Genomic DNA, 288358 nt, shown 5'->3' on the forward strand with positions numbered 1-288358 from the left:
GCAGTTGGCCCAGCTGACTAACATCCAAGTGTTGTTTCCACTAGAGTACTCCCATCCTGAAATGAGAATATCTGCCCTCCTCTGTCACCATGCTTTCGCTCATACTACCAGCAAGACTGGCATCCAAATTCTTCCCCAATGTCATGTCGAGTAGCTGCTGCTTCTTTGAAAGCCCTAGCATCCAATAGCCAAGGCCTGGAGGCCCAACTTCCATGCTCCACACTTAACAATGCATTTTTCTGACAAGGACAGCTTCTCTCTCTCTCTCTTTCTCTCCCCACAAAAAACCAGTGTGCTGACTTTTAAAATAACATATTCAGCACGTGGTGCTCACTTCTGTGTTTTCACGTGCGCTCTACAAGAGTGGCCATTCACTGCTGTGTCTCAGGAAACCAATGCAGAGCCTGACATATGATAGGTCTTTAATAAATATACGCTGAGTCAACATGTCTTGTTTTTCATGGTGATTGCAAGTTTCTTGAAGTCAAGGTTTGCATCTGATACATTTGACACTTCCTCAAAAGTCTTACATGCGTATTTACCCACAGGTGCTGAATAAGTACTAAGTGAGTGACAAAGCCAAGTCAGTCTGGCCATTTCAGACAAAGGGCCACTTCTTTCAGAGAAATGAGTGGAAAGTGAACTGGAAAATTATTCAGTAACTGTTGGTAAAAGCAAGCAAAAGAAAAAATTGCAGAGGAGGTACAGGAAGAAGACCAGCTGTTGGACCTATCCAGTAGGATGGAGAGATGCAGCTGAGAGGCTGTACCTATCCTGGCCTCTGAATCAGCACAAGAATCTGAAAATCTGAACCAAGGCCTAGTATATCTCTTAGTGTTGGAAACCTCTCCTCCTGAATAGAACTAGGAGCTCAAAGCCAGCAGAGTGCTTTATAAAGACACTTAAAAAGAGAGTGCCTAGGGAAGCCTGGGTGGCTCAGTCGGTTAAGCATTCAACTCTTGATTTCAGTACACGTCTTGATCTCAGGGTTGTGAATTTAAGCCCCACACTGGGCTCTACACTGAGCATGGAGCCTACGAGAGAGAGAGAGAGAGAGAGAGAGAGAGAGAGAGAGAGAGAGAGCCTGGCCTGAGGCTCTCTTGGTCTGAACTCTGTCAGTACATGGCGCCTCATGGTGGCTGTGAGCAGCTCCTAACCCTTCCCTGAGCCCTGCCTTGGCCTTAGCCATGCCACTCTGCTCCATGGTCTCCAGCACTTTGCCCTGGCTCTCAGAGAACCTCCCCTATATCACAGGGAGGCAAACACTAGCTCTCAGAAGAGCTTTCTGAAAAGGGTTTGTTAGATCTTTATTTTTTTAAAGATTTTATTTATTTATTCATGAATGACACAGAGAGAGAAACAGAGACAGAGGCAGAGGGAGAAGCAGGCTCCATGCAGGGAGCCCAATGTGGGACTCGATCCCCAGACCGTGATCATGCCCTGAGCTGAACACAGATGCTCAACCACTGAGCCACCCAAGTGTCCCTGTTAGATCTTTAAAAGTCTTCTACCAGGTTCCCATGTGCCTGGTGTCTGGGCTATCCAGCCCTGCACTTCTCACTGAATCCAGAAGGTAGCCCCCTACTGAAAACCTTCGAAGACTCTCCAGCGCTCCTAGGATATAATTCTAATTCATGCTATCCCTGGTTCCTACATCATCTTGCCACACTGACTTCTGGTTATCTACATTTCAACAATTCTAGACTCATAAAGTTCCTTGAACACATCATGTTGTCTCTTATCTCTTCTGCACGTGTAGTTCCTTTTGCCTGGAACACTCTTCCTCTACTTTTCACATGTCTTCTCAGGTCTCAGCCTCCCTTGACCATCTTCCCTGGCTAGGTGAGGTCACCCTGCTGAATGATTCTATACAACCCCTTCATCCCAAATGGAGCCCTAAGGGTGTTAATGTTAGTGAGCACCATAAGGTGTCTAAGGGCAGAGATCATATCTATCTATATCACTTTGGTATCCCAGGTGCCTAGCACAGTGCCTGACATAAAGTAAGTGCTCACTCAGTTGTCAATGAAGAAATAAATGGAAGAGTGCCCTCTCCTGCCCCAGATCCTACAGTGTCTTCAGGGCAAAGTTTTTCCTTGAATTCTTTTGTTGGATAAGAATCCCTGGGGTTTTCTGATTTAGAGCCTTTTCCTTGAGGGCTGCACTATGTTTTAAGAAAATGCCTATTCCCAGCTGCACAGTTTAGGTACATAAAATTTGCGTATTGCAATAAATACTTGGCCTCATGAATTTCTCGCCTGTTAAATAACAGAACTTAAAATGCTAGGTAAGCATGTAAAAGAAGATAGCATCGTAAATACCAGAAAATTACAGGTTGGTGATTTTTTTCCCTTTGATCTTGTAACTTTTTCCCAGATGAAAGAGTGATTGCCTCAGAGAGACTTGAGTAGAGTTTTTCCTTGCCTTGCTTGTTGCTGATCAGTTTGGGGCAAGAAGGCAAGCATCCACTATTGTACACACCAACTAGAGTGGCGGCCTCCCTTCTCTATGAATGGCTGCAAACAAAAGAGTGGGTATTAGCAACTACATTCACACCATGTGAAAGAAGGCAGTTAAAGGACTGACCCTGACCCAAGCAGGGCCAACTGGTACCTCTTCTGGAATTTGAATCTTGAACAGTTTTACATATCTAGAGGCTGGAGCATCAGAATAAAGTTAACATAATGGTAGCTCCTAAATGGATGGTTCACAGATCCTGCTGTTGACATCACCTGAAGCTCTTGCCCTGACTCTCATCCTTCCCACAATCTGAATTCATTCTTTCCTTGATCCTGCAAGCCAACCCAGGTCCTTTCAATACATCACCTTTTTGTACACATTAATAAATCCATAAGGTCATCTACCTATTCCAGGTTATAGTTAGCATTTTATTGGCCAAACATTCTCTCTCTTTCCAAAGGGATCTGAGCCCTAGCTTGACCTAGAGACAGGTAGAGCTTAGCTGGATTGGTCAGTGGCTATCTGCCGCACAAGATTTCCTGGCACCTGGGCAAGATAGAAAAGCATTAGGGACTTCAGCTTTCCAGAGCTCAATGGGAAGGCTTGTTCCACTGGAAAAAGCATTGGCTTTGCCTTTCTGACAACTAGTCGGTTCTAAAAATAGAACAAACAATGAATATAATTGCTGTTTTGAGTTTGCTAATCAGCATAAGAGAAAAAAATCACCAGTGGTTAAGATTCACCAGTGCCCAATTGTGTCAATCACATGATCCAAAGTGTTGCCCTAGACTTTAGGAAATAAAACATTTGAATGTTCTGAGGAACATTCTACTGAGCCATGACAGTAGAACTATGCCTTGCAAGGAAATATGACTCAAGAGGCCTTAAAGTGTCATACTCTAACTATAAAATCACAAATAACTACAAAGAGAAAGAAAAAGAAAACAGTGAGGTTTCAGAGGGAACTCCCTGATAAGCTTAGATATTAAATATGAAAGAACATGGTCCCCACCCTCAAGGACATTACAGTCTGGTGAAGAGAAAAAACCTTTAACTTAATAATTCAAACCCAAAGGGGAAAGTACTGAGAGCCCTGGGAGAGGGACAAGCCATGGTTACTGGGAGTGGGAAATGACAGCAGCCATTTCCAACCGAGGGAACAGTATCTTGTCCTGGTCACTATTTGTTTCATACAGATTAGATTGGGTTCTTTACCACATTTGTCTTTTATTCTCTCATGTTTTGGGGCACATAATAAGTTCTCAGTAAATACTCTATTGCCTGAGTAGCTGATTCATCATCACACTGGAGATTGCTAGTATTAGTAGAGCTTTAAGTAATCACCATTTATTTAGTGCCTGCTAATGAAAGGCACCTGTAGACATTACCTCATTTCATCCTTACACTATGTCTAGGGTTAGTTGTATTCTTTCCATTTTATAGAGAGAACAGAACCATCCTTTGGAAGTCATTCAAAGCCAGCTACAGAAGTCTTTCCATTCCACTCTGCTTTTTGGCAAATACTGCAGAATAGTAAGTCCAATTCCTCATTTTACCTACAGCCAGGAAAAGAGAGTTCTCCAGACTGGCTGATTCAAGTGAGTCTTCAATCCACAGAGGCAGAGAGGGAGGCCCCAACACTGGAATTTCCACTGCCTCCTCTGAGGAAAAGAGGCATTATTGATATACTAGTTTGGGGCACCTGGGTGGCTCAGTGAGTTAAGCATCTGATTCTTGATTTCAGCTCAGGTCATGATCTCAGGGTTGTGGAATTCAGCCCTGTGTTGGCTTCATGCTCAGTGCACTGTCTGCTTGACCATCTCCCTCTGCTTCTCCTCCCACTCATGCTCCCTCTCTCTTTCTCAAATAAATAAAAAAAAATTTTTTAAGAAAAGAGAGATACTAGTTTGAAAGGTCAGTCTATAGTCGGTGAAACTGAGGCAAGCCTGACTCCAGCCAGACTTCTGGTTTATTGGGCTCTCAACCAGCCCACCTAAACAGACCATTACTGTGCCCTCATGTGTTGTCTCTACCATTTTTGTCATTAGTTCTCATCCATCCTCTGGGACTGTTTTTTCGCATTAGACTTTTAAGTCCTTGAGATTGGCAACTCTAACAGAATAAGTGCTCGATACGTGTTTGTTGAATACGAATCTAGCTGTTTTGAAAAGATGCAAGACACTTTTTTTTAACCAGTACTTTGAAAATATTCTTCTGAATCCTATAAGAAATGTATTAGGACCTCCCTATTTGCTCTAACCCCAGCTTGGAAGAAACTAGAATCTATTCCTTGCTTTGAGTTTTACATTAGTCTTCTAACCTAGCGTATTATCCTAAAGCTTTCCTGTCAACTTGGTATGAAATTCTTTCCATAAAGACAGAAAGCAGAAAAACCCCAAATAAAAAGATTAGAAAATCATCATATTGCTCTAGCAACTGATGAGTGGTTACACAAATGTGGTATAGCCAGACAACAGAATATTAGTTGGTCACGAAAAGGAATGGAGTACTGATTCATGCTACAACATGGGCGAACCTTAAAAACCTTATGCTGAGTAAAAGAAGTCTGACACAAAAGGCCACATATTTTATTATTCCTTTTATATGAACTGTCTAGAATTGGCAAATATAGAGAGATAGAAAGCAGATTAGGGGTTGCCTTGGGTGAGGGGTACAGGGTGGGTCACAACTAAAGAGTACTGAGTTTCTTTCAGGGATGATGAAAATGTTCTAAAATTTATTGTATTGATAAGTGCACAACTCTATGAATATATTAAAAACCATGGAATTGTATACTTAGAGTAAATTGTAATGTGTGTGCATTATATCTCAATAAAGCTGCTACTAAAAATCTAAACCTAAAAAAAAGTCATAGTCTTATTTTGTTTCCTTTGTTAGCTTTGTCCCTCAGGATGAGCCTTGACAGAAGAAGCTTGACAAAAAAGCGGGGGGGGGCTGCCCAATTCTTCAACCCCAACTTGGGGAACGAACTATTGCCTTTTTTTGCTCTGATTAGTACCACAAAGAATTGTCTGTCTTCACCTGGATAGATGGGTAGCAAGGCAGACTGCATCATTTAGGAGGTACTAGGACCCTTAATGAAAGACCAGATTACCACTAACCACTCAGAAGGGATTGAAAAGGGCCCCTGGTTAAACCCAAGACTGAACAGACGAGAGAGATGAAAAATTGGGAGATCAAATCTGCGATCCACAAGCCTTGAAAACACCCAAAGTTAATCTCACTGCTGTGGCATTCCTTGTTGCTTCTTTCTTTATTAAAGGAGACTTTCTTTCATGTGGTGTTGACTTAAAATACGACTAACAAAATAATTGCCACTTCTGTATTTAAATTTTTTTGTCCTAGACTACAAAAGACAGCTGAGTTTCCCCTCACATCATAAATCTTGAGCTTGTTATTGATGAATTCCTCCAGCTGTGTGTGTGTGTGTGTGTGTGTGTGTGTGTGTGTGTGAAAGAGAGAGTGCGGGCACACATGCGCATGTGTTTTAGACCACTCACATTTCAGTAACTCTGCCAACTTGCTGGAAGCACTCCGTTAGGTGGTCGTAGAGATCAGGTGCCAAAGGCTTCCCTGATACTTGTTGGACAGCAGCATTCAAGGCAAGGAGGGGTGAGGTGGTGGGATTCAAGCAACTTGAATAATAAAGCTTTGAGGCTGGGAGGGCGGCTCACAGAAGTGATGCATAATTCATCAGGCAAATTAATCAAGTCCTCTTTCCTATGCCCATTGCAATTACTGGGAACACGCAGAGTCATCAGCTTCTTGCCCTCCCTCCTCCCCTTTCCTAGCCCTAGCAGCTCCCCGGGAGGTGTGGACTTGAGTCCTGGCTGCTGAGGCCATGCATCTGGGCAGAGCAGGACATGGAAACGTGGGTCACTCTGCCTCTGCTGGGCCAGGTTTTCTCTGATGTCGTGAACCTGGGGGAAGCACACACAGGGGTTTGGTGTGCAGTAGAGCAGAGAGTGGGGACAATTAGTTTTCTTCATGCTTGGCTGAGCCTTAGTGTAGGGACGGACCGGCTTAGAGGGTGAGGCAGATCGCAGATAATAGAAGCTTCATTTCCAACTGACCCTCCAAGCGCTCTGCCAGGCCCAGGAGGAAGGAACAATGCAGACCACCTCCAGAAATGCCCGTGCTGAATGCGAAAGGCTCCAACGAAACAGGGAGGGAAAAACAAAAGCAATAGACAGGGCCTCGCCTTGAAATGGTTTCTATAGTCCCCACCACAAGAGAGAAGAAAAAGAAAAAGGATCCATTGAGGACAGAAAATAAAGTCTGGTAATGAAACATATTTCTCACACAAGCAAAAAGCAGACACACACACACATACACACATTCATACACATGGGCCATTGTGTGGCCAAGTTCTTTCTGGCCCAGAGATGTGTCTCTGAGAAGAAGGGGAAAAATTGCCTCAACTAGAGCCCTCATATGGCCTGCTAGCTGTGGTATAGGTGACCAAAAAGGACCCATGACATTTGTGACTTGAGATTAATGCCAGGCACCCATGGAAGAAAACAAAAACGTTTTCTGCACAGAGGAGAAAATGAAGCAAGCCTATCATGGGTGCTTTTAGTCTTCTCTTTATGTTCTCTGTTATCTGTTATAAACTGCCCCAGATCTTCTTAGCTGAAAATATTTTATTATGTATGTTTCATAGATTTGAGGTCTGCATTTAAGGTAAGGCACAGTAGGATGATTCATTGTCCATGTACTGTCAGTTGAGGTCACTTGATGATAGTCAGCTAGCACCTATGCTGGTCCAGAAAGCCCAAGATAGTTTTACTTACTGATCTCATGCCTAAGAAGGGACGGCTGGAAGGTTGAGCTTGGATGAGACTGTTGACCAGCATGCCCACTTTAGCCTCTCCAGTATGGCAGCTCAGAGCTGCTCCCAAAGACAATGTTCCTAGAGATAGGAAGTGGAAGTTGCCACTTTGTTTCTCAAGGCTTGGGTCTAGAAGCTGGCATAGCATCACTTCCACTGTTTTCTGTTGGTCAAAGCAGTTACAGAGCCTCCAGAGGAGGGGACATAGACCTCACCACTAAGTGGGAGGATACAGTCATCTGTAATCCACCATGTTTCCTCATGGTAGGAAAGCAGAAAGAGAAAAAAGGTTACAAATGGTTCCCAGCATGATAAGTGGCATTTAGGAACATTAAAAGAAGCAAAGGGAATAACCCTTACATTTATTGCCCAACAACACAGGTCACAAATTTCTGGAAGGGTAGACCTTGGGATAGTTCAGACAAGATATAGGATGTGTATAGCAAAGGAAAGACCCCCAAATAAACTTCCCAAATCTTCAATTTGACTGTTTTTCCTCTTTTTCTGAGCTTGCTTTGGACTTATGACTAGCTTCCCCTAATTTTGCACCTAAATGATCATTATTTTTCAATGGCTACAGATTCTAAAGCATTCATATCTTCAGTGAAAAAAATGAATGAACGAATCTGACTACACTTCTTGATTGCAGAAATTCACCTCAAACTTTTTCTTTGTATTCACCAAGAGCTGTGTGGTGCACGAAAAGTACACATGTTAGCTTTATTGTTTTTGTGCTTCTTTTTCTTCACTTAATTCTGACTCCTCCATCTGAAGTTATTAGAAAGAAATTTCACCACAGGGTAGTTTGTGCTCTGTAGCCTTGTTTTGCCCATCCATTCTTTGTGGATGATTTCCTTCCACTTCACAGAATGGTGCTATGGTCTGAATGTTTTTGTCCACTCACAGTTCACAGATTGAAATTCTAACACACACACACATGCACACACACCACCACCACCACCACCAACAGAGTGATATTAGGAAGTGGGGCTTTGGGGAAGTGATTATTATAGAGCCCTTGTGAATGGGATAAGTGCCCTTATACAAGAGACCCCAGAAAGCCCCCTTGCCCCTTCCACTATGTGAGGACACAGCAAGACGTTGCCTGTCTCTGAATGAGAAAGCAGACTCTCACCAGACGCCAGAAGTGCCAACACTTTGATCTTGGACTTCCCAGCCTCCTGAATTGGGAGAAATTAATTTCTATTGTTTATCAGTCACCCAGTCTGCGGCATTTTGTTATAGGAGCCCAAACTGACTAATACAAATGGTTTTCTCTTCTTTCTGTAAGTTTTACACTTCAAGAAAAGAGTTCAATATCCCGTTTATAAACTTGGTTTCATGGGAACCGTGGGGGTTTCTAGGCCCCATTCAGTTGTAGGAGGCTGGGCAGGGACTCTGACGACACAGTCACAAGGAGAATGACTAGCAGTAGAACTGGGAAATTCACCTCTTTTGTTAGTGCTTTGCATCTATCAAATGCCAATTCAGACTTCCATCAACAAGCATATTTAAAAGGATATGTGTTAGGGAAATTTGTTATCCATGCAATTTCAATGAGAGCCAATTCTATTAACTCCTCCAAAGCCCATGCATTATGGCTGGGCTTTCAGGAACGAGCCTTGAATAAACTTTTCAGTGATTTCACAACACTTCCATTATGGCTGTTGCATTATGAAGCAGATGAACATTTTCTTGAACAATTAGACGGGGTTGTGTAGAATAAAGAGTGAGGTTTGCCTGAGATCACGGAAACCTATCTGCTTAGGTGACTCATTTTCTTCCAACAAGGCAGCCTATAATAAGCTTTTCTTCTGGAGCCTTGTCTTGCTTCCCATTTCAATTAGTGACAATGACTGGAGAATGGGAAGAATGTCTTCTTCATGTCCTTGTGCTGCAAACAAGGCTGGCCAATGAAGAACAATGAGGGAGGGAAGGGGAAGCAGGGCGGGGGCAGTGGCGCAGCTGCAAGAGAAACCAGTTTGCTCTCCTAGAGAGAAGCCAGCATGCAGGGGTGAGGCCTGGGGGAATCAGGTGGCAGAGCTAAGTTGGGGAAGAAAGACTTTAGCTTGGCTGTAATTCAGCAGGGAACAGGTTGGGCAGAGAGGCAGGCACAGCAGGACACAATATCACGTCATGACTGAGGCAGGTCTGATCCTCAGGTGTTAGAGCCCCAGAAATGTTGGGCATCTTGAACTGTCTGTCACTTTCTACAAATCATTCATATATGTATATATCTTGACACAGTTTTGTCTTGTTGCTGTTTTGTATACAGTTTCACCATTTTCTGTCCACAGGCATGTCAATTGATCGATCATTCTTTTGGAGGCAATATAAAGAAGAGAGAAGTCCAGTATCACAAACTCAATCACTCACTTATTCATTTTCTCACTGAGTGAGCGCTTGCTCAGCATTTACTGCATACACCGATTTCCAGGCATCTCAACCACTTGGCCATGCACTAGGGAGGCAAGATTTTTTTTCCTTTTTGTGTCTGCTTTCTCCTCCGTCACATTTCTCTTGTCCCCTATTTCTGCATACAGTTCACCTTGGCAAACATTAAAGTTTGCCTCTCCATTCCAGACCGTTTTAGGCACCTGCAATGCCACAGTGACCAGAACACAACCCTGTGTCGGTTTCCTAGGGCCACTGTAACAAAGTGTCACAAACTAGGTGCCTTAAAAATGGAAATTTATTGTCTCACAAGTCTGGAGGCTGAGAAGCCTGAAATCCAGGTGCCAGCGGTGCCATACTTTCTTCAAAGGTTTTAGGCAAGGAAGCCAAAGATCCTTCCTTGCCTCGTCCTAGTTTCTGTGGTTTACCAGCAATCCTTAATGTTCTTGACTTCTAGATGCATCCCCCAAATGTCTGCCTCTGTCATCACAGGGCATTCTCCCTGTGTCTCTTCAAATCATCATTTCCTCTGTGTGTGTCTATGTGTCTTTTCTCTTCTTCTTTCTAAGGATTCCTCTGTGTGTGTCTATGTGTCTTTTCTCTTCTTCTTTCTGGTATTGGCGTAAAGGCCTGCCCTACTCTAGTACAGCTTCATTGTAACTATTTACATCTGCAATGATCCTAATTCCAAATAAGGTCATGTTCTGAGGTCCCAGGAAGACATGGAATTGGGGGTGAGGGGACACTATTCTACCCCATACGCTACTCTTCTGGAGCTCAGAGTGTGGCGGAGAAGAAACACGATAAAAAGTAATTGCAGCCTCTGCACAAAGCCCAAAGGGGGACACAAATAAGTGAGATATCAGCTCGGAAATTGGTCTGGAAGTCGATATGAAGGTAAAGAAAACAGAGGCAGAGATGGCCAGAAGCTGGTTCCCAACCAGCTGCCCGTCACCCCTGCAGATCTTCAGAGAGCAACACAAAAGACACAATTATCGGGTTGGTTGATTTGTTTTTGTGAAAGCCAAACCCATAAGCTGGATCAAACTCCTGATGACCCATCATGCTGCCTTTGTGCCTCCACCCAAACCAGCCAGTGTGCTCCTTCCCCCCAGTGCGCTCCTGGAACTTGGCCCTCCACAGTGGACCCCTCGCAACAAGAGGAAACAAAGCAGACAACAGGCAAGAGAGAGAGTTTCTCATCAAGTCTCATTCACTGCAGAGCTTCACAAAAAGGCAAACCAAATCCAACACAACACACAAAAACTTGGAGTGCTAGCCTCTTCCTAATCCCCAGCCTTCAGCATCATGTGCCCTTGGCCCCAGCTTCTCCCAGTGCTCCTCTTTCTCCTCTGAGGTGCAAAGTAGGTGGCAACAGCCACAGGGTTTCCCTAAACATCAACAAGAGAGATCAAGTAAAGGAGCTGTTTGAGTTGAGTTCTTCTATAAAATGAGAAGAGGATGGAGAGTCAGGCTGGGAGAACCTAATGTGCAAAGTCAGAGTTGTAGCGTCACTGCTACCAGGACCACCATCATGCCCAAAAGCACATGCATTCCTTTTTTTTTTAATTTTTTTTATTTATTTATGATAGTCATCAGAGAGAGAGAGAGGCAGAGACATAGGCAGAGGGAGAAGCAGGCCCCATGCACCGGGAGCCCGACGTGGGATTCGATTCCGGGTCTCCAGGATCGCGCTCTGGGCCAAAGGCAGGCACTAAACCACTGCGCCACCCAGGGATCCCAGCATATACATTCCTATAGCATAATTTTGGTTAGGAAAGGCTTCTCAGGTGGAAAAGTGCTTTTGGATCTGACTCAAGCCACTCCACTGTCTCCAGTACCCCGTGCCACACAGATAGAAGCCTGGGCTACTTTAAAAGTCCTTTCAGCAAGGATGGCTTATAACTGACTTGGGAACTATTCTGATATAGCCAAAATTACAAAATGTTTTTATAAAGCTAGATCCTATATTAGAACCTGAACCTAAATGTTTATCAGTCTTAGAATTATCCAGAGTGATATAAGCATGACAAAATATTGTTTAGTATTGGTGATCAGGATTCACCCAATTAGGTTGTATGCACAGTGTTCAATAAAGTGCCAAATGTGGCAGGTTAGATGCTCAGGCAGTGGCTGCACTCATTGTAGGACCTAAGATGTGTCTGTTCCCACTCTCTTCCATTCTGGGGATATGGCCTAAATCGTGTAAGATATAAATATATCACATCAAGGATATATTTGTTGCTGGTTGAGAAAAAAGAGAGAAGCTACAAGGTCTAACCTGGAAGTACATCTCTGATATACTGCTATCTAAGGGAGAGTCTGACTTGATCTCACCTTAGGCCATATTACAAAAGGTCTTCCTTCCTATACCTCGCACTGTAGGAAAGGTGGAACAAGTCAACACCACTTAGAAAAAATATATAATTTTTATTCTGCCCTTGTGCATGGGGTAAAGAAGACTGGAACATCTCAGTTAACACCACTCTATGTCACATACCAGCATCTTAGCCACATAAGAGATGTCCATCCTTCTAGTCACACTCATCCAGGACATAATGAATAACTGAGCTATTTTATGGATTTCTCAGACTCTTCTGTGATAAAGTGGTATCTGCTCCTCAATTCTAGAAACCCAGCTCTCTTCACTTCCCATAGCTATCCTCACCCTGTGTCAGTGATACTGATTTTTCCTGATACAGATGTTCTGTCCAGATCCAAATATTACTGCCTCAAATTCACAGAGGGGGTTTGCTGTCTCTCCAAGATGAGGTATTATGTACCCCACCTCAATGCAGACCCCATTGTCCCTTACTCTGCCTAAGGGGTAGCCATCACCTCCTCGTAATCACCATCCATTCCTACCCCCTTGCTAGGGGAATGTGGGAGCCCCTTGGGTTCTTTAGGAGATCTGCCCATTGTCCTGTGTACTCTGTGTGAATTTTCTGGAATTAGAACTGAGTGGGATTCCCCCACCAAGTGGGGGATAAGCTGAGTGCTAACATAGTACTGAGACAGACTGACCCTAATCTCCAAGATCATTCCATAACTTGACAGGGTCTCCAAATGTGTTGAGCTCTCTCATCTAAAGGGAGGCCCATTATCTGGCCAGCATGTCCTGGAACCACATATGAGGTCTCAGGGAGTTTTGGTCTCACTACTTCTTATGCCAAGATGCCTCAGGAGCCCATCTGTAATAGGCCTTTGGAGAATACTCTTCAATTTAGCAATCTGAGTTGAGATTACACTATCTACTTGTCTGCAGCAAAACAGAAAACAGGGGCCAACAGGCAGCCTGGCTCCGATCTCAATTAGGAGTGAGGAGAGAGGGATATAATTCCTACTTGCAGACCCACACATTGCCTCCATTGGATTATAGATTTCCTTGGGATGATAGAAAATAACTACAGACTGTTTGATTTCACTAATTAAAACTCTTTCCATAATAACCAAGTTCCCAAGTCTCTCCTTTGGATGAATCTGCTAGGAGATGAATTTTTCTCTGGCTATCTATGCAGTAATAGATACTTCTTCATCTCCTGATAGGATGCACTTAGGATTCATGACAAAAGTGGTTTGTCACCATAAAACCTGAGGTTTTGACTTTCAGGTTGTAAACACAGTAAGCTGATGCATACTAGTTGTTGTCCTTCATCAGTCTGAGTTTTCAATCCCTCCCTGATCTTCCTCCTCCCTCTGTTCCTGTCTCTTGTGCTTGTCTTTGAAAGTAGGTTTCTACTGCACACACATTGACTAGGGTTATCCTAATACCTCTGAATGTTCCTTGGTCCACAGGGACAGACCCACATTTATTTATAATTTGTTCTGCTTCCCCTATGCTTGAAATCACCATGCACCACAGGGTGATATTTCCAGGACAATAATACCTAAACCTCCACCCACACCTATCCTGTGATGATGCAGACTTGGATGTAACATGCATGACAGTTAACTCCTTTTCTCAGGCAGAAGCAACCGAAGTTCTTATGTTGGGTGGGAGTTGAGGGGAACAGGTAGAAAGGAAGCACTAGTCATTTCAGACTCATCCTCTTCCACAGATGTCCAGTTCTGCACAGTGCACTATCTACCATTTTTGTGCAATACTGACTCACTGGAAAATACTGTTTTTTATTAAACACTCAGTATTGTGACCCCTGTGTTTTATAGGATTGAAAAATTGGGCCCCTGCTTACCGAGTTATGGCGGAGTTTTTCCATAACAATTTTATAGCCTATGGCTCTGCAATGCAGATATCCTGCTCTAGAAATTCATCACCACTGGGCACATTTTGCAGAACTCATGATTTTCCCTCCACAGATCCCAGCCTTTTGAAATCTTCCCACTAAACCTCCTTCTCACAAGCCTCAACCCCACCCTGGAATTGGGACCACAGATGTAGAGTTACTTGTTTTATGACTATTATGGAAGAATTTCTGGAAGTGGTGAAGGGTGTTGTCCAACCCCCTTCTCAGGCCAATCCCCAGGCTCCTAAGTTTCCAGAATGTCACTCCCTCTCTGCAGCTAAGGCTCTGCTGATAAAGAATGTGGAATTCATTGTCCACTAGACCTTCCATCTAATGCTGCCCTGCAGCATGCAATTTATTGCTGATAAGTGAGGAGCTGTTATCAGTCCACACTCAAAATGCCCACTCCATACTTACTTCTTAAATGTATTCTTGATAGCCCACTTCAGTTCTAGGAAGTGCAGATGTGAATGGGGATATGAATGAGGAGGTAGCGGGCCTCACTGTCAGAAAGAATGAAAGAGGTTTCTACTGTCTGTGGTTCTGGCACAGCCTTCCACCCTCATCCACCCACCAACCTTCCAAACCAGCTCTTTTGTGATAAGAAAGGCTACTGGGGTCAGCCAAGGGTAGGAGGGATTGAATGGCCATTCCATTCATGTTGGCAAGCTGATCGCCACTCACCCAACAGCTCAGGGCCTGGGCCCAGCTTTTCTCTTTCAGTGCCCAGGGCTGCCTTCACCATCTGCCCTCTGGTGGGAGATCCTCCCTCTGAGCTGAAAACCTCCAGTTAAATCAGTGAGAAGCTTGACAAATCACTCATTCTACATATCGAACCCCCAAACTCTCCCTAGTTCTCCAGGACAAGTAAGGCTGAGGTCTTAGTCTGGAGATATTTGCACAGCAGAACAATCAAAGAAGAACCAAGTCACCAGCACCATAAGTGGTTCTCATGCCCCCTAAAGTCCTTCCAACACAACATGTCATATGGAGACACTAGTGCTTCACAGGGATTCCTAATCTCAACCACTGACTCCACACTCACACCACTCACCCTTCCCTCTACACTCTGCCCTAGACACATTCTGTCTTTCCTAACCTGGAAGCCTTGCACTTGCTGGTCCCGCTGCCAGGAATAATTTTTTCTCTAGTCACCTATTGCTGGTCTCTTGTCCTTCCAGTCTCAGCTTCTCAGAGAATCCCTTTGTGATCTCTCTACCTATAATACCTTCTCATCCCCACTTGCTTCCAATTTCTTCACTCTGGTCGTTTTCACCTATACACCTGCAGGTAGTTAATGTACCTAGGTATTTGATAAGCTGGCCTCGGTCTGAGGCCCCTGCCCTATTCCTCATCTGTGCTATTCACTATGATCTTCAGACCCTCAAACACTGCCGGTAACATATGTAGTGGTACTTGGTAAATGGTTATCAGATGAATGCTGAAAGAAGAAATGAAGCTTTGGGGATTGTCGCTTTAACCCTGATGTCCTGAAAACCTACCAGACTGTGTCCAGGGTAAGTGTCTCATTAGGAATTCTGCTCAGTATCACACATGGTCTTGGAATCTGAGGACACTGGTCTTTCTTTAGCTCCAGAAAGATGTTCTAGCCTGATTTATTTGTGTGATCCACCACCACCACCACCCTGGATTCTTTCTTCTCTGCTCTCTCCTAGAATTCCTACTGGACAGATGTTGGAACTTGTAAATCTACCCTTCATGTTTCTTAATTTTCCTTCATATTTCCTGGCTCTTCATCCTCATGCACTGCTCCAGTTATCAAATTGCAAATTTTCCCTTCAGCTATGGCCATTCTGCTATTCAGTGCCCCCCCCTTTTTTTAAGATGTATTTATTTATCTTGGAGAGAGAGAGACTGAGAGTGTGTGATAGTGGGGGATGGGGCAGAGAGAGATGGAAACATCTCACTGCAGAGCATGGGAGCCTGATGTAAGACTTGATCGCACTACCCTGCGGTCAGGACCTGAGCCAAAACCAAGAGTCAGACACTCAACCCACTGAGCCACCCAAGCATTTCTATTCAGCATATTTATGGAGAATTTCATTTCAATAGTCATGTTTTTCATTTCAGGAATTTCTGATTCTTTTACATAAAAATTGTTCTTCTTCACAGCACTTGTTATCAATGCATTTATTTAGTTATTTATTATCTCTTTTTCCTCCCGCTAGATTTTTAATTCTAAAAGAGTAGGAATTATTTTGTTCATTGCTGTATTCTTAGTACGTAGTACCTGGCCCATAAGAGTACTCAAAAAGTATTTGTTGAATAAACTGAAGGAATTAATGTGATATCTTTTAGTATCTATCTAATGGCAATAATTACATACTTTAAAACATACCTTATTGTTTCTACCACTACATGTTCCTTGGATATTCTATTATCCACTGATTTTTTTTTATTTATGATAGTCACAGAGAGAGAGAGAGAGGCAGAGACACAGGCAGAGGGAGAAGCAGGCTCCATGCACCGGGAGCCCAACGTGGGATTCGATCCCGGGTCTCCAGGATCGCGCCCTGGGCCAAAGGCAGGCGCCAAACCGCTGCGTCACCCAGGGATCCCTATCCACTGATTTTTAGTTTTGTGTGTGCATGTGTGCGTGCCTGTGTGGTATTGCTTTTGTCAAAATTTGCTAATTCTTGAAATCACTAATTTGATGATTCTTGTCTTTCTATTTGCAGAATGTCTCAGCCTGTCTGTGGGTCTTGCATTCTGCTTATAGAGGTTGGGAATGCTGCGGATGTTCTATATGAAATAGCAACAAACTGCTTTTCTTCCTGAGTGTGTCTGGCCACGTCAGGTACCTCCATGGCCCTCAGGCTCGAACTCCTCCCTGGGCACTGGATCCTTCTATCCACTGCATGACACAGGAAAGGTGGGAGGTTGAAGGAGGTGCCAAGCATCCTAACAGCAACCAGGCAGTTGTCTCAGGTCTCCTGTCCGTACTTGTATCTGCTTCCTCTGAGCTTCTTCAAGCCTCCCACCACCTCCGATCATTTCCAGAGTGTGTTTTATGTTGTGATTTACCCATCAAGTTCCATCTGCTTTCAGACTTTCAACAACTCTTTACAATTTCTGGTCAATTAACATCCTTTCTTGAAGACTGTAATGGGTCTTCAAAATATTTTTTCCTGTCATTTCTAGGGCTTTAGGGTGAGAAAAGTAGGCCAATACATGTGTTTAGTATGCCAGTCTCTTCTCTCCATGTTAAGGATGCAGCAAATGAAGCTCTGAGAGGCTAAGTAACCTTTCAGGTTACACATCTAGGAAGTGTGGTGGTGGTGGTTTGTATCATGCAAATGAATATCTGTTGGGATAATGATAGTAACAGGGAAGGAGCACAAGTCCTTGTTTTATGTTTTCACTCCAGAGGTCTTCCTCTCTGGATTTTCAGTCCAAATAAAATTAGATCTGGCTCTCACAGTTATCACAAGGAGGTTCAAGCCTATTTCTTTTATGGAATACTTACTTAACCTATTTCCTTAAAAATAGTGTCTCTTAAGAGCATCATTTTTTGATCTAAGGATCAGCTTTGCACACAATGGGTGCTACATTATGAAGCAGCCATAGTCCACACTGTTTAATTCAAAGATAACTGACTTTGGAATTAAATATACCCATGTCTTACCAGATATCTGATTGGGGGTTTTGTAAAATGAGGATTTTAACTGCAGTTTTCAGTTACAAGCTGTATGTGTTGGGTTGTCATTAATTAGTAGTTACTATAAGCATTAACAGGATGGTCTCTCAATAAACCAATACATATACCTTTAGTTAGAGCAAGATTTCTGACCACCTTGGATTTTATTTTGGAACTTTGATCCAAGAGACCTTTTTGCTTTCTGCATTTTCCTGCAAAACTCCTCCTTCAATTAACATTGCCATTTGATTCATCTTGTTTCTACTATTCTCAAAACTTTTATCTCTTGCCCCTTGGAAGCTGAGAACTCTAACCATGCAAGCCAGAGGACAGTTGGTTTCCAAAATCAGCTAGCAAACATTAGTTAATTGTTGCTGATTCTAAGAAAGTAGGAAAAAAAATCACTTTACCCCAACAAAACCCACCCTGATAATCAAGGCTTGTCTACATTCCACACAGCAATGCATTAGGAGGAACTGAATACATGGAAGCTGCTGAAGAAAGGGAAGCTATGGAAAATGTTTTCATGAGAAGTAATGGCAAAACTTATGGGGGATATTGAGAATGTGAGTCCTTGAACTGAGATTGATTGGGAAAAAAATTATGAAAAGATTGTCTGCCTGAATAATAGAGTAACTAGCGACCTTGAACACAGAAAGAGTGTAGAATGGGAGTGAAACAATGACATCTTTTTAGAACAGAGAATAATACTCATAAGAGGCAATTTTTAAATGAAAGACAGGATGTTCTATTATAGAAATATTGGGGGCCTGAACCACCTTGTAATTCATAGAGAGGGGAACACCAGTGGCCTTGCCTAGAAGCCCACGGCTAAGAGAAGGGAGAACAGCTTGAAATAAGATTATTAATTTCCTTGGAATGAGGCCAGTATGACATCCTCTTGCAAAGCTTGGCCAGATTCTTACAAGATCAGTTTGAACAATGAAATCTAATGAATATGCAAAAACAAAAACCAAAGCACATCTGGTTATACCAAAAAGATGTTGAGTTGTTTGCTCTTTAAAACAAAAACACCTTGTTATCCTGACTACCATAGACTTTGTAATATTTTCCCTGATTAATAAAGACATTTTCAGGCAAAAGCAATTAAGCACATATTATTGTAAGGCTTAGAAGGTAAAAAAGTAAGCATTCAGTGATATCAGGAAAAAAGGATGATTATAAATACAGTTTGGGAACTATAGTAGACTTTCTTGTTTCTATCTACCAGCATCCTTCCCCCTCCTGCAGGGTACTCTGTCCTTCTTCCGGGTAAAATACCTCTCCCTTGAGGGGACTGTTTCTGCCCCTTTTCATAGGAGCTGGTGAGATTTCAGACAGACTGCATGCAGATGTTTCCTACCTCCTCTCTTTTCTGGGTTGAGGTGATGGGACTTCGTCTTTCTCCACTGGTCACAGCTTTAAGGGAGTGACTTAGAACTGCTAGTGGAAAATTTAATTTTTGTTGCCATTGCTGTTGAAAAATCTTATTGGCAGTTTTGCCTAATGAGCTAAAAGGGAAAAGAGGCAATGAATCCACACTTGAGTATTCATGTATGAATGATATGAAATTCAGAGGGGGTGATGAAGACCCATAATAAATAGGATTTAAAAAATAAACCAGCTTGGCAAAGCAGAAGAAAAAAATACTACTGACAAAGTAAAATTAAAGGCATTGTTCATTGAAAAGAAGGGACTCTGGTTGTGCATCAAAAGAGAGACTATAATTCTCATCTTCCAATATGTGAAGAATTTGTTGTGGATAAGGCACTAGCCTTATTCCAGACGACTTTTAGGAGTAAACTTGATACTGTATATATTTGCTGTCAGTGATCTTATCTATAGCCACAGCTTTAGCAACCACTGCGGTGGCTGTTCTGGCAATCTAGAGCTGTGTAACAAACTACCTCAAATGCAGTAGCTTAAGACAATAACTTTTTAATAATTTTGGGAGTGATGAATTCAGGCAGGACTCTGCAGGTTGTTCTCTGCTGTCCATGGTGTCAACCGCTGCCTGTCTCTTAAGGCCTAGACTATAAAGTGGCACACTTGTATATATTTACAGCGTATAAGATGATGTTTTGATATGTGCATACACTATCACTACAAGCAAGCTAATTAACGTATCTATAACCTCACATAGTTATCTTTTTTGTTTGTGTGTGTATGTGTGTGTGTGTGATGAGAATAAGATCTATTACTTTGGCAGATTTCAAATATACAATACAGTATTACTAATGATAGTCACCATGTCATACATTAGATCTCCAGAATTTATTCATCTTTCATAACTGAAACTTTATACCCTTTGATCAAAATCTCCCCATTTCTTCCTCCCCACAGTCCTTGGCAACTACCACTCTATTCTCTACTCCTGTGAGTTTGGCTTTTTTAGATTTTACATATATGTGAGATCTTACAGTATTTGCCTTTCTGTGTCTGGCTTATTTCACTTACCATAATGTCATCCAGTTTCATCTATGTTGTCACAAATGACAGGCTTTCTTTTTTTAAGACTGATTAATAATCCATTGTATATATACAATTTATCCATTCATCTGTTGATGGACATTTAAGTTGATTCCATGCCTTGACTATTGCGAACAATGCTACAATGAATATTGGAGTACAGATATCTCTTCAAGATACTGATTTCATTTCCTTTGGCTACATACCCACAAGTAAGATTGCTGGATCATATGGTAGTTCTATTTTTAATTTTTCTGAGGAACCTCCATACTATTTTTCAGAGTGGCTATACTGTCCATTATGTTTTTAATTTGTCACAGTATTTACCTTTTTATAAGTTAAATTTTGTTCCTTTTCCAACTGCTTGGACATTCTTTATGAGTTTTTATTTCATACTCAAATTTTCAGGCTTGTCTTTGATCTCTTTAGATAAAATACATTCGGCTATTCTATCCTCTGTCTCTAAAAATTCCAGTATCTGAAGTCTTTGAGAGCCTATTTCTGGTGTCTCGTATTTCTACTTGTTGTCATTCGAGTTGCCTTGTTTCCTTGTGTATTTAGTTATTTTCTCTGCAAGTTGCTTTGAAGGTGAATAAAGTAATAATTGTGCATTATTTTAATCATTATTTAGATTAAATATTTTGTTAGAATTTTGTCTACCCATTTCGCTTATGATTTATACCTATATATTGTGTTCATATGTAAAATGAACCTACAGTTTTATTTTATGCTGTCACTCATGAGCATGGTATGTAGTTAACCTTCCTAATTTCCTGTCTTCACTTCTATTTTAGCCTTATTTTCTTTTTTAATTAAATATTTTATTTCTTTATTCATGAGAGACACACAGAGGGAGAGGCAGAGAACATAGGCAGAGAGAGAAGCAGGCTCCATGCAGGGAGCTCGATGTGGGACTCAATCCTGGGACTTGATCCTGGGACTCCAAGATCATGCCCTGGGTCAAAGGCAGATGCTCAATTGCTGAGCCACCCAGGCATCCACATTTTAGCCTTATTTTCCTCACTTTTTCTGTGGGATTTTTTTTTTTCTCACCAAAAGGATTTATGTTTGCATTTCTTTTCAGGCATCTAGGGTCATTACCCACTCAGGGTCACTTTAAAATCAATCCTCAGCTTGAGATATTTTGGTCTGCCTAGATGGTTTGAATTTAGGCAAAAAAATTTTATTACAAATTATCATGCATATATTTCTCCTTCACTTCTTGCTAGTTCACTGGTGCCTTTAAAATGTATTCTGATATTTCATCTATCATTATAAATTGTTTCATTGAGAGAGTGGGTCAAGAAATCTAGTCTGCCATGTTCCCAAGAAAATAAAAAGTCTACTCTCATACATTGAAGGGAGGATGACAAATTAGTACAAGCACATCAAGAAGGGAAATCTGGTAAAAATCTCTCAAAATTAGAAGTGCACCTACTGTTTGATTACCAATTCCACATTGGAAAATGTTTTTACAGATATATTCATCCAAGTGCACAAATATTCATCTCAAAATATACTTAAGCACTGTGTAAGCTAACAAAACTATGAAAAAAATCACCACTAATAAAAGATTGTTGAAGCAAATCATTGCACTTCCAGATGTTGGAGTATTAGGGGGCCATTTAAAAATGAGGTCATTCTACACATTCTGACATGTTTCGCTTACTGAGATACATCATTGGGTGAGAGCAGAAAGCTGCAAAACAGTGTAATTAGGAAATTACAGATTGTGTAAGACTGAGTAACTGGCCTATGGAGTGGAAAGCAGACTTGCTTTTCAATGTTTATCCTCTTAGACCTCTGGAATTTTAAACCATCTTCATGTATTATATCTCTAAAAATACTTTTATAAAAAGAAAATATAAAGTTTCTTTCTATTTCTATAATACTATTTTTTTCTCAAATCAGGAATGGGCATTGATTTCCTAAAATTGCTTTTCAAACATCTTTGTGATTTTATATTTCCCCTTTAATTCATTAATCAATACTGAATTAATTAATATCATGGATTATATTATAAAATTGTTAAATATTGAACTATTCTTGTATTTCCTGAATAAAGCTATTTGGTAATACTGAATTGTTATTTTAACACACTGCCAAAATTTTAATCTAGTCCTTCTTTATGTATAATTTCTATACGTATATTCAAAAATGAAATTAATCTATAGTTTATTGTTGCCAGTACATTCTTATATTTTAGAATTTGGGTTATCTCCAAGAGAATAGATTGAGAACACTTTTAATTTTTTCCTGCAATACAAAATTTAAGCAATATAGAAATTGTCTGGATTTTGAAGTTTTAATCAAATCCAGCTAATAATAAATCTAGCATGAGTATATATAGAGGTACATCTTTTATTCCTTCTACCATTTGTGTTCTTTCAGAGTATTTTATGTTTTCTTGGGTAAATTTTATCATTTACATTTTTTTACAATTTTACATTTTTCTTATAAAGGGTTTGCATTATCTAATATGATATTCTGTGTTTTATGTGTCATTTATTTATAAAATGAACAAATGTTAAGCACATATACAATATGTGTGTCTGTATGTATACATCAATGTAAGTGACATCTAGATCATGATAAAGAATATTTCTAGGGTGCCTGGGTGGCTTAGTCAGCTAAGTGTCTGCCTTCGGCTCAGGTCAAGATCCTGAGGGAAGGTCTTGGGATCAAGACCCACACCCGGCTCCCTGCTCAGTGGAGAGCCTGATTCTCCCTCTCCCTCTGCTGCTCCCACTGCTTGTGTGCACTCGCTCGTGCGCTCTCTCTCTCTCTCAAATAAATAAATAAAATCTTTTTTTAAAAAGAATGTTTCTGGGGTCCCTGGGTAGCTCAGCAGTTTAGCCTGCCTTCGGCCCAGGGTGTGATCCCAGGGGATCGAGTACCACATCAGGCTCCCTGCATGGAGCCTGCTTCTCCCTCTGCCTGTGTCTCTGCCTCTCTCTCTCTCTCTCTCTCTCTCTCTCTCTTTCTCTCTCATAAATAAATAAAAATATTTTTTTTAAAAAAAGAATGTTTCTATCATTCCAATAAGTCAATAGCCTTGCCAATCAATAACCACCCATCTCCTGGAGTATAATCAAATTTTTGTAATTCTATCATCTTAAATACTTTGTGAAGATTTTGCTATCATTATGAATGGTAGGAAAAGGCAAACATTCAGACAGGCTTCCATTTGGGATTCCAGGCCCTGAAGTAGACTACAAGTCCACAGCCCATGCCTCAGTCAAGGCCACTGGTTATGGAGATTCACCTGTAAAAAAGCCCAAACTTCCCCTGGCTGCCATCTACCCCAAGGGAAGCCAGAGGCTTTATAGTGGCCAACTGCCTCATGTTTAGGTTTTAACACAAATCCCGAGGTCCTTCCCTCTGTCCCCTTCTTGAAGTTTCTTCTGGCTTTTTCTGGAGGCATCTAAAATATGCCTGGATCTTATTAAAAGCCTTATCACCAGTAGAAAATATCAATCCTGATACAGAGTAAAATGGTTTCCAGGAATTTCATTGTTCTGTCCAGTTTGTTTTGTTTGGTTTTGCCATTATTACTGTAATGTTTAAAGTAACTTATAACCTTACTCTTTCTTTTTTTGGACCTATTGTCAAAGTTAAAATGACTATAAGAAAAATCCTCCCTTTGACTTAGCGAGATTAATGCCAAGCCAACCCAGAGATTAAAGGTTTCATGCTGCCAATCTAAGTATGTGTATGTGTGTATGTGTTGGGGGTGTGAGGAGAAAGAGTAGTGCTGACAATTTTCTTAACTACCCTTTCCAAATAACATCCTTGTCCCTTTTGTTCTGAACTTTCAGGTTTTCTGGAACTCAACTGGGTAAATCCATCAACTTCCTTCCTTCTTGTTGGTGTGGATTAATGGAGTTTGTAAGCATTAAGATTGATTTTTCTATTAGTTTTGTTCAATTTGTTTCCTATTTTTCAGAACTTCTTCAAAGTCTTTAATCTATGTATGTTACCCTACACAATTTCCCAAAGCTTTCACAGATGTTTTTGTTTGGTTGGTTTTGGGGGTTTTGTTGTGCTTTTAATTTTGCATTTTAATATACTTTTAAGATTTTGATAGGGAAGAGAGGTAACTATGTTGATTCAATTCACTGACTTGAACCTGGAAGTTTGACATGAATGTATTTCAAAAACTAATCTAATAGGGTGCCAAAAACCAAATGCTCCATTAGGAGCAATTAGTTTGATATATTCAGACCTTTCCAGAAAATGTGTGGCTCTTGGTCCTTTTGAACTGAAGGAAAAGGATCAAATTGAAACTCATCTGATCAAAGCAATAAACCAATTCTTAAAAGAAATATACTCAAAGAAATTTATCAGTATTTCTCATACTTCTGGAATCTTTAAGAACTCTCCAAAAGAAGAAGGTCTGATTCAAACCCTCATTTTCATCTCCTAAAACTCACCCAAACAAGCAGTTTCCTATCTTGTATCAAGTTTCACGTTGTCCTTGATTTTCACACCACAAAAGATTAAAGATAATACCACTAATTATGATATTTAAAAAGAGCCCTTCCTGAGAATGATCTGCTGCTGGTATTGTCCTGTATAAAGACTTTGAGAAATAGCTTTGATAATTTACACTCATTAATGGGAGAATGCAGGAGATTAAAGGTAGCAAGGGTGAATAGCCTCTCATTTTTGCAAAACTTGTGCAACCTTTTATTCACCTACTAAAGCCATTATTATGTAATAATAAAAAAAAGGAGGTGTGCTGCATATATGAACTCAGAGAGGGAATAAAGACACAAGGAGCTATTTTCTCTCAAGAGAACTGTAGTGTCATAGATTAAAGGTGGAAAGGCAGCCATCATTTAAAGCAGCTCACATCTCCAAAGGATATTTATTCACAAATTGATTAGAGTTGGAAATGAAAATTATTCAGTTGGTGGGAACATTACAGCAGCCTTTAAAGTGTGATGGGGAAGATGAAAAGGAGGCTCACTTACCCTTTCCTTAGCATGCAGACAGAGATCAAAAAGACCAATGTCCCATTGATAGCCGTAATGAGCCTGCACTTCTATTTGGCTCTTCCGTTACTTCCAGTGACTTGGGAGGCATGTTCTTTCTGAAAAAAATGACTATCCTGCTGCTAGAGGCAGCATCATATTTCATGAATCTTTTTTGGGGTTATTTGATTGAGTTTTCCAAAAGTGTAATGGAAATTAGTGATACCCGCTCAGCAAATCATCCCCCAAAGACTTGCTTCTTCTCCATTGCTACTCATCCCAAAATCTTTACCATCACCTTCTGCTTCCCACCTTCTGTCTCTCCTCAAATCCACCAGCAGAGACTATTGGCTCTATCATGAACTTGACCACTTCTCCCCTTCCACTTCTTTCACTGAAGTCCAACTGATCCATTTCCATTGTGTTAGACCCTGTACCTCAGTCAGGAACTGAGAACTCAAGAACCATGAAGCTGTCCAGGATAGAAGGAGGAGATCAACTCATGTGATGATAAATTGAATCGATGAGACTTTTACTTTTTGAATGTAATTAAAAGGAGTGATAAATACAGAAAGCAATAAATTCTAGAAAGAAATGTCAAGACTTCTTTAAAAATTGAAGGGAGGGGCACCTTGGTGGCTCAGCGGTTGGGCCTCTGCCTATGGCTCGGATTATGATCCTGGGTCCTGGGATCGAGTCCCACATCAGGCTCCCTGCAGGGAGCCTGCTTCTCCTCTGCCTGTGTCTCTGCCTGTCTCTGCATCTCTCATGAATAAATAAATAAAATCTTTAAAAAAATTGAAGGGATTATTTCCCCAAACTCAAATTTATTTCTTATATTTCATCAAGAAAATGAAAGATTCAATGACCATTTATTCAGATTCAACTTCACAGGTAAGTTGCCACAGAGTAAACTCTGTGCACATGATGATGGTTCATTAAAATCATAATTTAAACCTTAAAATCACTCTTTGTGAGAAATACAGAATTCATTAATTTATTCTCATGAAACTTCCCACAATCATGTCTGCATCTTCTGTGGGCTCCAAGATTTCTAACACATATACCAGTATTTTATGTGCCATTAAGAAAGAAACATGCCCAAGATGCGTTGTAGAGCTGAGACATGGAAAATGCTATATGCCCTCAGTGAAGGTCTGAAAACAAGAAATCTGCTCACCTTTCTTAATCTTGGTTCTGGATGAAGGAAGGAATCTGAACCGTAAACTGGTACTCAAGCAAATTTTCAGTCTAAATTATCACTATCAGTATGCTCCCCAAAATTTCAGGCAGCAAATTTAAAGTGATCTAGGTTGGCAGTGTCCCCAGGTGATGGGCAGATCATCTCTGGAAGAGCTCTACTTCCTTTTAGCTAAAATGCTATCCCAGTTTCAGAGATGTTAAATTGTCTAAAGACATGTGTTTTAGACTAAATGAAATCCTTTGCCTCTTATTGACTTCTGGCCCAGCATCCTTTCTGGATTCACTTCCACTTTATCTTGTGTAACTGCACAAATTTAGTTGTACAGCACCTCAAAAGTTGATAAGTAGGAGGCATAAAGGTACATAAACAAATACATAAAACTTTATAATATAAATATAATATGATATAATAAAGAGGAAATTAAGCAAAAATTTCATCAGCTTTTAACCTTCTCAAGTTCTCTGTCATCCTTTAACACATGTATGGAAATGGAAATGAAGCTGACAGTAAGAGAGACTCATCAGAAAACTAGTTGTGTCTATAAAAAGGGCATAAAATGTAATTTGATTGGAAATACCACCGAACTCCCAGAGCAAAAATGGCAAAAATACCAAAGTTGTTTTCGCAGAACCATTCAGTCAGTGCTGGCTTCATATGGGCAAAATGAAAGACGGTCAGTGTCATATTCCTCTTATCCTTTATCATCTTAAAAATAAATGAAATCAAAGTAAATTTGAGTTTTCCCTGAGGATGGAGTATTATTTCCACCCAAAATGTATATGTTCTATCCACTATAAAAATTATAGTGTATAAAGTACAATCACTTCCTTGAAATCTGAGCTTAAATTTCATCTCCTACAGGAAGTCATCAATTACCTTTCACACAACACCTTGATTATACCTTCATTTCTTCTCTCATCAGAACCTACTACCTTCATTTTTGTCAAATTATTTCACGGTTGGTAGTAGGCACTCCATATATGTGTCTTGAGTGGCTTCCTATGAGAATCTTCTCTTCTCCCAATCAGATTCTTTTAAGAAGAGAATCCATTTCTAGAACTTTCTCTTCTTGTTCCCATTTAATATAGACTCCAAATTCAAGAAGCCCTCAAAAAAACGTCCATCGTGTCACACAGATGATAAGTTTAAATTTGGGTTTCACATTTAATTGACAAATACTATTGAGTTAACACATGAAAGAAGTTTCTTGAATTGGATAATGCTTATTTATGATGGATAGAGTGTTCCAAAACTTCCTGAGCAGGATGATGTACCATTATTATATAATCATAAAATAAAGAAGTTTTGGAAAGAAATAGGAAAGAGCCCAAAAGAAATGTAAGCACAGAATTTGGAATGCTTCAAATTCTTCATCAGAAAAGAATATGAAAAGAAGTCAATCTAGCTCAAAGAAATGCAAAGAAATGCAATCTTGATTTAAACTTCTCACCTACAAGAGAGGCACAGAGTAAAAGGAGTTTGGGAATGTACTTTGTTGTCAAGTCCATGGAGAACCAGGGCCTCTCATTCTTTACTAGAGATTGTCCCAACAGACTAATACCTGATGAGTGGGGCGGGGGGTGGGGGGGGGAGTAAAATCTTTCATAGTTCCTGTGTTTTGTATCCTATCTAAAAATTCCTTGCCTGGCCAAAGCTAAATGTTTTTCCTGTATTTTCTTTTTTTAATTTTTTTTTTAATTTACTTATGATAGTCACAGAGAGAGAGAGAGAGGCAGAGACACAGGCAGAGGGAGAAGCAGGCTCCATGCACCGGGAGCCCGACGTGGGATTCAATCCCGGGTCTCCAGGATCGCGCCCTGGGCCAAAGGCAGGCGCCAAACCACCGCGCCACCCAGGGATCCCTTTCCTGTATTTTCTTACAGAAGTGATATAGTTTTTAATTTTACCTTTGGTTCCATAATCTATTTTCATTAATTTTTTATATGGTGTAAGGTTGAGGTTTATATTTTTGCATACGGATATCTAATTGTTCTAGCACTACTTGTTGGAAAACCTATTTTTTTAATAGTTTTATTTATTTATTTATTTATTTATAAATTAATTTTTATTGGTGTTCAATTTACCAACATACAGAATAACACCCAGTGCTCATCCCGTCAAGTGTACCCCTCAGTGCCCATCACCCATTCACCCCCACCCCCCACCCTCCTCCCCCTCCACCACCCCTAGTTCATTTCCCAGAGTTAGAAGTCTTTATGTTCTGTCTCCCTTTCTGATATTTCTCACACATTTCTTCTCCCTTCCCTTATATTCCCTTTCGCTATTATTCATATTCCCCAAATGAATGAGAACATACACTGTTTGTCCTTCTCCGGTTACTGTGGCCAAGTTCAAAAAGGGTGTTGCCTGAGTTCTCCTCTGGGATTTTGATGGAATCTTGTCTCACATTTAGATCTTTCATCTATTTTGAGTTTATCTTTGTGTATGGTGCAAGAGAGTGGTCCAGTTTCATTCTTCTGCATGTGGATGTCCAATTTTCCCAGCACCATTTATTGAAGAGAGTGTCTTTCTTCCAGTGGATCGTCTTTCCTCCTTTATCGTATATTAGTTGAGCATAAAGTTCAGGGTCCACTTCTGGGTTCTCTGTTCTGTTCCATTGATCTATGTGTCTGTTTTTGTGCCAGTACCACACTGTCTTGATGAACACAGCTTTGTAGTACAACCTGAAATCTGGCATTGTGATGCCCCCAGATATGGTTTTCTTTTTTTAAAATTCCCCTGGCTGTTTGGGGTCTTTTCTGATTCCACACAAATCTTAAGATAATTTGTTCTAAGTCTCTGAAGAAAGTCCATGGTATTTTGATAGGGATTGCATTATACGTGTAAATTGCCCTGGGTAACATTGACATTTTCACAATATTAATTCTGCCAATCCATGAGCATGGAATATTTTTCCATCTCTTTGTGTCTTCCTCAATTTCTTTCAGAAGTGTTCTGTAGTTTTTAGGGTATATTTTGAGAACCATTTGAATGGTAAATGGTTCTCCAACCTTTTATTTTCAGGTTGTAGGTGTCCTTCTGTCTAAAATGAGTCTCTTGTAGACAGCAAATAGATGGGTCCTGTTTTTTTATCCAGTCTGAAACTCTGCGCCTTTTGATGGGGTCATTAAGCCCATTCACGTTCAGAGTTACTTGAACTTCTTCTTAAAGGGGAGTTTTAAGAGTCCCCCTTAAAATTTCTTGCAGAGCTGGTTTGGAGGTCACATATTCTTTCAGTTCCTGCCTGTCTTGGAAGCTCTTTATCTCTCCTTCCATTTTGAATGAGAGCCTTGCTGGATAAAGTATTCTTGGTTGCATGTTCTTCTCATTTAGGACCCTGAATATATCCTGCCAGCCCTTTCTGGCCTGCCACGTCTCTGTGGAGAGGTCTGCTGTTACCCTAATATTCCTCCCCATGAAAGTCAGGGACTTCTTGTCTCTTGCTGCTTTAAGGATCTTCTCTTTATCTTTGGAATTTGCAAGCTTCACTATTAGATGTCGAGGTGTTGAACGGTTTTTATTGATTTTAGGGGGGGATCTCTCTATTTCCTGGATCTGAATGCCTGTTTCCCTTCCCAGATTGGGAAAGTTTTCAGCTAGGATTTGTTCAAATACATATTCTGGCCCTCTGTCCCTTTCGGCGCCCTCGGGAACCCCAATTAAACGTAGGTTTTTCTTCCTCAGACTGTCATTTATTTGCCTTAATCTGTCTTCATGGTCCCTTAATTGATTGTCCCTTTTTTCCTCAGTTTCCCTCTTTGCCATTAACTTGTCTTCTATGTCACTCACTCGTTCTTCCACCTCGTTAACCCTCGTCGTTAGGACTTCTAGTTTGGATTGCATCTCATTCAATTGATTTTTAATTTCTGCCTGATTGGATCTAAATTCTGCAGTCATGAAGTCTCGTGAGTCCTTAATGCTTTTTTCTAGAGCCACCAGTAGCTGTAGAATAGTGCTTCTGAATTGGCTTTCTGACATTGAAGTGTAATCCAGATTTTGTAACTCTGTGGGAAAGAGGGCTGTTTCTGATTCTTTCTTTTTAGTTGAGGTTTTCCTTCTAGTCATTTTGCTCAGTGCAGAGTGGCCAGAAACAAGTTGTATTGGAACCCGGGGAGTATCACTGGTCCGTCCAGCTGGTCTTCTGGGGGAGGGGCCTGCTGTGCTGATTCTCAGGTGTTAGCACTTGGGGGAGCTGCTCTGCCCCTGCCTGCTGCCGGGCTCAGCGGGGGTTGTTTACCCCGTGGGGCCCCAGGAGGAACAGCCGCAGTTGCTACAGCAGCTCTGGAAGCCTGGATTCAGCCTCCGCAGGAACTACGGCCTCGGGGCTCTCGGTTCTCAGTCTGCAGGGCCTGGAGGCTCCGGGGCGGGGCCGCTGATCTGCTCAGCTCGGGGCAGGAGCGTCCTTGCTGTCCTGGGCCCTCCCGGCCTCTGCCTGTCCCGGGGGAGGCCGGATCCTGGGCTGTGTCCCGGCGCCCTGTGCTCCGGGGCCTGCGCTGTGGGATTCGCGCTCCCGCCCTGCAGCTCCCTCCCTGGAGCCGCTCCCGAGCCCCTCCGAGCTGCTCCGGTTGGTCCCTCCGTGCGCGCTGCAGCCCTTAGGGAGCTCGGAGCACTCTCCTGCGCTCGCAGGTGTCTGTTAGTGTCCCAGGGAGCCTGAGGGCATCCCCGCCCTCCTGGGTCCTGCTCCAACTCCCTGCGAGCCCCTTTCCGCCCGCCCGGGAAGGTTGGTGCAGCTCCTGCTCCTCCGCCTCGGGACGGGGCTCTCCTGTCCTGGGGACACTCGCCCCGGCCTCAGCCCGGCTCCTCGCGGGCCCCTCCCCCTCGGAGGCCTTTTGTTCCTTTATTTCTTTTTCCCCGTCTTCCTACCTTGATAGAAGCGCTGAACTCTTCTCACTGTAGCGTTCCAGCCGGTCTCTCTTTACATCTCAGGCCGAATTCGTAGATTTTCAGGATGGTTTGAAGGTTATCTAGGTAATTTGGTGGGGACAGGTGATTTGGGGACCCTGCTCTTCCGCCATCTTGCCCCTCCCCCCGGAAAACCTATTTTTTTTTCTATTTAGTTATCTCCATCACTTTGTTAAAATCAGTTGCCAATATATTGTGAGTGATTCATTTATTTTTGTTGCTGTATGGTATTCTTATGTATGCAAATACTTTACAATTTATTTATTCTTTGGGGTTATTTATGGATTGGGGCTACTTTAAGAAATGCTATGAATATTTGTGTACCTGTATCCTGTCACAAATTCCAGCTGAATCATATATGAAACATCTGTATATTCATCCGACTAACTATATAGAAAATGTCCCATGCTTCATGATTTTTCCGATACCTCTTCAGTCAAATTTCAGCAGTGTTTTCTGTGTCTCTAATAGTATTTTTTAACGAAGGAAAATAATATGTTCTGGTTTGTCAGCATATTATATTATATATAATATATATGTTATATATATATATATTATATATATTAAATATATATATATATATATATATATATACAAACTTTTTTTTTTACCAGGGCAGGGAGAATTAAATGTCTTCCCAATGTTTGGCTCTTTGTATTCACTTGTAAATTAGAAAGTTAAGGCACTTCTAATCATTTTTTTTTAAGATTTTATTTATTTACTTTTACAGAAAGATAGAGAGAGAGAGCATGAGCAGGGGAAGGGCAGAGGGAGAGAGAGAATCCCAAGCAGACTTCTCATTGAGCATGGAGCCTGATGTGGGGCTCAATCCCAGGACCTTGAGATCATGACCTGAGCAGAAATCAAGAGTCAGCCACTCAACTGAGCCACTCAGGCATCCTCTTCTAACCACTTTTAAGTTTTATTTAAAACACTTGAGTAAATTGAATACTGCAAACTTTAAACATTGTTGAAAACCACTTTAGACATTTTGGAAAAAAAGTTATGGAGGCTTGCCCTCATGCTCTAAATATCTGGACTTTAAGTCTTGCTAATTTTCAGTTCTGGTTAATATCTCAAGGTCAATGTATAACACGCATAAAGGCTTTTTGTTAATGGTAGTGGATGTGATTCATATTTCTAATAGTCTTTAGAATTTGGCACTTGTATTCCTTTCATACTTGATTAGATTTCCATTCTTTTTACTTCATATGGTGACTGATGAAGCACTCAGTCGAGGAAGCAGCAGAAGGGTCAGCTCAGCCATCTTCTTGTTCACTTACGCCTTCATTGTTAGCAAAATCATCAACCAACATTTCTTAATTAAAATCATATAATATGATCTTTACATTATGTAACCCGGCACTCTTACACTGCACTATGTTGCAGCAGCCTGAAAGTAAAGTCGTGAGTGAGAGCTTTCTCTCAATGCTCACCTTCTTCCCTCAGACCAGGGGGATTGGTTACAATGAATCGGGATATTTATTCCTAAGGCAGATAGTAGCGCCTGGCTTCATTAGGGATAAAACTAAAAGCCAGAAAGCCTCAGGTTTCAATGTCTCCATTTCTCATTTCATATTCTTCTCTCATCTTTCTCTTTCTTTCTATTGACTTGTTTTTACTGTTTGAGTATGCGCATGGCCTAATATGATCACCTCAAGGCTAGTGAATTTTATGTCCTCAGTTCAAGGGGTCAGTTGAAGCTCTCCAGAACCATCATCCAAATTTGGAGGATCCAAATTTCAAATAGCTGAACTTGGGACAGAGGCCTATCTTGGTACAGTCAACTCTGGCCAAGCCTATGCTTATAGATGGGTGAGGTAGATTCTCAGAGAAGGGGATTTGGGAATGGGAAGACATTCTAGAAAGTAGCATTCACAAATAGCCCTAGCTCATGTCTCCTGATATAGCCATTTCACTGTAGGAGTTGTCTGTTCCTTCCTTTGGCTGTATGATTCCTTTTCCCATGGATGGGGCTAGAATGGAAATACCAACATTTGTTTCTGTGGTTTTTATTTCTCTCCACTTCTGTGGCTGACCACCAAATTGATGTATCATTTTGTTTACCAAATTGGTTAATGTACTAAGTCAAATTGTAGTTAGTACTGCTGGCCTCAGTGCCTTTCCCCCTTTTGGTTACTTTGCCTACCTTTGTTCTTATTCACCATTCACTGAGTTTGCAATTTAACTCTCAGAGCATAATATTATTTTTTTAAAGATCTTATTTATTTATTCATGAGAGACACAGAGAGAGAAAGAGAGAGCATAATATTATTAACTCCACTTTCAAATTCCTGGAGAATCAACCAAAGAACCAAATCTTAAACACATTCTTTTCCCAAATTAGTTTGTTGTACACATAAATCCTCAAGAGGGGTCAGAGATACTGAAGCAAAGAAGTGTTGCAAAATGGCTAAGAAATATGAAAGCAAAAAAAGAAAGAAAGAAAGAAAGAAATATGAAAGCAGTTAACCCCCTAAAATTCATGCCATCTCCTGAAGGTGAGAAACTAACCACAAAAAGAATGAGAATGGAAAGTTTACCTTAAATAATTATGATGACCCATATGCTACCTATGCTCAACATTCAGGTGTGTGTAAAAACAGAAATGGAGATCACATAGGTGTTGGAAGTAGAATAGAATGGACAGAAAACATTAGCTCAGAGAGAGTAGGAGACACTATGCAGGGTTTCCCTTTATGGTTTGGGAACCCCTCCACTTGGGATAACCTGACAACAAAGCTAGAGTTCGACCATGGCAGAGGCACTTGACAATCCAGAAAGAGCGAAAAACCCACCAAAACTCTGGCTTTGGTTTCCTATGTTGTACCAGAGCCAAGAGCCTCATGACCTTGTTCAAATGAAAGAAAAAGTGATTTTTTTCCTCCTTATTGGAGAATTAAATGGTAAATAAGTGTTTAATTCTACATCAGTCTAAAACAGGGAGAAAAAGAAAAACTATTTTGTCTATAGACAAACAGGAAAGACGAGGAGAGACTTCAAGATTTTGGAGCATTAAAAGTGATGCAAAGCCCATTTAATGGACACCCCCAGTGCTTTTTTTTTTCCAAGCACCGCAATTGATTGCCACGAGATTATGATGCCATTAAAATTCACTCTGCCCATAAACTAATGCTGCGGAAAATGCTGGCGTTTATAGCAGTTCCTACAAGGGACATATTTCAGTGTGAAAGTAAGTCCTAATGTAAGAACTTTATCTCAGTAAAGCAACATCTAGGAAGGGGGGGGAAGGAGGAGGAGGAAGAGAGGCCGTCTGGGAGTGCTAGGAGTTTTATTTCTCTCAATAATGGGTGTATGGATGCTAAATTTCAAAGACTTTTTAAAATAAATCTATTGGCCTTTGACAAAATCAATCCAAACCCCATAAACCAAGAAGTCATCCACTTGATATTAATGAGCTCACATTTGCATTTATTTGTCTCTTACACTAGACAAACCATTAATTTCGTGTTTATGCTTCCTTTGAAGTCTGAATGCTCATAGATAGATGGCCTCATCGAATCTCCTGCTGCTACATTAATATTTCGCTATAAATGATAAATTTTATCATTTTCTACAACACCCCTTTTTACTTTAAGAAAGCTGTGAAAATACAAGCAATAAGTCTTAAGGTCTGAAAGCACAGGTTTTTTTTTTTTTTAATACTCTTCAGCAGGGATCATTAAAATAGTGATATCTTTAACATCAGGATACCTTTGATGGCCTCTAGGACTTGGAAGCCAAGATGATGTATATCTCATCAACTAATCAACCCATCTTAGATATAAGATGGTTCAGTTGGCTAAAGCAGACATGCAGGTCCATTTTGGACCAACAACAAGTACCTAAAGTTTTTTCAGAATTTATCTGACAACATTTTAGTTTCAAATATGGGCCTAATTCATTGGTTTTAAAAGGATGAGTATTTTTCAAGGTTTAAGGTAGAAATATTTACTGGCAGCAAGGCACAGGAATTACAAAGTACCAGATGAGAGGGTCAAGGGGTTCAGATTGACTAGACCGATGCTAAATGATACACAATGCCTTATGTCACAGAGATGGTCATGGTCAATTCAGTTATTCTGTTTGATGATGATGATAATGATGAAGAACATGATGATGATGATGATGATGATGATGATGATGATGATGATGATGAATACTTACTGTGAGCCCTTCCTATATGTCAGACACTGAGCTGTGAGCTCTGGAGCCATCCTCTCAACAATCCTAAGAGGTAGTTGTTACTTATTCCCAGTTTATAGGTGAAGAAACAAAAGCTTGAAGGGCTTTGAAGTAGGTCTTCAAAGGTATAACCGCTACTTAGAATGGTAGGTTCGTTTGCCTCTTTGCTACTATGCTGTTATAATCAGATCCACCAGGATCTCCTGGAAGGGGTCCTATAAATGACAGAAACCTCTATTTAGGCAGGTACTGACCCTTTCAATTCTGCTTTCATACCAGACGTAAGAAGGAGATCATAGCCAGGAATTTTCAGGTGATTAACTTTAGTGATACCACCTATAGTCACCTATAGTCACGGCCTGAATCAGGGAGGACATGGAAGAATGAAAACATCTCAACCTTCAGGCCAGGGAATTTTCTTGGAAATCTCTTTTCACATTATTCCCATCTCCTGTCCTTCACGAAGGCTGTTTGCCATTTCTGACAGGGCCCAGAAATCCAGTCTCACCCACTTCTCTCACCCCTGCCACCTAAACAAATTCGCCCTTTGCTTATACAAAAGTCTTTGCCACACTTCATGTTTTGTTTTGATGTTTCATTAAAATTAATATGTGGCTTTTTATGTATCTTATAAATATGCATTCACATCCAGTTTTTTAGATTAATATTCTGCATTCCCTTTAAGGGAGAATGGGCAGGGATTCTGTCTTTGACCAGAATCCCCATGTTCAAACTGATTCGATAAAAGAAACTATTTACATTATGGGAAAAAAAATCATCATAATAAAAATGTTTATAAATCATTATAATGCCAGATATGTGATTTGACTTTTTTTTTCACTTCTGAGTCAAATCTGTGATTAAGGATTGCAGTGAAATGTTTAACATGCAAACATAAACTGTGTTATTAAAATAATGTATTGACCAGGAATGAGAAAGGCAGCTCATTAGTAAAGTGACTGAAAAATCCTCCTCTGTTTGGAAAAGGTGGTCATGGGAATAAGTAGTTCAGACTAGTCCACACAGGATGTAGAATAAGGACAGGAAAAGGTACAGCCAGTCTTCCTGGCCACGGGCAAGGTTATACAAGAGCAACTATGCCGAGTCTCTAGTAGCTAGCCAGTGATTTGGGTTAAGGAAAACCATCAATCATAATAAGAAAATACCAAGAAGACTCATGTAGGGGTTTCTGGGGTCTATGCGATCTGCATTAGCAGCAGTTAAAGTGTATTGAGGTTCACTAGGTGCCAAGTAGTCTTTTTAGTGCTCTACATTTGATCCTACAACTACTCCTTAAATAGGCACTATCATTATCCCCATTTGACGGAGGAAAAGTAACGCCTGTGGTAACTAACTTGCCTAAGGTCACAAAGCTACTGAGATGGAGCTGCGATTCCAACCCATACAGTCTGACTGCAGAAGTCCCCAAACGAGTCAACTTTCAGGGAAAAAAAAACTCCTTTCAAAACATAGCAGGGCACCTTGTAAGGCTGCCTGACTGAATACAAACTAAAACAAAAACAAAAAACAAAATATACTATAAGTGAACACAAAATTTAAAGTCAACAATTAAAATTTGAGATAATAAATTTAAATAAGCCTGAAGGCATTGGAAATTTCACAAGTACTGATGCTTACGCAGATCTGAATTTGTCTCCATAGCAGGGAAGTCAGGGTGAGGACTTGGGGGGTTAGGTTCTCAACTTGCAGAGAAGTCGCTCCTCTGGCTAGGCCCTACCCTGAGTTGTTAACAATTCATTAGTGTTGACCCAAAAGCAGAAGCCCTTATTGGTCGTCACTCTTCATGGGTTCCAAAGGTGAGACAGTCACTTCACCTGCATTTTCTCCTTCCTCACTGACAATATGAATCAAGAAATGCAGTAACTGAGAGCAATTTGAGGTAATTTGTTACCTCCTTCCACTTTCTTCTTTTACTATTTCAAGTTCTCCACTGGATTTCCTGATTCTGGAACCAAGCCTGATATTCACCTCAGTCCATTCACTTTGGAGAGAGGAGTAAAGAAAAGAATGGGAAAACAAAATTTATTTTTTTTTCTAAAGAAAGAAATGGTAACACACAAGTCTCAGTGGATAGACAGGAGACAAAGATCTTTTTGTTTTGTAACAATCACCCGGAGAAGTGGGTGCCCATCATGTTGGGCAAGGTTGCAGTGCAGGGTTCATTGTGTGGGACGTGAATGAGTATCGGCACCTCCGCCGCCAGAGCCTGTTCTGTGCTCAGAGTGGTGCCCATTGTACCCATATTGCTAGAAGGACTCAGGCTCACCCAAGGAAAACACTCGCTCCCACCTTCCCCCAACCTCTGCTGTGCCATCCAAATCTACCGTTATGGATATAATGCGGACCTCTGGCATTCGAGGTCCTCTTGCCCTGTACTTCTGAAACAAAAGCTATTATACTGCACCATGAAAGCATGGACACAGAGAAATAAAGCCGCCTGGAAAACTAGCCTAGGAGGGGGAGTGTGAGCTGCATTTAAGGTTTAAAACCCAAGGAAAACAAAACACTTCCAATTAAAAATGGGCTTTCATGCCTTTGTGTACACACATATATGTATCCGTCTGAACATTTCATCCCAATGTTCATGACAAAAGCGAGTGACCTGTCCTTGCTTTCAGAACTAAGAGAGGTATAGCTGGAGAAGAGGGGTAGAAAAGGAGGAATTCTAAGCTTGCTAGATAAAGCGTGTTCTAATTAATGGGCTCCAATACAGAGCAGGGAAGAAGGAAAGGTGTGCTTTTACTAAGAAATGTCAGGCAGGGAACATAATAATGACTTTCATGCCTCTGTACAAATGAAGGATGCAACCAGAGCATTTATTGACAGGCCCCCTCCTTTTAGGAGAGAAGAAGCAAGAAGCAAGTGGAGGTCTGCTTTCGTTGAGGGAAATTCAGTGCGCCAAGATGCTGAAGGCACTACCAAGTGGCTGATGTGTTTGGATTTGTCATCTAACTTTCGAAGACCAAGGTACTTTGAAATTTTACGTGGCAGGGAAAGAAATGTTCAGCATATTCCTTAGGTGTAATGCAACCTTGTGAAATTACATAAGGCTTGCCCTGGCTTTAGGCATCACACATCCTACACACACATCCCAGGAGCTTTAATGTGGCCTTTTCTTAAAGCTGTCTGGGCAAAACCTCTCATGACTCCCCCCAGTCATGTATCCTGGTCCCAAACGCCCCTCCGTTGCTTTGCTCATGTTGTCCTTCTGCTTCATATTCCTTCTCTCCTCTCTTCACCTAGCTAGCTCTTATTCAACTCTTCGTAACTCAGGAGGTTTTTGATAGAATACAGTTTATTGAATAGTTTTGTGTTCATCATTTCACTACTTAATGTATAGTGTGTGGGATCCATATGTATTTTTATTTGATAAATGTGACATGTTATAATCTGTAAATTTAAGATGTACAGCATGTTACTTTCATACATTTATATAGTGTAACATGATTGCCATTTAAGAAATATTACATCATTATAGTACCATATTACTGACATTTTTCGCTATATTACACATTAGATCTAATTTCTGTAAGTTGATATTGTAACCTGCCACTTTACTGAAATCGCTGATTAATCCAACAGTTTTTTTAACTGACTCTTGGGAATCTCCTGTATATAAGATCATATTATCAGCATATAACATTTTACTTCTTCCTTCCTAACTTGGATGCCCAATTTGTTTTGCTCAATTGCTCTAGCTAGGACTTCCAGTACCATACTGAATAAGAGTGGTGAGAGAGAAAGTGCACCTGGGTGGCTCAGTCGGTTGAGCAGCCAATTCTTGGTTTCCGCTCAGGTCATGATCTCAGGGTGGGTCCTGGGAAGGAGCCCCACGGCTCCATGCTCAGCAGAGTCTGCTTCAGGATTCTTTCTCTCCCTCTGCCCCTCCCCTGCTCATGTGTGCACTCCTCTCTCCTTCTCTACCAAATAAATAAGTAAATCTTTTAAAAAAAAATAGAGTGGGTAACTTTGTCTTCTACCTGATGTCTTTTTTTTAAAGAATTTATTTATTTATTCTTAAGATAGAGAGAGAGAGAGAGAGAGAGAGAGAGAGAGAGAGGCAGAGACACAGGCAGAGGAAGAAGCAGGCTCCATGCAGGGAGCCCGAGGTGGGACTCGATCCCAGGACTCCAGGATCACACCTTGAGCCAAAGGCAGGTGCCAAACCACTGAGCCACCCGGGCTGCCCCTGGGGGTAACCCTTTAAATGTTCTCCATTGATTATGATGTTAGCAGTGGGCTTATTGTATATGGCCTTTACTATATTGAGGAATGTTCTTACTATACCCAATATGTTAAGGATTTTTTTTTATCATGAACGAATGTTGAATTTTGTCAAATGCTTATTCTGCATCTATTGAAATGATCATGTGATTTTTATCTTTCATTTTATTGAGTTACATTTATTGATTTCTGTGTGTTGAACCATCCTTACATTCCAGGTATAAGTCCTACTTGGTCACAACGGTGTAATCCTTTTAATGTGTTCTTGAATTCAATTTGCTAATATTTTATTGAGAATTTTTATATTTGTATTCATCAGTGATATTGGTCTATAGTTTTTTGTTTGTGACATCCTTATGGGTTTTAGTTATCAAGGTAATGCTGGCGTTGTGGAGTCAGTTTGGAAATGTTCCCCTTCCTCAATGTTTTGGAGAAGTTTGAGAAGGATTGGTATTAATTCTTCTTTAGGTTTTGGTAGAATCACCAATGAAATCATCTGGCCCTGGTGTTTTCCATTTTGGGAGTTTTTTTGATTATTGACTCAATCTCTTGACTCATTCCTGGTCTTTTCAGATTTTCTATTTATTCTCAATTCAGTCTTGGTGAGTTGTGCATTTCTAGGAATGTATCCATTTCTTCTCAGTTATGTAATTTTTCATTCAACTTGTTCATAGTAGTCTCTGTATTTCTATAGTATCAATTATAACGTCTCCTCTTTCATTTCTAATTTTAAGTTTTCTCTATTTCTTAGTCAAGCTAAAGGTTTGTCAATTTTGTTTATCTTTCCAATGAATGCGATTTTAGTTTTGTTGATCCTTTCTATTGTTTTTCCAGTCTCTGTTTCATTTATTTCGCTCTGATCATTTCCTTCCTTCTGCTAACTTTGGGTATAATTTGTTCCTATTTTTCTAGTTTCTCAACATGTAAAGTTAGATGGTTTACTTGAGATCTTTTAAATTCCTTAATATATGAGTTGATTGCTATAAACTCTCCTATCAGAATTGCTTTTGCTGCATCCTACAAAATTTGATGTTGTATTTTCATTTGTGTAAAGATAATTTTTTATTTCTCTTTTGACTTTTCTTTGACCCATGGTTGTTTAGTTTCAACATATTTAAAGATTTACCCACTTTCTTCTTTATTGTTGATTTCTAATTTCATGCCATTGTGGTCAGAAAAAAATAGTATAATTTCAGTCTTAAATTTGCTGAGATTTGTTTTGTGGCCAGTCACATGGTCTATCCTGGAGAATATTTTATGTGCCTTTGAAAAAATGTGCTGCTGTTGCATGGAATGCTCTATATATTGCCTGATAAGTACATTTGTTTTAAAGTGTCATTTGATTTTAATGTTTCCTTGTTTATTTTCTATCCATTCTGATAGTGGAGTATGGAAGTCCTTTACTTTTAATGTATTGCTTTGTATTCCTTCTTTAATATATGTTGGTATTTGCTTACTGTATTTTGGTACTTGGATGTTGGAAGTGTATACATTCATGATTGTTATATCTCTCTAATACATTGAACCCCATTATTATTATTATTATTATTATGACTTTCTTTGTCTCATGTTATCATTTTTGGCTTGATGTCTATTTTGTACAACTCTACCCCACTTCCTTTTGGTTAACATTTGCTTGGAGTATCATCTTCCCCCTGTTCACTTTGAGCCTGTGTTTCTTTGAGGCTGAAAGAAGTCTCCTAAAGGCAGCAAATAGTTGGGTTTTGTTTTTTAATCCATCCAGCCACTCTGTGCATTTTGATCGGTGAGTTCAATTCATTTACATTTAGGGTGATTACTGATATATGAGGACTTACTACTGCCATTTTATCTTATGTTTCTAGTTGTTTTGTATCTCTGTTGTTTCTTTTTTCCTTGTGTTTCTGTCCACCTTTTTAAGTTGGTGGCTTTCTATAATGATTTGTTCAATTTCCCCTTTTTATGTTTTGTGTATTTGCTCTCTATATTTTTTAATTTTTTGTTTAAATTCAACTTAGTTAACATATAATGTATTATTAGCTTCAGGAGTAGAATTTAGTGATTCATCAGTTGCATTTAACACCCAGTGCTCATTACATCAATTGCCCTCCTTAATGCCCATCACCCAGTTACCCTATCCCCTCACGACCACCCCACCAGCAACCCTCAGTAAAGAGTCTCTTATAGTTTCCCTCCCTCTGTTTTTATTGTATTTTTCCTTCCCTTTCCCTATGTACATCTGCTTTGCTTCTTAAATTCCACATATGAGTGAAATCATATGGTATTTGTCTTTCTCTGACTTATTTCGCTTAGCATAATACCCTCTAGTTCCATCCACATCATTGCAAATGGCAATATTTCATTCTTTTTGAAGGCTGAATAGTATTCTTCTTTATCCATTCATCTGTTGATAGACATCTGGTATATTTCCATAGTTTGACTATTGTGGACGTTGCTGCTATTTTTGCTTTGTGGTTACCATGAGGTTGGTATAAAAGATCTCATAGACAAAATGGTCCTTTTTCTGTTGATAGAAATTTATTTTCACCTGCTTATAAAGCAGTCATTTCCCCCCTCCTCATTTATACTTTTGTTATCACAAATTATTTCTTTCCATGCTGTGAGTAGTAGCAATAGTTATTTTAATGTAGTAGCAATAGTTATTTTTAATGCCTTCTCCCTTTCATTTTGATGCTATAATTGTTTAACACCCTATTCTAAAATAGAGTTACAATTTTCTGATTCCGTGTGACAATTTAACACCTTACTCAAAGTGTTGTGTGCTTTTGTCTCATTGTTTCAGGTAGAAGATCTCTTTTCAATATTTCTTACAAGGCAGTTCTAAGGGTGATAAACTCCTTCATCTTTTGTTTGTCTGAGAAAGCCTCTATTGTTCTTCCTATCTGAAGGATAGCTTTGCTGGATAGAGTATTCTTGGCTGGCAATTTTCATCTTTCAATACTTTGAATATGTTGTTCCACTCTCTCTTGGCCTGTAGAGTTTCTTCTGAGAAACCTGCTGATAGTCTAATAGGGGTTTCTCTGTAGATTACTTTCTTTTTCCCCCTGGCTGCCTGTAAGATTTTTTTCTTTATCATTGACTTTTGACAGCTTCATTATAATGTGTCTTGGAAAAGCCCTTTTTGCATTGAGATAATAAGGCAATCCATTAGCTTTGTGGAATTGTGTATCTAGTTCTTTCCCAGGTTTGGGAAGTTCTCAGCTATTAATTCTTTAAATAACTTCTCTGCCCTCTTTTCCTGCTCTTCTTCTGGTATATCCGCTAATCTTATGTTGGCTCTCCTAATGAAGTCTGATAGCTCTTGTAGGGTTTGTTCAGTTTTTTAACATTTTAGTTATCTCTTCTTTTCTACTCAAATCATTTCTAGGTTCTTCTATCTGTTCTGCTCTATTACCAGTGTGTTCTAGTGCATTCTTCATCTATTTATTGAGTTCTTCAGCTCCAGAATTTCTTTTTGATTCTTCTTTAGAATTTCAACCTCTTTGGTAAAGCAGTACTTCTACTAACTAATTTGACTCTTGAGTGCAGCCCAGGTAGCTCAGCGGTTTAGCGCCGCCTTCAGCCTGGGCCGTGATCCTGGAGATCTCGGATCAAGTCCCACCTTGGGCTCCCTGCATGGAGCCTGCTTCTCCCTCTGCCTGTGTCTCTGCCTCTCTCTCTCTCTCTCATAAATAAAATATTTAAAAAAATTTTATTCTTGAGTTCATCGAATTGCCTTTCTGAACTTTCTCATAGTTTACTGAATTTCTTCCTGATAGCTGTTTTAAAATCTCTGTCAGATCCCAATCTTCCATGACTCTGGACTTGGTTGCTGGAGAACCGTCATATTCTTTTTGTGATACCACATTACCATAATTTTTCATGGTGTTTGAAGAGATGTGTCTTTGCTACTTCCTTTGAAATAGTGAACACCTTTCTTATTTAGGTAAAAACTTTGTTTAATTTGATTTTAGCAGTTTAACAGGTAGGCAACTAGGGGGAGTCTTTCTTTGATCTTCCAGCAGGTGGCGCTATAGCACAAGTTTTTGGGTTTTGTCTTGCCTGACCTGCCTACTGAGCTATAGTTGGTAGTGTGCATTTTCCACCCTCCACTCCCTCTGCCAAAAGGGTCACCAGTGCCACGTGGCTGCATGTGCCTCTGCAGTTGCTGATGCCGTCATAGCTGCTGGGGCACCAAGGTTTCAGGCATTGCTTGGGGGAGGGGAGTGTCACAGGCACAGCTGCTGGGGTCTCCTGGGCAGGGTCACATGTGTCACTGCCAGTGTTGCTAGAATCACGGGTAATGCTGTCCATCTCCCTCATTTCTGTCATTGAGAGTCAATCAACCCACCTTCAAACGTAGGGATGTACGTATCTCTCAGGCATCCTAGTATGCAGTACAGAGGATCCTTTGTTGGGCTATGGATGTCCTATTGATTGTAACTTAAAGGGAATAACTCATGCCACCACAATGTTGACATCATTCCTCCTTCATAATTCAGTTTTAACCAATACTATCCCCTCCTACCTTGAGGCTGGATAGGTGCCTGCTGCCACAGGCCTCTATCCTAGTCCTATCTAGCCACCTATCAGGCTGTATTAAAAGTCTTCCCTACCTCTTTGGGAGCTCCCGGCCTCATTTTACCACCAGAGTCCTAACAACATTACAACAGCTGACAAAAAGCCCACATTTGGTGAACACTTGACAAGTGAACAACTAATGACTGGAATTTCTTATTCTAGTTCTAATTCTCTTGATGCTTTCCAAATCAATCCAGAAAACTTCCAAGTTGAGGTGGTGCATTTAGAAGGTTTTAAAATAAAATCGTTAAGGCATGCCCACTTTGGGGGAAAAATAATTGAGATGAAACATACCTGTCACAAGAAATGCCTAAGCAGAGACAGCTTAATGAAACAAGAAAGTTTCATATTAAAAACAACTTTGACAACTGTAGAAGTTTGTCTTCAAAATTAAGGATATCATAAAATGCTTATAGAGTCTAAAGACAATTCTTTCTAAATATTTCAGAAATAATTTATCACCTTCCTTCCAAACTGTACCTCATCTTAGGTTCCCTAACACTATGATCATCCACCAGTCTCAGGTCAGAAAACCTGGAAGGCTGTACTTGTTTTCCCAAATTTCACATCCAACCTATAATCCAAGTCTTGTGAATTTCATCTTCAACCCTTTCATGCATTGATGCTCTCTGCTTCATCTCCATTGTAGTACCTGACTCTACACCCCCTGCCTCTTTTTCCCTCAAATATTGCCCCCAACTCTTACTGCCAATTCTTTCTCCATTCTGTACCTTAGGAGAACATCCACAAATGCAAATCAGAGGCTTGTTTTGGTTATGATTTCTTAAAATGTTTTCTTACCATTTATAGATATAGCTTTTTTTTTTAGATATAGCTTTAATCAGACTTACTAAATAAGAAATTTTCAAGGGTCATAAGGAAACAGTTTTTAATAGGCATACAGATAGTTTACAATTTGGGATACACTAGGAACAGACTGACATCACATAGAAGGACTGTTAAGATGGGATAGCCAAGCTGCTGAGATAAAAGATGATGCATTTTTAGTGCTAACTCCAAAGTTATAAAAACTTCTCCAACATGGCTCAGAATTCTATTGTTGGAGATGAGATGGGTCTGCATATGGACTGCATCCAACAGTTCACCCACCAATTCAGGATTGTACAGAATATGACCTCAACATGCCTTTACAGCTTCATCTCCTATGCAGTCAATCCCCAAACAACTAGATTCTTTCCTGTTTCCTGTACCAGCTCCTTCATTCACACTTTGCTCATGTTCTCCAGTCATTTGAAAATCTTTCTCTTTCTAGTAACTTCACACCTGAAGTCCCAGGGGCTGGCCAATTCAAAAAGAGATCACTCTTCTGATTTCCTTCTCACCAAGGTATAGAATGAATTTGTTAGAATGGTGTTTGTGATTATCATTATGCCTTTTATTTTATTTTTTTTCATTATGCCTTTTAAATAAAGAACAAGGGTCTGTTAGTTTATGTTGGTCAAGAATTGTGAACAAGAAGCAAAAGTAACAACTTTATATTGGGCATCAAGACCTTGCATAGGAATGATTTAGTTCCAGTGTTTTACCAAACTTCCTAAGGAAGATAAAATAATAAAGCCAATGAGATTTAGACTCCTGCTTCTACTAGGTGGGCCTTGGGTATATAACAACCAATGAGAAAAGAGTGCCAACTCCTAGAATAACTACTTGGGGAAGGAAAATATTGTAAGACAAGTGAGCATTGGTCCCAAAGTGGCATCCTTATATCCTGCATCTTGCATCCTGCTTCATTAGAAGGCATGCTGATGTTTCTGAAGGTGGAGAGTCTAGCGATGCCAAGACCCAATCTGAGAGGCCATCATCAGCATGTCTGTCAGCAGCCACATCCATCCTAGACAAGATCCACAGAGATTAGGGAGAGTGTAGATCAATGTCTTCACTTCTTTCTGTGTTTGCCGTACCAACAAAAAGAGTTTATTTGGCTTGGTTTTGTTCAAAGGTTCTGATATTAGGAGTGCTTGATTACACTGGGACATGTGGATGGGTTAGGGATAATGGAGTAGGAGATTCCCTCCAGCTCCAACTCCCCTCAATAAGCCTAGAAAACAACTTCATGGACCCTTCCTCCTCCTCCTCCTCGTTCCAGGAGTTTAGCCCTTAGGTCACAGGATGTCAGAGCTGTGAACACCCTAAATCCACTCCCATTGAAACTGATCTTTCAGTTTGGCTGAAAAGGGTTAAAGAGTTGGCTCTACTCTTTAGAAAATGACATGGAAAGAAAACAAGCTAACTTTTAGCCAGAGGTGCAAGGAGCAAGAAAGTTCCTCTGGCCTCATCTTAGGACAAGATATATTTGAAGGCATATTTGAAAAACATTGTCTTCCAATAAGGTTATAGAATGATATCTGCACATCCTACCTGATTGCCCCGAGGTATGGAGACTCAGCCAGTCCATAGTCACCTGCTATGTGCTGCACTAGGCTGGGGCCCTAGAGCAGACAGTTGAAGAGTTAAAGTCTAAGGGGCAATAGGAATGGAGGACCATGGGGGAGACAGAATTCAAGGTGGCAGAGGAAAGGGCAGTGTGATGCAAACAATGGCCGAGGAAAGCACCTGGATGGAGCCAGACAGGGAGGACTTTCCCAAGGAGGAGATGCTCCAGCTGAGCCTGGAAGGAAAGCCCAGGTCTTCTGCAGAATACCTTAAGCCCAAATACAGATAGAAAATGGCCATACGTATCTTTAGAAGCAACTTCGAGTCTTCCAGAGTAAATTCCTACTGATTCTATGAACTAGCACTGGAACACATGGATGGCTCTATCCCTTGATAAATAGCTTATGCCACAGTTAGCTCCACTCACTATTGAGATGTCCTTCTCAAAATTATTTTTATTGTATCAATTTTCTGCTCAAGAATTAACCAGACTCACTCTGTCCTTCGGGACTAAAGTAATCCAAGTTTCAATGCCATCTCTATGTGTACATGTCCAAATTTTCCTTTTACTTACTCCCAACCTCATCTTTTTGTTTCAGCCAAATCTATTGCCTGACTTGTCTCTGCTCCAAAAATGCTTCTTTCTGGGGGAGAGAAAAAAAAAAACCTTCTTTCCTCCTCTTCATCTCTAGTTAGACTGTCCCTACCATTTGGACAGGAAGGAAAGAAAGGAAGGATGGAGGATGAAGGGAAAGAGATAGAGGACAAAGGTGGTAGAGAGGGAGAGAAGATGGAAGAAAGAGAAAAGGGAATAATGAGTTCCCATTGACTGAGCTATCTAATCCCTCCCAGCAGGTGCTTTGTGGTATTTCTCCTCACAGAAAGGAAGCAGATCCGTTGGTTGACATACTTTCAGTAAGTACTGAGTGTTCTTCCCCAAAGTATTTTATCTTATCTCAGTTCTGTTCTGTGATTTCTACAGTTGGCTCTACCCTTTAGAAAATGACACAGAAAGAAAACAAGTTAACTTTTAGCCAGAGGAGCAAGGAGCAAGAAAGTTCCTATTAGACTCCTGTTCTTTACCCAGCACTGGGTCCCTTCTGTATCTGTGTTTCATCTTGTTTGTTCCCAATTCTCAAACCAATCACATTTGCTAATCTGAGCTATAAACTGAAGCAGAGATGCAATATACCGGGTTTCAGCAGAGTTACCTCCAAAGCATTAATTTCTCAAGTGAGTTCAAGAAACAGAGCCTATAAATCCATGATCATTCTCTCTCCATCTTGGATTTGGCACTCCCACCAAAACCCTGCCCCTAAAGCCTCCTCACGTGAATATATGTGATGGAAAAGCACCAAATGAAGGTGCAAATAATTCAATCTAAAGCCAAAGCCAATTCTCAGTGACTTGTCTTGACAGAATTAACTGAATTTGCCAAATGCTCTGATGTTCTATAACTATAATTACACTTCATAATTTGTTTTAATACAGTCACTTGGAGACAGAAGTGCTAAATTAATTGTACCATTTTTGTGACCTCTAGACTTTCTCCATTAAAACCAAGTTAATTTCTCAACATGGGAAGATTCATTTTTTTGGTGCAGGATAATATCAGTAATAAACCCAGAGCATAAGTGAGCAGTGTGCACAAACGGCTGCTATCAAACAGCTATGTGATCACACCCTAGTTCCGCTTAAATGCAATTTATGTCAAATACATTAACAGAGGATGTGATGAGTATTTGATTTGTTTTGGCTTTGTGGGGAAATAGCATAATTTCTCAAGGTTTTGGATATGTGTTTGTGATGAGGGAAAACTAATAAGTGGAAGTGCTCACCAGGAGAGTCATTTATGGGGTCTTGATGCATTTCTGGAAGATAGGTTTCTCTGTGGAGACACCTGAGGGCTCTCTTCTCTGAGGCACTGCAGATCAAGAGGCCATTGAGTACATGATGTTTTTGAAGACATGTCTTCATCCTTTAGGCTTTCTCTGAATATGTGGACAGCAGTTGGACAATCTATGCCACCTCCTGGGGTGATGCTTTGACCCCAGTGTGTCTGTGAGTCAAGCAGGACTGTGGCCTGGCAGTCTGGCTATGAAGAGCACTTTTGCTGATGATGTGAGCAAGGAGCTTGCTTCAGAACATCAGTCCATTGCAAACTGAGAAGTGATCCATGGACTGGCCAGGAGCTAATCAAGCTCCATCTACTTCTCCACATAAGATTCAGGATGGCAAAGGTTCTCATTTGTAGGTAATGCCAGTGACCAAGGGGATGGACTTAGAACTAATCAAGACAAGCATTCAATGCTCCATAATTTCTGAAGGATTGACTGACTTTACTTTAGATGATATGTTATTTTTCAGAAGCTAACATTAATTTGATTTGGTTCTAATGTAAGTGAGGAATGGGGGATGTGAAACTTTGAGCAAATCTAAATAATTCATAGCCTCTTTTAAGTCAGCTAGAACTAGTTTTTCAGATGCTGTCTACTGTTTAGATTTTTTTCCATTGCTGATCTTGAGTATGAACTCTAGTTAATCCTAGGACCTTACACTGTGATAAAATTTATGTTATTTCTACTTATAAATTCTACTTAACTCTAAACAGTAAAGGTTAGTTTGTGTCAACAAAATTATTGATGAAATAATAAATCATTAATAATATAGCTTTAAAAGTGATTTAAGCATACATTATCAAGGAATCAATCATTCAAGTGTTACTATATTAGACATTTGTAAAACACTTGGGACAGGTTAGCAATCAGCATACTGGTTTTTTTCTTATTTCCCCTGAAAAACGGAGAAATTAAGCTAAATATCTGATACATGGCAAAGGTCTGATATTATCATGATCCAGAGTTTTCTGGGAATGGCATAGTAACATCACAACCACAGCCTGGAGAGTGGAAAACACACAAATGTTTACAGGAAGCAAGAATGCATACTGAGGCATCCTCAGAATACACCTCAAGCCATGAAATCCTAGGTTTGAAAAATGGCTCCTTTTAATGACCTGTGCTCTGAGAAATATCAGTCCTCTTTTAAATGCAGGGTTTGAGATGCCTGGGTGGCTCAGTGGTTGAGCATCTGTCTTTGGCTCAGGGCGTAATCCCGGAGTCCCGGGATCAAGTCCCACATCAGGCTCCCTCCATGGAGCCTGCTTCTCCCTCTGCCTGTGTCTCTGCCTCTCTCTCTCTCTCATGAATAAATAAAATCTTTAAAAAAGGAATAAATAAAATAAAATGCAGGTTTCATGTATGATGAGTAAATCTGCCTGTACATAATTAAAAGCCAGAAGGTAATATGGAGACACTCAATGTACTACTAAACTTCCTTGGTTGCCATAGCTCTTCTGGGGAGTTCTCAAACTTAGGATGAAGTTAGTTCTTATGTCACCTGGAAAGAAATTGTTTGTAAGGCAAATTAACAACACGAGATAAGATTTCAGATGAAAATTTCATACTGAGTAACATTTATTTAATTTTTTAGTTACTATTTAAAAATACTCTTCAAACACATCAGAAGCAGTCATTTATATAAAAGAAACAATTAGCTAATTATGTTTGCATGTCACTTATCTGAAGGTTAAACTCCCCAAAACTTCAAGCACAAATGTAGCCAAGAATCTAGAAGTGAACATGACCACACCCCTCCCATCCTCCAGACCAAGCCTCACCTTCTCCCAGAAGCTGTACACTCTGCTCCCAGAGAGCCATTGGCTCATCCTAACATGTGCTGAGAACTTATTCACTTAGAGATCAGATGCTTATTTTCCTGGATTCCCTGTAGGGGACTGAGAGCTCTCTGAAAAAGAAGGACCATGTCTTTTATCTCTTTGCCTAAACCTGCACTCTTGACATGGAGAAGGAGTCAATAATTGCAGGAAGAGAAGAGAGGAGGAGGAAGTGGTAGGAGAGGAGGAGAAGGAAAGAAGAGTTCACACAAAGAAAAAGCAGAACCAATTTCAGGTTATCTGAAAATAGAGTATCACATTATAGAAAAGTATGTGCCAATATAGGCAGAGAGAGAAGAGAACAGGGACAGCAAACAAACAAAAAACCTATATGAAACAGGTGGATTCTTCTCTGTGCTTAGTGATTTAGCACAGCAGCCCAAACCACTTGGGGTAAACAACCCGTATGAGGCACAAAACTGAGTAGTTACTGGATATAAGATACAAAGTCGGAGGGGGTGGTTAGTCATAAATGAATATGAGAACCTAGCTCCTTAGATCTGGAGTACAAGGACTGGGCCCAGACTCCTAACTGGGACCAAATTAATGGTGCTAGTTGACAAGCTTAAAGAAGAGCAGAAGCAATAAGCCAAGAAGGTCACTATACTTAATTTTACTTTCTGTAAATCTTCAATTATTTTGATATTTGCTAAAATAATTTTTCTTGCAATGGTGGTAAGACCTGGAATTGTAATAAAACTGGTACATATAAAGATGAGAGGCAAAATATTACTAGTTGGGTTGTCCAGATGTCACAGACATCTGAGATGGAGTTGAGGTACAAAATGTTTTTGAATCCACATAAAAGGATTCAAAGGGAGGAAGTAGGATTTGGCAGAAATCAACCTGAAATGCAGCTCTAAAAAAACCTTAGCCAATTCAATGAAGAGATCTAGAATAAATAATGCTGGTCATTATTGCCCATGTCAGGTCAAAGTGCCTAAGTTTTATATCCTGGCTTTGCTCAGTCATCAGGGTCAGGGTGTCCCATAAAGGTTTGACCCAAGACAACATGGCTCTCTAGCAAGAGAAATTTACTTCTTCCTTTATGATTTGGGTGACTTATTTCTTTTTCTTGCCTGATTGCTCTGGCTAAGACTTCCAGTACTACAATGAGTAGGGGTGGTGAGGGTGGGCACCTTTGTCTTATTCTTGATCTTAAAGTAAAAACTGTTAGCGTTCTACCATTGAGTGTGATGTTAGCTGTTAGTTTATCAAATACGGTCTTTACTATGTTGAGGTACATTCCTTCTATACCTAATTTTTTGAGAGTTTCCATTATGAAAGGATGTTGAATTTTGTCAAATGCATTTTCTGTATCTATGAGATGATCACATGATTCTATCTCCCATTCTGGTAATGTGGTGTATCATTGATTTGCAAATGTAAACTCTCCTTGCATCTCAGGGATAAATCCCACTTGATCATGGGAGGATTGTCCTGTTGCATCAATGATTTACTACTGCCCTCTGGTGGTTACAAGATGATTAGTTTTCCTCCAAAAAAAGAGCAGTCCTTAGGTCTCTCAACCACATAACCAGTGAGCTTTATTGTCACATACTGCTAGAATGCCAGAGGAAAAGTGCAGACAGTGGGTAAAATGTGAGACAAATACCTGGATAATTTAAAACAGAACAAATAAATCTCATAACTGCCATCAAAACTTGGTAATACCTCAAATACATTAGTGACATAAAATAAGCCCAATTAGTAGATAGACCCTATGTTCTTTGCAATATTCCAGAATCCTCTTTAGTATATCTTAGCATAAATCAAGATTTGGATCAGAACTAAAATAGTTTTCAACATATCCTTACTCTATAGCAGTACCTGTTATCCATTTCCACTATCCCCACTCCCTAGCACATATTCTAATATTTAGGAGGCACTCAGTCAAGTTTTTTGAAATGGGTAAATGAGTCCACATAATTACATATATTAAATGCCTCATCCCATAAGCAGAATATTAACCACCAATATTCAACAAGCACTTAGCTGTGTGCTGGGCACATTTGTAAGCACTTAACATGCATTCCTTATTCAGTTTTCATGACAATTGTATGACATAGATACGATGATTATCATTACTTTATGCAAATAAGGGAACCTGTGCAGGCTTCAAGTAGGATTGCACTTACTCCTGAAGTTAGGCATGACCTTATGACTTGCTTGGCCCAATGAAATGTGAGTGGAAGTGACACGTCACTTCCAGGCATAAGCTCTAAGAATCAATGTATAATTTACAGCAGTCTTCCCCCTTCCAAGGTGATCAAGGAAACACATGTCAAGATGAACCTCTGTCAACCTTGTCCCTGAGTAACCAATGTAACAAATGCAATCAAGGTGCTAAGTTCTTTACATAGGTTATCTCACTTAAAATTGTCAAAATATTGCAAGGTAGATATTATTATCCCTGTTTTATAGTTGGGTATGTAGCCTTGGGGACACCGCACAACCTGACCTAGTCGCCCAGCTGCTGAGTTGTAGAACCTGCAAAGTACATTCAATCATCATTTATCATTTATTATTTTATCATTTATAATTTATTATTCAAACCCATTTATGCATGGGTTGGAGAGGAATGCACAAAACTAATACTACATGTTATTAATCAAGGAGGCTGCCATTTTACTTGAAAAGGTAAATAAAAGTAAATAGCCATAAAAAAGGGAATCTGGTGGTCTGTGATGGCCTGAATATTCAAAGAAGACTTTATGGGAGGGCTGGAGGAGCAATCAGCACTGGTGGAGAAAATAAATTTATGTTAGTGGATCATGGAAAGGGTTTATCAAGCATAGCTAACAGCATAAGAAACACGGATAATGGGAGGAACAAAGAGCCTTCTGGTAGGGAAAAAGACCAGGCTGGCTACAGCATAAGGTTCAAGTTGAAATGGAGCAGCAGATAAAATCAGGCAGGACAAAGTCCAAAAAGTATGGAACATGAGTGTCTGGGGGAGGATTTTATTCAATTATTCGTTCATCTGACAAAGAATTTCTGACTACCTGCAATGCTCCCAGCACATAATAGGACTTCCATTAAGAAGGGGTCCTGGGAGGTGGTAACTCAGTGCCCCCAGTCCAGGAGAAGAAACTCACTAGCATCTGAAAGCAGAAAGAACAAAGTGGCAACACAAAATTCAATTTTCAAGTAAATATGTTGGCTCTTCTGTTATCTATAGAGGTCCTTACACACATCTGACCACCATCCCCACTTTCAAAAAAGGTGATTAGAGACCTCACACTGAGTAGCTCACACCCTAAATGAATCCATTGCTGGAAAAAGCTGTTCGGATCAACTTCATGCCATGAAACTAAGATAGTAATGTCTACTTGCAGGCCAGGTGAGGAGGAACTCTGCCAAGGTGTGTGTCCCTGTGCAAAAGATGGGATCAGAGGCTTGCTCCCCTGCCCACTAACAAGCTTGGATATAGTACCCCCAGGGCTCAGCTTTGGTCCTGACTTGGAATTGGCCTTCATAGAGTATCCTTGGAAATGAGAATAATAACCATGTCTTCATTTAAAATCACTGTGCTCAGCACTTTGCATTATGCCATTTAATTCTCACTGCACTTGGCATGGTCATCTTCCAGATGTAAAAACTGAGCTTCTGAAAGGTTAAGTAACTTGTCCAAAATCAAACAGCTAGTGAGTGGGAAAGTGATTCTAAACTAATGTATTTAATACTATCTGAAATTGAGCCTGTGCTGAAAATTCCCCATAGTTATGTGTCCAGAAAAGAAACGGTCTTTCCCAAGACAAATGCCAGGAAGCTCTGAAAGTCTTGGAAGAACACCCTTACCTTACAGAGATGCAGACAGAGCATTTTTCAGTAGAAAAGTTTGGAAAATGAGTAAGTAGAAGGTAAGGAAGTGTTTCTCTTTGGTTTCATGACTGAGAGCTCTGGAATGGAGCTCAGAAACAACATCACAGAAGTAGGTAGTAGGAATTAACAATGAGGACTTATATGCCAGGCATTCTCCTAAGATAGTGAAATTAATGCCAGTATATTAGGAATCACAATACATGTAAACAAATTATATCATTACATTTATCAATTAACTGATGGCGATTATAATTTTTAAAGACCAACATAAAGTAAAACCACAAAAAGATGGAAAATAAAGGAATCAAAAAAGATATAGCATGAAAATATTACCCAAAAAAAGGGAAGCAATATTAATTGCATCAAAAAAGATTTTAAGATTAACAAAAGTAAGGAGGAACAACATAATAATAAAAGAAACATTCAAACAAAAAAATATATATGATAATAAAGGCCTCAAATATGCACCTAACAATATGGGCTCTGAGGCAGAATATATTTTCCAAAACTGGTTACAGAAATCCCTCCCACTCTACAAGCTCTTTTGCATTGTGACCCTTATCAAAAGGTAGAGGCTGATTTCCATGCCCTTAAATCTGAGTTGGCTTTAGTCATTGGGTTGAAACAAATAAGACTCAACAGAAGTGACTCTATGAGATTGTTAAGGGTCAAAGTCAGAAGAAGCCTTGCAGCTTTCACCTTGATCTCCTAGAATGTTGGTTCTCCAAACACTCGCCTTGGGGAGCTCCCTCTCGGAACCCAGCTGAAGGCCATGCTATGAGAAAGCCAAGCTCATGGAGGGGCCATGTGTAAGTGCCCCAGACAGAAACTGCACACAGCTTTTGAGTCACCACCACTCAGGCCCTAGACATTCAAGTGAAGAAGTCTCCAGGTGATTCCAACACTCAGCCAATGAAGTCACCTGCATCCACTTGCATCCTCCCTACTGAGGCTCCACAGGTTATAGAGCAAAGACAAGCCATCCCTAATGTTCCCTGCTCAGATCCCTGATGTAGAACCCATGAGCATAATAAAAAAGGTTATTATGTTATGCCACTAAGCATGTTCTGTTTTAGTGATCGATAACCAGAATAAGCTCAAAGATTAAATCAAGTAAAAATAAACTACATAGGCTCAATATGTATAAAGTAAAAAGTTACAGAAGTACAAAGAAAATTAAAGAATTTCTAATCACAGTAGGAAATGTTAAAATAACTATTAAAAAAACAATAGAGGGCAGCCCAGGTGGCTCAGCAATTTAGCGCTGCCTTCAGCCCAGGGTGTGATTCTGGAGACTGAGGATCGAGTCCCACGTCCAGCTCCCTGCATGGAGCCTGCTTCTCCCTCTGCCTGTGTCTCTGCCTCTCTCTCTCTCTCTCTCTCTCTCTCTCTCTGTGACTATCATAAATAAATAATAAAAAAATTAAATAAAAAAATAATAAATCTTTAAAAAAAATAAAAAACAATAGATCAGGGACTCCTGGGTGGCTCAGCAGTTGGGTGTCTACCTTTGCCTCAGGGCATGATCCCATAGACCGCGGATCGGGTCCCACATTGGGCTCCTGGCATAGAGCCTGCTCCCTCTTCCTGTGTCTCTGTCTCTGTGTGTGTATCTCTCATGAATAAATAAATAAAATCTTTCAAAAAAATAGATCAAATAAATTTTAAAACTGTAAAAATAAAGAACAACCCAATTAGCAAGTTGATCTAACAGAGAAAAGGAAAATTCTGAATCCACAAAAGAAATAATACATTCTTTTTACAAATCCAAATGCAATCTTTATTTTTTAAATTACTTTTTAAAAATTGACCCTAGGGGCAGCCCGGGTGGCTCAGCGGTTTATCGCCTGCCTTCAGCTCAGGGCGTGATCCTGGAGACCCGGGATCGAGTCCCACATCAGGTTCCCTGCCTGGCGCCTGCTTCTCCCTCTGCCTACGTCTCTGTCTCTCAAGAATAAATAAATAAAATCTTTTTAAAAAAATAAAAATTGACCCTAACCTTGTATTAGGTCACAAGAGAAATCTCACATAATCTCAAAGAATAAAACCGATATAATACAAAATTTCTTGATATAATACCATTAAATTAGGAATGAATAATAACAAGTTGATAAAATATAAAATAAATAATATATCTGTAAAATGCATATGTATGTTTATATATATGGAAATATGTCCATAAGTAATTCATTGCTTAAAGAGGAAAGGACAATGGAAACTATGAAATGTTTAGAAACTAATCATAATGAAAGTGCTACCTAGAGAACTTGTAGGAAAAAACTGAAGTACTACTTGACAGCAAATTTAAAACTTGAGATGCATTCTTTTTAATTATGGAAAAATTCAAACACAAGTAGAGAGGAGTATAATGAACCTCTATGTGCCCATTATCCAGATTCAACCATTATTAGCATTTGGCCATCTTGATTATTTTGGAGAAAAATATATCATCTCATTCCATCCATAAATCCTTCAGTCTGTATCTCTAAAAGATAAGCGTCTCTCTCTCTCTCTTTTTTTTTAAGATTTATTTTTTCATGAGAGACACAGAAAGAGAGAGAGGCAGAGACACAGGCAGAGGGAGAAGCAGGCTCCACAAAGGGAGCCCGACGTGGGACTTGATCCCCGGACTCCAGGATCACACCCTCGGCCAAAGGCAGGCGCTAAACCGCTGAGCCACCCCGGCTGCCCGCGTCGCTCTTTTTTAAGCAAACCACAATTCCATTATCACATTGAAAACTAATAACAACCCCTTAATAATCTTTTATATAGTTAATTAGGTTGAAACACAATTCTAAGCAAGGTCCTTATATTTTGTCCATATGTTACATTAAATTTAGGTGTCTCTTAGGTATCTTGTTCTATAAATTCAATTCTCTCTCTCTCTCTCTCTCTTTGCTAGTTATTTCACAATGAATCCTGGTATTTTTCATGCAGAATTTCCCACAGTCTAGATTTTAATTCTCTCTCCATGAGATCATTTACCACATTCCTTGTTTCCCTGTGCTTCCTATAAGCTATTAGTTACATGTTGAGATCTAATTCAATCAAGGTTTGGATTTGGGGCAAAAATACATCATCGATGGAGGTGTGTACTCCCAGAACTTCAATTCAGGAGACTTTAGAAGGCACTGAGCATCATTGCCCACCTCTTTTGATCATTAAGTTCTGCAAAGTGGTGGTTGATATCCTTTGTGATTCTATAATCCTTTATTTATTAACTAAAATTATTCTAAAAAGAGCTTTCCCTCATCAACTATTTCATTACCCTGAGGAATATTTTGTATAGGAAGGGCAGGATAAATACTGATACCTTCCCTTTTTAAAGGGTTTTCAGAATAATGAGTTGATATCCTAACATCAAAGGTTACCATGAAGGATATTTTTAGCATCATCATGAGTTCATGGATTTTAATATACATGATGTATTTCAATCCACTGCAGATATTATTCTTTTTGATGGTCATATTGTCCCATCTTTGGCCAGTAGGAATGAACCCCTTTAATTAGGCTTCAGGGTCCTATTGTTATGACCCTGGTAGTCTTTGATAGCTTCTTTGTTATCTATTGTGACAGATGTTCCAGGCTAATTTTGTACATTTTCTGCCCCAGATCTGGATTCAGCCATTCTTCAAGAAGCCCTGATTCCTTTCAGAGGGAATGATATTTAGAGAAATGCATTTTTTAATGGACAGATTGGAAATAAATTAGTTATGTGGTTATTTCAAGAAGCTAGAAGTAAAAATTGCTTTAGAAAGAAATGGGAGAAAATAGTAAAGTTAAGGGCAGAAATTAGGAACTAAAAGAAGGCTACCTGCAAAATCTAATCAAATTAGTGTAATAATAATAATAATAAAATAAACACACTTTTAACCAGAACCTTAACCAGACTGAGCAAGAATGAAAAGGCAGAAATAAGCAATATTGTGGAGGAAAGAAAAAGACAAAGCTGCATCGACAATCAGCTAAAAATTATAATTTAGTATTATAAATAATTCAACACAATGTATTGGTAAACAGATATATTAGAAAAGTTCCTAGGAAAAATCTAAAAAAAAAAAAATGAAGAATAGGGAGCCTGAATAAACCAAAACCCATGAAAGAAATTGAATTGGAAGTTGAAAGACCCCTACTTAATCCCAAGGACCCAGAGCCAGGGGCATTTGGCCCAAACGTTAAGGAATGTGTGAAACAAGACTTTAAGTTGTCTGTAGTCCCTAGGACTAGAAGAGGGTCTGGCATATATAGTGCTATATAAACTATGTGCTGTGTAAACAACCTTCCTCAAACATAAACTGTCTCAAAGAATGGAAAAAACATAGAATGATGTAAGTTAACTTATGGAGCAGGGTAAGAATACTCTCAGTATGAAGGAAGGAAGGAGATTATAGATCAATCTCACTTATAAAACCAGATGGAAAATTCTTATGCAAAATAGCACTAAATTGAATACAACAGTATATTACGATAAGATAGGGTAAACCCCAGGAATGCAAGGAAGTCTGTTAATATAATATACATACCACAATACGGATTAAATGAAAAACTACGTGATAATCTCAATACATGCAAAAAAGATTTGGTGGTGGGATCCCTGGGTGGCGCAGCGGTTTAGCGCCGGCCTTTGGCCCAGGGCGCGATCCTGGAGACCCGGGATCGAATCCCACGTCGGGCTCCCGGTGCATGGAGCCTGCTTCTCCCTCTGCCTGTGTCTCTGCCTCTCTCTCTCTCTCTCTGTGTGTGTGTGACTATCATAAATAAATAAAAATTAAAAAATATATTTAAAAAAAATAAAATATAAAAAAAAAGATTTGGTGGTATTCAGGTTAAAAATAACTTCTGATAAAATAGAAACAGAAAATAATTCCTTTAACCTGAGACAGACCATTTATCAAAACCTAAAACATAGTGAAACATTAGAGGTTGTCCCTTTAAAATCAAGATCAAGGCACGAACAGTTACCTCATCTATCCACGTTGTATTGAATATAAGCAATTCAGTTCTAACACAAACGTAAGAATTAAGAAGAAACAAAACTGTCTTTATTTGCAAATAAAAGAATTCAGCAAGCTTGCTAGAGACAAGATTTATATATAAAAATCAATTGAAATCCCATACAATAGTAATAATCAAATAGAAAAAATAATAGGAAAAGATTCCATTCATGATACCAAAATATTAAACTCTGTAAGGAATCTTGAAATAAGTAGATGTGCTTTATGGAAAAAAACAATTATAAAATATTATTGAAGTAGGTGAAAGGAGACCTGAATAAACAGAGATACTCCACGTTCATAGATAGGACGACTTAATCTCATAAAGATGTCAAGTCTTCCCCCAAAGTAACCTATAAATTTAATGTAATTCCAATCAATATCCCAACAGGGGCTTTATTTATGGAATGTGACAAGCTCATCCTTAAATTCACTTGGAAGAGTAAAGGGCCAAGAAAATCAATGTCTCTTTTGAAGAAGAGGAACAAGGTGGGTAGGAAGGGAGAAGGTGGGACTATGGGATAACAGAGGGGCAAAGGAGGCAGGCCCTTGACCTGCCAGGTATCAGATTTTCCATAATGCCATTGTAATTAAGAAAGAGTGGTACTGTGCCAAGATGGACAAGTAAATCCAACTCTGCCACTTATTAGCTATGTGACCAGGAGCAAAATTCCTTTTTTTAATTTTCAATTAGTCAACACAAAGAACATAGTTTAAGATGTAGTGTTCAATGATTTATCAGTTGCATATAACACCCAGTACTCCTCATATCACATGCCCTCCTTAATGCCCATCACCAAATCACCCCAAACCCCACCTTCAACCCTCAGCTTGTTTCGAATCTCTAAAAAAAAAAAAAAAAAGAATCTCTCATGGATTTTCATCCTCTCTGATAACTTCGCATTCAATTTTCCCTCCCTTACCCTATGATCCTCTGCACCTTTTCTTATATTCCACATATGAGTGAAACCATATGATAAGTGTCTTTCAGGTGCAAAATTCTTACCATCTTTGAATAAATTATTTAATCCCATCTGGAAATTTAGTTTTAGAACATCTGCATCATAGGTTGGTTATATAAACTATATAAAGGAACTGATGTGAAATGGTCAGTTCAGTAGGACATACTAAAGGGTAATTAGAAAAACATCCAAAACCCAAAAATAGTAATTCAGCTTAACAAAACATTAATTAGGAAAATTATACTTCCACATGTTTTAGCTTCATCTAGTCTTCATGGTCCCTCTTTGCTCTACTGTTAAGCCCTGGGTGTCCTATATTTAAAAAAAAAAAAAAAGTAAAACATTCCTGAGCCAGCTACTTACTTGCTACAAGGTCTTAACCACCATTTTGTTTCTGATGCTGGTCTGCACCAAGCACAACTCTTCATTCTCCTCTGAATCAAGAAATTCTCAGAGGTTTCTTTGCCCTGGGCACAAAAACAGAGGGCTCAGTAAAATCCTTGCTCCTTTCCCAGGACCCTGGAGATAAAACTGTCACAGAGGGGGAATCACACAACCCATCTTCCCCGCAGCTATGGGTCAATAAAATACTCAGGGTAATATGGATATTGCTATTTAACTTTAAATAGAAATAACTTTTGTAACATTACAAGATATTGCATAAAACTCTTAACAGTGATAAGAGGTTATTTGATTTGATTTTTTGGGGGGGGCCTACATGTGTTTCCCAAATCTCCTATTTGTTACAGTTAATATTTTATTTCAAAAGCATAAAAACCTAAGATACTTTGGATGTATCAACAATATCAGATTATATACATATACATATTTATAGACATATACATATTTGTACATATTTATATATGTATATATATATATTTTTTTTATGATAGTCACAGAGAGAGAGAGAGAGAGAGAGAGAGAGAGAGGCAGAGACACAGGCAGAGGGAGAAGCAGGCTCCATGCACCGGGAGCCCGACGTGGGACTCGATTCCGCGTCTCCAGGATCGCGCCCTGGGCCAAAGGCAAGCGCCAAACCGCAGCGCCACCCAGGGATCCCTATGTATATATTTTTTAAGGGAAAAATATATTGCAGTAGTACATGTCTTCCTTGCTGGAAGAGGCCATCAGTTTTGTCTGAGTTTCGTGGGCAGGGTCTGGTCCACAGCCCAGGCTCCAGATTTCATTACTGCCATTGCCTTTCAGTTCTTGAGACATAATTTTCCTCACCAGAATTAGAATTACGTCAGAGAACGCAAGACTTTATTACTAAGGAACAAGAATTATAAATGATTTTTTTAAATTGTGTGAGTAGAAAACTTATTACATGGGGCATGCATGCCTTCAAGAACACAGAATAAAACTGAGGTTATTAATTCAGAATATCAGTTAAAATTGGAGGCCAGTATCGGCCAGTTTTTGGACAACAACTAACATTTTCCACTGCCTCTCTGAGGCCAAGATTGCTTTTTCTAGCTCTGGGTCTCACCAACGGTGGTAAGCAGGGCTCTACAAAACAATCCAGGTTGGAACCTCTAGACCCCAGAGGTCCTGAACGCTTTTTTCCACCACCACACACATGAGGGTCATACTCCAAGAATATGCTCTGTTTCTATAATCAGAAGCAGCAGCAAGATGAAACAGGCTACGATTTATGTGTAACCTCTAGCAATTCCTTCCTCCGCCCTCAAAAAAAGCACATTATAGGCAAACAAGGTAGATTTTGAAGGGAAAACCCTGAAACCACTCTAATTTTTAAATGAATTAAATTGTTAAAAACTTCACACTTTTCTTATAGTAATCATTACGGTCATAAGAGCAAAGCTGAGGGCTGATCTAAATATATAGCCTCTGGAGTCGGCTCTTCTAGTAGCATTACCTTCCCCTGGCAAGAACACTTCTCTTCCCAGCAGTCCCAAATATCCAGGAGCTTACTCTCTCCCCTATACCCATGGTCATGCTGGTCACTGCCAGCAGGCACCACACATTATTGTGTTGCTTGGTAACCCTCAACACGATGTCTAAATTTCACGAAACCATTTCTGAAGGCTGGAAATCAAAATCCTGTCTGGGTTGAGTTTAGGGCTTCCTGGTAAAAGAGGAAACAGGAATCTTTTGGTTTGGTGGCACTTTTAAAAAGAAGTTTAATTGAAGTCTGAAATGTTGCATAAATGGAAGATACAAGTTTTAATTGAAAAATAATTATAACCACTTAATCATTTTTAAATGAGGGCTGTAATTGCAGTCAGCGCACAATAGCCACATACAGACATTGAGATTTCCGCAATAAAGCAGGGATGGTACAGCTTGATTTGCTAATAGCACTTCCACTTCTCCTCCCTTTTGTCTCAAAGATTAATTCAGGCAAGGGCTATTAGTGCTGTTAATTGGTTCTGCAATTTAGACCTTGTGCCTGTGAATGAATGACTGATATGGCCGCTCAACCAATAAATGCAAGCACTTCGTCAATGCTCCCCATTGTCCGGCAGGGCATCGTCCTGGGCTGCCCAGCCTCCCTCCCAGCAGCCCTTGGGGACAAAAGGCCCAACGCCTCTTCTAGGTCACAGCTTTCAGCAGGACCAGAGATGGGTCAGCAAGATGCCTTTGAAATGAAGCTGACTCACTGAAGCTAATGGATATTCAACTAGCGCTCTGCCTCACTTTCTAGAAGGAAGATGGTTTGCTGTTTTGAACCCTCCTCTCACACTGAGGCTGTGAAAGGGTAGGAGGCCCAGTTGTTATAAAGCTTGGCAAGAGAAAGCACCAACTGTACCATTAGCTTGAAGATAAATATACCTCAGAGCTCAGGGAGAAAGCCTTCTTTAATTGCTGCAGCGCCTTCTTGGCATGGGCATCACATCCCCAGCGAGGCTTTGGAGAGTTATCAGGCCTGATGAGGGACCACACTAATTGCACTTCCCCCTGAGGATTCTGGAGATAATTGCTAGTTGAAACACCATGGAAGAGGCATCCTGATTGAAGACTCACTCACCAGTCAGTGGTCATTAGTAAAGACACATTGGGTCTCACTATTCAGAGACATTTCTGTGCTCTACAAGAGAGCCCCTTCTTGGGGCATCTGGGTGGCTCAGTGGTTGAGAGTCTACCTTTGGCTCAGGTTCTGATCCCGGGGTCCTGAGATCGAGTCCCACATCCGGCTCCCCGTGGGAAGCCTGCTTCTCCCTCTGCCTATGTCTCTGCCTGTCTCTCATAAATAAATAAATAAATAAATAAATAAATAAATAAATAAATAAATAAATAAATAAATAAATAAATAAAATCTTAAAAAAAGAGAGAGAGAGAAAATGTTCCTTCTCTACAGTTGCAGGCCCTCCCTCTCTGTCACAGATACTCAGATGAGTGCTTTTTCAGAAAGAAGACTTTGGCAGTCACTGGCCTACCTGCCATTCTAGCACCATTGCACCTCCTGTAGGGATGTGCCTGGACATAACAAGAGCTATTGAGACACAGAGAGCTGGTCCCCAGAAACCTGGTCACTGCCAACAGGCCAGAAATAGCTGTTCTATTCATCATCCCAAGTGAAGACTTTCAAAGAGCCCCTTAGTGAAGAGAACATTGAAATTGATCATTGAACCCATCTATATTTAAATTTAACAGTCCAATAAAAAATTGAGTTCAGTCTCACAGACAAACCCCCTTTTAGTCTTTCTAAACATTTTCAAGATTGTTTCAAGTAGATCCGAACTGCCTGACTTCCAGAATTAATGAGTGGGTCCTGTCGAGAGGTGAACTAGGTAAGCAGTACCTACCCCTAGGTTAAAGGCTGTGTTAATAAACTTATTTCTGTCTGAATGAGATACTCTCATGTTATACTCAAACTCTTCTTAAAAAAAAAAAACACCATAAAAACTTGAGTGATACAGAAGATAAGAATCTGAAGAGTACTCTAATCTGAGTACTCTAATTGGAGGCGTTAATCTTATATATAATTGGAGGGTAAAGACCTCTGCTCACCAAACTGACACTAATTTCATGAAAAGAAGATATTAAAACATAACCTTGTAATGGAATTATTAATCTGATAAAAATCTTACTCACCACCATGAATAAGCAAATCAAAGGAGAAGAAAAAAATATTCAGAAACACGGGAAAAGTTACTTATTGGGAGATAATCAAAGCACTACAGATTAAAATGGTACATCACATCCATCTATTCTTTCTTGAAAGTAATAAAAATATTGATAATCCTCAGTTTTCAAGGATATGGAAAATTGTCATGCAAACATAATGTTTTTTAGCAAATGTATACGCCGATTTAACTTTTTGAGAGAACAATATATCAAAATTTTAGATGTACATTTTTTATGTTTATACTACATATTTCACTTCAGAGAGTTTATCCTAAGGAAATAATGCAAAGTGGTAAAAGATTGATGTTCTAAGATATCATTGTTCTTTATAATAAAAAGCATTGGAAACTGAACATATATTGACATGGAATTGATGAAATAAATTATAATATAGTCACATGCTGGAATCCTATGCAGTCTTTTAAAACATTGAGGAAAATTTTTATGTCATGGCATAAAAAACTATTCCATAATATATTAAATTTAAAATAGGTTACAGAATACTGGATGTGAACAGTACTTTAAATAGGCATCCATGATATCAATCAAAACTCCAAATTTGATTTAATATCATTCATGTATAATACCTATTAAGATATTAGCCATTTGTCTTTTAGCTTCGCTCTTGTTTTGCTATAAAGTAAGTTTGTTTCAGGTCAGAAGCCTATGATTGCAAAGGCAGATGGGGTTGTCTTCTTTGTTCCCCCCACCCCCCACAGAACTTCTCTGCCTGCCCCTCCAGCACCTATCCGCTCCCAGGAAGAACTGTCAGCTAAGTCTGGCTCAGGGTAAGATGGGAGGAGTGGTAAGGGGATAGAGAAAGCCTTATTTGAACTGGTCCAATGGTAAACTCATTGCTCAAAGACATTGAATCAGAAACAATAGAGCAATGCAACACCAAAGAGAATCTAATCTGAAGTCCAAGGGAAGTGTGGGGCTATTGGTATAGCTGGCCCAGCTCTGATAGAGGAACAGACCAAGCAGAGGAGAGCCCAAGTCGGCAAGGAAAGAATGAACAACTGTCAGGAGGTGAGAATGAATGACCTGTGCTAGAAACAGTAGGTAGCTCAGGGAATTAGGAAAGAGGGAACATAGAGAGTGAGGAAGAAAAAGACCATAACCACCCAGCCCTTACTCTGCCTTATATGTATGACCACCTCCTGGGTAGGCTGTCTTATTTGTCCTATAACAAATGGTATCATTGAGGCTCAGAGAAGTTGAGCCAACAGCAAAGCAAGAAGTTATGCCCAGGACTCCTGATTCCAAATCCTCTCTTCCTTCCATATGTCAATGGTTCCCAAACAACCCACAAAACCAGTATCAGGCTGGCTGCTCAGTATCACCTGGAGAATTTCTTTAAAATTCACAATCCATAACCCTGGCCGCATCCCAGACTTACAGAATCAGAATCTCTTGGAGAGAGGATCAAGAAATAGGATATATTCATAAGCTCCTTAGGAGACCCAGTGGTGCTGCCGAGTTGGGGAACTAATATATTAGGTGTTCCGCATTACCTCCAATATATATCTGTAAGGCGGGGAGCAGGGGGAATGATCCATGATCCATGAGCACCTGCTTCTTTACCTAATTATGAGCATTTCCTGGGTACTGCTTTAAGTATATGATCACACATTGTCTTTCCTTGATGTGGTGATGAGATTGGTACGATCTCACACCAGTGAGGAGGCCAGTAGAGGTTATGTGACATGTTGAAAGAGCCCTTAACCCATAAGTTGCAGAGCTGGGGCTCAGACCTCAATCTCTGGACCCCTGCTTCTGTCTTGGTACCTTTCCACTCTGCTGTGGTGGGGAAGGAGGGAGGAGAGACACTGCAGATGAAAGCGATAATTACAGAGCAACATAACAGAGGGATCTGCTGTAGAGAGCCAGACTGAGAGAGACCTTGGCCGGGAAAGCAAGTGGGAAGGAAACAAGAACAAGTCCAGGTGCTGTGCCTGTGGATTCGCCCAGCATCTCCCCAGCCCCTGCCTAGTGAGGACCAGGTGGCTTTGAGAAGTCTTTATTCCAAGAAGCTGGCTCCCTCTTGTGGCAGCTGTCGCTCATCACTGAATGATCTGGGACCAGACAACCTGGTAGCACCGGTGGTGACCTGACTACACATTCGAATCACCAGGAAGCTATTAAAATATACCTATGGCCCAGGCCAATGAAGTGAGAATATTGGGGGAGATCTAGACCTACCCTTTCCAACATAGTAGCCACTACCCATGTGCAGCTATTGAGCACCTGAAATGCAGCTAGTTCGAATTGAGATTTGAGTGTAAAATACACACTGGATTTCACACACTTAGAACAAAAAAGACAATGTGAAATATCTCATTAATAATTTTACATTAATTGTAAACTAAAATGGTATTTTGGGTATACTGGGCTAAATAAAGTGTGTTACTTAATTCACCTGCTTTTTACTTTAAAATGTAGCTACAAGAAAGTGTAAAATTACGTATGTGGCTCCCATTTGTGGCTCAGAGCATATGTAAGATCGCCAAATTTAACAAATAAAAATACTGGATGCCCAGTTAAGTTTGAATTTCATATAAACACAAATAAAGTTTTTTTAGTATATATTTAGTAAATTTTTAGTTTAAATATGTTCCATGCAATATTTGGGACAAATATTTGGGACAAATATTGCATGGAACATGCAATAAATCAAATTCATTGTTCATCTGAACTTCAGATTTAACTGGGTGTCTTATATATATGGGGCCCCCTAGTATGTCTATTGGACAGCACCAGTCTAGACTCCTGCTACTCAGAATGTGGTCTGAGGACCAGCAGCATTGGTCTTACCTGTCAGAAATGCAGCATCCTGGGTGTCACCCATAGCTACTGAACCAGAATCTCCAATTTAACAAGATCACAAGTGATTCATGAGAACATCAGTGTTTTAAAAGCACTGAGCTTAAGAGCCACCAGTGAAGTGGAGGGGTACAGGAAAAGGAAGGTGGGTCTGCCCAGCCCTCAGCCAAGGCAGGACAGTCCTGGATTTCAAACTCTGAACCGACCCATCTCTCTCCTCTATCCCCACAATATCTAACATATAAAAGTTCTGTTGAATTGGGGCACCTGGGTGGCTTAGTCGGTTAAGCATCTGCCTTTGGCTCAGGTCATGATCTCAGGGTCCTAGAACTGAGCCCTGCATCAGGCTCCCTGCTCTGCTTCTCCCTCTCCCTCTGTGCTCTCTCTCTCTCTCTCTCTCTCTCTCTCTCACGCTCTCTCAAACAAATAAATAAATAAAATATTTTTTGAAAAAAAGGTCTGTTGAGTAAACATGGTAAGTGTGAATACATATTCAAAATGAACACATATTCACATGAATGAATGAATGAATGAGTGGCTGAGTGGGTAAATAGTGTTTTTTTGAGATAGTGAATAAATTCCAGAGCAACTAGGATGGTTGAATGGCAAAATACATAGTAAACTGTGGACTCTGGACTTTCGAGGCAAATGGGGATAGATTGGCTTAGAAAGAAAATCTACCCAAAGGGCTATCCCTTCCCTGACCCAAGATGACTCCATGAAAGGAGGTGCAATCTTCCTGGCTCAAGACCCACCATCTGCAGCCTAAGAAGGGTGGGAAGCACTTCCTTTTCTCTCCAAGCTAGCCACTTGGAACTTTTGTGGGACCTAAACACATAACCCCTTGCTCACCCAGGGGGACCTCTCTGATCTAACCGACCAAACTGGTGTCCCCTAAGAGCACAGCCAAAAATCACAGGAAATGTTTTAGATTTCCTTTAATTTTGTAAAGTGTGTCAGATTTTAATTAATTATTTCTTTTTCCAAAATGAAAATTTCTTTCTTGATTTTTCCCTTACCATTATAAACATATTACAATATCCTAAATATCCAATAATAAATCCCTTTGTGTTTATATCATCTGCATTATATCCTATTCTCTGCAACTAAGAGCCCAGACTAATACAATCTTATAAGTAAATCTCAAATCCATTTGCTTCTCTCCCCTGGTATTGCCACTCCTTGGGTCCAGGCCATCATGAGTTCTTGAATGGCCCACTCCAAAGCCTGCTGGATTTCCTGCTCTTAGTCATCATGCACCAGTCAATTACATTCTCCATAATGAACCAAAGTAACCCTCTAAGATGGAGATATGATCATGTTCCTCTTCTGCTTAAACCTTTCACTGGCTTGCCTTTATTTACCATTGGGTTGGAGTCTAAAATTCCTAATGAGCCTTCGAGACCCTCTATGGCCTACAAGCCTCCATGTCCTGGCTTCTGCCCAAGTCCCCAGCCCCCTCTCATCGTCCACCCTTCCTCACTCTGTCCTGCAGTCATTCCAAACCCCCCTTAGTACCCAACCATGCTTACTCTTTATTCCCAGGCTTTGCACAAACTGCTCTCTACGTGGAATATTCTTTACATGATTCTTCCCACCTTTTTGTGGCTCACTTCCAATCATCCTGCAGGTGTTTATTAGTTGTCACTTTTTTCTGGGAATTTCCATAACTACAGAGGTAAAAAAAAAAATTCTCTAGAGTATCACTCTGTAGTTCATTTACTTTGTGTTTTTGGTAACTTCTTAACTGTCTGTTTCCTGCCTCTAGACTATGAGCTCTCTGAGGACCAAGATTATTTCTGTGTCATTCACCATTGAATGAATCCCCAGCACTTCACAGAATTATTGGGATGCTTAATAATTTTTTAAATAATGAAATGTTTTAATTAACATACTTGAACATATATTGTACCTAATCTCTTAATGCTTCAGTTCTTGCTTCTGTAAAGTTAGGATATTTAAGTTCCTATCTCATAGAGTTGTTACAAAGATAAATTGGGCAGTATTTCTAAAGTTATTATAATAATGTCTGGTACACTGTACATGCTCAATAAATGTCAGTGGTTTTCTCCATATAAGGATACTCTCTGTGAGTTAGTATTATGGAAATTGAGAAAGCAGCTCTGTTTGACATTGGATGTAGAGGGTACAGAACAGAAACAGCTACAGGGACACAGGATCCCAGAGGCAAAAGCAATGAGATCATAAGACCCTTAGAAAATCGCAGAACTCTTGAGCCGGGCTTTGGAGACCCATGAGCTACAGAATGAGTAATAAAACTAGTCTTATTTAGATCTCAAGAGGCTGCGTGTCCTGGGTAATCATGTATATCCATACCCAGGGGACATGTATATCCATACCCAGGTGAACAAGCCTTTGGGCAAAAAGTTTCATTTCAAACTGAGAAAAAAAAAACTTTTTCTTTTTCTTTTTTTTAACTCTATTCACTTCTCCTTACCAAAAAAAAAAAAAAAAAAAAATCTGCAATTCTGACTCAAGCAAACACCAAACAATGTACCTTAGCCATCAGGATACTTGGATTCTCAATCTACAAACATCTCTATTATGGTTGGTGGTGACACCACACTTTCCCCAAGAATAGTAAGTAGGTAAGTAATCTACATGGATGTAACTAAGTGTTCATTCCAGGCACAGCCTGTCTTGAAGAAGTAGTATAGCCCTTATCTCTAATGAAATAGAAAACCGCTTATAGCCTAGATGCCAATTTTTTCAACTTCTCAAGTTTCCAAAATTCAGAAGTTCTGGTTTCTCAAAAGTCATACTACACATAAAAGTAGATCTTGCAAATAGCCTAAATATTCAACAGTGGAGGAAAGATTAAACAGACATGATATGTCTACATATAGTCAAATGTTAAAATTTATGCTTGTGGTGAATTTTTGATGAAATAAGTATTTTTGATAAATATAAAATTAAATGAAAAAGCATGATAAAAACTGTGTTTGTAGTATGATCGCAACTATGTAAAAAAGGATATGTATTTAAAGAAAGAAGATGAGAAAGAAATAAAGCCAAAATATTAGTCATGCTACTTCTTAGAGGTAGAATCACAGTTTATCATTTTATTCTCTATGCTTTTGTTCCTCAGATTTAAAAAAAACTTAAAAAAAATAAAAAAATAATAAAAAACTTTTATTTTTTTTAAAAGATTTTTATTGGACTTTTTAAAAAGAAGTTATAGGTTCACAGCAAAACTGAGGGGAAAATACAGAGATTTCCCTGTGTATCTCCTGCCCCCACAGGTGCACAGCCTCTTCCCCACCCCTCGAGCTATCAACATTCCCACCAGAGTGGTGCATTTGTTACAGATGATGAACCTACATTGACACATGGTGTTGTATACTCTATGGGTTTAGAAAATATATAATATGTATCCACCATTATAGTACTGCACAGAGTAGTTTCACTGCCCTAAAAATCCTATGCTCTACCTATTTAACCATCTTTAGGACTTTTTTTAAGGATTTTATTTATTTATTCATAACAGAGAGAGAGAGAGAGAGAGAGAGGCAGAGACACAGGCAGAGGGAGAAGCAGGCTCCATGCAGGGAGCCTGATGTGGGACTCGATCCCGGGTCTCCAGGATCACGCCCTGGGCTGAAGGCGGCGCTAAACCACTGAGCCACCCGGGCTGCCCCATCTTTAGGACCTTTAAACTTTTTTTATCCTTTAACATTTTTTACCATTTTATATTACTGTTATGATAAGAAAAAAAAAAAACACGAACAGACATTGAAAGAAATCCTTTTGTGAAGGTAAATACAAATTGAAGCTCTGTTTCCCCGTGACTCAGAAGCTCTCTGGGTGTCTGTTCAGCTACCCTGAACAAAAGCACCCAAAGGTGAACCTGCAGTTTGTGTGTTGAGTATCAGGAGGAGGCAGGGAGGCTTGAGGACGTAGAATTAGGCAAACAGAAACCAGCCAGTCCACACCTTGTTTACTCTCTTGCCTCATTCTCTCCTGAGACCAGGAGACATAAAGTACTACTGCTTTCTGATTCTGAGTGGCGGGTCAGATAAGGAACGTGCTGGTGGGTAAATGCAAACTTCAGTGATCCTTACCCCAACCACTTCCCAAATAGGGGATTGTTGCGTACATTAACTAAAGATGATTTAATTTTAGTATTTTTTATTTCCATTAACCAAAAGTCTGGAAGAAAACAATCCTCCCCGGTTTATGCACACAAACTCTTTAGGAAAACTATCACTACAAAGGACCTTTCAGGAATGTTGTGAAGCACTGAACTCCCTTGAATCAGCCCAGGAGGACTGGCAGCGTATTTTTTTCAGCATACCTCCACTCTCCAAAGTGCGATTTTTGTTTTGTTTTGTTTTTTTATTTGTTTTTATTGAAGTTCCATTTGCCAACATATAACACCCTGTGCTCATCCCATCAAGTGCCCTCCTCAGCACCCATCACCCAGTTACCCATCTCCCCGCCCACCTCCCCTTCCATAACTCTTTGTTCCCCAGAGTTAGGAGACTCTCATGGTTTATGTCCCTCTCTAATTTTTCCCCACTCAGTTCCCCTCTTTTCTCTTATAATCACTTTCACTATTTCTTATATTCCTCATATGAGTGATATGATGATTTGTCCTTCTCCGATTGACTTACTTCACTCAACATAATACCCTCCAGTTCCATCCATGTTGAAGCAAATGGTGGGTATTTGTCATTTCTAATGGCTGAGGAATAGTCCATTGTATACATAGACCACATCTTCTTTATCTTTTCATCTGTCAGAGGACACCGAGGTTCCTTCCACAGTTGGGCTATTGTGGACATTGCTGCTATAAACAGTGGGGTGCAGGTGTCCCAGCGTTTCACTGCATCTGAATCTTTGGGGTAAATCCCCAGCAGTGCAGTTGCTGGGTCATAGGGCAGATCTATTGTTAGCTTTTTGAGGAAACTCCACACAGTTTTCCAGAGTGGCTGCCCCAGTTCACATTCTCACCAACAGTGCTAGAGGGTTCCCCTTTCTCCACATCCTCTCCAACATTTGTTGTTTCCTGCCTTGTTAATTTTCGCCATTCTCACTGGTGTGAGGTGGTATCTCATTGTGGTTTTGACCAAAGTGATATTTTGATTTCAAATCCTTAAATAAGATGATTTCTTGGGGTGCCTGGGTGACTCAGTCAGTTAAGTGTCTGCTTTCAGCTCAGGTCCTGCTCTCAGGCATCCTGGGATCCAGCCCCATGTCTGGCTCCCTGCTCAGAGGGAAGCCTGCTTTTCCCCCTCCCTCTACCCCTCCCCCCAGTTGTGCATGTTCTATCTCTCTCAAATAAATAAGTAAAATCTTTTTTTAAAAAGATGATTTCTCACAACACCACATTCTCTCCGATGTCTTTTCACTTCCTTCAAGATATCTTTTGACACATAAAAATTTTAATTCTGATAAAATCTAACTTCCTCATTTTCTTTTTGTTGCTTGTGCTTTTGGTATCTTATCTAGGAAACTGTTACCTGACTTCAAGATCATAAAGATGTATTTCCGTGTTTTATTCTAAGAATTTCATACTTTCAGCTCTTACATTTAGATCTTGGGTTGACTCTGAGTTAGTTTCTGTAAGTGGTGGAAGTTAGAATTCCAATCTCATGCTCTTGGGTATGGATATACAGTTGTCCAGCACCACTATTCTTTCTCCTGTTGAATTGTTCTGATACCTCTGTCAAAAATCCGTTGACCATAATGTGCTCATTTATTTCTGGACTCAGTTCCATTCTATTGATCTATATGTCTATTCTTCTGCCTGTATCACATTGTATGAGGATTCTAATAAGTCTTGAAATTGGAAAATGAGCTGTCCCTTTTGTTCTTTTTCAGGATTGTTTTGGCTAGTCTGGGTCTTTTGAATTTCCATATGAATTTTAGGATAAACTTATCATTTCTACAAAGCAGTTTGCTGGAACTTTTATGGATATTGCACTGATTCTGAAGGTCAATTTGAGGAATATTGCCATCTTAACAATATTAAGTCTTCCAATCTATAAGCAGGAGATGTTTTTCCACTTATTTCAGTCCCTTTAATTTATTTCAATAATGTTTTATCGTTTTTAGGAAATAATTTTTCTAATTCTTTCATTAAATTTATTCCTAAGTGTTTTGTTCTTTTGGATGCTATTTTTTTAAGATTTTATTTATTTATTCATGAGAGATACACTCAGAGAGAGAGGCAGAAACACAAGCAGAGGCAGAAGCAGGCTCCATGCAGGGAGCCCGACATGGGACTTGATCCCAGGTCTCCAGGATCAGCCCTGGGCTGAAGGCGGCGCTAAACCACTGAGCCACCTGGGCTTCCCTGGATGCTATTTTAGATGAAATTATTTTCTTAACATCATTTTCAGATTTTTCATTGCAAGAATATAGAGATGCAATTAATTTTTGTATATTGATCTTGTATTCTGCAACCTGCCCAACTCATTATTAACTCTATTCGTTTTTTTTCATGGATTTAGTATTATTAGTATTTTCTATAAATCACTGTGCCATCTGCAAATAGCAATAGTTTTACTTCTTCCTTTTCAATCTGGATGACTTTTATTTCATGTTCTTGACAAACTGTTCTGCCTAGACCTCCAGTAAAATGTTGAAGGAATGATGAAAGTAGGTAGAAATCCTTGTCTAGTTCCTGATCTTAAGGTGAAACTATTCAGTCATTCACCATTAGATAGAATGTTATTTGTAGAGTTTTCGTGAATGCCCCATATCAGATCTAGGACTTTCAGAGTCATATTTTTACTTCCCAAAAAAAATTCCTTTAGAATTTTCTTTTTTATACATCTACTGATGGAGAACTCACTCATCTTTTTTAATGTTTTTTTTAACTTCTTTCTTGAAAGACACATTTGCCAAATATGTAAAATTGTAGGCCCAGAGCTATTTCCTTGCTACACCTTGAAAATATCATCCCACTTTCTTCTGCTTTCCATTGTTGCTGACAATCCAACTGCTGCTCCTTTGAAAGTCATCTCTTTTTCACTGGCTGCTATTAAAAATTCTCCTTATCTTTGATTTTCAGCAATGTCATGATGTGTCTAGGAGTATATTTCTTTTGATTTATATTGCTTGGGAAATTGGGGCTTCTTAAATATGTACATTGGTGTTTTTCATCAGTTCTGAAAATTTTTCAGTGATTATCTCTTCAAATACAGCATCTGCTGCCTTCTTTCCCACTCCTCCTTTGTGGATTGTGTTAAATATATGTTTGTATCTTATCACAGTGTTTTCTATGACTTTATCTCCTTTCTTCCTTCCTTCTTTCTTTCCTCCCTTTCTCCCTTCCTCCCCTCCTCCCTTCTTTCTTTTCTTCCTCTCACCTCCTCTCATTTAATCCCATACCATATTCTGGATAATTTCTTCTGAAGGATCTATCAGTTCATTAATTCCTTCTTTGAGTTTGTCTAAGCTGCTATTGTGTTAGGTTTTACTTTTGCTGGCTTTTCTTCAAGGAGTCTTTTTTTTTTTCAATTTTATTTATTTATTCTTGAGAGACACAGAGAGAGGCAGAGACATAGGCAGAAGGAGAAGCAGGCTCCCTGCAGGAAGCCGGATGTGGGACTCGATTCTGGACCCTAGGATCACTCCCTGAGCTGAAGGCACTCAACCACTCAACCACTGAGCCACCCAAGCATCCCTCATAGAGTCTTATTTATGTGTATGCCTGGTTATCTTTGCCTATGTTATATATTATGGGTTTTTTTAATTATTTGAAGGAATAATTTGAGGTCCACAATAAAGAGACAGTGTTCAAAGGAGAATTTTAATTTCCTTTATGTCAAGTGCTCAGTGTTGTTGCTTTGTATGAAACTACCTTAAAACAAATTATCCATAATACTAGGGATTTTTTAAAAGTTCTAATTCTAAACTTCTGAATCAACCTTATCTTGAGCATTTACACTTTTGGGTACCAGTTTAATGTGAGATACTGTCTTATCTGTCCACATTTAGTTCTCATGGAACTTTGTTTTTTTGTTTGGGTTTTTTTTTTTTTTGGAACTTTGATTTTTATCCTCCACACATATCCTACCAAGCTGTCAAAACAAAGGTCCTAATTTTGAAGTGTCAGCAAATGTCCTCAATTAAAAGTGATTTCCATGCTCACTATATCTCAGGGTTCTATTTTTCCTTCACTTTTGGCCTGGTAATTCTTTATTATCTTGTTATTTTATTATGTTTTCAAGAAGATTTTTCTTAATTTTTTCCAGCTTTTTAAATAATTCCTACTAGAAGATTTGATCAAATTACCTAGCCCACCATTCCTAAAAATAGGAAACCTCTCCACCTGGCTGACATTTCTATCATTTCTACTGCCCATCCTAAAGATAATAGACTGGTGTTCCCTATACTTTTCAAAGTATCCGTTCCTGAAGATTCAGAGATCCAGCTTCTTCTCCTGTATAGTGATTGTCAGTGCTACCACTTTTTCTTTCCAGAACTGGATTAGGGCCAGACTAACCAGGCAACAGACCGTGTGACAGTCCATATAGGATATTAAACCATCACTGAATACATTGGAAATATGTCAATTAACTGAGGTTTCCTTATACAATGCCTTAGCCCGTTGATGGAAAGTTAAATAGACCCACTCCCTCCAAAGTAGAATATGCCCTGTGGTAAAAATTTTAAAACATCTCTTCAGCAGCTATACTTTTCTCCGAACTTCTCCAACTCAGAGTCAGCCTGCTAATGGTTGCTGAAAAACTCTGTTACAGAGAATTGAAATTACAAAAATGAATCATGCATGGCATAGGCCATTTCCTGAGATTTATTTTTAAATTTTTAAACTTTTTAATAAGGCTACCAAGGAAATGTCTACTTCAGAAAATAATAGAATTATAGGGGAGAATGAGAACTACAAAAAAGTGAGAACATTTTGTGGAATATTTTTAGGACACCTTTAATCAATGGAAGTGAATTTTTCATAAAAATAAGTTGTTCTTGCCAATTCTAAATAAATGTTGACCAAATATGTAAAGATTTTACATTGGACAGAGATCTCTAAATTATTAGTTCACCTAAATGTTTCTTGATTTTGTCTTCCCATAGCTTAGGTGATCCCCAAAAGATACTCACAAATTCGCTTTTAATGTAGTTTTTCAAAATTTTGCTGCTAATCACTCTAAGCAAAGGAACTAGAGTTCCTTTATAAAAATAAAAGAATAGGGATCCCTGGGTGGTGCAGCGGTTTGGCGCCTGCCTTTGGCCCAGGGTGTGATCCTGGAGATCCAGGATCGAATCCCACGTCCGGCTCCTGGTGCATGGAGCCTGCTTCTCCCTCTGCCTGTGTCTCTGCCTCTCTCTCTCTCTCTCTCTCTCTCTCTCTCTGTGTGTGTGTGTGTGTGTGTGTGTGACTATCATAAATAAATAAAAATTAAAATAAATAAATAAATAAAAATAAAGGAATAGAAGTAAAAACTCTGAAATTTTCCAACCCTCTTATACCATTAGTCCTACATTACCACTCCTTACTACTTTCTGAAATAATAACCAAGTGCCATTAGATATCAGTTCTTTACTTTTATTCTTGACCATTAAACTCCATGCAATTACTGATTATTTCCTTTATCTTAGGAACACTATACCCAGGAATCAAGACACAGAAAGATGCATCTATGAAAGATGGCTTCTGGGTAGGATAACACGTATTTCCTTGCCTCTATGTGATCAGCACAGCTGCATTTGTCAGGTCTCTATCAGTTAAAGTTAGAAAAAAAAAAAAAAACAATCCAAACTGGCACAAGCAAAGGGTGAAGTGGGACAGTGGAGCTAGAAAGAGATTTGTTGGCTCACATAACTGAAAAAATTTAAGAGTAAAGCTCTTTTTAGGCATGGTCTAGTAGAGGGACTCCGACACCATCAAGAATTAGTATCTTTTTATCTCTCCTTTCTGTTTTTCTCTAAAATTGGCTTTATTCCAGATTCCAATAGGAGGCTCCAGAATCTATAAGCATTCATCAGACTCGATGCCAGAAGTCCTAGCAAACAATCAATTCCCTCTTCTTTCCCAACAGTCCTGTCAAAATGTCCAGACATGAGTCTCAGTGACCTGGTTTGCCTCATGTGCCCATCTGTGATCCAACCACTATGACCAAGGAGGTGAAAGATGCTGGTTGGCCAGCACTCAGTCACATGTCTGCCTCTAGAGAGGAAACCAGTCCACTGGAACCTAGTAGATTGAGAAGGATACAAGAGAAGGCAAAAGTGCTATAACTTAGGTGATAACTCAAAAGAGCAGGCAAAGTGCTATAACTTAGGTGATAACTATCCCAGTCTGCCTGAAACTGAGGGGTTTCCCAGGTCTTATGACTTTCAGTGATATAACAGGGATGATCCTGAGCAAACCAGGATGACTGGTCACCTAGTGCTGGTATCAAATGATTCAAAAAGCTAACACTGAGGCCCTATGCCCTGTGACCTAATAGCTGAAGCAGTACAAGATTCTCCCTGGAAATGTATGGTTTTTCCCTCTTTCAGGTCTTATGTAAGTCCTTCCTGCCCTGTCCTCTGTGGTTGGGCACTCACTGTCAGTCATCAGTGTACTACAGTGTGGGATAGATAGGTGAATTGCAGACTCAGTCTCATGCTGCTCACTTAGCTAGATCCAAATGAGCCTGAACCACTCCAACCAGTTTCCAGTGCCCTTTCTGTTGGTAAGCTCTGCCTTGAGGGTCACTCACTAGTTTCTTGATTACTGTACTTCCTTCCCCCAGGCCCATGTCTAAATTCCTCTCTCTTCTCCTGATTCATTTCACTTCTCTTCATTTGTTTAAGATTTTATTTATTTATTTATTTATTTATTTATTTATTTATTTGAGACACAGAGAGAGAGGCAGAGAGAGAATCAGGCTCCATGCAGGGAGCCCGATGTGGGACTCCATCCTGGGACTCCGAGATCATGCCCTGGGCCGAAGGCAGGAGCTCAATGGCTGAGCCACCCAGGCATTCCCTCTTCACTTTTTCCCTCTTTTCTCTTTGACCCTAAAGAACGAAGGTCACTGTCCCTTTGAGCCCATGTCTATTCCTCAGGCTTATAGTAATGGTCCTCTCACCTCACTCATATTTGCCAGTCTCTCTCAACTTACTTACAACTGCCTTGGCCAATAATTTTCAAACAGGGAATGTACGCAGCTCAGGGATGGACCAAACAATCCACTAGGGTACAGAAAGATAATTTCAGAACTTCTATTTACAATCACTTTTGTATTATCTTCCTTTCATTTCCATGTTAGGCTATGTTCTACAATGCAATACATAAATAAGTAGCACATATAGATCATTTATGATTACGCATGTCTGGGGACCAGGATGGTACCTTATTAATTTCCATATTCCCAGTGCTCAGTGTACTGCCTGCCTCAATAACAGCTGTTTTAGACAAATGCATTCATTAATGAGTCCAATCAATCAATCAGTGATGTTTCTTAGTCTCTGTCCCTAAAACATTCTAAATGAGTCCCTTATAAAGTCATAGTCTCTCTCCATAGGGACTTTTCATTGCTCACCCTGTCTTGCATATCTTCCATGTTTTTCACCAAACACACCAACCCTCTTCCACCCACCTCAGCCTCTTCCTCTCAACCAGATCATCCTGAGGCTTCAAGATCTCCTATCTTTGTCCATCTAATCTCCTCCCAAAATGAGCACCACCCCCCACCCTCAGGATCACCAAAATTTCCAGTCACCTTCAGCTCAAAAGCCATGTCTCTACCCCTGTATCTTGGCATTGTTACCCTTCAACAATCTTAGTGGTGAGCATCTGACTGGCTATAAGACTCCAGCTCTGGTAATGATTTTCCCATCTGAAAATAAATGAGGGAAAAGATGAGGATAATATGGAACATAAATACAAATATATATGTCCTAGCTATCCATGACTATGCTTTATTCTCAGATTGTGGTTTTTCTTTATTTTTCTATTAAAATATTCTTTTTCTTGTAAATGAGAGTGATTGTTATAATTAATTATCACCTTGCTGGGCAAAATCAAAATTTGGTGTCATCTTGGGTTCTGGAATCTTTTATACAAAAATTTTCTTATTCATACAATTCAAAAGTCTGGAGATTACCACACCATCAGTAAATAGAAAAGGTTTTATTTGATTTGTTTTTAAGATAGAAAAGAAGTTGATTCATGGGATGAAATCCAAATAGTTCAGAAGAGGTTACAAACTAAGCAATGACATTCAATCATCAGGTCTTATTTTATTATTTTTTATTTTTGTTTTGTTTATTTATTTTTATTGGACTTCAATTTGCCAACATATAGCATAACACCCAGTGCTCATCCCACCAAGTGCCGCCCTCAGTGCCCATCACCCAGTCACCCCAACCTCCCGCCCACCTCCCTTTCCACTACCCCTTGTTCATTTCCCAGAGTTAGGTGTCTCTCATGTTTTGTCACCCTCACTGATATTTTCATTAATTTTCTCCCCTTTCCCCTTTATTTCCTTTCACTAATTCTTATATTCTCCAAATGAATGAGACCATATAATGTTTGTCCTTCTCTGATTGACTTATTTCACTCAGCATAATACCCTCCAGTTCCATCCATGTCGAAGCAAATGGTGGGTATTTGTCATTTCTAATGGCTGAGTAATATTCCATTGTATACATACACCACATCTTCTTTATCCTTTCATCCTTCAATGGACACTGAAGCTCCTTCCACAGTTTGGCTATTGTGGACATTGCTGCTATAAACATGGGGTGCAGGTGTCTCCGTCTTTCACTGCATCTGTATCTTTAGGGTAAATCCCCAGCAGTACAGTTGCTGGGTCGTAGGGCAGGTCTATTTATAACTCTTTGGGGAAGCTCCACACAGTTTTCCAGACTGGCTGCACCAGTTCACATTCCCAGCAACAGTGCAAGAGGGTTCCCCTTTCTCCACATCCTCTCCAACATTTGTTGTTTCCTGTCTTATTAATTTTCACCATTCTCACTGGTGGGAGGTGGTATCTCATTGTGTTTTGATTTGTATTTCCCTGATGGCCAGAGATGCAGAGCATTTTCTCATGTGCTTGTTGGCCATGTCTATGTCTTCCTCTGTGAAATTTCTGTTCATGTCTTTTGCCCATTTCATGATTGGATTGTTTGTTTCTTGGCTGTTGAATTTAATAAGTTCTTTATAGATCTTGGATACTAGCCCTTTATCTGATACGTCATTTGCAAATAACTTCTCCCATTCTGTAGGTTGTCTTTTACTTTTGTTGACTGTTTCTTTTGCTGTGCAGAAGCTTTCTATCTTGATCAAGTCCCAATAATTCATTTTTGCTTTTGTTTCCCTTGCCTTTATGGATGTATCTTGTAAGAAGTTGCTGTGGTCAAGTTCAAAAAGGGTGATGCCTGTGTTCTCCTCTAGGATTCTGATGGATTCTTGTCTCACATTTAGATATTTCATCCATTTTGAGTTTATCTTTGTGTATGGCATAAGAGAATGGTCTAGTTTCATTCTTCTGCATGTGGATGTCCAATTTTCCCCACACCATTTATTAAAGAGACTACTTTTTCCAGTGGATAGTATTACCTGCTTTGTTGAATATTAGTTGACCATAGAGTTGAGGGTCCACTTCTGGATTCTCTATTCTGTTCCATTGATCTATGTGTCTGTTTTTGTGCCAGTACCACACTGTCTTGATGACCACAGCTTTGTAGTACAACTTGAAATCTGGCATTGTGATGCCCCCAGCTATGGTTTTCTTTTTTAATATTCCCTGGGCTATTCGGGTTTCATCAGGTCTTAGCACATCTCTTTCCTAATAGCAGAGTTTAGAGATGGGGGATTGGGGAACATGAGGCACCTGGAACACTGAGCAGCAGTGAGGAAGGGATGCTCTCAGAGAAAAATAAATTGGTGAGGGCAGTCAGGCCCTGTGATATCTGTGATATCATTACACTAGTGCCAAGGGCTGATTCTGTGTTAAAACCTTTGCCCTAAAGGGGCCTCCTATATTTCACGTATTCCTTGATATTGACAGGTACTGGCAACAGTAAAAACCCAAATATTGTGGATCCTGTCCAATCCTGTGGATTCCTGCTGCATCTTGCTTTATCACCAAAGGGGGCAGTGTTTGGGTTTCCCAACTGAAACTAGCAAACAAATAGGGACCTAATTCTTGTCTAGCCTGAAAGGGTGCAGAATATTCAAATTCTTTTCCAAATATGCTAGGTATATTTTTACTAAAAATTCAGGTACTATTAGTCACTCAAACTGAGACTCAAAAATATGGCCAGATCTAGAGAACCAATGAACACTGAGCAGTATTAGATAGCCATGCTTATAGGCTTTAGAATTAAGTCTCAAAACTGAAATGGCATGGGGCACTTAGGTCATTTATACCCCCTATCCACAATCTGGGAATTATTATCTTGCTACTCCCACAAGCCAAACCAAATGTAAATGAGTCACTAAGTGACTGAATCCTGTCCTCGGAACACTCACATTAGGCTGAAACTCAGGGCTTAGGGGTCATTTTTCTGAGTCATATCTGACTTGGCAGCATGAGTTCATGGCAAGAACATGCTGAGTTTCTCCTGCCAGATTCTGGAATGGACATTTCACCTGGAAATAGTAGGTTGACTCTCTCACTTCTGGAAATTTTAATTTGTTTTTTCAGAGCCCACACTCAATGCTAGGGACCTCTGGACATAGTGGCATTCAGCCAGTTATTTTCAAAATATTCCTATACAGTAGGTAAAAAATATTCCTTATTTCTCTGAGAAACAGAGGCCCAGTTTTGGTGAAATGGTAAAACAATGTTGGAGTTAAGACATGAACTTCTTCACACGTTATCATTCATACGAAGATAACTTTGCTTCTGAGTCCCAGATTTGATAAAAAAAGAAAATTTTAAAACAATCCTACAAGTTTCCAAGAATCCTTGACCACTGATCATCTGGAGAGAAGGTTAGATATAAGAAATGTTCTCTTGGCTGCAGGACTAATGTGAACACCTAGCAGCCAGGAAAGCAGAGCTATAAGGAACAAGCCTCACAATCACTGAAGGGCATGTTCGGTCAGAATTCTCTCTCCCCAGTGAAGGCCTCACAATTGCCCAATTACTGAGTACATCACCGAGATACAGTCTCCACTTTTTCTACTAGGCCTGAAATTTCTCCTAGGCGGTTCCCCTCCTCCTGAAGATCTAAATGAGATTGTTTTGAGCCCTCATTCCACTTTGGGAAAGTCTATTGCCCACTCTGTGATTTCTCAGAATTTTACATTTCATTCCCACTGCTGATTCTAACTCCCGGCCCACACTGAAGGCTTGTTCTCTGGTGTGCCCTTCCAGAGCTCTTCTTCCCTCTCCACTTCAGTATCAACCCAAATATGGAACTCAGCCTTCAGATGTTATTTGTTAGAGTGGTTTCAAGTTCACAGCAATATTGAATGGAAAGCACAGAGAGTTCCACATACTCCAGCCCCCACACACACATAGTCTCCCCCCGACTATCAATGTCCAGCACTGGAGTTCTACATCTGTCACAGTCGGTGAACTGACACTACCTCATCATCACCCAAAGTCCATAGTTTACATTAGCATATGCTCTTGGTGTTGCACATTCATGGATTTTGATAAGTATATAATGACATATGTCCACCCATTGTAGTATCATACAAAATAGCTTCACTGCCTTAAGAATCTTCTATGCTCCTTTGATTAATCCTCCCAGAGCTCTGAGCCCTTTATAATCACTGATCTTTTTTTATTGCCTCCATAGTTTTGCCATTTCCAGAATATCATATAGTTGGAATCATACAGAAGCCTTTCCAGATTGGCTTCTTTCACTTAGTAATATGCATTTAAGTTTCTTCCATGTTGGGCAGCCTGGGTGGCTCAGCAGTTTAGCACCCCCTTTGGCCCACAGTATGATCCTGGAGACCCAGGATCGGGTCCCACATTGAGCTCCCTGCATGGAGCCTGCTTCTCCCTCTGCCTCTCTCTCTGTGTCTCTCATAAGTAAATAAATAAAATCTTTAAACAGGAAAAAAAAAGGTTCCTCCATGTCTTTTCATGGCTTGATAGATCCTTTCTTTGAGCTTTGGATAATATTCCATTGTCTGGATATACCAATTTATTTAACCATTCACCTACTGAAAAATATCTTGTTATTTTCGAGTTTGGGCAATTATGAATAAAGTCTTTATAAACATCTGTTGCAGGTTTTTGTAAGGATGTAAGTTTTCAATTCATCTGAGTAAAAACCAAGGAGCACAACTGTTGGATCATATGCTAAGAGAATGTATTTTTGTTAGAAACTGCCCAACTGTCTTCCAAAGTGGCTGTACCTTTGCATTTCCACCAGTAGTGAGTGAGAGTTCCTGTTGCTCCACATCCTCATCAGAATTTGGTGTTCAGAATTGGCCATTCTAATAAGTATGTAGTAGTACCTTATTGCTTTAATTTGTAGTTCCCTAATGACGTATGATGTTGAGCATCTTTTCTTATGCTTATCTGTCATCTGTATATCTTCTTTGATGAGGTACTGTTCAGGTATTTTGCTTATTTTTTAATCAGGCTCTTCATTTCCCTAATGCTGAGTTTTAAGGTCTTTGTAGATTTTGGATAGGGGTCCTTTATCCAAGCATGTTTTTTGGATACAAAATATTTCTTTGAAAATATTTTCCTTTTGCAAAAAATTTCTATCTGTGGCTTGTCTTCTCATTGTTTTGAGGTTGATAGTTATTTTTATTCATAATTTTTGAAGTTAGAATCCTGTCCTCTTTTTGGTTTCTACTACTGTAATCGATTACTGACTATAATTCCCTTCTTTTGGGTTTTCTAAAGGTTTTTCCCCTTTATCTTTTGTACCTTACAATACTATAATGTACCCACATGTTGATTTATTATTTTGGTGGAACTATTGGACATCTTTAATAAGGGATAATGCTTTTCATCAATCTTAGAGAATTCTTAGGCAATCACTTACCAAATAGTGTCTTTCTCTCAGTCTCTTTATTCTCTTGTTCTGGAACTCCTAGTAGATATATGTGGGAGCTTCTCATTCTATCCTCCATGCTTCTTATTGGCAGTGTCATGTTTTCTATCTCTTTATTTCGGTCTACATTTTGCATAATTTTCATAGTTCTATGCTTTCGTTCTATTTAATTTATTGAACTAAAGCAGCAGCGATACTTTGGCAGGGTCTCACAGATGCAGCCCTTTCATCTCCAAGTATTTTTGAGGTATGACCAACCTGTGGGCCCTTCCAGGCAGTGCCCTCTGCACCTGCTTTACCCTTTAGAGGGGAACCTGGCTAATCAGGGAAGAAACTCCCTCCAAAGGTAAACAGTGAGTAGAGTGTACATATGGTAGAAAACAAATGGCTCTTGGTACCATGTTGTGGAAATTATCTCACTTGGGCAGATAAAGGAGGAGGACATGCTCAGGTGGCACCGTTGAGTCCCCTCCTCCAATACACGGCCCATTTGTGACGTGTGCACCAACCTCTCGGAGAAAACTCTATCGCTACACTCTGCACGCTCAAAACTGGGCTATCCCTCTGTTGTGTGGTGCTCTGTGTCAACACTGCACCCCACCATGGCTGTCACTGCCTGCCAGGGCTTGGGGTTCATAGTTTCACTGATCGGGATTGCAGGCATCATTGCCGCCACCTGCATGGACCAGTGGAGCACCCAGGACTTGTACAACAACCCGGTGACAGCTGTATTCAACTACCAAGGCCTGTGGCGCTCCTGTGTCCGCGAGAGCTCTGGCTTCACCGAGTGCCGGGGCTACTTCACCCTGCTGGGGCTGCCAGGTAAGGGCTGGGTGCAGTGCGCTGGCAGGGAGATGGAGGCCACTGCCTGGGGCACCAGAGAGGGGCTGCTGGGGAATGAGAAGCCCCAGCTCCCATCACCAGAGTCAGAACAGGAATGCAGGAGCCTTGGGGAGAGGAGCTTTCTGAGCTGTCAGGGCTCCCGTTCCCCTAGTGATGGTGCCCAATTTCTCCCAAGGGGCACATCGTTTAAACAACTCCTATGTGACCAATGTCATTGATATCCAGTCACACACAGGAACAGGACTCAAGGGACCCAACTCTAGTCCCCAGATTCCCTCCTCCCTGAAATGGAGTCTGTGAATCTCATAAACAGAGTTTCATCCCAGGACCTCTTGTGCCTGGGCCCGACTTCCAGGGAAGCCTAAGCATGTGGCAGCTGCAACAGAAAGGGGCAGAGGAAAGGCATGCAGAAAAACAACTGACTGCTGTGTTTCTTTGGGGTGCGCCAGATGGGCCCCCCCTCTGTGGCTCTATGCTCCTGCACTCCAGAATATATTGGCCACATGGAATCAGATTCAGGGTGCTCTCTGCACAGAGGCCTTTTGTGACAAGTGATATCTGCCCCACGGGCAAGGTGTGTGGGCTGTGATGCCCACTGCCCCAGACTGGTATTAACCACACAAGGATTGTGTGATTGTTATTTTAACTTGAAAAAAAATTCAGGTTTCAAGAGTAGGTATTAAAAGTGTTTTTTTTTTTTTTAAAAAGGGGGGGGGGAGTAGATGTTAGAAGTGTCTTTCACCCATGTAACAGAGTAAGACAATGAATAAACTTGTCATTTTTTATTTTTTAGTTCTTCATTCCTTCCATAAATATACATCAAAATCTTGAGAAGGACACTGATCCAAGATGGGCATTGTAGGGAGCACAGGAAATAAAAAAGTGGGGCTCTCCCCTCCAGGAACTTTGCCATCTGACTGTAGGGTTAAGATTCAGACACACACAGAAGGTGACAAGTAAAGATTTAAGTCACAGAGTGAATCATTCTTTAATACACTCCACACCTACTGATGGAGAGCTCACTGCACTCTCAGGATTATTGGGGCTAGTACTCTCAAAAATATGAAAGTGCACCCCAGTCTGGGTATGACAAGGTACCAAGTGAGGCCAGACGGCCAGTGCTATGGAGATGAGATGAGGATGGAACTGCTCAGGAAAGGTTCCAATGAGGAGGAAAAACCACAAGTAACCCTCAAAAGGCAGGTAGGGTTTGAAAAGGGCAGCAGCACAAGCAAGGGCAGAAGGGTGCTACCACTTGGGTCTTACTTGGGGCAAAATCAAAGAATGACCTTTGCTGAAGGAGAGGGTTTGTGTAGGCACCATAATGGAGGGCATTGATTGCCATTGTTAGAGAGGTCAGGACTGGGTATAAACAATAGGACATGAATCAGATCAGTGAGTGACCAGCTGCGGATTCAGTGGGGCCTCCCTCCGCTACTGGAGCAAAGATGAGCCACTCCCAGATCCAGGTATCTTGCTGACCCAGCCTTGGCTCTGATCTCACCAGCTGTCCTTGGGATTCTCCTCCACCTCAAATACAAAAACTCAAGATCTCTCCAGAGCCTAGGACCTGGGTCAATGCAGAGCTAGAGGCGTTGGTGGAGGAAATCAGCCTGGAGCTGACCTCTTGACTGCTGAGTAGTTTGTGCTGCTCCACAAAGGGAGGATAACAATGGCGGATCATGGACTAGGACTTAAGTAAACACTTGGCTTGCAACACTTTCTGTAACCTCTGCAAACCACCTTGTAGGCTTGGGGTTATTATTAACACCCTTTTAGAAACAAGGAGTAACTTCCCCAAAGTCATATACAGATGGAGTCAGGGCTCAGACCTGTTCTGCCTTCACAGATACCCCGGCTCGTTGTCCTAACATGGAGCCCCGAGACTCTCCAGCTCCAAACAGAAATCTCTCCCGACCCAAAGCAAAAATCGCCAACGTGGAGGCACCTTCCTAGCCTCACCTCCTGGCTAAACCTGGTGCCCCAACCCCACACAGACTTCTCCTTGGGCAGCTATCCTGGATTAACAACACCTGTCAACACACCCCATATTTATTTTACAGATGGAGCCTGAGAGGGCTTACAGAGTTAACATTGGGCCAGATTGAAACTGCCCCTTAGGCCTTCTCTCAGAACCTTCAAGTGTGTGTGTGTGTGTGTGCGCGCACACGCATGTGTAAATCCTGTCACTATTTTAGAGAACTATTTTTTTAAAGAGTTTTGTAGGAATCCCTTTTAAAGGAAAAAAAATTCTTACAGACCCTCAATATTCACTTAACTTATACTTATTTTAATGTTACTTGAATTTAAAAAAAATAATGTTACTTGAATTTATTCTAGTAAGTAGATTTAAATTCTTAATGCATATAAGTTTTATACAAGTACAAAAAGCACATTTGCAAATGTAATGTAAGTAATGCTGAAAAACTAATTAATCTAAATTTCAAAATTAGGTTGGTGTTGGGGATAGTGTTCATGTGCATTGGGAGTTTAACAAAGATATAACCTCAAATCCAATTTTGCATTTTCCCTGTTTCAGTGTTTTGACTTCAATATTATTAATGCAGATTCTTTATTTGCATAGGTTTCTTTTACAAAATGGTGTTAATAAGTTCGAGGTACTTACGTCTCACACCAGCCTCATCATTCCTGTGGTAATAAGGTGTCTGTGGCTTGATAGCTCTTTGCAGTGGTCTTGTTCATTTAGGGTTAAGTTGTATTGAAATGTGGCTCTAAGATTATCAACCCAATTATTTCTGGAACTTGGAAGGGAAAGTTCTCTGCCGTTCATTTACCACCACTGATTGTTGCAATCAAGTATGTGGAAAGACAGGACAGTGCAATTCTGCTGGTGAAGCTAGTGTGGTGTTGACCACAAGGCACAGGTGCCCTAGCTTAGAGTGTCAGCACCACAAAGTAGAGAGAAATTGCCCTGATTGCAACTTCGGTTTGAGGAAGAATGAACCTTGTCTTCATGTAGGAGTTGAGATTACTTCACTGTCCTCTGGTATAAACATGATCATTAACAAAAACACAAACGTGAACCATAAGAGGCCAGCCTGAGGATCTGGAATGTAATTGTCTTAATTTCCCTTCCATTGTCATTGAAATGAAATTACAGAATTCTAAAATTTCCATTGAGAAGCTATACACTTCCCAAATGACTCTCAGGCTCAGAGGGAAGAAGTCAGGCACAACCAAACCTTCCAGAGGAACTCTAGGCATAGGACTGGCAGTCACCTTCCTAGGTAAAATCATTTCACTAGGCCCATAACTGGCAGCCAACTTGTCTGGGCTGGCCAGATTTGGACAAGTGCCCGTCTTGGCAGGGTAAGGAAGAAAAAGCAAGGGCCTTTGATCCTTTCCCACACACAGAAATAATAGGAAAATAAATAACACAGAAATTGTGGTATTAGAAGGAATCCTTAATTATTCAACAAATATTTGTTGAACACCTATTATGTCCCAAGCTGTCTACACCTAAGGAACATAGGTATCACAAATCTAGAAGGAGACAAAGAGTAAACAGGCCATTGTAATGCAGGTGTTCTCAGCCTCAGCATTATTTACATTCTGGACCATATAATTCTTTTTTCTGTTCTGTGCGTTATAGGATAGTTAGCAGCATCCCTAGTCTCCACGCACTAGACAGGAGTAGCTAGCAGCACCCTCTACCCAGTTGTGATAACCAAACATCTCCAGACATTGTGCCCTGTCCCTGGAGGGCAAAATCAGACCCCGTTAAGAATCAGTGCAAGAAAGTATAGTAAGTGTCTTGCATGGTATGGGGTATAGACATGAGGAAAAGAAGGCTTTCTAAAGGAAATGCCAGTGAGGCCAAGTTACTAGGGAAGCATATGAGTTACTCAAGGAAGTAAAAGGGTAAAGGGTTTTCCAGAAAGAGAGAATATCATCTCGAAAAGACACAGTAGCATGAGAGAGCATAGTGTATTAATAGAAATAAAATAACTTAGTTTTGTGTGATATGAGCTGGAGGAGGGGGTGATATAGTACAACGACATGCGTTAAACACTTAGGAATGATAATTTTAAATATTTTGCAAGAATCAAAATGAAAAACAAGCTTTACTAAGAAAAAGTTAAGTCTTAATTAAGGCTCCTAGATAATAATATTATAAAGATATGAATTTATGAAGATGTGGATTTGTCCCTAATTAATGTATAATAATAAATATTATTTTATTATTATTAATAAAATTTATTGAGACCTTACTGTGTGCTAGGTATTTGTTTAATAAATTAGCATATGTTAATTGCCTAAATTACATAATTATATACGTTTACATAAATTACCTATGCATACTGTAATTGTCACAACAGCCCTATGAAGTAAGTAGTAATAGTATCTCCCATCCCTGGGTGGCGCAGCGGTTTGGCGCCTGCCTTTGGCCCAGGGCGCCATCCTGGAGACTCAGGATCGAATCCCACGTCGGGTTTCCGGTGCATGGAGCCTGCTTCTCTCTCTGCCTGTGTCTCTGCCTCTCTCTCTCTGTGACTATCATAACTAAATAAAAAAATTAAAAAAAATAGTATCTCCCATTTTATAGATGAAGAAACTGAAGCACAGAAAGATTAAAGAATTTGCCTGATGACATTTTAATAGTAAGTGGCAAGGGGAAGATTCAAACTCAGGCAGACTTTCTCCAGAGCCTAAGCTGCATACCAAGAATTCTAATCAAAATATCAGCAAGAGTTTTCCTTTGGGAACTTGACAAAGTCATTAATCTGTAAGAAGAAGCAGATGATATTAACCTTTCATAGTTTTTTTCAGAATAAAATAAAAATAGTGAGCTAACTCCACCAGATACTTAACCACATTCTAAAGGTGTAGTAATTAAAAGTGCACTTTGGCCCAAGATGGACAGATTGGTCAATGGAATAAAATCTAAAATTAGAAGTACATATACGTGAATTTCATGTAGATAGAGGAGGATTTACAAAGCAATGGGGAAAGGAAAGGTTATTCAATAAGAAATTGCAGAAACTGCAGATATTATTGATTAGATTTTTCAAGGGAAAAAAGAATTGTAGTAGCAATCAACATGTATACCAAAATAGGTTCCAGATTAGGTAATGTAAAAATACACAAAATACTTTTAAATCTTCTAAAATTCTAAAATAATTCTAATAAGGTTTTCTTCCCTTAAATAGAAAATAAATTCCTAAGCACAGAAATGATGAAAGAAACTCAAAAGCAAATTCATTTGCTTTTTGAATGACTACATCATACAAGTATTTATTAAGTATGTATTATGTACCAGGTACTATGAAGCCATAAATGGAATATGGAAAACCATGAAAAAATTTAAAAAGCAAATAATCGATGAGAGAAGATCTCTTTAGTAATTATAACAATATATTAAGACTTTAAACAAATAATCTATTCAATAAATCAATAGGCAAAGTGCTAAAACTGACACAAACTAAAAGCACAAACTGACAATGTAGGAAAAGGGAAAAAAATAGATCATCATATTTGTTTTTAAAACAAAACTTTAAACTCAGTAATCAAAATGATGCAAATTAAAAGAAACGATCATGTATAACTTACCAAATTCACAAATTAGATGAGCATGCAGTGAGACAAGATCTCTCAAATACTGCCATTGGAATAAAATTCATAGAAAAAAAATCTGATTCTATGTAAAAAAGATTTTTTTTAAACTTCACACCCTTTGACATCTTAATTCTACTCTTTGGAATCTATTTTAACTTCAGAAGTGCCAGCAAATAGTTATGCAAAAATGTTCATCATAACATTGTTTTTTACACACACACACAAAAAAAAAAAAAAACTGGGGGAAGGTGTAATCCAACTGTATAAGAATAGGTGCTGTTTAGCTGAATAAAAGCATCTCTATCTAATGGAATATTAATCTGCTAGTATTAAAATACTAATTTGCTCATATCAAATTAAATTTTTAATAGTAAACATATTAAATGATGTTTACAAGAAGCTTTAATTGTCTATATATGCAATTATGTAAAAAGAGCAAAAGATCAAGTTATATAATTTCTTAATCATGTGAAAATGTAGATACGGAGAAAAGATGAAAAGGAAATATGTCAAATATTTTGTTCAGGATTTAAAATTATAAGTGATTTGTTAAAATTTTCTCTAATTCCAAATTTCCTATTATGAGCACCCAAAAGTGAAAACAGAAATTAGGGATATACAGTGTGGTAATATTTGAAAAGAAAAAAATTAACAGATGTATCAATGATTTGTCTTGCTAGAATACTCATTTTACTCCTCTCGTATTTCTAGCTATGATATTTTATATTGCTATTTGACCACCATTTTTGTCTAATTACCATAGAAGACATTATGCATATTAATATTCCTAAGAAGATATAAGGAAAAGATGAGAGAAATTTTTCTCCAATATCATAAAATAATATAAACCACTGAACATTTATAACTTGAATGGCACTACCAGACCATATTTAAGCCTGAATAAGGGTATGATTTCCCTGAAGAAATCCGCAAGAGATTTTGCTTCATTTTAAAGATTTTTTAAACAAAGTTATACCAACCCCACTATTGTTAAATAGAATCAAACCATGAATTATTATTATATATTATGAGAATCAGGCCGTGAATTGTTATTATTATTAGAGATACATGTAATGTATTTTAACAAAGCTTCTTGCATGAACAAGGAAGTTGGATTTTCCTCTGTGAACACCCATTCACTCTTTGGCAGTGACACTTAAAGCAGTGGTCCGTTCATTTTATGACACAGAAAACCCACCCAAGAAGTGACAAGTTCCATCTTCCAGATGTTTTAAAACCTATCAATATGTATTTCACATTTAAAAAATACATAGGAACGCCTGGGTGGCTCAGTAGTTGAGCATCTGCCTTCAGCTCACAGTGTGATCCCAGAGCCCCAGGATTGCAGGGAGTCCCACATCAGGCTCCCTGCATGGAGCCTGCTTCTCCCTCTGCCTGTGTCTCTGCCTTTCTTTCTGTGTCTCTCATAAAAAAATAAATAAAATCTAAAACAAAATTAAAAATCAAAAAAAAGTACATAGACTTACATTTTTTAAAAAAATATGTGGACTCGGGATCCCTGGGTGGTGCAGTGGTTTGGCGCCTGCCTTTGGCCCAGGGCGCGATCCTGGAGACCCAGGATCGAATCCCACGTCGGGCTCCCGGTGCATGGAGCCTGCTTCTCCCTCTGCCTGTGTCTCTGCCTCTCTCTCTCTCTCTCTGTGACTATCATAAATAAACTAAAAAATATATATATATATATGTGGACTCATATTTTCCCATTATTCATTTAGCATTCTACTAGGGAGAAGTAGCTTTAGTTTATCCTTTCGAATTAACGTTACCTTCTTCCAAAAAATAAAGTCACTGGCACCATTTCCAACAAAAAAGGAAGCTAATTCATTATTGCCTGAATAACTATTTTTCCCTGGTCTTGAAATTTTGCATAAAAACATTTGCATAGGGAAAGGAGAGGGAAACTGCCATGAGTGAGAATAGATAACTTGTAATAACCTATTTCTTTTCTTTTTTCCATTTTCAATCCATAGTATCATAGTCAAGGTACAAGGTGGTCATTAGACAAATGTCATAAAATGAACACCTGGAAACCAAACTCTTTATAAATAAAAATCCTGTGTCTTAGTTGAAGCAAAAGCAAAATGGAACAATGAATCACTCTTGAACTATTCCAATATTTTCCAGTCTCATAAATCAATCCCCATCCAGCAGCAGAGACCAGAGGTACTTTTTCTAGTTGCTTCTTCTTCACCCTTTGGGCTTGGCCTTGTAACTCAGTTCAGGGAAAACAGACACCAACACTGTTGCATCGTAAGTGATAGAACTCTTGCTTACTTTTTTTTTTTTTTTTTTTTTTTTTTTAGTTTTCTGGCTCATGATTCACTCTCTACAGTGATCACAGAACCCAAAGCAAGATAAGCACTTGAGGGGAGTGTGGCCTCCATTCAAACTAGGGGGAGACCTTCCATATTTGCTTTCTGTGTTTGCTGGGAAAAAAGGAATAGGAGCAGTGGCCGGGTGCACTCAAGATAACATTGAAATGTCCAGATGCAAAAGCTTGTTTCCTGGAGAACCTGTGTGGGTTAGAAAGTTGTATGTTGGGTGTGTTTCCAGGCCTGGAAATCTAGAGGTGGGGAAACTATAATTAAAATGGCTCTGGGGGCACCTGAGTGGCTCAGGCTGTTAGGTGTCCAACTCTTGATTTCAGTTCAATCTCAACCTCAGAGTTGGGAGTTCAAGCTCTACTGTGGGCTCCACACTGGGCATGGAGCCTACTTAAAAAAAAAAAAAAAAAAAGATGGTTCTGAATTCAAAGGCCAGATACACATGACCCCCAGGAAGTGGCAGGTCAACCAATTCTCTAACAAAATTGAACAGGTTAGGCAAAATGCAATGGCTAATTTCTGGCCAAGTTTCTCTTTTTTGTCATTACATAATTCCTGATATTTTGACCAATTATAGTGAAAACTTTTCTGCGAAATGTGGAAGACAATGTGTGAGATCCAAAAGTGTCCCGAAGTATCTACTTTAGTCTCCAAATGTTGCAGATGAAGGAACTGTGACCTGCAGGGGCTGAACAGTTTGCTTGCTCAAAATCACCCAGCACCCAGTGTGTTAGTGACGGTGTCAGGAGCAGATCCCGGGATGCTCAGCAACCAGATTAGGGGCTTAGGCTCAGCCAGCCCTGATCCCTTCTCTGACCTTTCCAGAACCTTCTGTGTCTGCCATGTGGTCTCCACGTGGTTCTCATGGCATGAGTGAAAGGGTGAGGTGGAGGTCAGCAGGATATCTCCCTTCTTCTCATCCTATCTCCAATACTGTAAAACAAAAGCAAATCTCTAGGATTTGACTTCCTGTTCTCAAAAGTGAGAACACATTGCCTGCCTCTCCCACTCCACAGGGAAGTAGGGAAGGAGCACCGGACCTTAGAGAAGCAGGGACTGGAGTTCCACCTTCGCTGACTCTATTGCATCTGTGGTTCATAGCACTTGGACAAGTTCCTTAATCGATTCCTCCCTCATTTGCCTCAAAATATATGGGTGTGGGATACTAATACCTACTCTACCCATTTCTGTAAGAGCAAAATGGAAAGATGTGCATAAAAGGTAGTGAGTGTATGAGCTGTGAGGATAAAAATGGGACGGTCTGGGTTAAGACGCAGACTCCTGGGGTCTGTAAGTGAGGTCAGCCCAAGGGGTTTCCTGGGATGAGCAGAGCCTAAAGGGAAAGCTTGGGGGGGGGGGAGGTTGTCGGAGGTACCGGACTCACTGGTCGTCGTGGCCTTTGGGAAGGGCGTCCATTCAGATCTCTGTGCTCTCAAGCCGGCGCAGCCTGCGCAGCTGGGCAGGACAAGTGCCTCTTGGGGCCACTACCCTAACAAATGAAAAAATAATGCCCTTGAACCAAGAGTGAAACTGAACTATCTAAGGAAAACAGTGTGAGCAAACACCCGGGGCTGAGGGAAACCATCTGATCGGGGCAGCCACCCACACGCCGCCGGGAGGAAGGCGCCGCTGCTCCCCGAGCCCGCGGCCGGAGGCGCGCAGGCCACGGCCATGTCCACCACCACGTGCCAAGTGGTGGGCTTCCTCCTGTCCCTCCTGGGCCTGGCGGGCTGCATCGCCGCCACCGGGATGGACATGTGGAGCACCCAGGACCTGTACGACAACCCCGTTACCGCCGTGTTCCAGTACGAGGGGCTCTGGCGGAGCTGCGTGAGGCAGAGCTCAGGGTTCACCGAGTGCCGGCCCTACTTCACCATCCTGGGCCTTCCAGGTAGGCCGCGGGCGCCGCGCAGGTGAGGCCGCGGGAGCCGCGCGGGTGAGGCCGCGGGAGCCGCGCAGGTGAGGCCGCGGGAGCCGCGCAGGTGAGGCCCCGGGAGCCGCGCAGGTGAGGCCCCGGGAGCCGCGCAGGTGAGGCCCCGGGAGCCGCGCAGGTGAGGCCCCGGGAGGGGCCGGCCGCTCCCCCCACCTCTGCATGTGACCCTTGCAGTGTTGGCTCTGAAGAAAAGGTGTGAATTAGAGACGTTGGCCCCGTGACAAAGAGGGCTAGAGTCGTACCTGAGAAAATCGGGAGAATTCGTACTCCAGTCAAAGGAAGTGCGGGGTCATGAAAAGAAGGGCTCTACTGTCAGAGCCTGCATGCTCCGGATACTTGGAGTAGTGGAATGTTGCTCTAAGGAGCAAGTCGTGTGCATGCATGTGCGTGTGACTTGCCTGTGCATCCATGGGAGTGAGGAAGCAGGATGGTGAATGTCTTCGTCCAGCCAGAAACGTTTAAGGAGAGCTCGTTTCATTTCATTTTCGATTCAATTCGATTTTTCTTTGAAAAGTTGGAGTCTCTGTAAGCGCCAGAAGATATATATTGCCATTAAATTAGAACTATCCCTTTTCTTGCTTTGCATTGAGAAGTTCTAGTAAGCACTCCTAAAAAACAATGTATGCCAGGATATTATAAAGTCATACTCATAATATAAATATAATTTATAATAATATCATAATATAAATATAACTCTGACATCTTTGCACCCCTGAAGATGAAGTAGGTTAAGCCCCTGCTTTTTTATTTTTTTTAAGACTTTATTTATTTATTCATGAGAGACACAGAGAGAGAGAGAGGCAGAGACACAGGCAGAGGGAGAAGCAGGCTCCTCACAGGGAGCCCCATGTGGGACTCGATACTGGGTCTGGGTCTCCAGGGTCACACCCTGGGCTGAAGGCAGCGCTAAGCCGCTGAGCCACCCGGGCTGCCCAAGCTCCTGCTTTTAATGCAGATTATTTCAAACATACATATACAAACTTTGCATTCTAGATGTTATGGGAGCTACTTGTATTTAAAGAACAAGGGTGGGCAAAAAAGAAAACAAAAGGCCAGTCTTATTAGTGGCTCTAAGGAGTGGCCAAGATATTGAGTTTGGTGAGGAAGGGAATAGTGTTGGGTTTGCCACTCTGAAACAAGCACCTTGTGAATAGAAGATGGAAATAAATGTGCACAGCACTGTTAAGAGCCTTGTATTGAAACTGAATTATGGAAAGTAATTCAACTAATATATCTTCATCTTTTGGGAAGAAGTAGAAGATGGGTGACAGAGTAGAATTGGGGTATTTACTGTATTTTTTGGAAGCCACTTGTATTGCAGGCCCCGCAGGATCGTTGACTGAGACGCTGCTTAGAGAAACAAGGCGGGTGGGACCTGGCCTCAGGGAAGACAGCCAGCGAGGAGGGGTTTGCTCTGGGGTGAGGGAGTGGTCAGAAGGCGGGAGGTGCAAGCGTGGAGTGTGGAGCTGCTTGCTGTACTACATTTTAACTATTAAATGAAGGGAAAAGATTGACCTCATATTCAAAATTAAGGGATAACAGCCCATGACGTCATACCCAGGGCCCCACCATGCATTACCAGCCTCTGGCTCATCCTGTCTCTTTCCACACATGGGCCCCCATGCCTTCCTCTCTGGTCAAAACTGCTGATCAGCCCCTGTCCTTCTTGCCTCTTTCATCTCCCTTCCTCAATTAGGCTTATATTCTCCTTTCTTAGAAGGTCTCATGATTCTGATCATTGTCAAGTTCTGTCCCTCCGTGGGTCACTGACAACCAAATTAAAAGAACTAATTTTACTACCGCCTCTCACTCTTAGGCTTTCTCGGTCTGGTTTTCATCCTTCATCTCTTTAGAGTATTGACTCCTTGGACTGTGGCAGAAGGTCGAGTAGAATCTTTCAGTCACCAACTTCTAGTTCTCAGCTCTCATCTCCTTAGATATATTTTTTTAATATTTTATTTATTTATTCATGAGAGACAGAGAGAGAGGCAAAGACACAGGCAGAGGGAGAAGCAGGCTCCATGCAGGGAGCCCGATGTGGACTTGATTCCGGGTCTCCAGGATCAGGCCCTGGGCTGAAGGCAGGTGCTGAATCACTCACTGAGCCACCCAGATTGCCCCTCCTTAGATATTTTAAAACTCAAACCCTCTCATGGTTCCTCCACTAGCAGCTTAATTAGGTGGAGACATGACACCTGATACCCACGCCCTCCTATATCCCTCCCCTTGCCTGGTTTATCTTTCAGTATTCCTCTGTCCCCAGCCTATGCTTCTCCCTGTCCATTTACTATACCCTGAGCTTGGTCCTGGATACCCATTGCCCCCAGTGCCCAATGCCCCCTCCACCACCTCACTGCCATCTCCACAAATCTTCTCATGTGCAAGGTCCAGCTCAAATATGACCTCCTCTGTGAGGCCTCCTCACATCCCTAAATTGAATAGGATCCCATGGATCTCTATGCCAAACCCAGAGCGCTCTGATAGCATTGAACATACCCACCCTCATTACACTGCTCACAAGTTTGAAAAGCTGAAAATTTCAGGCAGTCATCACAGAGGCATATCCCAGTCCTGCCTGTCTGGGTCAGGGGAATAGGATTCCACCAAAATCCAGGAAAGACATTTCTTGGACTTGAATTGCCAAAAAGGAGATACTTTAAATCACTGATAATGTAAGGCCTTGGAGAACAGTGCGGATTTAAGAATAGCCAGGCCTTGTGCAGCAAAAGTGACTACAGTGTAAATTGGCATCCCAAAATGCAAATATTTGTTTGGTGACTTAAGATTTGGCTGACTTGGGGCACCTGGGCAGCTCAGTCAGTTAAATATCTGACTCTTAATTTTGGCTCAGGTCATGATTTCGGGGTGGTGAGATCAGGAGCCTGGTGTTGGGTTCCCCAATGGGGTGGAGCCTGCTTAAGATTCTCTCCCTCCCTCTGCCTCTCTCTGCCTCCCATAGGCATACTCTCTTTCTCTCAAAAATAAAATAAAATAAATAAAAGATTTGACTGACTAAAGTAAGGGATGGGTGGGATGATTGCCAGAAAGAAAAGGCTAAAAATACACTCCAAAACTAAAGGCAGACATATGAGAAGATGGAGCAGCCAGAGAAGGGGCCAGTGGGTGGCTGGTGGATATTTGTGGGGCTCCTGAGGAAGCAGAAAGGGGTCACACATTAACCACCCAGGACCTAGCACCTAGCAGAGACTTGGCCATCAGGAACAACTGCTGAGGAATGCGTGGGTGGCTCAGCGGTTGAGCATCTGCCTTCAGCTCAGGGCGTGATCCTGGAGTCCCAGGATCTAGTCCCACATCAGGCTCCCTGCCTGGAGCCTGCTTCTCCCTCTGTCTATGTCTCTGCCCCTCTCTCTGTGTCTCTCATGAATAAATAAATAAAATCTTAAAAAAAAAAAAAGAGGAAAGAACCACTGCTGAGAGCATCTTCTTGAGCATGTCAAGGGACGTAGGGAAGAGAGACTTGAAGCAGAGATCGAGGTGAAATGCCTAAAAACAGAAATGGAAGATTGCAGAGGGTTTCATTTTGACCTAGAACTCAGGGGAGTACCACCCGCCAGCAGAGAAATAAGCTTTAAAATACTATAAAAGCATGAGGCAGATATCATTGTAATACTTCTGTTAACAATCATAATATCACCACCAATTATTCAATTCTTCCTAAGGATAAGCTCTTTTCTTGCAAAATCTCACATAACCTTTCATTCATCAGATAAAAATGTTTCACATTTAGTTGGAACTTACAGCCATAGAATAATTTAATTCCATTCAACTAGCTGTATTATGTAACCTACAGATGGATTAATGACGTAAATGGTGGTAGTAGCAGGACTGTCTACCTGTATACGACCAGCTCTGTACAATGAATAGTCCAAGATTTCCTCTCATTGTCTTCCAAACAGTTAATGCAGCATGCAGTCCTCCAAGGACAGTGCCCAGAAATAAAAACAGCTACCATTTATTGAACTGCACATAGACATTCCAGTTTAATCTTCACAGCAATACAGGGAAATATGTATTAGCTTTGTTTACAAAATTGGAAACTGAGGTTCAGAGAGGGAGACAAAGTAAGGTGCCCCAGCTCCCATGAACAGAAGATGGCAAAAGAGAGAAACGAACATGAGGCCATAAAGCTTCCAGGTCTGTGTTTTCTCCTCCTGGTGCTCAGGCCCTGCTTCTGCATTCCAGCTAGAAGGGGCCACCTTTAGAATTGAAGAGATTTGTCTGCACTTGAGCACAATAAAAGTGGAAGGTACAAGTACCTTGACCCATTTATAGCCATATCATCACAATGAACAATTCAGAGTACCAAGTTTAAAAAGTGGATGACTTGTATGTCATTCCCTTTCCCCTAACCTAGAGACTTTGGAGTTGGGGGAGGGGAAGGGCAATTAATGAACAGAGTGGAGAAGAGGCAAAGATCTGGCAAAGACCATGTCCCTGGTCCCATGATGACATCATAGTCAAGTAATTTTTTTAAGATTTATTTATTTGTCTATTTGAGATAAAGAAAGAGCAGAGGGAGGGGCAGAGGGAGAGGGAGAGAGCATCCCAAGCAGATCGAGATCATGACCTGAGCCAAAATCAAAAGTCAGACACCCAACGGACTGAGCCATGCAGGCGCCCCAAGTAATATTTTTTTTCTAACGTGTTTGCAAATATTTGGATTGAATTTGGTGCCATGGCAAGGCCCTGTTAACGGTTAGAGGCAAGTGAGTTGGGACCAAAAGCATAGCTTGGCTAGCTATACCTCTTGACCTTACTTTCCCCATCTGTGAAATGCGCCTCAATAAGGCATCTGTATGAAAATTCTCTGCAACCCATTTACAAGATCTGACTCTTGTCAATAAATCATTACTGCCCTGTCTGCACCATCCAAAGCTCCCAAACAGGAAATTTGATCCTCCAGGGTTTTTTTCCTCTCCAAAATCAAGCATCTTTTATGAATCCAAATACCCAAGGTAAGGATTATTTAGGGTCCTCTTTTTTCTCCTTTCAATCCCCCATTCCACCTGTGTTCTGGACACATTATTGGTTTCCAACCTCTTTGCAGGCACTAAGGGTCTTGCTTTTTCTTTTTTTCTTTTTTTTAATTTTTTTTAATTTTTATTTATTTATGATAGTCACACACACAGAGAGAGAGAGAGAGGCAGAGACACAGGCAGAGGGAGAAGCAGGCTCCATGCACCGGGAGCCCAATGTGGGATTCGATCCCGGGTCTCCAGGATCGCGCCCTGGGCCAAAGGCAGGCGCCAAACCGCTGCGCCACCCAGGGATCCCTGCTTTTTCTTTTTTAATACAACTGGCCACATTGCCCCTTTTGATTGCAATGTGAAAAAACAACAGCTCCTGGAGAGCTAGGAGTGTCCCATCAACCTGTCGATCATATTTACATGCATGGAAATGGGGAGTTTTAACAAAATCATATTTAACCCAGAAAACAATTCTACAAAATCTAAAACAAAAAACCATAAAGGAAAAAATATGAAATTGCTTTTCAGCATCTTTTCTAAAGGAGCCAGCTGGTTTATTTTCCCTTACTAGTGGCTAAGTGTTTCACATTAAATCCAACGTTCATGATCTTGTGAGACCAGCTTTTGTCTTTTCCCAATGTCTGGTGGAAGAAACTGACCCCATCACGCTTTTCCATCAGCCCTCCCTGCCTCCAATCTGAAGTCACACTGTACCTTGAAGTATGGGTCCTCTCTAACCCCACCAACAAAGCCCCAGGTCCAGGCCCTTGTCTCGTAAGTCCCATCCCCGCACCCCAGCTAGCTCAGGGATGTCAGCCACTGGGAACTCTTTCCTCTCAACTCGTCACTCTGAGTACCTCCTCCTGAGCCCTCTTGAGGGCAGTTTTCCCAGATTATTCCTTGAAATTTTATGTTATTAAACAATTAAATGAAAATCTCTAAGGGTGGAGGCAAAATCTAACATTTCTTTATAAGTTCCCCCAGGAGATGCTAAGGTATAACCGGGGGTGGGAACCAGATCCAAAGGCACCTTGCCTGTCAGTGCATAGCTGCTTTGGGGGAATTTGCTATTTTGCAATAGGGAGGGAACATGGAGTTCCCTTTTTTTCTGTTTGCTTCTGTCAGCCCTGAATCCTGCCCACCCTTCCAAGCCCGATAATGCCTCATTGTTCATTGGAAAGAATGCAGTAGTCACACCTTTAGTGGGGGGAATCAGTCTAAAAAGCCGTTGACTCACCTGTTATCAGCTGATAAGCCTATACAGCCTCTTGCTTGGAATAGCAAATAAGGGACAGAGTGGCTAAAAGAGAAACTTACTTCCTTTGGGAGCGGTTTCTCTGGATACCCATCTATGAAGGATTAGAACCCCATATGATAGAATCTTCCAGCTGGAAAGGAAGTTGAGATCACCTCCATGTATCTCCATGGTCATTACTAGACATAGGGAGTTTCTGGCAACGAGCGGTGGATAATATTTCCTCCCGCTTCCTGGAACTTGCCCCCATCATAGCTCCCACTCTCAAAAGAACCCCTCAAGGAATCTCCAAAGCAAGGAAGGCTTTGGTCCATCCATCCAGGCTCAGGGTTGGGACTTGGACAGTGGTCCCACAAGATATAAAACAGTGTTGTGTCTTTTCCAACCACAGGCTAAAAGAAAGGGGCAGGAGTAAGCTAGAAACAGATTCTAAGAAATAAAAAGCTACTCAGGGTGAAGGTGGACCCCTGTTTCAAAGTAGGTGCCAGCGTTTATCAGAAATCCAGAGATCAAGAAAGAGCAGGAAAAAATGGGCCTTGTCATGCAAACCTGACCCAGCAGAGGCAAGAAGGCCTGTGAGAGCCTGAGGCGAAGGCTGACTAAGATAGGCTGGCAGGGGCTCCCATACCCAAGGGCTGCCATGGCACAGCAGCAGCAACTGCCCACAGCCTTTCTAATCCAGCAATGTCAGGCAAGACCATGTGCCTCAGCCACAGCCACCTGGTGATATGTTTTCAGGAATAAACATTAAAACTACTCAGTCAGAAAAGTCAATGACCCCATCCTCGCCAAGAGTCCAGGAGAAATGTAATGTTTTTGTATAATGAGGAAGGGACATCCTTTGTCCTGCTTAATTAATATTGTTTATTTGTTTTTTGTTTGTTTGTTTGTTTGGTTGGCTGGTTGGTTGATTGGTTTTTGGTTGTTTTAACCAGATGCCTTGCCAGGTGCTTCTCAAAAGGGATAAATGATTTTGTTCTCTAAATAGCTTAAGGCTTAAAATATCAGAATGAGAGCAATGTTTAAAACCTCCAGTGGGCTTCTGGGTGGATTTGAAGTTTGCAAGAGGCCAATGAGGACAAGATAGAGAGAAAGTGAAGTTCCTTCCTTTTCCCATATGTCCAGTTTTCTGATAGTAACATACATATTAGTATAGCCTGGAGGATATTTCCTGAAGTCTGGGACTGCCCCACAAATGTCCTTTCCATAGCAGTCCTGAACCAGGCTTGTAGTGTAATTATATGTGTTAAAGAGAATTAAAACCACATCATGAGCAACTATGAGAAAGTGGTTCTATTATTACTTAGCCAAGCACTCCCAAAGTGAAAAGAAATTTGAGGTTCAGAATTTCCAGTAGAGGGGATCCCTGGGTGGCGCAGCGGTTTGGCGCCTGCCTTTGGCCCAGGGCGCGATCCTGGAGACCCGCGATTGAATCCCACGTCGGGCTCCGGGTGCATGGAGCCTGCTTCTCCCTCTGCCTATGTCTCTGCCTCTCTCTCTCTCTCTCTCTGTGATGACTATCATAAATAAATAAAAATTTAAAAAAAAAGAATTTCCAGTAGAAATATGATCTTCTCAGGTTGTAAACTCCTTGAAGGCAGTGATTATTTTTCATGAAACTTTATACCTCCTACAGCATCTGACAAAGGGTTTTGTAGAGAATTTGAGCTTTAAAGTATTGATGAATGAATGACTGACTTCATGGATGAGTTGTATGGTTATGTAACATATGATTATGAGCATATGCCAAAATGTGCTGGATGTAAACACAAAAATGTAAATGAATATACAACTAGATGTTGTACACTTGCATTTGTTAATAAGAGACTGAACAGAGTGTTTGCTCCCCGTATCCTGTAGGGCCAGCAAAGCCACTGGGCAAAGCTTTAGGGAATGTAGGTGACCCTCCAGAGCCCTCCTATATTAGGAGTGGATCCAAGGGCCACTCCAAGGCCTTCCTGAGTTCTCTTCACTCTACCGGGGACACCATGGCTCTAGCGTGAAAACTCAACTGCAACCCAACATAGCAATGTTAATCAGTTCAATTCTCCCAGGAAAGAATGGAGGCTTGATCCACACCATAAACCAACATATTAACCCTGCCAATATAGTTGCAGTAAGACCAAGACTGATGATGGCTGCATGTAGAATTCTCTTTTCACTAGAGAAGTTTCTTCAGAAAGAAGAGAATTGGAATCAAGTGGCATAGAACTAGAGTGGCTGGATACCATCATCTCCATACAGGGAGAGAGTTGCCAGGGCCTCCATTTCTCAGACAACACAGAAGGCTCTTAAATGAGGTCTGCATGATCTACTGCTCCTTTTTCAATATACTTCATTGATTGCCAATTCTTCCATCATGACTAATTGCTTTGTGATACACACCTTAGAGTGAATAAGCTGGCAGCTCCAGTGATATTGGCCATATTTGAGATGGACATCTTCCTGAAGAGATTAGAGAGAAATTCCTCCCAGGAGATTCCTTGTCTTGAGAGTCACATTTAGAAATAATCTCCTGGGACAGGCTATTCCTGAGATGATATTTAGAGAATATGTCTTTATACATTTTTAGCATCCATTTTAGAGGATGGTATTTCATGGCTGAGTCTCCAAGTTTGGAGGATACATTCTCTTAGGTGCTTACAGATCCCCTTACATTGATGGCAGCCTGTTTTTTCCAGGATTAGGTACCTCAGCAATGTACTGTAATGGAAAAAGTAACCCCATTTTGAGATAGTTCTAGGTTTGACCCCTGGCTCTTACTTGTCACTTGATATGTGTCCTTGGGCAAGATCCTTAACTTCTCTCAGTTTCTTCAACTATAAAATGGAGGTAATCATATCACCTACATTGCAGGGATTTTTTTCTGTGGATTAAATTTTTTCATGCCTGAAAAGCCACTAATAGTTTTCAGTCAAAAAGTAGCAATTGGCTATGATAACTAGGGTAGGACAGAGCTTTCTGCTTTACTTCACATAATTCTTCAGTTCTTCTCTACCAGAAATACCCATGCTTGGGGTCTTTCCCTCTGGAGAACACCAAGGATTCATTTGCCTTTCTTCTGAAAAATGCATTATGGGCATGTTTAATGACTGTCTTTCCCTACTTTGGCACACGATCCATGAGTGCAAAGACCATGTTTAACCTATTAATTACTGTGATCCCTGTGCAATAGTCATAGGGGCTTAGAAAAAGTGTTGAAATGAGTCACTGCATATTAAGGATACACTAAAACCACTTTGGATATATCTGGAAGGGAGGTCATGGCTGGAGAGTCCTAGCTGGACCTACAGTCTCCATTGCTTCCTGAGATAGGAACAGCTGATAAACTGATTGTGTTGAAAGGCCTCTGATTGATCTAGCAGTCCTTTTATACACACCCAAAACCTACAGCTCACCCTGACCCTAGTAGTCCCTTTGGAAAGAGGCAAAAATATGGTGTCCTTCTTATATCCCCTAGTAACCTTGCTCCATCACATGCTGTAAATGAATACTGGGTTTTCCTAAAGTGGACACAATGATACGAAGCATTAAGCCTATATGAAAAGACTGGAGGAGAAAGATGTTTGGGTTAGAAGTCAAAGCCACACAGTTTTACTGTAAGTTCTATCAATAATTTTTCATGTCTCCTTTGTCAAGCCATTTCCTCTGCCTAGACCTCAGATTATCAAGCTTTAATATGAGGAAATGAAATAGCTAAATTCCATTGGCTGTCCCAGCACCACAATATTCTTATTCTACAGACAACTGTGTGCAGGTCCTTCAACAATCAGAGGATTATACATGGTGGTTTTGCATTTCTCACAATACCACATCCCCTAGCAGTGACAAGGTTCATAGTTTATGGACTTGCTATTTCTCAGCAATTTGGTGCTGGTTGATTATGGTTGCTTTATTTCATTACACCAAAACTTAATCAGTCATGTGGAGATGGTCTTATCTGTCAGCCTGTGTCTTGTCCATTGTCCCACAGCCATGCTGCAGGCAGTGCGAGCCCTGATGATCGTGGGCATTGTTCTGGGTGCCATCGGCCTCCTGGTATCCATCTTTGCCCTGAAGTGCATCCGCATTGGCAGCATGGAGGACTCCGCCAAAGCCAACATGACACTGACCTCTGGGATCATGTTCATCATCTCAGGTAAACAAGGAGCCCGGATTCCCTCTCTCAAATGTGCTTGTGGGAATGTCAAAGCAAAATCATTCTGGCAAAGAAAATATGGCTTCTCCCTACTGAGCATAGTTTGAACATGGATCAGAGCTTTATACACTAGGATTCAAGATCTGAGATTAGGGCCCAATTGTGCTCTACAAAATTACCATGAGTGTTAAGGTCCCCCTCAGCTGCCACGCCACTTTATTAGAAAAGATTCTCAATCCTAAGGTAGTCATGTGACTCAGTCTCTAAAGGCATTATTTTGGTAAGACTCTAGAAAATGATTTTAAGGGAAGAGCACTTGACACCATCAAAGGACCAGGCCCAAAATATTTGTATTATTAATCCCTTGTCCCAAGATGCTGGAAAATCTCTTTCTGCACACATACAAATCCTTCCACAATTAGAAAGATAAGAGAGTCTAAGCACTTAACATAATGTCTAGCACATAGTGGGAATTCAATAATCAGTGCTTGGATTAGCCATTCTGTTATAGAAAAGGGATATTCGGGCAGCCCCGGTGGCTCAGCGGTTTAGCACTGCCTTCGGCCCAGGGCGTGATCCTGGGGACCCGGGATCGAGTCCCACGTCAGGCTCCCTGCACGGAGCCTACTTCTCCCTCTGCCTATGTCTCTGCCTCTCTCTCTCTCCTCTCTGTGTTTCTCATGAATAAATAAATAAAATCTTAAAAAAAAAAAGAAAGGGAATATTCTTCAGCTTGCTCATCTAAACTCATTTAAGCACACATTGCCTCAGAAACATCGTGATCCCTTTAAAGTTGACTATGGAGCTTTCTTGTTCTTGGCCAACAGGTCTCTGTGCAATCGTTGGAGTATCTGTATTTGCCAACATGCTGGTTACTAACTTCTGGATGTCTACAGCTAACATGTACACTGGCCTGGGTGGGATGGTGCAGACCGTTCAGACCAGGTAACCTCCTAATCTAATCTTAGTATTCTGTAGTGAATATTGTTGTAAAAATCCTATTAAACACATATGCCTAATGTGACTGTCAGTACCTGAAATAGCAAAAATTTATCAGAGGCAACCATGCCATATCATAAATCAACAATGATCCGTAAATTCATAATCTTCATTTCAGTGAAATATCCTTGGTACTATGACTTGAGGCTGAGCTGACATTTGCATTGAAATACAGCGACAGTTCACAGTATTTATCTAACACGCTTACACAGGCCCCATTGTGGTGGCAGTGAAACAGGCACTATTAGGCCAGGCATGTAAATGAGCATCAACCTGCATCTCCAGGCCATGATGGGACCCTGGCTAGGGATAGGTGAAAGCTTGAGTGGAATTGAGCAAGGTGCAATATATGTGAGAAGAGTAATGTTATGTTTCTTCCTTGTATAACTGCTTCTTCCTCTCATTCATACATGCATTCATTCTACAAATGTATGGAGAACCTGCGGTGGGTCTGGAACTGTTCTGAGTACTTGGAATAAGACTAAGTCCCCATCCTCATGGAGGTTTTGGTCTAGCTGAGGGAGATGAAACCACACTATAATTTGGTTTATGAAGGAGAGTAGAACTTTTAAGTGATTGAAGAGCAATTCTAACATCCATATTCATTTAGCCATTTCAAAAGGACATATTTGTAAGAATCAGCAGTGAGTTTTTGAAGAAGAAAAATCTTGTTCTGTGAATGATCTAAATATAATATCTAAGTGACCCATCATCTCTGGAGTGGATACACTTGGTATTTCTCCAGCCACACCATCAAGGGATACAATAGGGGGTGAGGATGCAATGAATCCGTTACTCTCTGGCTCCCTGGGACTCCAGTCCCCATCCATGTTCTTGCTTTGTTTCAAGAATGAAAGGAAATGATTCCCATCATCTCCCCTCATCCTCCTTTGTGATGTTCCCGTGGTCTCTTGGTTACTAGGGTAACTTAGAAGTATGCTGGCCAACTCATTTTGCTTCTCTTGGGACTTTACCAGTTTTAGCACTGACAGTCCCATATCCTGGGAAACTCTTGCTTCATAGGCAAATCAGGATGGTTGGTCAGCCTACTCAGAAGAGCTATCTTATCTGGAGGATCTGGATGCCTAGTATCACTGTCCCTGCCCAGAGGAGTCACCCATCCCATTGGCACCCAGCACTAATGCCCTCCATCATTATCCCACATCATCTCCCTAGAACCTACCCTGTCCCTTGAACAGCTAACTTCAGTCCTTAGATCAAGACTATAGGATTCTGAGAGACCTCCTGAATGCCTTCCTCCATGGATGGGCAGCAGTTTTTCCTTTCTTTCTGTCTTCTCACCTCTCTACCCAGAAATCACACAGAACAGCACAGCTGCCAAGAAAGATCTTGGCAATCAATTGAAAGCACTTTCTGGTATCCCCTCCTCTGCTATTGCGATACTGAGAACCTGAGCTACAAACTGCCTGCCTTCAGGTTATACACAGCTTGCAAGGTGTTTTATATTAGCCTAAACATTTCATTTTATATCTTGGATTAATCATCAACTTTTAAAAATAGGAAGTGTCATAGGTTGGATTACTCAGGAACAGATCCAAGACTCCTTGTGCAAGTGATTTATTACGGAAGGGGAGACTGGGAAGGGGGTGGGGCACCCAGGATAGAGAAGCGGGTGCAATGAAGGCTGGGACTCAGCCCAATCCTGGGGAGCTGTGGGGCATGAAGCACACCTCAGAGATGTCTTGACTCCAAACTTTCACACTTTAGCACCAGTCAGCTTCTGTGCACCAGGCAAAATGGCTCCAGTAGCTATACCAAAGCAGAAGTTCCAGGGGGAGATGTGGAGACTGCAGGCAAAGGCAAAGACCTCAGGAGCTGAAGAAGAAATGGGTAAAGGAACCTAGGGAACCTGGGCGGAACATCATTAGTGTTTGCTACAAGGATATTTCACAGTACACATGTGCATGTGCGCACACCCAGGTACACAATCTGTTTTTCCAGCTTCTTGTAAAAAAAAAAAATCCGATCTGACAGTAATGGGCCCTCTATGGCAACAGTCTCTAGCTGAGACAGATACAAGGACTTACCCTCTCTAGTTCATCACAGCCCCAACCTCTCAAATGTCCCAAATCTGAGGTCATTTATCATTATGCTTGTGGGGTTTTTTCCCCATATAATAGAATTAAGAGAGTGAAATATTTTCTCATACTCGGCCCACTTCACTCATTTAAATTTCATAGCTGTCCCAGTTAGGTATTTAGGTTTGCTAACCTTGACCAAAAGGATCTAAGTAAAAGGAGGGGACCTCATTCCCCATGCACAGAAGATAGTATTAGCTTAATGACTAACAATGAGGCCTCTGGAGGCAAAGGGATCTGTATTTGAATTCCAGCAGTTCCTTCCTGGGTCTTTGAAAAAGCTCCTTAGCCTCTCTGAGCTGAGCCTCACTCTCTTCATCTATAAAATGGGAGTGATAAATCCCACCAAATGGAGCTGATGGAAGAGCTAAATAGAATTGTGGTAAAAGTGTCCATCACAATGTCAGTAAGGGCTCAATAAATGGTAGCGATTGTTGTCATTAACATTATGCAGTCACTCAGCCATCTAGAGGAGTATCAAGGACAGGGGTTCTGTGCCAGGGCAGAAGGGCCAGGACTCCCCCCAGAAGATTCACCCAGGGACCGCTCAGGAGGAACCCCAGGACGAGGTCAGCAGTTAAACCCCTAGCCACACTGGGGAGGACCAAGAGAGTGGGATGGGGTTCTTCACTCCAAGCCAACAGCCCTCAAATCAAATGTCTTATCTTTTCCTAGTCCAAGGAAATAAAGATAGCCTATAGATAAATTTTCTCCCAGAACTTTTTATTTTTTTAAAGATTTCATTTAGGGGATCCCTGGGTGGCTCAGCAGTATGGTGCCTGCCTTTGGCCCAGGGCGCAATCCTGGAGTCCCGGGATCGAGTCCCGCATCAGGCTCCAGGCATGGAGCCTGCTTCCCCTTCTGCCTGCGTTTCTGCCTCTCTCTTTCTCCATATCTATCATGAATAAATAAATAAATAAATAAATAAATAAATAAATAAATAAATCTTAAAAATAAAATAAAGATTTCATTTATTTATTCATGAGAGACAGAGAGAGAGAGAGAGAGAGAGAGGCAGAGATGCAGACAGAGGGGGAAGCAGGTTCCATGCAGGTAGCTCGATGTGGGACTCGATCCCGGGTCTCCAGGATCACACCCTGGGCTGAAGGCAGCACTAAACCACTGAGCCACCCAGGCTGCCCTTCCAGAACTTTTTCAAGCCCTGAGCTCAGTGTGCTAGCTTTGCCGTGTACATTACACTGGTCATCAGGCTTATATCACTGACTTTGATCCTACCAAAATGTGTGCACTTTTTAAGCACATCTAAAGTATCTTATTTTCCTAGGTTGCAGAGGTCTGCACACATGTTTCTGTCTTCCAATTACTGGTATAGTGTTCTTAGTTTGTGACTTTTAACATACCAGTGATTCATGGTGTTCCACAAACAGCCCCACACTCCTCGATGAGCACAAGGGGAAAGCCTCTAAGGGCAGGTATCCACTGTGCTGAGCTCTCCTTTTCTGCGGGGCTCTTGGAGATGAAGGGAAAGTTACCAGCTAACACGGAAACACCCACTGATATCCTATCAGTTTTTGGTCATGGTCTCCACCATCCACAAAGGTCCATTTGGAATCAGAATTATTTTACTCTCTGGACACTTTGTTCTCAGGCAGTCTTGCTCAGATGTAACAAGTCCCATGGAGGCATACATCTTAGGGGAAGGGCACCGGCTTTGGAGTCCGATGATCACAGGTTCAGATTCCACTGTGGGCTGAAACAGAAGCGTCAGGAAAGTAGGGTCTGTGTCTGTCTTGTTCACCCTTGTGTCCCAGTGCCAAGGCAGTGTTGGGCACATAGTAGGAGCTCAATAAATACATGTTGAACAAATGTGTAAACAATGAATGAAAGAATGAACGGTCACTTCACTTAGTTCTTTCTGAAGATAATGCTCCTACCTGCATGGATGCCTACGAGGGTACTTGAATTACATAAGATGAAAGCTTATTGGCCCACAGGAAGAACTCAAAGGGCCAAATTCCTTCAGAAATAATAACTTCAGACTGATTCCACACCTCTCAAATTCCTCTTGCCAAATCTTTAAGACACTCCCCAATGCCAGTAGGGAGGAAAGTGGATTTCCAGAGACGTTTCTCTGAGATTAGAGACTTATAATTAATTCCATGCCTGAGTGATGCTGGGGGCCCGAGAATCCCTCTGCTGTTTTGCTGACTAGTTTCAGTCCCAATTCTCTTCTCTAGGGCACCTCATTCAGTTTGCTGTGACCCCAAGGAGTGTGTGCTCAACGGTACTGGTGGGAATGGGTGTGGAACCCAAAAGAGTGGACAGAGAGGATGGGTGTGGCTGAGTGCCATGGGTGGAGCCTGGAGAGTTGAGTTGCCCACATTCACAGCCTCATTTCCCCTCTCAGGTACACCTTTGGTTCAGCTCTGTTCGTGGGCTGGGTCGCCGGAGGCCTCACACTAATTGGGGGTGTGATGATGTGCATCGCCTGCCGGGGCCTGGTTCCTGAAGAAAGCAAGTGAGTCTCCCCATCCCAGTGCAATCAAACATTTCATCCGAGTCCATTTTAAAGTATAATTTGCAGCCAGAATGATCAGTCTAGGTTTATGGAAGAATTTATTAACTAAAGGATCCTGGACCTTCTCTTTTTGGGGGAACCTAAAGAACAGAATAGGAACATCTTAGCTGAGCAGATTTAGAAATGATCATGTTTGAGGAGAAAAATATTCCCCTAAGTTCCCTCTGACTTCAGGATTCTGTAATTCAGTGGTTCTCGACTGAAAGCAGGTCTGCCCACCAGGAGATATTTGGCAACAACTGAAGGCTCTTGACTGCTGCAGCTTTGGGTGGTTGGGGCAGTGGGGGCAGGGAGGGAGGTGATACTGGGATCTAGTGGGTGGGGGCCAGGGATGCTGCTAAACCTTCCACAATGCACAGGAGAGACCCTCACAACAAAAAGGAATCTGTTCCAAAATGCCAAAGTACTACTGCAGAGAAACCCCACTATAGCTCCCTAAATGGACCTGCAGCTGGGAGACCTGAATCCCAATCCTGATCCAGCAAGTCATTTCCCTTCTCTGGGCCTCTATTAGCTCATCCATAAACTGAGCAGGTTAGAGGAGATGGGCTCTGTGTATGTACCTTCCAGCTCACAAATTCTGTGATTTTTTTTTTTTTGGCATAACTATGTTCTCATAGTTACCTCATAGTGCTCTCATAGGTACCTCAGCATGGGCAGAGGAACCCCCCCCCCCATTAGAGCTCACTTGAAAAACAAGGAAATTTTACCTTGACTCCTTATTGCTTTTGACTCACAGTTGAAAGTAAGAAAAACCTTGATTTCACCCGTAAGGAGGCCAGATGGTCTGGGCCACTGTCTCTGTGTTTCTAATGTTCCATCACAAAAACAGCTGAGTTATCAGATATAAATTAGGTAAGAGCTGAGTTATCAGATATGAATGGACATTGTTTTGGGTTCAGCTTCATTTTAATTGATTAACAGAGGGAACTCACGAGTCGCTAATTATCAGCTGTAATACAAGGCAAGAAATTCTGCTCCAGTGCAGGAGCAGAAAAACCAGTGTCTCAAAGCCTCAGGTGACCAACCATCTCAGTTTGCCCAGGACTAAGGGTTTACTGGGACGCTGGACTTTCAGTGCTAAAAAGGAGACATCCCAGGGTAAATGGAGGGGGTTGCCTTCTTACCAAATACATCTGTGGTCATGGAATGTTTCTTTTTCTCTCAGCTACAAAGCCGTGTCTTATCATGCCTCAGGCCACAATGTCGCCTACAAGCCAGGAGGCTTCAAGGCCAGCACTGGCTTTGGGCCCAGCAGCAAAAACAAGAAGATATACGATGGGGGTGCCCGCACAGAGGACGAGATGCAATCTCATCCCTCCAAGTACGACTATGTGTAGCATTCCAAGGCACCTCAGCATGGGCAGAAGAACCCCCCAATTAGAGCTCACTTGAAAAACAGGGAAATTTTACCTTGACTCCTTATTGCTTTTGACTCACAGTTGAAAGTAAGAAAAACCTTGATTTCACCCGGAAGGAGGCCTGATGGTCTGGGCCACTGTCTCTGTGTTTCTAATGTTCCATCACAAAAACAGCTGAGTTATCAGATATGAATTAGACGCTACAGTTCACAGTTTCCAATCCTCTGTTTTTTTTTTTAATTTAACCTTTCTAATCTGATGATAGAATGTGGTTTGAATTCCTATCAGACAATAGCTCATCGATGATCTATTTCCCAACTCATCCCCCAGAACAATTCTGAAAGGAAAAAAGGAGAGTCCATCAAAAGACATCATTTCCTACTATTTGATTTTAACCTCCCCGGCCAACTTGGCTACTAATAAACACTGATTGAAGTAGAGCTGATAGGGAAAGATATTTGTAATGTCTCCAGCTCATTATCTGAGTTTTCTTACACTGTGATCTTGACATTACCTGGACTGAAGCGATTTCAGTTTAAGGAAAGCTTTCTGCTTTTGTTGGCATCTGCTAATTCCAGCAAGACGCCCCCAGGGGTCTCCTGGGCTCTCCATTGCAGGTCCTCTTTCTGTCACGGGCCAGAAAGTATCCCTACAAGAATGAGAAGAGGATATTTGTGGGTAATCTGAATATATTTGATATTCTAAATGTAGTTAAAATAAATAATAGATTAGTGAAATGACACACTGTCTCTGAATTAGCTTCACCCCTGCACACGAATAGGAGAAAATGAAAAAATAATAGTTTTGATATTGTCTATATTGACTTTGTAAAAACATACTTTAGTTCAAATTCCATGAAATGTTCCCTGATCCTAATTGTTTCCCTTTGAGCTCTCCAGGACTGTGACTATACATGATAAATACAGCAAAAACCAAATGATGAAACCTAGAGAATGAGTTGAAACCAGTTCTTTCAAAAAACGGCAACAACAAAGTGATGAGCCTAAATATAATGTTATATCACGTGACCCCCGGTGCACACTTGCATGGCTAGAGGTCACTGTCAGTTGACAGTAGCACTTACCTGACACTGTGGTCAGCTTTGTTACTTGGAGAGGTCTTCCCTTCTCTAAATTCACCTACCGTGGTTGGACCATTGGATGTTCAAGAACTGAAAGCTCTTGGCAGCCACACACCTTCCCCGTGTTCACATCACTGCTGCAGAAAGGCTAAACTCCTTCCAGGCCACCAGAATTCCATCTCAGTACCAGAGCCAGAATAGGTCTCCTGAGAACTAAAATAAGGGCAGTCTCTCAAAACTATCTAATCAGAGAGCAGCATTGACACTGGGGGAATCTCACCATCAGGTTATTATTTATGGAAAAAAGTCCTTACACCAATAGCATGTATGAAAGTGGCCTCCAGAAAGAAGGGGGACTATTCATAGGGGTCTTCAGCCTGGACAGTTTGGGAAAAACCAGATCACAGCCCATTAAACTGAGAAGAATTTTATTCAGCAACAGCCAAAATAAATTCAGAGAGACCCTTCTTACTGAGACAGCAATGGTTCTAGGCTATATCAGATAAGGGTATTCATGGAACTCACTGTCTCAGATGGGACAAAGGAGGAATAGATAATTCAAGAAGAAGAAAAAAAGGAAAAAAAAAAAAAAGCAGGGATGGGAGAAGATAAAACAGAGCAATCCGGGGCATGGAGACTGTAAAAGTTCTCACAATCTGACTTGAAGGCCATGGACACAAGGAGCTCTCTTTCCTACCACCAGAAAGTCCCTGGTCAGATCTGAGGCACTGAGGTATGGCTCAGCTGGGTTTTTAATTAGCACACTCTCTAACCAGCACTTCGTTGTTTGCAAGCCTCCATGTAGTTAGATTGTGCTTCGTTAATTTTTGTTGTTGTTTCTCTATCCTATTGTATATGCATTGACTATTGACCTGCATGTTTTGTGAACTAAATATTAAAATTACTATTATCTCACATTTGAACAGCTCCTGCTCTTTTGTCCTAAGCTTCAAGACATAGAGGGGGGAGTCTTAGCACCTCAAAGCTAAGGGCATCATCTGGAATGTTTCTTTTTTTTTTTTTTAATTTGCAGTCTTTGTTACTTATTTTACTTTATTTTTTTTAATAAATTAATTTTTATTGGTGTTCAATTTACCAACATACAGAATAACACCCAGTGCTCATCCCGTCAAGTGTCCCCCTCAGTGCCCGTCACCCACTCACCCCCACCCCCCGCCCTCCTCCCCCTCCACCACCCCTAGTTCATTTCCCAGAGTTAGAAGTCTTTATGTTCTGTCTCCCTTTCTGATATTTCCCACACATTTCTTCTCCCTTCCCTTATATTCCCTTTCACTATTATTCATATTTCCCAAATGAATGAGAACATACACTGTTTGTCCTTCTCCGATTGACTTACTTCACTCAGCATAATACCCTCCAGTTCCATCCACGTTGAAGCAAATGGTGGGTATTTGTCATTTCTAATGGCTGAGGAATATTCCATTGTATACATAAACCACATCTTCTTTATCCATTCATCTTTCGATGGACACCGAGGCTCCTTCCACAGTTTGGCTATTGTAGACATGGCTGCTAGAAACATCGGGGTGCAGGTGTCCCGGCTTTTCATTGCATCTGAATCTTTGGGGTAAATCCCTAACAGTGCAATTGCTGGGTCGTAGGGCAGGTCTATTTTTAACTCTTTGAGGAACCTCCACACAGTTTTCCAGAGTGGCTGCACCAGTTCACATTCCCACCAACAGTGAAAGAGTGTTCCCTTTTCTCCGCATCCTCTCCAACATTTGTGGTTTCCTGCGTTGTTAATTTTCCCCATTCTCACTGGTGTGAGGTGGTATCTCATTGTGGTTTTGATTTGTATTTCCCTGATGGCAAGTGATGCAGAGCATTTTCTCATGTGCATGTTGGCCATGTCTATGTCTTCCTCTGTGAGATTTCTCTTCATGTCTTTTGCCCATTTCATGATTGGATTGTTTGTTTCTTTGCTGTTGAGTTTAATAAGTTCTTTATAGATTTTGGAAACTAGCCCTTTATCTGATATGTTATTTGCAAATATCTTCTCCCATTCTGTAGGTTGTCTTTGAGTTTTGTTGACTGTATCCTTTGCTGTGCAAAAGCTTCTTATCTTGATGAAGTCCCAATAGTTCATTTTTGCTTTTGTTTCTTTTGCTTTCGTGGATGTATCTTGCAAGAAGTTACTGTGGCCAAGTTCAAAAAGGGTGTTGCCTGTGTTCTCCTCTAGGATTTTGATGGAATCTTGTCTCACATTTAGATCTTTCATCCATTTTGAGTTTATCTTTGTGTATGGTGCAAGAGAGTGGTCTAGTTTCATTCCTCTCCATGTGGATGTCCAATTTTCCCAGCACCATTTATTGAAGAGACTGTCTTTCTTCCAGTGGATCGTCTTTCCTCCTTTATCGAATATTAGTTGACCATAAAGTTCAGGGTCCACTTCTGGGTTCTCTATTCTGTTCCATTGATCTATGTGTCTGTTTTTGTGCCAGTACCACACTGTCTTGATGACCACAGCTTTGTAGTACAACCTGAAATCTGGCATTGTGATGCCCCCAGATATGGTTTTCTTTTTTAAAATATCTGGAATGTTTCTGCTTGCAGCATCTGTCTACTTGGCAGTAGCCTGGTTGCTGGGAGGCCAAGGAGATCTGATCCCACCCACTTAGTTCCTACAAGTTGGGAAGCCTGAATCAAAGGGGATTTCCAGAGCAGCCAAGCATGGGGCATGGGATCCAAGGACCATGGTTAGCCTGTCTGACCCTCAGTGTACCAGCCTGAAGCGTTTAATGTCATTGGCCTGCCCATGAGCCAACGCCGGTCTTCTTAAGGCTGTCAAGGTCTGGCTTCACCGGCTTCATTAGCTGTACTCACCGAGGATGAATCAAGCTAAGGAAAAACATGAGCTATAGAGTCAGAACAGCCCAATCTCAAATTTGGGCCACCACTTCCCAGCTGTGTTAGCTTGAGCAAAGTATTTAATTTTTCTGAGTCTCAGTTTCTACAGAGTGGGGATAATAAGCATAATGAAATAATGCAAGTAAAGGACCTATCTAAGTGACAAACACTCAACTTGCATAACTTTAAGACAAACAGGGAATTGACTTAGGGAAGTGGGACATCTGAGGCCAGTATTGGTTTCAGGCATAGCTGTATCAAGGGATATGACTGAGATTCTACTTTTTTCTGTCCGCACCTCAGTTCTGCTTTCCTCTCTGTTGGTTTCCTTCCCAGGCAGGATGTCCCCACAGGATAATAATGATGGCTGCTCATAGTTCTAGGCATATGCCATCTTTCAGCTAGGGTACTTTGCCAAAAGGAAGTATCTCTTTCCTGATAACTGTAGGAGAAAAAAAAAATCCTGATAAAACTTATTGGGTTCTTTGAGTCACATAACCACTCCTAAACATCTTCATACAACCAGAGCAGTGGTATTTAGCTTAGCTAAGCCTGGGTCCCACAGCCAAAATATAGAAATTTGTTGTACACACAATGGACCCAGAATCGTTAGAAATTGGGCAAATTCATTGCTTTGCCTCATTTATTACCCCTTTGGTTGCCTGATGTCGAGACAACCTCCAAACCTTTCTGACCAGTTACCTAATAGCATAGTATTTATAGTACAGAGAGAAACGATCTGAGAGATTACTCTAGTTCTCACAGAAAATGGATAATTAAACCTTAAAATGGCAAAAACTTTACATTCAATTTTAAACAAATGGGATTACAAAACCAGTTAGTAGAAAACTATCCTCAGTTATAGACTTTTGAGTCATTTAAATTAGATTTCTTAAGATTAGGGGCATTTTGAAGACTCCCATGCAAAGACATAAATGAATCAAATCATAGCATATGTGCTCAAAATATGACTCACCACCATTATCCATAAAAATCACCTGAGGGATCTCAAGCTGATGACTACTGAGTATTCCTCTGTCACCACCTTGATGTCCAAAAGAAAGGAGATTTAATCAATGTCTCCATGGGATGGCCAATTCTTGTAGCTTTTTCTAGAGTAATAAGCAACCCTGCCCTGCCTCCACAGGACATTACACAGGGTCAACCACAGCAATAGGCACAGTTTTTTCCAAAGGACCTGGCATCTCACACTGCCACTTTCCACTGGTGAGAACACTGGACTCAGAATCAGAAACCTGAACTTCTTGTCCTAACTCCACGGGCAACCAGCTTATGTGAACTTGAAGGATCAATTACAATAATTCACATTACTTTTTTATTAACTCCTTGTGATCATCAGTACTGCATTTAGGGTGTTACTGATTTCCTCTCTAATCCTCCCACAAATCTTTTTTTTTTTATAAATTAATTTTTATTAGTGTTCAATTTACCAACATACGAATAACACCGTGCTCATTCCCGTCAAGTGTACCCCTCAGTGCATCACCATTACCCCCACCCCACCTCTCCCCCTCACCACCCCTAGTTCATTTCCCAGAGTTAGAAGTCTTTTATGTTCTGTCTCCCTTTCTGTTATTTCTCACAATTTCTTCTCCTTCCTTATATTCCCTTTCACATTTATTCATTTCCCCAAATGAATGAGAACATACACGTTTGTCTTCTCGGTTACTGTGGCCAAGTTCTAAAAGGGGTTGGCTGAGTTCTCTCTGGGATTTGATGGAATCTTGTCTCCATTTTGATCTTTATCTATTTTGAGTTTATCTTTGTGTATGGTGCAAGAGAGTGGTCCAGTTTCATACTTCTGCCATGTGGATGTCCAATTTTCCCCGCACATTTATAGAGAGACTGTCTTTCTTCAGTGGATCGTCTTTCTCCTTTATCGTAATAATTAGTTGACATAACGTTCAGGTCCATTCTGGGTTCTCTTTTCTGTTCCCATTGATCTATGTGTCTGTTTTTGTGCAAGTACCACACTGTCTTGATGAACACAGCTTTGTAGTAAAACCTGAAAATCTGGCATTGTGATGCCCCCAGATATGTTTTCTTTTGTAAAATTCCCTGGCTGTTGGGGTTTTTTCTGATTCCACACAAATCTTAAATAATTTGTTCCTAAGTCTCTGAAGAAAGTCCATGGTATTTTGATAGGGATTGGCATTATAACGTGTAATTGCCTGGGTAAACATAGACATTTTCTCAATATTAATTCTGCCAATCATGAGCATGGAATATTTTTCCATCTCTTGTGTCTTCCTCAATTCTTTCGAAGTGTTCTATAGTTTTTAGGGTATATTTGAGAACCATTTGAATGGTAAATGGTTCTCTAACTTTTTTTTCAGGATGTAGGAGTCTTCTGTCTTAAATGAGTCTTTGTAGGGGCAAATAGATGGGTCCTGCTTTTTTATCCAGTCTGAACCCTGCACCTTTTGATGGGGTCATTAAGCCATTCAGTTCAGAGTTTTTACGTATTGAAGATATGAGTCTTAGTGTCATCATGATATTATTCGTCCCTTGTTTTTGTGGATTGTTCCATGAACTTCTTCTTAACGGGGGTTTTAAGAGTCCCCCTTAAAATTTTTGCAGAGCTGGTTTGGAGGTCATATATTTTTCAGTTCTGCCTGTCTTGGATGTTTTATCTCTCCTTCATTTTGAATGAGAGCTTGCTGGTTAAAGTATTCTTGGTTGCATGTTCTTTCATTTAGGACCCTGAATTAATATCTGCCAGCCCTTTCTGGCCTGCCAGGTCTCTGTGGATGAGGTTGCTGTTACTAATATTCCTCCCCAGAAAGTCAGGGACTTCTTGTCTCTTGCTGCTTTAAGGATCTTCGCTTTATCTTTGGAATTTGCAAGCTTCACTATTAGATGTCGAGGTGGTTGACGGTTTTTATTGATTTAGGAGGGGATCTCTCTATTTCTGGATCTGAATGCCTGTTTCCCTTCCAGATTGCGGAAAGTTTTCAGCTAGGATTTGTTCAAATACATATTCTGGCCCTCAGTTCCTTTTTTTCGGCGCCACTTGGACCAATTAACGAAGGTTTTTCTTCCTCAGACTGTCATTTATTTGCCTTAATCTGTCTTCATGGTCCCTTATTGATTGTCTATTTGTTCCTCAGTTTCCCTCTTTGCCATTAAGTGTCTTCTATGTCACTCACTCGTTCTTCCCTCGTTACCTGTCGTTAGGACTTTAGTTTGGTTTGATCTCATTCATTGATTTTTAATTTCTGCTTGATTGGATCTAAATTTGCAGTAGGATGTCTCGTGAGTCCTTAATGCTTTTTTTCTAGAGCCACCAGTAGCTGTAGAATAGTGCTTCTGAATTGGCTTTCATTGACATTGAAGGGTATCCAGATTTTGTAATTGTGGGTGAGAGGGTGTTTCTGATTTTCTTTTGAGGTGATGTTTTCTTCTAGTCATTTTGCTCAGTGCAGAGTGGCCAAAGACAAGTTGTATTGGAACAGGGGGAGTAATCACAGGTCTCTAGCTGGGTTTTCTGGGTAGGGGCTGCTGTGCTGATTTTTCAGAGGTGTTAGCACTTGGGGGAGCTGCTCTGCCCTAGCCTGCTGCAGGGCTCAGGGGGTTGTTTTACCCGTGGAACCCAGGAGGAACAGCAGCAGTTGCTATGGCAGCTCTGGAAGCTGGATTTCAGCCTCTGCAGGGAACTACGGCCTCGGGGCTCTCGGTTCTCCGTCTGCAGGCCTGGAGGCTCCGGGGCGGGGCCGTGATCTGTCAGCTCGGGGCAGGAGAGTCCTTGCTGTCCTGGGCCCTCCCAGCTCTGCTGTCCGGGGAGGCCGGATCCTGGGCTGTGTCCCGGCGCCCTGTGCTCCGGGGCTGCGCGTTGTTGGATTCGGCTCCCGCCGCAGCCCCTCGCGGAGCCGACCGCCGAGCCTTCCGAAGCTGCTCGGACGGTCGCGCCGTGCGCGCTGCAGCCTTAGGTGAGCTCGGTGCACTCCTGCGCTCGCAGGTGTCTGTTTGTGTCCCCCGGGAGCCCGAGGGATCCCGCCCTCCATGGGTCCTGCTCCAACTCCCTGCGGGCCCCTTTCCGCGCCGGGGAGGTTGGTGCAGCTCCTGCTCCTCCGGGACGGGGCTCTCTGTTCTGGGGACACTGCCGGCCTCAGCCCGCTCCGCGGGCCCCTCCCCCTCGGAGGCTTTGTTCTTTATTTCCTTTCCCCGTTTCCTACCGGGATGAAGCGCGAATTTCTCATGTAGCATTCCAGTTGCTCTCTTTAGATCTCGAGGCCTAATTCGTAGATTTTCAGCGATGATTTGAAGGTTATCTAGGTATTTTGTGGGGACAGGTGATGGGGACCCTGCCTCCCTTCTCTTCTTCTCTCCTCGCTCATCTTGCCCCTCCTCTCCAACAATCTTGATCTCACTCCACTAACCTACAACCTACAACCTTTCAAAGTGAGCAGCACAAATCTTGCAGACATGGGTCAGCAACCATACACACACACACACACAAATGCACACTCACAGATACACACACTCAAATACCCATTTATATTTCAGGATCCTCAGCAGGAACCATAATTTCTTTGATTTTTCAAATCTTAGGCATTGCAGGTGCCTCAGAACTGCTTTTGAACTATTTCATTCCTCAAGCTGAAGCCAGGCTGGTTTTTTATACCTACCAATCCACAGTTTAAAAAGAAAGAGATTATTCTCTTTGTAATAGCTCAAATTAATATGAAGTGAATATTAAAAGGTATTAAGGGTTGAAGATAAACAGTTTCCTTTTGGTTTAATATTGAGTGCAAGATACTGTATCATGGAGACAAAATGCCACTAAAGTATTTAATTAGGTACCAAAAAAAAAAGTTCTGACAGTGACAGGTTTTAGTGTGCATACAACCACAATACTCAATAGTAAAAGCAACTACTACCTAATGACCAAAGAAGATGAAATCTCTTAGCCACCGCTATCATAGGGGTTGCTGGAAGAAAACAGACTTCTTCCATAGAGAGCCTTCCAGGGGGAGCTAGGTCCTGTGTGGAGACAAGAAACATACAACTCCCTTCATAGAAAACCTCATATTTTGTTCTGTCAACTTAGATTTTTGGAGGAATGTAAAGATAATTTTTTATGTAATATAAAAGAAAGCTAAAAATATTTGTTCTTTAATGGAGCAATCTCTCTTTTTTGAAATTCCCCTAAGGAAATAATCATAAATATTTATGCCCAAAGATATATGCTAATTGTTTAGAATAATAAAACTGAATCCAAAGTTATTTTTAAAGTGGTTGCTTCTGGTTGGGGATGGATTCCAACCAGGGTTTGTCTGGCTCCACATCTCACTCTCTTTCTACTATGCCAGTGTGAATCTCACTAAACAGGCAAACTAAATACATACATGGAAGGAAGGAAGGAAGGAAGGAAGGAAGGAAGGAAGGAAGGAAGGAAGGAAGGAATCTAAAGAAAAAGGTATCTGTCTATGAATCCAAGAAGCATAGTACTTAAAACAATATACTGTAAATTCAGTTTTTAATTCTCATGTTTAAAACAATGTCAAACAAGAGAAAATTTATTGTAAATGGTGGACAATTGGTGGGAATGGAGAACACCAGGCTAACTGATCCCTTCCGAGCTGTCACATTCACCTCAGCAAAGCTCTTAGTGCGCTATGGGACGTGTGTGTGCTTTAAGGGCTTCCGAACCAGAAAAGACTGTGGTATGATGCCATCCAAAGGGCAGGTAAACCCCAGCGTCCCCAAAGTGCCCTGTCTGCAGATGAAATCCTCCAGTGGTGGCAGCTGAAGCCACTCAGAGGTCCTTGAGGTTGGGTTTGGGCCAAGGAACGCCATCTCAGCATTAATCTTAGGTTGAAGTCCCCAACACTGGAGTCTGAGTCAGTCTCCACTAACCTTATAGAGACTTCCTGTTCCCCTCTTGTGTCAAGTAGAGCTGGATGTGGCTGGTCTGAGGTTTTTGGCCAGTCCACTCTTTCCCTGTTATCAAAGCAGCCGTCCTTAGTCCTCATTGACTCTAAAAAGCTTATTTGTTTTAATTCAACAAGCCAACCTGAATTTCCCCAAAGAATTTTTTGAAAGATGAAATATCAAACATGTTAAGCATGTAGGACTTTGCCACCCATACTTAATGGCCGAAGGAGGACAGTTGCCATGGCAATGGCTCTGGAAAGGATGATGGAGTGAGGCTGAAGGGTGAATAAACTACCTTAACAGGGCACAGGCTGCCCAGCCAGCCCCTTATGATACTGGAAGTGTTTGCCCAAGTCTTAGTAGTTAAGTCATAATTTAGAGAGAGAAAAACAAAAATGCCCCTTTACAAGCAAAATGTTGAGGGGTGGGAGTGAGGGGTCAGAATGAGTAGAGATATTTTGAATGTCAGTGGTGAGTGCATGTGACCATCTTCTTGTGAGGACTGGTACAGCCCTCCCACCAGTAGCTGTCATGCAGACAGACTCCCATCTGGCTGCAGAGGGGCACAGCCCATAGAACAGAGAGAACCCAATGAAGGCTCTTGGAGAGCTGGTGTCGGGATGACTCTCACAGCCTCTATGGCAACACACAGCAAGACTACCTGGCTCATTCCCTGGGACCCAGTAGTTCCATTCTTGGGAATCTTCTGAGAGAAAGTCAGCCTAGCTGTGGTCTTGCCAAGGGAATCATCGGTGGAAGACTGGGGTACGGAGAATGTGAAAAGAAACTTGAGGGATCCCTGGGTGGCGCAGTGGTTTGGCGCCTGCCTTTGGCCCAGGGCACGATCCTGGAGACCCGGGATCGAATCCCACGTCGGGCTCCCGGGGCATGGAGCCTGCTTCTCCCTCTGCCTATGTCTCTGCCTCTCTCTCTCTCTCTCTCTCTCTCTCTCTCTCTCTCTCTCATAAATAAATAAATAAAAATCAAAAAAAAAAAAAGAAACTTGATAATGCTATCATTCCAGACACATATCTGTGCATGTCCAAGGAATACTTTGGAAAGTGGTAGAAGAAAGCTGAACAAAAATAAAGTCTTGACTTCAAAAAATCAGGATTCAATCCACATGGAAAGAATAAGTTCCCCCCTTGGAGAATTTGTTAAAAAAAAAAATCCTGTGTACTACACAGGTTCCCATTCCTGCCAGGGCTGTGTGCCTACAAAAAGGGCATGTGTGTGATGGGGGCGGGAGGGAAGGTTTTAGATACCAAAACCACCAGCAAATGTCTGTCTAGATGTATTGATGAAGTTTCTGACTTTCTATATGATTTACTTCCCTCTTGGGCTTTTGAAGGTATAATATAGAAGTCCAGGTTACAAAATAACCCATTTTCAAATAAACCATTAAGTTTAAACCAGGGAAGTTAATCAGAACTAAGACTACATTCTTTTGCTCTTAAGAAGTTCTGAAGAGCAGCAATATAGTCTTCTGCCTTAAATTGTTATTCTCCTTACAAGGATTTTATTGAAGTGGAATGAGTGGCAAACTTAGTGGGAAAAAAAATTTTCCCTCTTCTGTATGTACTTATTATTTAACATTATTCAGATAATTCTAATTATCCTCTCCTTCTACTTTATTTATAGATAATTGCAAAAATGAAGAGGAGATTATTGACATTTGGCTCTGAACGTGGTGTCTAGAACTTAAAATTCTTCCCTCAGTACCCATGGTTGCCCAGTTCTTAGAACCAACAGTCCCTCAATTCATTGCAGTTTCACTAAGTCTTTAAATATTTGAAAACTGTTATTGCTGAATGTTTCCTTAGTAAATTAGTCCAGACCCAAATCAAATACAGGTTGTTTGTATTTGTGATTTTTTTTATTTGTTCTTGAAACCAAAATGCCAATACCATTCATCTGAGAACAAGAGCACAAGGAACATACCTCATAAGTGCAAATGAATGTGGTGGATTTCAGAAAAACACATATTACACACATTATCTTGAATTCAAACAGTCATGAAAGCCTGAAGTACAGTGTTCATCCACATTGATGTGAATAAAAATGAATCGCCACTGTTTGGGAAAGCATTTTGAAGCAAACACCAACTTTTTTTACCTTTTCCCCTCCCCCATCAAAAATTTTAAAAAAAGATATACATAGAACAAAGGAAACAAAAGGCTGAAGGTGCAAAGAAGTTAAGTGCAGAGTTGTTGTTTTTAATTCTATAAAGCCAGAAAAGGGACAAAAACGATCCTAACAGCAGGAGAGAAGTTAAACTATAGCATGCCAGCATAATGAAATATAATGGAGAAAATAAAATTGTGCTTAAGAAATGGTCATAACAGATGGAGAAATTCTCATCATTTCATGTTACAAGAAAGGGTAGAATTGATTATTTTAAATACACTATGATCTGAATCAGGAGGGAAACAGACAAGAATCTGTAAGGAAATGCATCAAACTATAAACAGTCCTGGTCTTTAAGTGCTGAGACTTGGGTAAGTTTACTTTCTTCTATTCTGCTTTTCTTCATCTTGTGTAAGGGGCATGTAGTTTTTATGTTTGCATTGAAAATAAACGTTTTGAAAGACCTACACAAGTTCTGTTACCTCATAGCATTCCCCACCCTCTTTGTTCTTGCCTGCTTCTGCTATAGAGGCTGGAAAAGCTCAGTCACTTTTCCAGCCACTTTTGTCCTAGCAAAAGAAGCCACATGGCACCATTCCAGCCATGAGATGTGAGTGGAAGGCTGGGCCCTGTCTTTGCCCTCTCCCCTTCTTCCTGCCTAGAATGCAGACGCAGTGAGCAAGTGGGGCTGTAGCAGCTATCTAGGAACCATGCTGGAGAGGCCAAACAATCGCATGCTGGTAGTAACATTGTCAGGCACTAAACTAATGCCAGAGGCTGAGATTGTTAAGACCATGATGAAAAAGTACTAGAGGAAGCCGTGTGGCAGCAAGGCCAAGAGCAGAGATTCTCGGTCATTACAGGCATGTGGACAGATTTTGTAAATACTGATGCCCAGGTCCTAATCCTGGAAATTTTGATTTAATTGGTCTAGGCAGTCATCTGGGCATCAGAACTTTTAAAAGCTCCCCAGGTGGTCTGGCCAGGGTTGAGAACCACATTCTGGAGGCATATAGAAAAAGAAGTCAGAGGTAATGCCACACTACTCAAGGATTCAGACTTCCCATTATGTGAAACCAATCAACCCCACTGTTACTGGATTTTCTGTTACTGGAAGTTGGCTGTATTCCTACCTGATGCAATTGTACTGTTTCCTAAGACTGGCCTAAGTATGTACATACATCAATTTAAAACTGGTAAAATTCCAGGACACATACTGGTCACATAGAGATTTCTGTTTCTCAGTCTGGACTTTTCCCCCTTGGGAATCACACCCAAGCAAAGACTAGATTTATGAAAGTATATAAAAGTACAGTTTTGCTGCCAAGACATCAACCCCAAACTGAAGACCTCATGCCCTCTCATTCCTTCTATGCCTCCACTGGTATTGTCCCACTGTGGCAGAGACCATGAAGCATCACAAAAATCTCACATGGCTTCTGCCCCCGGCCCCAGACGCCCTCCTCTTGATGTTAGTACATGGCTATACGTCTAAACCGTAGGCCTTTGCTACTCAAGGACCAGTGCGTTGGGTATTACCAGGAGCTTGTTAGAAATGCAGAATCTCCATGCTGTCCCAGATTATTGAATCAGAATCTGCATTCTAACGAGATCCTCAAGTAATTTGTATGCTCATTGAAATTTGAGAGGCTCTGACATCAGAAATAGCTAGAATTAACTATGTTTAAAGCAGTGGTTGTCTTTCTAACACATTCCCATTTTGGTTCCTCTTTTGCTGTTTAAAAAAAATGGGGACAAGGAGGAAGACTGAGCAGACAGAGGCAAAGTTGTACTAGGGCTGTGGTGAACAGCCAGAAAGACATGCCTGCCTATGTAATCATCAGGCTTTTGGGTTTTCTCTCCCCTCCCCTCCTCTCACCTGCCCTCCCCTCCCATCCCCTCTCTTGCCCTCCCCTGCCCAGGCTGGGGCTGGGACCTGGAGCCCTCTCAGATCTCTCTCCATTGGTATACCCATCCCAGGTGAATACTCCACCCACCAGCCAGAAGGAATGGGAAAAGGAGCAAATTAAATTCCTTCTTTTAACCTTTTTGCTACAGTAAATATGCCAATCCCACAGCAAGCTCTTTAGGGAAGTAAAATTTCAGACAACTTTGAAGGGAAAAAATTAATTACCACATTTTGTGTGTCTAGAAAGAAAATAGAAATTTTCCTTGGGGGAAATGAAGGGACAGAGAAGGGGGAGGTGGGGCAGGAGAAGTGGAAGCTATACGTCCACCTCTCGGGAATTCACCCACAACAGAAGATACCACCATGTGGGAGATCTGCTTGCAGGAAGATCTGGAAGGAAGACTGCAGATGTCTGTATAACAACTAACACTTGGATCATGGCACATAGGTTAAGGCTTCAGCAACAGAAGGGAGTGCCTGGGTGGCTCAGCCTGGTAAGCACCTGCCTTCTGCTCAGATCATGATCCCAGGGTCCTAGGATGTAGCCCCATGACCACACTGGGCTCCGCAGGGAACCTGCTTCTTCCTCGAACCCCCTCCCTGCTCATGTTCTCTCTCTTTCTCTGTCTCAAATAAATAAATAAAATCTTTAAAAAAAAAAAAAAAGGCTTTAGCAACAAAAGAGAAGAAAACTTGTCTCCAAAATTAAAAAATTAAAAAGGGGCTCTACATGGACAAAAAAAAGTCACTCTGAAGCAGAAGAGGCACAGTGCCCCAGTGCGGTCCTGGAACCCTGGTTCAACATATTTGTATAGGACATTTAAAAATCAAACACAGGGGGCAGCCTGGGTGGCTCAGTGGTTTAGCGCCTCCTTCAGCCCAGGGCCTGCAGGCTCGGGATCCAGTCCCACGTGGGGCTCCCTGCAAGAACCCTGCTTCTCCCTCTGTCTCTCTCTGTCTCTCTCTCTCTCTGTCCCTGATGAGTAAATAAATAAAATCTAAATAAATAAATAAATAAATAAATAAATAAATAAATAAATAACACAAATGGTATTCCTCACGTGCCCTTTGTCTCGGCCTCCTGGGAGCTTATGACAAGATTTTGGGCAGAGTCTGGAATGGGATGGAGAATGTTCCTCTTGGATGAGAGCCTCCCTCCCACACAACCTCAGACAGAAGCAGCTAGGCAAACTGACACCTGGATCATCAGGAGTCCCAGTAGATGCCTCTCAGTCAAGGCAGCAAGCTAAGTTGACACAGAAAGCATACCCCCACCTCACAGCCATTTCAAACACATAGGAATGCTGGATAAAACCGAATAACATGTTTTTTTAAAAAAATCTTTAGCCAAAATAGAGCATGGAAATTAAGAAAGAACTCACAAGTGCTGGAAATGAGCAAAGAACTCAAAGCCAACTCCCAAAATGGGTGAGAGTTGATGCTACATGACTCAAAGGGGATTTTCACTAGATATGCATCATGTTGTTTGTATTTTAACCTCCTGTGGGAAGCATCAGATGCCATACCTATAGATATTTGAACTGAGCTCACTACATAAAAGAAATAGAAATACTGCCTTTGCTAGCCCACAAACACCAAACAGAATGTGCCACTGATTGTACACCAAGGATGGAAAAGAAATCACCTTTCTAAGTTATACTAGAAGCTGAGCTCCCCTAGAATAGCTTTGGTAATAAGTTCTGTACCATGCAATACCCCCAAGCCAGGAAAAACTGGGAGAAGCACAGATCATACATGGTTCTACAATCACCTTCTAGTATGACTTAGAAAGTTCCTGCCAGGCTAACCCTCCTATACATAACAAATATAAGCTCTGTTTAAAAAACTAAATGCAAAAAACAACCACCCAAAGCCACCAAAGAGCAAACAAAGACAGGCATATTCAGGAGGAGAGATGACAATTGGAAGAAGAAAAGGCATAAGACAAGTTTCCCATTTTGGTGGCTTCTGGCCCAAATGAAGGCCAAAGTCAGGCAGCATGGAGCATCTAAAGCTCTGTTAGAAAACCTGCATTCTTTATAGCCTGAGGAATCAAAGAACAGGGTTCATAAAAATCAGTGCCATCATAAAATGAGAAGAGACTCTTGTAATAGACCCAGAGAGGTAATGTACAAATTTTGTATGTAAACTTTCCCCTAAATCTCTGATTAAATCCTGAACTATACAAGTACAGGGCTAACTTACAAATAGCCACTTTAGTATAAAAAACTACATGGAGATTTGGGATGCCCCCAAGACAGAGTTTGTAGTAGGAGTATAAGCAAGTCAACTGTTTACACAAACAAATTCAATACTTTTTGGAAGAACATAATGGAATCCAGAGTCTCTAAAATATAACATTCACAACATATGGAATAGAATAAAAATTATTTGACTTGCACATGACATGACCCATTTTTCATAAAGAATGCAATCAGGGAGACGGACTTCAAAATAACTCCAGTGTTGGAATTAGCAGATAAGGATTTTAAAGCAACTATTGTAACTATGCTCAAACACACAAAAGAAAATGTGCTCATAATGAGTTTTCATTATGATAGGAAATCTCAGCAGAGAAGTAGAAATTATTTTTTAAACAGGAACTCTAGAAAATATAAAAATTTTGAAAATACAAAATCTGAAGCTTTCTAAAAATATAATATGTGAACTTAAAATGGAGATGACGGGGAATCATCAGTTAACTTGAAGACAGATAAATAGAAATTATCCAAGAACAAATATAAAGAAGTTTAAAGGGATCCCTGGGTGGCACAGCAGTTTGGCGCCTGCCTTTGGCCCAGGGCGCGATCCTGGATACCCAGGATCGAATCCCACGTCGGGCTCCCGGTGCATGGAGCCTGCTTCTCCCTCTGCCTGTGTCTCTGCCTCTCTCTCTCTCTCTCTGTGACTATTATAAAAAACAAAAAAAAATTAAAGAAGTTTAAACAAAAACAAAACCTTGGGGATTCATAGGATAATATCAAAAAGAAACAAGAAAGACGAGAAGACAGTGCCATGATACTATTAAGGTACTGAAAGAAAAACTGTTAACCTAAAACTCCATACCCAGCTCAAATATCTTTCAAGGCTGAAAGCAAAATATAGTTTTCTGATAAAAGGAAACCATGAGAATTTATTACCAGCAGATCCACACTACAAAATAATTGCTAAAGAAATTTCTTCAAACTGAAGGGAAATGATGCCAGATGGAAACTAGGATCTTCAGGAAGAAATGAAGAGCAACAGAAACAGACCTTATTAAGTAAAACTTTGTATATTACTAATTATAAAGCAAGGTTCAAAGCCTGAAAATTTGAGCAGTCAGTGCACTGCTTCTAGGCTTCCACTGTAGCCACCACAGCAGTTCTGGGCAGCTGTCAGTGTTCCACATTCCCCCACATAACTGAGAGTATCAATCCACATTAAAGAAGTAAATATCTGCTTATGTATAATAGTAATGGGCAAATCTTAGAGTCTCTAAACCCAATACTAAACCAGGAAATTCTTTTTGTTTATTTAAAGAGTTATTTACTTATTTGAAAAAGAGAGAGAGCATGAGTGCAGGGAGGGGGAAGAGGGAGAGGAAGAGAGAATCCTCAAGCAGTCAGCTAAGCACAGAGCCCAACACAGGACTTGATCCCAGAACCCTGAGATCATGACCTGATGTGAAATCAAGAGTCCAATGCTTAAATGACTGAGCCACCCAGATGTCCCTAAACCAGGAAATTCTTAACTTTGGAAATCAATTGAAAGAACAATTGTGAAAATGTTATTCTGCAGACATTTGATATAGAAGTAGAAGCTTCCAGGATGCAAATGTCCTCATGATCCCCATATCTCAAAGGCACCTCTTAATAAGTCCCTAGATGTTCAGCAAAATCAATACAAAAGACAAAGGAATAATCAATGGCCATTCTCTGCATGTCTTGTCCCATATTAGGAGGTAATGTCAGCTTTAAAAAAAAAATCCTTTTTCATTTCGTATTTCCCACCAAGCTATCAGTTTGTTAGACATCTCTTCTTACATGTTAACCTCCCCTTTATTGTGTGTTAACATTAAATATTTTGTGTGACACATGTCTTTCTTTGTTCTATGTTTATGGTTGAAGTAGGTATTAGGAAAAAGGTCAATTCCATAGTTTTTGGTTCTGAACCAGAATGTGCTAGGGAATGAGAGACTTCTCAGCTTCTGGAAGAATAACAGAAGAAAAAGAAAGAAAGAAAAAAACAGAAGAAAAAGAAAGAAAGAAAGAAAGAAAGAAAGAAAGAAAGAAAAGAAAAGAAAAGAAAAGAAAAGAAAAGAAAAGAAAAGAAAAGAAAATGTAATTTTAAGCCTAGCACATTGAATTGACTGAAAACACCTGCTAAAATAACTTCTCCACCCTAGGGTAATAGGGAGAATCATATGTATATATGAAAGCTGCAGGGAGATAAGATTTTAAAAGAAATGAAACTAATTTCACTCTGCTTTTAATCACCTAGAAACTATTTCACAAAAGGATTACAGAGTATCAATTAGTCATCATCATTAATGGCAAATGGTTCAACTCTCCCCTCCCTTTAAGTATATTTCCCTTCTGGTTGTGGAAGAAAAGCCTTTCTGAAGCAACAGTCCCCAGTCCCTTCAAGGAAATTGCTGGGCTCCTGTAATGGAAAGTTTAGCTTCAGAGAGCTGCTGAGGAGCGTGGCTTGCAGAAGAGGGCAGGACAGACAAGGAGTAAAGATACTACCGTGAGCCCTACAGCTGACTGTCCTCCAGTCCCCTGCTCTGATTCATGTTGCCATGGAATGGAAACTCTAAAAAGAAACTGAACATGAGACTCCTCCACAGAGGAACAAAGCTTTAACATCCTCTTTCCAAATAGGAAGGTAGCTCCCCTTTATCTGAACCTGAGGATTGGCATTTAATTTATTGTCTTCCAAAGTGAGTTTCGTGCACATAATAGATTTTCAAGGTTCACTTGAATCTCACTCACTGAATAAATATGTATTTAATGTCTATTTTACACCGACATAAAGAAAATATACTGTTAAAATACATTTATGAATCATGTAGCAAAATATTGTTTTAATTGTCAAAGAGAAAAAGAAAAAAATTGTCTGAAAAAAAATGAAATACTCCATACATATGCACCCACATTCCAGGACATATGCGAGCTTCCCACACAAAAATTTCTGTCACTAAACATAAGCTCACTAACAATGGTTGAATAAAGCCTATTAGATCTTCAGATTTACGCAGTTGAATGTCTGTTCTTCGACAGTGCTAACTTATGTTCCTCACCTGCAGACATCTCATCCCTAAACTCTTTGTAATGTCTGATAATTACCTTCTTTATTGCTTAACCTAATTTCAGTTGGGATTTACTATTACTTAAAGCCAATGCATCCTAATCAAAACAAACATGGACACCCAAGCCAAGCTTTCATCAGAGACCATGGGTGGATACAACTTCTGCAGAAATATCCACTGTGCCCCATGGGTTTGGTGAACATGAGGAGAGTGAAAACCAAAGCATGTCCTAGCACATCCCATCTCAAGGGAAGAAAAGTGGGAAAGAACAAGTTTACTTCAAGGGTGAGTAGGGTTGATTCTGGGTGCAATATGATGGCTCCATTCTAGTTGTCTTCTAACCTACTGTGCACAGAGTAGTATCTGAATTCTAGGGTAAGTGCACTACAAAAAGAAGCAAAATATTGACAACTACTTCACTAAAATCTCCATGACATACTTTGAGAGGTACTAGTAGCTTTAGTACCATGACCTGGCTGTATCAGGAGATGGAACTAGTTTGCCCAGAAGGAAGAGTGGTCTTTAAAACTTGGGAGCTAAGCTAGCATTGAATCTTCTTGTTTAGAGCCAGGGACAACAAATGGTTGGATCTTAAGTGCCAACTCAGACTGATTCCAATTAACTGTGGTTAGAAGGACTCAGGCTTGAGAGAATGCCACGATCAATGGGCAATGTCTGTCATAGAACTGGCTGGGGAATGGCAGCACATATGCCACACACTTACTCTCCTGAATCCCTCTGAGATGGAACTCAGACAACCATTCCCTGCATCACAGTGAGGATATGCTTCTATCAACACCCTGTGTTATACATTCAAAAATCTTGTATTTATTTTTTATCTCCTCTTAAGCAAGGATATACTTGTAAAAGTGCACTGTCTTCAGCCAATCCAGTCCTTATTGAACAATTCACCAAACCCAAGAGCCATTCTCATCACATTTATTGTCCCTTATGCTTCAGAGCACTTAACAATCCTCAACTATTGCTATTTCTTGAAAAGCAACAGCACTCCACCTAGTGAATTTCACTTCAGAATCTTAGTACTATTGTTGTTTTTAGGATTATTCTTGTCTTCTTGCTTCGTGCTAAAGATTTTAACCATGCGTAGATTTGACATGCTTCAAAACTTCTTTTGTTCTTTCAGGGAGCTTTTGGAGAGGGTCCAACTTCATAATGTCCCTGTGAAGCAAGGCCATGCAGAATCCTTTGAATTTACTTCCACAAATATTTCTTGAGTACCTACTTTGTACCAGGGGCCATGGCAGGTACAGAGATAAATAAAAAAGAAAGTATCATTTGTTGAGATCCTGCTGTGCTATGTAATGTGCCAATACCATGTTGCGGACATTGAAGTGTTTCAGCTCATTTCATTTCCATAACAACCTCCCAAAGCATCATTATCACAAACACAGCAGAGGAAACTGAGGCTCAGGGAGGTTACGTGACTTGCAGATTCACTCATCTAGTGCTTATCAAAGCTGGAATTCGAATCCTATCCGTCTGATTCAAGGCCAGTGATGTTTCAATGGACCATGACATAAGGCCAAATTAGAAGCATGGTTCATAGGAAAGTGGGAGGAGGGGTCTTGGGAAATTTGGAATCAGAGCACTTCCTAGCAAGGTATGTGAAAGTGGGCCAGTTATTAACCATTCTTAGCCTCAGCAGCCCAGTCAACACAGGCTAATATCTACCTCGCGGGGTTGTTGCAAGGATTAAGGTGATATGTGTAAAGCACCTAGCACATGGCAACCTATAAAAGAATAGCTATTCACATCCATGTTAATTACCATTTCTCAAAGAAGTGGGAGTCATTTTCCTATACACTGAATTTTCAGAGCTTGCATTGGGTACAGATTATGAAATCTGGGATCAAAATTAACAAGCTTTTGTTATATGGCTTTGAGAAAGCACGTGGTTGTCTCAAGAATCTCAGGAGGGTCTGCAAGAAGAGAAAATCCCAAATCAGAGGCAAGTTTGAAGACTTGTTTTCCTACTTCCAAGTCCTCCTTCAGCAGAACTGCTGGCCAGGAATGACAAAAGGACTCCCATTGTTGAGCATGCTCGTTTTTGCATGAAAAGTGATAAGCAACAGAACCACCAGGTCTGGCCCCCTGGAATAGCCACGGCATCTGCAGTGAGAGGAAGGCCATTATCTAAACTGCCCGGAATCCCATGGCAGATCTTTACAGAAAGGCACAAATGCACACTTTTGATGGTCTCCGCGGGGCGGGGAGGGAGGGGGGGGGAGCTGACTTTGTTTGTTAATGCCACAACAAATGTGTCCTTGAATGAGGGACTCGACAGGACACCTGTCTCTACATTGAAACTTGATCGAAAGCAAGTCCAACCCCTTCTATTCTCTCAGGAGTCCCCACAGTTTCTAAGCTGCTTAGTCCTTTGTGATTCAGTAACTTCTATGGCAGGAAGACTCCATCCTTGTTTCTTCTAGAGATAATCCTCCCGTGGTGCAGCATGAACCCTCAAGGAACGGGCTGCCTTCCAAATAGAGAAGGATCGTTGCCTGAGTGGAAGGACTTGAGAGAAACAGTAGACGCATCCCCCCATGACACCCAAGCACCCCTCACCACCACCAAATAAAATTGTTTTCCTATCTCCTGTCACTGATGCTAAAAATTCTACTTTGGAGGCAGTGGCATGGGCAGGCAGTACTTCCTAAACTTTTTCAGCCCAGAACCCCTTGAAAATAGAGTAATGGTGGGGGTAGGCGCACAACACTGTGGATTTACTATAAATTACTGCATTGTGCATTTTAAAGTGGTGATGTTTGTGTCATATAAATTAAACCTCCATAAAAATTAAAAAAAAAAAAAACCCATGAAAACAAAACAAAAGCGAGGGAAACAGCCTTGGGAAATTTGTCCTTGTGAGGCCTGAAGGGCCGGGACTCAAGTGCACAGCTCTATGTAGGGACTCTCTCGTGCTTGCTGCATTCCACTCCAGAGAATACCTCCACTTGCCATAGCTTTTGAAGGGTGTTAAAAAAACAAAATTCAACCAAGTAAGTATGTAAATCTAATTGGTTTTGTTAAATAATTCATGAACCGGGCAGCATCCCATCTAGCAAGTAGAGATGCTCCTAGGAGCTGTACAAAATGGAAGGTTTTTATAAGAAAGAGGGTGGGGCAAGAAATTATTAGCAAAAGAAAAGTAAAGCTTGTTCCAGGCCAGAATTTTCTCTTTTTTTGGTTTTGGAGCAGAGGGGCTGGGCGGGGGTAGACCTGCTCGGGTTTTTATCATATAGATTATCTTACTAGTGCTGATCAGGACAATTCAGATTGACGTTTAACAGGTCACATTCCTTGGGGCACCTAGGTGGCTCAATCAGTTAAACATCCGACTCTTGATTTCAACTCAGGTCATGCATGATCTCAAGGTCATGAGATCCAGCCCAGTGTCAGGCTCTGCACTGGGTGTGGAGCCTGCTTAAGATTCTCTCCTTCTCCATCTCCCCCTGTCCCTCCCCCACACCCCCATCTCAGTCTCTCATGTGCTCTCTAAATAGCTGGATAGATAGAGGATAGATAGATGATAGATAGATAGATAGATAGATAGATAGATAGATAGATAGATGATAGATAGATATAAGGGTCACATTCCTAGGATAGGTTAAAACTATAATTAAGTCTTGGTTTGCTGTTGTGGGGGGCAAATGGCTTCAATTTTGGCTTGTTTTTCTTTTTAACAAGGGTTAAAGTTATTTACCAATTAAAATGTTTAACTTTTATCCCCTTATTTTTCAAATAAAATTGAAACCCTGGGAAGATGTACCTTAGCTTCCTCAGGGTTTCAGAACCTTGTGGCAGCACTACTCATTTGTGGGCTGGAAAAGCATGTGAAGAGAACCAGGCTTACCAAGATGTGATCTCAATATGTGGAACCAGGGTGTGATCCTAGGGTAGGGATCCCAGGGTATGATCCTAGGGCATGGATTTTAGAATCCGATCCTTGCTGTGGGACCCTGGTATGTTCAGGTCACTAAGAGCATCCATTTCCTCCTCTATGAAATCAGGAATCTAACAGAAACACACCCAAACAAAAATACACTTTATATCACAGAAATAATTGGCAAAAAACAAAGCAACAGCAATGGCAGCCCCCAAAACACCACATATACACACATTCATACTCACTAGAGGATCTCTCCAGATTTGAAAGAGCTTATCCAAGGCAGGAGACCTAGGTAAGCAAAGAACAAATAAACAAACAAACAAGAATAATATTTAATGAAAAGTTTCCAGGTGAAGCAAGAAAGAAAAGTTCCTCCCCCCAGTCACAGAGACCCGTTTGGGCCAAGGTTAGGACAGACTTCTGCAGATGGAAGAAATGTCTTTTCCTCATTATGAGTTCAGACGACATGGTCACGAACAAAATATCTTCAGGGCAGTACTTACTTTAATAGGTCAACTGGTAAAAGAGGTGATTATATCAAACAGGAGACTGAACTTGGAGGACTCACGTCCATCATCACCCATCAAGCCTGAGCTCACGGCAGCCTCACTTCCTGGGCCTAGTGTGCAGGGGCCTGGGGCTCTCATCAGCCTCTACTAATGGTGGTATGGTCATCTTAACGAGGAGAAGGGCAGGAGCAGTACATCACTTTGATACAGGTGGGCAAGGAGCCCAGGCCCTGCTCTTCTACATGGCTTCTTTGGAGCTTCTAGCTCCCTCCAGGGCCTGGACAGGCTGAGGCAGCACTGCCATCTGAGAGGGCTCCTCAAGCCCAGATGAGGATGCAGAGAACTCAGTCCCTGTTTCTCCCCTCCTCAGTGTTCTCTGACCCTCTGCCCTGAATGAGGGGTCAATCGGATGCCCAAAGGGGCATCACATTCTAGAAATGCAGTGATTAAGGTCTAACAATTTCAAGAGAAGACATAGTGGGGAGTATTATTCTACGTTTGTGCTAATATAATTCTAAATGGTAAATTTAACAAGACCAGAAAACCACCATTCTCATTTTCCTGTACACACTGGGCAAGATTTATATTTGCGCTCATCAGCAAAGCACTGCAAGGACATTTGAGAGAGTCACCGGAAGGCAGTATTCACAGGTGGCATGATGCAAATGTGGCATTGCAAGTAATGATGGATCCAGCATTAAGTAACAGGTATCAGGGCATCGCAGAGACCAATGGGTCTATATTGTTTCAATACACACCGCTACAGCTCTGGGAGTCATAACAGTGCTGCTACCTTTCCCTCATGATGAGGGATAAGAGAATAGCCTGGAATAGTGCATTTGACAAGAAAGAACAGAAAGAGATGGAGCCAGGACACTCCCAAGCATCCTCACACACACTGACAGAACAAGAAACAAATCCGTAGGACCACTTCTCCGCCGATTCATCTATGTTGCCCTCGCTAAATCACCACCTCACACATGAGCCCATGAGTTTTGTCATTCTTTGTTTTGATCAAATTGTTTATACAGATAGCCCCATGAAAAATATTTGCCCAAGGCCCTGCACACCCTGGAGATTCCTTGGGCAGGGGGGAGTCATTCTGAGGCAGAGGAATGGGGTTTGTGGGGAAGAGCTGGGCAGAAGCCTGTTTAGGAAAGTGTGTTCAAACCTGAGGACAGGAGAACATGGTTATGAGTGGAGGCTTTTGTTCCCTTCAAATAATTATCATGTGCCCCTCCAAAACCTCTCCAAGTATGATAAAAATAAAGCGTAAAAAAAGAAAACTGAACAAAATTAAAGGTTTGAACACTTTAGGTTAATGTCAAAGAGGAAGTATAGCAGAGTAGTTAAGAAGAGTAGCTTCCAAAGCCAGTTACCCTGAGCTCAAAGTCCACCTCTGTCATTTATAGTCATGTGACCTTGAACCTAGCTGAGCCTCAGTACTCTGCTCTGTAAAAATGGGGCAATAACAGGACCTCTCATTGACATGCTATCTGTATAATAAGTAACTCTCATTGACAGACTATCTGTATAATAAATGCTTGCTCAATCAGTGTAAACTACTATTATTTGTCTGTAGAGGGAATAGGCCAACCATATTCAGAAAAAAAAAAAAAATCCCAGACCTGCTTCTATAAAATTCAGTTAATTATCCCATTTATCTTTAAATTTAGTATACTTCAATTTTTTAAAGTGTTTTTAAAAGGATATGAATCTTCCAATATAAAATCACACTGTATCCTAGTAAGGATAGACAAAAACAAATCAATTCATAGCTACAAACACTGTGATCTTTATAGAATTGCAGAGATTAAAAGAATAACTTAAATTTAAATCAAGAAAAAAGGTTGGGGATCCCCGGATGGCTCAGCGGTTTAGCGCCGCCTTCAGTCCAGGGGCTGATCCTGGAGTCCAGGGATTGAGTCCCACATCAGGCTTCCTGCATGGAGCCTGCTTCTCCCTCTGCCTGTGTCTCTGCCTCTTTCTGTGTGTGTGTGTGTGTGTGTGTGTGTCTCATGAATAAATAAACTCTTTAAAAAAAAAAAGAAAAAAGAAAAAAGGTTGACTACAAAGCAACAGCATTGGGAGAGATGATGGACATTTCCAGAACACAGTGGAATCGTGTCTTTAATGTAATGAGGGAAAGCAATTATCACCCTAGTATTCTATACCTAAATGGTCTATCTTTTAAGAATGAGAGTGAGATCTTTATATCTTCTATTTTTACTTACTCTAATACACACAGCATAAAAGCACAGGGCATCCCTAAATCCATGCAAGTTCAGGTCTTCTCATGCCTTCTGTCCCTCCACCAGTAAGACTGTCACCCCTAAACCCCCTCAGTATGAAAACTGGCAGCCACCTATGTGACTAAAGAATGTATTGAGAATGCCTGAATCCACACTCTGGACTGAGAAAAGCATACAAGTTCAGGGGGTTTTAAGCCCAAGTATATTTGCTCCCTATGCTGCAGAAGCTGATAAGCAAAAATTCTATGACCATTTATATAGAACCACATTCCAACTATTGGGGCTCCAAGCCCCTATACCGTTGGCTAATAGGAAGTTCCATCTTTTGTAGCAGTATCCTCCCTAACCTTTAAAGATCTCTCAGAAAAAAAAATAAAAATAAAAATAAAAAAAAATAAAGATCTCTCAGAATTTACATGTGAAATGCAAATGTACCTCCATCTGCCCCCCTACTGGTCCTAAGAAGGGTCATGCTCCTTCCTAGTGTGCCCAGGAGGCCCCACATAAAAACAGAATCTCCGCCTGCACCCTCCCTCAGCTCTCACCCCCCCCCCCAGTGCCCTGCCTGCCTCACAGATGCTCCTCATCCCCTCCCCTGTGGAGTCCAGATTACCATTTTCTGGCTTCCTCCAGGCCACTCTGATACCACTGCCCCGCCAGAGCAGAACTCCCTCTGACCTCGGTGGCCCCTCTCTCCCCAGAATGGGCTGCCTTCCCCTCCTGAGACCCAGTTCCCTCCCAGAGCCACGTGGGCCCCTACTGATACAGCCCTGAACCCATAATTCCTAAAGGGCTTTTTCAAAAGTCATTTTGTTTCTGCTACACATTAACCACAAAAGAACTAATTCTAAAGTTAAAAAAAAAAAAGACAATTATGTGAAAAACGGCTCAGAACCATGAAATAGATGCTGATTATAAATATAGGCTTGAGGCATTATGAAATGAGGCAGCTCTAAATTTTCAAAGAACAAAGAGAAAGCAAGAGGACTTTTTAAATATCAAAAGGACTTTCAGGTTATAATTAGTAAATTGACTAACCTTTTTAAAGGTAAAAATGAATTTCTAAAGCCTAAGGCATTCATGGGATTCTAGAATACTGTAAGCCTAGGAGATGGCCTCTGCCCACCTCCTCATTTTGCCAATGAGAAGACAAAAGGTTACATGACTTTCCCAAGGCCACCAAACATGTTTGTGGCTGTCAGAATTTGAATCAGCGCTCCTGACCGGCTTCTTCAGGTCCTTTCCACTCAGTCTACAATAGAAGCTACGTTCCCAAATGCACAAGGATCCCCAGAATTACATGAACAAATGCATGGATGGAAGTGGTTGCTGTCGACATGGTGGTGGCAGAGGAGCTAGCAGGGCTGGTGGTATATACATGTGCTGAAGGGTGAGGACAGTTCAAGGGCAACTCAAGGGCATGTCAGCCAAAGCTGAGATTCAGTTATAACAGGGTCCATCTAAGAAATTGATGGACTGAGGAACAGGATGCAGTGGGTATAGGCAAATCAATTAAACGTATTGATTAACAAAATGAAATAATACAGCAACCAAGTAAGCAACAGGGTCATAAGGATATCTCAGTGTGGGATTGCCATGCATTTGTGGCTATTCCCAGTACGGGGAACACCTCCTAACAGTGAGGCTCCTTGACAGCACACATTGTGGAAACCCAGCGATATCTGGAGATTGCTCCTTCCATGCAAGGCTCTCAGGTAGGCCTTGCCGACACAGGGGTAAGCAGGAAAGCAAGACAAGTTTCTGCTCTATACCCTATCTTTAAAGGTTTTGCTTTTTGGTTTTTGATTTTTTAATCACAGGGGGCAGTGGGGTCGCTTGGCTGAACGAGACGGGTCGCCAAGACCTGCCCACCAGTCCTGGAGAGGCCCTACAGGCTGGAAGAACCCTGGTTGTCTCTTGGAGAGAAGTCACACACCCTTGAAGTCTGCGTGTAGCCATCTGCTTTGTGGCCCACAGTGCCACCGTGTGGTAGGCACCCGTTGGCTGATCCTGCACAAAATCTAACTGAAGCACTAGCAGGCTTTAAGCCAACAACAGATCACTTCGGGGCACAGGCCCCGAAGCATTTTCTCTGTGTGGCTACCGCGCTGAACCAATGCAAAGAGGCACTGGAGCCTTAGGTTGCAAGAGACCTTATGACCAGCTCTAGGCCCCAGTTCTCACCGATCTCCCCTCGTAAGGTGGGCCCGTGGTCAGAACCAAGGAATCAGTGAGCAGCAGGTGGTTCTCTGCTGCTTGACCCAGGCCGCTGATGGGTTCTGTGGAGTAGGAAATGCAGCTTCAGCTTCTACAGGAGCCTAGCAATGACCAGCTAGTGGCAGCAGCAGGACAATTCGGATCCTCATCCTCCCCTGGATCAGGTTCTTCAACTCGCCACCCTCTCGCCTTTATTTTAAGTCCCCTCTTACCCCCTTGGAAATAGTTTTCTCTTTGGTACTTTGCATAGTTTAGTTCCACTGTCTTGTCTTGTCATTAGGTAGAACAATGTATGAAGACACTCCCAGCACAAGAAGTGGCCCAGCTCAGCATATCAGATGGCAAGTGTCTGTTCTGTGAACATTGGAGCCATCCAGGGGTCAGACACGCCTCCTCCTCCCTACAGAACTCAGCAAGTGGTAGGGCCAGCAGCTCCATTTTCTGCCCTTTATTCTAAAGATGGAGCCTGCAGCAGCATCTCCAGGAGGAAGACAGGCTTGTGGCCATTTGTAATAGCACAGGCATGAAAACAGACATAGAGCAAGACTGAAGGATGATTCAGTCCAGTCCTTTCTTCCTAAATCTAGAAAAGACTTGATGGATCTTTGTAACCCCCCTCAGAAACTGGCAGCAGAGGAGGGCAGAGGCAAGCAAAAGAAGTACAAGATTCCACTTGAGGTTCTGTTGACTTTAGAGGTTGCTTGATTTGAATTCCCTATAAACTTAAGAGTTTAATTATAGTATGTAAATCAGTTTATCTTTTTTCACGTTAGACTTTCCAAAGCTGAAAATGGTCTTAGTCTTCATCTCAGTTATATACTACTACCAAGTTCTAGCCATGAGACCAAAGCATCTTCTGCTCCTAAATTGTGGGTTTATATTTTTAGATGATTTCAGGTTGTAACCTTGAACTTCTTACTAACTTCCAATCAATGTCATCCCTATGTGTCTAGGTTAAACTTTTTTTTAAGTTTTTATTTATTTATTCATGATAGACATAGAAAGAGAGAGATGTAGAGATACAGGCAGAGGGAGAAGCAGGCTCCATGCAAGGAGCCCAACGTGGGACTCGATCCCAGGACTCCAGGATCACACCCTGGGCCAAAGGCAGGCAGGCGCTAAACCACTGAGCTACCCAGGGACCCCCAAACTATTTTTTTTAAGTAAGCTCTATGGACTCAAACTCACAACCCTGAGGTCAAGAGTCACATGTCCTTCCAAGAGAGCCAGCCAAGCACCCCTAAGTTAAACATACTTTTGAAGTTACTTCAGAAGATACAACTAATTATGGGGCACCTGGGTGACTCAGTCAGTTAGATGTCCAATTCTTGATTTGGGCTAAGGTCTTGATCTCAGGGTTGTGAGATCAAGCCCCACATGAAGCCCCACATAGAACCCCACCTCGAGCACCCTCCCACCCTCGAGCCCCACCTCTGGCTATCAAGCTCTGCATAGAGCCCCGTACTGGGCAGATAATCTGCTTTTCTTCCTCCCCCTCTCCAGTGCCCCTTTCCCCTGCACACATTGTGTGCTCTCATGTGCACACTCTCTAAAATAAATAAATCTTTTTTAAAAAAGATACAACTAATTAAACTACTTTTTCTCATATGGAACCATGCAATCATAGAATGTAAGAGCTTGTGGGGTCCACAGATACAACTCAGTTTAGTGATTCCCAAGTGCCAGGCTATGGACCAGTCTACAATCAAGTGTTGTGCTATGTGAAATGAAGAAAATGAAGGGTTGGTGTCATTGTGAGGGGGGGCCAATGATCTACTCTTGGGAAGTTCCATCTTTAAGACTAACTCAAATCTTACTCTTCTTGTACTAAAATGTTCTTCATAAAATAATAGCTTGGGACACCTGAGTGGCTCAGTCAGTGGAGCATCTGACTTTTGATTTCGGCTCAGGTCATGATCTCAGGGTGGTGAGATCAAGCCCAGAGCCGGGCACTGTGCTCAGCGTGGAGCCTGCTTAGGATTTTTCGTCTTCATCTGCCCCTCCCCTCACTCCCATGCACACTCTCATTCTCTCTCAAATAAATAAAATCTTTTTTAAAAACTGAAATAATAAATGATAGTACTAGCATGTGGTGACTATTGTAGACTTTTTTTTCTTTCACGTTCTTACTTGGCAAAATAAAAGTTGGGAATGTTGGATCACCAGCAAAACTTTGTTAAGTGAACTGACCACACACTGCCACCACATACTACCAGGGATTTACGCTCCCCTTTTAAAAAACAAGAATCCAGAAAAGGAAGAACTGTGAAGAATGGGACACTGTACTTGGAAGTATTTAAAAAATACTCCTAGAGCAGCCCGGGTGGCTCAGTGGTTTAGCACCGCCTTCAGCCCAGGGCCTGATCCTGGAGACCTGGGATCGAGTCCCACGTCGGGCTCCCTGCATGGAGCCTGCTTCTCCCTCTGCCACTCTTGCTCTCTCTCTCTCTCTCCCTCTCTCTCATGAATAAATAAAATCTTTAAAAAAAATAAAATTAAAATAAAAAATAAATAAAAGATACCCCTATTAAGGCCCAAATAATTTCTGTGATATGCAACAAAAAGGAAAAGTTAGTCACATCAACTGAGGGGGAGAAAAGGATATGATCAGGCAATTTGTACAAGGAGAAATAGAAATACTGGATATGAAAATGAAAAATAACAAAACAGGGGAGCCCGGTGGCTCAGCGGTTTAGCGCTGCCTTTCAGCCCAGGGCATGATCCTGGAGACCAGGGATCAAGTCTTACGTAGGCTCCCTGCATGGAGCCTGCTTCTCCCTCTCCTGTGTCTCTGCCTCTCTCTTCTGTGTCTCTCATGAATAAATAAAATCTTTAAAAAAGAAATAGAAAAATAACAAAATACTAAACAACATCAATTTTTTAAAAGTGAACCTTCATTTTTCACTCATCACATTGTCACAACATTTAAAGATGAAGGATACCCCCTGGTGGCAAGGGAATGTGAAAATGTGCAAGCACCGCAAACATTAAGATAAACTAGCTCAGGTTTTCTGGAGAGCATTTGGCCATTGGTAACAAAAATTCCCAAAAGGACATGGTTAGGAAGCAGGGCCCAGAGCCTGGGCTCAGCCCAGGTTGTATCTGGGATGTACTACTTGCTGGGAAGAGGACTTCAAGCAAGTTTTGTTGAGGACTGCTCTACGTGTCAACAGTGACTTGTTGTGTAATGATTGTAATACTTGCACCACTTCCCTGACAGCTGTGAGGTTCAACCACTGAATATTCATGAGCAACTTGGACCAGGGCCTGGCATATAACATGGTTTTCATTATTACGTTGGTCCAGCAGCCTCACTTCTAGGTATTTATCCTAAGGAAATATTAATTAAGTACACAAAGATGTATATATGCATTTGTTTATCACTTCATGATTTATCAAAGGCCAAAAGTGGAAATAGCTGGTTAGATAAATTTTTGCAATCTTTACCTTGTAATACTATGGGCCCATTAAATACGCTTATATTGATACATATCATATTTATATACACATGATATGATACATATCATATATTATAAATAATCTGTTTCCAAGAAAGGAAATCAAGCTAGAAAAGAATATAGTGGAACCCTGGGAAGGAGACATATGTGTTTTTTTAATCAGTGCATATGTACCTAGATATTAACAGTGGTTGAATTTGGGGGTTGCTCAAATTTATTTCTTTTTTTTTAATTTTTATTTATTTATGATAGTCACAGAGAGAGAGAGAGAGAGAGAGAGAGAGAGAGGCAGAGACACAGGCAGAGGGAGAAGCAGGCTCCATGCACCGGGAGCCCGACGTGGGATTCGATCCCGGGTCTCCAGGATCGCGCCCTGGGCCAAAGGCAGGCGCCAAACTGCTGCGCCACCCAGGGATCCCCAAATTTATTTCTTTTTTTGATATCTGTGTCTTCCAGTTTTTCTGCATCAATCTTCTTGTTTGCATAGTTTTAAAATAATTTAATATGTTACATATCGTAATGGTTAGTCTCAGTCAATTTGACTAAGCTAAGCGATGCTCCAATAGCTGGTAAAACATTCTTTATGGATATGTCTCTCAGGATGTTTCTGGAAGAGATTAGCACTTAAATCAGTAGACTGAGTGAAGAAGATCCATCCTCCCCAATGTGGGTGGGTATCATCCAATCTTTTGGGGACCAGAATAGAACAAAAAGGCAGAGGAAGGATGAGTTAGCTCTCTCTTCTTGAGCTGGAACATCTATCTTCTCTCGCCCTTGGACATCGTAGCTTCTGGGTTTGGGACCTTTGGACACCAGCAGGTTTCCTTGTTCTCCAACCTATAGATGGCAGATCATGGGACTCCTCCGCCTCTATAACCTTATCAGCCAATTCCTACCGCAAATCCCCTCTTTATATCTATACCTATATCCTCTTGTTTCTGTTTCTCTGGAGAATCCTGATTAATACACTTATGTCCCAAAGTTCTTATAAATCTCGCCAAAAATTCTAAAACATATTTGAAAGTGGGGAGGGATGAGCAGCATAGAAATACAAAACTAGGGATGGCTGGGTGGCTCAGCAGTTGAGCGTCTGCCTTTGGCTCAGGGCGTGATCCTGGAGTCCTGGGATCGAGTCCCACGTCGGGCTCCCTGCATGGAGCCTGCTTCTCTCTCTATGTCTGTACCTTTCTGTGTGTGTCTCTCATGAATAAATAAATAAAATCTTAAAAAAAAAAGAAATACAAAACTAATATGTTAGTCTCCAAGTAGATAGAAAAACACATTTGGAAACATATAACTTCATAGCAAATACTCAGGAAGAGAGTCCTTCTCATTGATAATTATCACAAGCGTGTATGTACACATGTAAGTACGTGTGTGCACACACACATCTCTTTCACTTAGGTTCCACCACCCCCACCGAAAAGCAGAGCCTGAGGCAAGGACTTGGGAACAGGTTCATTTATTTCAGAGGTGCTCCCAAAAAGTGGACGTGAGAGTGAAAAAAAAAAATGGAACCCTGGGGAGAAAGGCCAATCAAAGGCATAGTTAATAGGGAGTACCTGCCACAAGCAACTGGGATTCACTCCCACTGGGGACTCTCTGAGAAACCGTGGGATAGACCCTGGCATTGTCATGCAAACGCACTGGCAGGCTGGGACAATTACTCCACAGCTGCCCTGCCTCCTGGGTGGCAGGCTGCCCTGGTAGGGTCAGCTCTCCCAAGCTTTGGGGTCACACCTGCAAATACACTGCACAGCCTCTCCCAGCGTCAGATAAGCCTGGGGCCAAAAAGCAGAGTGCCCAGGGAGCAGGTGTGATGGGAGATCCCATGCTGGCATCCCATGCTGCTCTGTGTGCTCAGGTCTGCAGGGGTCAGGATGCAGAGAGGGGGGACCCCAGGATGTGGCACCACAGTCTTTTATAGCTCCCTTGCCCAAACCCAGCGAATAGTAAATCGTGACTTTGTCAGGAGACTCCTGGGAGGGGGATGAACCCACCATGCTTCCCATTCACTGCCCCTTCCCCTCCTCACACACTCACCGGGATCACCGGGCACAGGTCCTCAGCTGTTGAAAGGTGTGAGATATACAAAGGGAATTTACCCCACACACACCCCCAGCCAGGGCTGCACTCACCCCCCAGTCCCACATCGGGCACTTCATAAGCTGGGCTCTGGCCTCACCCAGCAGCCTGGTGCCGCGGCAGCCCCCAAGCCTACCCACAGCCTGCCCTCTGCCCTCTGCAATGCCCTTCCCTGCTGCCTTCCCCTCGTTCCTTCCACCAAAACTTCTGGGCCTGGCCAGTGTCAGGAGGTCAAAAGAAGCCAGGATGGAGGGCTGGGGAGGGCAAGAGACCCCAGGTCAGGGGACAGACAGAGGAGAGAGAGACAGAGTGAGCAAGACAGGTGGCCAGCTGGGTTCCTAACGGCTGAGGCTGGGTGTCAGGATGAGCACCTATCGGGGACAAGCACTTGTCACAGTATTTCTGAAATCTGTACCCAAAGGGGACCCATCAAGTGGCAGATGAGTAAGTTCAGCTGCACCTCTGTACCCAGTCCTCTTTTACTTTGCCTTTACATTTCCCCAGCCCCCCTGAGCCAAGAGGTCTGAGGCTCGCCCTCCCGTCCCTTCGGCGGCCTCACTAAACCTTTCCTTGCGGCCTATTCCAAGTCTCCGTCATTGTCTCTGCTGCATAACGAACGTGCAGACAGACTGGGGCTCCTCTCTGTGAGGCTTGGAGTCACTAGGCTGGGTCTCCCTTTAGGCAAAAAAAAACTTCTGAGGGATGAAGTGGGCTGACAGGTGGGGGCACTGGGGCCTGGCCCTTTCTGCCCAGTGGGGACTCCCCGCTCTGCAGCTCCCACCAGGTTGGCAGAGATGTCAGCCCTGCGAAGCAATCTGGGGGCTCCCTCTCCTCTCACGGGGTGGGACCTGCACTGCTCTCTGAGGGCTCCCCCTGCCCATCCTGCTTCCTCCCCCTTCATCCCAACAAACCCCTGGCCCACCTAACTCCATCTTGGCAACTGCATCCCACGGACCTCACCTGATACCACAGAGGTGCAGCTTGCTTTGCCTCATTGTGCCCCCGCTGGAGCCCCCAAAATAATGAATACACACAAGTTAAAACCTTTGTGCTATATTTCAATGATCATATATAATAAATAAGTGCTTTTCACATTAAAAAAATACAGTGGTTGCATATATAACCTAATTTTGGAAATAATATCAAACATTAAATGTGTGGTCCCTTAAGCAGGAGGCCCCAGCTAGGTGGCTCTCCTTCCCTCCTGCCCATGTGGAAGCACAGCCAGACATCAGGTCTGAGAGTCCCTGCAAGATCATCCCTGGCTGCACTGGGTAGTCCATGCTACGTTCCCATAACACCCTAATCTCTGTGACTAGATGATTACCAAGTACTTCCATTCCAGTCAGAGTCACCTCTGACAGCCCCCCAATTTGGCAGGGAGAGGCTGAAGGTCCTGGCACAGAGCAAGCACTCAGTAAATGACTGAGGCATGTGTCCCCAAAAGGACACCATATACTGTAAGACTCATCTATACAGTGTTCCCACAGATTTACAAAATGCCAGGGACTAAAGATCAAGTGGCTCCTTCAGTCTGGAGTACACATGGAGGTCGGGAAAGGAAACTGTTCATTATAACCTTTCCTCAAGCCAAGGGACCCAGGGGCACCCAGCCAGGCACCCCTGGGGCTCTGGAACAGGATCCCTCACAGGCAGGAGGGAAGAAATTCTATCCACCTTCTGCTGTGCTTCTCTGCAAAGGAGAAGACTTCTTGGTTACTGGTGAAGACAAGAGGCCCAGCAGCCTCTTCTGTTGGGGGAGCCCTAAGCTAGCCTCAGCGAGGCTCTGAGGCAGGATCACCAGCCAGGGACCCTGGGTCACATAGGGCTCCAAGGGCTGGTGCTAAACATCTCCAGTGGCTTCATTTGTTCTTTCTGGCCCCGGGTCTTGAAGAATTCTATCAAGGAAGACAAGTCACTCTCATCATCAGAAAGCTGCGGAGAGATAAGGAAAAAAAAGAAAATGCATTCTGACAAGAGGATGAAAATGCTCGATAGACATGACGGCAAGATACAGGTCTAGAAGAAGCAGAAGGGAGACACATCTTCTCCTGCTTTCTCACCTCTCCCTGTCTTTGAAGACCTGATTCAGAGACCTGGAGTCAGAGTGATTTCAAACCCTCCTGAAATGTCACTGGCCAAACCAAAGCAGGCTCTTTGGAAAGGCTTAGGGCGAATCAGGTTGTTCTTATAATTTAAACGTTGTCCAGATTTTTAAATTCTCCACATTGATGGAGCTAAAAGCCCAGAGCCTTGACTTTTCTGAATTACTGAGCTGAGTGCAGCAGGGGCTACAGTGCCCCCCAACCCAACCTCCTCTCAGGCAGCTTCTCCAGGGCCAGGTAAACACCCTGACTAGAGGATGAGCAAGGCAGCTCCAGAGCACCAACAAGCCTCGTCTGGAAAGGGTATGGCCTGCAGCCAACAGGAGAGCCCAGAGTGGGCCGAGGGCCCGGCTACCCCAGACTACAGTTCCTTGGGCACTGAAGCCACCTGGGCTTTGATGGGAACATCCTATGCTTTTTCTCCCAAATGTAAGAGACAGTGAGGTCACCTGCAATGGCTCATTAGGGCCAAGGCTGACACTCACTAGACCCCAACCCCAGGACCCCTAAACTTGGAGTTGGCTCTGTTGGAAATGGCAAGGCAACCTCCAAGAGCCCTACACCCTACCTGAGACTTCGTTCCTGAGACGGCAGACCTCTGGGGCCCACCTTTGGACTTTAAGAACAGCTTGATCCCTCCATCAGGCTTCTTCACTGGAAACTCTAGCTCTTGCTCAAAGTTTTTGACTAATGACTGCACCAGTGTTTCTGGAAAGCAACCGGGGGGGGACTATATCAGAGAATGAATGCCTCATCTTCATACATCATGACTAGGCTCTGGCGTGGATAGAGGGAGTGTGGAGAAGGGTCAGGAGGAAAAAGGAAAGGCAACCACAAAGAATGAAAAGAAGAGTAAGGACAGAGAGATGACTTTTTTTTTTTTTTTTTTTTTTTTTTTGCAGTCAGCCAGCTTGTTTATTTGAATTTGTTGAGTGGAAGAAGGAGTGAGATCAAGGCTATAGCTTTGGCCATGCCCACAGAAGTGGAACTGAGCCTATCAGGCTGCTGCCGAAGCTGCCCATGCCACCACACAGCTGTTCTCACAACCGGGGCCATGTGTTCAGCTTCCCCAGCCCCGAGAGCAAGCCCCCCGCGAGGGCTCTCTCCACCTGACCACCCTAAAATTCTTGCCTTGTCCTGTTCCTCACCCAGAACTGGCACCAGCAGGTCTGGGCTCTGCCTTCTTGCTGCCCAGCCCTGGGCAGAGAACAAGGCCACCAGGGAGGAGGTGGGTGACAGGAACTGCCTAGGAAGTGGCTGCACCCTTCTAACAGGCCTCCCCTCGCAGCACCCGCCCCAGGCCAGACGTGGATCCAAGCAGCAGCCACCGCTGCCCTGGTCCTCTGGTCAGACGTGTGGGGAAGGAGGCCAGCTCTGCAGTCCCCACTTCCCATCAACATGGGCGACAGTGGGCACAGGGCTACTTCAGCCACCAGGTTCCCTGGCCCTAGTGAAAAACAGAGCCATGTACAACGTGTACCAAAGAAAAGAGGCTGCGACCATCCTACACATATAGCTGCACCTAACAACGTGGCTGCGCACAGAGCTTAGGAAGCCGTGCTTCCCTCTCGCTGGGTGGCGGAGGCAGGACCTCCACGCAGCTGGTATGTGAAAAGCAAGACTAACAAGCAAATACAGCCTCCTCCAACATCTTCACTGAGAAGAAAAGAAATGTTGGAAATAGAAATCATCACAGAGGGACCGAGGGCCAGAGGGGTTTCTGCAAACTCTATGCGGGCAGGGGGCGGGCAGCCTGGGTGGCTCAGGGGTTTAGCGCCGCCTTCAGCCCAGGGCGTGATCCTGGACACCCGCAATCCAGTCCCGCGTCGGGCTCCCTGCATGGAGCCTGCTCCTCTCTGCCTGTGTCTCTGCCGCTATCTCTCTGTGTGTCTCTCATGAATAAATAAACCAATCTTAAAAAAAAAAAAAAAGGAAGGGGGCCTAAGCAGGGACATAGATTATCAATAGACTCCTGGCAACCTGCCAAACCACGGTGATATCCAGACCTCAGGAACGCCCAGGAAGCAGGGCGCCAACCACCACCTCATAAGATTCAAATGTCAGAGGGTCTGACCAGACGTCTGGTGCTACAACAGCCCTAGGTTCATTGATTCGTTCCAGAATTGCTTGTTAAAGGACACCTGGGAGGCTCAGTTAGTTCAGCATCCGACTCTTGATTTTGGCTCAGGTCATGAACTCAGGATTGTGAGATCGAGTCCCGAGTCGGACTCTGTGCTCAGCAAGGAGTCTGCTTGAGATTCTCTCTTCCTCTTCCCCTGCCCCTTTCTCTGCTCACTCATTCACACACCCGTGCCCCCCTCTCAAATAAATAAGTAAAATCTTTTCAAGAAGCAAAGAATTGTTCGTTAAGGGCTACTTTGTGTCAGGCGCTGTGTTCCTCACCCCTGATTAATTGTCTTGTCCTGACACCTCATTTTACAGCAAAGGAACCAAAACCCCTCACTCAAGCACAAGCAGGTAGCAAACGACAGAGCTCAGACTGTATCAGAGGACTCCTGACTCCTGCTTCCAACACCCTGCCACCCTATCGTCCCACCTGGTTGCTATCAGTACTTCTCCAAAGCTCTGGTGCTGGTGGATTCCATGTGACAAAACAAGGGGCAAAATAAACCTCACTCAGATTCTTTCTTCTGAATCTCTGCAATCCCAGGAAAATGTCTACTGGGACAAAAGGTCATTCTCTCCAAGTCACAATGAGTTGCCAAATCAGAAAACCCAAAGAAGATTATAGGGTATTTCCAGAACTAGAGAAATCTGAGCTGGAGAGCTCAGCTCACTCACCTGAGGAAGCCAGCCTTACCTGAGCTCTGGTCAGGGTGTTGGGGACTCTCCTCCAAAGTCTCAATCTCAGTGCATTCCCAGCCAACCCGTGCCTGGGGCCTCTTCCTGAAAGGATCTTGTAGGGGCTGGAGAAATGTCCGCTGCTCAGAATTTCCTTTTGAGTCCTCTTCCAAACTGAATGGGGGCGTACTGTCACAGAGGGGAAGAAATGAAGGCTATATGGACCAGAAAAACTTTAAAAGCCATACCTTGCCACTTGCAAGTGGGTTTGGTTTGCCCCTTCAGCCAGCCCTGCTCCTTCTTTGGGCACAGGTGACAGCCAAGAGTCACCCTGGAGTACAGCAGCCACACCAGCAATGCTGTTAGAAGATGAGGACCGAACCCCTCCCGACCAGTAACTAAGGCTCAAGGAAGAGATGGGGAAGGAAAGGGTAGGTTTGTCCTGGCTGAGAGCCAAGGACTCGGTCTCTTCATGGGAGCTTGGGATGGACCCCACCTGAGGCCCCTCATGTTCACTTCCGTCTCGGTCCCTCACCTGTCTCTGGAGCAGGGCTGCCTGAGGCTGCGAGTGCAGAGTGTGGGACTCACCTTAGCCCAGGCCTCAGGGACGCAGGGGAGCCGAAGGGTCCGTGTGCGCTCTGATGTAGAATAGGGGCAGGTACCTGAGCCAGGCCAGGGCCATGGCCTTCGAGGCTCTGACGAGTTTCCATGGGTACCTCTGCCCGCATGGATGGCAATGACACAGGAAGGGTCTTGGGCTTTGGCTGGGCCTCTTTGATGGCCTTTGGGCCCCGCTGCCTTTCTACTAGAAACACAGAATGAAATGAGTTCCAGGGCATGACCATGTGGGCCCTCGAGCCTGAAGGGAGGTTCCAGAATGCTAGAAATGGACTAGTCACTCTATCACTCTGTACCGTAATAACCACAGCCAATATAATCATTGCCCCCACCCCCAGGCGTCCTGCCGCCTGCCAGACTTGGGCCTTGGGACCCACCCACAGTCCTCCAAGCGAGACCGGGAGAGAAGCTGGTGTTCTAGGGTCATGTCATCACTCCAGGAGTCCCACAGGAATCGGCATGTCTGAAGAGGGGCCCAGCTGGTCCGCAGCTGAGCCCTCCCAGTGCCGACCAAGGGGCTGGCCTCACCAACAGCACCTACCCTCTCTACCACCTGGCCTGCGCCAGCAGAGTGCAGGCCACCTGCAGGAAGGCCATGCTGCCACCAGAGGACGCCACACGACCACATGGGCATCCAGAGCCACCAAGTCCCCCCCTAACTCGTGGGTGGCAGGAGTGCTATAGGCAGGCCCGCAGACCCTCCTTTTTCTGAATTGCATCAAGTCCCATTAGGGCAGGATGGGAGGCAGGGGGGTCCAGGATCAGGATCAGCATTTTTTTTTTTTCTGGAAAGAGATGTGCTTTGCAGGGGATCAGGGTAAGTAAGTACTGTTCCACTGTTCCCGTGAAACGCACGTGTGTGGGCTGTCACTGCGTAAAACGTGTTTCCGACTGTGGTTCAAGATAGAAAACATCTGGAATACACTGCTCTCAGATAATGCATTGACACAGAAGTGGGTCTCCTAGGACGGGCAGGCCGGAGGGAAGGGGAAAGCAGACCAACTGGCTGAGGCAAAGTACCGACAGCTAACTACTGCACACGGACTACAGCACCCACCGAGCCCAGAGCCCTTAGGAGAGTGTCCTTCTCCTTCCTCTCCCGAGGCTGCGAGAGATCCAGGCACTCAATCGACACCCACAGTTCCACGGAAGGAAGGGGTAGGTGCAAACCCAGGTCATGGGCCACCCCAAATCTAGCACTCTTGCCACTCATGGGTGGGTCTCATTCCACAGCTCTGGTCCAGAACAAAAGCAACACTATCTAAGCAGAGATCAGAGTTGCCCATTCACACAACACTTATGGGCCCTAGGAAAGGAGCATGTGGGCATAGGCCGGAAAGAGAGATCTAGAAAATGTTCTTGCCTTGTCCTGCTCTTCACCCAGACCTGGCACCAGCAGGTCTGGGCTCTGCCTTCTTGCTGCCCAGCCCTGGGCAGAGAACAAGGCCACCAGGGAGGAGGTGGGTGACAGGAACTGCCTAGGAAGTGGCTGCACCCTTCTAACAGGCCTCCCCGCCCAGCACCCACCCCAGGCCAGACGTGGATCCAAGCAGCAGCCACCGCTGCCCTGGTACTCTGGTCAGACGTGTGGGGAAGGAGGCCAGCTCTGCAGTCCCCACTTCCCATCAACATGGGCGACAGTGGGCACAGGGCTACTTCAGCCACCAGGTTCCCTGGCCCTAGTGAAAAACAGAGCCATGTACAACGTGTACCAAAGAAAAGAGGCTGCGACCATCCTACACATATAGCTGCACCTAACAACGTGGCTGCGCACAGAGCTTAGGAAGCCGTGCTTCCCTCTCGCTGGGTGGCGGAGGCAGGACCTCCACGCAGCTGGTATGTGAAAAGCAAGACTAACAAGCAAATACAGCCTCCTCCAACATCTTCACTGAGAAGAAAAGAAATGTTGGAAATAGAAATCATCACAGAGGGACCGAGGGCCAGAGGGGTTTCTGCAAACTCTATGCGGGCAGGGGGCGGGCAGCCCGGGTGGCTCAGGGGTTTAGCGCCGCCTTCAGCCCAGGGCGTGATCCTGGACACCCGCAATCCAGTCCCGCGTCGGGCTCCCTGCATGGAGCCTGCTCCTCTCTGCCTGTGTCTCTGCCGCTATCTCTCTGTGTGTCTCTCATGAATAAATAAATCAATCTTAAAAAAAAAAAAAAAGGAAGGGGGCCTAAGCAGGGACATAGATTATCAATAGACTCCTGGCAACCTGCCAAACCACGGTGATATCCAGACCTCAGGAACGCCCAGGAAGCAGGGCGCCAACCACCACCTCATAAGATTCAAATGTCAGAGGGTCTGACCAGACGTCTGGTGCTACAACAGCCCTAGGTTCATTGATTCGTTCCAGAATTGCTTGTTAAAGGACACCTGGGAGGCTCAGTTAGTTCAGCATCCGACTCTTGATTTTGGCTCAGGTCATGAACTCAGGATTGTGAGATCGAGTCCCGAGTCGGACTCTGTGCTCAGCAAGGAGTCTGCTTGAGATTCTCTCTTCCTCTTCCCCTGCCCCTTTCTCTGCTCACTCATTCACACACCCGTGCCCCCCTCTCAAATAAATAAGTAAAATCTTTTCAAGAAACAAAGAATTGTTCGTTAAGGGCTACTTTGTGTCAGGCGCTGTGTTCCTCACCCCTGATTAATTGTCTTGTCCTGACACCTCATTTTACAGCAAAGGAACCAAAACCCCTCACTCAAGCACAAGCAGGTAGCAAACGACAGAGCTCAGACTGTATCAGAGGACTCCTGACTCCTGCTTCCAACACCCTGCCACCCTATCGTCCCACCTGGTTGCTATCAGTACTTCTCCAAAGCTCTGGTGCTGGTGGATTCCATGTGACAAAACAAGGGGCAAAATAAACCTCACTCAGATTCTTTCTTCTGAATCTCTGCAATCCCAGGAAAATGTCTACTGGGACAAAAGGTCATTCTCTCCAAGTCACAATGAGTTGCCAAATCAGAAAACCCACAGAAGATTATAGGGTATTTCCAGAACTAGAGAAATCTGAGCTGGAGAGCTCAGCTCACTCACCTGAGGAAGCCAGCCTTACCTGAGCTCTGGTCAGGGTGTTGGGGACTCTCCTCCAAAGTCTCAATCTCAGTGCATTCCCAGCCAACCCGTACCTGGGGCCTCTTCCTGAAAGGATCTTGTAGGGGCTGGACAAATGTCCGCTGCTCAGAATTTCCTTCTGAGTCCTCTTCCAAACTGAATGGGGGCGTACTGTCACAGAGGGGAAGAAATGAAGGCTATATGGACCAGAAAAACTTTAAAAGCCATACCTTGCCACTTGCAAGTGGGTTTGGTTTGCCCCTTCAGCCAGCCCTGCTCCTTCTTTGGGCACAGGTGACAGCCAAGAGTCACCCTGGAGTACAGCAGCCACACCAGCAATGCTGTTAGAAGATGAGGACCGAACCCCTCCCGACCAGTAACTAAGGCTCAAGGAAGAGATGGGGAAGGAAAGGGTAGGTTTGTCCTGGCTGAGAGCCAAGGACTCGGTCTCTTCATGGGAGCTTGGGATGGACCCCACCTGAGGCCCCTCATGTTCACTTCCATCTCGGTCCCTCACCTGTCTCTGGAGCAGGGCTGCCTGAGGCTGCGAGTGCAGAGTGTGGGACTCACCTTAGCCCAGGCCTCAGGGACGCAGGGGAGCCGAAGGGTCCGTGTGCGCTCTGATGTAGAATAGGGGCAGGTACCTGAGCCAGGCCAGGGCCATGGCCTTCGAGGCTCTGACGAGTTTCCATGGGTACCTCTGCCCGCATGGATGGCAATGACACAGGAAGGGTCTTGGGCTTTGGCTGGGCCTCTTTGATGGCCTTTGGGCCCCGCTGCCTTTCTACTAGAAACACAGAATGAAATGAGTTCCAGGGCATGACCATGTGGGCCCTCGAGCCTGAAGGGGGGTTCCAGAATGCTAGAAATGGACTAGTCACTCTATCACTCTGTACCGTAATAACCACAGCCAATATAATCATTGCCCCCACCCCAGGCGTCCTGCCGCCTGCCAGACTTGGGCCTTGGGACCCACCCACAGTCCTCCAAGCGAGACCGGGAGAGAAGCTGGTGTTCTAGGGTCATGTCATCACTCCAGGAGTCCCACAGGAATCGGCATGTCTGAAGAGGGGCCCAGCTGGTCCGCAGCTGAGCCCTCCCAGTGCCGACCAAGGGGCTGGCCTCACCAACAGCACCTACCCTCTCTATCAGGAAGGCCATGCTGCAGGAAGGCCATGCTGCCACCAGAGGTCGCGACACGACCACATGGGCATCCAGAGCCACCAAGTCCCCCCCAAACTTGTGGGTGGCAGGAGTGCTAAAGGCAGGCCCGCAGACCCTCCTTTTTCTGAATTGCATCAAGTCCCATTAGGGCAGGATGGGAGGCAGGGGGGTCCAGGATCAGGATCAGCATTTTTTTTTTTTCTGGAAAGAGATGTGCTTTGCAGGGGATCAGGGTAAGTAAGTACTGTTCCACTGTTCCCGTGAAACGCACGTGTGTGGGCTGTCACTGCGTAAAACGTGTTTCCGACTGTGGTTCAAGATAGAAAACATCTGGAATACACTGCTCTCAGATAATGCATTGACACAGAAGTGGGTCTCCTAGGACGGGCAGGCCGGAGGGAAGGGGAAAGCAGACCAACTGGCTGAGGCAAAGTACCGACAGCTAACTACTGCACACGGACTACAGCACCCACCGAGCCCAGAGCCCTTAGGAGAGTGTCCTTCTCCTTCCTCTCCCGAGGCTGCGAGAGATCCAGGCACTCAATCGACACCCACAGTTCCACGGAAGGAAGGGGTAGGTGCAAACCCAGGTCATGGGCCACCCCAAATCTAGCACTCTTGCCACTCATGGGTGGGTCTCATTCCACAGCTCTGGTCCAGAACAAAAGCAACACTATCTAAGCAGAGATCAGAGTTGCCCATTCACACAACACTTATGGGCCCTAGGAAAGGAGCATGTGGGCATAGGCCGGAAAGAGAGATCTAGAAAATGTTCTTGCCTTGTCCTGCTCTTCACCCAGACCTGGCACCAGCAGGTCTGGGCTCTGCCTTCTTGCTGCCCAGCCCTGGGCAGAGAACAAGGCCACCAGGGAGGAGGTGGGTGACAGGAACTGCCTAGGAAGTGGCTGCACCCTTCTAACAGGCCTCCCTCCCAGCACCCACCCCAGGCCAGACGTGGATCCAAGCAGCAGCCACCGCTGCCCTGGTCCTCTGGTCAGACGTGTGGGGAAGGAGGCCAGCTCTGCAGTCCCCACTTCCCATCAACATGGGCGACAGTGGGCACAGGGCTACTTCAGCCACCAGGTTCCCTGGCCCTAGTGAAAAACAGAGCCATGTACAACGTGTACCAAAGAAAAGAGGCTGCGACCATCCTACACATATAGCTGCACCTAACAACGTGGCTGCGCACAGAGCTTAGGAAGCCGTGCTTCCCTCTCGCTGGGTGGCGGAGGCAGGACCTCCACGCAGCTGGTATGTGAAAAGCAAGACTAACAAGCAAATACAGCCTCCTCCAACATCTTCACTGAGAAGAAAAGAAATGTTGGAAATAGAAATCATCACAGAGGGACCGAGGGCCAGAGGGGTTTCTGCAAACTCTATGCGGGCAGGGGGCGGGCAGCCCGGGTGGCTCAGGGGTTTAGCGCCGCCTTCAGCCCAGGGCGTGATCCTGGACACCCGCAATCCAGTCCCGCGTCGGGCTCCCTGCATGGAGCCTGCTCCTCTCTGCCTGTGTCTCTGCCGCTATCTCTCTGTGTGTCTCTCATGAATAAATAAATCAATCTTAAAAAAAAAAAAAAAGGAAGGGGGCCTAAGCAGGGACATAGATTATCAATAGACTCCTGGCAACCTGCCAAACCACGGTGATATCCAGACCTCAGGAACGCCCAGGAAGCAGGGCGCCAACCACCACCTCATAAGATTCAAATGTCAGAGGGTCTGACCAGACGTCTGGTGCTACAACAGCCCTAGGTTCATTGATTCGTTCCAGAATTGCTTGTTAAAGGACACCTGGGAGGCTCAGTTAGTTCAGCATCCGACTCTTGATTTTGGCTCAGGTCATGAACTCAGGATTGTGAGATCGAGTCCCGAGTCGGACTCTGTGCTCAGCAAGGAGTCTGCTTGAGATTCTCTCTTCCTCTTCCCCTGCCCCTTTCTCTGCTCACTCATTCACACACCCGTGCCCCCCTCTCAAATAAATAAGTAAAATCTTTTCAAGAAACAAAGAATTGTTCGTTAAGGGCTACTTTGTGTCAGGCGCTGTGTTCCTCACCCCTGATTAATTGTCTTGTCCTGACACCTCATTTTACAGCAAAGGAACCAAAACCCCTCACTCAAGCACAAGCAGGTAGCAAACGACAGAGCTCAGACTGTATCAGAGGACTCCTGACTCCTGCTTCCAACACCCTGCCACCCTATCGTCCCACCTGGTTGCTATCAGTACTTCTCCAAAGCTCTGGTGCTGGTGGATTCCATGTGACAAAACAAGGGGCAAAATAAACCTCACTCAGATTCTTTCTTCTGAATCTCTGCAATCCCAGGAAAATGTCTACTGGGACAAAAGGTCATTCTCTCCAAGTCACAATGAGTTGCCAAATCAGAAAACCCACAGAAGATTATAGGGTATTTCCAGAACTAGAGAAATCTGAGCTGGAGAGCTCAGCTCACTCACCTGAGGAAGCCAGCCTTACCTGAGCTCTGGTCAGGGTGTTGGGGACTCTCCTCCAAAGTCTCAATCTCAGTGCATTCCCAGCCAACCCGTACCTGGGGCCTCTTCCTGAAAGGATCTTGTAGGGGCTGGAGAAATGTCCGCTGCTCAGAATTTCCTTCTGAGTCCTCTTCCAAACTGAATGGGGGCGTACTGTCACAGAGGGGAAGAAATGAAGGCTATATGGACCAGAAAAACTTTAAAAGCCATACCTTGCCACTTGCAAGTGGGTTTGGTTTGCCCCTTCAGCCAGCCCTGCTCCTTCTTTGGGCACAGGTGACAGCCAAGAGTCACCCTGGAGTACAGCAGCCACACCAGCAATGCTGTTAGAAGATGAGGACCGAACCCCTCCCGACCAGTAACTAAGGCTCAAGGAAGAGATGGGGAAGGAAAGGGTAGGTTTGTCCTGGCTGAGAGCCAAGGACTCGGTCTCTTCATGAGAGCTTGGGATGGACCCCACCTGAGGCCCCTCATGTTCACTTCCATCTCGGTCCCTCACCTGTCTCTGGAGCAGGGCTGCCTGAGGCTGCGAGTGCAGAGTGTGGGACTCACCTTAGCCCAGGCCTCAGGGACGCAGGGGAGCCGAAGGGTCCGTGTGCGCTCTGATGTAGAATAGGGGCAGGTACCTGAGCCAGGCCAGGGCCATGGCCTTCGAGGCTCTGACGAGTTTCCATGGGTACCTCTGCCCGCATGGATGGCAATGACACAGGAAGGGTCTTGGGCTTTGGCTGGGCCTCTTTGATGGCCTTTGGGCCCCGCTGCCTTTCTACTAGAAACACAGAATGAAATGAGTTCCAGGGCATGACCATGTGGGCCCTCGAGCCTGAAGGGGGGTTCCAGAATGCTAGAAATGGACTAGTCACTCTATCACTCTGTACCGTAATAACCACAGCCAATATAATCATTGCCCCCACCCCCAGGCGTCCTGCCGCCTGCCAGACTTGGGCCTTGGGACCCACCCACAGTCCTCCAAGCGAGACCGGGAGAGAAGCTGGTGTTCTAGGGTCATGTCATCACTCCAGGAGTCCCACAGGAATCGGCATGTCTGAAGAGGGGCCCAGCTGGTCCGCAGCTGAGCCCTCCCAGTGCCGACCAAGGGGCTGGCCTCACCAACAGCACCTACCCTCTCTATCAGGAAGGCCATGCTGCAGGAAGGCCATGCTGCCACCAGAGGTCGCGACACGACCACATGGGCATCCAGAGCCACCAAGTCCCCCCCTAACTCGTGGGTGGCAGGAGTGCTATAGGCAGGCCCGCAGACCCTCCTTTTTCTGAATTGCATCAAGTCCCATTAGGGCAGGATGGGAGGCAGGGGGGTCCAGGATCAGGATCAGCATTTTTTTTTTTTCTGGAAAGAGATGTGCTTTGCAGGGGATCAGGGTAAGTAAGTACTGTTCCACTGTTCCCGTGAAACGCACGTGTGTGGGCTGTCACTGCGTAAAACGTGTTTCCGACTGTGGTTCAAGATAGAAAACATCTGGAATACACTGCTCTCAGATAATGCATTGACACAGAAGTGGGTCTCCTAGGACGGGCAGGCCGGAGGGAAGGGGAAAGCAGACCAACTGGCTGAGGCAAAGTACCGACAGCTAACTACTGCACACGGACTACAGCACCCACCGAGCCCAGAGCCCTTAGGAGAGTGTCCTTCTCCTTCCTCTCCCGAGGCTGCGAGAGATCCAGGCACTCAATCGACACCCACAGTTCCACGGAAGGAAGGGGTAGGTGCAAACCCAGGTCATGGGCCACCCCAAATCTAGCACTCTTGCCACTCATGGGTGGGTCTCATTCCACAGCTCTGGTCCAGAACAAAAGCAACACTATCTAAGCAGAGATCAGAGTTGCCCATTCACACAACACTTATGGGCCCTAGGAAAGGAGCATGTGGGCATAGGCCGGAAAGAGAGATCTAGAAAATGTTCTTGCCTTGTCCTGCTCTTCACCCAGACCTGGCACCAGCAGGTCTGGGCTCTGCCTTCTTGCTGCCCAGCCCTGGGCAGAGAACAAGGCCACCAGGGAGGAGGTGGGTGACAGGAACTGCCTAGGAAGTGGCTGCACCCTTCTAACAGGCCTCCCTCCCAGCACCCACCCCAGGCCAGACGTGGATCCAAGCAGCAGCCACCGCTGCCCTGGTCCTCTGGTCAGACGTGTGGGGAAGGAGGCCAGCTCTGCAGTCCCCACTTCCCATCAACATGGGCGACAGTGGGCACAGGGCTACTTCAGCCACCAGGTTCCCTGGCCCTAGTGAAAAACAGAGCCATGTACAACGTGTACCAAAGAAAAGAGGCTGCGACCATCCTACACATATAGCTGCACCTAACAACGTGGCTGCGCACAGAGCTTAGGAAGCCGTGCTTCCCTCTCGCTGGGTGGCGGAGGCAGGACCTCCACGCAGCTGGTATGTGAAAAGCAAGACTAACAAGCAAATACAGCCTCCTCCAACATCTTCACTGAGAAGAAAAGAAATGTTGGAAATAGAAATCATCACAGAGGGACCGAGGGCCAGAGGGGTTTCTGCAAACTCTATGCGGGCAGGGGGCGGGCAGCCCGGGTGGCTCAGGGGTTTAGCGCCGCCTTCAGCCCAGGGCGTGATCCTGGACACCCGCAATCCAGTCCCGCGTCGGGCTCCCTGCATGGAGCCTGCTCCTCTCTGCCTGTGTCTCTGCCGCTATCTCTCTGTGTGTCTCTCATGAATAAATAAATCAATCTTAAAAAAAAAAAAAAAAGGAAGGGGGCCTAAGCAGGGACATAGATTATCAATAGACTCCTGGCAACCTGCCAAACCACGGTGATATCCAGACCTCAGGAACGCCCAGGAAGCAGGGCGCCAACCACCACCTCATAAGATTCAAATGTCAGAGGGTCTGACCAGACGTCTGGTGCTACAACAGCCCTAGGTTCATTGATTCGTTCCAGAATTGCTTGTTAAAGGACACCTGGGAGGCTCAGTTAGTTCAGCATCCGACTCTTGATTTTGGCTCAGGTCATGAACTCAGGATTGTGAGATCGAGTCCCGAGTCGGACTCTGTGCTCAGCAAGGAGTCTGCTTGAGATTCTCTCTTCCTCTTCCCCTGCCCCTTTCTCTGCTCACTCATTCACACACCCGTGCCCCCCTCTCAAATAAATAAGTAAAATCTTTTCAAGAAACAAAGAATTGTTCGTTAAGGGCTACTTTGTGTCAGGCGCTGTGTTCCTCACCCCTGATTAATTGTCTTGTCCTGACACCTCATTTTACAGCAAAGGAACCAAAACCCCTCACTCAAGCACAAGCAGGTAGCAAACGACAGAGCTCAGACTGTATCAGAGGACTCCTGACTCCTGCTTCCAACACCCTGCCACCCTATCGTCCCACCTGGTTGCTATCAGTACTTCTCCAAAGCTCTGGTGCTGGTGGATTCCATGTGACAAAACAAGGGGCAAAATAAACCTCACTCAGATTCTTTCTTCTGAATCTCTGCAATCCCAGGAAAATGTCTACTGGGACAAAAGGTCATTCTCTCCAAGTCACAATGAGTTGCCAAATCAGAAAACCCACAGAAGATTATAGGGTATTTCCAGAACTAGAGAAATCTGAGCTGGAGAGCTCAGCTCACTCACCTGAGGAAGCCAGCCTTACCTGAGCTCTGGTCAGGGTGTTGGGGACTCTCCTCCAAAGTCTCAATCTCAGTGCATTCCCAGCCAACCCGTACCTGGGGCCTCTTCCTGAAAGGATCTTGTAGGGGCTGGAGAAATGTCCGCTGCTCAGAATTTCCTTCTGAGTCCTCTTCCAAACTGAATGGGGGCGTACTGTCACAGAGGGGAAGAAATGAAGGCTATATGGACCAGAAAAACTTTAAAAGCCATACCTTGCCACTTGCAAGTGGGTTTGGTTTGCCCCTTCAGCCAGCCCTGCTCCTTCTTTGGGCACAGGTGACAGCCAAGAGTCACCCTGGAGTACAGCAGCCACACCAGCAATGCTGTTAGAAGATGAGGACCGAACCCCTCCCGACCAGTAACTAAGGCTCAAGGAAGAGATGGGGAAGGAAAGGGTAGGTTTGTCCTGGCTGAGAGCCAAGGACTCGGTCTCTTCATGAGAGCTTGGGATGGACCCCACCTGAGGCCCCTCATGTTCACTTCCATCTCGGTCCCTCACCTGTCTCTGGAGCAGGGCTGCCTGAGGCTGCGAGTGCAGAGTGTGGGACTCACCTTAGCCCAGGCCTCAGGGACGCAGGGGAGCCGAAGGGTCCGTGTGCGCTCTGATGTAGAATAGGGGCAGGTACCTGAGCCAGGCCAGGGCCATGGCCTTCGAGGCTCTGACGAGTTTCCATGGGTACCTCTGCCCGCATGGATGGCAATGACACAGGAAGGGTCTTGGGCTTTGGCTGGGCCTCTTTGATGGCCTTTCGGCCCCGCTGCCTTTCTACTAGAAACACAGAATGAAATGAGTTCCAGGGCATGACCATGTGGGCCCTCGAGCCTGAAGGGGGGTTCCAGAATGCTAGAAATGGACTAGTCACTCTATCACTCTGTACCGTAATAACCACAGCCAATATAATCATTGCCCCCACCCCCAGGCGTCCTGCCGCCTGCCAGACTTGGGCCTTGGGACCCACCCACAGTCCTCCAAGCGAGACCGGGAGAGAAGCTGGTGTTCTAGGGTCATGTCATCACTCCAGGAGTCCCACAGGAATCGGCATGTCTGAAGAGGGGCCCAGCTGGTCCGCAGCTGAGCCCTCCCAGTGCCGACCAAGGGGCTGGCCTCACCAACAGCACCTACCCTCTCTATCAGGAAGGCCATGCTGCAGGAAGGCCATGCTGCCACCAGAGGTCGCGACACGACCACATGGGCATCCAGAGCCACCAAGTCCCCCCCAAACTTGTGGGTGGCAGGAGTGCTAAAGGCAGGCCCGCAGACCCTCCTTTTTCTGAATTGCATCAAGTCCCATTAGGGCAGGATGGGAGGCAGGGGGGTCCAGGATCAGGATCAGCATTTTTTTTTTTTTCTGGAAAGAGATGTGCTTTGCAGGGGATCAGGGTAAGTAAGTACTGTTCCACTGTTCCCGTGAAACGCACGTGTGTGGGCTGTCACTGCGTAAAACGTGTTTCCGACTGTGGTTCAAGATAGAAAACATCTGGAATACACTGCTCTCAGATAATGCATTGACACAGAAGTGGGTCTCCTAGGACGGGCAGGCCGGAGGGAAGGGGAAAGCAGACCAACTGGCTGAGGCAAAGTACCGACAGCTAACTACTGCACACGGACTACAGCACCCACCGAGCCCAGAGCCCTTAGGAGAGTGTCCTTCTCCTTCCTCTCCCGAGGCTGCGAGAGATCCAGGCACTCAATCGACACCCACAGTTCCACGGAAGGAAGGGGTAGGTGCAAACCCAGGTCATGGGCCACCCCAAATCTAGCACTCTTGCCACTCATGGGTGGGTCTCATTCCACAGCTCTGGTCCAGAACAAAAGCAACACTATCTAAGCAGAGATCAGAGTTGCCCATTCACACAACACTTATGGGCCCTAGGAAAGGAGCATGTGGGCATAGGCCGGAAAGAGAGATCTAGAAAATGTTCTTGCCTTGTCCTGCTCTTCACCCAGACCTGGCACCAGCAGGTCTGGGCTCTGCCTTCTTGCTGCCCAGCCCTGGGCAGAGAACAAGGCCACCAGGGAGGAGGTGGGTGACAGGAACTGCCTAGGAAGTGGCTGCACCCTTCTAACAGGCCTCCCCTCCCAGCACCCGCCCCAGGCCAGACGTGGATCCAAGCAGCAGCCACCGCTGCCCTGGTCCTCTGGTCAGACGTGTGGGGAAGGAGGCCAGCTCTGCAGTCCCCACTTCCCATCAACATGGGCGACAGTGGGCACAGGGCTACTTCAGCCACCAGGTTCCCTGGCCCTAGTGAAAAACAGAGCCATGTACAACGTGTACCAAAGAAAAGAGGCTGCGACCATCCTACACATATAGCTGCACCTAACAACGTGGCTGCGCACAGAGCTTAGGAAGCCGTGCTTCCCTCTCGCTGGGTGGCGGAGGCAGGACCTCCACGCAGCTGGTATGTGAAAAGCAAGACTAACAAGCAAATACAGCCTCCTCCAACATCTTCACTGAGAAGAAAAGAAATGTTGGAAATAGAAATCATCACAGAGGGACCGAGGGCCAGAGGGGTTTCTGCAAACTCTATGCGGGCAGGGGGCGGGCAGCCCGGGTGGCTCAGGGGTTTAGCGCCGCCTTCAGCCCAGGGCGTGATCCTGGACACCCGCAATCCAGTCCCGCGTCGGGCTCCCTGCATGGAGCCTGCTCCTCTCTGCCTGTGTCTCTGCCGCTATCTCTCTGTGTGTCTCTCATGAATAAATAAATCAATCTTAAAAAAAAAAAAAAAAGGAAGGGGGCCTAAGCAGGGACATAGATTATCAATAGACTCCTGGCAACCTGCCAAACCACGGTGATATCCAGACCTCAGGAACGCCCAGGAAGCAGGGCGCCAACCACCACCTCATAAGATTCAAATGTCAGAGGGTCTGACCAGACGTCTGGTGCTACAACAGCCCTAGGTTCATTGATTCGTTCCAGAATTGCTTGTTAAAGGACACCTGGGAGGCTCAGTTAGTTCAGCATCCGACTCTTGATTTTGGCTCAGGTCATGAACTCAGGATTGTGAGATCGAGTCCCGAGTCGGACTCTGTGCTCAGCAAGGAGTCTGCTTGAGATTCTCTCTTCCTCTTCCCCTGCCCCTTTCTCTGCTCACTCATTCACACACCCGTGCCCCCCTCTCAAATAAATAAGTAAAATCTTTTCAAGAAACAAAGAATTGTTCGTTAAGGGCTACTTTGTGTCAGGCGCTGTGTTCCTCACCCCTGATTAATTGTCTTGTCCTGACACCTCATTTTACAGCAAAGGAACCAAAACCCCTCACTCAAGCACAAGCAGGTAGCAAACGACAGAGCTCAGACTGTATCAGAGGACTCCTGACTCCTGCTTCCAACACCCTGCCACCCTATCGTCCCACCTGGTTGCTATCAGTACTTCTCCAAAGCTCTGGTGCTGGTGGATTCCATGTGACAAAACAAGGGGCAAAATAAACCTCACTCAGATTCTTTCTTCTGAATCTCTGCAATCCCAGGAAAATGTCTACTGGGACAAAAGGTCATTCTCTCCAAGTCACAATGAGTTGCCAAATCAGAAAACCCACAGAAGATTATAGGGTATTTCCAGAACTAGAGAAATCTGAGCTGGAGAGCTCAGCTCACTCACCTGAGGAAGCCAGCCTTACCTGAGCTCTGGTCAGGGTGTTGGGGACTCTCCTCCAAAGTCTCAATCTCAGTGCATTCCCAGCCAACCCGTACCTGGGGCCTCTTCCTGAAAGGATCTTGTAGGGGCTGGAGAAATGTCCGCTGCTCAGAATTTCCTTCTGAGTCCTCTTCCAAACTGAATGGGGGCGTACTGTCACAGAGGGGAAGAAATGAAGGCTATATGGACCAGAAAAACTTTAAAAGCCATACCTTGCCACTTGCAAGTGGGTTTGGTTTGCCCCTTCAGCCAGCCCTGCTCCTTCTTTGGGCACAGGTGACAGCCAAGAGTCACCCTGGAGTACAGCAGCCACACCAGCAATGCTGTTAGAAGATGAGGACCGAACCCCTCCCGACCAGTAACTAAGGCTCAAGGAAGAGATGGGGAAGGAAAGGGTAGGTTTGTCCTGGCTGAGAGCCAAGGACTCGGTCTCTTCATGAGAGCTTGGGATGGACCCCACCTGAGGCCCCTCATGTTCACTTCCATCTCGGTCCCTCACCTGTCTCTGGAGCAGGGCTGCCTGAGGCTGCGAGTGCAGAGTGTGGGACTCACCTTAGCCCAGGCCTCAGGGACGCAGGGGAGCCGAAGGGTCCGTGTGCGCTCTGATGTAGAATAGGGGCAGGTACCTGAGCCAGGCCAGGGCCATGGCCTTCGAGGCTCTGACGAGTTTCCATGGGTACCTCTGCCCGCATGGATGGCAATGACACAGGAAGGGTCTTGGGCTTTGGCTGGGCCTCTTTGATGGCCTTTGGGCCCCGCTGCCTTTCTACTAGAAACACAGAATGAAATGAGTTCCAGGGCATGACCATGTGGGCCCTCGAGCCTGAAGGGGGGTTCCAGAATGCTAGAAATGGACTAGTCACTCTATCACTCTGTACCGTAATAACCACAGCCAATATAATCATTGCCCCCACCCCCAGGCGTCCTGCCGCCTGCCAGACTTGGGCCTTGGGACCCACCCACAGTCCTCCAAGCGAGACCGGGAGAGAAGCTGGTGTTCTAGGGTCATGTCATCACTCCAGGAGTCCCACAGGAATCGGCATGTCTGAAGAGGGGCCCAGCTGGTCCGCAGCTGAGCCCTCCCAGTGCCGACCAAGGGGCTGGCCTCACCAACAGCACCTACCCTCTCTATCAGGAAGGCCATGCTGCAGGAAGGCCATGCTGCCACCAGAGGTCGCGACACGACCACATGGGCATCCAGAGCCACCAAGTCCCCCCCTAACTCGTGGGTGGCAGGAGTGCTATAGGCAGGCCCGCAGACCCTCCTTTTTCTGAATTGCATCAAGTCCCATTAGGGCAGGATGGGAGGCAGGGGGGTCCAGGATCAGGATCAGCATTTTTTTTTTTTCTGGAAAGAGATGTGCTTTGCAGGGGATCAGGGTAAGTAAGTACTGTTCCACTGTTCCCGTGAAACGCACGTGTGTGGGCTGTCACTGCGTAAAACGTGTTTCCGACTGTGGTTCAAGATAGAAAACATCTGGAATACACTGCTCTCAGATAATGCATTGACACAGAAGTGGGTCTCCTAGGACGGGCAGGCCGGAGGGAAGGGGAAAGCAGACCAACTGGCTGAGGCAAAGTACCGACAGCTAACTACTGCACACGGACTACAGCACCCACCGAGCCCAGAGCCCTTAGGAGAGTGTCCTTCTCCTTCCTCTCCCGAGGCTGCGAGAGATCCAGGCACTCAATCGACACCCACAGTTCCACGGAAGGAAGGGGTAGGTGCAAACCCAGGTCATGGGCCACCCCAAATCTAGCACTCTTGCCACTCATGGGTGGGTCTCATTCCACAGCTCTGGTCCAGAACAAAAGCAACACTATCTAAGCAGAGATCAGAGTTGCCCATTCACACAACACTTATGGGCCCTAGGAAAGGAGCATGTGGGCATAGGCCGGAAAGAGAGATCTAGAAAATGTTCTTGCCTTGTCCTGCTCTTCACCCAGACCTGGCACCAGCAGGTCTGGGCTCTGCCTTCTTGCTGCCCAGCCCTGGGCAGAGAACAAGGCCACCAGGGAGGAGGTGGGTGACAGGAACTGCCTAGGAAGTGGCTGCACCCTTCTAACAGGCCTCCCCTCCCAGCACCCACCCCAGGCCAGACGTGGATCCAAGCAGCAGCCACCGCTGCCCTGGTCCTCTGGTCAGACGTGTGGGGAAGGAGGCCAGCTCTGCAGTCCCCACTTCCCATCAACATGGGCGACAGTGGGCACAGGGCTACTTCAGCCACCAGGTTCCCTGGCCCTAGTGAAAAACAGAGCCATGTACAACGTGTACCAAAGAAAAGAGGCTGCGACCATCCTACACATATAGCTGCACCTAACAACGTGGCTGCGCACAGAGCTTAGGAAGCCGTGCTTCCCTCTCGCTGGGTGGCGGAGGCAGGACCTCCACGCAGCTGGTATGTGAAAAGCAAGACTAACAAGCAAATACAGCCTCCTCCAACATCTTCACTGAGAAGAAAAGAAATGTTGGAAATAGAAATCATCACAGAGGGACCGAGGGCCAGAGGGGTTTCTGCAAACTCTATGCGGGCAGGGGGCGGGCAGCCCGGGTGGCTCAGGGGTTTAGCGCCGCCTTCAGCCCAGGGCGTGATCCTGGACACCCGCAATCCAGTCCCGCGTCGGGCTCCCTGCATGGAGCCTGCTCCTCTCTGCCTGTGTCTCTGCCGCTATCTCTCTGTGTGTCTCTCATGAATAAATAAACCAATCTTAAAAAAAAAAAAAAAAGGAAGGGGGCCTAAGCAGGGACATAGATTATCAATAGACTCCTGGCAACCTGCCAAACCACGGTGATATCCAGACCTCAGGAACGCCCAGGAAGCAGGGCGCCAACCACCACCTCATAAGATTCAAATGTCAGAGGGTCTGACCAGACGTCTGGTGCTACAACAGCCCTAGGTTCATTGATTCGTTCCAGAATTGCTTGTTAAAGGACACCTGGGAGGCTCAGTTAGTTCAGCATCCGACTCTTGATTTTGGCTCAGGTCATGAACTCAGGATTGTGAGATCGAGTCCCGAGTCGGACTCTGTGCTCAGCAAGGAGTCTGCTTGAGATTCTCTCTTCCTCTTCCCCTGCCCCTTTCTCTGCTCACTCATTCACACACCCGTGCCCCCCTCTCAAATAAATAAGTAAAATCTTTTCAAGAAACAAAGAATTGTTCGTTAAGGGCTACTTTGTGTCAGGCGCTGTGTTCCTCACCCCTGATTAATTGTCTTGTCCTGACACCTCATTTTACAGCAAAGGAACCAAAACCCCTCACTCAAGCACAAGCAGGTAGCAAACGACAGAGCTCAGACTGTATCAGAGGACTCCTGACTCCTGCTTCCAACACCCTGCCACCCTATCGTCCCACCTGGTTGCTATCAGTACTTCTCCAAAGCTCTGGTGCTGGTGGATTCCATGTGACAAAACAAGGGGCAAAATAAACCTCACTCAGATTCTTTCTTCTGAATCTCTGCAATCCCAGGAAAATGTCTACTGGGACAAAAGGTCATTCTCTCCAAGTCACAATGAGTTGCCAAATCAGAAAACCCACAGAAGATTATAGGGTATTTCCAGAACTAGAGAAATCTGAGCTGGAGAGCTCAGCTCACTCACCTGAGGAAGCCAGCCTTACCTGAGCTCTGGTCAGGGTGTTGGGGACTCTCCTCCAAAGTCTCAATCTCAGTGCATTCCCAGCCAACCCGTACCTGGGGCCTCTTCCTGAAAGGATCTTGTAGGGGCTGGACAAATGTCCGCTGCTCAGAATTTCCTTCTGAGTCCTCTTCCAAACTGAATGGGGGCGTACTGTCACAGAGGGGAAGAAATGAAGGCTATATGGACCAGAAAAACTTTAAAAGCCATACCTTGCCACTTGCAAGTGGGTTTGGTTTGCCCCTTCAGCCAGCCCTGCTCCTTCTTTGGGCACAGGTGACAGCCAAGAGTCACCCTGGAGTACAGCAGCCACACCAGCAATGCTGTTAGAAGATGAGGACCGAACCCCTCCCGACCAGTAACTAAGGCTCAAGGAAGAGATGGGGAAGGAAAGGGTAGGTTTGTCCTGGCTGAGAGCCAAGGACTCGGTCTCTTCATGAGAGCTTGGGATGGACCCCACCTGAGGCCCCTCATGTTCACTTCCATCTCGGTCCCTCACCTGTCTCTGGAGCAGGGCTGCCTGAGGCTGCGAGTGCAGAGTGTGGGACTCACCTTAGCCCAGGCCTCAGGGACGCAGGGGAGCCGAAGGGTCCGTGTGCGCTCTGATGTAGAATAGGGGCAGGTACCTGAGCCAGGCCAGGGCCATGGCCTTCGAGGCTCTGACGAGTTTCCATGGGTACCTCTGCCCGCATGGATGGCAATGACACAGGAAGGGTCTTGGGCTTTGGCTGGGCCTCTTTGATGGCCTTTCGGCCCCGCTGCCTTTCTACTAGAAACACAGAATGAAATGAGTTCCAGGGCATGACCATGTGGGCCCTCGAGCCTGAAGGGGGGTTCCAGAATGCTAGAAATGGACTAGTCACTCTATCACTCTGTACCGTAATAACCACAGCCAATATAATCATTGCCCCCACCCCCAGGCGTCCTGCCGCCTGCCAGACTTGGGCCTTGGGACCCACCCACAGTCCTCCAAGCGAGACCGGGAGAGAAGCTGGTGTTCTAGGGTCATGTCATCACTCCAGGAGTCCCACAGGAATCGGCATGTCTGAAGAGGGGCCCAGCTGGTCCGCAGCTGAGCCCTCCCAGTGCCGACCAAGGGGCTGGCCTCACCAACAGCACCTACCCTCTCTATCAGGAAGGCCATGCTGCAGGAAGGCCATGCTGCCACCAGAGGTCGCGACACGACCACATGGGCATCCAGAGCCACCAAGTCCCCCCCAAACTTGTGGGTGGCAGGAGTGCTATAGGCAGGCCCGCAGACCCTCCTTTTTCTGAATTGCATCAAGTCCCATTAGGGCAGGATGGGAGGCAGGGGGGTCCAGGATCAGGATCAGCATTTTTTTTTTTTCTGGAAAGAGATGTGCTTTGCAGGGGATCAGGGTAAGTAAGTACTGTTCCACTGTTCCCGTGAAACGCACGTGTGTGGGCTGTCACTGCGTAAAACGTGTTTCCGACTGTGGTTCAAGATAGAAAACATTGGAATACACTGCTCTCAGATAATGCATTGACACAGAAGTGGGTCTCCTAGGACGGGCAGGCCGGAGGGAAGGGGAAAGCAGACCAACTGGCTGAGGCAAAGTACCGACAGCTAACTACTGCACACGGACTACAGCACCCACCGAGCCCAGAGCCCTTAGGAGAGTGTCCTTCTCCTTCCTCTCCCGAGGCTGCGAGAGATCCAGGCACTCAATCGACACCCACAGTTCCACGGAAGGAAGGGGTAGGTGCAAACCCAGGTCATGGGCCACCCCAAATCTAGCACTCTTGCCACTCATGGGTGGGTCTCATTCCACAGCTCTGGTCCAGAACAAAAGCAACACTATCTAAGCAGAGATCAGAGTTGCCCATTCACACAACACTTATGGGCCCTAGGAAAGGAGCATGTGGGCATAGGCCGGAAAGAGAGATCTAGAAAATGTTCTTGCCTTGTCCTGCTCTTCACCCAGACCTGGCACCAGCAGGTCTGGGCTCTGCCTTCTTGCTGCCCAGCCCTGGGCAGAGAACAAGGCCACCAGGGAGGAGGTGGGTGACAGGAACTGCCTAGGAAGTGGCTGCACCCTTCTAACAGGCCTCCCCTCCCAGCACCCACCCCAGGCCAGACGTGGATCCAAGCAGCAGCCACCGCTGCCCTGGTCCTCTGGTCAGACGTGTGGGGAAGGAGGCCAGCTCTGCAGTCCCCACTTCCCATCAACATGGGCGACAGTGGGCACAGGGCTACTTCAGCCACCAGGTTCCCTGGCCCTAGTGAAAAACAGAGCCATGTACAACGTGTACCAAAGAAAAGAGGCTGCGACCATCCTACACATATAGCTGCACCTAACAACGTGGCTGCGCACAGAGCTTAGGAAGCCGTGCTTCCCTCTCGCTGGGTGGCGGAGGCAGGACCTCCACGCAGCTGGTATGTGAAAAGCAAGACTAACAAGCAAATACAGCCTCCTCCAACATCTTCACTGAGAAGAAAAGAAATGTTGGAAATAGAAATCATCACAGAGGGACCGAGGGCCAGAGGGGTTTCTGCAAACTCTATGCGGGCAGGGGGCGGGCAGCCCGGGTGGCTCAGGGGTTTAGCGCCGCCTTCAGCCCAGGGCGTGATCCTGGACACCCGCAATCCAGTCCCGCGTCGGGCTCCCTGCATGGAGCCTGCTCCTCTCTGCCTGTGTCTCTGCCGCTATCTCTCTGTGTGTCTCTCATGAATAAATAAACCAATCTTAAAAAAAAAAAAAAAAGGAAGGGGGCCTAAGCAGGGACATAGATTATCAATAGACTCCTGGCAACCTGCCAAACCACGGTGATATCCAGACCTCAGGAACGCCCAGGAAGCAGGGCGCCAACCACCACCTCATAAGATTCAAATGTCAGAGGGTCTGACCAGACGTCTGGTGCTACAACAGCCCTAGGTTCATTGATTCGTTCCAGAATTGCTTGTTAAAGGACACCTGGGAGGCTCAGTTAGTTCAGCATCCGACTCTTGATTTTGGCTCAGGTCATGAACTCAGGATTGTGAGATCGAGTCCCGAGTCGGACTCTGTGCTCAGCAAGGAGTCTGCTTGAGATTCTCTCTTCCTCTTCCCCTGCCCCTTTCTCTGCTCACTCATTCACACACCCGTGCCCCCCTCTCAAATAAATAAGTAAAATCTTTTCAAGAAACAAAGAATTGTTCGTTAAGGGCTACTTTGTGTCAGGCGCTGTGTTCCTCACCCCTGATTAATTGTCTTGTCCTGACACCTCATTTTACAGCAAAGGAACCAAAACCCCTCACTCAAGCACAAGCAGGTAGCAAACGACAGAGCTCAGACTGTATCAGAGGACTCCTGACTCCTGCTTCCAACACCCTGCCACCCTATCGTCCCACCTGGTTGCTATCAGTACTTCTCCAAAGCTCTGGTGCTGGTGGATTCCATGTGACAAAACAAGGGGCAAAATAAACCTCACTCAGATTCTTTCTTCTGAATCTCTGCAATCCCAGGAAAATGTCTACTGGGACAAAAGGTCATTCTCTCCAAGTCACAATGAGTTGCCAAATCAGAAAACCCAAAGAAGATTATAGGGTATTTCCAGAACTAGAGAAATCTGAGCTGGAGAGCTCAGCTCACTCACCTGAGGAAGCCAGCCTTACCTGAGCTCTGGTCAGGGTGTTGGGGACTCTCCTCCAAAGTCTCAATCTCAGTGCATTCCCAGCCAACCCGTACCTGGGGCCTCTTCCTGAAAGGATCTTGTAGGGGCTGGACAAATGTCCGCTGCTCAGAATTTCCTTCTGAGTCCTCTTCCAAACTGAATGGGGGCGTACTGTCACAGAGGGGAAGAAATGAAGGCTATATGGACCAGAAAAACTTTAAAAGCCATACCTTGCCACTTGCAAGTGGGTTTGGTTTGCCCCTTCAGCCAGCCCTGCTCCTTCTTTGGGCACAGGTGACAGCCAAGAGTCACCCTGGAGTACAGCAGCCACACCAGCAATGCTGTTAGAAGATGAGGACCGAACCCCTCCCGACCAGTAACTAAGGCTCAAGGAAGAGATGGGGAAGGAAAGGGTAGGTTTGTCCTGGCTGAGAGCCAAGGACTCAGTCTCTTCATGAGAGCTTGGGATGGACCCCACCTGAGGCCCCTCATGTTCACTTCCATCTCGGTCCCTCACCTGTCTCTGGAGCAGGGCTGCCTGAGGCTGCGAGTGCAGAGTGTGGGACTCACCTTAGCCCAGGCCTCAGGGACGCAGGGGAGCCGAAGGGTCCGTGTGCGCTCTGATGTAGAATAGGGGCAGGTACCTGAGCCAGGCCAGGGCCATGGCCTTCGAGGCTCTGACGAGTTTCCATGGGTACCTCTGCCCGCATGGATGGCAATGACACAGGAAGGGTCTTGGGCTTTGGCTGGGCCTCTTTGATGGCCTTTCGGCCCCGCTGCCTTTCTACTAGAAACACAGAATGAAATGAGTTCCAGGGCATGACCATGTGGGCCCTCGAGCCTGAAGGGGGGTTCCAGAATGCTAGAAATGGACTAGTCACTCTATCACTCTGTACCGTAATAACCACAGCCAATATAATCATTGCCCCCACCCCCAGGCGTCCTGCCGCCTGCCAGACTTGGGCCTTGGGACCCACCCACAGTCCTCCAAGCGAGACCGGGAGAGAAGCTGGTGTTCTAGGGTCATGTCATCACTCCAGGAGTCCCACAGGAATCGGCATGTCTGAAGAGGGGCCCAGCTGGTCCGCAGCTGAGCCCTCCCAGTGCCGACCAAGGGGCTGGCCTCACCAACAGCACCTACCCTCTCTATCAGGAAGGCCATGCTGCAGGAAGGCCATGCTGCCACCAGAGGTCGCGACACGACCACATGGGCATCCAGAGCCACCAAGTCCCCCCCAAACTCGTGGGTGGCAGGAGTGCTATAGGCAGGCCCGCAGACCCTCCTTTTTCTGAATTGCATCAAGTCCCATTAGGGCAGGATGGGAGGCAGGGGGGTCCAGGATCAGGATCAGCATTTTTTTTTTTTCTGGAAAGAGATGTGCTTTGCAGGGGATCAGGGTAAGTAAGTACTGTTCCACTGTTCCCGTGAAACGCACGTGTGTGGGCTGTCACTGCGTAAAACGTGTTTCCGACTGTGGTTCAAGATAGAAAACATTGGAATACACTGCTCTCAGATAATGCATTGACACAGAAGTGGGTCTCCTAGGACGGGCAGGCCGGAGGGAAGGGGAAAGCAGACCAACTGGCTGAGGCAAAGTACCGACAGCTAACTACTGCACACGGACTACAGCACCCACCGAGCCCAGAGCCCTTAGGAGAGTGTCCTTCTCCTTCCTCTCCCGAGGCTGCGAGAGATCCAGGCACTCAATCGACACCCACAGTTCCACGGAAGGAAGGGGTAGGTGCAAACCCAGGTCATGGGCCACCCCAAATCTAGCACTCTTGCCACTCATGGGTGGGTCTCATTCCACAGCTCTGGTCCAGAACAAAAGCAACACTATCTAAGCAGAGATCAGAGTTGCCCATTCACACAACACTTATGGGCCCTAGGAAAGGAGCATGTGGGCATAGGCCGGAAAGAGAGATCTAGAAAATGTTCTTGCCTTGTCCTGCTCTTCACCCAGACCTGGCACCAGCAGGTCTGGGCTCTGCCTTCTTGCTGCCCAGCCCTGGGCAGAGAACAAGGCCACCAGGGAGGAGGTGGGTGACAGGAACTGCCTAGGAAGTGGCTGCACCCTTCTAACAGGCCTCCCCTCCCAGCACCCGCCCCAGGCCAGACGTGGATCCAAGCAGCAGCCACCGCTGCCCTGGTCCTCTGGTCAGACGTGTGGGGAAGGAGGCCAGCTCTGCAGTCCCCACTTCCCATCAACATGGGCGACAGTGGGCACAGGGCTACTTCAGCCACCAGGTTCCCTGGCCCTAGTGAAAAACAGAGCCATGTACAACGTGTACCAAAGAAAAGAGGCTGCGACCATCCTACACATATAGCTGCACCTAACAACGTGGCTGCGCACAGAGCTTAGGAAGCCGTGCTTCCCTCTCGCTGGGTGGCGGAGGCAGGACCTCCACGCAGCTGGTATGTGAAAAGCAAGACTAACAAGCAAATACAGCCTCCTCCAACATCTTCACTGAGAAGAAAAGAAATGTTGGAAATAGAAATCATCACAGAGGGACCGAGGGCCAGAGGGGTTTCTGCAAACTCTATGCGGGCAGGGGGCGGGCAGCCCGGGTGGCTCAGGGGTTTAGCGCCGCCTTCAGCCCAGGGCGTGATCCTGGACACCCGCAATCCAGTCCCGCGTCGGGCTCCCTGCATGGAGCCTGCTCCTCTCTGCCTGTGTCTCTGCCGCTATCTCTCTGTGTGTCTCTCATGAATAAATAAACCAATCTTAAAAAAAAAAAAAAAAGGAAGGGGGCCTAAGCAGGGACATAGATTATCAATAGACTCCTGGCAACCTGCCAAACCACGGTGATATCCAGACCTCAGGAACGCCCAGGAAGCAGGGCGCCAACCACCACCTCATAAGATTCAAATGTCAGAGGGTCTGACCAGACGTCTGGTGCTACAACAGCCCTAGGTTCATTGATTCGTTCCAGAATTGCTTGTTAAAGGACACCTGGGAGGCTCAGTTAGTTCAGCATCCGACTCTTGATTTTGGCTCAGGTCATGAACTCAGGATTGTGAGATCGAGTCCCGAGTCGGACTCTGTGCTCAGCAAGGAGTCTGCTTGAGATTCTCTCTTCCTCTTCCCCTGCCCCTTTCTCTGCTCACTCATTCACACACCCGTGCCCCCCTCTCAAATAAATAAGTAAAATCTTTTCAAGAAGCAAAGAATTGTTCGTTAAGGGCTACTTTGTGTCAGGCGCTGTGTTCCTCACCCCTGATTAATTGTCTTGTCCTGACACCTCATTTTACAGCAAAGGAACCAAAACCCCTCACTCAAGCACAAGCAGGTAGCAAACGACAGAGCTCAGACTGTATCAGAGGACTCCTGACTCCTGCTTCCAACACCCTGCCACCCTATCGTCCCACCTGGTTGCTATCAGTACTTCTCCAAAGCTCTGGTGCTGGTGGATTCCATGTGACAAAACAAGGGGCAAAATAAACCTCACTCAGATTCTTTCTTCTGAATCTCTGCAATCCCAGGAAAATGTCTACTGGGACAAAAGGTCATTCTCTCCAAGTCACAATGAGTTGCCAAATCAGAAAACCCAAAGAAGATTATAGGGTATTTCCAGAACTAGAGAAATCTGAGCTGGAGAGCTCAGCTCACTCACCTGAGGAAGCCAGCCTTACCTGAGCTCTGGTCAGGGGATTGGGGACTCTCCTCCAAAGTCTTAATGTCAGAGCATTCCCAGCCAACCCGTGCCTGGGGCCTCTTCCTGAAAGGATCTTGTAGGGGCTGGAGAAATGTCCGCTGCTCAGAATTTCCTTTTGAGTCCTCTTCCAAACTGAATGGGGGCGTACTGTCACAGAGGGGAAGAAATGAAGGCTATATGGACCAGAAAAACTTTAAAAGCCATACCTTGCCACTTGCAAGTGGGTTTGGTTTGCCCCTTCAGCCAGCCCTGCTCCTTCTTTGGGCACAGGTGACAGCCAAGAGTCACCCTGGAGTACAGCAGCCACACCAGCAATGCTGTTAGAAGATGAGGACCGAACCCCTCCCGACCAGTAACTAAGGCTCAAGGAAGAGATGGGGAAGGAAAGGGTAGGTTTGTCCTGGCTGAGAGCCAAGGACTCAGTCTCTTCATGGGAGCTTGGGATGGACCCCACCTGAGGCCCCTCATGTTCACTTCCGTCTCGGTCCCTCACCTGTCTCTGGAGCAGGGCTGCCTGAGGCTGCGAGTGCAGAGTGTGGGACTCACCTTAGCCCAGGCCTCAGGGACGCAGGGGAGCCGAAGGGTCCGTGTGCGCTCTGATGTAGAATAGGGGCAGGTACCTGAGCCAGGCCAGGGCCATGGCCTTCGAGGCTCTGACGAGTTTCCATGGGTACCTCTGCCCGCATGGATGGCAATGACACAGGAAGGGTCTTGGGCTTTGGCTGGGCCTCTTTGATGGCCTTTCGGCCCCGCTGCCTTTCTACTAGAAACACAGAATGAAATGAGTTCCAGGGCATGACCATGTGGGCCCTCGAGCCTGAAGGGGGGTTCCAGAATGCTAGAAATGGACTAGTCACTCTATCACTCTGTACCGTAATAACCACAGCCAATATAATCATTGCCCCCACCCCCAGGCGTCCTGCCGCCTGCCAGACTTGGGCCTTGGGACCCACCCACAGTCCTCCAAGCGAGACCGGGAGAGAAGCTGGTGTTCTAGGGTCATGTCATCACTCCAGGAGTCCCACAGGAATCGGCATGTCTGAAGAGGGGCCCAGCTGGTCCGCAGCTGAGCCCTCCCAGTGCCGACCAAGGGGCTGGCCTCACCAACAGCACCTACCCTCTCTATCAGGAAGGCCATGCTGCAGGAAGGCCATGCTGCCACCAGAGGTCGCCACACGACCACATGGGCATCCAGAGCCACCAAGTCCCCCCCAAACTTGTGGGTGGCAGGAGTGCTATAGGCAGGCCCGCAGACCCTCCTTTTTCTGAATTGCATCAAGTCCCATTAGGGCAGGATGGGAGGCAGGGGGGTCCAGGATCAGGATCAGCATTTTTTTTTTTTTCTGGAAAGAGATGTGCTTTGCAGGGGATCAGGGTAAGTAAGTACTGTTCCACTGTTCCCGTGAAACGCACGTGTGTGGGCTGTCACTGCGTAAAACGTGTTTCCGACTGTGGTTCAAGATAGAAAACATCTGGAATACACTGCTCTCAGATAATGCATTGACACAGAAGTGGGTCTCCTAGGACGGGCAGGCCGGAGGGAAGGGGAAAGCAGACCAACTGGCTGAGGCAAAGTACCGACAGCTAACTACTGCACACGGACTACAGCACCCACCGAGCCCAGAGCCCTTAGGAGAGTGTCCTTCTCCTTCCTCTCCCGAGGCTGCGAGAGATCCAGGCACTCAATCGACACCCACAGTTCCACGGAAGGAAGGGGTAGGTGCAAACCCAGGTCATGGGCCACCCCAAATCTAGCACTCTTGCCACTCATGGGTGGGTCTCATTCCACAGCTCTGGTCCAGAACAAAAGCAACACTATCTAAGCAGAGATCAGAGTTGCCCATTCACACAACACTTATGGGCCCTAGGAAAGGAGCATGTGGGCATAGGCCGGAAAGAGAGATCTAGAAAATGTTCTTGCCTTGTCCTGCTCTTCACCCAGACCTGGCACCAGCAGGTCTGGGCTCTGCCTTCTTGCTGCCCAGCCCTGGGCAGAGAACAAGGCCACCAGGGAGGAGGTGGGTGACAGGAACTGCCTAGGAAGTGGCTGCACCCTTCTAACAGGCCTCCCCTCCCAGCACCCACCCCAGGCCAGACGTGGATCCAAGCAGCAGCCACCGCTGCCCTGGTCCTCTGGTCAGACGTGTGGGGAAGGAGGCCAGCTCTGCAGTCCCCACTTCCCATCAACATGGGCGACAGTGGGCACAGGGCTACTTCAGCCACCAGGTTCCCTGGCCCTAGTGAAAAACAGAGCCATGTACAACGTGTACCAAAGAAAAGAGGCTGCGACCATCCTACACATATAGCTGCACCTAACAACGTGGCTGCGCACAGAGCTTAGGAAGCCGTGCTTCCCTCTCGCTGGGTGGCGGAGGCAGGACCTCCACGCAGCTGGTATGTGAAAAGCAAGACTAACAAGCAAATACAGCCTCCTCCAACATCTTCACTGAGAAGAAAAGAAATGTTGGAAATAGAAATCATCACAGAGGGACCGAGGGCCAGAGGGGTTTCTGCAAACTCTATGCGGGCAGGGGGCGGGCAGCCCGGGTGGCTCAGGGGTTTAGCGCCGCCTTCAGCCCAGGGCGTGATCCTGGACACCCGCAATCCAGTCCCGCGTCGGGCTCCCTGCATGGAGCCTGCTCCTCTCTGCCTGTGTCTCTGCCTCTCTCTCTCTGTGTGTCTCTCATGAATAAATAAATCAATCTTAAAAAAAAAAAAAAAGGAAGGGGGCCTAAGCAGGGACATAGATTATCAATAGACTCCTGGCAACCTGCCAAACCACGGTGATATCCAGACCTCAGGAACGCCCAGGAAGCAGGGCGCCAACCACCACCTCATAAGATTCAAATGTCAGAGGGTCTGACCAGACGTCTGGTGCTACAACAGCCCTAGGTTCATTGATTCGTTCCAGAATTGCTTGTTAAAGGACACCTGGGAGGCTCAGTTAGTTCAGCATCCGACTCTTGATTTTGGCTCAGGTCATGAACTCAGGATTGTGAGATCGAGTCCCGAGTCGGACTCTGTGCTCAGCAAGGAGTCTGCTTGAGATTCTCTCTTCCTCTTCCCCTGCCCCTTTCTCTGCTCACTCATTCACACACCCGTGCCCCCCTCTCAAATAAATAAGTAAAATCTTTTCAAGAAGCAAAGAATTGTTCGTTAAGGGCTACTTTGTGTCAGGCGCTGTGTTCCTCACCCCTGATTAATTGTCTTGTCCTGACACCTCATTTTACAGCAAAGGAACCAAAACCCCTCACTCAAGCACAAGCAGGTAGCAAACGACAGAGCTCAGACTGTATCAGAGGACTCCTGACTCCTGCTTCCAACACCCTGCCACCCTATCGTCCCACCTGGTTGCTATCAGTACTTCTCCAAAGCTCTGGTGCTGGTGGATTCCATGTGACAAAACAAGGGGCAAAATAAACCTCACTCAGATTCTTTCTTCTGAATCTCTGCAATCCCAGGAAAATGTCTACTGGGACAAAAGGTCATTCTCTCCAAGTCACAATGAGTTGCCAAATCAGAAAACCCAAAGAAGATTATAGGGTATTTCCAGAACTAGAGAAATCTGAGCTGGAGAGCTCAGCTCACTCACCTGAGGAAGCCAGCCTTACCTGAGCTCTGGTCAGGGGATTGGGGACTCTCCTCCAAAGTCTTAATGTCAGAGCATTCCCAGCCAACCCGTGCCTGGGGCCTCTTCCTGAAAGGATCTTGTAGGGGCTGGAGAAATGTCCGCTGCTCAGAATTTCCTTTTGAGTCCTCTTCCAAATTGAATCGGAGCGTACTGTCACAGAGGGGAAGAAATGAAGGCTATATGGACCAGAAAAACTTTAAAAGCCATACCTTGCCACTTGCAAGTGGGTTTGGTTTGCCCCTTCAGCCAGCCCTGCTCCTTCTTTGGGCACAGGTGACAGCCAAGAGTCACCCTGGAGTACAGCAGCCACACCAGCAATGCTGTTAGAAGATGAGGACCGAACCCCTCCCGACCAGTAACTAAGGCTCAAGGAAGAGATGGGGAAGGAAAGGGTAGGTTTGTCCTGGCTGAGAGCCAAGGACTCAGTCTCTTCATGGGAGCTTGGGATGGACCCCACCTGAGGCCCCTCATGTTCACTTCCGTCTCGGTCCCTCACCTCCCTCTGGAGCAGGGCTGCCTGAGGCTGCGAGTGCAGAGTGTGGGACTCACCTTAGCCCAGGCCTCAGGGACGCAGGGGAGCCGAAGGGTCCGTGTGCGCTCTGATGTAGAATAGGGGCAGGTACCTGAGCCAGGCCAGGGCCATGGCCTTCGAGGCTCTGACGAGTTTCCATGGGTACCTCTGCCCGCATGGATGGCAATGACACAGGAAGGGTCTTGGGCTTTGGCTGGGCCTCTTTGATGGCCTTTCGGCCCCGCTGCCTTTTTACTAGAAACACAGAATGAAATGAGTTCCAGGGCATGACCATGTGGGCCCTCGAGCCTGAAGGGGGGTTCCAGAATGCTAGAAATGGACAAGTCACTCTATCACTCTGTACCGTAATAACCACAGCCAATATAATCATTGCCCCCACCCCCAGGCGTCCTGCCGCCTGCCAGACTTGGGCCTTGGGACCCACCCACAGTCCTCCAAGCGAGACCGGGAGAGAAGCTGGTGTTCCAGGGTCATGTCATCACTCCAGGAGTCCCACAGGAATCGGCAGGTCTGAAGAGGGGCCCAGCTGGTCCGCAGCTGAGCCCTCCCAGTGCCGACCAAGGGGCTGGCCTCACCAACAGCACCTACCCTCTCTATCAGGAAGGCCACCTGCAGGAAGGCCATGCTGCCACCCGAGGTCGCCACACGACCACATGGGCATCCAGAGCCACCAAGTCCCCCCCAAACTTGTGGGTGGCAGGAGTGCTAAAGGCAGGCCCGCAGACCCTCCTTTTTCTGAATTGCATCAAGTCCCATTAGGGCAGGATGGGAGGCAGGGGGGTCCAGGATCAGGATCAGCATTTTTTTTTTTTCTGGAAAGAGATGTGCTTTGCAGGGGATCAGGGTAAGTAAGTACTGTTCCACTGTTCCCGTGAAACGCACGTGTGTGGGCTGTCACTGCGTAAAACGTGTTTCCGACTGTGGTTCAAGATAGAAAACATCTGGAATACACTGCTCTCAGATAATGCATTGACACAGAAGTGGGTCTCCTAGGACGGGCAGGCCGGAGGGAAGGGGAAAGCAGACCAACTGGCTGAGGCAAAGTACCGACAGCTAACTACTGCACACGGACTACAGCACCCACCGAGCCCAGAGCCCTTAGGAGAGTGTCCTTCTCCTTCCTCTCCCGAGGCTGCGAGAGATCCAGGCACTCAATCGACACCCACAGTTCCACGGAAGGAAGGGGTAGGTGCAAACCCAGGTCATGGGCCACCCCAAATCTAGCACTCTTGCCACTCATGGGTGGGTCTCATTCCACAGCTCTGGTCCAGAACAAAAGCAACACTATCTAAGCAGAGATCAGAGTTGCCCATTCACACAACACTTATGGGCCCTAGGAAAGGAGCATGTGGGCATAGGCCGGAAAGAGAGATCTAGAAAATGTTCTTGCCTTGTCCTGCTCTTCACCCAGACCTGGCACCAGCAGGTCTGGGCTCTGCCTTCTTGCTGCCCAGCCCTGGGCAGAGAACAAGGCCACCAGGGAGGAGGTGGGTGACAGGAACTGCCTAGGAAGTGGCTGCACCCTTCTAACAGGCCTCCCCTCCCAGCACCCACCCCAGGCCAGACGTGGATCCAAGCAGCAGCCACCGCTGCCCTGGTCCTCTGGTCAGACGTGTGGGGAAGGAGGCCAGCTCTGCAGTCCCCACTTCCCATCAACATGGGCGACAGTGGGCACAGGGCTACTTCAGCCACCAGGTTCCCTGGCCCTAGTGAAAAACAGAGCCATGTACAACGTGTACCAAAGAAAAGAGGCTGCGACCATCCTACACATATAGCTGCACCTAACAACGTGGCTGCGCACAGAGCTTAGGAAGCCGTGCTTCCCTCTCGCTGGGTGGCGGAGGCAGGACCTCCACGCAGCTGGTATGTGAAAAGCAAGACTAACAAGCAAATACAGCCTCCTCCAACATCTTCACTGAGAAGAAAAGAAATGTTGGAAATAGAAATCATCACAGAGGGACCGAGGGCCAGAGGGGTTTCTGCAAACTCTATGCGGGCAGGGGGCGGGCAGCCCGGGTGGCTCAGGGGTTTAGCGCCGCCTTCAACCCAGGGCGTGATCCTGGACACCCGCAATCCAGTCCCGCGTCGGGCTCCCTGCATGGAGCCTGCTCCTCTCTGCCTGTGTCTCTGCCTCTCTCTCTCTCTGTGTCTCTCATGAATAAATAAATCAATCTTAAAAAAAAAAAAAAAAGGAAGGGGGCCTAAGCAGGGACATAGATTATCAATAGACTCCTGGCAACCTGCCAAACCACGGTGATATCCAGACCTCAGGAACGCCCAGGAAGCAGGGCGCCAACCACCACCTCATAAGATTCAAATGTCAGAGGGTCTGACCAGACGTCTGGTGCTACAACAGCCCTAGGTTCATTGATTCGTTCCAGAATTGCTTGTTAAAGGACACCTGGGAGGCTCAGTTAGTTCAGCATCCGACTCTTGATTTTGGCTCAGGTCATGAACTCAGGATTGTGAGATCGAGTCCCGAGTCGGACTCTGTGCTCAGCAAGGAGTCTGCTTGAGATTCTCTCTTCCTCTTCCCCTGCCCCTTTCTCTGCTCACTCATTCACACACCCGTGCCCCCCTCTCAAATAAATAAGTAAAATCTTTTCAAGAAGCAAAGAATTGTTCGTTAAGGGCTACTTTGTGTCAGGCGCTGTGTTCCTCACCCCTGATTAATTGTCTTGTCCTGACACCTCATTTTACAGCAAAGGAACCAAAACCCCTCACTCAAGCACAAGCAGGTAGCAAACGACAGAGCTCAGACTGTATCAGAGGACTCCTGACTCCTGCTTCCAACACCCTGCCACCCTATCGTCCCACCTGGTTGCTATCAGTACTTCTCCAAAGCTCTGGTGCTGGTGGATTCCATGTGACAAAACAAGGGGCAAAATAAACCTCACTCAGATTCTTTCTTCTGAATCTCTGCAATCCCAGGAAAATGTCTACTGGGACAAAAGGTCATTCTCTCCAAGTCACAATGAGTTGCCAAATCAGAAAACCCAAAGAAGATTATAGGGTATTTCCAGAACTAGAGAAATCTGAGCTGGAGAGCTCAGCTCACTCACCTGAGGAAGCCAGCCTTACCTGAGCTCTGGTCAGGGGATTGGGGACTCTCCTCCAAAGTCTTAATGTCAGAGCATTCCCAGCCAACCCGTGCCTGGGGCCTCTTCCTGAAAGGATCTTGTAGGGGCTGGAGAAATGTCCGCTGCTCAGAATTTCCTTTTGAGTCCTCTTCCAAATTGAATCGGAGCGTACTGTCACAGAGGGGAAGAAATGAAGGCTATATGGACCAGAAAAACTTTAAAAGCCATACCTTGCCACTTGCAAGTGGGTTTGGTTTGCCCCTTCAGCCAGCCCTGCTCCTTCTTTGGGCACAGGTGACAGCCAAGAGTCACCCTGGAGTACAGCAGCCACACCAGCAATGCTGTTAGAAGATGAGGACCGAACCCCTCCCGACCAGTAACTAAGGCTCAAGGAAGAGATGGGGAAGGAAAGGGTAGGTTTGTCCTGGCTGAGAGCCAAGGACTCGGTCTCTTCATGGGAGCTTGGGATGGACCCCACCTGAGGCCCCTCATGTTCACTTCCGTCTCGGTCCCTCACCTGTCTCTGGAGCAGGGCTGCCTGAGGCTGCGAGTGCAGAGTGTGGGACTCACCTTAGCCCAGGCCTCAGGGACGCAGGGGAGCCGAAGGGTCCGTGTGCGCTCTGATGTAGAATAGGGGCAGGTACCTGAGCCAGGCCAGGGCCATGGCCTTCGAGGCTCTGACGAGTTTCCATGGGTACCTCTGCCCGCATGGATGGCAATGACACAGGAAGGGTCTTGGGCTTTGGCTGGGCCTCTTTGATGGCCTTTGGGCCCCGCTGCCTTTCTACTAGAAACACAGAATGAAATGAGTTCCAGGGCATGACCATGTGGGCCCTCGAGCCTGAAGGGAGGTTCCAGAATGCTAGAAATGGACTAGTCACTCTATCACTCTGTACCGTAATAACCACAGCCAATATAATCATTGCCCCCACCCCCAGGCGTCCTGCCGCCTGCCAGACTTGGGCCTTGGGACCCACCCACAGTCCTCCAAGAGAGACCGGGAGAGAAGCTGGTGTTCTAGGGTCATGTCATCACTCCAGGAGTCCCACAGGAATCGGCAGGTCTGAAGAGGGGCCCAGCTGGTCCGCAGCTGAGCCCTCCCAGTGCCGACCAAGGGGCTGGCCTCACCAACAGCACCTACCCTCTCTATCAGGAAGGCCATGCTGCAGGAAGGCCATGCTGCCACCAGAGGTCGCGACACGACCACATGGGCATCCAGAGCCACCAAGTCCCCCCCAAACTTGTGGGTGGCAGGAGTGCTATAGGCAGGCCCGCAGACCCTCCTTTTTCTGAATTGCATCAAGTCCCATTAGGGCAGGATGGGAGGCAGGGGGGTCCAGGATCAGGATCAGCATTTTTTTTTTTCTGGAAAGAGATGTGCTTTGCAGGGGATCAGGGTAAGTAAGTACTGTTCCACTGTTCCCGTGAAACGCACGTGTGTGGGCTGTCACTGCGTAAAACGTGTTTCCGACTGTGGTTCAAGATAGAAAACATCTGGAATACACTGCTCTCAGATAATGCATTGACACAGAAGTGGGTCTCCTAGGACGGGCAGGCCGGAGGGAAGGGGAAAGCAGACCAACTGGCTGAGGCAAAGTACCGACAGCTAACTACTGCACACGGACTACAGCACCCACCGAGCCCAGAGCCCTTAGGAGAGTGTCCTTCTCCTTCCTCTCCCGAGGCTGCGAGAGATCCAGGCACTCAATCGACACCCACAGTTCCACGGAAGGAAGGGGTAGGTGCAAACCCAGGTCATGGGCCACCCCAAATCTAGGACTCTTGCCACTCATGGGTGGGTCTCATTCCACAGCTCTGGTCCAGAACAAAAGCAACACTATCTAAGCAGAGATCAGAGTTGCCCATTCACACAACACTTATGGGCCCTAGGAAAGGAGCATGTGGGCATAGGCTGGAAAGCGAAATCTAGAAAATGCTGTTAACACACGGCAGTCATCTCACACCTCCAGGACCCACCCTATAGAAGGTAAGGCCCCAGGACCGGGGACTGGAGACAGCCCAGGGGGTGGCTCTCACTCCAGGCTTTCTTACCACAGGAGCAAGGGCTTGATGGGAGGGGCCCCTGGAGTAACAAGGTACCCTTCCTCTTTGGGAAGGCTGTCCTCGAGGATGCCTTTGTTCGTCCTCCTTGTCTCCCCATCTCCTCTCTCCCCTAAGCCTACACCCCTCCCCACCCTGCCCCTGTGCTTGTCCTCATCACACCTCCTAGTCCCCCCTCTGGTTTCCCAGCTGAGGTGGCAAGGCTTGGCACAGATCAGCCTCAGTAGATTTTAAAATGAGTGGTCCCTGGACCAACTAAAATCATCTCTCATATCCCCAGAGAACATGGTCTACACTCTCGAAAATTCCTTAGCATGGAGAGTTCAGTTGGGTCTCCCTGGATATGAGGAGATCAGAGAATCAGTGTGTCCCTCTGGCCACACAGGAGGGGAAGGAGCTGGAGCATCGTCCTGCATGAAGAACTTCAGACCGCCTGAAGCCCTCCCTAAAGCCCCCAATTTCAGCAGCCTGGTGGATCTGGGAATCCGCTAGAAATGGGGGGAGGACTCTCGTCCTAGGAACACAAGCTCCCTTGCTTTCTCAGTTCCTTGAGGATAGAGACTAGAGGATCCTCAGCCACACCCTGAATCCTCCCCAAGAACCAACTGGGCCTTTCCTTGTCACAATGCCCAGGGACAAAGCAGTGGCTGTGATCTGGCCTAGGAAACCAGGCCCAAGCTCTGAGGATGTTTCGGTGGGCAGAACTCACCCAGGCTCTCACACCCTCCCCTAGGATGCTCCCTAGCACACTTTTCATCTGATCCGCATCTGCCTCTACCTGCAGCCCCAGCTCTCTCAGGCCTTGGGGCTCCTCCCAGCACTGCCAATGCCCCACTTCAGAGCCACAAACTAAGTGGGCTATTCTCTGTTGGAGGGAAATTTAACTTGTGGTCAAAGCAAGTAAAGCAGCACAGAGCTAAGCTGCTGAATGGGGCAGCAAACTCAGGACTGACCACAGGCTCTACCTCTGGCTCTCCTCCACCTTCCCCGGGTGACCCTTTACAGCAATGCCCTGCTGGGGCAGGGAGTCCACCCTTCTTGTGTGCAAACAAGCCTGGGTCCTCCTGGTCACAGCCCCCAAGCAAGCCCTCTCACCAGCTCACCTGGAGCCTTGGTGTCCAGCTGGAATCTCAGGGTCCTGTCTTTTTTCTGTCTCTTCTTCGCTCTGCTCGTGACTTCTTTGTCAAACTTTACCCTCAGACTCAGAAATTCAGAAAATTTCTGTGTCATCTGCACCCGCTGGAATCTCAGGAAGGGCTCGAGGTGCTGGAGAGTTTTAAGGGAGATTCCCTTTTTATTCTAAAAAAGACAGAAGTTCCCTTTTGGAGACAGAAGCCCCTGTTTTCTAAGGGGGAGCCTAAGCCTCTCATATCTGCTGTTGGCCTAGGAGGCACTGTGATCAGCACCAGGTGCTTTCTGGGAGAGGACAGGGTGAGCATCAGAGCAGGGTGGACTGTAGTAAGTGTGGTGCTTTAGGGTCTGGGAGCCTCATCAAAACATGCATGGCAGGATGATGCAAAGGGACTACATGCAACTCCAGTGACATCACGGCTCACAGAGCTTAGATGGGGCTGCCTTTCCACCACCCGACTGCATCTGAGCAAGGAGACCACAGCTTGCTCCTTTTTGTACCTCAGACACTATCGCTGTGCTATGCATGTTATTCTCCGTGGCTGAGAACATTTGAAAAATCAACTGCAAGAAACAAAAGCCGAGTAACTTTCTGAGACCTAGTGGAAGTTGCCTGGGCTTTTGGCATCCACCCAGAGCCCAAGAGGATTCATTCAAGGTTAGAAAGAAATGTTTTAATCCAATCTGATCACAGGGATCACAGGGCCAAAGTTGGATGGAATGGTAGTTGAAAGCAGTCAAATATTGACGTTTCCATTTAATAATATATTTCATCAGTGTGTTTAATGATAAAATGCACGCTCTGGTTCAACCCAAGCATGGGGAAACAATGGCATCCAAATACCAATTTGTACCAGATGTAACTTGCAGTGTCTGCCTCACCCACAGGCACTTGCTGAGTGGCCACGTGTGCCACTGATGACGGACACTCCACCCAGGGGACCCTTCCAGGGGGTAGACTGAACCAATTAAATCCCCTCTGTCAGAAACAGGCACAGAAGAAAGCAGCCAATGAGTGGAGAGCACAGAGAGGTCAGGGCGCAGGGTGACAACCCAAGAAACCACCAGAAACAGAGAAGAGAGGCCACAGCACTGCCATGAGATGAGGAAAAGCTGTGTGGGCTTATATTCCCAGACAAGAAAGGTACCCCAAATGGAACAAATATGATGGCCTACACTGTTAAGAGCAATCAAGCATTTGTCAGGTTAAGAACCCTGTGTATCTAAACGGTAGTTAGCAGCCCTTACAAACAGTGGCCCTGGGGCTTACTTTCGTTATCCCCATGCTTTCCAGCTTCTTTTCCAGGGTTTTCTCCAGCATTGACCTGAACTTCAGCAGGGTGGGGTCTGGCCTCAGAGATGCCAGCACCTTCTGCTGGCCACCTCGGGAGTTCTTCAGATCTACAGCACACAACAATCACCAAGGTCAGCCTGGATGCCCAAAATCTCCATTCCCAAAGCCCCACTGCACCTGCCTGTCCCTCACTAGCCCATGACCCCAGTCTCTGGCCAGCGAGCCCAGGGCCACTGACCCCACCTGAGTGTCCATCTCAGAAGCTGGGGTGTTTCTGCGTCTGGATACCACTACTTCTGACTGCCTACACACCTGCAGGATTCCCAGCCCTTGCCAGTCTGGACCTCCAAGATCTGGGCTCAGTTCTGCCCCGGTTAACTCAGAACTTTTGGGCTTCTGACTTGATCTTGAGTCCTGGCAGCAGCTCATTCTCAAGCTCCATCCCTCCCACTGCCCAGTTTTATTGAGACATAATTGACATACAGCAGTGTGTAGGTTTCAGGTGTACAACGTAATGACTTAAATATATTCTGAGATTATTATCACAGTAAGTTTAGTTAGCATCCACCCTCTCACATAGATACAAAAGAAAAAAGGAAAAACAATTTTCCCCTTGTGATGGAAACTCTTGGGGTCTACTCTCTTGACAGCTTTCCTGTACACCTCACAGCGGCCTATCAGCACCGTCATCACATCCCTGGTATCCCTAGTACTCATTTCACCTCCCACTGGAAGTTTATACCTTTTGACCACCTTCCTCCAATCCTTTCCCCCTACTCCCCACCTCTAGTAACCAAAAATTATGATTCTTTTTTTCTATGAGTTTGGGTTTTGGTTTGTTTGTTTAGGTTCTCATATAAGGGAGATTAAACAGCATTTGCCTTTCTCTTTCTGACTTATTTCATTTAACATAATGACCTCCAGGTCCATCCATGTTGTCATAAATGGCAGGATTTCCCTCCTTTTATGGCAAATATTCCACTGTATATATATCTACCTCAACCTCATTATCCATTCATCCATCAATGAATGCTTAGGCTGTCTCCATATCTTGGCTAAATACATTCCTAGCCCTGGTTGCTTCCCGCTCCAGTGTAATCCTGACCCCAGCCGATGCCCTCATCCTACTGCTATACCAGGTTCTGTTCCCATCCAGGGGATAAAATGCTGGACGGGATAGACACCATAAACTCCCTTCAAGTTTACTGCCTATAGAGATCAGAGATTCACCCTCCAACTGTAGTATATCAGAACCACATGAGTAAAAAAATGCACATTCCCTGGCCCCACCCTCCAGAATGTCTGATTCCATAGGTCTAGGGAAGGGCTCTGGAATCTGCCTTTTAGCTTGCCTAAATGATTATAGTTGGAGGTGAACCACAGGCCATTCTGCAAGAAATACTGACCCAGAGGATAACAACATAAGCAATTACAATAAAATACGGTAACTGCTACAAAGGGGCCTTCCAAGGTGAGTCACAGAAGTCCTCCCAGAAGTGCTTTTCAGGGCCAGTGTGAGGCAGGGGGTGGGAGGGAAGATGAGCACACTGCCCTTAGAGCTGGACCAGCCCTTTGATTCACTCAATAGACATTTTCTGACAAGTAATATGGAGTATGAACAGGCCAGTACTGGGTAATGGGGACACAGAAGAAAACCCTCAAGGAGCTCACATTCCAGAGTGGTACCCTGGCAGCATATTCGAATCTCCTAGGCTCCAACTCAAACTAATTATACCAGAATCTGAAAGTGGGCCCTAGGCTTCAATATTTATTTTTAAAACTCTCCAGATCTTCTAACAAACAGCCAAGCCTGAGAACCAATTGTATTAGAGCAATGGTTCTCAAAGTGTGAGCTTCAGCATCACCACATATTAGAGATGAGGATTTTCAAGGGCACCTAAGTGGCTCAGTTGGTTAAGTATCTGCCTTCGACTCAAGTCATGATCTCAACGTCCTGGGATCAAGCCCCGTGGCGGGCTCCCTGCTCAGTAGAGAGCCTGCTTCTTCCCCTCCCTTTGCCCCTCCCCCCACTCGTGTTCTCTCTCTCTCAAATAAATAATTAAAGTCTCTAAGAAAGAAATGCAGATATTCAGCTCCCACTCCAACCCAACTGAAACAACATGGATGTGGAGCCCAGCAATCTGTGTTTTCACAAGCCTCTACCTTTCATCAACCCTCTACCAGGTTGATTCTCCTCCATCAAGTCTACACTGGGGCATGAGCCCCAACCTTGACTACACATTGGAATCACCAGGAGCTTTAAAAAGAAATATATATATATATAATACTATATATATAATAATATAATAAATATATATATATATAAATACTTAAATATATATTATATATTTTTTTACTTATTTTAGAAAGAGAAAGTACAAGCGGGGAGAGGGGCAGAGGGAGACAGAGAACCTCTAGTAGGCTCTCCACAAAGCCCAAAGGGGGGCTCCATCTCATGGAGAGATGAGATCATGACCTGAGCAGAAATCAAGAGTCGGCACTTAACCAACTGAGTCACCCAGGCACCCCACCAGGAGTTTTAAATACTACTAAACCTGGAACCTACCCCCTATATGTTCTGATTGGTGGGGGGGCTAGTGTGATTCTCGAAGAGTAACAAGTGACCTTCATGATTCTTAATGTGCAGCCAGATGCAGAGAACCACTAATCTAATGGTGGTTCTCCAACTTGAGCATAAATCGGAATGCCCTGGAGGGTGGGCAAATCAGAATGCCCTGAAGGCTGCTGGATCCCACCCCAGAACTTCTGATTCTGTTTATGTGGGATAGGGCTGAGAATTCAAAAATTTTCATTTCTAACAAGTTCCCAAGTGACACGGCTCCTGCTGATCTGGGACTAGAAGAGGTAGGCAGGCACATAAAGAGGCCAAGCACAGTGTGACCAGTATGGGAGACCTCCACTGTGTGTGACAAGATGGGACAGGGAGGGGTCAGCCGAAGCATCCTCCTCAGCCTCCCTTTCTCTAGAACTCAGCACTCCCTGTTGGAGGATTTGGCTCATCCCCTCTATGGACCACAACAGGTTCAGTAACAGGTTGTGTTACTCAATGGATACCTTCCCCAAAAGTTATGTGTGACTCTAATTTTTACTAATTAATTTCAAGGCTGATGCACAGGGTGGGGGTAAGGGTAGTAGCGGACAGGTAAATAAATTTTGGTTCATCCACTCAATACTGTAAAGCCCTGAAAAAAATAATGAAGCAACTCTGTATAAAGGAATATGAAATGATTTCCAAATAAGTAGTTTCGAAAATAAATAACCAAATACAGATCAGTATATATAGTTTGATCCCATTTTGGGAAAAAGGGAGGAAAAAAGCATACACATATGTGCTTATATTTGCACCAAATATCTCTGGAAAGATACATGAGAAGCCATAGCAGTACAATCTCAGGGTGGAAACTGGATAGCCCAGTAGGAGGGAGACCAAATGCTTACCACATACACCCTTTTGCTTGCTTCCTTGCTTTTTTGCTTTTTTCCTAAGAGCAGAAGTTACTATCTCTAAAGTAAAGAAAAAATATTACATTAAAAAAAATAAAATGCCCTATGGTGAATGAACTCTTTGGTGACACAAGTAAAACCCCTTCCTGGGTGAATCTGTTGGGTCACTTTGGAAGTGTATACCATAGGCTGGCTCAAGAGAGCAGGCCCTGGTCAGTGGGTCAGCTGTGAGTACTCCCTCATCTTTCTTGGGAGCTCCTTCTCCCATCTATCCCAGGAACTCCCTGCAGTCTTTTTTTTTTCTTTCCAGTTTTCCTTTGCATCCCCTTGAAACATCTGGTTGAAATCTCTCTGCATATCAGATCATCATGGAATGGAATGAATAGAAACAGCAGGTGCCCAGTGCTGTGAAGAGGGAGCCGAGGCAGATTCCTGTGTGAGCAAATCCCTGCATGGTAGCTCGGCCCTGCGTGCTCTGTTCAACACGCAGAATAAAACCCTGCAGGCCGTGTTAAGCCAGCACAGAGAGCCCTCATCCTCTGTCCTGACAGTACAAAGGGGAGAGGCGGTGGGACCGGCACAAGGGACAGGCTATGCATCCGACGCCTTCCAAATCCTGCCTCCTCCCACCTGCTGGCTCTGTGACTCTGGGCAAGTCACGGACCCCTCTGGTTTGCACATGGCATGTTAGTGCCTGCATGTAACATGCCCCACGCACACAAGGTGCTTGAGAAATATTTATCTCATGTCCCTACTTCCCTTCCCTGAAGCTTCAGGTCACCACAGACACAGTGAAGTAGACACAAGGTAAACAATGAGGACAAATCTGCGTCCCGCATTAGACACTGGGAAGAGTCAGGCCTCACCCTCACTGGAAGAGTCTTCTGGTTCCACAGCCTTTGGGCCCTTACAGGTCCCTGAGGAGAGCAACAACAGTTAGTGGTTCCCATGCCCTGGACCCCATCACTGACTTAGAGGAAAGGATGGGACATCATGTGAGTCCCAACCACAAAGAGTAAGCCCTCCTGTGCTTTCTTCACTAGGGAGAGCCAGGCTGGAATGGTGGTCACAAGCTCAGACTCCGGGAGCCAGAGAGACCAGAGTTCATGGTCCAGCTCTGCCCATCACTAGCAGCGCACAACATGGGGAGTCCTGGAACCTCACCAAGTCCCAGCCTCCTCATCTAGAAAGTGAGGTTGATAATGGCCATCCCCACATTAAATTGTAGGGATGATGTAATTAGACAATGAATCTAAAGTGCTTGGCGAAGCACATGGCACACATCCTAGCCCCAGCCCTCGGGATGTTCGGGGCCACAGGGATAGTGCCTCTCTGAACTGGTTGCAAAGCTGGGAAAGACACGTCTGACCTAGAGGCAGGGAATGGGGAGAGACGTGTGGGTTTGCAAGAAAAGGCAGGAGAGTGGCTAAAGAGAGGACAGAAGAAGTGGGATGGAGTATGAAGGGCCAGGTTTCATAAGCAGCTGGCCAAGGTCTTCCAAGCAGGGGCAGAGTCCCCTGTAGGTTACCGGCTCCCTTTAGACACCAGCACTACATCCGTTACACACACACACACACACACACACACACACACACACACCACAGTAACACACCAGGGTGCCCCAGAGGAAGACAGCACATACTCTAAATAGGCCACAATCACATCGATTTGGGGTCAACTTGTTACACACTGGGACCAAGGTGAAAGTGAGTATCTCGAACCACAGGCATGAGGAATTAGAGAAAACCTCTTCATGAACCCCACTCCATCAATCACTGCCTCCAGGGTCCTCACCCTTCCCCATGTCTCCACCACCCCACAGAGAAGAGCAGCCACCACCCCCACCCTCATTCTATAGCCTGACTGGTGGGGAAAAGAGAGAGAAGAGGCCAAGACAACAACCAAGACTGTGACAAAATATCCCATGTGGACTTACCCTCCTCCTTCCTGAGAGACATGGTCCGAATCTACAAAGATGCAAACAGAGCAGGTTACAGCCAGCAGGAAACTCTGCTCTGAGCAGTGGGGCTGCCTGGCACCATAAAGAAGGGACACCCACTGTTTCTGTGCCACCCATTGGGAACTAGAAGGAGCTCCGCGTACACTGCCCCAACCCCCCAGCACATCCCCCCACCATCCATACGTGAGAGAGGATGGCACCAAGGCCAAATGGCAGCAAGCAGGATGCCATCAGGCTTCATTTCCCCACAGTGGGGAAGAAAGAATGCCCCCTCTTCAGAAAGGGAGTGTGACTTGAAGGTCAGGAGTCCCATGCAAGCAGAGTGAGACAGGCACATAGCAATACTAACGGTACAACTAGTAGACAACCAGAGTGAGGAGCTCCCTCCCCTGAGGTGGGCATCTGAGCTGAGTGCCCCCTGGGAGGACAGAGGCATGATATGGACAGTCACTAAATTGTCTGCCCAGCCCCCCTTTCCCAGAAGGTGCCTCCTTCCACACAACTGCACACGGGACAGCCACTCATGATATGACCCCATGCCACAGCCACAGCTGACTGTCTAGGTTGGGCCAGAGAACTGAACTGGTAACGTGAAGTCGAGAGCCAGTGGCAGCCAACTGGTTTTGGTTTTCTTTGTTTACATGTTTGCTTTTTTGTTTTGCCACATGGGACAAATATGATGTGAAAGCCGATCTTTAAAATAAAAGAAAAAGTTGAAACAGATCTAGAGAAAAGAACAGAGACACACAGCAAAAGAAAACTTCTGATGACATTCATGTCTCTGGTTCCAGTTAATCCCAGATTCAGCTGCTCTCCTGCTTTGAAATCTCTAAGACACCCTGTCTATCTTTATAACAAACCCCCTCTTCTGCTTAAGCTTGAGTTGTTTTTTTTTATTATCTGCTGATGAATGACACATCCAATGTCGGTTTCCAACTACTTCCTCCTTTGCCTGCCTCTATTCTAGAGACTCTAAACTATTTGCTTTCCAACCTTCCTTGCAGCTATGGTTATCCATGTAATATGGCTTTGACCAATAAAATATAAGCAAAAGTCTTAGGAAGGGGCATTTTCCTCAAATTTTTCTATTGAAATATGGTTGTGATGGTTGGGGCTATGGCAGCCATCTTGCAATTATGAGAGTCAAGCTTAAGAACAGAGTCACGGGATCCCTGGGTGGTGCAGCGGTTTGGCGCCTGCCTTTGGCCCAGGGCGCGATCCTGGAGACCCGGGATCGAATCCCACATCGGGCTCCCAGTGCATGGAGCCTGCTTCTCCCTCTGCCTGTGTCTCTGCCTCTCTCTTTCTCTCTCTCTCTGTGTGACTATCATAAATAAATAAATTTTAAAAAATTAAAAAAAAAAAGAACAGAGTCACCATGCTGAAGATGGTAAAAAGAAAAACTGAGTCTGGATTTCCAATGGCATAATTTTACTGCCAAACCAAGGCTGTCAACTGTCACCTCTTTTGCTGTTACGATAAAAATATACTATTAACCTATTCTAAGTCCATGGTTAACCAATGGGTTCCTTAGTGAAATATTTGCAAACAAGAATCCTGGGTAACAGAAGAAGAAATCTCCAGACTGGACCCGAGGTGGCCAAACCAATGAAGAGCTAAGTGAGGGGACAACAGTAAAAAGAAAAGTAGCAGGGGAGGAGGTTAGATATGTTACCTGGGTGAAGTAAGGCTGAGAGACCAGAAAAGCAAAAAATAGCTGGGATGCAGGATTAAGAAAACTGAACTAGTGACAGCAGGTGCTCTGCTCAGAGAATCTGTGTGAATGGTGGCATCAGAACCATGGCAAGGACCCCAGGCCACAGAGGGGCCCCTCTATGGCAGCTACCCCTCTCTGCTGACCTGCACCTCAGAAAGGGGAGCTGAGCCTGGAGTAGGCAGAGAGGTGGAGAGTCCTAGGGGCCAGTTCTAGGAGAGAGGTGCTTCGTGATAGGTGTCTTATAGATCATATTAGTTTATCCAACAGTCTCATCAGAGGCATTTAATTTAGGGAAAGGGTATTAGTCAGAAAAGTATGCCTGAGAACACAGTGAAAAGGGCACAAGCTTTGCATTCCACTGCCTGGCCAGGGCTGGATCCTCCCTGGCTCTTACAGGGTGTGCTATGTGGACCCAAGGGAGGCACCTGACTTCTCCAGCCTGCTCCATCATCTGTCAGGTGGAGATGGGGGAAAGCCAACATCTGCCTTAAAGGGCAGTCGTGAGGTTTAAATGAGGAAATAAGCAAGTATCAACCAACTGCTGGAACTTACATAGTCTCTGGTGTTAGTGTGAACCTAGTAACACAGCCCTTAAGGACAAGGTGCATCTTCAGCCTCGAAAGAGAGAGGCTGCATCCTCATAATCCTGTATCCCCTGAAGCCTAAGGACCATTCTCTCTCCTTAAAGAGCCTCACTGAGCACCTGGGTGGCTCAACGGTTGAGCATCTACCTTTGGCTCAGGGCATGATTCCAGTGTCCTGGGATCAAGTCCCACATCAGGCTCCCCACAGGGAGCCTGCTTCTCCCTCTCTCTCGGTGTCTCTAATGAATTAATTTAATTTAATTATTTAATTTAATTTAATTTAATTTAATTTAAAAAGCCTCACACTAATGAGACCACTACCAGTGAGTCCTGGAAATTGAGGGAAATCCTCACAGAAACAAGATCTAAGGGCCTGGGGGCCTTGCTGGGAGAAGGGACAGACTTACCATCTGCTTCTGGGAGGCAATGCTACTAGCATATTTCTGAAGCTGGGCCTGGAGAGCACTGATTTGCTGCTGGGACTGGGCAGCTGCTTTCTGCTGATCCTCAAACATGTAGGCCTGGAGCTTTTCCTTCTGCTCCTGCAGCTGGGGGGCACAGGACACTCAGTCATTATCGCAGGGATCCCTGAGAGCCCAGTATCTGCAGACCTGCATCTTTAGGCAAATGCTGGCTGCGGTTTCACCTGAAGCAGGGGTAGAGGGTCTCCAGACCTGGGCAGGTGACTTTCTAACAAGACAGACTACTTTCCAGGTTGGGAACATTTCTCAAGCTATGCTCGAGGGTTAGCAAGAATTGGATACAAGCCTCTAAGATCAAGGCAGAAAGGCTCTCTGTCCAGTGTGGCAACCCACAGAAGGACAGTCCAATAACTTGAGGCCATTCAGAAGTCATCAAATGATGTTTTTAGGTAAAAAGAAAAGGTGAAGAAAATATGGTCACATGCTGTTGCACGAGGAGAGAGAAAATGCGAACTGTTTCTAATTGCAAAAAGAAACTCTAGAAAAATAACACAAGAGAGCAGTGAAAGTGATCAGCTGTGGGGTGGGTGCTGGGCAGGTATGGATGATGGAGATGGGCTGGAAATGAACCTTAATATATTTCAGTGCATTGTACTGAGTGTATCTTAATATATTTCTTCCACTTTGGGAATAAATTGAAATGTATTTCCCATTTTAAGACGTTTCAAATAAAATCAAACCATCAGATGGGAATTACTGGAAACGGAGGTGTCTATCACGCTCTAGCCTCTGATCTGAGCACTTGTCATCTTCTGAGCTTCCCGCAGGCAGCTCCTGGGGCTCTGGTTAATCGGCTTCCTCCTCAACTTGCTTTCTCCTTGGGGGCATTTTCATAGAAGCTGTTTTCTCATCCTGAGGCCTGCTGCTCTCTGATCCCTGGGCTCCGTATCTGAGCCCTTCCATTTGACTCCCCCTGAATATAGCTGAAGTCCACAGCCACCCGGTTCTCTCCTGGTGGTGTCAAAGGGCCCAAACATGAAATGACCAGGCAATTCTTCTGAAGTCTCCAGGACAGCTCTCCTTGGAGGGCCTGAAGGGGTCCTTGCATAGGGGACCACAGAGAAGAGCAGATTTGGGGTTCAGAAGAGAAGCCTCGGCAGCCCCAATTCCTGGTCCGGTAGGCTGCTGTCCAGGCAGCTGACTCCTTCCGAATATTGACAGGGGCCAGCTGCCAGGAAAGCTATCAGCAACAAAATACCAACCAACCAGTTCGAGGAGGGTAGTGCTGGAGAATGGGGGTGCCATAGGATGAGACAAGGTCTCGGGAAACCAAGCTCCCCCCAGACCACCCAAGCCAAGCTACCTCTCGCTTCTGAGCTGCATGCTCTTTCTGCAGTTCCTTCATTTTTCTCTTCCATTCTGTTTTCTGAAAAAGATAACTGTTTGACAACTGGGCCTCTAGATATTAAAATATACTCTAAAGCTAAGGAATGAAAAAGTATTGGCTCGTGATTCAGCAGAGCAGTGAAAAGAATAGAAAGCCCAAAGATAGGGGGGGTGGCGGGAATGAAATCTTAGTCTGAAGGAAGATAGATTATTGACAAATGGAGTTCAAACAGGTGATTAACTGCCTGGGGGAAAAATATACGATCTTGAATCTTATTTCGTATCTTAAGCCAAATAAGTTGTAGGGGCGTCAAAGATTTAAACTTAAAAAACCAAAGTGACATCAGCAAGGTGGGGCAATGGAAGGTTCCAGCTCTCAAACCGCCCACAGGTGAGGATTCCTTTATGGGAGCCCTGGAATCCAGCAGAGAGTTTCTAGCACCTCAATGGAGCAAAAATAACCTGAGAATAGATTCATTCCAGAGAAGTTTCACTGGCTTACATCTGCTCTGCTCTCCCCAAGGTGGCACAGCTCAGTGCCAAGAGAGACTCTCTCAGCCCGCAATTTTCCCCACAGGGGAAAGTGAGAGTGAGGGAGCACCACTGCCCCAGCCTCCCAGGATGCTGCCCAGGAGGCCCAATTCTGTCCCTCTCAGAACTGAGGGAAAGGGCAGAGCTGAATCAGCCTGTGGTGCTGGCATAGCAGATCCAACTGGCTTGCCTGTGGACACGGGGAAGTGTAAGATGAGAAGTTCTTATATGCAACTGATATTAAGTTGTTATCAGCTTAAAATAGACCACTGTACTAGAAGATATTTTATGTAAGCCTCATACTAATCACAAAAAAACCTATAGCAGATATGCAGAAGATAAAGGAATCAAAGCATACCACTCTAAAATAAAATCATCCAATCAAAAAGGAAGGCAGCAAGAGAGGAGGAAAGGACAAAGCAACCACAAAACAATCTGAGAACAATTAACAAAATGGCAATAGGAAGTCCTTACCTACCAATAATTACTTTAAATTTAAATGGATTAAGTTCCCTAAGCCAAAGACAGAGTGAGTGAATGAATTAAAAAACAAACAAACAAACAAACAAACAAGATCTGGCTATGTGCTGCCTGTTAAGAGACTCACTTTAAGAACACGCATAGTCTGAAACCAAAGGGATGGAAAAAGATATTTCATGCAAACGGTAACCAAGAGAACAGGGGTAGCTATACTTCCATTAGGTGACACATGCTTTAAGTAAAAAACTGTTACAAGAGACAGAGAAGGTCACTATATAATGATAAAGGGGTCAATTCATCAACGGAATACAATTATTAATACATATGCATCCAACATCAGAGCACCTATATACATAAAGCAAATATTAATACAACTAAAGGGAGAAGTTGCAATACAGTAAGCGCATGGGGCTTCCATGGCCCCCTTTCAACAATAGATAGATCATCCAGACAGAAAACCAATAAGGGAACACTAGACTTGAATAGCACTATAGACCAAATGGACCAGACAGACATATATAGAACACTCTATCCAAAAGGAAAACCATCTATGGAATGGAGAAAATATTCTGCAAACCACATATCTGACAGGGGTTCATATGCAAAATATAAGGAACTTATACAACTCCGTTAGAAAAAAAAATTAAGGACCCAAATAGGCATTTCCCCTAAGTTGGCCTACAACATCATTAATCAGCACAGAAATATAAATCAAACCACAATGAGATATCATCTCACACCTGTCAAGATGGCTATTATTTTTTTTAAAAACAAAATATAACAAGTGTTGGTCAGGATGTGAAGAAAAGGGAACCTTCATACCATGTTAGTGGCAATGTAAATTGGTATAGTTATTATAGAAAATAGCTATAGAGTGGAAGTGCCTCAAAAAATTCAGAACCAACTTACTCATTTTCCCCAAGTATCTCCCACATATAAATGAGTTATACTTGTTAATAAACCTGTTTACCTGCTGTTTAAAAAAATTAAGGGGTACCTGGGTGGCTCAGTCGGTTAAGCTTGATTTTGGCTCAGCTCACGATCTTGGAGTCATAGGATTAGCCCCATATTGGGCTCCATGCTCAGCAGGAAGCCTGCTTTTCCCTCTCCCTCTGCTCCAACCCCTGCTCATATACTCTCTCTCTCTCTCTCTCTCTCTCTGTCTATCTCAAATAAATAAGATCTGGGATCCCTGGGTGGCGCAGCGGTTTGGCGCCTGCCTTTGGCCCAGGGCACGATCCTGGAGACCCGGGATCGAATCCCACGTCGGGCTCCCGGTGCATGGAGCCTGCTTCTCCCTCTGCCTGTGTCTCTGCCTCTCTCTCTCTCTCTGTGACTATCATAAATAAATAAAAGTCAAATAAATAAGATCTTTTAAAAGAATTTAAAATAAAACTACCATAAACTTTGACAATCCCACTTCTTAATATTGATCCAAAAAACTGAAATCAGGATCTCAAAGCATACTCACCCCCCCCATGTTCCCTGCAGCATTATTCACAATAGCCAAAATATGGAAACCTAATAATCCATTGACAGATGAATGGATAAAGCAAACATGGCACATACATACACTGGAATGCTATCCAGCCTTAAAAAAGAAGGAAATCCTACATCAACATGAATGAACCACAAGGACATTACACTAAGTGAAATAAGTCAGACAAGAAAAACACTGTATGATCTCACTTATGTGTGGAATCTAAAATAATCAAACTCATAGAAACAGAGAATGGTGGTTGCCAGGGGTTAAGACGGGGAGAAAATGAAGAGGTTAGGGTCAAAGGGAACAAGGTCTGTTATGCCAGATATATTGCATACTTAAAACTTGCTAAGAAGATAGATCTTATGTTGTGTTATTACCACATACACAATGAAAATAATAATAATAATAATAATGATAATAATAGTAATGATGGGAGGAAACTTTAGGAGGTGATGGCTATATATGACTGTGATCTGATGGTGGTGATGGTTTCAAGGGTAAATACTTACCTCAAACTCAGAGTTGTGTAAATCAAGTATGTACAACTTTTTACATGCCAATCATAGCTCAGTAAAGAGGTATATATGAATGAAGGAATAAATAAGTAAATAAATAAATAAGGCCATAAAGGCAGTAAAAGAAAACACAAAAACATTTTCTTCTTAAACCTCAGGGTGTCCATAAACAAAAGATTGATTATTTGATCATTTGGACCACACAAACATGATTAATTTCATATGGCCTAACCACCATAAACAAAATTAAAGGAACAATGTGGGGAAATAACCCCAAGAATGAGAAAGGGTTGGGTTTAAGTTCCATATATTATACAAACTCTCTAATTGGTAAGGAAATCAATAGAAAATGAGGCAAAGGATGTAAACAGAGATCACAGGGGGAAAAAAATTAGCTTTTCTTACTGGGAAACTTGTAAAGTAGTTAGACCTTAAGCTCTTTCTTAGCAAATCTTAGCAGAAACAGAAGCACCGATGTAGTGACGGTGCCCATGGCCAGCCCTTCCTTGCCATGGAGTGATCAGCGGTGCAGACCATGTCTAGCTGGACTGTTGTAAGATTCATCCAGCAGTGACCAGAGCAGAAGAGCAGACTGTGCACAGCCTCTCCAACTCCATATCCAGACTCAGAATGGGGCAGCATGAAATCGGCCAGGAGAAAAGTTACACCATGGAAAATGGCAATGGCTACAAATTAAATCTTTTTAGGTCCCAAGAGTGGTTTTTAAATATTTACCATCACCCACTTAGACCCACCGCAAACTCCTTCAAACCCAGGAGACTGTCACACTTCCTAACAGTTGTTTTCAACTGGGTTGGACTCAAAATGAGGGTAAAGGTACCCAATAAGGGGCATAACCGTATGTATTTTGAGAAGATCCCGGGTAAACCTGCTATTGCACCCCTGTATATCACCAGCCTCACCTGAGAACCCTAGGAATCCTACCCAGTGCTTTCACGTACTGGCAGAGGTCTGTAAATACAAAACCTGATACCTTTCAACTTCTGTAAAACCACAGAGCAAAACCGAGAAACTTTGTTAAGAACAACATGATTCAGATCCCTGGGTGGCTCAGCGGTTTAGCGCCTGCCTTTGGCCCAGGGCGTGATCCTGGAGTCCCAGGATCAAGTCCCTCATCAGGCTTCCAGCACAGAGCCTGCTTCTCCCTCCTCCTGTGTCTCTGCCTCTCCCTCTCTCTCTCTATGCCTATCATAAATAAACAAACAAACAAATAAATAAATAAATAATAAAATGAATGAATGAATGAATGAATGAATCTTTTAAAAAAAAGAGAACAACATGATTGGCTGTGAGAGAAAAGGCAAGAGTTACCAGCTCACCTGAATGTCCATCTTCTCCTTCAGGGCCTGGAGCTCCTGACTCTGCTTGACTTGCAACTGAGACTTATCCAGAAGCAACCTGAGATTAGACTCCATCATACTGTGGGACTGGGACTGCAGCATCTTCAGTTTCTGAAAAGCCAGGACACAGTTTTATTTAGATGAAGATCTAATCCTGATGTTGCCTTTTATACCTTGAGCAACATCAGAAGGGCACACCTTAACCGACCACAAACTCCAGCTTGTCCTCACTAGACATCTACGTGGCTGCGCATACCCACACAAGTCTGCATTCTCCCCCACGAGGCTTCCCCTGAGAGCTCATGCTTACACAGGAGAAGCAGGTTCCCGTGGACCAACAGAATTCAAGAGCAGAATTTCAACTATACTGAAATTCAGCTGTACCTGAAACCCAGAACTCACCAGACAGCTGCCCCATTTCCTCTTCAGTCTCAAATAGGCTGAAGAGAATCAGACTCTTAGAGCCTTTGGGAGGGTCTCAGGCACTCTGGACCATTCCCTGAGGACTCCTGTCCGTCCTCCCACCAGAAAATGCTGCCTGTCACCAAGAAGGCCTGGCTCTGCATGGCTTGGAGTGGTGTCACCAATACCTAATGATTCCCAAACTACTAGTATATAATCTGAAAGAAAAGGCACAGAAAAGTGGATCCAAGAGAAGAGGCCTTTCCACCTATGGTTATTATTTTTTTAATTTTTATTTATTTATGATAGTCACACACACAGAGAGAGAGAGAGAGGCAGAGACATAGGCAGAGGGAGAAACAGGCTCCATGCACGGGGAGCCCGACGTGGGATTCGATCCCAGGTCTCCAGGATTGCACCCTGGGCCAAAGGCAGGCGCCAAACCGCTGCACCACCCAGGGATCCCACCTATGGTTATTTTTTTAAACATACCACTGCTGTAGTCACAAAAGGAAATTAGTTCCATCTCTATCATCAAACAAAACTCATAAGCCCTGTTAAAGCTTTAAAGAACTGCAAGTCCCTGAGTTTAACTTGTTCTCATTCTGGCTAATCTTTAACTCCTCTCTACTGCTAGAGCAATATCAGGTACAAATGTTAACCATTTCTAATGGAGTGTTTTCGTAGCGTCAAATGCTTTATCAAGTGTATGCACAACCCTCAGCTTCTGATGTGCCATTTCTGTCTTCACACTGATGCTCACAACAACCAGAGAGCTGGCTCTCTCGGCATAACAAACCTTCATGGCAATTTCCACTCAGCTAGGGACTCCTTTGGCAGCTGGATTTAGTGTACGTCTTATCTAAAGTTCTCTCTGGCTTTTTCGCAACGGGTTTGCCACCAGAACACAGGTGTCGTAAAAACCACCGCTAAACCTAAACCAAAATGGGAAAGGAGAAGACTCACATCAACATCGTCGTCATTGGACACGTAGATTCGGGCAAGTCTACCACTACTGGCCATCTGATCTACAAATGTGGTGGGATCGACAAAAGAACTATCGAAAAATTTGAGAAGGAGGCTGCTGAGATGGGAAAAGGCTCCTTCAAGTATGCCTGGGTCTTGGATAAACTGAAAGCTGAACGTGAACATGGTATCACCATTGATATCTCCCTGTGGAAATTCGAGACCAGCAAGTATTATGTGACCATCATTGATGCCCCAGGACACAGAGACTTTATCAAAAACATGATTACAGGCACATCTCAGGCTGACTGTGCTGTCCTGATTGTTGCTGTTGCTGTGTGTTGGTGAATCTGAAGCAGGTATCTCCAAGAATGGGCAGACCCGTGAGCATGCCCTTCTGGCTTACACACTGGGTGTAAAACAACTAATTGTTGGTGTTAACAAAATGGATTCCACTGAACCACCCTACAGCCAGAAGAGATACGAGGAAATCGTTAAGGAAGTCAGCACCTACATTAAGAAAATTGGCTACAACCCCGACACAGTAGCATTTGTGCCAATTTCTGGTTGGAATGGTGACAACATGCTGGAGCCAAGTGCTAACATGCCTTGGTTCAAGGGATGGAAAGTCACCAGTAAAGATGGGAATGCCAGCGGAACCACACTGCTTGAAGCCCTGGATTGCATTCTGCCACCAACTCGTCCAACTGATAAGCCCTTGCGTCTGCCTCTCCAAGACGTCTACAAAATTGGTGGTATTGGTACTGTCCCAGTGGGTCGAGTGGAGACTGGTGTTCTTAAGCCTGGTATGGTGGTCACCTTTGCTCCAGTCAATGTTACAACTGAAGTAAAGTCTGTTGAAATGCACCATGAAGCTTTGAGTGAGGCTCTTCCTGGGGACAATGTGGGCTTCAATGTCAAGAACGTATCTGTCAAAGATGTTCGTCGTGGCAACGTGGCTGGTGACAGCAAAAATGACCCACCAATGGAAGCAGCTGGCTTCACAGCTCAGGTGATTATCCTGAACCATCCAGGCCAAATCAGTGCTGGATATGCACCTGTGCTGGATTGTCACACAGCTCACATTGCTTGCAAGTTTGCTGAGCTGAAGGAAAAGATAGATCGTCGTTCTGGAAAGAAGCTGGAAGATGGTCCCAAGTTCTTGAAATCTGGGGATGCAGCCATTGTTGATATGGTTCCTGGCAAACCTATGTGTGTTGAGAGCTTCTCTGACTATCCTCCTCTGGGCCGTTTTGCTGTTCGTGACATGAGACAGACGGTTGCTGTGGGTGTCATCAAAGCAGTGGACAAGAAGGCAGCTGGAGCTGGCAAAGTCACCAAGTCTGCCCAGAAAGCTCAGAAGGCTAAATGAATATTATCCCCAATACCTGCCACCCCAGTCTTAATCAGTGGTGGAAGAACGGTCTCAGAACTGTTTGTGTCAATTGGCCATTTAAGTTTAATAGTAAAAGACTGGTTAATGATAACAATGCATCGTAAAACCTTCAGAAGGAAAGGAGAATGTTTTGTGGACCATTTTGTTGTTTTTTTTTTTTTTTGTGCGTGTGTGGCAGTTTTAAGTTATTAGTTTTTAAAATCAGTACTTTTTAATGGAAACAACTTGACCAAAAATCTATCACAGAATTTTGAGACCATTAAAACAAAAGTTTAATGAGAAACCTGTCTTGTTTTGGTCAACACTGTAGCCTTGTTATAGTATTCAGGTAAAAGATTTGGAGTTGCACAGAACCTTATTTCTAGTGTTTAAACTGAAATTTGGGTTGGCTTTTCCTGGATAGGAACTTGGAAGTTTTTTCATCTTAAGGGCAAGAAAGTTAAAATACATAGTAAAAACAAAGTAAAAACAATGCTATAGGAAAAAGGGGTCTGTTGGTGCAACACACTTTCTCTTAGATAAGCAGAGTAACACCGTATGATAGTTTATAGAAACAGGTTAAATTCTGTAATACCAAAGTCTGTGTGTTGCATAAAAAATTTGTATTCTGTCACTATGAAGTAAACTTGTTAATGGCATGTTTTTTTTTTTAATGGCATGTTTTTGTTTTCTCAGTTACTGGAATGCATTGTCACATAAATGTTGAAGTACCCTAAAATGTGAAGCATTTGATAGCATTTTACTTCATAGAAAGGTTAATTGTATCTAGATAGTAGAAAAACAGCTACTGGAGTTCAGTCACTTAACTTAGAAATTCAGCAAGGTTGGGTGAAGAGGGAACAATAACAGCACTTGGAGTAAACCCAGTTTGAAGAGGTGCAATGGGAAATGTAATGAGAGGAAGGACTCCTTTGGACTGGAGTGTAGGGTAAACTTTATAACCTGAAAATGTCTTGGTTTGCTGTCATTCCAGTAACATCCCCTAATGAAGGGAATACTGAAAGATGACAGTTTGAAATCTATGATAAACAGGATGAAAAGCAAACAGCTCTTGAGAAATGAGTGGTAACCTACAACAAATTGTGAATTTTAACAGTATTTGGGTGACAATTACCAAATTCCTGGCTTTGGAAAGCTGGCAAACGCTTATTAATACTGGTATATTTGAGATACTGCTATGTGGATTTTGAGCATTTAAAGACCCTATTTGATCCTAAAACTTCTGCTATGAAAGGGAAGTCATTTCTCTAAGCTGCTTTGAAGTGTGGCAGAAAGCATACAGGACACTTTGTAATTTATGACCATGCTAAGTGAAATGTCTTACCAACTTCCGTAGAAAGTGACTGCAATGGAAAAATCTCCATTTAGTTCTAAACTAGGTAAAATGGTCTCAACAGTACCACCAGGGGCACTGATGAGGCCTATAAATTAGAAACTAATAAAAGAATTTCACAACTTAAAAAAAATAAAATAAAAAATAAAGTTCTCTCTGCAGTCAGGTAAAGTAGCAAAAGTAAGCTCACGGGCTTTTGCATCAAGAGGAAATTTTTGAGGAGAAACATCTTTGAAAAGTATTTCCCTCTCCTTGGCCCTCCTGACAGCAAGGGGAATCTTTTTTGTGTAATGAGATGGATGGTCTTACAGTGTTATTCACACTCATTGTCAATGAAATCTTATCTTTTTCTCCCCCAAATTAGGGGGAAAATAACAAAATAATTATCCAAGTACTGAGAATTCTGTATCCAGTTTGGTTCCTATAATAAAAGTAAAATAATAAAATGTCACATGAGAGGAGATGGGGGAGACATACAAACACAAAAACAATATAAGCAATCCTATAGAGGAAAGACCAAAAAAAAAAAATTGATGTTCTAATTGAGGAAAATGGGATCTAAGTTAAAAAGAAACCATGGATGGTAAGAATTAGGTCCTCATTCATCAAAAGTTAGAATTTCTGACCAAAGTAACCTTCTGACCTTTGATGAGGTAGTTTCCCAACAACAACTCCAAATGCACATCAAAACCTACCTCTCAAATGTCTAGTCAGCTACCACCACGTCAGGAGAGGAGTGGGAGTTGGCAGGGGTGTAGGCAAGCTCAAGAATGATGAGCATAGAGCTGGGGCAGTAGGGGCATGAGCTCCACATGGTGGAGCAGCATCTTGTCTCCACCATATCATCCCTGACCACACTGCAGGAACATTTAGCCCCCACAGATAGGAGGGCTTGGGTCACTATAGATACATAAACACACACACACACACACACACACACACACACTCACACTCCTCATCTCAACTCCACAGCCTTCCCCGTCCTTGGCTTCCCATCTCAGATTGAGACGTCAGGTCACCCAAGATTCCAAGCATATCCTATGATGACCTCCTCCTGGCAAAGTAGTCCAAGTATTTCTTTAACAAAATGCAGAATGATTGTGAGAAATGCTATTAGATGGCTCATTTTAAAAAACAAGAAAAGATTGTCTTTGATGTTAGAAGGACCAATAAGAGCAACAGACCTGCATCCTGGCAAAGTAGTCCAAGTATTTCTTTAACAAAATGCAGAATGATTGTGAGAAATGCTATTAGATGGCTCATTTTAAAAAACAAGAAAAGATTGTCTTTGATGTTAGAAGGACCAATAAGAGCAACAGACCTGCATCTTTAGGCAAATGCTGGCTGCGGTTTCACCTGAAGCAGGGGTAGAGGGTCTCCAGACCTGGGCAGGTGACTTTCTAACAAGACAGACTACTTTCCAGGTTGGGAACATTTCTCAAGCTATGCTCGAGGGTTAGCAAGAATTGGATACAAGCCTCTAAGATCAAGGCAGAAAGGCTCTCTGTCCAGTGTGGCAACCCACAGAAGGACAGTCCAATAACTTGAGGCCATTCAGAAGTCATCAAATGATGTTTTTAGGTAAAAAGAAAAGGTGAAGAAAATATGGTCACATGCTGTTGCACGAGGAGAGAGAAAATGCGAACTGTTTCTAATTGCAAAAAGAAACTCTAGAAAAATAACACAAGAGAGCAGTGAAAGTGATCAGCTGTGGGGTGGGTGCTGGGCAGGTATGGATGATGGAGATGGGCTGGAAATGAACCTTAATATATTTCAGTGCATTGTACTGAGTGTATCTTAATATATTTCTTCCACTTTGGGAATAAATTGAAATGTATTTCCCATTTTAAGACGTTTCAAATAAAATCAAACCATCAGATGGGAATTACTGGAAACGGAGGTGTCTATCACGCTCTAGCCTCTGATCTGAGCACTTGTCATCTTCTGAGCTTCCCGCAGGCAGCTCCTGGGGCTCTGGTTAATCGGCTTCCTCCTCAACTTGCTTTCTCCTTGGGGGCATTTTCATAGAAGCTGTTTTCTCATCCTGAGGCCTGCTGCTCTCTGATCCCTGGGCTCCGTATCTGAGCCCTTCCATTTGACTCCCCCTGAATATAGCTGAAGTCCACAGCCACCCGGTTCTCTCCTGGTGGTGTCAAAGGGCCCAAACATGAAATGACCAGGCAATTCTTCTGAAGTCTCCAGGACAGCTCTCCTTGGAGGGCCTGAAGGGGTCCTTGCATAGGGGACCACAGAGAAGAGCAGATTTGGGGTTCAGAAGAGAAGCCTCGGCAGCCCCAATTCCTGGTCCGGTAGGCTGCTGTCCAGGCAGCTGACTCCTTCCGAATATTGACAGGGGCCAGCTGCCAGGAAAGCTATCAGCAACAAAATACCAACCAACCAGTTCGAGGAGGGTAGTGCTGGAGAATGGGGGTGCCATAGGATGAGACAAGGTCTCGGGAAACCAAGCTCCCCCCAGACCACCCAAGCCAAGCTACCTCTCGCTTCTGAGCTGCATGCTCTTTCTGCAGTTCCTTCATTTTTCTCTTCCATTCTGTTTTCTGAAAAAGATAACTGTTTGACAACTGGGCCTCTAGATATTAAAATATACTCTAAAGCTAAGGAATGAAAAAGTATTGGCTCGTGATTCAGCAGAGCAGTGAAAAGAATAGAAAGCCCAAAGATAGGGGGGGTGGCGGGAATGAAATCTTAGTCTGAAGGAAGATAGATTATTGACAAATGGAGTTCAAACAGGTGATTAACTGCCTGGGGGAAAAATATACGATCTTGAATCTTATTTCGTATCTTAAGCCAAATAAGTTGTAGGGGCGTCAAAGATTTAAACTTAAAAAACCAAAGTGACATCAGCAAGGTGGGGCAATGGAAGGTTCCAGCTCTCAAACCGCCCACAGGTGAGGATTCCTTTATGGGAGCCCTGGAATCCAGCAGAGAGTTTCTAGCACCTCAATGGAGCAAAAATAACCTGAGAATAGATTCATTCCAGAGAAGTTTCACTGGCTTACATCTGCTCTGCTCTCCCCAAGGTGGCACAGCTCAGTGCCAAGAGAGACTCTCTCAGCCCGCAATTTTCCCCACAGGGGAAAGTGAGAGAGTGAGGGAGCACCACTGCCCCAGCCTCCCAGGATGCTGCCCAGGAGGCCCAATTCTGTCCCTCTCAGAACTGAGGGAAAGGGCAGAGCTGAATCAGCCTGTGGTGCTGGCATAGCAGATCCAACTGGCTTGCCTGTGGACACGGGGAAGTGTAAGATGAGAAGTTCTTATATGCAACTGATATTAAGTTGTTATCAGCTTAAAATAGACCACTGTACTAGAAGATATTTTATGTAAGCCTCATACTAATCACAAAAAAACCTATAGCAGATATGCAGAAGATAAAGGAATCAAAGCATACCACTCTAAAATAAAATCATCCAATCAAAAAGGAAGGCAGCAAGAGAGGAGGAAAGGACAAAGCAACCACAAAACAATCTGAGAACAATTAACAAAATGGCAATAGGAAGTCCTTACCTACCAATAATTACTTTAAATTTAAATGGATTAAGTTCCCTAAGCCAAAGACAGAGTGAGTGAATGAATTAAAAAACAAACAAACAAACAAACAAACAAACAAGATCTGGCTATGTGCTGCCTGTTAAGAGACTCACTTTAAGAACACGCATAGTCTGAAACCAAAGGGATGGAAAAAGATATTTCATGCAAACGGTAACCAAGAGAACAGGGGTAGCTATACTTCCATTAGGTGACACATGCTTTAAGTAAAAAACTGTTACAAGAGACAGAGAAGGTCACTATATAATGATAAAGGGGTCAATTCATCAACGGAATACAATTATTAATACATATGCATCCAACATCAGAGCACCTATATACATAAAGCAAATATTAATACAACTAAAGGGAGAAGTTGCAATACAGTAAGCGCATGGGGCTTCCATGGCCCCCTTTCAACAATAGATAGATCATCCAGACAGAAAACCAATAAGGGAACACTAGACTTGAATAGCACTATAGACCAAATGGACCAGACAGACATATATAGAACACTCTATCCAAAAGGAAAACCATCTATGGAATGGAGAAAATATTCTGCAAACCACATATCTGACAGGGGTTCATATGCAAAATATAAGGAACTTATACAACTCCGTTAGAAAAAAAAATTAAGGACCCAAATAGGCATTTCCCCTAAGTTGGCCTACAACATCATTAATCAGCACAGAAATATAAATCAAACCACAATGAGATATCATCTCACACCTGTCAAAATGGCTATTATTTTTTTTAAAAACAAAATATAACAAGTGTTGGTCAGGATGTGAAGAAAAGGGAACCTTCATACCATGTTAGTGGCAATGTAAATTGGTATAGTTATTATAGAAAATAGCTATAGAGTGGAAGTGCCTCAAAAAATTCAGAACCAACTTACTCATTTTCCCCAAGTATCTCCCACATATAAATGAGTTATACTTGTTAATAAACCTGTTTACCTGCTGTTTAAAAAAATTAAGGGGTACCTGGGTGGCTCAGTCGGTTAAGCTTGATTTTGGCTCAGCTCACGATCTTGGAGTCATAGGATTAGCCCCATATTGGGCTCCATGCTCAGCAGGAAGCCTGCTTTTCCCTCTCCCTCTGCTCCAACCCCTGCTCATATACTCTCTCTCTCTCTCTCTCTCTGTCTATCTCAAATAAATAAGATCTGGGATCCCTGGGTGGCGCAGCGGTTTGGCGCCTGCCTTTGGCCCAGGGCACGATCCTGGAGACCCGGGATCGAATCCCACGTCGGGCTCCCGGTGCATGGAGCCTGCTTCTCCCTCTGCCTGTGTCTCTGCCTCTCTCTCTCTCTCTGTGACTATCATAAATAAATAAAAGTCAAATAAATAAGATCTTTTAAAAGAATTTAAAATAAAACTACCATAAACTTTGACAATCCCACTTCTTAATATTGATCCAAAAAACTGAAATCAGGATCTCAAAGCATACTCACCCCCCCCATGTTCCCTGCAGCATTATTCACAATAGCCAAAATATGGAAACCTAATAATCCATTGACAGATGAATGGATAAAGCAAACATGGCACATACATACACTGGAATGCTATCCAGCCTTAAAAAAGAAGGAAATCCTACATCAACATGAATGAACCACAAGGACATTACACTAAGTGAAATAAGTCAGACAAGAAAAACACTGTATGATCTCACTTATGTGTGGAATCTAAAATAATCAAACTCATAGAAACAGAGAATGGTGGTTGCCAGGGGTTAAGACGGGGAGAAAATGAAGAGGTTAGGGTCAAAGGGAACAAGGTCTGTTATGCCAGATATATTGCATACTTAAAACTTGCTAAGAAGATAGATCTTATGTTGTGTTATTACCACATACACAATGAAAATAATAATAATAATAATAATGATAATAATAGTAATGATGGGAGGAAACTTTAGGAGGTGATGGCTATATATGACTGTGATCTGATGGTGGTGATGGTTTCAAGGGTAAATACTTACCTCAAACTCAGAGTTGTGTAAATCAAGTATGTACAACTTTTTACATGCCAATCATAGCTCAGTAAAGAGGTATATATGAATGAAGGAATAAATAAGTAAATAAATAAATAAGGCCATAAAGGCAGTAAAAGAAAACACAAAAACATTTTCTTCTTAAACCTCAGGGTGTCCATAAACAAAAGATTGATTATTTGATCATTTGGACCACACAAACATGATTAATTTCATATGGCCTAACCACCATAAACAAAATTAAAGGAACAATGTGGGGAAATAACCCCAAGAATGAGAAAGGGTTGGGTTTAAGTTCCATATATTATACAAACTCTCTAATTGGTAAGGAAATCAATAGAAAATGAGGCAAAGGATGTAAACAGAGATCACAGGGGGAAAAAAATTAGCTTTTCTTACTGGGAAACTTGTAAAGTAGTTAGACCTTAAGCTCTTTCTTAGCAAATCTTAGCAGAAACAGAAGCACCGATGTAGTGACGGTGCCCATGGCCAGCCCTTCCTTGCCATGGAGTGATCAGCGGTGCAGACCATGTCTAGCTGGACTGTTGTAAGATTCATCCAGCAGTGACCAGAGCAGAAGAGCAGACTGTGCACAGCCTCTCCAACTCCATATCCAGACTCAGAATGGGGCAGCATGAAATCGGCCAGGAGAAAAGTTACACCATGGAAAATGGCAATGGCTACAAATTAAATCTTTTTAGGTCCCAAGAGTGGTTTTTAAATATTTACCATCACCCACTTAGACCCACCGCAAACTCCTTCAAACCCAGGAGACTGTCACACTTCCTAACAGTTGTTTTCAACTGGGTTGGACTCAAAATGAGGGTAAAGGTACCCAATAAGGGGCATAACCGTATGTATTTTGAGAAGATCCCGGGTAAACCTGCTATTGCACCCCTGTATATCACCAGCCTCACCTGAGAACCCTAGGAATCCTACCCAGTGCTTTCACGTACTGGCAGAGGTCTGTAAATACAAAACCTGATACCTTTCAACTTCTGTAAAACCATAGAGCAAAACCGAGAAACTTTGTTAAGAACAACATGATTCAGATCCCTGGGTGGCTCAGCGGTTTAGCGCCTGCCTTTGGCCCAGGGCGTGATCCTGGAGTCCCAGGATCAAGTCCCTCATCAGGCTTCCAGCACAGAGCCTGCTTCTCCCTCCTCCTGTGTCTCTGCCTCTCCCTCTCTCTCTCTATGTCTATCATAAATAAACAAGCAAACAAATAAATAAATAATAAAATGAATGAATGAATGAATGAATGAATGAATCCTTTAAAAAAAAAGAACAACATGATTGGCTGTGAGAGAAAAGGCAAGAGTTACCAGCTCACCTGAATGTCTGTCTTCTCCTTCAGTACCTCGAACTCCTGAGTCTGCCTGAGTTTCTCCTCAATGTCCATTTTTTCCTTTAGGGCCCGAATCTCCTGATTCTGCTTGAAATGCTCCCCAGATTCATCCAGCCGAAAAATGATACTAGACTCCATCATACTGTGGGACTGGGACTGCAGCATCTTCAGTTTCTGAAAAGCCAGGACACAGTTTTATTTAGTTGAAGATCTAATCCTGATGTTGCCTTTTATACCTTGAGCAACATCAGAAGGGCACACCTTAGCCCACCACAAACTCCAGCTTGTCCTCACTAGACATCTACGTGGCTGCGCATACCCACACAAGTCTGCATTCTCCCCCACGAGGCTTCCCCTGAGAGCTCATGCTTACACAGGAGAAGCAGGTTCCCGTGGACCAACAGAATTCAAGAGCAGAATTTCAACTATACTGAAATTCAGCTGTACCTGAAACCCAGAACTCACCAGACAGCTGCCCCATTTCCTCTTCAGTCTCAAATAGGCTGAAGAGAATCAGACTCTTAGAGCCTTTGGGAGGGTCTCAGGCACTCTGGACCATTCCCTGAGGACTCCTGTCCGTCCTCCCACCAGAAAATGCTGCCTGTCACCAAGAAGGCCTGGCTCTGCATGGCTTGGAGTGGTGTCACCAATACCTAATGATTCCCAAGCTACTAGTATGTAATCTGAAAGAAAAGGCACAGAAAAGTGGATCCAAGAGAAGAGGCCTTTCCACCTATGGTTATTATTTTTTTAATTTTTATTTATTTATGATAGTCACACACACAGAGAGAGAGAGAGAGGCAGAGACATAGGCAGAGGGAGAAACAGGCTCCATGCACGGGGAGCCCGACGTGGGATTCGATCCCAGGTCTCCAGGATTGCACCCTGGGCCAAAGGCAGGCGCCAAACCGCTGCACCACCCAGGGATCCCACCTATGGTTATTTTTTTAAACATATCACTGCTGTAGTCACAAAAGGAAATTAGTTCCATCTCTATCATCAAACAAAACTCATAAGCCCTGTTAAAGCTTTAAAGAACTGCAAGTCCCTGAGTTTAACTTGTTCTCATTCTGGCTAATCTTTAACTCCTCTCTACTGCTAGAGCAATATCAGGTACAAATGTTAACCATTTCTAATGGAGTGTTTTCGTAGCGTCAAATGCTTTATCAAGTGTATGCACAACCCTCAGCTTCTGATGTGCCATTTCTGTCTTCACACCGATGCTCACAACAACCAGAGAGCTGGCTCTCTCGGCATAACAAACCTTCATGGCAATTTCCACTCAGCTAGGGACTCCTTTGGCAGCTGGATTTAGTGTACGTCTTATCTAAAGTTCTCTCTACAGTCAGGTAATTTAGCGAAAGTAAGCTCACGGGCTTTTGCATCAAGAGGAAATTTTTGAGGAGAAACATCTTTGAAAAGTATTTCCCTCTCCTTGGCCCTCCTGACAGCAAGGGGAATCTTTTTTGTGTAATGAGATGGATGGTCTTACAGTGTTATTCACACTCATTGTCAATGAAATCTTATCTTTTTCTCCCCCAAATTAGGGGGAAAATAACAAAATAATTATCCAAGTACACTGAGAATTCTGTATCCAGTTTGGTTCCTATAATAAAAGTAAAATAATAAAATGTCACATGAGAGGAGATGGGGGAGACATACAAACACAAAAACAATATAAGCAATCCTATAGAGGAAAGACCAAAAAAAAAAATTGATGTTCTAATTGAGGAAAATGGGATCTAAGTTAAAAAGAAACCATGGATGGTAAGAATTAGGTCCTCATTCACCAAAAGTTAGAATTTCTGAACCAAAGTAACCTTCTGACCTTTGATGAGGTAGTTTCCCAACAACAACTCCAAATGCACATCAAAACCTACCTCTCAAATGTTTAGTCAGCTACCACCACGTCAGGGGAGGAGTGGGAGTTGGCAGGGGTGTAGGCAAGTTCAAGAATGATGAGCATGGAGCTGGGGCAGTAGGGGCATGAGCTCCATATGGTGGAGCAGTATCTTGTCTCCACCATATCATCCCTGACCACACTGCAGGAACATTTAGCCCCCACAGATGGGAGGGCTTGGGTCACTATAGATACATACACACACATACACACTCACACTCCTCATCTCAACTCCACAGCCTTCCCCGTCCTTGGCTTCTCAGCTCAGATTGAGATGACAGGTCACCCAAGATTCCAAGCATATCCTATGATGACCTCCTCCTGGCAAAGTGGTCCAAGTGTTTATTTAACAAATTGCAGAATGATTGTGAGAAATGCTATTAGATGGTTCATTTTCAAAAACAAGAAAAGATTGTCTTTGATGTTAGAAGGACCATTAAGACCTAAATATATTCTGAAAGTATTTCTCCTCAGAACATTATCCCTGACGTGATTTTAGTCATACAGGTTTATATGGGAAGAGAGGGTCCAGGGATAATGACCTTTAATAAGGTTTTCTTGGGGGCATCTGGGTGGCTCAGCAGTTGAGCATCTGCCTTTGGCTCAGGGCATGATCCCGAGGTTCTGGGATCGAATCCTGCATCAGGCTCCCCACAGGGAGCCTGCTTCTCCCTCTGCCTATGTCTCCACCTCTCTGTCTCTCATGAATAAATAAAATCTTAAAAAAAAAAAAAAAGGTTTTCCTAAACAAACTTACAGTATGCCCAGTAGAAGAGCAGGAGCTTTTCATTTAAAAAGCTAAGCTCAAATCCCAGGTCTAGCTCTTAGTAGCCATGTGACCTTGAGCATGTTATGGGGCCTCAATGTCCTCTGCTGTAAAGGAGGCATGAGAATAGTTTTGTTTAAAGAACTTTAAAAAAGAAGTAAGTAAATGAAAAATGTACCTACTTTGAGGATGTTATGGTTGTTTTGTTGTTGTGAGAATTAAAAGTTAGTGTATATAAAGCACTCTGTACAGGGGAAAACAGTAAATACCTTTAGTAAATCTTACTATTACTTGTGATCTCCACAGACCCCAACAGAGTGGCTGGCATGTAGGCAGTGTCAGCATATATTTGTTGAGTGAGAAGTGCATTCATCTAAATTTTGCCTCATATCTTATCCAGTGATGAAAGAAACTCCTTTGCAAAAATAAAGTCTAGGGAGTTTTTACTATATACCAAACAATGTGAAGTGCTCTCTACGTGCTAATTTAACCCTTTCAGCAATCTATCTTACAGAAAAGAAACTGAGGCACAGGAGGGTTAAGTAACTCGCCTATGGTCACACAGCCAAAATGTGCTAGAGCAGGGATTCAGCCCCTGGCATCAGCCTCTGGTATCCGGCCTAACAGTATATCAGCCCCCAATGGCAGATGGAATAAAACTAGAACAAACTAAGAAACAAATTTTAAGAATAAACAGATTTTTCAGCAAAAGAACTTTGAATGCCTTTTGTGTAAGTTACCTCTTCTAGCATAGAGTTATGGTTGGCAACACTTTTAAATTCATCCCATAATGATTTTTTAAACTTGTCTATTTCTTCATATAGGCTGGCCCGCTCCTTTTCTTTCCATTCATCAAATTTTTTCTTAGTTTCTATTTCCTTCTGATGGCTGACCTCTGCTTCCTGGAAAGAAAAGAAGAACAATAGAATCATTAATTCCACATTACGGCAAATATTTACTGAGAAACTGCTAGGGCCTCTTGTATGGGCAAGTCATTATGGAGACCCAAAGCACAATCATCTCAGAGCTCCCACTGTTTGGACATGGAGTGGGACAAGTCTTACCCAAACTGTAAAGTCCCTTGAGGGTAGGGACCATGTCTTTTCTTCTCTCTCTTTGTATTCTTGGCATAGTTGGTGCTCAATAAATGGGTGCTGAGGAAATGATTACATGCAGGAAGGGGTGAGGCAAATTTACATATCTTCATTCCACCAACTATCTACTAAGTACATCCTTGAGAGTGGACTTTGGAGTTTATCCAGTCTTTGTTCTTCAAAGCGCAAACTAGCAGGGTAGTGTAAGAAGTTAACATTCTGGTTTAAATGCCCTCACAGAGTGCTGAATAATGTAGGAAAATGCAATTCTCTGCTCTACTTGTAGCCAGACAGATCTGGAAAAATAACTGAATCTTCCTTCTCAGACAACCCAAGATCATTTGCCATATCCAGAAAGATGCTATCCTGGTGCTGGCTGACTCCCTGCTGCAGGCTAGTTTCCTGCTGCAGAAAACCAGCCTGACTTCTGGTCCTGTGGAATACAGGTGCCTCTTGGGTCTCCTGGGTAGTCCACGAACGGGTCTCCCCGGTGCTTCCTCTCCATGCCCACCTGCAGCTGTCGGCGCTTCTCTGCCTCCCTCTGGGCTTCCAGCTCCTCTTGAGTCCATTTTAGCTTGGCCCGCAGCTCTTCCAACACGTCCTCCCCCAACAGCCACTCTGGCTTCTTCTGCTTCACTGTGGGGTCCATGCAAAGACAGGGTAACCAGTTTAAGTTAAAAAGTGAGTGGAGCAAGGTTCCTCATCTATGCGATGTGTCACACCTCTGGCTGAGACCAGCCATGCCACTTCCATTGGACATTGACTACAGGCAAGTGACATAACATCCCTGACCTTTAGTTTCCCCACATCAGAAAATGGAGATAACAACAGCACCTAACTCAGAGGGTTGTCGCGAGGGTGAAAGGTGATAGTACAAAACGCTTAGCACAGTGCCTGGCATGACAACTCAATAAATGTGAACTATTATTATCACTTAAAATAACTATTTTGATGGTACCAACACACACAAATGTAAATGCGAGATTGGTAGGTAACAGAAGCATAATACCAAATAGCACGTACACAGTGATTATTAATACAAAGAACACATCTATGTACCTGGCAGCCATCAGAGAAGAGTTTAAAGGAGTGAAAATAATTGTAGTTTTAAGTTCACTTTGTTCAGAAACACAGTATAGTATTAAATTTCAAATGGAAAAAAAAAAGCAGCATGCATTATGAAGAAAATTTTAGCCAAGGTTGCTTTAAAAGTATACTTTAACATTTCTAAGATTTAAAAAAAAAAAGAATGAAGTATAAAAGAACATTCTAACTAAACCACATACTGACAAACCAAGAGTTACGGGTTAATTGAAAAGACGCCAATTGTACTTGAACATTTGTTACTTTTTAAAGTACCTGTAGTGCCTATTAGATAGATGGTACTGTTATTAAACCTCTAAACCTGTCTTTGAAAAAAAAAGAAATGGTTTTCCTCAAACTGGATTTTTTGGAAACTAGCAATTTTTAAATGCAGTAGAAATTAATTTGGGTTAACAAAGTGATTTGAGATGATATGAAATTGGACAGCAGAGGGATCTGAAAAGCCAGCTGCCTGAGAATAAAAAGGTCATTAATTTAGCAAAAGTTGCCTTAAGAACATATTTTCCCTCTCCTTCAACACTTAACCTTAAGAAAATAATAAGAAATATGCACAAAGATTTACATGCAAGAATGTTGATCATTATGTGATTTATAATAGGGAAATTGACAAGTAACCCATATAAAGTACAAAGTAATTTAATTGTGAAATAAATTAGGATAGCCACAGGATGGGATACTATTCAGCCATTAAAAGCCATGTTTCCCAAGATGACTGGATGACAATAGAAATGTGATATATTCCTAACTGAAGATAAGCAACAGTCAAAACTGCATACTATATGATTATATACATACACAGAAAAATAATAACAGAGAAAAACATCAAAATATTAACTGTGATTTTGACCGTGGTTTTTACCTTTTCTACCTTCCTGTATCTAAATTTTCCAGGTCAAAAGTATTTTTTTCCAATATTTTTATTGTGGTAAAATACACATAACATAAAATTTAGCATCTTAACCATTTTTAAATGTATAGTTCGGTGGTATTAAATACATTAATAATTCATAATGTGCAATCATCACCACCATCCTCTTCCATAACTCTTTTCTTCTTGTAAAACAAAAACTCTGTATGTTTCAAATAACTCCCCATGCACCCCCTCCCCTGGCCCTGACAACCATCATTCATTCTACTTTGTTTCTATGAATTTGACTTCTCTAGGTGCCGCATATTAAGTGGAATTATACAGTATTTGTCTTCTTGTGACTGACTTACTTCACTTAGCATAATATCTTCAAAGTTCATTCATATTGTAACATATTACAGAATTTCCCTTCTTTTTAAGGGCAAATCGTATTCCCTTGAATGTATATACCACATTTTGCTTATCTATTCATCTGTCTACGGACATTCGGGTGCTTCCAAATCTTAGCTACTGTGAATAATGCTGTTATGAATATCAGTATACAAACACCTCTTCAAAGACATATCTTTTTAATCAGAAAAAAACATTTAAGAAGCAGAAAATGTTTTTCTTTAGCAGCCTCCAATGCAGAACCAAGAAAAATCAGATATATAATAAATGGATAAGTAGGTAAGTAAATGGTCCTGTTTTAAAACTCTAAGTCTGCTCTTTGAAAAGGAAATTAAAATGAAAAAATAAGAAAAAAGTTTTATTTAATGGGATTTTATATTTATAAGATTTATATTTTCATATTTTCATATCTATATTTATTTCACGTGTTAACACCTATTTCTTATGGAACCACAAAAATGGATATAAAGTTCCCAAATCTCTTTATGGGGAAATATACAGCCTCGCTACTTGTTTTGGAACTCGAAATAGTAAAATTAAAGTGATTAAGTCATAATTAGCTACACACAAAAAGTCAAAAGACTGGCCTAACTGCTCATTAACCCCATTTAAAAACACATTCATAGCTAGCATCAGAAAATAGCAGACTCATAGAAGGCTGGAAGGTAAGGACCCTTGAAAATCACTGCATCTGACAGTCCCATTCACAGCAAAGGCCACTGTGACTCAGAGGGGTGCACTGACAGTGGTCACATAATAAAAAGGGATAAAGCTAACACCAGAACTTATCTCTTTTTTTCTCTACACACATGGTCAGAAACCCTCCCATCTTCACATGGGACAGATTCCCCCATGGTAGATGGTGGGATCATCCCCTCCTCTACTGGATGATGAGGCCTGAGGGCAGCTGTGATGGTATGTGTGTCCCACACCCACTGAAGACCAGCCCAGACTATTCCCCACTATCCATAGTCCCACGAGGACCACCTGGACTCACCACCTTCTGCCATGTTCAAATGCCTGCGCTGCATGTGGCCCTGGAGAAAGGTGACATTCATGAATGCCTTGTCACACAGGTGGCACTGCACAGAAGGGAAACAGTGGTAAGTGCAGGAATAGATAACCTGGGTCAACCTGGGGTCCTCCCAATATAAAAATTCCTATTTCTGTGGGCCCCCTGGGCTGCTTCAGAAATGAAGAATTATATTTGAACACAACCAGTGCCCAAGGGAGCTGTAAGCACTGACTACGAATTTGATGACACTAAGGAATTTTTGTTGGTTTTTCAAGGCATGATGATAGTCTTGTGTTTATGTTTAAAAGTGGGAGTTCTAGGCAGCCCAGGTGGCTCAGTGGTTTAGCACTGCCTTCGGCCCAGGGTGTGATCCTGGAGACCTGGGATGGAGTCCCATATCAGGGTCCCTACATGGAGCCTGCTTCTCCCTCTGCCTGTGTCTCTGTTTCTCTTTCTCTCTGTGTCTCTCATGAATAAATAAATATTTTTTAAAAAATAAAAAATAAAAAAATAATAAAAGTGGGAGTTCTTGCCTTTTAGGAATATGTACTGGAATAGTTGTAGATAACACCACATGCCTAATGCACGTCAAAGTGATGCAGGATTGAGAGTAAGTAGGGGAACATATGCAAAAACACCGTCCATGAGTTGATAACGGGCTGAGTAGTGTACATATGAAGGTTCATTATACTACTCCCTCATACATATTTAGAATTTTTCACAATAAAAAGTAAATTAAAAAAAAATAGCCAATGCCCAGGTCCCAACCCAGAGTTGAGAACCACCAAGTAGAGGATCACAAATAATAGTATCTCTAATTCCACTTCACTTTCCTCAAGCATCTTCAACACTGCCAATCTAACATATCATCTTTTCATGATAAAACTTCAAAAATTTTCCAACACTGAGGCTGCCAATCTTACTCCATCAGACTAAGAGGGCAGATTATTTGCTATCTTTACACAAATGTGACAGAAATTGCTAAATGTCCCCCAATTTCCTCAGTAATAAAAACCCCGATTTTAGGTGGTCATGAGGTTAATGAGAATAAACACTTTATGTTCCGGCCTCCCTTGCCAGGTGTGGCCATGTGGTTAAATTCTGGCCAATGACATGTAAGCAGAAGTAATAAGTGTACCTTCTGGAAGGTGTCATTAAAGCCATGACAGTCCAGTAGCCACTCCTTCTTCCTCCAACAACAGAAACCATTTTCTTCTGGAGAATCACCCTGTCCCTTACTCTCCATCCATGGGCTACGGTCCCTCCTCATCTCCACGGTGGGAAATGTGATCTAGACCAAAGCCAGTCACAACCTCGAATTTCCAGGGACCTATGAGGGGTTCCCAGATGGGTAGGAGACCCAAACCGAGCCAAATACAGGACATGATGAAAAACTGGCCAGGTTTCTGGTACCAAAGTAGGCCCTCTATCATGCCAGCCTCGAACCTGGGAAAATCAGATACTTGCACTGGTGGCCCAACCTGCTCCCACACAGAGCATTCTTTCTGGAATGGAACCAACACTGAAGAAGCATTACTAAAAGCTACAGAGAGACAAACTAAATTCTAGTGCCCATAATCTGATTCCAAGGACAAGCCACACCTGAGTCCCACCATAGCTCTGGATTTTTCAGTTAAAGTAACCAATAAAATCCTTAAGTCAAGTTAAACTGCTCTTCTGTTATTTACTACTGAAAGGGCTCTGGCCCTTTTTATCATAATTAACATTATATCAATTAATACAATTAACATTGTATCATATCATTCCTTCTGTCCCACCCACCCCCAAACTATGAATTTCTTGATAACCTGAGCCAGCATGACTTGTGCCTGCATCCTCAGAGCCAGGCACAGGGCCTGACCACCATGACAATTCATTAATTGCAACAGTCCCCAGGCCACACTTGCCATGCAGATGCAGATGTTCAAACGCCCCTCTGAGTAATGAATTGTCACTTGTTTAAACAATAGAGTCACTTTCCCACAATGGGCCTGGCAGTACGAATCTGTGGCTACACACTAATTCTGCACACACACACACACACCCTTACACATGCCTTTTTACATCACACTGCTACACGCACACACAAACCCTTCAAACATATTACACACCACACACTCTTGCATACATACATAGGCATAGACCATACACAGATGTATGCTCCAAACAGCCACATGTTAGGCACACATCTTCACACTGTCTTTAAGCATGCACATCCTCCACACATTCATACATGCACACCCTAGATATACCTCTCCATAAACACACACACACATACATCCTTCAGATATATACTTGCTACACACACACACACACACACACACACACACACATACACACACTCTGTAGAACTTGATGGGACATCTCTAACCTAACCCCAGTCAGCGTGGCCCACAGCAACCCGGAGGCCCAGTGTGCTGGTGCTGCCCAGGGGGCCCAGTGATGAGGCCCCCAGCCCCCCTCCTTTCCCACCCTGCAGAGGTTCCTCACCGGGTGATAGTTGTGGACCCCAGTCTGTAGGAGCAGCTGCTGCAGGGTGCGGATCATCTTGCGGCGCTGGCGGCTCTCCTCTTTCACGCCCTTGAACTCCTGGGTCTGGCGCTCCAGCTCCTGCCGGCCCTTCTCTTGCTGGCTAAGGCTAGCCTGCAGCCGGGCCTCCAGCTGAGTGATGCTGGTACTCAAGCAATTCTGGCAGTGCAGCAGGTACTGAATGGTGAGCTGGGCCAAGTGCAGCAACTTGAGCACTGCCGGGTCCAAAGGCTGCCTGCAGCGGTGGCACACCTCCTGGTCCAAACTGCAGAAGGTAACATGAATGATGTTCTCCTGCAGGGTGGCCACATCCAGCTCTCGCACCACACGGTCCATATCCAGTGCACTGATGCGCCTCCAGTCCACACTCTCAGAGCGCGGCTGGAACTTGAAGGGAGGGAAAGGGTAGGCCCCAAAGAGGGAGCCATTGAGGCCCTCAGCTGTGGTGGCCAGGTACTGCATGGGCTGAGGAAGCCCTGGGCTGACCACCAAGGGAGGGTGGCACGAAGGCTACGGTAGCAGGCAAAGAAACTGAGAGAGGACCTAGAAAATGAGAAGAAAGTCCAAGTTCAGCAAGACACATCTGGAGGCACGTACTATACACCTGGCCAGCAGGAGTATAAGTGGGCAGAGGTGAGGGACCCATGCAATGGCTGCAGTACACCTGGGATGCACTGATGTGGTGACAGCTATGGAAGGCAAGGGGGTGTGGATTCAGATTGTAGCTCTGGGCAAGTTCCCTCACATCCTGAAGCCTTCTGTGTATACTGGGGGATCATGGAGCCTACTTTTCAGGCTTGTGATTAGGAATGAGACAAGTGAAGCACCCAGCCTAGTACCTGGCACATAGCAGGTCCTCCTCCTAGGAATGAGGTGAGTGACTCCTCCCTCCACTGTGCCCCATGCCCAAGTCTGCTGCAAGAGTGCCTGCCAGAGGTCTTTGTCAAAAGGAGGGGTCAAATGTCTAAGTGCATCCTTCTGCAACCCTATATTGAGATCAGGAGAAAGTCCAATAACTTGCCACTGGAGGCAGAGCCTCCTAACAACCACCATACCCCATCTTCTCCTCCTGTCATTACAAGGTTATAGTGGAACAGGAGTGAGCTACCTTTCTCAATTGCCCCAGCTGTAACGCATGATCACATGATTATGCTTCCCTCTGGTGGGATGTGAGTAACATAATGTCCACCACCGCCAGGGGATGCTTAGTAGAGCAACTATGTCTCTGCACACAGACTGTGCTTAATCCATAATGGTCTTTTTTTCAAACCTATTGGTTTAGAGAAGAGATTCAAATTGTTCTCAACAGACTCAGATTCTCCTCTCCACGCACTTGGTAGACACAGAAATTGTTCTCTCTCTTTAAAGAATATTTTGACAATAGCAATAGGATTTTAAGATAAACATTCGACTACTAAAAAATTATAATTTTCCTGCAGATAAACTTATACAAGTGTGCAAAGGTGCTTGTGCAAAAACTGTCATGTAATATTGTTTATAACAGCAAAGTACAAGAAAAAATACAAGAAAGTGAAGTACAAAGTACAACAGGAGATACAAATGGTATCTCTATACAATGAAATACTATGCAGCTATTGATAAGAATAAGGCAACTATTCATGCACTGATACAAAATAATGAGTGTGTGTTTGTGTGTGTATATACATATACATATATACAAATATATACACATAACACAAATATACATACATATACACACAGATATTTCCACAACTGTTTAAACACATAATATAAAACTATTTAAACATATAATAATTTGCAAACATAAAAATATGTATATCTGACATAGATATGGACCACATATATATCACATAGATATAGATCTATAGATATATTTCACAATAGCATAGTTACCTACGAGGAAGGAGGGAAATGGGATGTGAAACGGGGATAAATAAATGAGGAATAGATGGTGCATGAGTAGGAGATGGATGGATAGCCATCCTTGCACAGACCAATGATGATAATGATACATATGTATAATGTATATACATATATACACATATACGAATGATGCATATTTGTTACTCATATATAATAATAATAAAATAAAATACACTAATTTGTGATCCCTATATATTATTCATTATCTATCATTTTGTAAGCATAGACTATGGTATTTCTAGAAAAATAAATAAGCTGTTATAATGGATGCCTCTGGGAGTGGGAATGGACGCTGGAAGACTTTGATTTTCCACTTTCCACCTTTCTATACTATCCAAAGTTCTTTACATCATCATCTATTACTTTTCTTTTTTTTTCAGTTTTATCTATTTATTTATTTATGATAGAGAGAGAGAGAGAGAGAGAGCGGCAGAGACACAGGAGGAGGGAGAAGCAGGCTCCATGCCGGGAGCCCGATGTGGGACTCGAATCTGGGGCTCCAGGATCGCGCCCTGGGCCAAAGGCAGGCACTAAACCACTGAGCCACCCAGGGATCCCCTACTTTTCTAATTTTTACAGTAAAATACAATTTCTACCCTTGAGGAACTTCGAGTCTGACCAGGGCAACAACAAGGGGACTCTATCTAATCAAGTTATTTCTAGATCATATGATTCAAACTTTTAAGTACAAGAGAAAGTCAGAGGAGAGTGAGGTCCCTGATCTCATGAAGAGGAAACATTCTTGAAGAAATTCTGGGGCTGGGTTTGCAAAGAAGGGATGGGCCTCCAGGGGAGGTCCCTGATCTCTGTGAGCCTTCACCTGAGCAAGATAGTGATAGGCCTGCCCTACCTGCCCATAGGGTTCTAGGATGCTTAAGGATTGCCAGGGCGCAAGGCAAAGTCACTCGGTAATAATATCGGCTGCAGTGTGGCAAGTGCCAGCCTCTGTGTCAGACACAAACTCCACATGCAAACCTACAAGTAGTATCACTAGTCCCATTTTACAAACAAGGAAACCAATGTCTGGAGAAGAGTCTTGCCTCACTTAGGGAGGCCAGAGTCAAAGTACAGTTGGAAGTGCATCTGGCTCTAAGGCTTGTGGCCTCTGATCATTGATCTTTGAGGCTATTTGTCCTAAAACTTTGCTTTGATCAGATCATGACCCCTTATCCCTCCAACTCATTCATTCATTCATCCATTGCCCCCTCATTTACAGCATGCCTACTTGGACCAGGGCTCATGCCAAGGCATGGGGGCTACTGAAGTATGTTAACTACACACCTGCCCTCCACTCAGGAGCTCAGCGTGGCCTCTGGCTGCCACAGGGGCCAAACTGCTTAGCTTGGCCTTGAAGACTGCCCACAGGCTGCCACTGACCCACCTTTTCCATTTCGGCTCTCACACCTCCCTTTCTCAGATACTCTTCCCCCAAAGAGACTCCAAAACCAAAACCATCCAGCCATGTTCACCTCCATCATGGCCATAAGAGCAGCCCATTTCTACTTAATGTGCTGTGTTATTTAAGCAAATTTTCAAAAGAGACAGGAGACATGATACCATGCTCAGCTCCAAGCTGCAACTGTATCACTAGAGCCTCAGAGACAATTGCCACAACAAGCTATGCTTTGGAGCAACAGCAGGTTACTAGGCATGCTGTGGGCAAGGGTAACAGGACACCTGCTTCCTGTCCTCCTCCAGACGGAGAGCTCACCTACAACTCACTGTTTAACTATTTAAGCTTTGGCCTCAGATGTTGGCCTACAATCCTCTCTCTAATATTAAGGCTAAGAATGTTCCATCAGCAATTCTCTCAGCTTCTCCTACCTTGTTGAATGCTCCTTCCAGCCTCTTCCTTGAACTATCCTTTTACCCTTCTTTTAACATGAGGGGGATGATGAGGGTGGGCCGTGCCTCCATGATATTCTGTTCTTCATTCATGACTCATCACTCCCTGCACACTCTCCTTGAAGACGAGCTCACACATACCCACAGCTTCATCAACCAAAGACCTGCTTTTGGCTGAGCCTCAGCCACTCCCAGAGCTCTTTCTCACTGGCCCATCTCTCCCTTGGAATCTTTAGGTCCAGCCTTCCAATACTGATTATACCAGAAATTGCAAATCCAAATTCCCTCAGGGACAAAAAGGTAGCATTAAATGCAGAAAATGTGCCAAGTATAAGAAAAACCAAAGTACAAGCTCGATGATAAATGGTAATTGATTCCCTGTCTTAGTAGCCATGATACAATTAGGCAGCAATTCTCAAAGTGTGGTCCCTGACCAGCAGCATCAGAGTATCAGCATCAGCTGGGAACTTGTTAGAAATGTAAGTCTCCAGATTCATTGTATTGATTCAGAACCACTGTAGTAGGGAGTCCTAGGGATTGTGCCAGAATGGGGAGTGCATGCCCTGTTTAAAAGGAGCAGTCTTGGGCAGCGCAGGTAGCTCAGCGGTTTAGCACCGCCTTCAGCCCAGGGTGTGATCAGGAGACCGGGGATCAAGTCCCATGTCGGGGCTCCCTGCATGTAGCCTGCTTCTCCCTCTGCCTGTGTGCGTGTGTCCCTCATGAATAAATAAATAAAATCTTTAAAAAAAAATAAATAAAAGGAGCAGCCACCTAAGGGCGGGGGGCGTGCAGCTGGTTGAGCAACTTTCTCTTGGTTTTGGCTCAGGTCATGATCTCATGGGTCCTGGAATGGAACCTGGTCATCTCCTCATTTAGTGGGGAGCCTGCTTGAGAGCCTCTCCCTCTGCCCTTCACCCAACTTGTGTGCAGGCACCCGCTCTTCCCCTGCCAAAATAAATAAATAAATATTTAAAAACAAAACAAAACAAAGGAAGGGCAGCCACCACTGAGCTTCAGCCATACGGGAATGGATTTTATGTGTTCCTCTTGGCTAAATCCAAATTCACTAAAAAGATATTCAAACACCTTTATGAACTGTTTTTCAAACTACCTTTCTATTTGCATTTCCCACTACAATATCACTTGCTGCCCACACGTTCATAGCCCTGGGCTATTTATTTATGGGCACCCATTTTTAAGTGCTTCATAAAGAATAGCTCATGTAATCCTCAGAACAATCCCTTGAGGAGGCACTAATATTACTCAAACCACAAAGAAGTAAAGAAGTTTGCCCCAGATGCAGGAGGCAAGATCCCAACCCACACAGCCTAGTTACAGATCTGAGCTCTTAGCCACTATGCTGTGCTGCCTGTTGGTATAGATGGACCTCCACCACTTCCTCCTCCTTCTACTGCAGGTGAATGAATGCCTGCTTCAAGGCCTTGCTCACACCTGACAGCCACCACAAACCTTCCCACAGTCAAAATGCCCTGCCCCTCCCTTGGGCCCCCAGAGCACAGAGTATACACTCGTTTCGGTGCCTCACCACACTCTGGTCTGTATCTGTGTGGCTTTCCAACATTCATCTAGTCATCCCGAGAACAAATGACTCCTAAGCCCCTGCTAAGTGCCAGGCACCATGACTGGCGCTCAGAATTGATGGTGACCCAGGCAACAGTCCCTGCCATCATTAATAAAACTAATTAAAAGTTCTGGAATTGTGTGCTTTGCATACAATTATAAGGCTTTCCATGCACTATTCCACTTTGTTCTCATTACAACCCAGTGTACAGATGAAGAAACTTACAAGTTACCTAAGAGGGCAGATGACTTTCCCACAATCATACAACCAGTAAATGATGGTGTCTGGCTCCACATGTCTCCAGAAAGACAGAAAAATAGACAGAAATTACCCTACAGATTGGTAAATGCCAGAGTAGGTACTAGGACAGGGTGCATTGGGTGTGCCAAGGACAGGCCATACCAGGACACCCCTGTCTCCATCCTCCTCCAGCACCCCCAGTTGTAAGTTCTGCAAGGACTAACACCATGGCTTATTCATCTCCACTGTACTCTAGCCTCTAGCATATTACTGGGAACCCAGATTGCTATTAACCTGAGCAGAATTATCAAAATCTTAGAGTATCTGCCTCAAAAGTCTATATTCTTGGAGTCTTGGAGAAATGAGCCTATGAACCAGCAAGAATTAGGATAAATAGTAAGAATGGAGTTTGGAATCCTTAATTTGGACCCACTGGAGGGAAATGCCACTCACACTTACTAAAATGTTGGATTTGTTACCATGTGTGTCCACATTCCCGATACCACTGGCCATTCCAGCCCTTGTGGGTGGGGGCTCAGGCTCATCAATGAGAAGCCTCAGAGCCACACTGACTATCAAGATATAGCTGCAGCCCTGAAACACTTGCATTTACACTCTGGGCACACACCAAGGATGGCAGCCCCAATCCCAGTTATACAGAATTCTGAATTAAGGATCTGAGTTCATGTGGTCTTACTGAACCCCAAAAGTGTCATACCTGTCTTCCACTAGAATCCCCAGGTTTTCATAAGTTTTAGGGCTCTGACACCCAAAGGTGAGCAGAAGTGGGGAAATCCAAAGACTACGATAGCAGCCAGCACTGATTAAGTTTCTGTGTACCAGGCACTGTGCCAGCCTTTAAAAGTACTATGTCTAACCATCACACAATCCTGTATGTAGCTATCATTTACCTCTTCTGACAAATGTAGAAACTGAGACTCAGAAAAGCTAAGGGACCTGCCCCAAGTTACTCAGCTACTAGGTAATGAAGTCAAGATTCAAATCAGGTTCTGTCTGATTCTAAAGCTTTTGAATTATGCCCAACTACCTCCCATTGATTGCAATGATGGCACATAAATTACTTCCCACCATGGAAATGAGAGTACCTGAGATCACTTGACCAAACTGCAAGAACTGAAACGTTACAGCAAATCACAACAGGATCAGTGCCAGGGACCTGAAATTCTCTCCGTATCTCTGCAGAGCTTAGGTGAACAGGACCCAGCTCCACAGTTTGCATCCAAGTTAGGATGGCAGGTGACAAAGCCAAACGAGAGTGCTGCAGATCACCTGGAAACCACACACACCAATGGGCAGTCACGCTGTGCTTTCTCCAGACTGGAGCATCAGGAGACTGCTTTCTCCTCACATCTGGGAATAGAAACACAAGGCAGACATGACTCGTTATCATTAGGAAATCCAAAGCTGTGTTAACCATCTCTACATGTTTTGATGGGGTCCCAGGAAACTTCCCAGTCCTAGACCAATCTCATGAGTTAGTGGGACCCAAACGAATGTTATTTATGCTAGCATTCCAAACTCTATTCACTGTTATTTATGGGCACTGAGATGATGGTTTCTACCTGGGGCAATCCCACAGCCAAGAAAGAAAGCCCATCTACCACCATCGCTTTGCACACCCTTGTTTTGCACACCCTCGGGTTTACCACCTCACAAGGCAGCTATCCCATGGCAAAACATCTCCTGGAGAATTTGTGGTTCTTCCGAAAGCTGCCCACCTGTCATCTGTTAAAGATAACGTGGACAGAAGTCAACCAAACAACTGATCTTTTTAAATTCTGATTTTTTAAATATAAATTGACAGCTAGAGTATACCACCGCTGCTCCCACCTTACTGTACCTTCTGCTTCCTCAAAAATGCAGCCAAGAGGAGCTGTTAGGGGAGCCAAGCTACCAAGGCAGCTGCCAGGCCTGGCTCCCAGAGCCACCCCAGCAGTACCTGCCCTGGGGAGCCCAGGCTTGTCATTAATGTTAATTGTTGTCGTTGCCAAGGAAACTCCCACACAGTTTGCAAACAGGTTATATACAAGCCTTAGGCAAGGGAGCCCTACAAATCCCAAAGGAGAGTGACTCGGAAGCTCTCCTGGAACACTATTGTCACAGATCTTAGGCTTATTCCCTAATTCTGTTGTTTTCTAAAAAAAAAAAAAAAAAAAAGTGTACCATTTCCACTCCTTGCTCTCCACAGGGGCTGCACCTGCTCCCAGAACTATCAAGGTTCTGGTTTCTATTCCCAGTAACTTTAAGGAGGTATTTTTATTTCTTTTTCTTTTTCTTTTTCTTTTTCTTTTTCTTTTTTTTTTTTTTTTTTTTTAGTATAGCTGACACACAATGTTACACATTAGTTTCAGGTGTACAACTTAGTGATTCGACAAATTTAGACTTTAGGCTATGTTCACCGGGAGTGTAGCCACCATCTGTCCCGCTACATCATTACCACAATATCGCTAACCGTATTCTTTACGCTCTGCTTTTTATCCCCGTGACATCCACTCCGTAACAGAAGACCTGTATCTCCTTCTAAGAAGATCTTTTTAAAAGACAACACCAACAGTTTTGTCAAAAACCTCTCTTAACTTTTTGCCACAAGAGAATCTTCTTTAAAAGAAAAATCAGGGCTAGGGCTTTGACTGGCATTGCTCAGGAATATTATAGAGGGGAAGACTACAAACTGACATGACCTGTCTTCTCAGGTGCAGAATTGTCAAAAATCAGCCCTGCTTTTCACATCTAAAGGAACGGAGTTTAGAATATACTGGTGCTTTCTTTCCCTTGGAACAGTCATTGTTTCTTGGTAGACTTTCTCCAGCTTCAACCATCAGACCCCCACAAGATCCTCCCTGGAGGTGCGCGGCCTAGCAACAGCTGGCACTACAGGTAATTAACCCACCTAACCAGGACCCGCCCTCTCTGAAAAGGGCGCACAAGGTGGTTCAGAAGAGCCCACCATGTTGCCCCCATCCCTGCTCCTGTCAGGACAAGAGCCACAAGCCTTTGACCAAACTCCAGCTTTGTGGCAAAACCCAGTTAAATTCCACAAAGGAATTCAGGCTTCTGTTCCCAACCTGAAGCATATAACTCCATGGGACCATTTTATCAAGTCGGATGGTATCCAAAACTATTTCCACATGAGGAAGATGTCTCTTGGTGCTGCCAGAGCCAGAAAAAAGATGGCTTATCAACCACTTGACTGGAGGGCCAGCTTTCTCTAAAAGGGATTGTTCTCACTGGTCAATCCTCAGCTCCAGGAGGCCAGGAGAAGGTGATGAGGGACCTCCCTGACACAGGAGGTGGACCACCCACCCTGGCTGCCGATGAAAGAGTGAGAGGCCATAGTCAGAGCACCTCACACTCACCAGGCCTCTCTTCGAAGTTCTTTCACAAATCAAATTCCCAGAGACAATGGGGGCCCCCCCAGGTGGGGGGGAGGGAGGGGACGTCCTGGGCCCTAAGGAGTACAGGGTGAAGGGGAGCCCCGGTCCAAGCCCTCCAGACCCCCTTCTAGACCCTCCTCCCGTACAAAGCAAGTCTCCCTGGACTTTTACCTGCGGCCACCTCAAAAGGAAAATACCGTCACTGCCTCCTCCTAAACCCCAGCCCCAGAATGCAAGAGGAACAAACCAGAGATGCCAATTTTTTGTTTTTAAATCATCTCATTATCAAAAGATCCCCCTTTACCTGCAGAACTCAAAGCATCAAGCCCTCCAAATCGTTTCACTTTTTTCAAAAAGTAAGCATCCGAGTCTGTCCACCCAGGGAAGCAGTCCTGGGGGGGGAGGGGGGCGAGGTGCAGTCACTCCTGCTTCTCTCCGAGGGTACCTCGGTCTGGAGTGAGCTGAGCGAGTGGAGGTGGGGGCGGAGCCGGCTAAGGGGCGGGGCCAGGGCGGGACAATGGGCGGCCAGTGCGTGTAGGGGCGTTGCTATGGGCGTTGCTGTGGGCGTTGCTGTGGGCGTTGCTGTGGGCGTTGCTGTGGGCGTTGCTGTGGGCGTTGCTGTGGGCGTTGCTGTGGGCGTGTCAGGGCGCGGGGCCGGGCGCGGGGCCGGGCGCGGGGCCGGGCGCGGGGCAAGGAGCGGAGCCGGGCGCCGCTAGCCGCGGTCTGCAGTCCGCGCAGGAGTGCATCTCCCGCGGCTCCCGGGCTGGACCGCCCCAGCCGCTAATGTTTAACCGCCCTCGGCCCGCTGCACCCACCGCACGGTGGCACCGCGAGGGCGCTCCCCACCCGAGCCCCTCCCGGGGCCAAATTCCTGCCATAGCTTTCCCACGCGGTCCTGCTCACCTGGGGGCCTCCGGAGCCGGCAGAGGTCCAGAGGTGCGGGCTCCCCAGCTTGGCCCCGGCCCCGCCTCCCGGCTAGCTCCCCCGCCGAGACCTCCCGGAGGCGGCTCCCCGAACCCCGGCGCGGGCCGGGGGTGCGCCCCAGCGGCGGGGAGCCGGGACGCCCTCCCCTGCGCCGCCGGCCCCGCGGACCCGAGGGCAGCAGCGCCTTCCGCGCCCGCAGCTCGAGGCCCGGGGTCTCCGACGCCGCGGGCTCCCGGGACCGCGCCCCACGCCACCCAGACGGGGTGGAGCCTCTCCCCAGCGCCCCCGGGGCAAGCTATTTTTAAGTCTGGGGGGGGGGATGCCTTGTTGAGTCCGTCAGGAAAATCCGGGATCCTCGAGAGTGGCTCGCTGGCCTCGCTGAGGGCGCGGTCGCGGGAAGCCCGGGGATGGAGGCGCTGCAGCCCCCACACACGCAACAGAGGGCGGCCCGCGGGTGAGCCGGGCCCTCGCCGAGCTCGTCCCGAGGGGCAGCGCCGCGACCCGGCCTTCCAGCCCGCCCCGAGCGCCCGCGCCGCCACTCGGGAGCGGAGAACTCCTCCTCCCCGGATGCTGGTCCCCGATTCCCAGCTACTCACTGCCTCACCGAGACCCAGACTGCTGGGGTTTTTTTTTTTTTTTTTTAAAGGCCTTCCTCCCACTCCAGTCTCAGTCTGCCAAACTCTGTGTCTTGGGGCAGCCAAAGCAAGAGTGTATGGAAACAAGTGTTGGCAAGCATGTGGAGGAACGCCTGGGTGGCTCCGCGGTTTGCGCCCGCCTTCGGCCCAGGGCGTGATCCTGGAGACCCGGGATCGAGTCCCGCGTCGGGCTCCCTGCGTGGAGCCCGCTTCTCCCTCTCTCTCCCTCTCTCTGCCTGTGTCTCTGTATCTCTCATGAATAAATAAATAAATAAAACCTTAAAAAAAAAAAAGAAAAGAGAGAAAATGGAACGCCAGGTGGGAATATAAATTGTACAGCTGCTGTGACAGAAATAAAATTGCCGTAGGATCCAGCAATTCCATTTCTGGGTATTTACTCAAAAGAATGGAAACGGGGACTAAAACGTATTTGTAGACGTATGCTCCTAACAGTATTGTTCACAATTGCCAAAAGGTGTAAACGACCCTAGTGGCCATCAAGGTATAAATGGATAAACAAAGTGTGCTACATACATACAATGAACTATTTATTACTCAGTCTTAAAGCATAACGAAATACTGATACATGCCACAATATGAACCTTAGAAATATTATGCCAGGAGAGAGAAGTCAGATACAAAAAGGAGAAATGTTATGATTCCACTTATATAAGGTAACTGGAATAGTTAAATTCATAGAGATATTCCAGGTGGAATAGTGGTTACCAGGGGCTGGGGTGAGGTGGAGGGAGTGTAGGGAATAGGAAATTATTGTTTAATGGGTACAAAGTTTTAGTCTGGGACAATGGCAAAGTTCTAGAGATGAATAGTGGTGTTGGCTGTGCAACAATGTGAATGTACTTAATGCGACTGAATTGTACATTTGAAAATTGTTAAACTGATAAATTTTATGATATATATTTTTTTAATCGCAATTTTTTAGATGGGGAAAAAAAAAAAAAGATTGGATGGCCAGGACCAAGATCAAGAAGGGATGTCTGAAAGCCATCTACTCTGATGGGGAATCTTGTTCCACCCCCCCACCCCCCCCACCCCACCCCCACCCCCTGCCCTGGCCAGGAGTTCCTGCTGCCCACTAGAGGGGAGAAAAGAGTCAAAACTTTAGAGTTTAAGATCTCTTAACGTCCTGGAAGAGAGGACAGACAATTTCTCTGACATCAGATGTGGTAACATTTTTCTAGATGTGCCTCCTGTGGCAAGGGAAATAAAAACAAAAATAAATTATTGGGATTACATGAGAATAAAAAGCGTCTTCACAGTGAAAGAAACAATCAGCAAAACTGAAAGTCAAACTACTGAGTTGGAGAAATACTTCCAAATGACATATCCAATAAAGGGCCAGTATCCAAAATATATAAAGAACTGATACAACTCAACCACACACAAACAAATAATCCAACTTAAAAATGGGCAGAAAACATCAACAGACATTTCTCCAAAGAAGACATACAGATGGCAAACACATGAAAAGATGCTCAACATCATTCATCATCAGGGAAATGTAAATCAAAACAATGAGATATCACCTCACACCAGTCAGAATGGTTAAAATCAACAACACAAGGAAAAACAAGTGTTGGCTAGAGTGTGGAGAAAAGGGAACCTTCTTGCAGTTTTGGTGGTAATGCAAATTGGTGCAGTCACTCTGGAAAACAGTATGGATGTTTCTCAAAAAGTTAAAAATAGAACTACCTATAATCCAGTAATCACACTACTGGGTATTCACTCAAAAAAATACAAAAACACTAATTCAAAGGGATATATACACCTCTCTGTGTTTATTGCAGCATTATTCACTATAGCCAGTTATGGAAGCAACCTAATCTTGTCCATCAATAGATGAATGGATAAAGAAAAGGTAGTGTGTGTGTGTGTGTGTGTGTGTGTGTGTGTATATAATATTATTCAACCATAAAAAAGAATGAAACCCCTACACAACCTACACTCTAACCCATTCCCTGAAAAAAAAAATCACCTTGAAGGACATTGATGCACTACAGGAGAGATCTCCTTTCTCAGGAAAAAGATTTTCTCTTCTGCAAAATGAAAAATGCAGGGTCAGCCTAACCAGGACCCACTCTCTGAGTCTAGAAACAAACCCAAGGCATGGCAAACTGGAACGAACTGAAAAAAACTGCAACTAAAATAATAGAAATGTTTAAAACCTTGACATACAAAGGGTGGTTCCACATCAAGAAATAGAAAAACAACCCAATAGAAAAGTGATTTAAAAATATTAGGCAATTCACAGAAAAAGAGAATATGTGTTATTAAGCACGTGAAACACTAAGCCTCACCAAAATTAATGTGACAATTAAATACATTTTTTAAACTATCATACTGGTTGAAATTAAATAGACTTTTGGCATCGGTGAAGGATGGGAAAATGGGTAATTTCAAACAGCTTTTTTGAAAACAAATTGGCACCACATATCAAAATGTAGTCGACAATCCAAGAATCAGAGCTTTTGCTACAGCATTACCTACACTATTAAAATTAGAACCAACTAAAATGTCCACCAGTTGGGTATTCATTAAATAGATTATAATGTATACCCTACAATAAAACACTCTGCAACCATCATGAAGAATAAATTATGCTAATGAAAAAGGGTATCCAAGATACTTAATGTTAAAGTGAAAAACAACTGACATAATAATATGTTTTTAAAACACTATCGTATCAGGGGCACCTGTGTGCCTCAGGGGTTGAGTGTCTGCCTTTGGCTCAGGTCATGATCCCAGGGTCCCCGCAGGGAGCCTGCTTCTCCCTCTGCCTATGTCTCTGCCTCTCTCTGTGTCTCTCATGAATCAAATATTTACCTACTAGACTTGCACAAGCACTAGGCTAAGGCAGGAAACTAGATAACCTTTCAGAGTCAGTCTTAACCCTTTACTTGCTACTGTAGGGGTTCTGGGGGGCGGGGGGAAGAACTAGGGCAGACAAGGTGCTAGTTGGAAATTCTTGGAAGGCTTGTGGCCAAAGTTTCTTATCAACAGCATGCTATATATGCAGAGAAAAGGTGAGAGATACATACCAAATTTGACAGTGGTGCAAGAGGCACTTTCACCCTTTGCTCCATATAATCTTGTTGTTTGAAATTCTAAGAATGAGTGTGGAACTTGGAGAAAAAAAAATTTGGTATAGAGAAGCCACCAGCATAGCCTATTTTCAAAGTCTATCATGACATAAACATGTGGCACAGACTCCAAAGAAAAGGCCAAAAGAAATCCAGGGCCATCTGGAGTCCCAGAAATCCCACAATTCTTACCACTCTCTACTTTTAGCACTTTGCCCAATCCCCACCTCACTACCATGTCTTGAAATATCCTTTTCTACTAGACAAACTGTACTTACTAAGCCATACAGTATAAATTTATTTCCTACATTTTATTAATCAAAAGCATTTTACTGTCAGGTAAATCTCCCTATAAACATTAAATTATCAACATTAACACAGTGAATTCATATAATCACAGCCCCACATAGAGAAATTTGACATTGAGATTGACCTATTTGGTCCCATCATGAAACAATACATAAATTTTTGAAATATTAAAACTATTCCTGAAAAAAATAAAATAAAAATACATAAATAAAACTATTCCTGGGGTACCCGGGTGACTCAGTAGGTTAAGCCTTAGACTCTTGATTTCAGAACATATCATGATCTTAAGGTCGTGAGTTCCAGCCCCACCTCAGGCTTGCACTGGGCATGGAGCCTGCTTAAGATTCTCTCTGTCTCTCTCCCTTTACTCCCCCCACAATTCCCTCACCCTGCTCTCATGGTGCATGAGCTCTCACTCTCTCCCTAAAAAAAAAAGAAAAAGAAAAAGAAAGAAATATTAAAACTATTCCTAATCAAACCATTTAAAACCTTTGGAAACCTTTGGGAATGTTAGTTGGAAAGACATTTTCATATATTCTCCAGATGTAGAAAGGATATCCAATGCGTGTGACTGTCCTTCCTGAAAATGCTGGCCCTGAAAATCCTTCACCTGTGGAGGCAATCAGGAGAGCTGAAAACCAGCAGGGGTTCTGACGACACACTCAGAAAGTAGCTGTGAAGAGGAACAGCAGGCCCCAAAATCTGACCATGGTGTCAGATGTCTAAGAATCCAAAGCAAGTAGCCAAGAATAAATACAGCTGGGGAGGTGACATGATTTGTGAATATTTTTTAATAAGACTGTCATTAGCAGTGATTCTCAAAGAGGGAAATATCAGAATGAAAGGGGATGGGGGGTTGTAGCTTTAAAAAAAAACCATATTTTTGTCATCATAAAGCCAATTACCAAAAGGAAAGTGCTAGAAAATCTTGGTTGATGAATATTTGTAGAAGAAATATTGATTCTCTTGCATCCTAAAAAGAGGAGATAAATGTTTATGTGATTATTAAAGAGAAGTGGTTTATAAAAACTGGAATTTGTAATTTGCTTTCATGAGCCAATTGAGATAGGGTAGGGGATAGCAGACACCCTGGGAAGGCAAGAGGCTATCAGAGGGCGATGTGGCCAGTCATAAGGATGTAAGTACAAGGGACCTACAATGGACTGAATGTTCATGTCCTTCCCAAATTCATATGCTGAAATCCCATGCCTCAATGTGATGCTATTAGAAGGTGGGGCCTTTGGGAGGTAATTAGGTCATGAAAGTGAAGCCCTCATGAGTGGGATCAGTTCCTCTATAAAACAGAGCCCAGAGGGGCGCCTGGGTGGCTCAGGTGGTTAAGCATCTGCCTTCGGCTCAGGTCATGATCTGGGATCAAGCCCCGCATCAGCTCCCTGCTCAGAGGGGAGTCTGCTTCTCCCTCTCCCTCTGCCCATCCCCCCACCACCTTGTTCATGCTTGCTCTGTCGCTCTCTCAAATAAATAAATAAAATCTTTTTAAAAGGAGGGAGGAGCCCCAGAGAGCTCCCTTGACCCTTTCCACTACATGAAGATTCAACAGGAAAAGTGCCCCTCACCACGGGACAAGGATCTTCACTAGAAGCCAACCATGCTGGCACCCTAATCTTAGATGACCAGCCTCCAGAACCGTGAGAAGTACATTTCTGTTTTTTATATGCCACCCCGTCTATGATACTTTGCTACTGCAGCCCAGAATCTTGTCTGTTTGACCCACCCGTATCTTCAACAACTAAATCAGTGCTTAGCACACAGAAGAGACTCAATTAATGCTCACTGACTGAATACATTCATGAATATCAAAATTAAGACCAGAAATCAAGTCCCTTTTTCCCCAGTCAATTATCTAACAGATCCTAAAACTAATCTTACAGAAGTAAATTTAACATGTTAGCAAAACCATTAGCTGCCTCTCCTAACACTCATTTTTTCTTCCTCCTTAAAATTTTCAGCCTCCCTTGCAGCTATACTCTGACCAGTGAGATGGAAGGGGAAGTGTTAGAAGGTCCTTGTGGGAAATCTTCATAAAATAAGGGAGGTGCACCTTCTCCTTCCTTCTTGCTGCTGCTTGAAATGCAGATATAATGGGCTGGAGATCAAGCAGCAGTATGGACCATGGGCTATGGACACTAAGGATGACAAATGTCAAACAAAACAATGCAAGAAACCCAGGTCCCTGATGGCCATACTCCTCCACCGTACCTCCCCCACCAATCACCTTGCCTTCAGACTTCTTTTACATGAGAGAGAAATACGCTTCTGTATTTTACACACTAGTGGTCTTTGGGATTTTTTCTACTACAGACAGAGAAAGCTGATTGTAATCCTGGGCAACATGGGCATGAACACAAAGCTGCCGCTCTAGGAAGTGTCCAGATCTACAACGTAGCAGCAATGACCCAGCGTCAGCCCTAAGTGTTACCTAGACCCAGCTTCCCAGGTGTCCCCCCTTCTGGGCCTCGAATCAGGTCCCTGTAAGTCCTGGGACAGTGCTTGCGGCACAAATTGTCCACCAGCGTGTTGCTTCCTCTGACCACAGTCCTTCCTTCCTTGTTCATGTAGTTCCACAGATGCAGAGCATAGGAGTCGTTGAAGCTAAGATCCATGTCCCAGACTTCATAGTAGCGCCTCCACTCTGGGTAGGAGATGGGGTAAAATCTTTGGGGGTGCAGGAAGGACAAGTTCAAACACCTGAGGTCACTCACCTCCTGGAAGTCTCTGAGTTTGCACCACAGTCTCAACATCCGGGTCATCAAATTGGGACCCTGGTTGCCCCAGATTTCTGAATTGTAGTGTTCAACAAAGTTTTCCATACACTCCCACAGGAAGGGGTGGTGGGGGAGGAACCCGAACACCCCGTTACTAGAGTACCGAGAAGACTGTGCAGCCAGAAAGTTCTCCTCAGGGATGGGCCTGATGGAGATGACATCCGTGTCCATGTAGATGCCGCCGTACTTCCAGATGATGGCCAGGCGGGACGCATCTGAGCTGACGTGAAGCCAGTTGCTCTCCACACTGGCGTTGATCTGCGGGAACATGAACAAATCAGCCACAGCAGCAGGGGAAAGGGAGGGTGTCACAGTGAGAAGCCAGCCCAGGGTAGCTGAGGAGAAGGAAGCAAGCCAGCTTCTCAAAGATCAACTGGACAAAAGACCAGTTCTGCAAATTTACCAAAGTTACCTCCACCTCCAAATTTGCCTTTAAGTGGAAAGTTTACAGCAATCAGTAACAATGGGAAGATTTTAGCAGCTCTTAAATTTTGTGCATTTGTTTTTTTAAAAAACTGAAGCAGTAGAATGATAAAGAAGAAATCCAGCAAGGATTTCACAATAAACCCTTTGAGGCATTTTCAGCAGGGGGTACATTAACCACAAATATGAAACTGTGAAGGAAGAATGTTTTAAACCCTAAAAATGCTGAAAACTAATAAAGAAAAAAATAAACTAGGAAACTATCTAACAGACCAATATGTATGCTCTTTAAGAAATTGGTAGAAGAGGGTCGCCTAGGTGGCTCAGCGATTGAGCGTCTGCCTTTGGCTCAGGTTGTGATCCCTGGGTCCTGGGATCGAGTCCCACATCAGGCTCTCTGCATGGAGCCTGCTTCACCCTCTACCTGTATGCCTGTGTCTCTGTCTCTCTCTGTGTCTCTCATGAGTAAATAAATAAAATCTTCTTAAAAAAGAAAGAAGAAGAAGAAGAATCTTAAAAGGGCATGCATGTATTCCTTCATTAATTCATTCTTTTAATAATATTCATTGAGGGACAACTTGCTATGCGCCAAGCTTTGTTACAGTTGCTAAGGAGATAGAAGTAAACAGACAGACAAAAATCCCTACTGGGTGGAGATAGACAATAAACAAATCAATACATAATATGTTGGGTGTTCACAAGGACTGTGAAGGATAAAAACCTGGATAAGGGGGCAGGGTGGAGCCCTATCTTATCTTGGCTTCCAGTAGAAACCTGAATAAAGTTAGTGAGTGAACCATACCAATATCTCAGAGAAGAGGGTTCTAGGTAGAAGACAGCAAGTGCAAGGGCCCCAGGGTGGGAGCACACTCATTGTGTACAGGAACGGAAAAGAGGCAGTGTGGCCAAAGCAGAGTAGTGAAGGAGAGGGATAGGAGATGGGAGCAGAGAGGGATGGGTGGGGAGGAAGGGCGGGTCACACAGGCTGCGGTAAAGACGGAAATTACTTGGAAGGTTTGGAAGAAGGGAGTGACCTGACTTAGTCTTAAAAGGCTCATACTGGCTGCTATGTGGACAACAGGGGTGGGGCTTGGGAGGTGGCAAGGGCTGAAGAACAAAGGCAAGTTAGGAAGGCTGTGGAAGTGGTCAGCTTCTGAGCACACAGTAAGGATGAAGCTGGTCAGATGGATTGGACTGGAGTTGGAGATAGAAGTCAAGGATGACTGCAAATGCTGAAACATGAGCAAAACAGAAAATGACTCTAAAAGCAATAAAAATTAATCACTATAAATGGCAACATTCCAAATGGAATGCTAAAATTTTGAATTGAGAAAACAAAATGGATTTTTTTTTAAGTAGGCTCCATGCCCAGTGTGGAAGCCCAACACGGGACTTGAACTCATGACCCTGAGATCAAGACCTGAGCTGAGATCAAGAGTTAGACACTTAACTAAATGAGCCATCCAGATGCACCCAAAATAGATTTTTCTGAATTGAAATATGTTGATTAAAAGATGAAACATAAACAAGGACGCTGGGTGGCACAGTTAAGTGTCTGACTCTTGGTTTCAGCTCAGGTCATGATCTCAGAGTCATGGGATTGAGACCCATGTCAGGCTCTGTGCTTAACAAAGAGTCTACTAAAACTCTTTCCTTTTGCCTCTCTCTCTATCTCTCTCTCTCCAAAATAAATAAATCTTTTTTAAAAAAAGGATTGTACTTAAACATTTGCCCTTGACAAAATAAACATTCTTTAAAACTCTACTATTAAAAAAAAAAAACTCTGCTGTAAAGTCAAATGCAAGCAGGTCAACTAATACTTTGCAGAAATCTTTACACAAGTCATTAACTTCACCAGAATTATATACAATGGCTGAAAACCTCATAAATAATAATAGCAAAAATGCATCAAAAACTATTCCAAGCTCTTCATAATGTACACAAATACTCAACACTGGCATTATGGTTATTCCCATTTTTCAAGTGAAAAGCTGAAAGCAATAAGATGTTCAGTAATTTGTCCAAGGTGAGAGAGGCAGGGACTGGATTTGAACCCAAGCAGTCTAGCTCCAGAGATCCATTTGTTCAAAAGAAACAAGGTTTAGTAGAAATAAGTAAAGTTGATTATTTTGTAAATTGGCGATTGTTAGTGAACAGCCCCAGAGACATAGGATATCAAAAGCCACACAGAACAAGAGGAGGAAGAAATCTGCCTTTTTGTGAGCATGGGACTAACATCAACCTAAAACACAAGAGCTCCATTGGGGGTGAGCACTAGAAGAGGATTAGGGGTCATGCTACTCAGCCCCTCCCCACCCCACAGTACTCAACCCCTGGCATCTCCCAGAGCTACAGTTGCCAAGTCAGTGCAGCAAACCCAGTGGGCACCAGCAAGTGATGGCACATTGGGCCATCCCCAAGAGCTGGCCCCCAGCTATCCTGAGGTGGCCTAACTGGGGCAGAACATGCCATGGGCCAGCACCCCTAAGGTATCATGGTGTGATCTCTGCAGACACACGGTCTGGTGTACTACCCTGCAGGCTCAGATGGGGCAGGGCCTTAGGGCTCTGTGTCCCAGGGCCTACTTTGTTCCCAAAACTCAACACTTGTAAAATTGAAGTGCAACTCAGAGGACCTAAACTGTGCTCTATGGAACATCAGCTCCAAGAAAACATTAATGTCCAACTGAGAAAGATATCCAGGCTCAAATAAGTTTGGAAAATGTTAGGTTGAATCAAATGAATGTTTCTTTAGTTTAGAACTACAGAGGCTTTAATTTCTTCATGTCTATGAGTGGTCTGCGAGGTGGGGAAAAAAAGGCAGCAGGTAATATGCAGCATCTTCCAAAACAATTTGAGCAGAGATTTGTCCCAGGAGCAAAGCACAGTTTAGGTAATGTTCACTTAGCCCAGGTGTGGGGAAAGTAGGCCAAAGCACTGCCTGTGCTGGTGTAGTCCTCCTGGAACATTCTCTAGCAGGCTAGCCCTGAGAGCCACAGGGCCTGCCTCCCTGGCCTGCACCCCGCCCCCCAGCTCCCAGGGGCCCATGCTGATCACCACCTTTTGTTGGGGACCCCTTGCTGGCAGCTGCAGATGAAATCTCAGTCTTTCGAGCTGTTCCATGGCCTCCTGATGAGCCTCGATTTAAGACTCCCAGGCTCCTCCAGAGAAGAGATGGGCACACTGGGATCTAGAAGTCACATGGGGCCAAGAGTAAAACTGGTCTGGAGCTTAGTCCAGAAAATGCCTCTAGTTGACAGTAAGTAGATGCAAGGGCATCTTCCCCCTAGGATGGTAGGCTGAATAATGGCCACTCAAAGACCTTAGGTCCTAGATCCTGGAACCTGTGAATGTCACCTCATATGAAAAAAGGGTCTTTGCAGATGTGATTACATTAAGGATCTTGAGATGGAGAGATTATCCTGGGTTCCCCTGATGTACCTGAATGCTATTGGAAGTATCCTTTAGGGACACCTGGGTGGCTCACTGGTGGAGCATCTGCCTTTAGCTCAGGGCATGATCTCAGGGTCTAGGGATCGAGTCCCTCATCAGGCTCCCTGCAGGGAGCCTGCTTGTCCCTCTGCCTATGTATCTGCTTCTCTCTGTGTCTCTCATGAATAAATAAATAAAATCTTAAAAAAAAAAAAGGAAGTATCCTTTAAAGAAAGACGTAGAGGGAAAGTTCAGAGAGAGAAAAGGGAAATGCGCAGATCTCCACAAGAAAGATTTTTCCCTAGAGCCTCCCTGGGAACTGGGGCTGGCCAGCACCTTGACATCCACCCAGTGATGTGGACTTGGGACTTCTGGCCTCCATAATGGTAAGAGAACAAATGTCTGCTGTTTTAGGTCACTCCGTTTATGGTCATCTGTTACAGCAGCCACAGGAAAGTAACACGAGTACCTGCATAATGGCCTCACTATTGCCTCTGGGCCTGCAAAGCCTAAAGTATTTACAATCTGGCACTTTACTGTGAAAATGTTTGCTGCCATTTGGTCTAGCCTACGATTAGAACTCAAAAAGGACTTTATATGACAAGCAAATGGTATTATTTTGATATCGATTTTTAAATTACTTTTTAGTTTTATTAAGTAATTTTATTTTTAAAATTAACATGTTCTCATCACTAAATGTACTCTTAATCCAATCACACAACCTGATATTGTGTTATTTTCCTTAGGTCTTTTTCTTCCACGTGGACGGGGCCGGGGGGGCAGTGGGGTGGGGAGTGAGGTGGTACGTAGCTAAAATAATTACAATCACATTATAATATAAGTGTATTTATTCCAGATTGTATTATAGTCTTCATAACATTCCCAGCTAAAGCCTGCATAGTGGAGTTATTGAGTGGTTCTACTGTAATTTCCTTAAGCATTATCCGACCGTGGGTCCTCTATGAGAGAAATATTTAATTTGAAATATTATTTCCATATTATGCTATGTTACTGAGGGGAAGATTACAAAATTCTCAAGAGCTCCAGAAGTTTCTTGGTCATATCTTAATATAACTCAATCTCATATAGCAGCACTCCACCTGATTCTTCACGAATTTTCTATTCACATCATTTTCAAATTAAATATTGCCTAGTTTCCCATTCAGATACAAAAAAAAAAAAGTTTTACATAGATGGGTTTAAGTAAATGAAAAATAAGTGGTTATACCTCCAGAAAAGACACAGAAACTCATTCAGTTAAGGATAGTCTCAAAAGAAACCTCATTCTTAAGAAATAAGGCTGGAGGCATAAGACACAAAGCTAGAGAGAAACCTGACTTAAGTCTCTCCTGTTTATTTGAATCAGGACTCAGTGCTATAGAATCAAGGCCAGGATCTGGGTTCTAGTCCCATGTCTGACACTGAGCCCTGGGCTCAGTTTACCAATCCATAAAATAAGGGAGACTGGACTCATTGTCTGCAGTTGCTCCCAATGCGGTCATTCTAAGATTCTCTGAACACTTACGCGAGTGTACCATGAAAGCAATGGTGTGTCTTCAAACAGCCTTTTCATATCCAAAGGGAAGAGGAAAACATTGTCTATTGCTGAGAGGAGGGAAAAGCCTGGGTAAGTGGAGTTGGAGGGCAGCCGTGTGGTATTGCAGAGACCCTTCATGAAGAATGCCACAGGCTGCCTGGGGTAAATCTTGGCTGCAGACTCCACAGCACAAGAGACCAGTGGAGTTGGTTCCATTCTCTCCGAGGTCTCTATGAACACAATGCCGTGCCCATTGCCCAGGAGGGCTCCTGGGTCCTGCTCTAACTGTTGGGGAGGAAGGCAGAAGAAGCAGCTGGACTTCAGGCTTAGCTGGTAGAAGAAGGCACAGACAAGCAGCAGGACGACCAACAGGAAGAGATGGAGCTCCTTCAGCATATCTGCTTCTCTTTCCAGGCCTGCTCCTTTAAAGCAACACAACTCATTACAAAAATGCATTCATAAAACCCGATAAAGACAACACATGAGAAAACGAGACATGAATACCACTTTTAAGATTAGAGTTTGTAAATCCTAAGTAAAATATCATCAGATCAAGCACGGTGATGTTCAAAAGAAAAATACATTCACTACGGTTGATCTGAGGAATTTGAGAATGATTCAAAACAGGAAAATAATCATTGCATCTATATGTTGAGCTGTTGTAGAAATTTTTCCGAAGTTTACTTCAGGTTGTCTCGCCTCAGGCTGCGGGTCTTTAGGGAAAAAGACGGTTTTAGGTCTCAGTGCTTCCAAGTCAAGAGAATGGGAGAAAATTGGAAACTTTTATTCGGAGGGTCATAGGCAGGTATTTGAGGAAACCAGAAGAATTCAGAATCCAGCCCAGTTTTACAGGCACACAGTAAACATTCAAAGATAATTAATCAGAACTAGAATCCAACATCTACAAAGATGTGTTGTTGAAACTTAATTTTTCTCCCTAAAGGCACTGTAAAGATAGCCAAATTAAAACAAATTCATTTTTGTAAAAAAAAGAAAAAAGTCCATTTTTAACAAATTTAGCTGAATTATTTACAGCAAGAATAGTGATATTGACCAAATGGGTTTTTAAAAATCTGCTTTGCTGGAACTTTTTATAAGGAATTTCACATTGAATTTTTAATAGCCTCTCGAGGCCAAAAGCTATACCAAATACTTACCATCAGATTCACCTGCAATACCTGCAGCTTTGGGTGAATTCCTCTCTTCCTAAGGTCCCCAAAATATCCTGAGGTTCCTGCATCTGCCAGGAACCTTTACTCACCTGGTAAGGCTTCTGGGAATTCTATGAGCAAGGTATCAGGCCAACATTTTCAAGGGGCTTTATTGACTCCATAAAGTCAACCTTAGTTCCTTAAAGCTCTCCAGTCATATCTGAGTCGACTCATGTGTCTCTCAAATACGATATTCCAGTTAAAGCCTTGGTAATACAGCCAATGTTTTCAATGGTGTCCTGTTACAAGGTGAACAGATTCTCATTGGATTTATGTAAATGACTATAATTGCCTTGAGAGAAAGAACACTCAGAGTTTCTGAATTCAGGAGGGTTTCGATAGGGAGAAAAGATAAATGTTTCTATTTGCTTACAAAGGAATATTTTATCAAATTTCTATTAACTTGGATTAGGAGAAAAGGTTTCCTTGAATCTGGAAGAGCTAACACTAGAGAAAAAGCAATGTTTAAACAAAACTCATAAAAACTATAATCATCTTTTTCAATTCATTCAGCCTCATGTTATTAATTCCCATTCTGTTTGAATGTAATTTTTCCATTAGTTCTGGAAATTCCTTCCCAGTTTAGTTTTATGATCTTAAAGATATAGAAACCTGAGTTCATCAACAGTCCTTTTTGTGAATCTCCTTGAAGCTGAAACAGATTTGCAAGAGCATCAGGACAATAACTGTAAATGACAAAAGACTCAAAAATGTCCATGGTTAAAGTCTGATGGGAGTGCATTGAAATAAACTTGACAAGGAAATTTGGTTATTTCCAAATTTCAACATTCAACACAACATTTCAATAAGTAGAATTTCAAGTGATGATATTATACCAGGACATATTAAAACTTTAGGAATTTTAAAGAATTTTTGCAACAGTTATAGCATTTACCCACACAATATAGCCTAAGAAGGTTTATCATTATTTGTTTGACAATGCTTCCTATGTAACTTAATATACCAAACAAACAAGCCTAATTAATCAAAAATATTTCATTTAGAATTTGAATTGGAGGGTAGTTTATTAAGAACCTCAGAAGTTTCTAGAGTACATGCCTAAAAATAGGATTACAGATCATTACAGAACATAAAACTTACAATTAGTCCAAAAAAAGAAAACCTTAATCTTTTTAACAAAGGTGGCCATAAGAGAGTCTAAAAGCAAATACAGAATACATAGTTGTTAACAATATTCAGCTCTTTAAATATTGAGAAGTTTTAGTTTTCTTAAGTAATCAAAAAACTGATGAAGACAAAACATAGAACTTTGCTTTTTCTGGGCAGAAATAAAAAACTTTGATTAGAATTTCTTATCAAGACCAGACCAACAAGCCAAGAAAACTTAGTCTTAAAAAGTCTAAGAGAGAAAAACCAAATTCCAATCTTATAGTAGTGTACTTTTAAAATTCACTCATTGCAATATTAGTCCTGACAGTGTATAAAATTATTTTCCAAAGATTCTCCTTCTCAAACCTTTTATAACTTTCTTTTTTCACTTAGAATTTGTCCTAAGTTTTCCCTCTCTAAACAACAAATTCTCATTTCAAGACAATTGTTTTCCTCAACAAAAATATATCCTCATTCCTTATACCTTTCTTCTGTATCTTCCAAATTCCTACATGCGGAGTTGCTTTCAGTATTATTTCCAACAGTCTCAATCACATTTATCAGAATTTTAACTCTTAAAAACTTCAGTTTCCAGTGAAAACTAAGTAGTAACCAATTGTGAACTGTCTGTTACATCAGAATTCTTTAAATTGGCCAATTTATGGACATTTCATAATTTCTAAAAAAGCATTTTTTCAAAGCACAGTTGTCAATAAAACATACAACATGTTTATTGGCAGACCCAAATTTATCTTTAGTTTCTCTGTGATAAGAAGCCAAAAGCAAAGAAACTTATGTTTAGTAATTAACATTTCAGTATTATACTTTATTAAAACACTTTTTATTTATTCAACCCATTTGCTCTTAACAATTACCCATGAATACTTCATGAGACAGACAAATCAACCATCATTTTAAGTAATCTTCGCTGACAAATTGCAACAGAGATAAAGAGTTTATTTGACCTTCAGTGAACCTTGGTAAAATAAAAGTTTTAAATTTAATGTTGACAATTCTAAAGACTTGTGTATTTTACCAAAACCCTTGAATTTTAATTTATCAAAGATTGTCCCGGATCACATGAACTTGAAAAACATGTGGATTAGTTCTTATTCTTCTGAGTTTTAGAATGCCCAATTTTTACAAGTGTTTGCCATAAAGCCAATTAAACAGAACTCTTTTACAAATGAATTATTAGCAATACCATCCGGAGGTACAGAAAATATCTCACATTTATAACACATGTGGACACATATACACAAACAAGATGCAACTGAAGTCTAGCCTTCATTTCACTCATGTTTGTGGAGAAGACATTACAGACCCCAATTTCCCAATATCTCTCTTTTGTCAAACAAATCTAATCACAAGGTAACATTATAATTTATGGATCCTTGAATGAGTCATTTTCCATTTTTCAATTAGAACATGACCAGTTTTGTCCAAAGATACCAAAAGAGTACCTCTATTGGTCATTGGTTCCGCCCCAAAGTTGGGGGCTTCACTGATTGAACCAAATGGCTTCCTCGCTTCTGGTTGTTTAGTCTTATAATTGGCTTTCTCTAAGTTTGTGCACAAGAAAACTAATTCAAACATGTCAAAAGAGTCCCATCTAGGCCATCTGAGACTCAGGTTATCCTTACTGAAAATTTCCCACTTAAGTAAGCACCTGCAAGGAGAGGATCCCCATGCGCTAGCTGTCAAGCCTGTGGAAGTTTCCAGAGACACATCCCCAAGGCTTCCAGTCACCTGAAAGCACCATTTTCCCTGAAGGAGCAAGTAAGTGTCCGTTGTATTTGGAGCCAAGTGATTCAATCTGTCATATTTCTTGCCAGAAAATTTAGTCAAGCCTTATATTAATAATGTCCATTAGCAAAATGCCAAATTAAAACAACCAGCCCATCAGCTCCAACCCCTCTGGGATATCTCCGCCTAGAGGATATTACTGGTAGCCCTCAACAGCTCAAATAAAAGTCAGGACCATCAACTCCAGTTGAGGAGGTTCAGATAGCAGGAGAACGCACCTGATACACCTGTGAGCTGCTGGGAAGTTGGAAGGGCACCATGGGCTCGTGCTGGTACCAAGCCTGAGTTCCAGAAGAACCCCCGGCGATCTCATGAACATGGCTCTGACATCCTGCTGACAATACCAAGAAATGTCGATGCAAATTGAACAAATCTTTTAGAATTTTTAAAAGAAAGAGTTTTATTTGAACCCAGGCTAGGACAGCTGCCCAAGATACACAATCTTCACAAAGAAGAGAGTGCTCTGGTGAGGAAACATTTGGCATACATTAAAAAGTTACAAATCATTAGACAAAGGACATTTCAGAAAGATGCAGGCCTTATCTTAAGCTTCTAGTATACGCAAGGCTGTATGGCTTTAAAAATTATGGGAACCAGGGAGGTTTTTTTTCTTTTTCTTATCTTTGTGTTTGGAATGCTCCTTTTTTGTTATTTTTTAAACGAATCAGATGTATGATGTATGTTCATGGCAGAAATAAGTCCCATACTCTGAGATTTTGCCAAGTCACGTTGACCTTGATAGATATTAAAGTATAGCTTCCCTGGGAGCCCAGGAGCAGGACGTACGGACATTAAAAATTGAAAATGAAAAAAAAATTGAAAATGCCCTTTATTTTTATCACCATTAAGCCAGGAACTTGCGGTTACCTAGTTTCTGAGATCTTAGCAATGACGACAAGTTTTTCCTGCTATACCTTCTGATAAATCGCCACTTAATCATCCAATTCAGCAACAGGGCGGGGTGGGGGAGGGCATTAAATCATTGGCAGAAGCTCAACACCAAACACAAGAAGTTGCCAGGAAGCTTCTCCCTTTACTAAGTGCCCCCAGACACAGAGACTTGGGGAATCTAATGAGCTTGCACAATCTATCAGGTGACCTGTACACTAATCCTGTGTGTCTGTGGACTATCAGGAGGGTTAGACATATCCCAGCAGAACCCAGGAGCCAGCAGATCATGCACCTGGGCAGTTTGCTTCTATCAAAATCATGGGCAGAGAGATGGGCAAGTTTCCTCACTAGACAACCCTATAGATTGATTCTAACTTTGCAAACACAAGGTTGATTAAGAGAAAAGAAAAACCATCACCACAAATAAGCAATGGACAAACTCCAGTCATCCAAGGTCCTGGTGATGTGGAATGAGAATTGATTCCCTTATTTCAGTTCCATAGGTGCAGGAAGGGTGCTTTTGCCCTGAGGTCCCCCTTATGGTATGTGAACTTCCTGTCAGTCTCAGGAGGTCAGCTTCATCACCTCCATTGATGGCAGTCCCCACATCTCCCAAGACGGCGTTACCTTCTGCAGTCTGCTCTCCAACACCCCTGACATGAACACTTAGTAATGTTCCTTGGAGTCATCCTCTGCTCAGGGAGTCACCTATCTTCAGTCCAGAGCCTTCTCCCAGCCATGATCAGCCATCCACAGTTCCCCCTGGATGCTCGGGTATAATCAGGGAGGACCCCTCCTGAGCAGACTCTGGATCCTGACACAGCAGGTCCTACATCAAGGTAAAGCTGTCCCACTGATCTATGGCTTCTTGTTCCTAGGCACCCAAGGCTCCCCAGGCCAGCTCTTTGGGTCTACACAGACACCTCTTTCTTTGCAACTGAATTTATTCTCTGAACCTCATCAATTCTAGGCTCAGTGTTATTTGGGAGCATCTTTCCAGAGCTCCCTAGCATTGGATAGATTGGTTTTCTTTCCTTACAGAGAGGAGAGAACAGAGCTCCTGCTCCCAACTCTGGGGTAACTAGAGGGTTCCATTTGGGGGGAATTATATGATATATTCCTAGTGCCTATATCTTGGGTACTCACATAACCTAGTGCCTTCCAACTGCTTACACAGTGGCCAAAATCACTGAACAAGTGGCCCAGTCAGAGAACAGTGAAGTAGTTGGTGGCTTTTGTCACAAGATGGAAGTAAGCATTGGTGATGCAGTGAAATCCTAAGCACATAAAGTAGAACCAGTCTACCCAAGAACTAAGTAGAAGGTATGATGGAAAGAGCACTGAGCTTAGAGTCATGCCTCTACCCACCCCACACTGAGGGCACTAGGACAAGACTCCAGTCTGCCCAGAGCCTCAGCTCCCTGGTAGAAGCTGTGGAAGATAACGGACCTCAGGCTCACGTGGGCATGCACGAGTGCTCTGTAAGGCAAAGAAGCAACACTCACCGTCCACCACAGTGAAGAAGGGGCAGAAAGAATACGATGACTGTAGATGCATTTGGACACTCTGATGACAAACATTAAGTTATTGTTTTCAGATCAATGGAATCTATTTCCCAGTAAACCCTGAAGAAGGAAATCCTCAGCCCTGTGGTAGAGGTGATGAGACATGTGCAGAAGCCAGCAGTCGGTCAGTGGCATCCGGGGGGCGGGGGGGGCTTTCAGGGCCACAGAGTAAGGTCCTTTCTAAGTCTCTCTGAGGAGGCCTCCTGTCACATGAGCCACTCTATCAGAAATTTCCCAGAGCCCCCAGAGCCATCCCTTTAGTCTTCCCTCATCCCTTATGAGCAGGACTGCCTCTCCTTCCTTCTGCTCACCCTTCTGCTCTATCTGGTCCATTCCAGATACTAACCTTCTGTGTTTGTGGTCAGGTGCTCCAGAAGCAGCTCCCAACCAGACTCCACAGATCCCTAGAGGCTCTAAGGATGGACTCCAGGAAACCCTGAACCCTGGGGCCATAGCCTGCGTCAGTGCCTTTACCCTGGATGCCACCTATCCATAGCTTCTCCTACATACCACCAAAGGAATGTCCCTGCTCTCTGACCCTCTGTGACATTCACTCTGTTTAAAATTCATCAAAATGTCTTCACCACACAATAGCAGGCCCTTGTATTTTATAATGCTGTTCTTTGGGTGTTTGGAACTAGTGCCCCCCAAAAAAGAAGGAGAAGAAACAGTACAAGGAAGAAAACCACAGAACTACAGCAGAAATTTCCCCAACATTCTAGCCCTATGGATAACTTCAGATAAGTTCAACTGTAAATAGTTCCGTGTATGGGCCTCAATTCCCTCTGCCATAAAGGACCCACTGTATTGAGAAGGAAAAGGTAAAGGCATTTTTAACAATAAATGTTTGTTGAATTGAATTACACGTGAAAAGCACACTTCTCAATTCTGTAGTTTCTTTGAACCCTGATGTACTGTAAGAAGGAAATATTTAAACCAACAATACGTGTCCTGTTTATTTTGGAACTTTGGGACCACAGTTCCGGTTTTTAACTTATTTGCTGAGCAAGAGGGACTGATAAATTTTGCTAAAAAGCACTCAGTTATCAATAGGACAAAACCCATATGGTGATATCTTATCAACACTGCTAATTCCTTTCCCCATTGTTCTGAAGCTGGAACAAAGCCTGGGGTGTTGCATTTATACAAATAGTGAGGGGATGGCTGGACAGAGGCAGTGCACTCTGCAGTGCACTGCCTAACACTAGGGAACCCACGGGAGAATAATTGAAGCACGTTAAGGAGTGACTTTATCAACATTAAGTCTTGAAGAAAAAAAAAAACGTTGGGACCATAGTTCCAGTTTTTAACTTATTTGTTGAGCAAGTGGGACTGATAAATTTTGCTAAAAAGCGTTCAGTTATCAATAGGACAAAACCCTTATGGTGATACCTTATCAACACTGCTAATTCCTTTCCCCATTGTTCTGACACCAAAACAAAGCCTGGGGTGTTGCGTTTATATGAATAGTGAGGGGATGGCTGGACAGAGGCAGCACACTGCAGGGTTCACAGCCTAACACTTGGGAACAAACCTCTGGGAGAATAATTGAAGCATGTTAAGGAGTGACGTTGGGATCCCTGGGTGGCGCAGCAGTTTGGCGCCTGCCTTTGGCCCAGGGCGCGATCCTGGAGACCCGGGATCGAATCCCACGTCGGGCTCCCGGTGCATGGAGCCTGCTTCTCCCTCTGCCTGTGTCTCTGCCTCTCTCTCTCTCTCTGTGTGACTATCATAAATAAATAAAAAATTAATAAAAAATTAAAAAAAAAAGGAGTGACGTTATCAATATTAAATCTTGAAAAAAAGTTTTTACTAAAAATCAGGCAGTCTGGGCCAGAGAAAGATCCCCTGGTCCTGGGGCAATATTTTAAACTATTCTGCATGTTTAAGAGAATTGTTCTAGGGACACCAGGGTGGCTCAGTGGTTGAGCGTCTGCCTTCAGCTCCGGTCACGATCCGGGGGTCCTGGGATCGAGTCCCTCATCCGGCTCCCTGCGAGGAGCCTGCTTCTCCCTCTGCCTATGTTTGTACTTCTCTCTGTGTGTCTCTCATGAATAAGTAAATAAAATCATAAAAAAAGAAAAGAAAATTGTTTTAGCTCTGTGTTTCTGGAGACAGCGCTTTTTGTTCTCCACTCAGCCATGCCAGTTAAATATGATCCTGTTTCCCAAACCTTACATAGCCATCAAGAATGTATGTCCAGGTTTGTTCTGGAAATTACTGTATCTGCACATGTAACTTCCTCCTTTTTAGGTGTACTTGCAAGTAAAAGAAGGGATGGGGATAACGGCGGGAGATGTGAGGGGAAAATAATTGTTCTTGGTGAAATGGTTGTCCCCCAGACACCAGAATCTCAAGCTCAAGAACAGAATCTGCAAGAAGCCAAGAGCAAATGGTGGACCAGTTCGAGGCTGGAGACTGAAGGCACTCTGCTATTACACTCTTGAAGTCAATATTTCATTTCTTCTTTCTGTAAGGACTTGGGAACATCTTTGGAGCCACTTATGCCAAGTGTCCACATGGCACAGGCACTTTATAACAATCAAGTGGCCATGAGAATCAGCATTTCTCAATGTGGCTGAAAGAAACTGCTATGGACTGAATATTTGTTGCCCACCCACCGACCCACCACCAGCAGCACCAAAATTCCTATGTTAAAGTCCTCAGCCCCCTGTGATGGTATTTGGAGGTGGGGCCTTTCAGAGGGAATTAGGTTTAAATGAGGTTATGAAGTTGGCATCCTTTAAGAAGAGGAAGATGAGAGATCTCTCTCTCTCTCCATGAGCATGCGCCAAGGACAAGCCACGTTGAAGATAGCCAGAAGGCAGGATATGTATAAACCCGGAAAAGGATCCTCACCAGGAACTCAGCCTCCACCTTGATCCTGGATGTTCCAGCCTCTAGAACTGTGAATAGCAAATGTCTGCTGATTAAGCCCACCAGTCTACAGTATTTTGTTACAGCAGCCCAACTGACTGAGCAAGAAACCCCATAACAAGCTTTCCTCTGATTTCCTTCCTTATGTTTTTATAAGAATCTATTTTTAAGTCACTGATGAGGTTGGAACTTGTCTTAAGATTTGAAGAATTGAGTGACGCCTGTGTGGCTCAGTGGTTGAGCATCTGCCTTGGGCTCAGGTTGTGATCCAGGGGTCCTGGGATCGAGTCCCGCATCAGGCTCCCCATGGGGGGCCTGCTTCTCCCTCTGCCTATGTCTCTGCCTCTCTCTGTGTCTCTCATGAATAAATAAATAAAAATTTTTAAAAAGGATTTGAGAAATTGAAACCAGGCCTCCAGTGGGGGAAAGGACAACTTCATTTGCAAAAGAAACCCATAGTGGGTAAAATTGTCCTTACCTGAGACCTCTCTGTCTTCCCTTCCTTCTGTCTGTCCACACAACTCTCATTTGTCCTCTTTGTTATGCCTTCTCTCTTCATTTTTTTAAAAAGATTTTATTTATTTATTCATGAGAGACACAAAAACACAGGCAGAGGGAGAAGCAGGCTCCATGCAGGGAGCCCGATGTGGGACTCGATCCCGGATCCTGGGACCATGCCCTGAGCCGAAGGCAGATGCTCAACCGCTGAGCCACCCAGGAGTCCCTGCCTTCTCTCTTTAAATGAAGACCTCTGGTCTGCCTTATCTCAGTGCCTAACACTATCACCATGCACCCAGGACCCAAATCAGGAAATCAAGGGGTCATTCTTAACTCTTCCCTTCCTTACCCCTCCTGTACAGGCCACGTCAGTTCAGGTCCTCCAAGAAGCAGACATCAGGATTAGATTAATTGTACATGGATTTTAATTGATAGAAGTGCCGGTATGAGAGAAAATAGAGAGCTGTATGAGGCTGGAAAGCTGGAAAATCCCATTTTCCTGAGAAGTCTGAGAAGCTTGCATGGAAGTGTCCTGGGCTGCCTTGCTGATGGCTGTCCTTGTCTATGGCAGGTTCAGTGGTGTCATCAGAGTCCTCAAACTGGTCAGCCATAAGAGGAGGGCTATGTCTCCCAGGAACAGGTCTCCTTCAGGATTCTTGCTCCATTGGTCACTAGAAGCCCATAGGAAGAGTCGCCTAGGCACAACTCGGTGATCCATTTCACAGAGCAGGAGCTGGGTCTTTGGTCAGTTGTACTTCCTCTGATTGGAGGTCCTTGAGGCACATGCTCACAGCTGCCAGAGTCACCCCTTGAGCTGCACAGATCTACTTCACGTAGTTTCACGGAGCAGTGCTTCCTCGGTTCCCATGGGCCTTTCTTCCCAAGGGGAAACTGATAAGAAAGAGGTTAGAGGATGAACCACAGCCCCTGTCACTGTAGTTGACCTCAGGGCTGCAACACATCTGCTCCCACCTCCAACATCCATTCTGAATTCCTTCACTCCAAAAGGGTTGCCTTATCACATGTTGGTAGCTTAGCTAGTTATGCAACTCATGACCTTACAGTGCCTCAATCCTTGACAGTCAAATCCTTTCTCAGCTTAGGGTTGCTGCTTGTGCAGCTTGTGTCTGTGCACAGTTAAAAGGGGGCAAAAGAGGACCAGGAGGCCCCACAATGGATCTCCTAGGTTCCATACATACCAGATTCCTTCCTGCTGCTAGGGTGTAAAAGCACCCGGACCTCCTCCTGCTGATCAGGGTCAATTATCTCCACCAGCATAACTGCTCCTTTTACTTGCTGGCCCCTGGCCATGGGAAGTCCCGTGCCTTGCAGCAGTTCGTAATCCAACAACACCCTTGTGGTATCACCTGGCAAGAATCTGTCCTATTTGGGATCAGAACCTCCAACACTGAAGAGCTCAGAGTTGCCCTGATGGCACAAAATCCTCTGATAGGTCATGAGGAGTGGTAGTCAGTGGGGACATTCCTGTAGTTATCTCTTGATTCCTGGATCCATGGACTCTTCCTCTTGAGAGCAGAGCAGCATATACTGGTCTCTGAATTGATGTAATTACAGTGTTTTGGAAGGTGTCACCCCATTCTTTCAGTATTTTCCCAAGCTAGCACTTCAGCTGCACCTTTAGAAGACTATTCCAGAAAGCTCTCTCTGGGTAGTGCAATATTTGATACAATTAGTAGATTCCATGGTCATGGACCTACTCCAGCACCTCCCTCACTGTTGAGTCCCCTGGTCAAAACCTGTGCTGGATGAGATTCCATAGTTGTGGATCAAGCATTCCATAACCCCAGATAGTGCTGTGGCTGAAGATTTGCAGGCAAGAAAGGCGAACTCATACCTGGAATAGTCATTCCTGTGGAGATGAAGCATTGGCCCTTCCAATGGGAGGCGCCTGATGTAACTAAATAACTGGGCACCAAACCATCAGTTGGTCTCCTCAAAAGTGTGATATCAAGGACTCAGTGTTGATCTCTTTTGCTGGCAAGTTGGACAATCAGAGGCAGCACGAGCTACATCAATCTTGAGAAGTGAGGATTGATGCTGTTGGACCAATGCGTGGTCTCTACCTTTGATACCATAGCCATCCCCTACATGTGCCCATCGTGCCAGTTCTGGGCTGGTGACCAATTACTAGACTGTCAGCTGTTCATCAAATTTCCTGTGGGGTATCTCACTGTTGCTTTAACTTGCACTTCTCTGATAACTAATGAGTAAGCATCTCTTTAAATATGTTTACTATTTGTTTTCCACTTCTGTAAATTGTTTCTTCATGTGCTTTGCTCATTTCTCTGTTGGGTTCTCTGCCTTTTTCTTATAAATCTACACATTCCTAAGAAAATCTAGATATTAATCTCGGTTTGGTTTTAAATACTGCAACTGTCTTTTCCCAACATATCGTTTGGATTATTTTGTCTTTTATGTCCTCTATCTAACAAATGTTCTTATTTTAATGAGATAAAGACAATAGTTATTCTGTTGAATGATTTGTATTTGGGAGATTCTATTGAAGAAGACTTCCTTATTCCTAAGTTATAAAGACATTCTCTGACATTTTTTTCTTTATAATTTCATAGCTCACATTGAGTTTATTCATCCATTTGCTTATTCATGGTGAGATGTGAAGACTGATTTTTCTTTTTCCCCCTATAGTGAGTAAGCCAGTTTCCCCACCATCATCTATAAAACAGTTCATGCTTCCTCCATGGGGTTATGATGTCAACACTGTCATATAGCAAGTCCCCATATGTAGGCCCCATATATCTGTCTCTGAGTTTTCTCTTTTATTCCACTGGCCAGTTGTTCTGTTCCTATACCTGTACTTCTTAAATTCCTTTGGCTTTTTAAATTGGCCTTAATCTGTGATAGATATTGAAGAACTGATCCCTTTTCTAATTTCCCCACATGCCTATGGAGAAGCTGCACTTGGCAAGACAAAATGACCAGAGAAACAATGATGAAATTATTATCACCAGAATAAACTGATAGAAATGTAGAGATTAAAAAAAATAACAGGTCATGGGACACCTGAGTGACTCAGTCAGTTGAGCATCCAACTCTTGGTTTCAGCTCAGGTCATGATCTCACTAGTGATGGAGATCAAGCTCCTCATAGGGCTCTGTGCTCAGCAGGGAGTCTGCTTGAGAATCTCTCTCTTTGCCCTTCCCCCCACTAATTCTCACCTCTCTCTCTCTCTCTCAAACAAATAAATCTTTTTAAAAAAACAGGTCAAAAGTTGTGGCTGGATTGAACATACTCTTGGAAAAAAATTATTATTTTTTTTTTTTGGAAAAAATTTAAAAGGAAAAGGAAGAGAAGGAAGAGGAGACAGAGTAAAAATAAAGACATAACCACAGCTTTCCAGGGGAAAAAATAGAAGAATTTAAATTATTTAAGAGGAAAAACTCAAACTATTAGAGAAAATGATAGTCCAAAAGAAATGCATAATGTGGTAGGACCATAAATGTCTCCCAAGAAATTTCAGCAGGATTCTGGAAAAAATGATAAGAGCAGCATAATTTTTGAATCTCCCCAAGTCCCCATGAATGAGCAAGAACAACTAAATTATGAAACAAAATCCCATGGTTAACATTTGCCACAAACTAGGTGACAGGGTATTCCCCTAATTCTCAAAATGCAAGTGGATGCCAATGATCCACCAAAAGCACCAAGAACTCTATGGTATCAGCTTCTGTGCTGGAGAAAGCAGACAGAAGCAACCAGACTCAAGAGCAGGAGAAACTCAAAATATCCAACAAATATTGCTGGAAAGGATGGCAGCACTGAAATGAGAGAGCTTTGTCCAGTGTAGTAGTGGCTGAGGGCAAGGGGCCCATAGTAAATTATGAAGGGGCTGGAATAGCCTGAGCCTCCATGAGCTCTGGAAACTGAACAACAAGGCCTCCTCTCCAACACAGAGCCTCACACTGAGGAGATACCAAGAAGCACAGAAACAAAATTATACAGGATAAAGAATTCCACTTCCAGGAAGGCAGACTACAAGAATATTTGTTGCTTACCTGAAACAAAACCACACAAAATACACAAACAAAAAATAATAGTCAAAAATATGCAAAATGCACAAAATACGTCAACAAAGATAGACAACATATATGAAACAATGGTTCTCAAGGCACCATGCATCAGGCAATGAAGGACAGTAAATCCTTTTTTAAAAAAGATTTTATTTAACAGAGAGAGAGACTGAACATGAGCAGGGAAGGGGCAGAGGGAGAGGGAGAAGCAGACTTCTCTCTAAGCAGGAAGTCCAATGCGTGGCTCCATCCCAGGACTCCGGGATCGTGACCTGAGCCAAAGGCAGACACTTAACTGACTAAACCACTCAGACGCCCCAGAAGGACAGTAGCTCCTGAAAGATGGGATACAAACAAGTTGAGCTCTCTGATTGCCCCACCTTCCTGCCACGGGGGGATTTTGGGCCTCAGTATAGGGAATAGAGAGCCCACTCGGAAGCCACAGATTTCTTGCATTGAAAAGACAAGCTGAGGGATCCCTGGGTGGCGCAGCGGTTTGGTGCCTGCCTTTGGCCCAGGGCGCGATCCTGGAGGCCCGGGATCGAATCCCACATCGGGTTCCCGGTGCATGGAGCCTGCTTCTCCCTCTGCCTATGTCTCTGCCTCTCTCTCTCTCTCTCTCTCTCTCTCTCTCTGTGACTATCATAAATAAAATAAAAAATAAAAAAACAAGCTGAGATTCTAGGAAGATTGAGGTAAGCAGAGTGCTGGAGAGGAGAGAGCTTCACAGAGCAAAAACTCTGGAGACCTATAGAATCATCCCTGAGAATTAATCAGGGAAATAACGAGAGCAAGGTATGTGAGGAGTGTGAGGGGGACTGATGAGGGTGTGAGAACAACCTGAGGTTAGAGAAAGAGCCATCAGTAAGTACTAGAGGAAGGGTACATGGGGTCACACAGGGTCAGAAATAGTGCCTGTTCCTACCAGTCAGGATGAAAAACTTCATAATTCCTAGGATATTGAGCAGGAAACTCAGAAGGCTCTTTGTCTTGAGATAAAGACAAAATTAGCCTTACACTAACACATCTCTGATACTGCCTAACCAACCTTAAAAGCAAGACCTAAAAGCATCAAGTAACTTGGCTGAGTCCCAGAACAAAGCTCAAGAACATATCTAGGAAAACTAAAATATCCAGTACCCAAAAAAGTAAAATCCACAATGTCTCACATCTGATCAAAAATTACCCAGCTTGCATAAATAAAATCTTAAAAAAAAAAAAAAAAAAAAGGGGCAGCCCCGGTGGCTCAGTGGTTTAGCGCTGCCTTCAGCCCAGGGTGTGATCCTGGAGATCCGGAATCGAGTCCCATGTAGGGCTTCCTGCATGGAGCCTGCTTCTCCCTCTGCCTGTGTCTCTGCCTCTCTCTCTCTCTCTGTGTGTGTCTCTATGAATGAATAAATAAAATCTTTAAAAAAAATTACCCAGCATGCAAAGGAGCAGGAAAAGACAACCAATAATGAAAAGGAAAAGGAAACTCAATCAATTGAAACCAAATCAGAACTGACATGTTAGGGTTAACCAACAAAGATATTAAAATAATTATTATAAAAATACTATGTATGTTCAAGAAAGCTAAGAAGAGATGTGGAAGGATAAAAGAGACCCAAATGAAACTTCTAGAGATGAAACTACAATGTCAGAGATGAAAAAAAGATTGATAGGAATAATGGCAGATTTGGCATTGCACAAGAAAAGAATGTTCTTGACATAGCAATAGAAATGTAGAAGACATAATAACAGAAACTATCTGAAATGAAAACACACAGAGAAAAAAAGAATCCTTAAAAATGAACAGAGGATCAGTGAACTATACAATAACTTTAAGTGTCTGATATATGAATAAATGGAGTCCCTCCAAAAAGAAAGCAGACAATGGAGACAGAAAAAATAGTCGAAAAATTGTAATAGCCATAATGTTTCCAAATTTGAGGGAAATTATACAGCCACAGATTCAAAAGCTCAGCTAACTCCAAGCACAGAGACATGAAGAAAACTACAGCAAGGCACGTTATAACCAAATTCCTCAGATCTAGGATAAGGAGAAAATACTAAAGGCGGTCAAAGAAAAAAAAATTCACGTTAAATAGAAGAACATAGAATGATTCCAGATTTCTTCTCAGTAACCATCTAAAAAAGAAAATAACATTTTAAAGTACTCAACCACAAAACAAAAACAAGCACCTTTGAGCCTAGAATTCTATCCCCAGTGAAAATATCTTTCAAAAATGAAAGCAAAATAAAGTCATTGTTTTGTTTTGTCTTGTTTTTGAGCTATACAAAAGTTGAAATAATTAATCACCAGAGGATCTGCACTTCAAGAAATATGAAGCCAGGTCCTTGAGGCAGAAAAAAAGCTATGCCAGGAAATACGAATCTCTACAAGGGAATGAAGAACATCAAAAATGGTAACAACATGGGGCCCACTTGGCTGGCTCAGTTAGAAGAGCATGGGACCCATAATCTAAGGGTCATGAGTTCAAGCCCCATGATGGGCATAGAGATTACTGAAAGAATAAGTAAACTTTAAAAGATAAATTTGTTTATTTAAAAAAATGGTAATGCCCTGTATGGAGCTCTCTGCTCAGTGGGGAGCCTGCTTCTCCCTCTCCCTCTGCCGCTAACCCTGTTGTGCTCTCTCCATCTCTTTCTGTCAAATAAATAAATAAAATCTTTTTTTTTTAATGGTAACAATGGGACATCTGGGTGGCTCAGTGGTTGAGCATCTGCCTTCCGCTCAGGGCATGATCCTGGGGTCCTGGGATCGAGTCCCACATCAGGCTCCCCACAGGGAGTCTGCTTTTCCTCTGCCTGTGTCTGTGCCTCTTTTTCTGTGTCTTTCATGAATAAATAAATAAAATCTTTTAAAAATAATGGTAACAATGCGGATAAATATACAAGTATTTTGTTATTTCCATCCCTTTAAAATATAAGTAACTGTTTAAATAAAAATCAAAATAATATTGTTTGGAGTTTGTAGCATATATAAAAATAAACTGTACGGTGAAATAGCATAGAGACAGAACGGGAAGTAATGGGAAGTAATGGGGGAAGTAAGTTCCTACACTGTATGTGAAGTGATAAGGTAAGCTGTCATAATTTAAAAGATTGTTGGTTCATAACCCTTTGGGGGGCATTCCAGGCATAATCTGAAATTGGCCTGCAAGTGCAGAGGACAAGGAGAGACCAAAGGAAGAAGCAAGCTGCTCCAGGTTGATAGGTAGCAGTATTGATAGGCAAGGGGAACTTACAAGGCTCATCTTGGGCTGCAGCGAGATGAGCAGATCCCAGGATCTGCGTACCACATCTTAAAAATGTATGTGGAGAGAACTCTTAACTAGGTACAGTCACATATGCTGTGCAGGTGTTCTCAACACCACATCATTGTCTGAAGGCTATGTTCTTGGACCAGCCACTGAGAGTGGGAAAGGCAAGCAGAACCCAGATTCCAAGGACAGTGGAGGAGGTCGATCTTCTGATTGCCTGGGTCCACCTCACAGGTCGACTGGCAATCAGGTCTTTTTGATGACCTCCTCCAACAAAAATGTACACTATAAGCCCTGCAGCATCCACTTAAATAACACAACAAAGTTTATGGCTAATAAGCCAAAAGGGGAGATAAAATCAAATCCTAAAAAAATATTCAATTCATCTAATAGAAGCCAGAAAAGGAGGAAAGGAAGGACAAAATACAAATGGGAGAAATAGAGAAAAATAGTAAGGTGAGAGACTTAAAATTAACCACATCAATAGTCAAAAACCCAAAATGGGGAGAAAATCGCACATATGCAAAAAATGACTATTCTCAGTAATTGTATTACTCTGAGATTTGTGTGTGTGTGTGTGTGTATTAGAGGTTAAAGTAAACGAGTGATTATAGGAGATTCTAATTTTATTTAGTACTCTAGGTTCTTGAAATCAAGATTTCCAGGGTAAAAGATAGGAGGTATGGATGTATTATAGAAGAGGTTAAGTAAAACATCCTGTAGTCCTGAATTTTAGTTGGAAATATCAGTATGAACTCGTGTTCATAGTGTTTTGGGGTGTGTGTGTGTGTGTGTGTGTGTGTGTAAACTTTTCCTACCTTTGTCCATTGAAGAAGCCTAGAAACAGTGATCAATCCTTGGTAGCAATTAGCAATCCTTGTACCCAGATTGCGATTTTGAAATATCATTTTTCACTAAGAGAAACAAGGGTTTTATGGGGAAGTGATCCATTTCATGCTTTGGGCAGAAAACAAATATAAGATAAGTCAAGATTATGTCTTCACATCAGATAAAGGAAGCTACTAGGCTCATGTGAAAATGATTCAGAAACCAACTCAAGGGATTTCTACTGAACAAAAATAGAACACTCTTAAATAAATAAACAAATAAATAAATAAATAAATACTAAATTTTTAAAGATTTAAAAAAATAAAAAATAGAACACTCTTAGCTTTAAAAGGCCTAAGTGCAACTGATTGAAACTCTTCAAGTATGTTTAAATCCATAATGATTCATAATGATTAAATGGTTCATAATGATTAAAAAAAACAAATTGATTGGCCAGTTTTCGATTGTGATAGAGATTCAATTCACTATCTAAAAACTTGGAAGAGAAAGAATCAAGTATTTATCCTATATTTCCCCACATAAAATTGCACTATTGGTTATTGGTTATAAAAATAGAATTCTTATAAAAATAACTCCACCTTACAAATGTATATAAAGTATTTCAATGAATAAATGAAAAATAAGTTAATGAATTAGAATATCATTATTTTGCAACTCCCAATAAAGTAATTGTTCTAGACATTGACCATCAAAAGCTGTTAATATCACTAAAAGAAAGAAAACCAGACATTGTGTGCCTCCTGATGAAGGACCACAGCACCACCTATGGTCTTTTCAAAGGGATTTTATCTACGTTTGATAAAGCATCTGGCTCCAGCTGTCAGTTTGCAGGAAATACAGAGAACAGAGAAATGTGCTGAACTGCACCAAGAACAAAATCTAGACTATAGAAAACTACACAGAAGTCCTGAGATCATCATCTGAAATGGAGTAAAGAAAAGGAAAGATGGAGGGGAGTCCTAAAGATTAGAAGAATCTTTAAAGACATTGCCATTTTTTTGAATGATCAGGACTAAGCTATAGAGTCTAGGATTGCCTACAAGTGAAAAGCTATAAAGAAACAAAGAAAGTGATTACTATAAAAGACAGGAAAATGGATAGTTTTGGAGGAAGGAAGGGTGTTGAGATCAGAATGGGACATATGGATGGATTTCTGGGGTAAATGGCAACTTTCTAGCTACCTGGGTGACCTGGATGGTAGTTTACAGTGGTGTTCACCTTATAATGATTCAATAACTATACATTTGTCTCAAGGGTGTTCTGATGCCATGTTTTAACTGTTTTACAATTTTATTTTATAAAAACACATAAAGATGCAGGATTTATGGACTCAGTAGTCAGAGACAATTGAATAGCAAAATTATATTGCCTATTACATAACAACAGCTAAAAATCAGTAAGAAATTAAACTTTATTCCTGTAGAAAATCAGGGAAAAGCTACGACCAGGCAGTTCACAGCAAAAGAAATACAAATGGGTTTAAATATATGAAGACACTCAACCCTACATATAAGATGATGAAAGCTGCCCTGGGATATATTTACCTCTCAGATGAGCAAATGCCCATAAGTTTAATAACACAAGGCATTGGGGAAAGTGTGGACAAACCATCACTCTAACATGCTGCTGGGAGCATAAATTTGTACAACCACAGCAGAGGACAGTTAAGCTATACTCATTGAAATATAAACCAATGTACTCTCTGTCCATCAACTTCATTAGCAGGAATTTATCCTAGAAATCTAGTTGCACACCAGCAAAAGAATGTATCTTTTCATGTTCATTGTTTTGATTTTCAAAGGATTAGAAACAACCTAATGTCCATCAGAAGGGACTAGTTTAATAAATGAAGATACATCTATAAATGGAATAATATGCATCCATAAATGTTAAATTTATATACTAACTTGGGAAGAATGGGCATCTTTAAAATGTTTATCTGTCCAAGAATAAGAGATGTTTCCATTAGTTCAAGTCTACTTTTGCATTTTGAGGTGTATTTTAAGGTTTTCCTCATTATAGGTTTTGTACATTTCTTGTTAAGTATTTCTTTTTGATATTGTTTGTATCACACCAGTCACTGGTAATTGCGCACATAAAAGCTATTGCTTTGTATGTTAATTTTTATCTTACTACCTTGCTGTATTACTCATTACTATGCTGTATTAATTTTAATTTTGATTTTCTTGTGTTTTCTATCTAAACTTTCGGGTCATTTGTGTGTACTTGCCTTTCTTTGCAATCTTGATTTCTCTCGTTTTTTTGTTTGTTTGTTTTTTTAAGATTTTATTTATTCATAGAGACACAGAGAGAGAGGGAGGCAGAAGCAGGCTCCTTGCAGGGAGCCCGATGTGGGACTCGATCCTGGGACTCCATCCTTTAGTGCTGCAGGCGGCACTAAACCGCTGTGCCACCGGGGCTGCCCCTTGATTTCTCTCATTGTTTTCTTTTGAAAAATTGTTTTGCTCTTCACATCAATACAATGTTAAAATGTAATGGAGGTAGCGGATATCCTGTCTTGCTCCTTGACTTTCTGATTATTTCCCTTTGATGAGAATGCCAATAGTGTTTCCCCATTAAACAAGATTCTAGATTTTATTTTTTTTTTTCCAAAGATTTTTGTTGTTGTTAAAGAGGAGAGAATGGGTGGGCAGAGGGAGAGAATCTTCAAGCAGACTCCCTGCTGAGCACGGAGCTCAATAAGAAAGGGCTCTATCTGGCAGCCTGGGTGGCTCAGTGGCTTAGTGCTGCCTTCAGCCCAGGGCCTGATCCTGGAGACTGGGGACTGAGTCCCACATTGGGCTCCCTGCATGGAGCCTGCTTCTCCCTCTGCCTGTGTCTCTGCCTCTGTGTGGGTGTCTCATTAATAAATAAAATCTTAGGAAAAAAAAGGGGGGGGGCTCAATCTCAAGACCCATGAGATCATGACCTGAGTGGACCAAGAGTTGGACACCTAACCAACTGAGCCCACCCAAGCGCCCCTAGATTTTACTTTTTAAAAAATCAGAATGGGTGTTTATTTTTGCCAAAAGCTTTTTTATCATCCATGGAAATAACCACATTTGTTTTTAGACCTACTATGTGAGTTATATGAATACATTTCCTAATACTGAACCATATTTGTAACAGTCATGCTAAATTACCTTAAAATATGCTATAGATTGCTTGCTAATATTTAGGATTTTTGCAGCAATATTCCTATGTGAGATTGGTCTGTGGTTTTTTTGTGCAATCTTTATCAGACTTAGGTATCAACATTATCCTTGCTTCATAAAAACTAAACTTTCCTTCATTTTTCTACATTTTTTAAGTTTACCTTATATTAGGGATTATCTGGCCTTTAAAAGATTTGGTACTTCCCATCTCCAGTAGGATGAATTTCAGCTAATTCTATTTTCCTAGGAAAGTAATCATTATCAAATTTATTTGTACTAAGTTATGAGAGTAATCCTGTTTGTTTGAATATCCTGTTATACTGGCTATTTCTCCCTTTTATTTATATGTCTTTTGGCATTTGTGCTTTCTTTCTTGATTGGGCAAGCTAGAGGATTGCTTTTGTTTTATGAACTCTGTTATTTATTTTATATGTAATTACTTTCTGCTTTTATTTACCTTTATTAAAGAATTTTGGGGAGGAGGGACCTAAATGTTAGTACTGGATTCCATTAAATCAGTGATGGGGGAAATCCATACCTTTTAAATACCTTATGCAAATAATGAAAATTAAAATAAGTAAATTAAATAGTCAACTCATAAAAGAAAGTAAAAATAGATGGCAGTAAAGTGCTTGACTTTCAAGTCAGATGCTGACAAGATGGAAGCCAACTGCTGAATATTTCTCCTAGACTGGAGAAAGTTTGGATTGGATTTGGATTGAGTTTGGATTACTGTGGGATGACGATATTCTACAACAGTCTGAATTCATGACTGCTGATCCAAAGTACATGGCAACCATCTCCTCAATCAACCCAGACATTTTAACCAGAGACAGGACGGAGGTATAGTTCTTCCATGCGGATCTTTAAAAATACTCTACTACTAGCTATACGTAACAGCACAAGGGGCAGCATTTGTACAACTCAATCCCTGCTAGTAATTAATACTAGGCTGAACCATGCCCAAAATGACCTGTACACAGTTACTACAGTTACCTCAAAATTAAAACTAAAGCTAAAATATGCCAAAGTCTACAAGGTTACGTGAATCTCAGCAGTTACGTGTAAAATTTTATGTTTACCAATGTTTAGTATTCAAAGGAATTTATTTCCTGAAACTGTATCTATCATCTTCAATTTCAATCATATTTGATAGACATTAGGAGCACACGAGGGAAAATATTTATAATAAGAAAGCATACAAAACTGTACATGCAGTAATGACTTTGCAAAACAAAATATAAATATGCCATATTTTATACACCAAAATATTCAGTGGCAGTAACTCCTTGAAGGTAAAATCCCTGTCTTACTCATCTTTATAGTGCCATCTTACAGAAGAATGCCTAGTACAAAATATGTATTCAGTAAGTGCTTCCTGAAAAAAATGAAAATGAGTAATACACATCTTCAAAAAAGGTACTCGATCAAGTAAATATATGAAATTTTAATATTTTTTTTCTGAAATATACAAAGGACTAAAGACAAAGTCAATACCTAACTAAAACTTTATGTATCTTCATTATTATAAAATTAATCTTGAGTCAAAAATCCAACTCTAAAAATACGGTCTCAAAAATCACATATCTACATATAATAATACTAAGACAAGTAAATTGTCTTATGCTGCATCATCATCATCCACTGCAGCATAGATGGCTTGATTCCTCCTCTTAATTTTCTTTCTTTGTTCAGGTTCATGTTCATCACTCAGCCTCTTTGATGGCAACTCAGTTAAGTCCTTTCCATCCCCTGACTCCAGAGCCTCACCAGGGTTCCTCTCTCTGCCATCTGGAGAACCCAATGTATCATCAGAAGATACAATCATGGAACCCGGCAAGATCCTGACATCAGAGAAGCTTGCAGAGAAGTCAGAAGCTTGATCAGAAGAAGGTTCTGCAGATGGTGTATTCATGTCACTACGTGTACTTATAATACTATCTTCATCTTCCTCTTCTTCATCTAACATTATTTCATCTGGATTAATAGAGGACAGGGCAGACGTATCTGTGTTATATTCACTACGGTCTTCTCCAGAGTCATTACTCTCCACATCATCCTGCTCTTCATATTCCCCACACAAATGATGTTCTTCCTTGGCCTTCTGAAGCCTGACATTCATGTCAGTGATGCCAAGTTGGGCACAAAATTCAGTAGTTTGAGGATTGATCCTATGAACCAACTGCATTTGTGTCTGTGGTCTGCTAGGGTCATAACAAGCAGCTGTTATGCTAAAGTTACATGGAACTTTGAGGTCATGATTCAGTATTTCCAACACTTTGTTCATAGCTTCTTCTGTTGCACTATAATCCCATCTACAAAAGTCCAAAACAATAGCTTTTTACATTTTATTAAACCTCAGACAATAAAAGATGAAATCTAACAATGGATTTTGTGTGCAAGGATAAAATATAAACCATATATAAAAATTCCATTTAATAAAATTATAGTTAATTTGCCAAAGGACTATTTTGGAATAAAAATAATTCTTAGAAAAAACTGTTCTTAACTCACGCTCTAAAACAATCATAAATTATTTTAACATGTGAGCCAAATCTCCATCATATTATCATTTTATGCATGCTTGTTCATTCATAAACTTAATTGGGTTGGTACTCAATTATCCATTTTTCTATCCCTTAGATGGGAAATTTATACCAGTCAATCTTCACTATTTTGACACTCAATAATAATTCCCTTCATTTCAAAAAAGAAAAGAAAGAAAAGAAAAGAAAAGAAAAGAAAAGAAAAGAAAAGAAAAGAAAAGAAAAGGGTGAAGGGAATAAAAACTGGGCATGCAACAGGTCAGACTCACCTTGTATGCAGGCCATTATTTTCAGGCATATTCCATAGCCTCTCAGTCACATTAATAAGATCATTGGTAGCCCTAAGAACAGTAAGCCATTCGATATCATATTCTAAGTACTCAGGAGCATTGGGGTCATGGTCTATTTCTATTACCTATAGGAAGAAATTGATACTTTTATTTTTAATATTCTAAGAATTTCAATATAACAATACAATTTAGGGGCGCCTAAATTTTAGGGTGGCTCAGGCGATCAAGCATCTGCCTTCAGCTCAGGTTATGATCCCAAGGTCCTGGGATAGAGTACCTCGGGCTTCCTGCTCAGCAGGAGTCTGCTTCTCCCTCTCTCTCAAGTAAATAAATAAAATCTTAAAAATAAATAAAATAAATAAAATAAAATTTAAAAGGAATGATGGCTTAAAAACACTATTGTAACTTAAATATTCCCAAGGAATTCTAAAAATACCTAAATTATAGATAGCATAAATAAATTCTAAAGGGAAAATTAATATTTTTCTAATCATTGGAAGAGCAAAACTATGCAGTTATTTCATTTTCTTTTTACCTGAAGAAAATCTCTATGTGGTAAGCATTTGTCCAAGGCTAAAAATTTGGTTGCTTTAGCTGTCTGTCCTTTATCCCCGGCCTAGAAATATGAACCATGATTTAAGAAAAAAATGTTAAGACATCACAGGTAATTCATACATAGAATAGGATGGAAACAATCTTTATTAAAAATACCCCTAAGATGTATGTCAAAGAAATAACTGTCACTATTCCAAAATAAGTTAGTTCTATAACCACTAGTGAAATGGGCAAGGCACTTAAACTCTCTGGCTGCAACTTCCTTACAAAAGTTAAAGCAGACACAAATGCTGATGATAATGATACTGTTAAAGCACATAACACAAAGGTTAATAACAGAATAGCTTAAAAGTAATCTGGCAGAGCTAAAACTAAGCAACTTTTAGAAGAAATTATAAGGGAAAAATCTTTATAACCTTGGGTTAGGCAAAGATCTCTTAGATATAACCCCAAAAGTAGATGTGATACATTCACAGAATGAAATACTGCTCAACAATAAAAATGAAATAAATACTAAACTTGCTGCATGAATAAACCTCAAAAACAAGCAAAGGAAAGAAACCACAAGACAAAGACTATGGATTTTGATCCCACTTATATAAATGTTCAGAAAAGGCAAATCCATAGAAACACAAAGCAAATTAGTGGGTGCCTGGGGCTAAGGGTGGGAACATGGACTCACAGCAAAAAGATACAAAAGATCTTTTGGGGGGAACGCCTGGGTGGCTCAGCTGTTGAGCACCTGCCTTTGGCTCAGGGCATGATCTCAGGGTCTGAGATTGAGTCCTGCATCGGCCTCCTTGTAAGGGGGGCTTGCTTTTCCCTCTGCCTGTGTCTCTGCCTCTCTCTGTCTCTCATGAATAAATAAAATCTTAAAAAAAAAAAAAAAAGAAAAAGATCTTTTGGGGTGCTGGAAATGTCCTAAAACTGTGCTATGCGACATTTGCTCTGGAAACACCCAGGAGTCTGGAAATATACTAAAACTCACTGAATTGTACATTTAAATGGGTGGATTTTATGTTATGTAAATTATACTCCAATGAAACTATTTTTTAAAGAATGAACTGGTAGAAAGAAACATGGGCAGATGTCAGTAGGTCACAAACATGAAGGCCATATTGGATGCAGTACAAAGTGACTCCCTGAAAACAGTAAGGCACATGGAAGAAAACAGACAAGGAGCAGGCTATGGGACGTCCTGTTGTGGGCCAGGTTTTAGTTCATTGGTGGAGGGGGGAGCTGAATGGGGTGGAAGGCACACAGATTATAGGCAGATTGTGGCAGCAGGGCTGCCCTGAAGAAAAGGGGTCTTTGGTGTTGGAAAAGGGGCTGAAAGAGAACACTGGCAAAGTCAGAGGAGGTTGAGGAGCTAAGAAAAAGGGATCAAACACGTTAATTCAGACTTAAGTCCCTGCAGTTAACAACAGAAGATGGATGGAGAGGAGAGTACCAAATCTGATGCTTCAATATAAATCCAGGAGTGTCATGAGCCCTACAAGACAAAAGACAGTAACACAGATGTAGAAAAAGTGATTGATATGAACAGATGACTTGGACCTTACAAGAGGATAATTACTTTGGCAGTGGCCCAAAGGGAAATAAAAGGAGTAACCTTGCCTCCTCTTCCCAGTAAAACTGGGGAGTGAGGATCAACCCACAACAGCCAGGGCCTACAGGAATGTTTTCAAACAGAACTTTCCACACTATACTTGAAGAACATCATTAAAGTGTACCCCACAAGAACGTGTGGGGTCAAGTTCAGGAAGCACTGCACACCGCATTTCACTCTTGGAGAAAGGGGCAGTGCCCATAACACATTAAAGATTCTCAGAAATTACAGCCCAGGTGGCTCAGTGGTTTAGCACCACCTTCAGCCCAGGATGTGGTTTTGGAGACCCGGGATTGAGTCCCACATCAGGCTCCCTGCATGGAGCCTGCTTCTCCCTCTGCCTCTGCCTGTGTCTGTGCCTCTCTGTGTGTGTGTCTCTCATTAATAAATAAATAAAATCTTTAAAAAAAAAAAAAAGAAAGAAATTCTATAAGAGCCTTTGAGACAAACTCTCTAATCTTGTTAACCCAGGACATTTCTAAATGTTTTCCCCCTGTGGAATACTTTATGGGGAAAGTCAGAGTTTTGTGAGAATGGGAGGGGAAAAGGAGAACCACACATTTCTGTAAAGGCCTAATTGTAAGCATGTATTTATTCTCTATCTTCCATTGAGCACCATCAGCACCATCATCCCCCATTTCCCAAGGAAACTCTGGAACCTGAGTTCTGTTTTTCCCTCTTTGCCGTAGGTTAGAATCTCATCTTTTGCTTATACAGCCTCCTCTGCCTCCCATTTTACTTATTATAATCCATACACAAAACTGCTACCAAACTGATCTTTCTGAAATGAAGTCCGGTTTCATCACTCCCCAATTACCTTCTGGTTAAAACCCCAAACTCCAGTGTATGGCCCGGAAGGCAGTTCTGATCTTGTTCTTGCCTCATCTCTCCCTCTGCCTCAGCTACAGGCACTGCTGCAGTCCCATCAGCATGCCGGGCATTAGGCCCCTAGCCTTTGCACAAACAGGTCTCTCCATCTAGATGCTGTCACCTATATTCTACTGCTTCCCGGCATAAACAATTCCTCTGGGAAACATTCTCAATCTCTTCATCTCTCCATCTACCTCCCCTTGTCTCACCACAGTATGGCACAGGTGGCTCCCACAGTATCCTGGCACTTTTAGTCACAAATTTATTACACTATTTTATAATCACTGCTGGTCTCTTCTCCCCGAAGATAATGGAGTTACTTGCAAAAGCAAAGTTATCTCTGATCTCTTTGTCTAAATTTACAACTGGGCCAATAGTGCCTTAGCCTGCAGATATTTGATGAGTGTTTGTTAAATCAAAGAATAAATATTTTTGGTTTCTACCTGATGCTGCATCAAGGCTGCAAACTTCACGTGAAGGTGTGCAGAAAACCAGTAAGTAGGTTTTAAGTGCTCTAAAAGCTCAGAGGCAGCAGGACTTCCCAATGTGTTATTTTCCACTTCTTGTCGGAAAAAAGATTTAGTCTTAAGAAGTTGCTTCTTATTTCCATAATGATATATCCCTCTTGGCCAATCGTGAGATAAGAATATGTCCATAGGCTGCTTTAGCTTTAACAGAAAAAGAAAACTTTTAAAAACAGATTAACCAAAAGCAATCCCTACTTTCTCTCCACCACCGCACAACCATTTGCCACTTAGATCCTTAGATTTCTCTGTAATTCATTCTAAGGAAACTTTATTAAGATGGTCACAGAAGTCACTAAGAACTCACTCATCTAAGCAAAAAGAAATCGCTTTCTCTCTCCTCACAAATCACCCATATCTTCCATGGCAAGGCAAAGCAATACAGACACACTTTGATCAGACTGCCAACCAGCTACATAGGGTCTCTAAAATATATACTAACCATTATTCTTTTCCCTTTTAGTGAAGAAACTATTTTAAGACACAGAGACATCAGACTTCATGAGATCTCTAATGTAAATAATACAGTAAAACCCAAAGGTACATTCTTTTTTTTTTTTTTCTAATGGACTCACATAGCATACACCTAAAAAATCCTGTTTACTACTATGTAAGTTATGTTAGCAGTATTTGAGGTGGCTGGTGTGTTCATGGGGTGGTCACAAAATACACCTCATACTTTACTGATCCCTAGCACCTTCAAGTAATCTGCAATAAGTACTTGGAAAAATAAATTAAAATAAGTTTTCAAGACAATATAAGACAGGTATGATGAATCACCAAATAACTGATGCAAGCAGTAAGTGCAATGAAAATTCAGAGAAGGGAGATGGCTTTAAACTAGAACACTGGTGGGGCACCTGGGCAGCTCAGTCAGTTAAGCATCTGACTCTTAATCTCAGCTCAGGTATTGATCTCAGGGTCCTGAGTTCAAGCCTCACATTGGGCTCCACGCTGGGCATGGCACCTACCTAAAAAACGAAACCAAACAAAAAACTCTAACACTGGCATCTAAGCTAGTTCTTCAAAGACTGGTAGAGGACTGAAATGGGCAAAAGGGAAAAGCACTCAAGGTAGGGAACTGTTATGAGTAGGATATTAAAGAAATGCCCACAAGCGTCCTTATGCTCCTACAGAGACTGTAGGGTATGGTGGGAAGGGCCTGAGAGCATTAGGCAGGCTCCATCACTTAACTATTTGAGAAATCCCAGGCAGGCTACTTACCTATCTGAGCCTTGGCCTTGCATCCTTAATGTGACAAGTTAGGGTAACACTTACTTCATTGAACTGTGTGGCAATTATATGAAATATCTTCTGTGAAAACCGCTTAAGCCCACTGTCAGCCATTTAATGCATCCTCAAACAAAAACCTAGTTTCACTTACTCTCCAGTTAAGCCAGTGTTCCAATGCCACCCTCACAATACTACCATATTCTCTATTATTTTTTACCACTATTTATTACCTATTTAGTACCATTGTTTACAAATTTTAGTATTTTCTTTAAAGTATCACTTTATGCCAGCATATATTTTCTAGCCTTAACCTAAGTAGTAATATCTAAAGTCATGGATTAAATGTTCTATTTTATTAATACTCCCTAAAATAAATTCATAATATTAGAATTAAAAAATGTTAATCTGTGAACCTCCTAAAAGCAACTGAAGATCCAAATTTTAGAAATACTGAATTAGGCTCTTCTTGGGAGTCATACACCAAAATGATCAAAATACACTTTGGTAGAATTACTTTAACATTTTTTCAAGTCTGCTATAATGTACTTTTTACTTACCTGTTTTAATTTATAGACTTCAATATTTCTCACATGATATATACTCCTTATCGTAGCTGGATTATAAGGGGGGCACTCAAAATGACCTTAAATTAAAGAAGAGAAATAAGCTATATTCAACTCCCTTAAATACCACAAGTACAAATATATATATATATATATATACACATACACTTCTCCAAAACTGATGTCTATCATTAATGTTTTTGGTTCTTAAAAATTTAATGAAGACACTGTCCTTAAAATGCTGGTATTTTCTACTAATAAGTGATCACTAATTATAAATCTCTAAATAATTGAGGGGTTTATGATTTTTTAAATTATATTTAATATGGAATACATTGGTCATTCACATAGTTTAAAATTTAAAAGATACCATCAGAACAGAATAAGGAGTTTTCCTCCAGAGAGTAGACCAGTGATTGTAGGGCTGGGGTGGGAGCAGGAATTAACTACAAAACTTCTGGGAATGATAGAAATGTTCTAAATCTGGATGGTTGCATAATCCTATAAATTTACTGAAAATTACTGAATTGTATACTTCCAAAAATATGTAAGTTTTACCTCTACAAAGCTGCTAAAACAATGGGAGGCAGGGATCCTCCTATTCCTGTCCCCCAGCCACCAGTAACACTACCTAGAGGCAACCAGTGTTAATCAGGTTTTAGTATTTTATTCCAGGGATATCAACTATGCATATAATAATACACAAACTTCTTTACCCTTCATTTTTTTTTTTACACAAATGGCAGTAGTTTCTACATATTTTGTGCCATGTTTTTTTCTTTACTTATTTTGGAATTCTTTGTGTATGATACGGATAAAGCTGCTTATTTTCTTTGTAAAAAAAAATTGCTTCATGGCACTATATTGTATAGTTTTATCATGATATAGTTAATTAGCTCCTACATTTTGCCATTACAAACAAGGCTGAAATTTTAAAATGTATACACATCATTTTGCACTTGTGGAATATATCTGTACATTACATTCCTGGAAATAGAACTCCTGGGTCAGAGTGCTTTTATAATTTTCATAGATTACCAGCTATCCTCCAAAGAATGGAGGATAGTTTGCACCCACACTTGCCATAAAGGAGAAAGCCTATTTCTGTATTCCCATGCCAATAGTTTAAGACCATGGGCAGCAGGGAACAGACTTATGATTGAACAGTTGCACTGAGGATATAAGTTTTAGCTGCCAATTCATAAAATTTCAAAATTAATGTGAACCCAAGCTATTTCTTTAACTTTAAAAGTAAGGTATAATTTTTTCAGATATAGTAGAATGAGTAAGTACAGTGTGGTATATTTCTACAATGGAATACTACTTATAAGTTAAAATGAATAGAGTGATATGTATCAACATGGATTTCAAAAACATATTAAACAATGAAGCAAGTTGCAGGAAGATATGTGCAAAATGATACATTCCCATGAAGTTTAAAACATGCCAAACTATATGCTGTTTAAAGCTGTTACATATCTGATAATGACATAATCAAATGAATGACAAACACCAAATTCAGAAGAATGACTGCCTGGTGAGGAAAGGGAAGAATAAAAGGAGAATGGGACTGAGGACAGATTAAACATGAGCTCTGACTGTATCTGTACTGTTTTATTTCTTTGAAATCCTAACTAAAAATCACAAGATACAAAGACTTGATAAAGCTAGACAATGGATACATAAATAATATGTTCTAAAGTTCTCAACATTTTTACATGTATAAAATATTTCATTAAAAAAATAATAATAGTTCAGAGAAAAAATCCAATGAAAACGTCAAACTATAAATTATGCGTAAGTTACCCTGAGACATGCAAGTTCTAAAGTTTAAACACAATTCTCAGAATAATATATACCTTTTCGATAGTCATGAGATTTAAAGATACCAGAGATGCCACCAATCCTTATGCCTCGGTATTTTACTACACCAGCCAAACCTGAAAAAGTACACAATTAAATAAAATAAAAATAGGCAGAAGCAATCTCTTTACTAACTAAATGAAGAGTTTAAAGGCCTAAAACTCCATGTGGCCCTAAAATTATTTGAAAATTAAATGTCATGATGAACTCTTACATAGTGATATGCCAAAAATACATAAAGGAGACTTGGAAGGAGAGGCCTAGAAGCAGACAGGCAAGAGACTAAGCAGAAAGGAAGGAATAAATGAAATTAGGTGCGTTAAGGGAAAAATAGACATAATTTGGTACTTAATAAAATACTATAGTGGGCTGGAGAGGAAAAAATGAAAAATGTCCTATGATAAATTTGTATGTTATACATCTGAAAGTCAACAGGTATAAAGTAATAAGAACCTGCAGTTTTGTTTTTTTTTTTTTAAGATTTTATTTATTTATTTGAAAGAGAGGGGGAAAGAGAGAGAGAACACAAGCAGGGGGAAAGCCAGAGGGAGTGGGAGAAGCAGGCTCCCCGCTGAGTAGGGAGCCTGATGCAGGGACTGGATCCCAGGACCCTGGAACAGTGACCTGAGCTGAAGGCAGATGCATAACCAACTGAGCCACCCAGGTACCTCAAGAACCTGCAGTTTCGATATTTCATTTCTGACTGACCATCTTCAAATATTTTTTCACAATATTGCAATTGTCAAATAATCAACCAGCAATGAAGTAGAGATACACATTCCTGAAGTTATGATGTCATCATTACAGCTATAAACATTTATTTTTTAAAAATATTTTATTTATTTATTTGAAAGAGAGAAAGCATGAGCTGGGGGAAGAGCAGAAGGGGAGGGAAAGAGAAAATCTCTCAAGCAGACTTCACCGTAAGCAAAAAAACTCGACTCAAGGCTCAATCTCACAACCCTGAGATCATGACCTGAGCCAAAATCAAGAGTTGGATGCTCAACCGACTGAGTTACCTGGGTGCCCCACTATAAACATATCAATAGGGGATCCCTGGGTGGCGCAGCGGTTTGGCGCCTGCCTTTGGCCCAGGGCGCAATCCTGGAGACCCGGGATCGAGTCCCACGTCGGGCTCCCGGTGCATGGAGCCTGCTTCTCCCTCTGCCTGTGTCTCTGCCTCTCTCTCTCTCTCTCTGTGATGACTATCATAAATAAATAAAAATTTTAAAAAAAATTTTTTTATTTCAATAAAAAGAAAGGGACTGTATAATCTAACAGGGCTAAAACTGAACCTGAATCTAATCAGGCTGTAAATCTAAATATAGTATTATATAGATTATAAGTAATGCAGAGGATGAAAGGAAAATGTTAAACAACATACAAGAAATTCCAATCAGTTAAATCCAGAAAGCAGGAAATTCTGTAAGACGAAATTCCATTTTCCTCAACAAATAAAGGACATGGGGTAAGGGAGGAAAGGGACCATTACAGCCTAAAAGGCATTAGAATCATGACAATCAAATGAAATGTGTGGACCTTGCTTGGATTTTACTTGAACAAGTCCATTTTAAAGCCAAACTCTTGGTATTAATCACAGAAATCTGAAGATTAGGCAACAGATAATGAGGAAGTATTGCTCCTTTAGTTAATATAATAACGCTATAGTATAATAATGGTACTATATAATAATGTATGTAATTATAGTACTGTAGCTGTGATATCTTTTAAAAAGTCCTTTATCTCTTAAAAATATGTACCAAAATATTCATAGGTGAAATCATCTGATGGCTGGGATTGGTTTTAAAATACTCTTAGTCACTTCTTCCCACAAAAAATGTTTAGAGGGGAAAAAAAGAAAAGTTTAGAGGGGAGTGGGGTTAAAATAAGGATGACAGAATGATAATAGTTGTTGAAGCTGGTTAGTAGGTACAAAGATTCATTTTACTATTCTCTATTTTTGAGTATGTTTAACGATTGTCATTATAATAAGTTTAAGTATTCTTTTTTTTTAATTTTTATTTATGATAGTCACACACACACACACACAGAGAGAGAGAGAGAGAGAGAGAGAGAGAGAGAGAGGCAGAGACATAGGGAGAGGGAGAAGCCGGCTCCATGCACCGGGAGCCTGACGTGGGATTCGATCCTGGGTCTCCAGGATTGTGCCCTGGGCCAAAGGCAGGCGCTAAACCGCTGCGCCACCCAGGGATCCCAAGTTTAAGTTTTCTTAATTTAATAGAAAGAGTAAGAAAAAATAAAAGGACTGCAAATAGTGTAAAAGGTCTCTGCAGTTATATTTATTATTACTATGTCATATTATCTATATTGCTTAAAACACTACATGAAGCATGGACACATTTTCATGATTACCTGTTTAAATTAACTGTTTAAACTTTCAGAATTAGTTAAATTAAGAGGCTTTCCCAAAACACTATACATCTCAAGATGCTGCCCAGCTAATACACAAATCCTGACAGGCTCTTCCATTCCAAACAAACCAAAAAGTTACCCACAAACACATACCTAAATAATAAATGTTTGGTGCCACCCAGCCACCATAGGGTAACTCTTGCAAATGATTTGAGGCTTCATGGTTTCCCCCAATGAAGATTGTGAGAACTGGGGCCCTTCTCTCTCCAGAGTAATACCTGGAACAGAAGGGTAAAGTTGTCAGTTGGCATAGCAGAAATCAGGCATAGAGAAAAGCCATTACGCATCCCTATGAAAGTGGGCGTAGCAGAAAAGCAAAATAAGGTCCAAAGGAAAATCTGAGCTCACGATAAAAAAAACTTTTAAAAAGCTCTCCCTAAACAAATTTGCCTATGCTTGTCCCTAAGAATGATGGGGCTGCCTGCCACTTTGGGTTCAAAACCAGCGTGCGTTCAATGAGGTCAAGAACTTTGTGTCGTTGCTTAACCCTAGCTTCTAGAAAGCGGACGAGGACAAAGCAGGTGTCCACCAAAAACCCCCGGGTCAATAAATGAAGCCGCCCCAGAGACCTATCCAGTACAAGGGAGATTAACCTGTCAGCTTCTTCCTCCAGGTTGATCCCCTCAGGCTTCGATCAGACAAGACAGACAGGTGGAAGGAAATGAGAAAAGTGACACCAAGCACCCGTTCCTAGACACAGCGTTAACAAAAGAAGGTAACTAAGCGAGACAGCTGGTCCGTGACGGGGCCGGGGGGGGGGGCAGCAGGGGTCGCGGGGGGAAGGAGGAGGGATTCGAATCCAGTCCGGGTCCTCCCCCACCCACTGCTCCGAGTCACGGCTCGCGGAGCCGCTCACCTGTAGAAGGTCTGCATGTGGCGGTACTTGGGCGGGACGGCCATGCAACGCAGGTCGGCCTCGTTGCGCACCGCCTGGAAGTCGCCGCAGCACAGCAGAAGATCTATCGGCCCGGGGCCGCGCCTCTCCGCCAGCGCCAGCGTCTCATAGATCTTGTCTAGTTCGCCGTGGCAGCAACCGGCCACAGCCACCCGCATCCCGCCGGCCCGAGGCGGGGAGCGCTGCCCGCAAGCCCCTGCCCCAGAGCCAGCCCACGCCGGACCGCGAAGACGACGCGCCCCGCTCGGCTCCCGCCAACACCGAGCCCACGCCTCGCGCAGACGCCTGGAATACAATTCACTTCCGGTTTCCAAGTCTCGCGAGAGAGTGATCTGGAAGGGCAAGAACCGCGGGATGCGAGAGCGCTTTCCAGACGATTCGGGCTTTTCCTGGCTCCGTGGGTCCTTGGGTGTTAGCTGCCGGGCAGGTGGTAAAGATCAAGACGCGAATAGCCGAGTTGTGTTTTGTTTTTTTTGGTTTTTTTACCCAGAAACAGCAGTTTAGTTTGATAAAACTAAGCCAGATTAAGCAAGTGAGCCCGTGCGATTGGCTCATTTCCTAGGACGAACCCTCTCACAGCAAAGATAAATTTCCTGAAAGCGAATTAGAGAGTAAAAGATGTTTTTTTTTAAAAAGACACATCAAACTGAAAATCATTTTTTAAATAAAACTTTAAAAGCTCGCTGAGGGTCTCTGAATTATCCCACGGAAGAGTTTCTAAAATTACCGGGTGGCTCAGCAGTTTAGCACCTGCCTTCGGCCCAGGGTGCGATCCTGGAGTCCCGGGATCGAGTCCCACGTAGGGCTCCCGCCATGGAGCCGGCTCCTCCCTCTCTCTCTCTCTCTCTCTCTCTCTCTCTCTCTCTCTCTCTCTATGTCTATCATAAATAAATGAATAAATCTTAAAAAAAAAGTAAAATAAAATTACCGTGTTTTTTTTTTTTAAAGGAGCCGAGGACTCTTATTTTTCCTACCAAATAGGTGTTTGCATAACTAGACTGCAAGCTCAATGAAAGCGGAAGAATGTCTAGAAAACGTCCAGGAAGGAAAAGAACCAAAATGGCAATTTAAAAAAATGAGTGGCCCAGGGGCACCTGGGTGGCTCAGTGGTTGAGCATTGCCTTTGGCTCAGGTCGTGATCCCCGGAGGTCCAGGGATCGAGTCCCACGTCGGGCTCCCGGCAGGGAGCCTGCTTCTCCCTCTGCCTAGGTCTCTGCCTCCCTCTCTGCATCTCATGAATAAATTAAAAAAAAAAGGAGTGGCCAATATAGAAACAAGCAGAACAGTAAGCCAAATTTAATCAAGAAAGTAATCTAATCAGGATTATACAGGAAGTAAAAAAAAATCCATCTTTCATTTAAAAAAAATCTGTGTAAAATAACATTGTAGGAACAATGACACCAGAGTTAATTCAAAAGTAAGCAGAAAAAAAAAGTAAGCAGAAGAAAAAAAATAAAAATATATTTAAAAAAAAGTAAGCAGAAGATGTGAGCAGAACCATGACAATAAGAAAATACTGGAAAAGTCAAATCCATTGAAAAACATTGTACCCAGAGTGATTTACAGGCAATTTCTTTCAGATTTACAAGATATAACTTTAATGATATGTAAATTAATCAAGAGAGAATAAAAGGATGGAGACCTAATATTTCCAATCTTTTTAAAATATTTTGTTTTCCTTCTGTGTTGGATTTTTTGATTATACAAGAAATGCTTTTTTTATTTTATAAATTTATTTTTTATTGATGTTCAATTTGCCAACATATAGAATAACACCCAGTGTTCATCCCATCAAGTCCCCCCCTCAGTGCCCGCCAACCAGTCACCCCCACCCCCCGCCCTCCTCCCCTTCCACCACCCCTAGTTCATTTCCCAGAGTTAGGCATCTCTCATGTTCTGTCTCCCTTTCTGATACAAGAAATGCTTTTTACAGCATTGCTAAGTTTAACTTTTCCATTTGATTTTTTAAATTTTATTTAAATTCAATTAATTAACATATATTGTATTATTATTTTTGAAGTAGAATTCAGTGATTCATCAGTTGCATATAATACTCAGTGCTCATTACATCAGGTACCCTCATTAATACCCATCACAGAGGTACCCCATCCCTCTACCCCTCCCCTCCAGCAACCTTCAGTTTGTTTCCTATGATTAAGTGTCTCTTATGATTTGTCTCCCTCTCTGATTTCATCTTATTTTACTTTTCCCTCCCTTCCCCTATGATCCTATGTTTTGTTTCTTAAATTCCACATAGGAGTGAAACCATGTAACTCCTTGGTTTTATTTTGCTTAGCATAGTACCCTCTAGTTCCGTTCACATCATTGCTAATAGTAAGATTTTATTTTTTTGATGACCAAGTAATGTTCCATTGTCTCTATATACACCACATCTTTTTTATTTTTATTTTTTTTAATTTTTATTTATTTATGATAGTCATAGAGAGAGAGAGGGAGAGAGGCAGAGACATAGGCAGGGGGAGAAGCTGGCTCCATGCACCAGGAGCCCGACGTGGGATTCGATCCTGGGTCTCCAGGATCACGCCCTGGGCCAAAGGCAGGCGCTAAACCGCTACGCCACCGAGGGATCCCACCACATCTTTTTTATACATTCATCTGCTGATGGACATCTGAGCTCTTTCCATAGTTTGGCTATTGTGGACATTGCTGCTATAAACATTGGGGTGTAAGTGCCCCTTCGGATCACTATGTTTGTATTCTTTGGGTGAATGCCTAGTAGTGCAATTGCTGGATCATAGGGTAGCTCTATTTTTAACTTTTTGAGGAACCTCCATACTATTTTCCAGAGTGGCTGCACCAGTTTGCATTCTCACCAGCAATGCAAAAGGGCTCCCCTTTCTCTGCATCTTCACCAATATCTGTCGTTTCCTGACTTCCTAATTTTAGCCATTCCAACTGGTGTGAGGTGATATCTCATTGTGGTTTTGATTTGTATTTGCCTGATGCTGAAGGAAATGTGGAGCATTTTTTTGTGTGTCTGTTGGCCATTTGTATGTCTTTTTTGGAGAAATGTCTGTTCATGTCCTCTGCTCATTTCTTGACTGGATTACTTGCTTTTTTGGGTATTGCGTTTGATAAGTTGTTTACAGATCTTGGATATTAGCTCCTTATATGATAAGACATTTGCAAATTTCTTCTCCCATTCTGTAGGTTGTCTTTTGATTTTGTTGACTGGTTCCTTCACTGTGTAAAAGCTTTTTACCTTGAGAAGTTTCCCTTGTCTTTGGAGATGTGTCTAGCAAGAAGTTGCTGCAGCTGAGGTTGAAGAGGTTGCTGCCTGTGTTCTCTAGGATTTTGATAGATTCCTATCTTACATTTAGGTCTTTCATCCATTTTGAATTTATTTTTGTGTATGGTGTAAGAAAGCGGTCCAATTTCTTTCTTCTATGTGTGGTTGTCCAGTTTTTCCAACAGCATTTGTTGAAGAGACTTTTTTTCTGTTGGATATTCTTTCCTGCTTTGTTGAAGATTAGTTGACCATAGGTCCGTTTGATTTCTAATCTACAGGAATTGTCTTTTCTGAATCCTTTTCTCTTCCACATAAAATATTTTAATTGGTTCTAACTTAAAGAAACATGAACAAATTAAAACTTACAAGCACATTTTGATGCATTTTTATATGTATAATCACCCATATAACCACCACCCATATGAAGATATAAAATACTCCCAGCATTCAGAAAGGCTCCCTTGTGCTTCCTCACAAGCCCCTACACCCAAAAGAAAAGCATTGCTCTAACCTCTATCAACATAGGCCAGCTTAGCTTGTTGTTGTTGTTTTCTTTCTAATTCCAGTATAGTTGACATATAGTGTTATATTACTTTCAGGTGTGCAATATAGTGATTCAACAATTCTATACATTACTCAATGCTCATTGCAAGCAGACTCTGAATCCCTTTCATCTATGTCACCTTTGCTTGTTTTCAAACTTCATGTAAATGTCAATATGTATTATTCACTTAATTTAATGTCTATGAGATTCATCTGTAAATCTGTAATATAAATAGATATAGCCATAGAATGCTGTTTCATATTACTGTGTACTATTCCATTGTGTGAACATACCACATTGTGTTTGTCTATTGTCCTGCAGAAGGACAAATGGATTGTTTCTAATTTGGGGCTATTGCGAATAAAACCACCATACACATTCTTGTAAAAATCTTTTGGTGGGGGATCCCTGGGTGGCGCAGCGGTTTGGCGCCTGCCTTTGGCCCAGGGCGCGATCCTGGAGACCCGGGATCGAATTCCACATCGGGCTCCCGGTGCATGGAGCCTGCTTCTCCCTCTGCCTATGTCTCTGCCTCTCTCTCTCTCTCTCTCTCTCTCTCTCTCTCTCTCTGTGACTTTCATAAATAATTTAAAAAAATCTTTTGGTGGGCATAGAATTTATTTCCAGAAATATAATCTCTGGGTATAGAGCAAATTATATGTTTAGCTTTGATAGGTAGATCAGTTTCCATAGTGTACCAATTACACTTTCTTAAGGAATATAAAACCATTCCAATCATTCCATGTGCTCAATAGCCTTGGTATTTTTTTATAATTTTTAAGAATATTTATTTATTTATTCGGAGAGAGAGAGAGAGAGAGAGAGAGCGAGAGAGAGAGGCAGAGACACAGGCAGAGGGAGAAGCAGGCTCCATGCAGGAAGCCCTACGTGGGACTGGATCCCGGGTCTCCAGGATCACACCCCAGGATGCAGGAGGCGCCAAACCGCTGCGCCACCAGGGCTGCCCAATAGCCTTGGTATTATCTTTTTGTTATACTTTAGCCATTTCCTTACATTTTGTGCAATGGTATCTCCTTATGATTTCCAAATAGAGTTTACAAGAAAAATTTAAAATATCAGCCAAATTGAATTTTCTTCTTTTGTGACCAAAAGGAAACAATAACTTAATATCATAACATTAAAAAAATAGTGGTCAAAGAAGGAAATAAAAGATTATGAATAAGAATGAAAAGTGCATGGTGGCTCAGCTCCTGCTTCCAACCCACACCCCATTTCTAGAGGTCATATCAGTGAGTGAACAAACTTGGGAATTCTCACTGACTTTCTTAAATCCAGAGAGAATCAAATTTAATAGAAAGCCTCACCCCTTTCCCCTGTTGAGTGAGGAGAAACAGAAAAATTGTTGGAGAAAAGTGGATTGAATGAACAATGAAGATAATTCTTTTTTAAGTGTGAAAAGCCACATTCCCTGAACAGACAGGTACACTCAGTGTGTGTGTGTGTGTGTGTGTGTGTGTGTGTGTGTGTGTGTGTGGTCCCATGGGACTACAAGTCTCAGATCTGCACGTAAATTCCTTGATTCTATCAGAGCAAAGGCAGTATTAGATAGGAGCACCCCCAGTAATGAGCAAGATGAAAAGTGAAACCACATGTCAACAATGGAAATGTGCTAAAAAGAGTATAATCTGGAGTTAGACTGAGCAGGTGTCCATTAAAACTTCTTAGGGACAACCAGACCTTAGTTTCCTTTTTTTAAAAAGATTTTATTTATTTATTCATGAGAGATACAAGAGATACAGAGCAAGAGAGAGAGGCAGAGACACAGGCAGAGGAAGAAACAGGCTCCATGCAGGGAGCCCGACATGGGACTCAATCCCGTGCCTCCAGGATCACGCCCTGGGCTGAAGGCAGTGCTAAACCACTGAGCCACCAGGGCTGCCCAGACCTTAGTTTCTAAATACCATTCCCCTCTAAAAGAAATGAAGTCCACTTTTTGAAGTGGTTCTAGGTCAGAGAAAGTACAAAATGTGCCTGGATCATCTTGTGCAAGAAAGCAAGGAAGTGTTCAAAGAATCTCAAACATCAAAAGACATTGGCCAAATCTGAAACAATTTCAGCATCAAAATGCATAATCATAGTAACAAGCTATTGGCCAACGAATAAAGAAGGAATCTACTACAGTGGAGCCTTGAACAATGCAGGGGTTAGGGGCATTAGGGGCACAGATTCCCACACAGTAAAAAATCCATAGCCTACTGTTGACTGGAAGACTGAATGATAAACAGTCTTTTATCATATTAACATATATTTTGTGTTTTATATGTATTATGTAGTGTATTCTTACAATAAAGTAAGCTGGATCAAAAAATGTTATTAAGAAAATCATAGGAAGAGAAAATACATTTACAATACTGTACTGTGAAAAAAAATCCATGTATAAGTGGACTGTATAGTTCAAACTGATGTTGTTCAAGTGTTAATTGTATTCTATATTGATATAAATAAGTAATAGAGGAAAGAAAGGGATCTTATTTACATAAGAATGCTGATTGGTAAATATGGAAGGAAAGTTGGATTAGAGATCACTATTTTAACATCATCATCATTACCATTGTTTCAAGCAAGAATCAACTAATACTAAGACCACTGAGTAAAACTTTAGAGAGTAATAGGATACTTATATAGTTTCAATGTATCTATTATTTGAGATTATTTATAGTCTCAAAGTATCTTTCCAGAAGATGGTAATTATAATACAAGGAAAAATAAGGATTTTACACTAGAGAAACCTGGCACACACCACTTTAACAGAAGAATGATCAAAGTTCATCTTTTTTTTTTTTCAAAGTTAATCTTATTAGGAATGAACTAATCTACATCATGTGCCTCTTGATATGTCATACATTATTTCTGTGGTATTCTTGCCAAAAATGCATAACTTGAATCTTAAAAAATAGGAGACAAATTGGAATTGAGACAGTTGAAAAATAACTGGTTTGTCTTTCCTTAAAAAATGCCCATGCAAAAAGGGACAAACTGAGAAAGATTAAAAATTAAAGGAGAGAGAAGATTCACAAATACTGTACTATAAAAGACATTAGTAGGGCAATTGGTCAATACAGAATAAGTTCTGTAAATTCAATAGTATTGCATCAGGGTTAATTTCCTGATTTTGTTAATTGTACTGTGGTTATATCACTTGTTTTTAGGAAATTTACATATTGTATATATATGTATTATACATTTAGGGATAAAGGAGTATCATTTCTGCAACTTTCATATAATACCTATTACATATGATATGTAATTTATATATATAATGTATCATAGATAGATTAGGTAGATAGATAGATAGATAGATAAAATACTCCCTCCCTCTCTCTCTCTCTGTGTGTGTATTTTTAGTTTTTGTTCATCTATGCATTGCAGGTGCTAGAACTAAGAAACCATCATTTCTTAAACTTCCTTGCCAGTTGAGGTCCAGATTCTGTTTTGCAAATGAGAAACACTTGAGTGAAACAAGAAGCGAGAAGATAGGTAAAAGCTGTTTCTGTTCTCTTCTGGCTCTAGCTATAATAGTGGTAGCTCAACATCTCAAGCTCCTTCAGTAATGGTGAGCTTGCTACTGTTCCTGATCTCAAGTAAAATATGTCCCTCCCCCCACCTAGTTTGCATCTTTAGCCCTTCCAAAAATGTTGTGATCTTTTTGCTTAAAATACCTAGAATGGGTTCTATTTTCCTACATGTTATACCAGCCAAGTTGTCATTCAAGTATAAGGCAACGAGCAGATGTGTTTAGCCATAAAAGAATTCCAAGGAAACAGTACCCCAGGGGCCCTTTTTGATGAAAAAAATGACTTGACAGTGAAATCCAGCCAAATAAGAGTTGAATAAAAATGAAGAACACAGGAAGAAAGAACCATATTTAAAAGATGGATGATTAAAAATAGAGCAGTATGACGGGATAGGAAATGCGGAGATGAGGAGTAGGGTATTTCATGCATATAGGGTGATTCTAGAAGACCATGTTGATGGGTGACATTAAGCAGAAACCTTCATGAAGTAAAGGAGTGAGCTATGGAGATATCTAAGCAATGAATTTTTTCTTTCTTTTTTTAAGATTTTAATTATTTATTTATGAGAGACACAGAGAGGCAGAGACATAGGCAGAGGGAGAAGCAGGCTCCCTGCAGGCAGCCTGATGCGGGACTCAATTCCAGGACCCCAGGGATCACGACCTGAGCCAAAGGCAGACGCTCAACCACTGAGCCACCCAGGCATCGCTGAGCAATGAATTTTCAAGTCTGTTTATAAATAAAATGTGACAGACATCAAGAAAAACATCTATCCTTGCTATCTGTATCTCAGAATTGAATGAGGTGATTTTGGCACCTACCACCACCTGATGGCAGCAAACCCTACAGGAAAACTAAGAAGAGAGCAAGTGTGTGGTGGTAAAACAAAAACTTAAGAGGGGCAAACATCACAAAAGAATAAAAGTTCTGTGGTTCTAGCCTCTGAATCTTAAACTTGTCAGACATATCACCGGACTTTCTGATTTCATTTTAAAAAACACCTTCACTGGGATCCCTGGGTGGCGCAGCAGTTTGGCGCCTGCCTTTGGCCCAGGGCGCGATCCTGGAGACCCGGGATCGAATCCCACATCGGGCTCCCGGTGCATGGAGCCTGCTTCTCCCTCTGCCTATGTCTCTGCGCCTCTCTCTCTCTCTCTCTCTCTCTCTCTCTCTCTCTCTGTGACTATCATAAATAAATAAAAAAAATTAAAAAGAAAACACCTTCACTATCTCTCGTTTACAAGTTTGGTAACTTCCAGATTCCATTTCTGTATTGTAAATGGTTAAAAAAAAAAATTGGATTTACTTACCTAAACTGTCATCTTCAAGTCTTTATTTTCAAACACATCTGCCTAAAGTGGTCGTCATTGTTCAGGGTGGAGGTGTCTTTTTATTACCCAGGCAATCCAGAAGATGGTATAGCCAACTGAAGACCTGCTGATTTTATAGAAAGTAGAGCTCTTGTCTTTGCATTAGTTTTAGAGGATCTACCAGTGTTTCTACACCTAAATACAGAGAAGTGGTGTCTTAATTTTTCAAGTGGATGAAGGTTTATGGACAAGCCAAGCTCTGTGTGGAGTAACACTCAGGGATTTTGCCTGGTCTGTTCCTCTTGACACTTCAGGTCAGAGCTTGGGGTGCCACCTCCACCAAAAGGACTTCAGGTCTCATGAAGTTTCCTTCCTAGATGCTGCCTTAGCCCCATACATATTATTCTACATACATATTATTCTACATTCTAATGACTTATTTTCTTGTCTCTCTTTATCTTTTGCCTGAAAGCTTTTGAGAACAAGGAATGTTATCTATCTTGCTCATAATTATATTACCACTCCTGGGCACTGTGCCTGGCACATAGTGGGTACCTAAAATATATATTTTGTTGCATGAATACATTTCTAGGATCCTTGGTCCTCTTTTTAAAAATAACTCTCTAAATGATTTCTTTTTTCATTATTAAAGA

The 288358-nt window shown here is 43.3% G+C and overlaps 4 protein-coding genes across 22 annotated transcripts; 1 reads left to right on the forward strand and 3 right to left on the reverse strand.

Moving 5' to 3' along the window:
- Positions 1-84533: 84533 nt before the first annotated feature.
- On the forward strand, positions 84534-112526 carry CLDN18 (claudin 18). Of its 2 annotated transcripts, none has more exons than XM_055320942.1 (5): positions 84534-84753; positions 104843-105007; positions 105835-105952; positions 110474-110584; positions 111813-112526. In XM_055320942.1, exons 1-5 carry the CDS (start codon positions 84534-84536, stop codon positions 111982-111984), a joined length of 786 nt encoding a protein of 261 aa, XP_055176917.1. In that variant the 3' UTR covers positions 111985-112526. The 2 variants fall into 2 exon arrangements, with proteins under 2 accessions (XP_055176917.1, XP_055176916.1); XM_055320941.1 differs by lacking the exon at positions 84534-84753 and adding an exon at positions 94365-94584.
- DZIP1L (DAZ interacting zinc finger protein 1 like) lies at positions 107569-232238 on the reverse strand. Of its 18 annotated transcripts, XR_008663899.1 has the most exons (39): positions 231569-231717; positions 228976-229240; positions 222259-222840; positions 219751-219835; positions 216903-217027; positions 216038-216199; positions 212617-212805; positions 201628-201759; positions 195875-196015; positions 193143-193173; positions 192073-192123; positions 191201-191266; positions 187718-187848; positions 186420-186615; positions 183826-184042; positions 183257-183426; positions 180193-180409; positions 179624-179793; positions 176559-176775; positions 175990-176159; positions 172926-173142; positions 172357-172526; positions 169293-169509; positions 168724-168893; positions 165659-165875; positions 165090-165259; positions 162024-162240; positions 161455-161624; positions 158391-158607; positions 157822-157991; positions 154760-154976; positions 154191-154360; positions 151108-151324; positions 150539-150708; positions 135334-135379; positions 135056-135216; positions 112520-113299; positions 109467-109816; positions 107569-107842 (listed from the first exon to the last, which is right to left on the reverse strand). XR_008663899.1 is itself a non-coding variant. In XM_055320925.1 (36 exons), exons 3-36 carry the CDS (start codon positions 222757-222759, stop codon positions 147431-147433), a joined length of 5937 nt encoding a protein of 1978 aa, XP_055176900.1. In that variant the 5' UTR covers positions 222760-222840; positions 228976-229240; positions 232168-232238; the 3' UTR covers positions 146683-147430. The 18 variants fall into 18 exon arrangements, 15 of the variants coding, with proteins under 15 accessions (XP_055176900.1, XP_055176901.1, XP_055176902.1 ...); XR_008663900.1 differs by lacking the exon at positions 109467-109816; XR_008663901.1 differs by lacking the exons at positions 107569-107842; positions 109467-109816; positions 112520-113299 and adding an exon at positions 130236-132360.
- Positions 232239-238662: 6424 nt separating this feature from the next.
- A4GNT (alpha-1,4-N-acetylglucosaminyltransferase) lies at positions 238663-244806 on the reverse strand. The gene is made up of 2 exons (XM_055320919.1): positions 244399-244806; positions 238663-239277 (listed from the first exon to the last, which is right to left on the reverse strand). Exons 1-2 carry the CDS (start codon positions 244804-244806, stop codon positions 238663-238665), a joined length of 1023 nt encoding a protein of 340 aa, XP_055176894.1.
- Positions 244807-267111: 22305 nt separating this feature from the next.
- DBR1 (debranching RNA lariats 1) lies at positions 267112-279336 on the reverse strand. Its single transcript, XM_055321589.1, has 8 exons — positions 279027-279336; positions 278264-278388; positions 275734-275814; positions 273869-273954; positions 271998-272222; positions 269056-269136; positions 268500-268645; positions 267112-267999 (listed from the first exon to the last, which is right to left on the reverse strand). The coding sequence occupies exons 1-8, from the start codon at positions 279221-279223 to the stop codon at positions 267306-267308; spliced, it is 1635 nt and encodes a 544-aa protein (XP_055177564.1). The 5' UTR covers positions 279224-279336; the 3' UTR covers positions 267112-267305.
- Between the last annotated feature and the right edge of the window lie 9022 nt (positions 279337-288358).

The sequence above is a fragment of the Nyctereutes procyonoides genome, unplaced genomic scaffold, assembly GCF_905146905.1.
Source record: "Nyctereutes procyonoides isolate TBG_1078 unplaced genomic scaffold, NYPRO_anot_genome, whole genome shotgun sequence".
NCBI lineage: Eukaryota > Metazoa > Chordata > Mammalia > Carnivora > Canidae > Nyctereutes > Nyctereutes procyonoides.

Excerpts from the sequence above, each read along its gene's own strand:
- CLDN18 (XM_055320942.1), top strand. The coding sequence starts at position 84,534 with ATGGCTGTCACTGCCTGCCAGGGCTTGGGGTTCATAGTTTCACTGATC. Across the intron at positions 84,754-104,842 it reads CACCCTGCTGGGGCTGCCAG|CCATGCTGCAGGCAGTGCGA; the intron begins GTAAGGGCTGGG and ends ATTGTCCCACAG. Across the intron at positions 105,008-105,834 it reads GATCATGTTCATCATCTCAG|GTCTCTGTGCAATCGTTGGA; the intron begins GTAAACAAGGAG and ends CTTGGCCAACAG.
- DZIP1L (XM_055320925.1), bottom strand. The coding sequence starts at position 222,759 with ATGCAGTACCTGGCCACCACAGCTGAGGGCCTCAATGGCTCCCTCTTT. Across the intron at positions 173,143-175,989 it reads ATCCCCTGACCAGAGCTCAG|TAGAAAGGCAGCGGGGCCGA; the intron begins GTAAGGCTGGCT and ends CTGTGTTTCTAG. Across the intron at positions 165,876-168,723 it reads ACACCCTGACCAGAGCTCAG|TAGAAAGGCAGCGGGGCCCA; the intron begins GTAAGGCTGGCT and ends CTGTGTTTCTAG.
- A4GNT (XM_055320919.1), bottom strand. The coding sequence starts at position 244,806 with ATGCTGAAGGAGCTCCATCTCTTCCTGTTGGTCGTCCTGCTGCTTGTC. Across the intron at positions 239,278-244,398 it reads TGCTTTCATGGTACACTCGC|ATCAACGCCAGTGTGGAGAG; the intron begins GTAAGTGTTCAG and ends ATGTTCCCGCAG.
- DBR1 (XM_055321589.1), bottom strand. The coding sequence starts at position 279,223 with ATGCGGGTGGCTGTGGCCGGTTGCTGCCACGGCGAACTAGACAAGATC. Across the intron at positions 273,955-275,733 it reads ATCTCATGACTATCGAAAAG|GTCATTTTGAGTGCCCCCCT; the intron begins GTATATATTATT and ends CTTTAATTTAAG. Across the intron at positions 272,223-273,868 it reads AAGTCTATAAATTAAAACAG|CTAAAGCAGCCTATGGACAT; the intron begins GTAAGTAAAAAG and ends TTTCTGTTAAAG.